The 213,145-nt window shown below is 38.3% G+C and overlaps 1 protein-coding gene and 2 pseudogenes across 2 annotated transcripts; 1 reads left to right on the plus strand and 2 right to left on the minus strand.

The window, feature by feature from the left end:
* The first annotated feature begins 35,883 nt into the window (after window positions 1–35,883).
* Window positions 35,884–174,077, plus strand: RTTN (rotatin). Of its 2 annotated transcripts, none has more exons than XM_060121308.1 (49): window positions 35,884–35,928; window positions 36,269–36,456; window positions 37,317–37,494; window positions 39,162–39,251; window positions 41,698–41,791; window positions 43,144–43,258; window positions 44,217–44,367; window positions 47,422–47,587; window positions 49,867–50,048; window positions 52,294–52,409; window positions 63,817–63,987; window positions 70,020–70,232; window positions 71,440–71,552; window positions 72,960–73,086; window positions 75,639–75,764; window positions 76,291–76,407; window positions 77,325–77,464; window positions 80,227–80,398; window positions 81,950–82,049; window positions 84,076–84,164; window positions 84,518–84,635; window positions 86,221–86,317; window positions 86,957–87,025; window positions 90,661–90,849; window positions 91,485–91,724; window positions 92,959–93,103; window positions 100,020–100,174; window positions 101,366–101,585; window positions 108,081–108,209; window positions 108,674–108,784; window positions 110,480–110,638; window positions 111,860–111,931; window positions 122,444–122,633; window positions 124,093–124,184; window positions 130,259–130,352; window positions 134,588–134,780; window positions 136,365–136,455; window positions 139,599–139,752; window positions 142,729–142,866; window positions 145,612–145,829; window positions 153,252–153,357; window positions 154,108–154,205; window positions 155,997–156,074; window positions 159,725–159,851; window positions 161,890–162,092; window positions 165,342–165,609; window positions 171,442–171,545; window positions 172,634–172,703; window positions 173,769–174,077. In XM_060121308.1, exons 1-49 carry the CDS (start codon window positions 35,898–35,900, stop codon window positions 173,852–173,854), a joined length of 6,693 nt encoding a protein of 2,230 aa, XP_059977291.1. In that variant the 5' UTR covers window positions 35,884–35,897; the 3' UTR covers window positions 173,855–174,077. The 2 variants fall into 2 exon arrangements, with proteins under 2 accessions (XP_059977291.1, XP_059977292.1); XM_060121309.1 differs by having other exon boundaries at window positions 41,701–41,791.
* On the minus strand, window positions 119,695–119,872 carry LOC132504299 (small ribosomal subunit protein uS14-like; annotated as a pseudogene).
* On the minus strand, window positions 167,293–170,350 carry LOC132503956 (small ribosomal subunit protein eS1-like; annotated as a pseudogene).
* Window positions 174,078–213,145: the final 39,068 nt, after the last annotated feature.

Below are 213,145 nucleotides of genomic sequence, written 5' to 3' on the forward strand. Positions count from 1 at the left end.
CAGGAAACACCCTCGCACCTGTTCCCAGAAACACCCTCGCACCTGTTCCTAGAAACACCCTCAGAGACTCACCCTGATACAATGTTTCACCAAGGCACCTCTTAGCCCAGTCAAATAGAGACATAAAATTAACCATCATGGTTTCATTCTTAATTGAGTTTGGGGTAGGTTTATAATTCTGGGCTGGAATTTTTCCTCAAAAGTGTGACCGCACGGCCCCATGGTCTTCAAGCTATTTGTTCCTCTGCCTTTACATATGACCTGTTTTTTTCCTTCAAGGAGCAATTAGGATATTCCTTTTATCCCTGTTGCTTTAAAATTTCACGAAGACATTCTTTGACATTGGTCTTTTCCCATTCATTGTGTTATGCCCTTGATAGGGACTTTTATTCCAAACATTCTTACTTTTCAGTTTGTGGGGATGTTCTCATGTTATACCTTTGATATGTCTATTTTCTCTGGTCTCTGTTTCCAGAATTCTTACCGGTTGAATGATGGGTCTCTGTTGTAACCTTATTTTTTCATGCTTTTTCTCATATTTTCTCTCCTTTCTCCTTTTAATTCTCTGAGAGATGTGCTCAGCTTTATCTCTCAATCCTTCTATTGCATGTTTTATTTCTGCTATCATAATATTAATTTCCCACAGCTGTTTTCGTTTTCTGCATGCTCCCCTTGATGTAAGATCAGGCTTTGTTTCATGGAGGAAATATATTCTTGTATAACTTCGAGAATCTATTTTTTTTCCTCTGCTTCCCAAACTTTCTCTGTCCTTTGCAATTTTCTTTTCTTTGTTCTTTTTTCTTTGTGTGTGTGGGGGGTATAGTTGTTTTACAATGTTGTGTTTTTGCTTTGTTCTTGATCTTTCATTTCTGAGTTTCTTCAGATGTCTAATGGTCCCTCCTGGTCTATTACTATTTTAAAATGAGGCTCTAGGAGACTTATTCGGAAGCTCTGTGTGTTAGAGCAGGGCTTTTTTGTCTTGTGGGTGTCATGTCGGTCTACTGAGACACAGATGTATCTTTAAGGTTTGTTTTTGGTTTGTCTGTGTGTTTGTGTTCTCTTTTTTCACTGGTCAGTTTCCTCAGAAAGGAAGACATGGCTGCCTGCATTCTGGGGAAGGGGACAGAGGACACACTTTCCATGATGAGGATTTTCACTTATCCCCCCCACTTCCCAGTACAGGGGAAAGTGTGCATCTGTTTCCTGACAAGACCCAGCCTGATATAATTTTGTCTGTGCCATAAATCTGTAGTCCAGAACCCTCTACTTCAGTGTATTCAATGAATAAACCTCCAGTCTTTGCCACAGATGAAGGGAGGAAACAAGTATTTAATATGTACAATAGGATTCAAGTTATCTAAAAATCAGTGTGCCCACATTCTATTTCCACATACCTCCTATATGTTTATATAGGCATACACAATATCTGGAAAAATATACATTGTACTGTTAACAGGGTTATCTCTAGGAAATGGTTTGTGGGGAGAAGGAAAAGAGTGGGGACTTCTAATTTTTAGTTCTTACAATTCTATACTTTTCATGGCTTTATAATGACTTCCGAAAACAGCTCCCGGTGTAATTCCGATGTCCATCTAGACACGGAACCACTGGCAGCTATCTAATTTCTTGGTTCCCCTCTCATCAGAGTGTTGGAATATTGGCTGTGATAAGAATTATAGCAAAGGCTGCATGGCCAGATGAAAGAAATTTTGCAGAAGTCTTCCTGTATGACGTTATGGGAACGTGGGTGTTGCAAAAAGGAAATGGTGAGCTTGGAATTCATAGTTTTTTTTATTTAATGCATTTTGGGCATAACAGTGTCTGAGTAGTTGTTTTACAGAGTACTGTGTACGTTTAATAGGTATTGATAATTATCTCAACAATCTACCTGTGATCCTAAGCACTGCTGTGAAAGATGATGCAATACAGCTTTAAGTTGAATAAATGATTCTGTTCTAAATGTTCTCTTATACTTAATATATACATATGAGAAATTGATATAAATTGGTTCCTTTTTGTATCTATAAATCTCTATCTTTTTGTATGTATGTATCTATCGATCTTGGAATATTTGTAAAAACAAAGAAAAGCACTAATTACCTGACCACCTTAACACAATGACTATTTTAAAAAAATATTTCTTTACGTTAGAGGTTTTGATACATTCTCCATGTAAATAAAGGTTCTTAAGTTTTTGCCTGATTTTTATGATTCTGAAAATTATTTCACTTTTCAATACATTTCACTTTTCTGTACACTGATTTTTTTTAATAGATAAACTGCAGTGTGCTTGAAAAGTATTTTTCCGTTAAATAAAAAAATAAAGTATTATGTTTCTGAGTGTCTGTTGTTACTGTTTCCACCCGCTAAAAAAACATTCCATTGCTACTCAAAAAATGTCACATTTTTTTCCCCCGAAACATTGTCAGAAATTCCTGGGTAGTCTTTTTTTCTGTTTTTAATTCTTTGCTAGTGTGAAAGGGAGTGAATATTATGCTGTAGACCTTTGTCTTATGCACCATTGTAATTAAATTTTGAGAAAGAAATAAAGCACCCAATATTTTATTTGTAAGCACAGTTAAATCACGTGTGGATCTTTTGTTTCTGGAGATGGGAAAGGTAAATAGGGCAGTTCCTCTTACAATTATGAGGCAGATTCCGTTAAGCTTTCCTGCGTGCCCAAGTTAGCAAACAATGTTATTTGCTGATATTCACTGTTAATTATTGATCTTCACACAAATCGAAGCAATGATTTGTAATTCCTGCAAGCTCGGTCAATGTTTTGCCTTGCATTGTAATGCCCTACAAATTTGTGTAAAGAAATACATCATTGGTAAACAGAAAAAAAATGCCTTTTTGAAAAGAATTACTTCAGAACTTTCAACAAGACCTTTTTGTCGGTTTTGTTGATTTCTGGCTTCTGTCTGAACGTTGGAGTAAGCAGCTCACTGATTTGTGAGCCTTCGTTGTCTGTGAATTAGGTGCCCTCTGATGCTTCTGTTTTTATAAGTCTTTAACTCCATGTGAACTGTGGGCTCCACCACACCCTAGCTAGTTTTTACTCAGAGAGACACACCTTTGAAAAGTATGCAGGATGTGCTGTCAGTTTTTCCTTGTTATACAATCTTACCATTGAGTAACGATGCTCTTGATGTTTAAGCAATTACATAAAGCTAGAATGAAGGAAGAGTCATTTCTTGTTTATTTGAATGAAAGTGCAGTGGTTGGAAACGGCTATAAATGTTCAAATAGAAAATCGTCCTTGCCAAAGACCGTCACTCATTTATTGAACACGCCCTTCAAAGAGATTTTTATCTCAGATTCCCCTTGTTTTTCCCCCTCCCATGTTGGGGTTATTTAAGATGGCCAAATGGAATGCTTTACAAACTGTATTTACAGAGTTTCACTCTCTCTTATCAGATTTTGCCGAATGTCCTATCCACTTGTTCCTTTTACCCAGAGAGAGCAGGCAGGATGTACGCTGAGCCCATGGGGAGATGCCCCTGGGATTCGGATGGTTGCCCAATCTAGCTCGACAACCTGAGGCTCTGCTTCAGGCGAAGAGAACAGGACCTCTCCTTCCATTGCACTATTTTAGAAGTTCCTCTTAACAGTCACTCCCACAGAGATACACACAGCAGAGGAAAGATAAACATATTCCCTGAACGTATTTCTCTGTGATGGACATATATTCATGAGATTTCCACCGAGTTTCATGGTGGGAGTCTCTCCAGGACTTGCTTATTAACTAAACTGCTACCCTTTTTCATGAAGTCATGCTCTTTTTGATCGCTGCGGGTGTTTTTTTTTTTTTTTTTTTTTTTGCGGTTCGCGGGCCTCTCACTGTTGTGGCCCCTCCCGTTGCGGAGCACAGGCTCCGGACGCGCAGGCTCAGCGGCCATGGCTCACGGGCCCAGCCGATCCGCGACATGTGGGATCTTCCCGGACCAGGGCACGAACCCGTGTCCCCTGCATCGGCAGGCGGACCCTCAACCACTGCGCCACCAGGGAAGCCCTGCGGGTGTGTTTTGCCCTTTTCTTTTCACTAGTTTTTCCACTCACTTTTTATTAGGAATGGGAATGGAAGATTCTGTGGTTTGGTTTCCTTCCTCTGCCTAGACTTCCCTTCCATCCCCATCTGATTTAAACGGGACTGTGGCTGAAAGACATGAAGTAATTTTGCCCAGGTTGCTTACAGCCAGTGAGCTTCAAAGCAAGCATTTGACAGAGGGTTTGACTCCCCAGCCCTGCTTCGTCCTGCACCAGGAGTCACGAGCTCCAAAGCCTCAGGGACCTGTCAGGTAAGTGACAGAAACCAACTTGAGTGGAGAAGACGAGCAGCCCTGGGGGTCAGCTGCTCCCTGTGTCAGGTTCCCCGTGGAAAGCCATCCCGTGGCTTTTCATCCCATTTAGTGACTTCAAATTCCTTCACCTGCCCTGGTTAGTCCCCGTTATCAGGATCTGAGCAGAAATCAAATTCAGATAAAAGAGGCAAAGTGACAATTTCCTACACGCAACGTAAGTGTGGTCAGCCAGATGCTAGGTCCACTCAGGATTTCCATCTGAAACAAGGGGAGGATGAATTATGTCAAAAGAGAAAACTAAGACAATGTAGTGATGACTCTGATGTCCTTTATTCAAGGGAATGCAACCCACGGACTGGGGGAGCCCAGTGCCCCACGAGCAGTGGCGCACACTTCCTGAGAGATTTGGGGCAAGAATGGGTTTTACGGAGCTTTAGAAGAGGCAACTCAGAAACAGGGCGTGATTGGCTAGGAGGTAGGGGATTTCCTTCTAAGGCAACAGGTCCTATTTTCCAGGGTAAGGTGAGCCAGTAAAGCTAAGCTGGAGGACTGTGATTGGTATTTGTCAGGTTCCCTTGACGGAAGTTGCGCCTAAGTGCAGGCTGACTGTGGTTTAGATTTGTGACATGGGCCGGGCCACTGGGGACGCCCCCATTTTGTGCATCCTGATATGTGAATTCTCTTCATCGGTAGGATCAGGGCTGCGATGGTGTGGGAAACGGAAATGGGCGGACAGCAGGAGGGGCCTCCCCTCAGCACACGGAGGTAAGCAGCACCTGGTTTCCCTTCTCGAGAAGCAGTGGGCTTGTCAGCACACTCCAGGTACCCAAGGCGCTTGTGTGAAGGACCGAAGGGTTTGCGGGAGAGGCAGGGGATGCCTGGCAGACCTGTTTCTCCCTCTGCTTACCTGCATGGTGAAGGCTCTTGGTGTATGTCTGTCTAGACTGAACTGCAGAAAGAGAAAACAAAAACCCAAAAAACTCCCACCGCCCTTGATGTTAGTTTGATGTTCTGTTAGAGCTTGAGCCAGAACAGGGTAACGATTTATTATTAAATTAGGTTCTGAGGGACTTCCCTGGCGGTCCAGTGGTTAAGACCTCGCTTTCCAGTGCAGGGGGCGTGGGTTTGATCCCTGGTCGGGGAACTAAGATCCCACATGCCTCACAGCCAAAAAAACCAAAAACATAAAACAGAAGCATCTTGTAACAAATTCAATTAAGACTTTAGAAGTGGTCCACACCAAAAAAGTCCTAAAAAAAAAAATTAGATTCTGGGCCTGCTGGTACTCAACTCCAAAAATCCGTGTATTGACTCATTGACTGTCGGCTGTATCAAGTATCAGCTATGCTAATGTTGCCTGCGGGTAACAGAACACCCAGGTGGAAAGGTAAGGAGAAATTCTTCCATTACGAGCAGTCTGGAGAGAGGGTGGCTCCCTGGGTCATTAAATCAGGGGCTCAAGACATCGCAGAGGATAAAGTTTTCATCTCTGTGCTCTGCCTTCCTTACAGCATTGAGCTACCTCTTGCCAGTCCCTTCGGGTGCAAGTTGGCTGCAATAAGCTTCCAACATCACATGCTCACACGAGAGTATCCAGGAGCTGGATGGGCAGTGAAGAGCACCTTCCCTCTCGTGTCCTGTTTTTAGAATGGGTCCCCTGTGGAACCCTATTTCCTGTCTCATTGGCTGGTATTCCATCACCTGCCATCGAAATGAGCAAAGGAGGTTCACCCCTACTCAGGACTGGGACGGGCTCATCTCCTTGATGACTGACTACAACCCAAGGAATAAAATGCACAGTGAGTGTTATTCACTGGCCCCATGAAAAGGTCTGACACGAAGCACCATCCCCAGGGTAGCACAGCTGTCAGTGGTGTGGGTGGTTCCCAAGAGATTTTGTCACAATGGTTTACGCAATTCTTTCATCTGGGTAAAAGAAACTACCTCTCTCTCTGTTTTTAAAACAGAGACTAGTCAGCATTGATATTCACTCAAACATATTCGGGATATTTATTAGCCAGTCACTTTGACACTTATGTATGTCCCAGAGTAGAGAAAATAAGAACAGGCTCTTAAAATATATGGTGATTAAGTCTTATGTGGCAGCATGCTCACACCTGGTGAACTCCACAGAGCCATGTGTTACCCAATTTAGATTGCTTCAGGAAAAAGGCTAACAATTTCCAACGGGAAGGTGTCTTTTTCTGCAGTAAAATAAACACCCCAGCACAATAGATTTCCCTGACCAAACTGATAAATACTTCCAAGTGGAAAACCTAGTTTAAATGAAACGAATGGGATCATTGAAACTTAAAAAAGATGAATCCTTCTTCAAATACTTGATAGACATGGATTTCAATACTGTTTTCAGAGGCAGCTTTTCAATTAAGAACAACACTTGTTCATTACCTTATTACTATGTATGGAGAAAAGTGAATAAACGATGTAAAACTTAACTTGAAAATAGCCACAGAATTTTAGTGACTGTGATTTGGGAAATACAGCCGTTTCAGTTCCCTAATGTAAAGAGATGCTGAGTAAACTGTAGATGTAACCGCAAAGGAACTTATGCATTATTCAAGACACAGTTACTCAGAGTTTAAAAAATCTTAATGTCATTTTTTATTTCCTGGATGTTTTCTGTGATTTTTTTCAAGTCTAAAAATATAATAACTGTGGGAAAAGCAATAAATTAACCACACTGCAATTCTTCATAAACTTATTTTTTGTAGGATCTTTGTGAAATTCAGAAACTTCTAAGCAATTTACTACTATTTGCCTCTATTTGACAAAATGGGAGTAAATTCATCTAACGTTGATCTTTGATTTGGGTAAATATATCAAATTTTGCTTATCTTCTCTGTGATGATCAATTCTCAAAATTGGAAATTAGCATGCTTCACAAGGAGGTTATCGACAAAACTGTTCTGATTTATTTTCTAAAGGCAGATCTCTTTTAAATATATTACTTTTCCTCTCTGGAAGATATATTGGTAAATGCTAAAGCAATATATTTACCAGGCCTTTTCTCATACATCACCACTTTTGATTTCCATAACACTGAAAAATAAAGAAGTGTTCATATCATTTCCACTCTACAGATGGAGGTGGAGCTCCAGAGATCGAATTTCCCAACCCAGCCATGGCAGAGCTAGACATTGAATTCAGATCTTTTGACCTCAGTAAACTGTTCTTTTTGAATTAGTGAATGTGCATCAGACCAGAAGGAATGTTGGCATAAATACCAAAAGTAAACGTTTAGGTTTCTTTCCTAAATCTGTAAATGATTGCTGGGGAAGGTAATGAGATAACTTTGGGAACTCTCATACCTACTCTTGATATGTAGTCTGATCCTTACTTTCTCTGTGAAGGCATGAAAACAATCTTGGTTTTTTTTTTTCTTTTCTTAAAATTACTTTTTATTGGAGTATAGTTGCTTTACAATGTTGTGTTAGTTTCAGGTGTAAAATGAATCAGCTATATGTATACATATATCCACTCTTTTTTGGATTTCCTTCCCATTTCGGTCACCACAGAGCACTGAGTAGAGTTCCCTGAGCTATACAGTAGGTTCTCATTAGTTATCTATTTTATACATAGTATCAAGAGGGTATATATGTCAATCCCAACCTCCAATTCATCCCACCCTCCCTTTCCTCACTGGTATCCATACATTTGTCCTCTACATCTGTGTCTCTATTTCTGCTTTGCAAATGAGATCATCTATACTATTTTTCTAGATTTCACATATATACTTTAATATATAATACTTGTTTTTCTCTTTCTGATTTACTTCACTCTGTATGACAGTCTCTAGGTTCATCCACATCTCTACAAATGACCCAATTTCGTTCCTTTTTATGGCTGAGTAATATTCCATTATATATACATACCACATCTTCTTTATCCATTCCTCTGTTGATGGACACTTAGGTTGCTTCCATGTCCTGGCTATTGTAATAGTGCTGCAATGAACTATTACACTGGGTCGAGCAGATGAACTTAACAATAAGCACACCATCTTTGGAAAGGTTCGTGTCCAGTTATCTTAGGCTTCTATGATATATATGATCAACTTACCTAAGAGCTGCCTTCATAAAAATATTCCCTAGGATATTTATTTATTATTTCTAAAAATGATGGAATACTGTATATTCCTCTTATAATAAATTATGAGGGACCACCTGAATTTTTGTGTGTGTTTTTCAAACAAGTCATTGGTTTTAACTTTAAATTTTTCTTTTTTCTAAAATTGTATTAATGGTATTATTAACTATTATATGTCTTTTTGAATTCTGGTTTTCTCAGGGTATATGCCCAGTAGTGGGATTACTGGGTCATATGGTAGTTCTATTTTTGTGTTTTAAGGGACCTCCATACTGTTCTCCATAGTGGCTGTATCAATTTACATTCCCACCAGCAGTGCAAGAGGGTTTGCTTTTCTCCACACCCTCTCCAGCATTTATTGTTGGTAGATTTTTTAATGATGGCCATTCTGACCAGTGTGAGGTGATGCCTCATTGTAGTTTTGATTTGCATTTCTCTAATGATTAGTGATGTTGAGCGTCTTTTGGCATGAAAGCTATCTTAGAGTCTTGAAAAATATCATGGATGGGCCCCCCCTTAGATTACTTAAAGTTAAGGAAAGATACTAGTACCAGACACTGGTGGTGTTTATTCCTTTTCCATCTAGGCAATTGACTTCGACCTCAGACCTAGTAGTCACTTTAATTAAAAGCATAACGATAGGCATGCTACAAGGTGGCATGGAATTAGAGTACGTGGCAATGTGAAGAGGCTGGGGCATTTTCATTTTATGTTGTTTATGAACAAGAGAAGCGCTAAATAAGTGAAAATAAGTGAACACACTTATCTTCTTTTTTGATATGCTGTGGAAAGATGAGTCCAGTGTACGATATCCGTAGACCAGCACTTGCGAACCACCCACAAGGGTGAGGGATGCGGGACCTTGTTTCTAGCCTTCCCTCTGTCACTAACTCTGCCACCTTCCTTCAGGAGTTACTTCTTGCTGGGTCTCAGGTTTTTCTTGTAAAATAGAGAAGGCATTGGATTAGATAATTTCCAAAGGGCTTTCAGTTCTAGAATGTTAGGCTCTTGCATTCTCTCAGGAGTCTTCGGCAGTCTGAACCGACCTCACCGTGCCTTGCCACCCCAAGCCAGTTGTTCAGCATTTTCCCACCCACCACTGACTAGAAGTGATGTACTGATTTTTATGCTAACTCGCTGATTAGAAAGGTATGTCTACTGGGGAGAGTGGGCAAAAGAGAGAGGGCTGAGAGTGGTGTTTTTGTCTTAGAGCTCTAGCAGGAAAAAAAAAAGAGCAGATGACCAAAAGGAGATGGATAATTCCAGTGCAGTAGAGATGTTGCTCTGTCTCTAGCCTTGGTTGCCAAGCCAACCTCAGAGTAAATTCCAAAATGATAACTTCTCCCTAGTCATTGGGACACACTTTCATTCATTCACTTATTCATTTATTTATGCATCCATTCAACACATTCTACTCTGTGTCAGGTACTAGTGGAGATCTTTTCGTGAGCTAATGATAAACATACTTGACAATATCAGTTGATACCTCATCAGAGATGAGGTTGACGCCTGAAGAGGGAATTGGATTTCAAGATTCACTTTCAGAATTTGAGGAGCACAGAGGAAACTTCTATGGAAAGACCTCCAGCATGAGGCTGGATTGCACACTGTAAGGATGGTGATTGGTTACAGGTACAGTGAATGGAGTTCCTGTCCCTGGAGATGCCAAATAAAAAACCATGACTTGGTTTGGTCTTGTAGGTTCTCAACATGAGGCCAATGTCAGACTTTGGACCAAGAGGTTCTCTTGCTCCTGGCAAGTTCCAGAGTTTTACACAGTTGTGAGTTTGTCCCCTTGAAACTGTGGGAAAAAAAAAACTGTTCTAAGGAACGCCAGCTCTTAGGCACTTTTACGAGAAGAGTGAAACTGTGTCACTTATTAGTTATGTAATCCTAGACTAATGTCTTTAAGCTTTTTAACACATTCTCCTCATGTGTAAACAATCTCCTCATAAAATCGTGGAGATTAAATGAGGGATTAAATCGTGGACACACATATATTCACTTTAAGTCATAATTATTATTAAAAACAAGCATTTTCAAAATGGAGAGTCCTTCTGTGCTCTTATTAATCATTCCATAATCTTCTTGAAATCCTAAAGCCCAGCTACTGAACTAAATATATTCAGGTTTACTCACTGCACTGCTATGGTTGAGCAACCTGCACGCCCATCAGTCATCTAAAAATTGTAAGGAATTTCTGATTGTAAAGGAGGTACAGTCTTTAAAGTATCCTAAATAAAACCCTTTCATCTGTTGGCACAGTCATCGTCTATGTTTATGTTTTTAAGCTAAAACTTAAATTCAGTTACTGCAATCAGCAATAGCAAGCTCTTAAAAGTTCCTACTGCAACCACACCAACAAAAAACTAATTTCAATGGTTAAGCAGAGGAGAAAACTGTAGATTATCTAGTGACTATGATCTGGTGAGTTTGATCAATGATACAATCTGACAAAAAATTCTTGTTTGACTTTACTTGTCTGAAAAAGCGCTTTAACCTTTTCTATAACCCCATGTATATGCCATAAACAGTGGTTGAAGACGTTAATTAAATAGATAACATATCATAGGCACTTGCTCACTAAGGCAGGATGCAGAGACTAGACCGGATGAGTACCATTGTTACAAAATTTGCGAATATTACATCTCGATCTGAAACCAGGTATTTTCTCAAGCCAATAATTGGATTCAAAGATTGCAGAAGAAAGATGAATGTACATGAAGGATAGACCTAAAATCCTAGATCTTACTGAACTCCAAGTTCCACTGAGGCAAGGGCAGTAACATTATTTTTGTATCTCTACAAAAAAGATATTTCTAATAGATAATTGATAAATACATGATAATTGTTACTTCAAATATATAAAATGTTTAAAATCTTTTTTTTTTTTTTTTTGCCACTCGGCAAGCAGGATCTTACTTCCCCAGCCAGGGATCAAACCCATGCACCCAGCATTGGAAGTGCAAAGTCCTAACCACTGGACTGCCAGGGAATTCCCTAAAATGGTTAAAATCTGGACATGTATCTTTCAAAAAATATTTTCACAACTGACACTACATTTATCGTTAGTAAAACAATATTCTTCGTGAAAACAATATCTCTTGCTATAGTGCACAATTCTTGCATATTCTTCTATTATGACAGAGGTGCTAAATCATTATTATTTTAGTTGACAGATATATAAAACTAAAGAAGAGTATCTTTTTTAAATAAGTTATTTATTTACTTTTTTATATTTATGGACTTCTATTTATCTATTTATTTATTTTTGGCTGCGTTGGGTCTTCGTTGCTGCACATGGGCTGTCTCTAGTTGCAGCGAGCGGGGCTACTCTTCGTTGCAGTACATGGGCTTATTGTGGTGGCTTCTCTTCTTGCAGAGCACAGGCTCTAGGCATGCAGGCTTCAGGCTTCAGTAGTTGTGGCACGCAGGCTCAGTAGTTGTGGCTTGCGGGCTCTAGAGCGCAGGCTCAGCAGTTGTGGCACATGGGCTTAGTTGCTCCGCGGCATATGGGATCTTCCCGAACCAGGGAACAAACCTGTGTCCCCTGCATTGGCAGGCGGATTCTTAACCACTACGCCACCAGGGAAGTCCCAGAGTATTATTATTGACATGACTAATATTACTTTGAAAACATTTATGGTAAGTAGAGTATGCAGTTACTAGCTCTTTGAGGCAAATCCCAGGTTTGATTTTACTCTGCTTTCAATAATATGATGCAAACTTGCTTAAAATGAAAACAAGGAAGATGTTACCTCAATAAATTGTTTTTTCATTGGGTTTTTTCCCAACTCTGTGGTCTCATTTAAATATGATGTATATTTTTCTATGCCCATGCTGTGTTATAAGAAGTCATACAGAGTATATGGGGCTTCATTAACATTGCATATTTCTGATTAATTATTAAAATTTCAATATAGTCTTGAATTTCTACTGATATTCAAAAACAATTCAAGCTGCAGATCTCTGATTATTGATATTGGTGTAATTCTCTCGATAGTTACACTGAGCTTTGCACTACAGAAGTAAATAACTAAACATAACCGGTATAATGATATACCTCAAATGGAGCTCCTTTTGAATCATAGCTTAAGTATTTCAGTGGAAGGATGGCACCGAGGAAAGAATTTACAGCCAAATTTAATACCCCATGGGACAGAGATAAAAATTCACAGGGCAATTGAGAGTGACCCTTTATAGATTTGTGGAAAATGGGGACAATTACTAGAGGTTTAATGCTTAGAAATATCTTACCACTATATCCTAGCAGGAGCCACCAAATAAACCTTTCTGAAGCCTTGAAAGTAATACAGGTTATAAATTAAACATTCAGGAGGATAAAGAATTGACCATTAGCTGATAATTCATGACAGTTTCCCCATTCGAGAGAGGAAAGGTATGTTACTCCTTTGGGGACCTATTCTTAGGCTTCACCCAGAATAGAATACCAGTTTATCACACACAGAAATAAAGATTGGCCCTTGTGGCTTCAGTCCATACATAGTTCTGATGTCAGTGAGGAATTGCTGCCTGCTTTTTAGTAATAATAACATGTGACAAATTATCTAACTACATTGGATAGGATGGTTGTGTCAGTTACTGAGTCATTAGCTCTCAGCTCTGAACTACCCTCTCTCTGAGCTTTGTGACATGGGGGCTGGTGTCTCTGCAAACCACATTTCAGCCCTGCCTACTGGCTCCCTGTGGGTCCTACCTATAGAGCGGGGCTGGAGGGATGCTGCCAGGCTGGGGAAGAGGGTTCTCCTTCCTGTGGGCTTCCTGTCTAGTCCTGTTGCTCTGAGCCCCACCCCAGGAACAACAGCTGATTATGAGGGCAGAAGATGAACCAGTTTGCAGCTCTTCTAATCCATGAAGGACTAGACTCAATGTACCGCCTCAAGATGCACCAGCATCCTTTGCTGTGCAAAAGCAAAAGTTTCATTAGGTCCCATTTGTTTATTTTACTTTTTATTTTCATTACTCTAGGAGGTGGGTCAAAAAAGACCTTGCTGTGGTTTATGTCAAAGAGTGTTTTTTCCTGTGTTTTCCTCTAAGAGTTTTATAGTGTCTGGTCTTACATTTAGGTCTTTAATCCACTTGGAGTTTATTTTTGTGTATGGTGTTACGGAGTGTTCTAATTTCATTCTTTTACATGTAGCTGCTAATGAATATATATATATATATGGAATCTAAAAAAAATGGTACTGATGAACCTAGTGGCAGGGCAGAAATAAAGACGCAGACATAGAGAATGGACTTGAGGACATGGGGTGGGGGAAGGGTAGGCTGGCACGAAGTGAGAGTAGCACTGATGTATATACACTACCAAATGTAAAATAGCTAGCTAGTGGGAAGCAGCAGCATTGCACAGGGGGATCAGCTCAGTGCTTTGCGATGACCTAGAGGGGTGGGATAGGGAGGGTGGGAGGGAGGGGATACGGGGACATATGTATGCCTATGGCTGATTCACTTTGTTGTACAACAGAAACTAACACAGCATTGTGAAGCAATTATACTCAAATAAAGATATATATATATAAAAAAACGATACCCCAGCATTGACCAGAAGTCTTGGTTCCAGTGCCAAAGAGCAATGCCTCTCAGGGGTCTGGGATTCAACTCTAAGGGACCTTTCCTCCAAGCTTCTCTTTAGTTCCTCAAAGAGGAGGGACCATCTTCTTCCTATACTTGTTACCACGGTGGAGGGTAAGTGTTCTCTTTTTTACCTTTTTTGTGCTTCAAACATGTCTTTATACTAAATTCTCTATGTTAAAATAACACATTATTTCTGTCTCTTGACTGCTACAATTGTGTTTGGAGGGAAGGGGTGAAACAATTCAACTAGAAAAATCAGTCATCTAATAGAGCTGGTATTCAATACTTTACAGAGGTCCACATTTACTTGGAAGGTCAAATGGCTAAATTTTATAATATTTTATTAAGAGGGAGTAATGTGAAAGTACTCTAAAAATTGACCAGATCCGATGGTTTTTCTCAGTTGTTGTAATATCATTTTGCTGTATCTTTATTGAATATTTAATTCTGCTACAGAAGGCAAGAAAGAAGATGGTGTATTAGTCAAGGTTCTTCAGAGAAGCAGAGCCAATAGGAGTTATATGTGTGTGTGTGTGTGTGTGTGTGTGTGTGTGTGTGTGTGTGTATAAAGTAGAAATTGGGATCACATAGTTATTGAGGCCAAGAAGGCCCAGGAACAGCCATCTGCAAGCAGACAACCAGGAAATTGGTGATACAGTTCAGCTGGAGACCAATAGTCTGAGGATCGGAGGTGTAAGTCCCTGCCTGAGTCTGAAGGCCGGAAAGCCAGGAGCACTGATGTTGCTGCTTGAGGGCAGGAGAAGATGGAGGTCCCAGGTAAGCAGAGAGAGCAAATTTGCCCTTCCTCTGCCTTCTTGTTTTATTTGGGCCCTCAACGGATTGGATGATGCCTGCCCCGTTGGTAAAGGTGGATCTGTTTTACTCAGTCTACTGATTCAAATGCTAATCTTTTCAGAGACACCCTTGCAAACACATCCAGAACTAATGTTTTGCTGGCTATGTGGGCATCCTGTAGCCATGTCAAGTTGACACATAAAATTAGCCATCATAAATAGGATGGATGAAACTCATGGGTGTTAAGCACAGCTAATAAATAAGCTAGTAGCTTATGTGTTATAGGTAGAACTCATATGATGTGTTAAAGATGGAAAATGAGTCAACAAGTAGCTTGAGAAACATGAGCGGAATTCATATGTTAAATATAGATAGTTTATAACATTCTAGAGGTATATGATGAATAGAATGAAACCAGAAAACTTGTTTGTTTTATAGAAAGAAAAATATGAGAACGATCAAGTCATAAGGTAGGACCACGTCCTTTCCAGATCGAGAGCTAGTCATCCCTAAGCTGGCTACTCATTTGGACCCATCCTGCTGGCCCCATTTGTGTTCTAGTAGTCAGTATCTTGGTGGTTCAGCAGGCCAATGGGCAAGCTATAGCGGAGGCCAGGTGTCCATGGCTCTATGTTCTAATGGCGGAAGTGCATGTTACTGATCGCAGGCACTTACTGCTTAACTTCAACTCTGGTGCTTATAACCATGAGGGAGAGAGAGAGAGAGAGAGAGACAGTTTTGATTATAGCAATTCTAGCGGGTGTGAAGTGGTTTTGATTTGCATTTCCCTAATGACTAATGATACTGAGCATCTTTTCATGTGCTTATTGACCATTAATCTTCTTCAGAGAAATGTCTATGCAAATCCTTTGTCCATTGTATTAGTTAGGGTTCTCCAGAGAAACAGAACCAATAGGGTGCGTTTATGTAATATATAGATATAAAGACAGAGAGGGTGTGTGTGTGTGTGTGTGTGTGTGTGTATACATGGAGAAAGAGAGAGAGAGAGACTTTAGGGAATTGGCTCACAACGCTGTGGAGGCAGACAAGTCCAAATTCTGCAGCGTTGACTGGTAGGCTGGAGACCCAGGGAAGAGTTGATATTTCAGCTTGTGTCTAAGGTAGTCTGTAGGCAGATATCCTTCTTCCTTGAGGGACCTCATTGTTTTTCTCTTAAGGTCTTCAACTGATTGGATGGGGCCCACCCATACTATGAAGCTTAATCTACTTTACTCAAGGTCTACCAATTTAAATGTTAATTTCATCTAAAAAATTCCTTCACAGATACATCTAGACTCATGTATGACCAAATATCTGGGTACTGTGGCCTAGCCAAATTGGCACAAAAAAGTAACCACCACACCCATTTTAAAATATTTTAAGATCAATTGTTCTTACTGAGATATAATTCACGTGCCATAAAATCACTTTTTAAAAATAGTACAATTCACTTATTTTTACTCTATATACAAGGTCCTGTAACCATTACCACGATGTAATTGCAGAACATTATCACCCCCAAAAGAAACTCCACACTCATTAGCAGCAACTCCCCATTCTCTCACCAACCCATCCCCCCCAAATTCTCCTACACCCTGGCAACCAATACTCTACTTTCTGTCTCTATAGACTTGAACATTCTGAACCCTTCATATCAATGAAATCATAAATATGTGGTGTTTTGTACCTGGTTTCTTTCACTTAGCAAAAAGTTTTCAAGATACAACTATGCTGTAGCATATATTAGTATTCTTTCTTTCCTCTCTTTTTTTAACGGCTAAATAATATTCCATTGAATGGATATATCATACTTTATTTATTCATTCACTCATCAGTTGATGGATGTTTGCACTGTATCTTTTTTTTTGGATGTTAAGAATACTGCTGCTATACATATTTGTGTACTGATTTCTACATGAACAGGTTTTCATTTCTCTTGGGTGTACACCTAAGAGTGGAATTTCTAAGTCATATGGTAATTCTATATGTAGCATTTTGAGGGACCACTAAACTGTCTTCCACTGTGGCAGCACCATTTTACATTCCCACAAGCAATGTATGAGATTTCCAATCTCTCCACACACTTATCAATCAGTACTTGTTATTTTCCTTTTTTGTTGTTGTTGTTGTATAGCCATCATAATGGGTATGAAGTGTAAATGTAAACACATTGTAATTTTTTTAACATCTTTATTGGAGTATAATTGATTTACAATGGTGTGTTAGCTTCTGCTGTATAGCAAAGTGAATCAGCTATACATATACATATATCCCAATATCTCCTCCCTCTTGCGTCTCCCTCCCACCCTCCCTATCCCACCCCTTTAAGTGGTCACAAAGCACAGAGCTGATCTCCCTGTGCTATGCGGCTGCTTCCCATTAGCTATCTATTTTACATCTGGGAGTGTATATATGTCCTTGCCACTCTCTCACTTCGTCCCAGCTTACCCTTCTCCATCCCCGTGTCCTCAAGTCCATTCTCTATGTCTGCGTCTTTATTCCTGTCCTGCCGTTAGGTTCTTCAGAACCATTTTTTTAGATTCTATATATATGTGTTAGCATACAATATTTGTTTTTCTCTTTCTGACTTACTTCACTCTGTGTGATAGACTCTAGGTCCATCCACCTCACTACAAATAACTCAATTACGTTTCTTTTTATGGCTGAGTAATATTCCATTATATATATGTACCACATCTTCTTTATCCATTCATCTGTCAATGGACACTTAGGTTGCTTCCATGTCCTGGCTATTGTAAATAGTGCTGCAATGAACATTGGGGTACGTGACTCTTGAATTCTGGTTTTCTCAGGGTATATGCCCAGTAGTGGGATTGCTGGGTCGTATGGTAGTTCTATTTTCAGTTTTTTAAGGAACCTCCATACTTTTCTCCATAGTGGCTGTACCAATTCACATTCCCACCAACAGTGCAAGAGGGTTCCGTTTTCTCCACACCCTCTCCAGCATTTATTGTTTCTAGATTTTTTGATGATGGCTATTCTGACTGGTGTGAGGTGATACCTCATTGTTGTTTTGATTTGCATTTCTCTAATGATTAGTGATGTTGAGCATCCTTTCATGTGTTTGTTAGCCATCTGTATATCTTCTTTGGAGAAATGTCTATTTAGGTCTTCTGCCCATTTTTGGATTGGGTTGTTTGTTTTTTGGATATTGAGCTGCATCAGCTGCTTGTAAATTTTGGAGATTAATCCTCTGTCAGTTGCTTCATTTGCAAATATTTTCTCCCATTCTCAGGGCTGTATTTTCGTCTTGTTTATGGTTTCCTTTGCTGTGCAAAAGCTTTTAAGTTTCATTAGGTCCCATTTGTTTATTTTTGTTTTTATTTCCATTACTCTAGGAGGTGGGTCAAAAAGGATCTTGCTGTGATTTATGTCATAGAGGGTTCTGCCTAAGTTTTCCTCTAAGAGTTTGATAGTGTCTGGCCTTACATTTAGGTCTTTAATCCATTTTGAGTTTATTTTTATGTATGGTGTTAGGGAGTGTTCTAATTTCATTCTTTTACATGTAGCTGTCCAGTTTTCCCAGCACCACTTAATGAAGAGGCTGTCTTTTCTCCGTTGTATATTTTTGCCTCCTTTATCAAAGATAAGGTGACCATATGTGTGTGGGTTTATCTCTGGGCTTTCTATCCTGTTCCATTGATCTATATTTCTGTTTTTGTGCCAGTACCATACTGTCTTGATTACTGTAGCTTTGTAGTATAGTCTGAAGTCAGGGAGCCTGATTCCTCCAGCTTCTTTTTTTGTTTATCAAGATTGCTTTGGCTATTCAGGGTCTTTTGTGTCTCCATACAAATTGTGAAATTTTTTGTTCTAGTTCTGTGAAAAAGCCCATTGGTAGTTTGATAGGGATTGCATTGAATCTGTAGATTGCTTTGGGTAGTAGAGCCATTTTCACAAAGTTGATTCTTCCAATCCATGAACATGGTATATGTCTCCATCTGTTTGTGTCATCTTTGATTTCTTTCATCAGTGTCTTATAGTTTTCTGCATACGGGTCTTTTGCCTCCTTAGGTAGGTTTATTCCTAGGTATTTTATTCTTTTTGTTGCAATGGTAAATGAGAGTGTTTCCTTAATTTCTCTTTCAGATTTTTCATCATTAGTGTATAGGAATGCAAGAGATTTCTGTGCATTAATTTTGTATCCTGCTACTTTACAAACCTCATTGATTAGCTCTAGTAGTTTTCTGGTAGCATCTTTAGGACTCTCTATGTATAGTATCATGTCATCTGCAAACAGTGACAGGTTTACTTCTTTTCCAATTTGTGTTCCTGTTATTTTTTTTTCTTCTCTGATTGCTGTGGCTAAAACTTCCAAAACTATGTTGAATAATAGAGGTGAGAGTGGACAACCTTGTCTTGTTCCTGATCTTAGAGGAAATGCTTTCAGTTTTTCACCATTGAGAACGATGTTGGTTGTGGGTTTGTCATATATGGCCTTTATTATGTTGAGGTAAGTTCCCTCTATGCCTACTTTCTGGAGGGTTTTTTATCATAAATGGAGCACATTGTAATTTGATTTGCAGTTCCTTAAATGCTAATGATATTGGGTATCTTTTCATGTGTTGATTAGTCATCTTTTTGAAAACATGTGCAAATCTATTCAAATCCATTGTCATTTTTCAATTGGTTTATTAGTCTTTCTATTGTTGAGTTGTAAGAGTTCTTTATGTACTTTGGTACTAGACATTTATTTAATTTTCAAATATTTCCTCCCATTCTGTAGATTGTCTTTTTGTTTCTTGATAGTATCCTTTGACACACAGAAATCTTAAATTTTGAAGTCTGGATTATTTTTCCTTGGTTGCTTTCACTTTTGGTGTCATATCTAAGAAACCATTGCCTAATTCAAGGTCATAAAGATTCAGACCTATTATCATCTAAGAATTTTATGGTTTTAGTTCATACATTTAGTTTATTAAGTAAATAAATTTGTACATAGAAATCCTAAAGTAAGAGTAAAATGTAATTTTTCTCTTTTTCTACCTTTTTGCAATTTCAAACATGTCTTTAATGACAATGATTATAGTGAAAACTCCAAATATATAATTTTAAAAATCCAGTGATATAGAATTATTTGGGTAGTGGAAATACCCAGACTAAACTATAAAAAGGACTATACATCCTTTTTGAGAGTTTTATTGCATGTTTGTTTTTACAATGCTCAAAAGAAAGTTGTTGTATTTGATGTCAAATTGACACTAGTTAATTATATATATTTTTTCTGCAATTTGTAATGCTAAGTAGCTCCTGTAGCCTTCATTTATATACTGTTTAGGTGTAAATCATTTCTGTTTTCTACTTATCAGGTTTTTTTTGCAAAATAGGTTTTCAGTTTCTTTTTTATTCTTCATTGAATCTTATTCATGCTATATATTACCATAGAGAATCCTTACCTAGCTCAATAGTTAGTATATGTAGTTTAAAAAAAGGTTATGAGCAGCAAATTGTGCATTTGACATCACAGGAAATGATTTTTATTTTCCATGGGGTAAATAATTCAAATTCTGACTGCAGCATACAGGCCATTATCATGACAGTCCTCAGACCTCCTGACTGGTCATTTCATGCATACAAGAAAAAACAAACCAGCATCTCTTATATTTGCTGTCCACATTGCCTGAAGCAGATTTAGAGTCGTGCACAGGAAAATGATTTATTACTTGAATCTTCCCCATTCGTAAAACTTGTCTCTCACCAGCACTGAGTGAATCCTCTGAGCTGATGCTGTGCAGAGGCTGGAGCACATGTAAGCACTGTCTGAGCTGCTCTTTATCCTGTGAATGCCATTGCTCCCTAGCTAATCGCAATAGGTTCTTTGCTGCTGACTTCATGCTGGAAAGACTGTGCCCCGTAATTTAATTAGTTGATCATTCTAATCTGCTAATTTAACTTCTTTTGAGTATTGTGTCCCTTGCAGAGACATTTTTGAGCCTTAATGGACAAGTGTACAGTTTCCAGGCAGTATGCCTTCATTTACTGAACCAGTCTGACACCTTCCTTAGTTGATTTAACCCTTCTGTTCTTTGGTGTTATGAGGTGTTCAGCCAGACCTACTGATGTGTGCTCCTTATGACCAGTTGTCTACAAAGCACCTGCTTTCCTGAGAAAGGATCTTATTACTAAAACATAGTTCTTGCCAAGAAGAGGACTTACGTTTCTTTGGCTGGCTCGATGCTTGATCAGACTGCTTGTTTGGTCTTTGTTGTGTTCAGCCCAAATTTCTTCCTTCTCCTTTTGTTCTGGGAAGGTGCTGCTACGAATCACTTTTCATCCTCCCTCCTGGAAGCTGGATCGTGCTGTGCCCGGCCCGGCAGCGAGATTGTGCCGCGATATGAGTACAATGGTTCTAGTTCCTGCCACCTTCTCAGGGGAGTCATTTGGGTCAAAGGACGGCCAAAGAGTTACATTCTGCACCTCCCCCTCCCCCATGGCTGTCAGCAAATACTGTCCGTCCCTCTGTTCCCCTTTCTGGTCACCCTCCTCCCTCCCTCATTAAAGGACTCCCATTGGAATCAGTAGGGGCAGGGCCAGCAAAGTCAGGGTTTGTGCTACCATCTGTCCCTTTGTTCCAGGACAGCTGGTTCCAGCAGAGCTGGCTTAAAAACGGAAATACTCCCGCAGGGGAAATCACCTGAAACTCAAAAGCACCTGAGCAAAAAGAAGCAGAATCTCCTATAACGAACTCTGTGACCTTGGGCTTGAAGCCTCATTTCTTCACATTTCAGTTTCCACACCTGAAAAGGGTGAGAGTGAACTGGATCTCCTTCTTTATTTCCTGCAAGTTGATCAACGCTTTGGGAATCTGATGAAAGCCACGGACTTTCTCTTTAAACAGTGCACGTGTACAAATAAGAAAAATGATAAAAAGTTAGGGATTGACTGACACCCTGGAGGACCAAGGCCACTAGGTTAAAATAAAAAATAAAGAAGCAAACAAACAAAACCAGAGACACAATCTCTAAGTTTGTGTTTTGACATCTCACATTCTGCGGTTCCAGCCTCCTCCTTCCACGTTCTTGACCTGCCTGGAATGTCCTCAGCACTGACGTGTCCCTCATGCCTCATTTCTGTGTTATGTTGTCACATGTTCATTTTCCCATGAGTTAACTGTAAAGGGACGCCTTTTGGCAAAATTATGAAACTGTGATGAAACACTACAGGACCCTATCATTGGCCGTTTCTTTTCACTTTTGAACTTTCTCTCTCTCTCTTTTTTAAAAATTATTTTTTAAGTTGTGGTAAAATATACATTAGATAAAGTTTACCATCTTCACCATTTTTAACTGTACTGCTCATTGGCAGAAAGAGATTTGCATTGTTGTGCAACCATCATCATTATCCATTTCCAGAACTTTCTTTATCATCTGAAATTGAACTCTGTACTCAGTAAACAATAACTCCTCATTCCTCCAGCTCCTGGCAACCACCATTCTACTTTCTTTTTAAATTTGACTACTCTAGGTATTTCATATAACCGGAATCATATAGTATTTGTCCTGTGTCTGGCTTATTTTACTTATCATAATGTCCCCAAGGTTCATCCATGTTGTAACATGTATCAGAATTCCATTCCGTTGTAAGGTTAAATAATATATCATTGTATATTTGAGCCACATTTTGTTTATCTATTCATCTGCTGAGGGACACTTGGGTTGCTTCTGCATGTTGGCTATTGTGAATAATGCTGCTATGATCAGGTGTGTACGAGTGTCTGTTTGAGTACTTGCTTTCACTTATTTGGAGGTATGTACCCAGGAGTAGAATGATAATTCAATTTTTAATCTTTGGAGGAACTGCCATCCTATTTTCTGTAGCAGCGCTCACATTATACATTCCCACCAACAGTGCACAAGCATTCCAATTTCTCCATCTCTTCGCCAACACTTGTTATTGCTTGTTATTTTTTGTTTCTGGTTTCTTTAGAGTAGCCATCTTAGTGGATGTGAGGTGGTATCTCATTGTGGTTTTGATTTGAGTTTCCCTAGTGATTAGTGATGTCGAGCTTCTTTTCATGTGTTTATTTGCCATTTGTATTTCTTTGGAGAAATGTCTATTCATGTCTCTCTTTTTAACTCATACATTTATATTTTTTTCTGTGCTTTATTCCCCTTTCTTTCTCTGTCTTAGATTTTTGCTCAGTTGGTGGTGCTAAATACACACATAATTTAATTGTGTGGTAGTTTTGAGTGTAAAAACAAGAGGAACAATTGCTTAGTTTTCTCTTATTTATTACTATTACCGTTATTGCATTTATGTTCCTAAAACTGAAATGAATCTAAAAACTAAGCATCAAAAGAAACTTGCCTACTCTCAATTATAACATAATTCTCAGTGCCTACCCACCTACTAATGTAGACACACTTTGAAGATTCTATGCATCTATCAGATTAGCTTAATTATTTCCACTGGTACCATTTCACAGGGTTAAATTTTTCTTTATAAATTTTATTTATTTATTTATTTATTTTCAATTTTTGGCTGGGTTGGGTCTTTGTTGCTGTGTGTGGGCTTTCTCTAGTTGCAGTGAGAGGGGGCTACTCTTCGTTGCGGTACATGGGCTTCCCGTGGCAGTGGCTTCTCTTGTTGCGGAGCACAGGCTCTGGCACGTGGGCTTCAGTAACTGCAGCACGCAGGCTCAGTACTTGTGGCGCACGGGCTTAGTTGCTCTGTGGCATGTGGGATCTTCCCGGACCAGGGCTCAAACCCATGTCCCCTGCAGTGGCAGGAGGATTCTTAACCACTGCGCCACCAGGGAAGCCCCACAGGGTTAAATTTTAATTAATACTTGGATCACTAATTATTAACTAAATGTCTTCCAAAAAATTACACCATGATGTAACACTGAAACTAAAAGACAAAGATTTCACGGAATATTGTTACATGCCAGGCAATGTAATGAAAACAGGAAAACTGGCTACATCTGCCAAGTGTTAATAGAAATCCCTTGGAAAATTGTAAAATACTCAGAGATAAATGATACTTAAAGCATTACATGCCAAAAATTTGGGGACAAATCTAGAGAAGAATAACATAAGTTTATGTCTTTGGATACATTGATCAGAAAGCAAATGAGAATCAAAATCTTCCCTGTCCTTTGAGATAAAACATGTACTAGAACAGCCACTTGGCCTCTGAAGTGGAAGGCACACGTACAGGCCCTACACATCTGTATTGCCTCCTGATATCTGGACTGTTGTGAGAAGGAAATAAAATTCTCTCTTTCTTAAGCCACAGATAGTTTGGGCTCTGTTAGGGCAGCTGAGCCAATATGCCAACCAACAGAGATCTACTTCACACCTCTTACAAGATAAACTCCACCCCTGTGAACTGGAAGCCTAATGGACATGGTTAAGCCATGACATTAACCAAGGAAGGTAAGGAAAATGTCTTTGAAACTTGGGGTGGAGGAGGTGTTTTAAATAAGACCCCAAAAAGTACCATCCACAGGGACTCACAATGAGAGAGATTTGAGTACATAAAAATTAAGTAAGGATTTTTGTTGAATGAAGGACAACATAGAAAATGCTAAATGAGTGACAGAAGATCAAAAGTTATTTTCAATGTGCAAAACGAGTACATAGATCAGTATCTAGACTATATAAGGAACTCTAGTCAGTTGACAAGAAAAAGATAGGGAACGGTACTCATTTTCTGTTTGCTGCTATAACGGATGACCACACACTTGGTGGCTTGAAACAACACAAATTTACATCTTACAGTTTTGTAGGTTGCAAACCTGACATGGGTCTCACTGGGCTAAAATTAAAGTGTCTGCAGGGTTCCGTATACTCTGCATACTCTAGAGGAGAATCTCTCTCTTTGCCTTTTCTTTCCAGCTTCTAGAGCTGCCAGCATTCCTGGGCTCATGGCCCCTTCCTCCATCCTCAAAGCCAGCACAACAGCATGTGAATCTTTCTCACACTGCCTCACGCTGACCTCCTTTTCTATCTTCCTTTTCCACTTTTTCTTTTTTTAAAATCACTGAACTGTGCACTTTATTTTGTATTTATTTAAATAAATTTATTTATTTTATTTATTTATTTTTGGCTGCGTTGGGTCTTCGTTGCTGCATGCGGGCTTTCTCTAGTTGCGGTGAGCAGGGGCTACTCTTCATTGTGGTGCACAGGCTTCTCCTTGCAGTGGCTTCTTTTGTTGCGGAGCATGGGCTCTAGGTGCGCAGGCTTCAGTAGTTGTGACATGGGTTCTAGAGTGCAGGCTCAGTAGTTGCGGTGCGTGGGCTTAGTTGCTCTCAGCATGTGGGATCTTCCCGGACCAGGGCTTGAACCTGTGTCCTCTGCATTGGCAGGCAGATTCTTAACCACTGCGCCACCAGAGAAGCCCTCCTTTCCCACCTTTAAAGCCCCTTGTAACTACACAGAGCCCACTCAGATGATCTAGGATAATCTCCTTATTCTAAAAGTCACCTGATTAGGAATCTTAATTCTCCTTTGCCATGTAAAATAATGTATTCATAGGTTCCAGGGATTAGTATGTAGATGTCTTTGGGGGGAACATTATTCTGACTACCAGGCACACACCAGAACAAAAAACAGGCGATATGAACTTCTAGAAGGGGGAACACTGATGATGAACAAATTTAGGTCAGAAACTACCAGCACAATGATCTAAAGCATTATCTGGAAGTTCATTCATTTATTCAATCAGAATATTTATTAAGCAGATAATGTGGGCTAGATTCCTACAGAAATGCAAAGATGGAGAAGTTTTTGAGCAGTCAACCACAGGCCCCTTTGAGACCCTGCCCTGAGCCATACGAGGTGTCCTAAAATACTATAGGTAAAAAATCTATTTTAGGATGGGCATCCTCAGAAAATCTACAAACAACAAATGCTGGAGAGGGTGTGGAGAAAAGGGAACCCTCTTGCACTGCGGGTGGGAATGTAAAGTGATACCCACTATGGAGAACAGTATGGAGGTTCCTTAAAAAACTAAAAATAGAATGACCATATGACCCAGCAATCCCACTGCGGGGCATATACCTTGAGAAAACTAATTCAAAATGCACCCCAATGTTCACTGCAGCACTATTTACAATAGCCAGGTCATGGAAGCAACCTAAACGCCCATGGACAGACAAATTGATAAAGAAGATGTGGCACATATATACAATGGAATATTACTCAGCCATAAAAAGGAGCGAAATTGGGTCATTTGTAGAGACGTGGATGGACTTAGAGTCTGTCATACAAAGTGAAGTAAGTCAGAAAGAGAAAACAAATATTGTATATTAACGCATATATGTGGAATCTAGAAAAATGGTACAAAAAAAAAAAAAAGAAAAATGGTACAGATGAACTGGTTTGCAAAGCAGAAATAGAGACACAGATGTAGAGAACAAACGTATGGACACCAAGCAGGGAAAGCAGGGAGGGGTGGTGGTGGTGGTGGTGTGATGAATTGGGAGATTGGGATTGACATATATACACTGATGTGTATAAAATTGATGACTAATAAGGACCTGCTGTATAAAAAAATAAAATTCAAAAAAAAGTCTATTGATTGTGGACACCTGCCTTATGAGACATGTCCTTCAGAATTCCAAGACTCTTGTCTTCATTTGGAAGTCAAAATGACACAGTGTTTAATCTACCGGATTGCTGTACAAGGTTACCTTCCCCAATTAAAAGACCAAAAACATTAAAAAAAATTACCAGGGTTAGCTCTGGATTACCTTTTCGTCTTAACTGATATCCCACTTTCCCGTAGAGATACCTAACTTTAAAACGGAGCCAGCCCTGGAAAATATCCACGGTATCAACGCGCATTCTGTAGCAGCGACTGGAATCAGTATTTTATGTGCAGGTCCAAGATACGTTCAGCACAGCTGTATCACTGGCAAGGCAGGCCTGAAAGTCAGGGTCATTTTCTGATTGTCAATTAACTAGATTACTTTCGGCTGGAGCACAAACGGAGGTCATTATTATTAAAGTTGAGTTGGGGGAGGTTACCCACATGGGAATCACCTGAAGATTACAGGAAAATGTATCGTTGTACTGGATCTCAAAGGAGCTGGGTTTTATTACATTTTCCTGGAAGTAACACTTGCCCAGCATCATATATCTGACTGCAATAATGAGGTTATGTGACTTTACACATTGAAAAAAATATCTAAACATAATCACAATATTACTTTGAGCTTTCCCTGCACTCTTCATCCAAGGACTTTAGCTAATTAAATCTCACAGTTTGGAAATGAAAGTGTATACTTACCTCATTTTACCAAAGAGAATGTTCTGGGGAAGTTAAATGATAGGCAGTTACCCCAACTGAAAGGAATAGGGAAACGGGGCAGGTATGTTTTGCATTTACTGAATAATGTAGGCGATAAATGTAATGAATCTCAAAGGTTCACGGGAGGACCACCCATCTCTAATCTATCACCTTCGAAGGGCTGCATCTAAATGTCACCAGATACAGGGGAAAAACACTCTCACAAATTCACAGGAAAGGACATTCTGTGATTTTCCTCAGCAATCTATTTTGGTGTCTTTACAAAATAAGTCCTTTATAAAATAAATTCTTGTTCTCAAGTTAATGTCTTCTTATTGCTTTTCTTTTTATAACACTTTCTTGAGATATAGTTCATCGCCATATCATTCACCCATTTAAAGAGTACATTTCCATGGCTTTTAATATATTCACAGATGTGTGCAACCATCACAAGCAATTTTAGAATATTTTTATCATTTCATAAAAGAAACCCCTCACCCCTTAGCTGTTACCACTCTATGCCCCAACGTTCCCCAAATCTAAGGAAGCATGAAATCACTTTCTGTCTCTATAGACTTGCCTGTTCTGGACGTTTCATATAAATGAGATCATATAATACGTGGTCTTTTGTGTCTGACTTCTTTCACTCGGCATCATGTTTCCAAGGTTCATCCATGTTATGACATGTCTCAGTCCTTCATTCCTGTTTTTAGCTATATAATGTTTTATTGTTATAGATATGATTTATCCATTCCATACACTCATTGTTTCTCTTTTCATGAATTGATGGACGTTTGGGTTGTTTCTACCTTTTGGCTCTTATGAATTAATGCTGCTGCCAACATTCATGTGCGAGCTTGAGTGAGTACATATGTTTTCATTTGAGGGGGTATAATACCTAAAAGCAGAACGGCTGGGTCATAGAGTAACTCTATATTTAACCTTTTGAGAGACTGTTGACTATTTTTCAGAGTTGCTGCAACATTTTACATTCCACCAGCAGTGTACTGTATAAGGGTTCTGATTTCTCCACACCCTCGCGGAAACTTGTTTTTCTCTGACCTTTTATAAAAGTTTCAATTAGTTTTTTTATTGAGGGAAAATTCACATACCATTAACATTTTAAAGTGTACAATTCAGTAGCATTTAGTACATTCACAAGGTTGTGCGGCCATCATTTTTATCTAGGTCCAAAACATCTTCATTACCCCCAAGAGAAGACTTTGTAGCCATTTATCAGTTACTCCCTACTCCCCCTCCCGTCTTCAAGCCAGGAAGAGAGGTCTCACCAGAAACCAAATTTTCAGGCACCTTGATCTTGGACTTCTTGCCTCCAGAACAGTGTGAAAATAAATTTCTGTTGTTTAGGCCCCTCGGCCTGTAGCATTTTGTTATGTCAGCTCGAGCAGACTAACACACAGATAAATGGAATCATAAAATATGTGGACTTTTGTTACTGGCTTCTCTTACTTAATAGAATGTTTTCAAAGTTCATCCATATTGTAGCATGTATCACTACTTCATGCCTTCTTATGGCTGAATATTATTCAATTGTGTGGATAAACTATATTTTGTTTATCCGTTCCTCCATTTATGGACATGTGAGTTCTCTTCACCTTTGGCTCTTGTAAATAGTGCTGCTATGAACACATGTGCAAGTATTTGCTTGAATACCTGTTTTCAATACTTCGGGGTATAAATCTAGGAGTGGAATTGCTGGGTCATATGTTGATTCTGTGCTTACCTTTTTCAAAAACTGCCAGGGTGTTTTCCACAGTGGCTGTACCATTCTGCACTTCCACCAGCAGTGTATGTGGTTTCCAGTTTCTCCACATCCTTGCCAACAACGTTACTGCCCCCAGTTTTGATTATAGGCATCTTAGAGGGTATGAAGTAGTACCTCATTCTGTTTTTTGATTTGCATTTCTTGGATGACTGATGATGTGTAGGATTGTTTCATTTGTTTATTGGCCATTTATACATCTTCTTTGAAGAACTATGTATTCATATCCTTTGTCCATGTTAAAATTGGGTTATTTGTCCTTTCATTGTGGAGTTGTAAAAGTTCTTTACATATTTTGATTGATAGATCCTTATTGGATATATGAGTTACAAATATTTTCTTCCACTCTCAGGTTGTCTTTTCACTTTGATAGTGTCCCTAGAAGCACAAAAGTTTTAAATTTTGATGATGTCTAATTTATCTATTTTCTTTTGCTTGTGTTTTTGCTGTCACGTCTAAGAAGCTATTGCCTAATTCACATTCCTGAAGATTTATGCTTATGTTCTCATCTGAGAATTTTATAGTTTTAGCTCTTGTATTTAGGACTTTGATCTATTTTGAGTTAATTTTGTTAATGGTGTGAGGTATGAATCCAGATTCGTTGTTTTGCATGTGGGTATCCTGTCCCATTTGCGGAAAAAAATTATTCTTTCCTCACTGAATTGTCTTGGAATCAGTTGACCATATATGTGAATGATTATTTCTGAACTTTCAATTCTATTCCATTAGAGTATATGTCTGTCCTTATGTCAGTACCAAACATTCTTGAATACTGTAGCTTTGTAGTAAGCTTTGAAATTGGGAAGTATAAGTCCTTCAACTTTGCTCTTTTTGAGATTATTTTGGTCAGTCTGATTTCCACGTGACTATTATTTTCATACGGATAAGGTTGTCAATTTTTACTAGAAAGGCAGTTGTGTATTTGATAGAAATTGCTATGAATCTGTAGCTCATTTCGGGAATATTGCCGTCTTAACAATAGTAAATCTTCCAATCAATGACACAGGTTGTCTTTCTATTTATTAGGTCTTCTTTAATTTCTTTCAATGATATTTTATAGTTTTCAGTATAGAAGTCTTACATTTATTGTGTTAAATTTATCTCTAAGTATTTTATTCTTTTTGATGTTATTGTAAATGGAATAATTTTTTCCTCTTCATTGTTTTAAATTGAAGTATAGTTGATTTACAATGTGCCAATCTCTGTTGCACAGCAGTGGAATAATTTTCTTAATTTAATTTTTGGATTGTTTATTGCTAGTATATAGATATAGAATTGATTTTGTGTATTTATTTTGTATTCTCTAAACTTTCTAAGGTCTATTTTCATCTAATAGTTTCTTTGTGGATTCCTTAGGATTTTCTCTATATAAGATCATGTCAATAGCAAACCGAAATAGATGTACTCTTCCTTTCTAATCTGGATGACTTTTCTTTTCCTTGCCCAATTACCCTAAATAAAACTTCCAGTACAATATTGAACAGAAATGGTGACAGCAGACATCCTTGTCTGCTTTGCCACATGTATAATGAAGACCCGTATTTATTAAATTGTGCAAAAAAGGCATAGTTCAGATTTATGTTGCTTTGCTATTTGAAATGGAACATGAATATATCTTGGTTCCATCCTTCCATTTTAAAATGGCATAAACTATTTATTAACTTTCTATCTTGGTATTGGGAGGATAAATTAGAATTTGACAATCCCCTTAAAATTAAATATTATGTAAATTCATAGGACAAAGTTATGGGGCATGATTAGGAAAATTCATGAGAGGGGGATGAAACCTTAGGCCTCAACCATTTTTCCCTCTTAGAGATCAGAATTATTAACAAATCGTGAGCTTTATTCTTTTTTTTTTTTTTTTTTTTTTTGCGTTACGCGGGCCTCTCACTGCTGTGGCCTCTCCCGTTGCGGAGCACAGGCTCCAGACGCGCAGGCTCAGCGGCCATGGCTCACGGGCCCAGCCGCTCCGCGGCATGTGGGATCTTCCCGGACGCGGGCACGAACCCACGTCCCCTGCATCGGCAGGCAGACTCTCAACCACTGAGCCACCAGGGAAGCCCGTGAGCTTTATTCTTAAATAAGGCAGGCTGGGGTCCAGGTGACTTTCCTGGAAGGCACACAGAATGTTTGCTGCCCTGGGGGACTGTGAGTTACTTGTGCACAGCTATTGGTTAGAGCCCTTTTGTTTAGGAATCCCGCTCGCATTGTCTTCATAAATAAATTAGTATCCCAATTAATATAAAAGTAGCCTGTAAAAGGATTGCCCCTTTGGGCCAATAAATTTCTTCTCTCTGAAAAATGAGGAAAAGGGGTCAGAGTACTGCTTTTTTTTCCTGGAAATTTCGCCTTGATATGGCTGTAAAAATGGTTGAGGTTGTGACCTGCGATCATTGAAGCCTCCCTCGCTGAGCAGCAAGGTTGTTTCTGGGGCCCAGGACCCCTCTTATGAAGGGAGCTCCTACCTTGTGGTTACACCTGCAGGTAACACTGGGATGTGGTCTGACATTGCATTGGATTCCTAGAAAGAGGATTATTTCTGTCCTTTTGGGCTACTATAACAAAATAGACTGGATGGTTTGTAAAAAAACAAACCAGTTCTGGAGGCTGGAGAGCCCAAGATCAAGGCACCAGCAGATTCAGTATCTGGTGAGGACCTGCTTCCTGGTTCATAGGTGGTTTCTTATTTTCTGTGTCCTCACATGGCAGAAGGGAGGAGGGAACTCTCTGGAGCCTCTTTTACAAAACCAGAAATCCCACTCATGAGGAGTCCACTCTCAGGACCCAATCACCTTCCAAAGGTCCCAATTCCTAATATTATCACAAATGGGGATTAGATTTTAACATGAATTTTTTTTTTGGTGATGGATGGGGGCAAGACATTCAGTCCATAGCAAAAAGGCATCCTTCACTTTGACAGCTGCTCAAATGTTTATTAGTTGTAACTACCTATTATGGAGGTCCTGGGATAAGTGCTTTCTCTGAGTTATCTCCTTTGGTCCTCAAACAGTCCTATCAGTAGGTACTATTATTAATCCCAATGTCTACTTGTAGAAGTTGAGGTTATAGAGGCATCAGGTTGTTTTTCCCCCTACCCAAAATTCTTTCCCCCCATTTTCTGTTAATACCATCCTTTTCCTTAGTGGAAGTCTTCCGCCCACCTCCTTGTGACCCTAATATAGTATCTTGTTATTAGATCTAGTTAAAATATCCTGCCCTACTGTTCAGAGAGTGTGAACAAGTAACCTAGGATCAGGTAATCTCATAATAATGATTCTGATGAAGTTCTTATCATGGATTTGATATCCAGATGTTGAGGGAGAAGGTTTCCTTTTCTCCTAGAGTCATTACATGGAAAGATAGAAGCCTGGATCACAATCCTTGCTTTTCCTACATTTGTGGAGAATTTTGCCAGTAATATAAGAGAATGAAACACACTGAGAGAAGCATAGCAAAGAGATTGAGAAAAAGAATCGTGATATTTTTGAGTCTCTGAGGCCAGATCCTTTTCTATAGTGAGATAATAAAAACTCATTTTTGCTTACTTGTTCAAGTTAGAGTTTTGTCATTTGCAACCATAAGCTTATCCACAATTATGCAGCTAATGTTGCAAAGTTGGTTTTAAATCTCTGCCTGTCTGGCTCTAAAGTTTGTGCTCTATGCAATACTTTGGTTATACAGCTCTGAGCCAGATATTTCAAGTGAGTCAAGTAGCAGGAATAAAGTGTATGAAAGACTCAGGTTCACAACCGGCAGACCTACTGTACATAACCCCAAGTGTTAAAATTCATGTCCAAATTGTGAGGAGAGCAAAACTGCACATCTCTTCGAGAAAACAAAAGTAAGCATTTCTTTTTCTCCTAGAATAAATCACCATAGATAGTAGTCATATGAGTTCTTAGGAGGGCAACTGAATATTTCCTGTGTAAATATCTTCATCTAATCTGAATGATCTGATATAGCAGACTGAGGCAATGACTGATTTATGGGTATGACTGTAAGGTTGAAGAACAATTGAGGATTAAGTGGATCTCGGGAGTAATTAGTAGAATTTGACCTGTGCTCTGGGTCCACATGTGGTTCTCCATAATGTTGCATGGCTTGTGCCTGGTAAGCAGACCTCAACACATAAGATCTTCATCCTTCACCGCTTTCCTGATCCACATATGTACTGCCAGTTGAATGATTGCCATTTACCATCATGTAAAATTCGACGTGTATTTATTTTGTTTTCACTCAAATAAATATAACAAAAACTGTTGTGAGTACGCATAGAAAATTACAAAGATACACACACATACAGTTCTCCATACGTCTATGCAGATACCTATTGTCCATTTTTTTCAAGTATTTGGGCATCACTTAAAATATTTGACCTTGAAGTTCAAAATTACAAAAGCCCCAGCTGTTGACTGGGATATAAAAAAGTAGACATTAATAACTAAAGTATATGCAACAAAGACAGCAACCACCCTTCTAAATAGATCTTGGGTGAAATAGGAAATATCAAAACAGCAGTTTCAGGATGGTTGAGAATAATAACAGAATATTATAAATCTGAATTCATGATATATGATTGATGATTTTCTTAGGTACAGATTCATGGACTTAAAATTCACTATAACTAAATAAGAAAGAATAAAAGTAAAGCAACAAAAGCTTAACCTCAAGAAGTTAGAAAAGGAATGGCAAAACAAACCTAAGGAAGGAAGGAGAAAGTAACTGATATTAAATAAAAGTACAGTTAATACATTAGAATATATATATATATATATATTTTTTTTTTTTTGGCATGCGGGATCTTGGTTCCCTGACCAGGGATCGAACCCTTGCCCTTGCAGTGGAAGCACAGAGTCCTAACCACTGGGCCACCAGGGAAGTCCCTATGTATGTTTTTTTAACAGTAGAATTAATAAATTGAAGGTTGATATTTTGAGGAAAAATTGGCAAATCAATACTTAGTCTAATAGGAAAATGATGGATAACTGTTTTGCTTTGAATGTAATAAGCAGGACTTAATGATTTTTGTCTAATTAAAAAGCAATATATGCTCAACAATAAGTTAGAATATAAAAGCAATGCAAATTATATCATTTCATAGTTTGATCCCCCATTTTACTTACAAAATGGCTGTTTTAAATTCTTTTTCTCCCACAGGTATCATCACCCCATACCAACGACATCCTCAGTTTATTATCACCTAAGACTGTTCAACTTAGAAATATCAACTTAGAAATACCATTCAACTTAGAAATATCATTGAAATATCATTGAAAAATTATTTCTCTTATTCCTCTGAACTGTTTTGTGCCTTTTGATCTTGACATTTCAAATCTACATCTAAATCCTTCATACCTGTATAACTACAGATACTTCTCGGCTGGTATAAGTGCCTCCACAGTTTCCATTTTTTGGTCCATTTGGGACACTTATGCATCAGGAACTATTGTCCTAGGGTTGAGCAAGGCAGCCACTGTTACACTCTTGGCCAGGCAGGATTAGGTATGGGCTGTCAGAGTCTTGGTTAAATATCCACAGTCTCTTTCTTCCCCTGTCTGAGTTCTTTCTGGTTTCTCCCATTAGCCACAGTCACCTGGATGCCTGAGGGCCAGGGAGCCTGGGTGGTGCAGCCTTTTCCTGTGTACAAGTCAGTTACCTGCAGAGGCCGGCAGAGTGGGAAGGAGCCACTGCAGGGCCACATGGAGAATAACCAGAATGCTAGCTGCCCCTTCCCCTTCTTCTCTTCCTCCCAGAGGTAATCTGGCCACACAGACTTTCTCATTTTCCCTGACTGACAGACTCACTATGAATTCTTGCCTTTGCATGTACTGTTTTCTTTGGCAGAAATTCCCTTACTCCATTTCTTTGCCTGGCAAACAAACTCCTACTTATCCCTCAAGCTCCAGCTCAAATGTCACCACTCTTTTACCTACACACTTGTAGAGGCAGCAAAGTCCGAACAATGGGACAAAGAAACATAAGGTCGGGTCCTCAATCAGCCACTTACTAGCTGCTGTGGGCCAGGTTCTTCTCCGATTTTACATAGTCCCCCACTCCCTTTTTTTTTTTTTTTTTTTTTGCAAAATAGGAATGGGAATTGCTGCCTTGACATCCTTTCTCCAGGGATGAAAAAATCCATGAGACAAAATGTTCTCTAAAATGCAAATCACTTTACAAATTTAGTTTTGCTGTGGTTGCTCTTACCATTGCTTAGATTTTTTTCTATTAGTTCAGACCGATCACAATGCAAAAGGCAACTTTAGTGGCATTCAAATACGAATTCAAATTCCTACTCACCCCCTTTTCTTTCTACAGCCCCCTTTTTCTCTCCTGTTAAGTTATTCCCCCCCGCCCCCGCCGCCGCTCTCATTTTTGTTTCGGGTTGTTTACTCTGAACCCAGGTATCCAAGGTCATTGCATGATTGTGCAGGTGCATCTCACAGTTAAAGAGGTTAAGCCATTTAGTAACGGCAGGGAGGTAGGGGTGGAACGGGGTACGTCATCCTAACAAAACGCTGCACTCTAAGTTGTAAAGTTCTGGGAGCTGAGAATTCAGACTGACAGGGTCATAAACGAACCCCTCTCAGAGGGAGGGTGCAGGGCCGACCTGGGCTTCTGCGCGAGCCTCTGCAGCCCGCGCCGCAGCCCGCGCCGCAGCCCGCGCTTGGACGCCGGAACCCCAGGCAGGCGGGAGCGGTGGCGGGTCCGGAATTCCGGGAGGAGAGCACGAGCTGGCGAAGACTACAACTCCCGACGTGCACGGCGGCCAAAACGCGTTCTATCCCTGCTTGACTCCTCATTCTTTCCAGTTCTTACGAAGGAGTCCGCTGTCTAGGAACTGCATAGTAGTCACTATAGCGAGACTGTAAGCTTTTCTGTTGGCGCGGGGACCGGCACAGCTCACGGAATGCCTCTCACTCTTTGGGTCCTTCGCTCAGGCGTTGAGGAACTCGCTTTCGGACCGGCCGGGTTTCTAGGGGGACAGTAATTGTGGTCGGACGCTGTGGCGCGGCAGTTTAATTCTCCGGCGGCGGCTGGTTGAGCGGGAAGAGATGGTCCTGACGGGGCTCATCAGGAAACTGGGTAACAGTCTGAGTTGCCCCTCGCCCGGGTCGCCCACCCGTCGTGGCCGCATGCTGAGAATGGCTGTGTCACGTTTCCGAGGCCGGGCCACCCCGCGACGGCTTCCTGTCTTGTCCGGGCTTCGGCGGGGCAGCCCCCGGGGGCCCACCTCGGACTTTGTGTAAACTCCGCAGTTCGCGTCGTGAATGCACCAGCGTCCTGCGTGTGGAAAAAACTGGTTTCTTTATTAACTTCTTCACCCCGCTCCCGCCCCCAGCGTCGATAACGAAGTTTTAGGGTAAATTCCCTGTGGGCGTCTCTTTGGAGTCGGGAAATAGCTCTGTGCTGTCTTCTTTGACAGGTCATCAGCTGGCCGAGATCAGGGCGCGCGCTCTCAAGAATATTCTCTGCAAGATTGAGCACAGTTTAATCTGCTGTGCTGATCTGGTTCAGGAGAGGCTCCTTTTTCTCCATTTGCTCGAATGGTTCAATTTCCCGTCCGTTCCAATGAAAGAAGAGGTTCTGAGTCTGTTGAACAGGTTGGTTAAGGTAGGATCATTTTGAAATAAAATAATCAAACAAGTGAGTATTTCGCAGTCATTTAAGTGTAGCATTTGTTGAAAATTTAAATTATTAATTTTTTAAGAAACAAATGTGAACGTTGAATTTTAATTCATTTGGGTATGTAATGCTCCATTCTCCTTTTCTCTTATTTGTAATGTTGAATCTCACATTGTCTCTGCTGTGTTCTGAAGTAACACAGTTTCTGAGGTCAGGTATGTTCTGATTTGGGGGATCGTCTTTGGAGGTTAATACTTGTCATTCTGTTTTCCCTGATGGTTCTGTCATTTACATGTTACAATGAGATGTCTTTGTATAAAAGAGAACACATTTAAAGATAAAGTTACAGACCATGATACTAAACAGCACAAGTATGTTAAACTGTTTTTCCCATATCTGTTTTTCAGATTTATGTTTCTCAGTCTGTCTTGAGAGTAGTTAGTTGTCAGGGTCAGATATCAAAGTGGCAGGTTTAACTTTTCCAAACTGTGAATCACTGTGCAGTTGTAGGAGATACTTATTACTTTGGCATCTTTTGAGTGACTGGAGGTAGAAGAGGATACAGTGAGTGTCAGTGAAGAGAAGTAATCAATTTAATAAATAAAAGTAGGAATGGATAGTGTGTATTTTTAGTGTTCAGTGTCTGGGCTTTTCTCTCATAAGTGTTATTAAATGTTTTACGTATGTCTCTGTAAATCTACGTCTTATGTATATCACCGCAAAAATTATGTTTTAAAAATGAACATCTGGTATACCAAAAATAATGTCATATTTTGATTGCTGTAAAATAAAGTCTGGAGATTTTGATATTTATAGTTGTTCTCAAGACACTCCTTTTCTTATTTCAGTATCCCCCAGCAGTCCAGCATTTGGTTGACCTTGGTGCAGTCGAATTCTTATCTAAACTTCGTTCTAATGTGGAGCCGAATCTACAGGCTGAAATTGATGGCATTCTGGATGGACTTTTTATTCTTCCTTCAGAAGTTCCTGAACTACATTCTGCATCTTTCCAAACCAATCAAACTGGTAACTCTTTGGAATCACTCTGATGAAATCAATCAGTCAATCAGTCTGTTAAAATATAATATATTGGTTCTAATGGTTAATTCTAAGGAAAGGAACCTTAGATTAAAAAAAGCAAACAATCCTCCTCCTCTCCCCCCCGCAACTCTTATTTTTCTTATGTTAACTTACATGAATTTGATCTTAATTCCCCTCCTGTAATGTTACAGAGAGGAGGATACTTGTGTGTTTTTGTTTTGGTCAAGGGGCATAAAAGATGAAGTGACTTTCTTTTTATGAGACTAGTTTGACAGATTATCTCTTGTAGCAATAACAACAGATTTTCATTGAGCACTCTTTACTATGTGCCAGACATTGTTTTAAATATTTTATACTTGCATTTTGGGGCTGTGTTCTTCATCTAGGGAGGATGTCTGCCCTGCTTATGATTTTGTTACGGGGTCCAATCAAAATGAGCTACACATGGTATACTGGCTAAGATCAGAGTCAAAGAGACATGGATTTAAGTCCCAGTTCTGCCACTAGTTGGGTGACCATGGCTAAGGTACTTAATCCCTCCAGGCTTTAGTTTTCTCATCCAAAAATTGGTACAATAAGCAAGAACATCTTATAGGATTTTTGTAAGGATTAAGTGGAGCAATCTCTGGACGGTGCTCAGCACAGGGCCCGGTGTATATTAAGCACAGAATCCTTGTTTGCTACTGTTACTTGTTGTTCTTGTTATTATTTGATGTCCAGTATAGTGCCTTGCTCATGGAAAGCATTTAAATTGATTTGAAGGAAAGAAAATGCTCTTGAAATTTATATGATTGAGTAGTAAAAGTATAAAAAACTGTGTTTTTGCTCATTTAATGTTAGACCCTATTCTTCTCTATGCCAGTGCTGTACTGCCACTGCTGTGACCCTCGGGCCCGCTGTTAACAACAGTAGCAGCTGCCGTTTACTGAGTTTCTCGTGTGATTGTGATTTTTAACAGTGTATTTTGCAATTTCTGTCTAAGCTATAACAAATAAAGTAGAATCTTAAATCATGGATTTTCCACCTAGTTCCTTGCAGGTGAGTTTAGAGGTATGGTCTAGGGCTAATTTTTAGTTTTCTGTATTAACATTAGAACTACTGGCGTGAAAACTTCAAACAGAAAATGACAAAATTTGGTTTTAGCCTTTTCTTCGTTCTCAATCTCATGACAACTGAAGCGCTGAATATGTAATCATGTATGATAGGGGATCGTCAGAGTTATTGAAAGATGGTGTCTGACTCTTGCTTTTGACAACTTTTTCTTAAAAAACATGAAAATCGAAGTGATCAGGAAATATGTAGAGTAAGGGAGAGGAGAGAGATGGACTAAGAAGCTGAGATGAACAGTTCTTGAATAAATACCTTGTAACAGATTCTTTATGTACATTGTGGATGTTTTCATTCTAAGAAATAATTGTAGTTACGTAACACTAAAAGAGAGGAAAAAAACCCCTCAATTTGAAATTGACTCGGCATCTACATTTTTTTCCTCTTTAGGAGGACAGATTATTCAGAGAACCATAATTGGATTATTTTTCTAGTTTTTAAAGTGATTCAGAAACTTAAGATAAACCATTTGTATTTGAAAAGAGCAAGTTTCACTTTCAGCAAATAATGCATCAGTAACACAGTAATATATATTTTCTTTTCAGAATTGCCACAGCAACCTGAAATCTTAACGGGATATTTTCCTCAAGACAAAAGTACTTTCCAGCAGATGGAAGTGCCCCCGAGACCTGTGGGTGTGTATCTACAGGGACGTGGGTCCTGTCTACCTGGGAAGTTGGAAATTAATGTACTTTCCCTCATTGTTGTGAAGACGTATTGTGGTCAGACTTAAATGTTTAAGCACCAAACTGAAAGTTTGTTCCCTCAAGTTAGATTAGGATATAGAGTCTCAATGGTGAAACTGTGTATTGTTCTAAGTGCCTGTGACCAGCTCTGTAGGCGGTGGTAATGGTGGCCGTGGTACTTGGTGCTTATCGAGCTGGGAGTCTTTGTCAAGAGCTGAGCTGTGCACTGTACACACCACCTCATTAATTCTCCAGCTCACTAAGCGGTACTGTCGACCCAGTGACTCAAGCCAGAGGCTCAGGATCAAATTTGTTTCCTCATTTATCTTTACTCCAACATTCAGTTGACTGAAGAGTTCTGATTTAGAGCCTCTCTCAGGAATGTCATCCAGGTCTTTTTGCGTCTGGTCTCTGGTCAGTCATATGCTGCCTCCTCAAAGAGACCTTCCTGAGGACTCTAGCCAGTGATCACTTTTTATCTACATTTGGTTTTCTTCCTATATGTATTTATTAAATTATGTATTCATTTACTTCCTGTTTGACTCCCTCATTATAAGCTTAATGACAGCTGCAAATACTGCTTTACCTGTGTGGGTGTGGGGAACAGTGCCAGAAATGTATTAGGCACTCAGTATGTATTTCTTGAGTGAATAAATGAATCTTCATGGAGTCCCAGTGAGGCTGATATTATTATTAACGCCATCTTACTGATGAGAACACTGGCGCTTAGAAAGGATGAAACCTTTGTACTAGGTGACACAGTTAGGGCATGGTTAAGTAAGCATGTACTTCACATCTTACTGCCTGCATGGTTGAAATTAAACGGCTGCTTCCAAGGATGTATATGCGGACGTCAAGCATCCAATGTGACTCAGTTTGGTAGCCCTCGGTTACAAAAACGATTTCGTAGACACTCTCAGGTTGAGTACAGCATAAGAAAGAACAGGAAACTTGTTCAGCTGTTAAAATACTTTTCCTTTCCTTTCTGGAAAAGTTTTGTTAGGCTTATAGGGAGCTTTGGTTTTTTTTTTTTTAGCATTTATTTTTTTCAACCAATGTTTTTTTTGTTTGTTTTGTTTTTTTAGATGTTGGGGGTAGGAGTTTATTAATTTATTTATTTTTGCTGTGTTGCGTCTTTGTTTCTGTGCGAGGGCTTTCTCTAGTTGTGACAAGCGGGGGCCACTCTTCATCGCGGTGCATGGGCCTCTCACTATCGCGGCCTGTCTTATTGCGGAGCACAGGCTCCAGACGCGCAGGCTCAGTAGTTGTGGCTCACGGGCCTAGTTGCTCCGTGGCATGTGGGATCCTCCCAGACCAGGGCTCGAGCCCGTGTCCCCTGCATTAGCAGGCAGATTCTCAACCACTGCGCCACCAGGGAAGCCCCGGGAGCTTTGGTTTTGACATGGTAGTTCTTTGTGTTTGTGGCTGAGAGGCTTAATTGAGTGACAACGAGAGACATCTGAAGGGAGTGTCTTCAGGGCTGGGAATCATGGGTATTTGAGTGGAGCGGTTGAAACATTCAGGAAGATTGAGATGGTAACATATTTTTATGTGAGTTGCAGTTTGTGGATTGATGGTGTGGCTTATTTTGGACACATCTTTATGTGTGCAGTATAAGCCTGTCCTTCCCTCCACCCACCTCTTGTTTTTCCCTTAGAAAGTAAACCCCGCTTTTATGTTAGCACTTTTGAAGGAAGCAACTGCTATGTTTGAGAATTTAATAATACTATTATCTGAATTTAACAATTCCATGCTCTTTTCAGAGCATTTTGCACAAAGACTGTTGCCCGTTTGGAAGGGCTTATGTGTTGCCACCTTAACCTGTACACTATGTGTTTAAAAATAATTTGAAGGAAGGTAGTATAAAATTGTATTTGGTTTCTCAGATTTCTTTTAATCTTGTCTGAGCACTGATATTTGAACTTTAATCTTATGGTCTTCAAGTCATCTTCAAAGAGGTTTAAATATCTAACACGATTTAGGATATTTGAACATGACTAATTAAATATAGTATATGATTACGTTTATATCGTTTTTAATTTCTACAGTTAGAGATCTCCAAATGCCAGTTCCTTTTTTGTTTATGTTCTATGTTCTGGTTAGCCACATGGTGAAATAGAAAATTTAATTGATGTGCTAAATGTCATTCAATATTGGTTTGTGTTTAATACCCTTCTAATAATAATATATGAGTTCTGTTTAAATTATGAGAAGAGAGCTCTGTTATTTATTCTGTGAGGGAACAAATTTGCAGCTGATCTTTTCGGTATATTTTAGGGTACTGTAGGCTGTGACTTTATTTGAGGACTTGTTTTAAAGGTGAAGCCTTATTCTGAACATTGTGCATCTGTCAGCATTGTCTCCTTTGATGCCTTAAGTTTTGCTCTTCCATTAGCAGCAAATCCGACCGCGAAGTGTTTGAAGTTTTCTACCTTCCCTTGGCTCCCCCTGACCACAGCTGATAGGCATGTTCTCTCCTCTAATGAAAGGTACGTACCTGATGTATTTCAGGTGTTTTGGCTTTTGGTATTGATATTTATAACCATGAAGTCTGAGAGTTATTACTGTACATTTTCATCAGGAAAAAAGATACTGAGTGGCTGTGATAGGTAGCAGTGGGAATATATGAATGATTTTCAGTATTTCAAAAAACAAGCCAGAAAATTCCTATTTGCCTTGAATCAGGCTTCACATCGTTTCTTTTCTATGCTTAGAATCCTGTGCACTCCTTGGTGATGTGAGTCATCTCTTATCAACCAGATTGGTGGCCATTGCTTAGGCCCTTGGTGAATAAAAATGGAGAAATTAAACATAAATGCAGTCTTTTTAGTAGACAATGTATTTCAAAACGTGGACTCTGTTAGGAGAAGGTTGGGGACCACTGATCTGATCTGATGTATTGGATTTTATTTGATCATCACCCCCAAAAGTAGAGAGCCAATATCTAGAAGTTTGGAGATTGTTTTAATGTCTAGTTTCACTTTTTGCTGAAACGTAATTTCAGTGACTGCCACATCAAATGAGTTGTCTGCCCTTTTTTGGTGAGAATGTGAAAAATAAAGACCAACTTCTAGAGTTAGGGCCCAATACAGGGGGATGCTATTAAATGGCTTTGGATGATGGCCGTTTTTACTGATGGGCATCAGTAAATTCTCTTGGAATAACATATTGAAGAGGTAGCATGCCCACGGGGATGGGGCAGGGGTGGTGTTGATCTGTCACTTCTGAGTCGGTCGCTAAGGAGGAGGTACGGTCTCCATTGGGCGCCTGTGGGTGGTGAACTGTGGGTGGACTGAAGCTGGGCTGAGAGCAGGTTTGGTTTCTTGGAGTGAGAGGTGAACGACTGTGACATCCCTAGGAGGGCACATATTTCAGAGAAGTTCAGAGGTGTCCTCTCCGTGAGATAAGAGAAGAGTACCAGCTTCATTTCCCTCGAGTAGGGAAGAGCAGTAAGGAATCTAATTTCTGGAATTTAACTCTGTACTTAGTATGATCTCCTCTGCCTTATTTCCTGATTCATTTAGCAGATTTCATTGATCTCATTTCATGGCATTGTGATAGCCTTTGGGTATACAGTGGTGGATACTGTGTAGTCCCTGCTCTTGAGGAGGGTCTAGTGGGGCTACGAAGTCAACAGGCAGTTTCGTAGCACAGGTTATGGGCACATGAAAGAACACACCTACCCCAGGGTTGTTCGTTGATTAGGGAGGAGATTTGGGAAGGCTTCCCAGGGCAAGGTGTCTTGGCTGAGACCTGAAGGACTGTGAATAGGTTACTTAGAATCTGGTATAGGTAAATTCTTTTCAAAAATAAATAATACTGTATTTTGTATATTTTGTAGCTCTTTAAGAAGTAGTAACCACACTTTAATCTGGAACACCTGTGAACTGTTGAAAGACGTTATCATGCAAGATTTTCCTGCTGAGATTTTCCTTCAAAGGCCAAAAATTGTTCAGGTGCGTTTCCTCTGTAATAGGTTTAGATTTTGAAACAGGGAAATTTTTGCAATGAAACACATTTTGCAAAGTAGGAGTCCTTGGGAAGGAAATTTGCACTACCATAGTTAAATAATGAAGTATTTGGTTATTTAGACCACTTACTCTCTAACTTACTTAGATAGTGGTTATTCTCCTGATAGGAAGTAGTCTCATTTGACACATGCAGTCCAGTGACGACCTTGAACTTAACCATTTATGGATCACTTGGGGAGACTAGACCTGGGAAACTGAGGTTGGGCAACAGTGACCAATCTTAATAGTTAGAATTGCATCACTTTGGGTATCTGGGTGTTTAAGGCACGGTGCTGGATGCTGTGGAAATATGGCAGAGGTGAGCAATGTAGGTGGATTCTTTGCAATGCAGTTTATTGCATACGTGTATAGCAGAGAGACTGGGTCCCGGGCTGGGTTTGTGGTGTGTCCACGGCATCTGGTAAGGCTTGGTACCCTTGCTCTGCAATCACGGGGCTGAGATGGGTGCCAGTGAGTGGCAGCTATTACTTCATACTGTCCCAGCTATGAGTGATAGCAGAGGGAAAGCTGTAAATTATCAAAACATGCAAAATGATTTAGCTCTTTGAGATGTAAGAGGCTTCTTGTGGTTTTTAAAAAGTACTGTGTAACTTAATGTCCTGAATGGGGAATTATTCCCGTGTTCTTCACGATAGGTACTCAACTAACAGTTCAGATATGAGAAACGCTGACTGTTGTATTTAAATTTTATCTTACTTTGACCCATCTTCCTGCATTATGCCAAGTCATTTTTGCCTGTTTCTGTTTCTTATGTTTTATAAATATTTGCACCTTATCTTAATTCCTTTGACTGTTCATTTAACCTCACTTAAGCTCCACATCCTTCTTTGAAAGTCGAGCACTTTGTTCCCTCGATAATTTTTATAGCTCTTCTTTATTGCAGAGCCTTTTATCTCTGTTGAAACTGGCCTTTGGAGGAGATGGAAAACATCGCCTGGCATTGCAGTCAGTGTCCTGCTTGCAGCAGCTGTGCACGTATTTAAGAAACAGACTTAACTTTCACCGAGATCCAAGTTTTTTCTCTAGTAAACAAGGTATTATGTTTGTATATTCCTTGGTCACTGGTGGTATTTGTAGATTCTTCCAAGAACTCCCCATTATATTTACTGTCAGGGTTATTGTGTATACATTTTCACAACATAAATTCCCCATTCCTAAATGTAATCAAATTATCATCTTTGAAAACAAACTGTATGAATGACAGAAGCACTCATGATCCCATCCTCTTTTTTTTTGATAAGAGACATTTGCAAGGTGTTTTTCTCCCACATATGCTGAGTGTTGTTGGGAGCTAAGGACCAGGATTCTGAGCGCAGCTATTCATGTGGGACTTTGGGCATTTTAGCAAGTTATATGTTGTGTTAAGAAATTGTTTGGTTTGAAAAATACCGATTTGTATTTTATGAAAACTATTTTTATGCAACTTGTGATGTAGGCAGCTATTATGTGCTAGCAGTGCCAGACTTCTCAGGGAAGAAGCACCACCTAATGGCCAAGTAGAGCACTAGGCTGGCCTCGTCAAACCAGCATTTACAGTTTAGGACTTCTGTGCACTTATATAATGCAATATATATTGAAAGTCGAATATTAAATTGTAGTGATTTGTCATCATGCTTCATAGTTAAGCCCTGTTTTGTTGAGAGTTTCACTGATCCCTGTGCTACTTGAATATTTATCCTTTATGTTAGCTTTATTATAGACCTCAGGGGGCATGGGGTTTTCTCATTAACATTCTTGAGAGCTTGTGAGTACCCCATATTTCATCAGAAAAAGAGTTATAATGTGGGTAAAAATAGTGGATAAATCAGAAGATTTATTCGTGTATTAAATAAATATTTATTTATCACCTACTCCGTGCCAACCGATACTCTAAGGGGTATAACACTGAACAAAACAGATAAGGTTCCCGCCTTTATGAGCTTGTATTGTAGAAGGTTGGGACAGGTAGTAAACAAACAAGTTTTTAGATATGAAGTGCTCAAAGGGAATAAGAAGGGTGATGTGACAGAATGTGACTGGGGATGTGGCTTTCTCGGATAGGATGGTCAGGGAAGGTATCTGACAGGAGGCAAGCTGAAGGGTGAGAAGGAACCTCCGCTTGAAAAGCGGCAGGAAGAGTACTCCAGGAAGGTCAGAGGCCTCAGCCCTGAGGGCCACACGCTTGAGGAACGAAAATCAGGCTGGTGTGGGTGGAGCGTAGTAAGTGGGCTGGGGGTACAGAGAGGGGAATGGGGTGAGGTCAGAGAGGTGGCCCGGGGCCAGGGTGCAGTGGCTCTGGCAGACCTTTGTAAGGATTTGATCAGTATATTCCCAGTATTGTGCGACCCTCACCAACATGTTTCCAAACCTTTGTCGTCATCCTAAGTGGAAGCTCTGTAACCATTAAGCGGCTCTCTCCATTTCCCTTTCCCTCTGCAGCCCCTGATAATCTCTCGTCTATTTTCTGTCTAGGTCCCTAGACTGAGAGCGGGATTGTACAGTATTTATCTGGCTTATCTCACTTAGTGTAATGTTTTCAAAGTTCACCTATGTTGTAGCACGTGTCAGAACTTCATTTTTACGGCCGAATGACATTCCACTGTATGTACACACCACATTATATTTATGTATTCATCTGTTGGTAGACGTGGGGCTTGTTCCCACCTTTTGACTGTTACGAGTGATGCTGCGGTGAACGCTGGCATATCCGTTCGAGCCTCTGCTTTCGATTCTTTGGGTGTATACCAGAGCAGAACCGCTGGGCCATACGTTGATTCTACGTTTAGCTTTCTGAGGGACCGTCAAACGTGTCCCACGGCGGCTGCGCCGTTTGACATTCCCACTAGCAGCGTATGAGGCTTCCAGTTTCGCCACAGCCTCGCCAAAACTTGTTTCTTTTTCTTTCTTTTTTGTTAACGGTAATCCTCCTAGTAGGTGTGAGGTGGTATGTCATTGTGATTTTGATTTGTATTTCCCTAATGACTAGTGACTCTCTAGTGACTTTTCATGTGTTAACTGGCTATTCGTATATCTTTGGAGAAATGTCTAAGTTTTTTGCCCGTTGTTAAATTGGGATGGTTGACTTCTTGTTTTTGTTGAGTTTTGGGAGTTATTTATATATCCTGGATACTAAAACCTTATCAGGTATATGATTTGCAGATATTTTCTCCCGTTCTTTAGGTTGTTACTTTCTTTTTTTTTTTTGAAGATCTATTTATTATTTATTTATTTTATTTATTTTTGGGTGCGTCGGGTCTTCATCGCGGCACACACGGGATCTTCGTTGAGGCATGCGGGATATTTTGTTGTGGCGTGCAGGCTTCTCTTTAGTTGTGGCATGCAGGTTTTCTCTCCTCTAGCGGTGGCGTGCAGGTTTTCTCTCTCTAGCAGTGGTGCGTGGGCGCCAGGGCCCGTGGGCTCTGTAGTTTGCAGCATGCATGCTCTCTAGTTGAGGCGCGTGAGCTCAGTAGTCGTGGTGTGTGGGCTTAGTTGCCCTGCGGCATGTGGAGTCTTAGCTTCTGGACTAGGGGTCGAACCTGCGTCCCCTGCATTATAAGGCAGATTCTTTACCACTGGGCCACCAGGGTCCCGGTTGTTACTTTCTTGTTAATGTCCTTTGATGCATGAAAGTTTTAAACTTTGTTGAAGTCCAATTTATCTCTGTTTTCTTTGGTTGGTTGTGTTTTTGGTGTCATATGTAAAAATTCATTGCCAAATCCAAGGTCATGATGACCCACCCCTATGTTTTCTGCTGAGAGCTTTACGGTTTTAACTCATATTTAGGTTGTCGATCCATTTTGAATTAATTTTTGCACAAGGTTTGAGGTAGGGTCTCTGGGAGGGTTTTAAGCGGGAGAGTGCATGATTCGGTCTCTAATGTTGTAAGTGAACAGTGTTGGCTAAAAGGTTCCGTGTAATCAGGTCAATTAGACATGAACCTAAGTGTGCTAAGGGAGTATTGCAGAAAAGGTTGACTTTTACTTTTACCTCATAGAAGCATTTCTACTGTCTTAATTTTGTTATTTTTTTTCCTGAAGAATGACAAGAACTACATAATCAGTAACCTGTCTCTACCAAGGAATAATTTTATTCTTTTTTTTTCCCCCCAGATACAGTTTCCCAAAATTCTTCTCTGTCTTATTGTCATGAAGCAAGAGTCACTCATCATTCCCAGAATCCTTCTCCAGGAAGCAGCAGCCCTCGGCCTTCTGTGGTGGGACGCACAGGCCAGCGACCCAGAGGAGATGGCCAGGATTGGGACGCCGTGTCTTCCAGGTGACTGTAGGAAAGCCAGGTTAACTTGTGTGTGTGTTTCAGTTTTAGAGGGAGATTGTTGTTTTGCTGTTGTTTTGCTCTTTAGTCTTTTCTTTTGAAACATTAACACAGGTATTGGCCTTGTGTTAAACCAGTGACTTTCATACGTTTTTGACCATGACCCCCAGTAAGAAACAAGTATTATACTGCAACTCGGTACTCAGTACACAGACATATACTCTGTGTATGTGTGCGTGTGCATCTGTGTGTGTCCACTGAAAAAATGTTCACAAAATTGTTCTCTCATTCTGTGTTACACAGTGCATTTCTGTTTCATCAAAAAAATGGTGATTCTGACCCACTGAATTGTTTTTAGCAGCCACAAATGGAGTGTTATCTAGTTTAAAAGCATAGTTTTAAATGCTATATACTTTTTGATAACATTTTAAGCCCATTTTTGTAAGTTTAATCATAATTTAAATGCATTGGTGTTTACTATTAAAGGGAATGATTGGAGAATCTATAAAACAAAGTCCCCTTCAAGGTGCACAGTTACGGTATTTTATTCGTTGGTGTAAAGAAAGATATTTATATATCTAGTTTTCTTAAAGGGATTGGCGTGGTATTTGTGTGTTACCTCATTAGGCTCCAAGCATCTTAAAACATCTTTGTTTTTCATTTATTTATTTTATTTTTATTTATTTTTGGCTGCATTGGGTCTTCATTGCTGTGTGCGGGCTTTCTCTAGTTGCGGCGAGCAGGGGCTACTTTTTGTTTGTGGTGTGCAGGCTTCTCGTCGCGGTGGCTTCTCTTGTTCTGGAGCACGGGCTCTAGGTGCGTGGTCTTCAGTAGTTGTGGCTCGCGGGCTCTAGAGCGCAGGCTCAGTAGCTGTGGCGCATGGGCTTCGTTGCTCGCGGCATGTGGGATCTTCCCGGACCAGGGCTGGAACCCGTTTCCCCTGCGTTGGCAGGCGGATTCTTAACCACTGCGCCACCAGAGAAGCTCTTAAAAAGCTCTTTTTAAGTCTTTTCTTTAGTGTCATTCTGCTAAATGCTCGGTGAGACCAGCACTTGTCTGTTGGCTTGATTATTTTCTTGTGACGTGGGTACTGCTGCTCCAGGCTAACACTGACTCAGGCTTGCTGTGTGTTTGGTGTTACGTCAAGTGCTTCATGTGCTTTGCCTCCTGTGGTAGTCCTCGTAACAGTCCTGTAATAGAATTGGTATTATTATCATCATTTATAGAAAAGCCTGAGGTTTGGGGAGGCTGGGAGCCAAGCCCCAGTTTATACAGTTGGTGAAGAGGGGGGCAGGGGTGTGGGCAGTACATGGTCCGGGAGCCTGTGCTCCTCGTCCTTACCGGGTGGCTGCTGTCGATCAGGTGTGGTTTTTCTCTTTACCTCATTCTCTGAGCTATATCTAGTGTGCTACATGCTTGTAGATTTTCACTCCTGAGTGAACGTCCTCCTGGGCCCTTTCAGAGTTTGAGAGAAGCCCAGCTCATTTCCATATTTTGGGATGCTTGGTATATTGGAATTGAAGAAATGACAAAATGTATTAAAATTGGGGAGTTTTACACGTTCAGTAGTGTTAGTGCATCTCTGTGATTCAGCTTCAGTTGTGCATAACATCAAAAGTCAACATTTTGAGGTGCTTTGTAAATGGGAAGTTCAAGCCTTTCTATAGCACTTTTATCCCCACCCCACTCCTTTACACCCAAGGTAATTTTTTTTATAAAGTAAGCCAAGAAGGGATGTTCCATTTTGGGGTACATTTCCAAAATCATATGATGTCGACTGTACTAAATAAAGTAATCCATTTCTCATCATGTTTTTCTGGCATTTTCTAGCATTCTTCAGTTGCTAACATTGGCTTACTTAGAACATTTGGTGAAAATCACAGAAAATCTAGGAAACCGTACGAACTATTTAGTTTTGCCTTTATAAGTTACGGAAGAACTTTGCTATGAATCTGTTTGCTTTCCTTTAGAAATGGATGGGTTATCAGTGTTCATGTTGATCGCTGCTATAGGAATGTTGACACGTTTGGAGAACATCAGTTTGAAAAGCAACATATAAAAAAAGCATTCTTGGTTTCACTTACAATTTTGAGCCATCTTTATGGAATTTAATCTCATAAATTTGTCAAGGTTTCTGTAAATCTGACCAGAATTGTTTCATGGAGCAATATAATTGTGCACGGTATGAGTCTCCTAATATTCCAGGCAGCAGCTCTGCAGTAAATCTGCTTGTGGGCTGTTTCCATACTCAAGGTTTATTATTATCCTTGTCTACTTTACAGTGGAAGTAGTAGTCACGCTCATGTCAACTCAAGGGTCTCCATCCCTTCCCCTTTGGACATGGTGCACCTGGACCTGCCAGAGCTGGAGGCTGAGGACACGCTAGAGCTGCAGTTCCAGCAGCTGAGCCTGCCCCAGCTCTGCGTCTCCATCCTGGAGTGTGCCGTTCCTCTCTTAAGAACAGGTTGGTTGTGCTTGAAGTCAGTAGTTCCTTTTGTATACTTTGTGTTTGTTTTGTCTATTTTCTAGGACTCTAATTTTTCTCGTTTTTGCTTTCTATCTGTCTTCGGACCTTTAAAATCTGGATTTACTTATCTTTTGGGGTACAAATTCCTAAGAACTTAGTAAGGTCTTTATTATCCCTTAATTAAACGTGGATGCCATGGAGCGCTTTTCAGATAAGAGTATCCCCTTCCATTGCTGGCCTTTTATTGCACAGACTTCCATTTGTGTGTGGCTATTTTAAAGGTAAGCACTGAAAAAACAATGCAACTGGAGTAAGTTAGAGAAGATGGATTGGCATGAATAGACCAGAATAAAAAACTCTTTGGCTTTTGCTCTTTAGAAATTTTTTGAGTTGCTTTCAGTCGTTCACTCCTCCTACTTGGTTTTTACTTGAGCTATGAAACATGTTAAAAACCGTAACAGACCCAACACTGGATTTGTACCTTTGCAGTAATTTCTTTTTCTTAAAAAACAAAACAAAACTCAGAAAACCCAAACGTTCTGGAGTTACATTTTCTCTCATGTGCTGGGTAAGTTTGCAAAGATGTACTGTAGTGTACACTGGGATGTCGTTGTGATTTTAGTGGAGAGTGATAAGAAGGATAACAATGTGGCCAGTGTCCAACAGAGCCTAGTAATCATACAAGTTACCACACATTGAGTACCTGCTGTGCTCGGCTACCGGATGTGGTCTTGTGCACATTATTTTATGCACTCCTCACACCAACCCATTTTATACATCCCTTAGTGGTAATTACTGCTTTTCTCCCTGTTTTACAATGAGGGAGCTGAGGTTTAGAGTGCTTTAGAAACTTATCCAAAGTCAAACAGTGAAGAACAGAGGCTTGAACTACGGTTCTGAGACCAAAGTGCATGCATTTTGCAAGGTGAAGAAAGGTTTGGAATAAATAATGATTTTTATTCTCTAAATATATACATTTTAAGTAGTTGATAAACTTGTCAAAATACAAGATAAACAGGTTTTGCTTTTTTTCGTTTATACTGGCTGAGTAAAAAATCTGTCCCATGCTGATGGTTCTTTAAGTCCTATGACTATTCTTTGCCTGCTTGGAAGTGATAGGGAAGAAGGCCGGAGGTAGGTGTATATTTGGGAACATGAACAATTTTTTTTTATTCTGAAGAAAACTCTATACCTTAACTTCTCACTGACTGAAGAATTCTGCTTCCAGGAGTGAGGAATACATATTAATTCATGTACTAATAATGTGACATGAAGGAAGATCTGAACTTTGGCATCATCAAGTGTATATGTTTGTCTGCATGGTGTACTGAGGAGAACAGTTTTAGATTTAATGATTTTGCATTTAACCTTTTCTTAATTTGCTGTAAAAAGTCAGATTGATAATTATAGAGCTGTATCATGGTACATAAAATTTTCTAAATGTTCTCTTGCCCTTTTGTGGGAAATTATTGCATAATTTGCATTTGTTCAGTGTCGTAAGAGATTTCTAAGAGAATTTGCTCCAGCTGTTCTCATGAAACAATTAATCTAGACCCTTATGATCTGGTAGTTTGTTTTACTTTTATTCATTAGAAATTGACCTTTGGTATGTGGGACAGGAAAGTCTTGATTGAACATTCACCTTACTTAGAATTATGGGTGGTGGAATTCCTTTGTTATTCTATCTCTGTGGAGAAGGGAGATTGCTCAGGTGGGTGTGACTCTGACAGCACAGTTTCCTCCCGAATGTTTTTAGAGTTTAAGGTGAGTGTAGGTTTCCCAGGCAACTCCTGTGTAGGAAACTACTAATTCATGACAAGGCTTAAACCTTCTAGTCCTAAGTGGGAAATTTATTAGACTGCATCTTCTCAACTAAACCTGTGCTTTGTCACCTATTACATGTAACATGGATGGTCTCTGAATCTGAAAAGTTATTTTGATCTATCTCACAGTACTTTTAGTTAGATTATTGTTATACTCTTCCTGAGTATCTTTCCCACTTAAGAGCACATTTGATTTTTTGTAGTTAAATAGAGTTATGATTGAAACAGAAGTCTAATGGTGATTGTATATTGTGACTTCCCTATTCGTCTCTTTTAAACAATTCTAAAAACATCAAAAAATAAAAAGAGAAATAGGAACTTGGGGGCATTAGCTAACCAGAGGATTGAGCAATATGATGTTCAGCTTTATTTGAATTAACTTTATTTTTCTTCTCTCTCTCTCCTATTTGTATTCCTAGGTAGTAGACAGATGATAATAAGAGTTCTGGAATTGCTTGCAGAGGATATGGTACTTATTGGTGAAGCGATTTCAGCAGATATCTGGGATGACAGCAGTCTTTTTGCTATAGATATGGTGAGAATCAAGGTTTTCCTTGGGATGTGGGTAATAATATTAGTATTTTATTTTATATTGGTCCTTTTAAGCTGGTTTCATTGTCTCATTAGTCTTTGAAAACTTTCTTTGTTTTAGACACAACAGATCCCAGGCTTATTTTGTGCATAGTCTGGAATAGGCCATTTCTCCAGAGATTCTGGTTACTTTTAATGCGGGAAATGTATATCAAGACCAAAAACAGGCCATTAGGGCTGCTTGTAGTTACAGTGATATCATTCTTTCCCTTCAGTAATAGAACCTAGGAAATCTGTATTTTAAAAAAACTCATGAATTCAGACTCTGCTACTTCTGAACTTCAACTTGTATTTCTTTGCTTGGACTTTATTGTCCTTCATAGATTCTTAGCAACATCAACATAATTGCTTATTAGTTTTAACCTTCAGCATAAAGTAAGTGATTTCACAGTAGCAGTATTAGTATCACTGTGGTCAATAACTAATAAAGTTCAGGATTTTCTTGCAGTTCTTTTTGACTTAGACTAAATCTCACTAAGTATATAAAGTCAAAATTCTGTGCCTTAAAGTCACTCAAAAGAATTATTTTCTCTGTTACCAATTCAGTATACAGTTAGATTTTTGTTTCAATTTGTTTTCATTTTTGGGAATTGTTTTCTCTTCATAAAAATGTAACTCAGGGGTGTCTCCCTGCCATCCTGTTTTCTAGTTTATTTTTTACATTTTTCTTTTAGTTTTTGCAAATGTAAGAAAATAAGTACGTAGATTCTTATTCCCCTTCTCACATCTTACATAAAAGGTGGTATATCATATACAGTTTCATACCTTGTTTTTACAACGTAAGAGTAAATCCTGTATAGTAATTAGACTTATTGTTGTGACCATTATGTATAGAAATACTGAGTCACTATGTTGTGTAAGTCAATTATTCTTCAAAAACAAGCAAAGAAACGAACTCAGAGAAAAAAAAGATCAGACTTGTGATTAACAGAGGTGGGAAGTAGGGAGAGGGGGAATTGAATGAAGGTGATCAAAGGTACAGATTTTCAGTTTTAAGATGAATAAATACTAGGATGTAATGCACAACTGCTGTGTGTTATGTATGAAAGTTGCTAAGAGAGTGAATCCTGAGGGTCTCATCACAAGGAAAGGAAACTGTTTTTCTATCTCTCTAATTTTGTTTCTATGTGAGATGATGGATGTTCACCAAACTTAATGTGGTCATCATTTCATGATGTATGTAAGTCAAATCATTAAGCTCTGCACTTTAAACTTATACAGTGCTATATGTCAACTATATCTCAATAAAACTGGAAGAGAAAATAATGCATCCTGGATAGATGGATGGATGTAAACATAGGCATGGAGATTATTCTGTGTTCATATGTGAAGATCTTCATTCTTTTTTACAGGCTGCGACTGCTTCACTGTGTATTTATTCACTCAATAAACATATTGATAGACATAATTGCTAACAAAAATGTGAAATGAGTAATGTGCATTTTTTAAAATTAATTAATTTATTTTTGGCTGCGTTGGGTTTTTGTTGCCGTGCACGGGCTTTCTCTAGTTGTGGTGATCGGGGGCTACTCTTCGTTGCATTGTGTGGGCTTCTCATTGCGGTGGCTTCTCTTGTTGCAGAGCACGGGCTCTGTGGTGTGCAGGCTTCAGTAGTTGTGGCACATGGGCTTCAGTAGTTGTGGTTCGCGGGCTCTAGAGTGCAGGCTCAGTAGTTGTGGCGCACGGGCTTAGTTGCTCCATGGCATGTGGGATCTTCCCGGACCAGGGCTTGAACCTGTGTCCCCTGCATTGGCAGGCGGATTCTTAACCCCTGTGCTACCAGGGAAACCCTCCCCCAATTTTTTTTATTTACACAAATCTTTTGAAAAGAAACACAACTGAAACATTTTACAGTAGGTGTAATATATTGTTTCAAGTCCTACAATTTATTTATAAAATAGGGATAATAGTTCTTATCTTAGTTTTTCGTTCGTCCTTAAGGTTATCACATTATTCTGTAGTACTTTTAGAAGGTTTTCACATATTGAAGGTTTTCAACAAGTGAGTTTTCCTTGAGAAGTGTGAAGAATGTTTTATCAGTTGCTTCTTAAAATAGCTCAAGTTTCTTGGCCAGAACATTTATCTGTAAAAGTTAGTCATTCATTTTTAACTTTTGGCTGCTGATCTTTTATGATTCAATGAATTATTTTTACTTTAAAGGTTAAATCTGTTGTGCAAGTGCCAATTGGTATGTTAGAAATGTTAAATAGTACTGCTGGAAATTATATTTGACTTATTTAAAAGAATAAATGCTTCCTAGGAAAAATCTCATCCCTTTGGGCTATATATTAATAGAAGCAGACAATTAAGTAGAATTCCTTAATGTCCCTACTTTTGTGAGGTTTACACAGAAGGCAGAAGCATATTTTTGTCGTGTCGTTAAAGGAACGAAGTAATAAATGTTGACCAATTCAGTAATTAAATGCATGTAGATATGTAATCAATTCTCTAGATCTTTCCAAATAGTGCTAATAGCATTCACGTCTGGAATTCCATAACTCAGTTTATGTAAGCATAGTCAAAGAAATTTTTTCTCCATAAATTGAATATTTTTATTTCAGTCGAAATAAATAAAAGAAAAAATATTTTCACTGAAATTATATTTTGTTAAAATAAAAAAATTTTTTGGTAAGCACTTGTAAAAGTTAGGATGACCTGAAGTATGTCATCCTTTTTTTGCCTACCTATGAAATTAAGTTTGTTTTTTCCTTATTCACATGGTAAGTTAGGTTCACGGGAGTAAGGAAGGCTCTTTTCCTCATGCCAGATAACCCCAGACTCTTGGGGCTGTTTTCTGTTCGTTTTTTGCCTTTCTTCTATCTGTCACTGCTGTCACTCAGTGTCACGAAAAGCAGTGTTTTCTCCTTCTTTATGACTCATTCCTTCTAAATTCCCATCTGACCTGCTGTGAGCTGGTAACTTAGATTTCCAGGCATGTTGGAAGAATTGCTGGTTGAAGTTCAAGTGAAGTGGAGAGGATTATGAAAGTTTCTAGAGAGAAGGGCTTGGTATCCAGTAAGGGCTCAAGAAGGGGAATTGAACCAGGTTGTGAATTTATAATTGGCTGAGTGGAATCTCTAATTAGCATATGCTTTTCCTGCTACTGCCGCCAGTCCAGAGACAGGTGTTTTAGTTCACCAAACATTCTTTGATTGCTCATTATATGCTAGTGATAAAAGGAATACTTCCTGCCGTATCAGTAAACAAAGGATGTCACAGTCATCAGTGATTGCAGCCATCTCCGATGGTGAGCTGGTGAGCCGTGAGGAAACTCAGGAAGGAAAAGAATACCTGCCATCTAGCAGCCATCAGACTGCAATGATTTCAGTGAGCTCAGACTCTTGCATCTTCCTGTGCACAGAAAAGCGCTAAATTCCTTAACTTGAGATATCTGGTTTTCTTTAATTAACAGTAATCTTTTGACATTCAGACTCCCTGCCCTTTGTTACAAAACTCCCATGTATCCTGGCTCCCCACCTCGCCTCCACGGAGCAGTTCTCTCAGGGTTACTTGAGATGCGGCCTCCTGGCCTTGAAGTCCTAAAAATTCCTGCTGAATAAAACATAACTCTCAGCTTTTAGGTTGTGAATAATTTTTTAGTCAACCCTGGGCCCTGGGGGTGCAAGATGAATAAGCAGCAATTCTTTTCACTCTTGTGGGAATTAGATAAAAAATTGACTGTATTCCCCATGCTGTACATTTCATCCCCATGACTCATTTATTTTGAAATTTGCAGTTTGTACCTCTTAATCTCTCTCACCTATTTCACTCATTCCCCCCCCCCTTCCCCTCTGGCAGCTACCTGTTCGTTCTCTGTGTCTATGAGTCTGTTTCTGTTTTGAAGTTTGTTCATTTGTTTTTTAGATTCCAAATATAAGTGAAATCATATGTTTTTTGTCTTTATCTGCCTTATTTCACTTAGCATAATACTTTCTGGGTCAGTCCATCTGTGTTGTCACAACTGGCAATATTTCATTCTTTTTTATGGCTGATTAATATTCCATTGTATGTATATGTGTGTATGTGTTTGTGTACATATGTGCCACATCTTCTTTATCCATTTGTCTGTCGATGGTCACTTAGGTTGTTTCCATATCTTGGCTGTTGTAAATAGAGCTGCTCTAAACGTTGGGGGGCACGTCTCTTTGAGTTGGTGTTTTCATTTTTTTTGGATATAAACCCAGGAGTGGAATTGTTGGATTATACAGTAATTCTTGTTTTAGTTTTTTGAGGAATCTCCATGCTTTTTTCTATGGCAGCTGCATCGATTTACATTCTCACCAACAGTGTACAGGGGATCCCTTTTCTCCACATCCTTGTCAACATTTGTATTAGTGGTCTTTTTGTTGATAGCCATTCTGATAGGTGTGAGGTGATATCTCACTGTTGTTCTGATTTGCATTTCTCTGACTAGTAATGTTGAGTATCTTCTCATGTGCCAAGGGTGCTTTGAAAACACTCCCAGCCGAGAATCTCAGGGAGGGCTTTGTGTAAATCGTGGCTGAGCTGAGTTTAAATTACGAATACGATTCGGCTAAGAAAGTAAAGGTAGGGCTTTTTGTCTGGCGGAGGGGAAGAGAATGATGGGGAGGAATGAATAGTGCTGATTGGTGGTCAAGGCTAGGGCTATTGGGAGGAGTGCAAGCAACCAGAGCATAAAACGTGAGATGGATGTGGTGGGAGAGAGGCTGGAGGGTTCAGGTGGGGTCTGCTCACAGAAGGCTTTTGACGTGCTGCTGAGTGGTTTGGCTGTCATTCTGCAGGCAGGATGAGCTTGCTCTTAAACATGGAAGTGCCTGGTGAGACTTGCATGCAGAACAGTAATTGGCTGCCTTGTAGAAGGGGAGTGGGGAGTGTGAGGCTGGGAGCATATGGGGGAGAGTCACTTATTTCAGATGCTTTACAGAATCCAAAACCTGTTTTATATTGTGCAGATAGTGGAGATATTGTGTTTGCACTATAAATTCTGTTTTATTGGGAATATTTAGAATATTTTGTTCATCTGATATTTTAAGTCTGTAATTTTGTAAAAGCTTTGACTATCCTCTGAAAACTGGCTCTTTTTTTTTTTTTCTGCATCAACTACTTTACAGCTGTTTAAATATCTTTAGCCCAGCAAATTAAAACTGTGGACCAGATAGTATTGTTTTAAAATCCTTTCTTTTCTTAAAACATTAAAAATAAAACACTGGGCTTCCCTGGTGGTGCAGTGGTTGAGAGTCCGCCTGCTGATGCAGGGGATGCAGGTTCGTGCCCCGGTCCGGGAAGATCCCACATGCCGTGGAGCGGCTGGGCCCGTGAGCCATGGCTGCTGAGCCCGCGCATCCGGAGCCTGTGCTCCGCAACGGGAGAGGCCACAACAGTGAGAGGCCCGCGTACTGCAAAAACAAAACAAAACAAAACAAAAAAACCACTTTTTTTTTTTTGGCTTGGAAGAAGTGTTGGAAATAGTAAAAGCTGCAAGACTGATTCTTATAGTATTTAATACTTCCTTTTTATACTATTTTGAGAAGTATGTCAATTCATCATTAGAATTAGCAAGGTTATTTGAAACAATTTCACAAGTAAATAGATTTTTAGAAAAAGCCTTGCAATACTGAGGTCTTAAATGTGTTCATTGATTTAAATTGTAAATTGTCAAACTTAGTCTTGAATAACAGAGATATGTTGTTTGTAGATGTAGAAAAGTATTTTAATGGAGAAGCACTGGGTGAAAAATTGCCTGTCCATGTAATAAGACTGTCACTGTGTTTCTAATTTGTTTTCTCTAGACCAGTGGTTATTAATATAAGTGCTATTAAAATTTTCTATTTTAATTTTGTAAGGGTGGCCCTACGTTTGGTTGAAATTTTTAACTTTTAGTTTTATTTCCGTGGGCTCAAAGAACATAGTCTTAAATATACATTGACCATTTTTTGCGATTAAGTAAATGGCTAGTTTTAGTCAGTGTTCCTTGGAAACTCGAGGAGTTGTAGTCTTTGAAATGTTCAAAGTTTATATCTGTTTAATTTATTAATTAAGGTAAAAAAGACTGAGTTAAAACCTTTAAATCCAACTTCAGGTTTTGCCTCATATTTATGTTATTCAGACCACAATGACTCATTCATGTTGGGTCTTTACTCTCTATTATGCACTTCATCAATAGACAATTACCTAATTTATCTAATTTTTTTTGTTCTGAATTATTGATTATTTATATTTCATACATTTTTGTTCATATTTCACTACACTAGTTTTTCTTTGAATTTTTGAATTTTATTTTATGTGTTTTTTTATACAGCAGGTCCTTATTAGTCATCAGTTTTATACACATCAGTGTATACATGTCAATCCCAATCTCCCAGTTCATCCCACCACCACCCCCACCCTGCCACTTCCCCCCTTGGTGTCCATACGTTTGTTCTCTACATCTGTGTCTCTATTTCTGCCCTGCAAACTGGTTCATCTGTACCATTTTTCTAGGTTCCACATATATGTGCTAACATACGATATTTGTTTTTCTCTTTCTGACTTACTTCACTCTGTATGACAGTCTCTAGATCCATCCACGTCTCTACAAATGACCCAATTTCGTTCCTTTTTATGGCTGAGTAATATTCCATTGTATGTATGTGCCACATCTTCTTTATGCATTCGTCTGTCGATGGGCATTCAGGTTGCTTCCATGTCCTGGCTATTGTAAATAGTGCTGCAATGCACATTGGGGTACATGACTCTTTGAATTCTGGTTTTCTCAGGGTATATGCCCAGTAGTGGGATTTCTGGGTCGTATGGTAGTTCTAATTTTAGTTTTTTAAGGGACCTCCATACTGTTCTCCATAGTGGCTGTATCAATTTACATTCCCACCAACAGTGCAAGAGGGTTCCCTTTTCTCCACACCCTCTCCAGCATTTATTGTTTGTAGATTTTTTGATGATGCCCATTCTCACTGGTGTGAGGTGTTACCTCATTGTAGTTTTGATTTGCATTTCCCTAATAATTAGTGACGTTGAGCATCCTTTCATGTGTTTCTTGGCAATCTGTATATCTTCTCTGGAGAAATGTCTGTTTAGGTCTTCTGCCCGTTTTTGGATTGGGTTGTTTGTTTGTTTTATATTGAGCTACTTGAGCTGTTTATATATTTTGGAGATTAATCCTTTGTCTGTTGATTCGTTTGCAAATATTTTCTCCCATTCTGAGGGTTGTCTTTTCGTCTTGTTCGTAGTTTTCTTTGCTTTGCAAAAGCTTTTAAGTTTCATTAGGTCTTGTTTGTTTATTTTTGTTTTTATTTCCATTTCTCTAGGAGGTGGATCAAAAAGGATCTTGTTGTGATTTATGTCAAAGAGTGTTCTTCCTATGTTTTCCTCTAAGACTTTTGTAGTGTACAGCCTTACATTTAGGTCTTTAATCCTTTTGAGTTTATTTTTGTGTATGGTGTTAGGGAGTGTTCTAATTTCATTCTTTTACATGCAGCTGTCCAGTTTTCCCAGCACCACTTCTTGAAGAGACTGTCTTTTCTCTATTTTATATCCTTGCCTCCTTTGTCATAGATTAGTTGACCATAGGTGCATGGGTTTATCTCTGGGCTTTCTCTCCTGTACCATTTATCTATATTTCTGTTTTTGTGCCAGTACCCTATTGTCTTGATTACTGTAGCTTTGTAGTATAGTCTGAAGTCAGAGAGTCTGATTCCTCCAGCTCCGTTTTTCTTTCTCAAGATTGCTTTGGCTATTCGGGATCTTTTGTGTTTCCATACAAATTGTGAAATTTTTTGTTCTAGTTCTGTGAAAAATGCCATTGGTAGTTTGATAGGGATTGCACTGAATTTGTAGATTGCTTTTGGTAGTGTAGTCATTTTCACAATGTTGATTCTTCCAATCCAAGAACGTGGTATATCTCTCCATCTGTGTTGTCTTTGGTTTCTTTCATCAATGTCTTATAGTTCTCTGAGTACAATCTTTTACCTCCTTAGATAGGCTTATTCCTAGGTGTTTTATTCTTTTTTTTTTGCAGTGGTGAATGGGATTGTTTCCTTAATTTAGCTTTCACATTTTTCATCATTAGTATAGGAATGCAAGAGATTTCTGTGCATTAATTTTGTATCCTGCAACTTTACCAAATTCGTTGATTAGCTCTAGTAGTTTTCTGGTAGCATCTTTAGGATTCTCTATGTATAGTATCATGTAATCTGCAAACAGTGACAGTTTTACTTCTTCTTTTCCAATTTGTATTCCTTTTATTTATTTTTCTTCTCTGATTGCTGTGGCTAGGACTTCCAAAACTATGTTGAATAATAGTGGTGAGAGTGGACATCCTTGTCTTATTCCTGATCTTCAAAGAAATGCTTTCAGTTTTTCACCATTGAGGATGATGTCTGCTGTGGGTTTGTTGTATATGTTCTTTATTTTGTTGAGGTAGGTTCCCTCCATGCCCCCTTTCTGGAGAGTTTTCATCATAAATGGGTGTTGATTTTGTCAGAAGTTTTTTCTACATCTATTGAGATGATCATATTGTTTTTATTCTTCAGTTTGTTAATATGGTGTATCACATTGATTGATTTACATATATTGAAGAATCCTTGCATCCCTGGGATAAATCCCACTTGATCATGGTGTATGATCCTTTTAATGTGTTGTTGGATTCTGTTTGCTAGTATTTTGTTGAGGATTTTTGCATCTATATTCATCAGTGCTATTGGTCTGTAACTTTCTTTTTTTGTAGTATCTTTGTCTGGTTTGGGTATCAGGGTGATGGTGGCCTCATAGAAAGAGTTTGGGAGTGTTCCTTCCTCTGCAATTTTTTGGAAGAGTTTGAGAAGGATGGGTGTTAGCTCTTCTCTAAATGTTTGATAGAATTCACCTGTGAAGCCATCTGGTCCTGGACTTTTTGTTTGTTGGAAGATTTTTAATCACAGTTTCGATTTCATTACTTATGATTGGTCTGTTCATATTTTCTATTTCTTCCTGTTTAGTCTTGGAAGGTTATTACCTTTCTAAGAATTTGTCCATTTCTTCCAGGTTGTCCATTTTATTGGGATAGAGGTGCTTGTAGTAGTCTCTTAGGATGCTTTGTATTTTTGCGGTGTCTGTTGTAACGTCTCCTTTTTCATTTCTAATATTATTGATTTGAGTCCTCTCCGTCTTTTTCTTGATGAGTCTGGCTAAAGGTTTATCAATTTTGTTTATCTTCTCAAAGAACCAGCTTTTAGTTTTATTGATCTTTGCTATTGTTTTCTTTGTTTCTATTTCGTTTATTTCTGCTCTGATCTTTAAGATTTCTTTCCTTCTACTACGTTTGGGTTTTGTTTGTACTTCTTTCTCTAGTTCCTTTAGGTGTAAGGTTAGATTGTTTATTTGAGATTTTTCTCACTAATTTTTAACCTTTTATGTACAAAGATAATGTCTTTTTTGTATGTGTAGATTATTTTTGATTTTTACTTCAGTATGAAATCATATTTCACTTACAGGGAAATTTAACCTTTTTTAGTACAGTTATTATACTTGGTCTTCATGCAGAAGTTTTGCTATCTCTTTTGTTTCCTTTTTTTTTTTACTCTATAGATTATTTTATCTTCCTTTTACTTCTGTAGTGATTTGGAAAGTATCATAGTTTTAATGTTATTTGTGTTTATCTTTAAATTTTTCAAATGATCCATGTAAGTAACAAAAAAATGTTTACTCCTTTATATAATTTTTAAAATTTTGTAAAATATACATAACATAAAATTTACCATTTAACTCTTTTTGCGTGTATAATTCAGTGGCATTAGGCACATTCACATTGTTGTACAATTGTCACCATTATCTGTCTCCAAAACTTTTTCATCATCTCAGAGTGAAACTCCACACCCACTAAACAATAGCTCCCCACTCTCCTCTTCCCCCAGTCCCTGATAACCACTATTCTACCTTCTTTCTTTATGAATTTGTATATTTTAGGTGCCTCATATAAGAGGAATCATACAGTACTTGTCTTTTTGTATCTGGCTTATTTTACTTTACATAATGTTTTCAAGAGTCATCTTGTTGTAGCATGTGTCAAAATGTCATTCCCTTTTAAGGCTGAATATTTCATTGTATATATACCATCTACTGCATATTGTTTATCCATTCATATGTTGATAGACACATCTCTACCTTTTGGCTGTTGTGAATAATGTTGCTCTGAACATTGACGTACAAATAAGTGTTTGAAATCCCTGCTTTCGATTCTTCTGGCCATATACTCAGAAGTGACATTGCTGGATCATATGGTAATTCTGTGTTTAATGTTTTGAGGAACTGCCATACTATTTCCACAGTGACTGAACCTTTTACATTTCCACCAGCAATGCACAGGTGCTCCAGTTTCTCCACATCCTCGTCAACATTTGTTATTTCCTATTATTTTTGATAATGTCCATCCTAATGGATGTGAAGTGTATCTATTGTGGCTTTGATACTTTATGTAACTTTTATAGGCCCCATGTCTTTTAGTTTTATTTCGTGTTTATTTATCCTTGAATTAAAAAATTTCTGACATACATTATATTTTTGTCTTTAGTTTACAGGTAATTTCTCATTTTAATTTTCATAAATTTTCCATGGAAAGTTGAGCGTGAGAACCCCAGTGCTTTTTTTGTTCTACCCTTTTTCTGATACTGTCCTTTCAGCAGCTAGTTTATAGGGTTATGTCAACATATCTAGGATATATTTTAGTCTATGTTGTTATGACTTGCCAGTTAGTCTACTGTATTTTAGTTTTCATGTTTTATGCATACCTTTCAATTTAAAAGATATAACTTCTATTTAAGTAGTAAGGTATCTAGAAATTTATGATGGTGGAACATTTGCTCTGAAACAACCTTATTACCTGAAGAGAGATTATACAATTTAATATTTCATTGTTTTTTAATTATTTGACTTCCCCTGTTTCATTTCTTTAGTAACTTTGGGATCACTTTGAGGGCAGGGATCATGTCTCTTGAACTAATGCATTTTCCCCCATATACCTGCCACTGTGTTAAGCATACACTAAGTCCAATAAATATTGGATGAGAGATTTACATGCAGTGTTCAAAGTTGGAACAATTAAGCACTAGAAACTAGGAGGAACTAATGGATCATTAAGTTTTTGTATTTTGTTTATTTTTATTTATTATTAGTTAGAATTCATATTAAATACTTAAAAATTGTTAGCTTTTTAAAAAATTTAGGTATACTTATCATTCTTTCCTATCGTTAAAAGTATCTTGGCATGTATTGGTTATTCTTATAGGGAGGAATACATTTATATTATTTAATGATAACATTTTATATTGTTCTCCATGATATTTCTATATTGGCCCCTAAAATTGATTGTTTTCTTCTGTTTTGTGTTTAAATGTTTGCAGAAAAAGAAACTGCTCATGGTGTTGGGGTCCCTTGGAGACAGCATGTGCTACCATAAAAGCAACATCAGTTTGGAACAACCAGAGGCGGTGCTGGTGCACCACAGGATGGCCTTTGTCAGCATTTCGCTGTTTGCAGTCCGACTGCTGCAGACACTTCTCCCTGTTGAAAAGGTAAGGCAGGTAGCGTGGCTTTGTTGTAGTTTACTGGGTGTTACAATCACTGTCCTGTTGTAAATTCCTTCTGATCATTTCATGGTGTACAAAGGTTATATTGGAAATGCAGAAATTGAGAAATGGCTAACATTTTTTATTAGTTTTGACAAATAAATTGATAGAAAAAAATACTAATTTTTTAAGATAACTTTTAAAAACTGTGGTGTAATATGTTGAGAAAGGTGCACAGTTCAGTGCATTTTTACTAAGTGAATATATCTGTGTTTAGAAAGTGACCACCCCCCAAAACATGAAGTAGAACATGACCAGTCTTTCAAGGCCGCTTCCTGTCGCTTAACCTCTCCTCTCCCCACCCCTGCAAGCTAAACTCCTTTCTGACTTCTGTCACCATAGAGGGGTTTTTCTGTTTTTGAGCTTTATATAAATAGATGTATAAAGTATGTAATTGCTCAAGATTTTTTTTTTTTTTTTTTTTTTCGGTACACGGGTCTCTCACTGTTGTGACCTCTCCCGTTGTGGAGCACGGGCTCCCGACATGCAGGCTCAGCGGCCATGGCTCACGGGCCCAGCCGCTCTGCGGCACATGGGATCCTCCCGGACTGGGGCATGAACCCGTGTCCCCTGCATCGGCAGGCGGACTCTCAACCACTATGCCACCAGGGAAGCCCAAGATTTTTTTTTTTTTTTTGAGTTTCATTTTTGTTGTTGCTTGTAGCAGTTGTTTGTTAATTTTTATTGCAAAATACTATTCCATTATGTGACTGTATGTTAAAGGTGATTTTAATAGGTGTAAATACTTCTTTTAAATCATCTTATTGACTGTACTTTAAAGTGGAGGTTATATCTCTGAATTTGAACGTTGGTGGTAAAAATATCTCAAATGACTCATGCAAGTGTTGTGTAGTGAACTTATTGCAAAAAGAAAGGTGTAGCATCGTGCTTAACTGAAGGTATGGGAAAAATTACTGCAGCTAAAGAACCATTTCCTGTGCCTTTTGTTGTCCTTTGTTATAGCCACTTGCCCTTTTGCTCCGTAGAATTCTGCAGAGCATGTAGTCTAAACTCCATTTTTTTTTTTTTTTTGCGGTACGCAGGCCTCTCACTGTTGTGGCCTCTTCTGTTGCGGAGCACAGGCTCCGGACACGCAGGCTCAGCGGCCATGGCTCATGGGCCCAGCCGCTCCTCGGTATGTGGGATCTTCCCGGACCGGGGCACGAACCCGCGTCCCCTGCATCGGCAGGCGGACTCTCAACCACTGCGCCACCAGGGAAGCCCTAAACTCCAGTTTTTAATAACACATATGCAATATATGCAAAATAGTATCAGGTCATCTGGAAAAATAAGAATAGAACATTAAATTTTAAATATAGTATTTTCCTTTAGGGGAAATAACATTTCTGTTAATTTTAATTTTTTTTTTTTTTTTTTTTGCGGTACATGGGCCTCTCACTGTTGTGGCCTCTCCCGTTGCGGAGCACAGGCTCCAGACGCGCAGGCTCAGCGGCCATGGCTCATGGGCCCAGCCGCTCCACGGCATGTGGGATCTTCCCAGACTGGGGCACGAACCCGTGTCCCCTGCATCGGCAGGCGGACTCTCAACCACTGCACCACCAGGGAAGCCCTTATTTTAATTTTTAACTTTTTTATTAATTGTTATGTTTCTGAATAACACTGTGTTAAAGAGTGATAATTTTCCAAGGCATAAACATTATAAATTGAAGTATTTCAGTCATATAAGACTGGTATTGCATTTAAAATATAGGTGTCTCAACTTTACATGATAATGTTATATAACTGAAAAATTAGTAGTGCTACAATAACTTGTTACTAAGTATTACAAATGATCAATCTATGTATAGGTTGAGGTATTTTTGGAAAAGTTACTTGTCAGTTGTACCGTAGAGCTTATTTATTGCTTTTTTGATTATAGAGTTTTTTTCATCTATATGCTTATTTGGGCAGGAATCAAAATAGAAGTCAATAATTTATTTTATTTGACTTACTTTGGTGTTAGAATAATGTAAAGCCAACTCTCCATGTCTTTTTTTAAGGTAGCTATGTATTGTTTTTGAAGGCAAATCAGTATCTGTCATTTTGGGGAGCTCTTTTAAATATGTAGCTTGGAACTTCATTAGAACAGTAAGTGGGGTCATTGAAGAGAGTGTAATTAAGGTATCAGCTTATAGATGGTTATAACTGCTTTGATTGATTAACTAAGAACTTTAAAATGAGATCTAAACAAACATGCTCTTCCTTTGCTGTTAACTTTCTCCTTCAGTTTATATAAATACAAGGCTATGCTGCCCTCTGCCTGTTGCTAGCCCACCAAAAATTGAAGTGGAATTTGGACTCTGAAACTTTCTACCTTAAAAGTGGCTTTTAAATGTTTGAGTTGCCACTTACCAAATATGTAATTTTGAAGTTGGAAAATGATATAGTATGAATCTATGTAGAGATTTCCTGAATTTGAATGTTTTGACAAAATGCCCTGAAGACCTTTTCTGAAATTGATAATTGCTGATTTTAAATGAATTTGGAGAATACCCATGTATAGGTTAAAATGATGCATTGGTAAATGTTATTACCAATGTTATAAATTAAAATTAAAAGTGTTCTGGTTGGGTAAATCAAATTGGTAAGACAAATGAAGTTAACTTCATATGGGGGAACCATCTGGGAAATAAGAGCTAAAAATACTGGCCCTGTGCCAGAAACAAGATCCCAGAGCACCCTAGGAAGCCCTGTGACCCTTTCTCAGCCAAGCAGACTGAAGGTAAGGAAGAATTTATACCACAAGATTTTGACTTTTTTAGTGAGGTATATAAAATCTAACAATTGGGTGTAGCTGATTGTTCAGAGCAGCATTTCTCAAAGTATAATGTGCACCCAGATCACCCAGAGATCTTGTTAATCCAATCTTGCATGTTCTGGTCTGTAAGGTCTGGATAGGGCCTAAGAATCCCTACTTCTGACAGGCCATGCCAGGATAACGCCCTGGCTGCTCTGAGTGGCAGGTTTAGAGAAAACAGTATTATACCCCTCCTCCTCCAGCACGCACGAGATGACGATGTTGACTCTTTTCTATCTAATACTGGTAATGGCTTTCCACTGAAACGTCATCACTTTTAGTCCCAACTGACACGTGACTAATGCTTATATATGTAGGACCACCGTCTTCAGTCTGGGGTGTAAACTGTGATGGGTCCATTGGCCATGCAAGGATTAAACGTATGACCTTACCTTGGTGCTTTGAGTTGCTGAGAGGAGTTTCAGATGTAGGTATGCAGAGTGAAAATGTCAGAATTCCTTAATGATGGGATGAAAAGAGGAAAGAAAGGAAATTAGTACTTATTGAATGTGAAATGCCAGACATCTGCCCAGTGCTTATTTAATCCTCACATCAGCTATTCTTATTTTTCTGCCTAGAGTCACAGAAAGCGCCTTTAAACTAAAACACAGTGCCTTTGGAGTTAGACCCACTAGGATTTACTATCTTAGCGCAGAGGCCCACTCACTGAGTCTCCTTTGCTAATTCCTCTCTATCTTCCTAACCTCTTAAAGGGGTGGAACCCCAGGACTGGCCCTGGCCCTCATGAGATATCATCGCATTTTGGTCTTTAAGTGCCATCTATTTGCGGACACCTCCCAAACTTATATTTTCAGACAACACGTGTCACCTGAACCACAAACTCATAAGTATATATCCAATATCCTTTTTGACATCTTCATGTGACAGCTGATATCTCCGACTGAACATGTCCCAAGCCTTACTTCCCTGCACAGATGTGTTCTTCCTCTAGTCTTCCCGAGCTCAGTAAATGGCAACTTCATTCCAGTTGATTGTTGATCAGGAAAAACCTTAGAGTCATCCTTGATTCCTGGCTTTCACACACACTTAGATCCAATCCCTGAGCAAAATGTGTTATTTCTCCTTTGAACGTCTATCCAGAACCTGAACACTTCTCACCACTCCCACTGCTGCTACCTGAGTTTAAGCCACCATCCTGTCTCGCTTGGCTTACTGCAGTAACCTCCTCCTTGGTCTCAGCTTCCACCCTTGCTCTTTTCCATCTGTTCTCTCCAGACTCATCCTGAGGCTTGCTCGAAACCTTCCAATGCTCCTTCTGAGGACAAGTCCTTATAATGACCCAAGGCCTTACCTGATCTTGCACCACTGCCCCCTGACTCCATCCCTCAGCACTAGCTCCAGTGGCCTCCTTGCTGTCAAATATACTCTGTGTCCGAGCCTCTGTACTTGCTCTTCCCTCTTCTGTGAGTGCTTTTCCCTCAGATATCCACTCCTTCAGTTCTCTGCTTAGATGTTACCTTATCAGAGAGGCCTTCCTCTGCTTCCACCTCCTGTAACTTCTCTATTCTTCTCCATCTTTCCTATCCCCTGTTTTTAAAATTTTCTTAGCACTCCTAGCCACACTGGACAAGTATGGTTTACTCTATGCTTTCTCCACTGGAGTGTTAACTTCGTGAGGGCAGAGGTTCTGTTTTATTTCCTGCTGTGTCCCTAGGATCTGGAATGGTGCCCGGCATACGGTAGGGGCCCAGTGAGTATTTGCTGAATGAGCAAATAATTGGTGACTAGGTAGTTTAGTTTCTCGCTCTCTCTTTTTTCCCCACTAGGAGATTTCTTTACAGAATAAGAGAAATTTCTCTTGACTTTATAACAGCTGCTGTCTTAATAGTTGTTTTTTTTTTCATGCTTAGTAATCTAAAATTTTGATTCCTTTAGCTTTTGATATTCATTTGGCAACTGTATTTCATTTAAAAGCATTGTTTAGGGCTTCCCTGGTGGCACAGTGGTTAAGAATCCGCCTGCCAATGAAGGGGACACGGGTTCAAGCCCTGGTCTGGGAGGATCCCACATGCCGGGGAGCAGCTAAGTCCATGTACCACAACTACTGAGCCCACCTGCCACAACTACTGAAACCCATGTGCCTAGAGCCCATGCTTTGCAACAAGAGAAGCCACCACAATGAGAAGCCTGTGCACTGCAATGAAGAGTAGCCCCTGCTTGATGCAACTAAAGAAAGCCCACGGGCAGCAAAGAAAACCTAATGCAGCCAAAAATAAATAAATTAATTAAAAAAAATAAAGAACAGTAATTCTAAAAAAAAAAAAAGCATTGTTTAGCATATTTAGTTCTTAGACTTTCAGGCAGTTAATGATTATCCTTAAAATAGGTTATCCATGAAAAAATTATGACCAAACCTACTTTAATAAAGGCAGCATTTCAGCTGTAGTAGTAAACCCTGCCAAATGGTTTTCTCTGAACATTGAATTTTCAGGCCTTTTCATTTTCTTAATTGATGCATAAAATCCTATTACAAAGCTAGAATCATTAAAAGAAACAAAACCCAGCAAAGGGTTTTTTTAGTCTTAAATCAATTGATTTAAGTTATAAAACATACACTATTTCATTTGGGCCCCTTGATTTTATACTAATTAAAGGTCAGTCTTTTGTGAGTGTTCTAGAACTATTTTAAATATGTTGAATTTCTCCTTTCCCCTCTAAAACACAAACAAAACCAAATAAAAATTAATTTCTGTTCGAATTAGTCTATAGCTGTACTTGATTTAGTGATATTCAATTCAATATGTAGTTAATAAGCCTTGGGCTATATCCTCACGGGTTTATTGCATTTTTCTGGAGATTTGTGTGCACCTGCATGAAAAACTTAGAGAAAAAGGCCTGGTACCTTCAGTTCAGTAGCAGAGGCATAAACGAGGTGTGGGCCCAGAGGGAGAGCAGTTCTGGGTGTTGATGTGGGGAAGAGGAGGTATCCTGAATCCCAGGCTTTGGGAAGGAGTTGAAATTTGGACTTGGGATATTTTGGGCAGAGAAAAATTGCAGTGAACCTAGGTGTAGATAAATGATGTGTTGGAGAATAGAATTTTCTTTGGAAAAGCGATAGACTTTGTGATAGAGAATTACTAAAAAAGTTCAACTACGTTAATATTATAGTTTATTATATTTATCTAAAAATGGTTAATTTTTTTTTTTTTAATTTATCAAGGCAAGCCACTTTTTACCAGAGCCTATGTCAGCAGCATTATTTCTAGTTTCTTTGGACATGCCTCTTTCTTTGGAATATCCAAATATTCATGAAGCTGTTGTGGCCTATTTGGAACAGCTGAATTCTGAAAACTACAGTATTTATAAACGAACTGCAGAGGCTGTTTATTCACTTGAGTGTACCTGTAACTTCCTGTCTGATGTTGGGAAGGAGGTAAAAAGTTTTGTTAATATCTCTTTAAAATTCCTTTGATAAAATATTTAGAAAATTTAACCTATAGTTTTCAAATTGATGGACATTTAACAATTGAATTCTTACGGGTGGGATCCATTATTACTGAATGGCCCAATTATAAGATTAAAGTAAGGGTATGATTTATATAAAAGTAAAATGAAGATTTAGATTAAGGAAGGGTATATATTCATGAGACCAGTGGTTTAAAAAAAAACAATAATTATTATCAATATCTTTATTAGTGAGTTCCTCTTTGAAGTGGCTTACTGTGGGTGAACAGAGTGACAATTGATGTAAACAATTATAAGGGCCATTTTAGTGCTTATTTGTAGACACATTTTTTCCCTTTATAAACCTTTATTTATTCACAGAAGGAGCCTGATTGTTTTATTAAATAAAGCCATGAACTAGATTGTAAGGTAGTAGGATGACTTTCAATACCATGTTATAGCAATAATTATGTATTTGTTATTTATCCCTTTTAGGATATTATTTAGTATGTTATCAATTAAAGGGTTAATGAGTCTTAAAATAGACATTGACTACAATAGTTGTTTACTGTTTGAAAATACCAAAATGGGTCCTGAAGATCTTGAAAAATTAGGAGCAAAATTTTATTCCATTTGGCCCCTACAGTGGAGTTTTTTGAACTTCATATTTTAAATTTTCCTTATTTACCCACTATTGTTTATTTTTATTTTCTTTTCCCCACATCTTTATGCCACTGTATCTTGTCTCCTCCATGATAGAATTTTGAACTACCTTTTATTTGAATTATTTCTGTGGCATTCTGCATGGTCAGTTAATCACACAGGTATTGATCACCCCCTATTTTCCCTAGAACCAATCAGGATGTTAGAAGTGGGAGGTGGATCTTAAAATACATGAGTCCTGCCTTGAGCTGCAGTTAGTAGGGGGATAAGGCCACAATTGAGCAGTCAAAGAACCATGCCACTCAGAGGTAAATAATATAAAGTCTTAAGCGGCCTTGAGTTAGGCATTTTCCCCACATTTTTCCTCCTAGGCTGACGTTTTTGGCTTGCTTGTTGAGCAGGTTGACTTAAGCAAATGTGAACAGTCTCAGGGCCTCTGGATGATCTAATTTCTTGAAGCTGCTTTGTTAGCTGTTGAGAATTTTATTGTACCTGACCTTGACATTTACTGTTCCATTCTCTTCTTTTTTTAGGGAGAGAAGAATCTCTTAGAATTAGTGGAGCTGGCAGACCAAGCCTTACATAGCTTTTCCTATCATCAGCATTTCCCCCTAATAAAGGAAATCATCTGTATTTGTTCAAAGATGTAATATTTTCTTTCTTAATATGATTATATTATTATAGGTTGTGTGTGTGTGTAAGTTTAGGAGCAATGAAAATGAAACTTGTCTTAAATCTGTTATTTTTTAGTTTAAACTGCTTTTATATGTTTTGACCTTTAAACTGTATATATATAGTAGCATTAGGACAGTTAACTGTTTTATTCAAGAGTAAGCTTTAAAAATGTCATGCCTATAATCAACATGAATTATCCTTGGATTTTTATACATTTGTTTTGGTGTCTTTCCAAACAAGTATTCAAGCACATTTGTTTATTTACCTTTAACATTTTAATTAATAACTTGAATTGAGGATTTTTTAAATGTAAATTTCATTATTCCTACCTTTTATATGGATTTTTGAAAAGCATCATGCATTGGTTAATTTATTTGGGGGACATTGGAACAGATTTTTCTTTAAAACTTAGTATTTTCATTGCTTTTGGAAAGAGTAAATTCCATGGTGATAAATATCCATTAAATATGGGATTTATTTTTCTTTCTGTCTGTCTATCTGTCAGTCATCTCACATAATTACCTTTTTTTTGTGGTGAGAACATTGAAGATCTACTCTCTTAACACATACCAAGTATACAGTACAGCATTATCAACCATAGTCACCAGAACTACCTATCCTGCATAACTGAAACTTTGTACCCTTTGACCAACATCTCTGCATTTCCTCCAGCCCCTGGCAACCACCAATTCTACTCTCTGCTTCTAAGAGTTTTAGGTTCCACATATAAGTCAGATCATGCAGTATTTGTTTTTCTGTACCCTGGCTTATGCCACTTAGCATGTCCTTCAGCTTCATCCATATTGTCACAAATGATAAGATTTCCTTCTTTTTTAAGGCTGAATAATATTCCATTATATATATATTATATATACATATATAATATATATATATACACACACACATACACATACATACCACATTTTTAAAAATCCATTCATCTATCAATTGATACATTGTTTTCATGTATTGGCTATTGTGAATAATTCTGGAATGAATATGGGAGTACATATATCTGTTTGAGGTACTGATTTCATTTTCTTTGGTTACATACCTAAAAGTGGAATTGCTGGGTCATATGGTAAATCTGTTTTTATTTTTTTGAGGAACCTCCATACTGTTTTCCATAATGGTTGTAACCATTTTACATTCTAAATATAGGTTTCTAAAGACATTTTGTTGTTTTGTATTCTTTAAGAGAGAATATTCCCTGCCTTGAAACAAGTAAATGCTTGAGTAAATATTAATTCTGGGTTAGTTAAACAAGATCTCAGTTGTAGGAACTGGAGTAGGAAGAAACCCCTTTCTCTGTGCTTTTTAGTCTCATGTTTAGTCCCTTACTTGCCTTAGATGTCTTGTATGTTTACCTTTTTACCAGCTGGAAATCTGCACAGGCCAGTCCATTATTACAAGGAGAAAGTCAGAAGGTGTTTCTACGTATGTTGTCTCACCCTTTGCCACAAGTGAAAGTTAAAACTTACCACTGTTGTCTGGAAATTGTTAAGGTAGGTTTTTTTGTTTTTGATTTTTTTTGCGGAGCATTAACAGTGGATTTTCTGATTATAACTCAAAATTAAATTACTTGACCTTTTGGATATGATATAAGAGTTATTACCATAAAAATAGATGGTAGTTATTAGTCAACTCTAAGAAATTTATACTATTGAATTCCCTTAGTAAGTCTAGCAACTGAATTGCCTTATTAGCAGTTTCAATAAGAATTACATTTATGTTGTGTTATTTAATGATGGAAAAATTGTAAGGAAAAGTTGACTTCTATCAAGTATTCAAAGGTGATTTCTATGCTCAGGAAAAGTTTTAGCTTATTATGGCTTAAATTTTATAGTTTCAGATCTGTTTTCTTAGTAATATTCTTCTTTCCTTTCTTTTGAAACAAATATTTCCTGCGTTTTTAAATTATAAAATATTTCAGCATGGAATAGTACATAAATATTAACTATTTCAATATTGAAAAGAACACTGTACATAGGACAGTATAGAAAAATATATGTATTCCTGTGTACTCTTGAAAGTGTCCTCTTGTATTCAGTACTCTTATAAGTACTATCTAGATATAATGTTTACATTTTGCCATTTTTTACTTATGATCCTTTTTTTTCAGAGAAATAAAAATATTATTTATAACTGAAGCTTCTTTCTTTTCTCTTCCACTTTTTTATGCCACCAAGATAACCACTCTTACAAAGTTTTTGTTTATCCTTCCCATGCATGTATTTTATATATGCATATCTCTATAAATCATATATATTACTGTGTTTGTCTCTTTAAAAAAGTACATAATTTCATACCGTACACATGTTTTTGCTGCCTGTTCTTTTCCTTTAATAGTAAGGTTTAAGATCTACCTAGTGGATTCATCTTAACTGCTCTTTGCTTTGAATATACTTTCTTCTGTTTATTGATAAGTATTTAGGTTCAGTCTGCTTTTTACTGAGCTATGTTTTTCAGTATTTTCAATGACAGTCTGTAACTGATAGTGCATGTGTTTGAAAATGTCTTGAGTTCACCTTACTCTTGAATGATAGATTAGCTGGAATTGTAGAATTCTGTAGAATTCTGTAGAGTTCTAGATTGACTGCCATTTTTCCTTAGCACTTTGCCAGTACTGCTTTGCTCTTGGTAGGCTTTTACCATTGTCGAGAAGGCTGCTGTCAGTTAAATTATAATTTCTTTGTATTTTTTTTCTTCTAGTTGCTTTTAAGGTCTTTTCCTTAGCTCTGGAGTTCTGCAGTTTCATTACAATGTAACTTTGTATATACTTTTTTTTTTAACGTATCTCTTTTAGCATGCTTCAGTTTGAAAACTCATGTCTGCCTTCACTTCTGGATAATTCTCAGTCATTATTGTTTCCCTTAGCCTTGCTGTTCTCTCCAAGTGGAACTCTCATTAGATCATGTTAGATCTTCTTATTTTACCCTTTGTGTCATTTAAGCCCTCTTTTATATTTGATCTTTTTTTGTTTTGTTTGGATAGAATTGCTCAGTACTGTCATTCAGTACACTAATTCTTTGCTCAACGATGTCTAATTTGCTTTTTAAAAATTGTGGTAAAATACACATAACGTAAAATTTACCATTTTAACCATTTTTAAGGTTTTGGTGGCATTAAGTGCATTCACATTGTGCAATCATCAACATTATCCATCTCTAGAACTTTTTCATCTTCCTAAATTGAAACTCTGTACCCGTTAAAAAATAACTCTCTATTACCCTCCAACCCCCCCCAGATCCTGACAACCACCATTCTACTTTCTGAATTTGACTGTTCTAGGTACCTCATACTTGTGGAATCATATAATTGTCTTTTTTGTGTCTGGTTTATATCACTTAGCATCCATGTTTAGTATATGTCAGAGTTGCATTCCTTTTTAAGGATGAATAATATTCTGTTGTATATATACCACACTTTATTACCCATTCATGTGTTAGTGGACATTTGGGTTGTTTCCACCTTTTGGCTACTGTGAACAGTGCTTCAGGTGTACAAATATGCCTGCTTGAGTTCCTACTTTCAGTTTTTTGGGTGCATATCCAGAGTGGGATTTGTGCTAATTTTGTCGAAGAGATGATACAGAGTCATTACTTATATGCAGGTGCATCACTGTATTGATAAGAAAAATCCCACATATATGTTGTCCTCCCCCTCACCCAGAAACTTAAGTCTGTTTTGATTTGAATTTTCTCTTTGTCAAACCTCAGTAAGCAAAATACAAACACCTTTGGATAAGTTTATGGTGGTGTTTATTTCCTATATGTCTGTTATTATGAACAACTTTAAAAGATTATGGTTGTCTCAGCAGTTTGGTTATTTAATTTGTCAACACCACTCTTGTTGGCTGAAAGAAATGTAATAGGTATCTCATGCAAACTCAAAAACTGTTAGTTAAGAGAATCTTTTTTTGTGTTCTACCGGTTAAAAGAAAAGTTTCAGTGACATAAGTACTAAAATTGGATTTGAATTATAAACAGAAGAAAGAGGAATGCTTTGGAAAAATCACTGTCACTAATTTTTAAAAACTTTTTGTATTATTTTGCAGGAATGTTTAGGTGTCCATAATGTCAGTAAACCTGTGTCTTCCCTTTGTAATGGAATTCATTTTCTACTTCACCCAAAAGTTCTGTATGAAATCTCTGCGTTTGGTATTCAAGAGCCCAAAAATGAGGTATGGCATGTTAGAAGGAAGTACAGAAGACTACTCTGATTCTTTAGGTACTCAGCTAAATCAAGACAGTATTCTAATGTCACAAGGTAGTATGAGAAACTAAAAAGAAACTTGTCTTTGATGTATGGGTTCAGTTAAGTTGTTGTTTAACTAAAAAGAAATGTTAAAAAAAATGAGGCTTAAAATACAGGACATACTTGTTCTCAGAGAATTCAGATCAAAATGTTAACTTAAGTTTTTCATGTTAGATGTAGGAATGATGCAGTAGTTATAATAAGCAGCGTATTTCCTTAAGGAACATTTTTATTCAATGGAAAAATATACTTTAAAGGTTAAAAAAGAAAAAGGAAATCATTAAGGGGGAAGGACTGGTTGAGAACAGAATGTAAGATGATGCTGTGGAAATAGGAACGTTTGAAGGAAGAGATGCTAATTACCTTTCCAGATTTTATGAAATATTACAGGTATGTAAGATGACTTAACGGGCCACCTCCTCTTGGATTGTTTCCCCCGTATTGTTGAGCAGGTGAATGCCACTGCCAAGGCCATCCTGATGCATCTGCTGCAGGGGCGACTGAGGATGACAGCACTGACCTGGAACAAGTTTATCGAGTCTCTGTGTCCTGTCATCCCAGTGCTACAGGTACTCTGTGCTCACCTGCTTACGCTACCATTTCTCTTTAGTGAGTGTGATTGATTTAAACGCACGCAAGCAGTAGAACCATCATGCTGTGGGAGAAATGAAGTGAAGCCACGAAGGCGCTGTGGATAAGGGAACAGGAAGTGGGCGGCTGTCTTGTTTCTGGCAGAAGGTTAAAGCAGGCTAGCGAATTTGTCTGTGTACACCGGGTGGGAGGTTAAGAAGTGAGGCGCAGGCATTTAGCATTGACTGTGAAAAATGGAGCTCAGCCTTATATAAAGGCTTTTAGCCAAAGCTAACAGTGCTTTCTAAACAGGCTTTATGTCATGAAACTGGCTGCATGAGTTCTATCTGTGCATATATGGGTTAGCCTGATACTTTGATTAATGAGCTCTTAGAAACAAAGCTTTTTTAGCAGTCCTTCTGGGCTTAGGTAAAGGAGGTAGGGAAGTGCAGGGCCTTCCCTCCCTTGCATGAGAAGGTGGAGATGGGAAACACCATCATAGGAACAGTCCTCTTAGAAGAGAGAGCTGGGCCTCAGGCCCTGCCGCTTGCACAGCTCAGTTCCTTGCAGGCGCACCGGCAGCACTCCACTTTTGTAATGAGGGCACAGGTCTGAAGATATGGGAGGGGCCTCATCTAGGGGCAGTGCCACTACTAGAATCTTGGAAAGTAGAAAAATTAGCAAGTGTCAGGAGGGTTGGCACATTTTCCTGAAGTTCTCCAGTATTATTTTTTAAATACAGTTGTATGTAGGCTTCTTACCTCATGTAGGTTATTTTGAAAAGTCATATTCAACTGAATTGAAAGAAATTTGTGAGTTGCCTGACAGGTCAACACAATTCTTATTTCAAGTTAAAAAATTAAGCAGTATGTGCATACAATCAGATGGTCATTTCTCTTTTTATGAAATCTGTTAGGGCTATGCTGACACAGAGGATCCTTTGGGTAACTGCATTCTCCTCCTAAGCAAAGCGAGTTCTGAGGCTGGTGAAGGGATTCTCCCCTGTACCACCTGGTTAAAGTCCATACTACGGCTCCTGCTGGTGAAAAAGCCATCGTAAGTACAGCAGAGTCTACTGAGTGTGAAAGATGAACGGGAATGTTCTAGGAAAGGGTAGTAATTGTATCAAGCAGTATAGAACCAAAGGAGGTAAAGGAAAGTGATTCTCTTACTAGACAGAGACGGGGAGCTAATGGCTGAAACTAACCCAGTAAAGGTCTTTTGGACACTTTCTAAGACGCTCTGTCCATCCTCCAGCCTTGCTGTCAGATCAGCCTATGTTACGGCATCGCTGCCCTCAGTGCTGTTCATAATGCTGCTGCGGGCAGGGTGGAGAGCCGTGGAGAGAAACAGATTGCCAAAACCATAGGGCATTCGCACTGTCTTCTCGTTAGAAATTGTTAGTCTCCTGGAGTGCAACTTTTCTAATTAAATACTTGTTCTGAAAATTAAAGTTTTTCATGAAAGTGTAGTGGACCAGTTGCCTCACATACCAGGGTATGCATGTATTTTAATCTTGTTTAGCTTGTCCTCTTTTTTGGGAAACAGTAAAAGTGTCCTTTCCTCTACCATTAGTGTAAGTGTCATTTTAACTAAAAGAAAAGAAGGAGAGAAAGATTGTCTTCCTTCCCTCTCTGTCAGTGCAACATGAATCTTGTGTTACTCTCTTTAGGTAACAGTGGTTAGATTTTCTCTCACTGAGAAGAGAAAAAAAGCTTAGAGTAAAGATGGATAAGCAGTGATGAAGAGAAAGGGTCTGTTGAAAAGGCTAGGAGAAACAGACAGATGTTCTTTTGACAATGGATAATATTGTTTTCCCCATACTTACATCAGGATAATGCAGTGGCTTATTTATAAACAGATGATCGGACTAAAAGTTAAGGAAGTAGGTGAAATAAACTAAAACGTTAAGAGAATGGAAAGAGGAAAGTCAGAGGAGATTGTAAGGGCTCATGCATCGTGCAGAGAGGAAAGTTGTGGGTGATGCAGGAAGCAGAGGGGCACATGGGGTGAGTGTGTTTGTGCTCCTCGGGGACTGGCTTCTGCAAATGTTCCCATTGACCCTCGGCAGTGTCTTTATTAATGTGCTAGTGTAATATTCCCTACCCCAAATTTGGTGATATAACACAATAGGTGTATATTTTTGGTTCACCTTTGGGGGCCCAGAGTCTCCAGGTAAACAAAAACAGTCTTATCAGGCAGGACATTCTAAGGGCTTAGAGATCCCCTCCCAGGAGCCAAGGGCAAGGCCAGACCTCTCTGGGTAAGGTAATTCTCGATTACACAGAACTTAAAGCAGTCTAAATTACATATTTGTTTTCATCATTTGACTAGTTCTACCCCATCTCACCAGACCATAAACTCCATTAGGCAGGAACCCCATCAATTGGCTAATCTTTACATCCTCAGAACTTCATTGAGTACCTTGGGCATAAATATGCTCAAAATGTATTTGTTGAAAGAAATAAGTATAGAGAAGTAATCGCACCATGGTGCTCATGCTAAACCTAAAAAAACGGCTAAATTTATCTACCAGAGGAGGAGATGCATTAAAAACATGCTTTACATACCCCACTCTGGGCTTTTGCCTGGGGGTGGTGGCTGTCTGTCCACTGACGACCCGAGATGTTAATACAGAGAGTGGCACAAAGGAAGAGCATCGTGTGGGTGTCTGGCTGTTCTGAGCTTTCATGAGGTCACAGCAGATGGGAAAGGGAGGTTTGCCTGACTCCCACACCATGTTGGAGTAAATATTTGCCCTCCAAAGATGATATCTATTAGTAATACACTAAATTCCTGCTTTCTCTAGATTTGGTAAGCACTTGAGAACCGTGGTGGGCAATGGAACCTAGCAGCACACAACACAGACATGACGCTGCCCTTCCAGAATTGGGCATGTAATTGAGAAGAGAGATCTTACCAGTTATACTTTATTATTAATTGTAATACAGCGAGATCAGTGTTATGATGGGGGACTTCAGGGGTCAGCACACAGCCTTTGCTGTGGTAGGGATGCCTCCCCGAGTGTGCAGGTTTTAATCGTAGTCTCACAAGTAGTACCTAAAACCTGGAACTTGTATTACTGCTTAAAATTTGCCCAGTGTCCATGTAGTTCCAGAACCTGTCTCAGTAACTCATTGCTGTGCGTCCACTTTCTATTTTTCCATTTCATTGTCTCGTGCATGCAGTGTTTAACCTTTTCTTGAAATCTTCTACCTCCCCACTCAGTGCTCAACTGACCTTGATGCTAATCCATTCCAGATAAAATAGAATTTTGATGGGAACCAAAAATATCATATCTGAGGGGATCTATTTCACCCCCAATATCTCGCTTTAGCTGTTAGTATGATTACTCTCCTGGAGGTTCGACCTGTTGTTTGGGCTCTGCTCATGGGTCTGTGATAGCTTTTATGATTGAGATACATCACTAGACTTGGAGTCAGGAGCTAGGATTTTTAATTTGCAGACCGACTTACTGGAGCTGAGGTGATATTGACAGTGAAGTTCGCAGTCTCAGTGAGTCTGCACCTTCACTTGTAATTATTGATTATTCTTTATTTCTGCTGCTTATTCATAAATGTAAAATGCAGGAATAACTGGTATTTTAATAGAAAAGTATTTTAATAGAAAGTATTAATAAGTATTTTAATAGAAATACTAAGTATTTTAATAGAAAAGGTAAAATGTCATCAGTAACGTCAGTATAAGCATAGCTAATTATTATGTTGATTTGTAATAATTCTTTGTGTTATGGGCCTTTATAATTTCTATACATTTGTATATTACAAAATGTTGACTTAAAGACTTTGTTTCTTCAGGGTCCGGATGCTGGCATTAAAGCTTTTAGCAAGTCACCTTACAAGGGAAGAGGGGGCGGATACCAAGCGCCCTTCAATCGATGCCAGAGTTCTCTCCAGAGTTACTAATTTATTTATTGTGAAAAAGCCTATTGAACTCAAATTGGATGACAGAAGAGAACTGATTATTAAGGTGATCATAACTTTCAAGTTTATTTATTCATAACTGTGTGGTTATTTGATATATTTTATGTTACATTTTTCAATCTGTGTTATGTACGGGAGAGGGAGAGAAATGGTGGCTTCACCTGTGGTTACTCCTGCCTAGTGTGAAGTTGTGTCCTGGCTTTTTCTGGCTCCTGGATACATTTATTTATTGAACAAATATTTCTTGAGTGCCTACTATATGCCAACCATCATGTCCCTTTTCATTCAGAACATATGCTGGAAATGCAAATTAATTTGAATAGTATCTTAAATACAACATAAGGCTAATCTAGTGGAAAGAAATTCTCTGATGACTCTTAAAAACAAACATCACTGACATAAAATTATTCTTCTTTTTCTTCTGTTGGAAATTGCCTGTAATACTAAAACAGAAAATATTATGATAAAAGTTTTCATCCTCTTCATTACAGGAAAAATAATATAGAAGGCAAGGGCAATTTCTTTTAAATGTTACAGTGGTTCTGAGATTTTTTTTGTTAATCTCTTTTCTAAATCTTTGGCTTTTTCCCCCCTTTAAGAGGTGTAGCCTTCATCTCCCTGTCTGCCCAGAACTGCCCCCAAATCATCGTGGACTGATGTAGGATCAGATACAGCAAGCTGTCCGTTATCTTCATTGCTTCATTCCTGTGTTTTATAGCTTCTCCTGTGACTCCAAGTGTGCGGTCTGGCAGTTTTCTTTAAGTTTAGACCAGACCCCGAGGCCTGTGGTAGAGCCACATGCAACACAATGGATTTTTTAAAACAGGGAAACATATTCAGTGTTCTTCTAACCTAAGTGTTCGGGGCCGTCTGATGGCCCTGGCAGGAGGATTGGAGAACCTTCCATGGGCCACATACCAGGTCCTGTTGGGGAATTCCTGCGTACTGAGCCACTGGTATCACTACTGTGCCCTGTGTGTCGCGTGGAGGAAGGTGGAGTGGGGTTCTAGAACTCTCTTTCCTGAGTCCACATGAGGGCTGCAGGTGGCAGTGGGGGGGAGAAAGGAGGGGTGTGCTCTCGGTCCTTTTCTACCCCCATTTCCTGTTGTGTTTTGCCTCCTCAGACTGTCCCGGCAGGAAGTGACAGTCAGGGACTGCTGGTGGGGGGCTTGGTCAGAGTGCTGGGCAGCAAGCCCCAGAGAGCTGTCCGCTTTGGGGTCCCTAAGAGGGGGAAGTGGAGAGGCCAAGGGAATTCCAGCTGGTGGTTTCGGGGAGCAGCAGAGAAATCCCAAGTCACGTGTCTGGGGTTGCTGTTCTCGGGCTAGCCTGGAACTACCCGTAGTGATGCTGTGTAACTTGGATGGTTAGTGGGTCATGAATGGCTTCCTAGCGGAAATGTACGTTAAGAGGAGAGGCGTATTTGACATCATGGATCTTTGTTTTGGATCCTAACTCCCTCTCTGACCTAGCACATCATTGTTGCAAATGTAAATGTATCAGTTACTTAAATAAGTTGGCCTTTGAGCTTTTGTTTTTATAACTGTAGACTTTTACTGGAGAATTGGAAGTAGATGAAAAAAAAATTTTTTTTTTTCAGTTGGAGACTGTTGAAAAGGTATATGACATCTTTATCTCAGACGATATTGATCTTATTTTGAGAAAGTCAGCTGCAGAACAGTTAGCTGTGATTATGCAAGGTAATCTTTTAAGGAAAATGCTGCTGAGAATGGAATTTTAGATTGCTGTGTGTAGTAGTACTGGGGGTTGGCAAACTATGGTTTGTAGGCCAATCTGGCCTGTGGCCTGTTTTTATTTTGCAGCCTTCAAGTTAAGGATGGTTTTTACATTTTTAACAAAGAATATGCGACAAAGGCCATATGCGGCCAGCAAAGCCCAACACATTTACTATCTAGTTCCTTAAAGCAAAAGTTTGCCGACCCCCGGTCTAGATTATTGTTGTTTGACCGTGGAATGTCATTTGATAAAATTATCTTTCTTCTGAAATGTTGATATAATTCTAACAGTAAATTGCTTGTTCCTTTCTCAGTTTACCTATATATGATATTCAGTTTGTTCCATCTTGCTTAGAGAAATCAATCAAATTGTACTTTGTGGGTAGGTAAGATAAAAATAATGCACCGTAACTATGTATTTTCTTTAAAAGTTTATTTTTAAAAACAACTAGTAAAATTTACTCTTAGCTTTGTTTGTAGTGTTGTTATTCTTTGAGTTTTTAATTTTTTCCTATATGTGATGTGTGTAATTTATCTTTAATGTTTGAGAGAAGTAATTTTGCATTTACATAAAAATATTTTTTTTTAACTTGGAAGGTGGGGTATGATGGATATTCCCATCCTGACATTAGTGGAAACTGGGATGAGAGAGTAATTTGAAAGATCATATTCAACATATTTGTGCTTTTAATAACAATAATAGAGACTACAGGAAATAAGCCTCAATCAAATGTGGAGAGCCTTGGCTAAGAAGATTAAAGAAAACTTTTAGAGGGTATTCTTTCAGTATTGTTTAACATTTCAAAAATGAAGCTTATGATTTGGGTATATGCACTATATTGGAGGGTAGTGGAAACTAACCTTTTTAAAGTGGCAGCTAAAGGTAGTTACAGTGAAAGCTACAAATTAAATATCAACTTTATATTTGTACGTCTTTCTCAATGAGAATATCGGAGCACAAACTAAGAAAATTTGTCTGCTAGTTGTGAAATACTTGTCACTAATCTATAAGCAACTAGAGTTTTTGGTGCTAGTGATATCTGGTATATGTGTGTGTGTGTGTTTGTGTGTGTGTGTGTCTTAGTCTATTTGGCCTGCTGAAGTAGAACACCATAGACTGGGTGGCTTATAAACAACAGAAATTTATTCTCACAGTTCTGGAGGCTTAAAAGTCCAAGATTAAGGCACCGCAGATTCAGTGTCTGGTGAGGGCCTGCTTCTTGGTTCATAGGTGGCTGTCTTCTCCCTGTGCCCTCACATGGAGAAGGGGCAACAAAGCTCTCCTCTTTTTATAAGGACATCGATCTCATTCAGGAGGGCTCCACCCTCATGACCTCATCACCTCCCAAAGGCCCCACCTCCACGTACAACCGCACTGGGGATTAGGTTTCAAGCATGTGAGTTCTGCGGGGACAAACGTTTAGACTGTGGCAGTGTACACACACACACACACACGCATGTATATGTTTATTAAAAAAAGAGGTCATATTCTCTAGAAATATGTAGAGTATGTTACAGACCCTTTCTTTTATATTTGCTATTAACAGTTTGAGGTTAAAGATCTTGTATTAATATTGATAGAAAAATGCAAGTCATATTTACATATTAGCTTGTGGAGAATTCTAAACATTTTGAGATGATAGATTTGGAAAAGAGAAGAAATGTCCATGAAAGAACATAAAATAATTTTCCATGTACAAATAAAAGTGTTCATTTGTATATTTAAAATTCTAGTCCTTTTCAGAATCTGAGCTAGTTCATTTAATTCTTCTTAAATAGCTTTTTTTTTATATTACAGAAGTAAGATGTGCTTGTTACTTAAAAGTTTTCAAATTGTTCAGATGTGTATAAAGTAAAAAGTTTAAAGTGTCATCCTCTAATTTTCCACACTAGGTGTAATTATTTTTAAAAGTTGTGTGGCTGTCTGTTCTATTTTTAAAACTATAGAAAATGTTCTTTAACTTTTAGTAACTTTTTTTTTGGTCTACAGATATTAAAATGCATGCTGTGGTGAAAAAATTATGCTTAACTGACAAGATAATTGAGTATTTAAATAAATGTGTGAGTCAGGATGGAGAGGTAAGACATATTTTTACAGATTGGTTTTTTTATCAATTAAATTTGAAATGAATTCAACTGGATTTGGATAAGTACTTGGAGTTTCAGTCTTGAGTAACATCCACTACCTTGTTCATTTTTTTTTAATTTCTAAAAGTGAGATCTCTAAAGGAAAACCTTAACATTTCTATTAGATGTATAAGCAGAAGTATATACAAAACGTACTTTCAGTGGAAAATCTTAATATTTGCATTTTAGTTTCACACAATTTTGATGAAAAAGCATGACATTTAGAATAAGACGATGTTATAGTATATTTTATCTCACCTTAGAATTGATAAAAATAAATAACTGTGTTTTCCCCTGCTGACCAGGTAATAGAGTGTCTAGTACAGCCAAGCCTCACGCTCCTGAGGAAGGTTCTCTGTGCTGACCCAGTCCTACGTGTTTCCCTCTCCCAACAACCTTCTCTCTTGACCCTGCTGTTCAGAGGTAAATAAAATACATTCTGACAGTAATAAGAGCAATCTTCAGCTTTAACTGTTTATTCTTTAACTGTAGGTAACATTTTCTTTCCGCTTTACTAACACAATAACAAAGTTTATTAGTGAATATGCCACTGAAAAAACCCATCGCAGTGGAAAACGTTTAACACTTTTGTGGGAATTTTCTTAAAATCCTGTTACAGAGTAGACCTTAGGGCTGAGAAGGGCTGAAGCCTCTGATCGCTCTCTGCACCTTGATGTAATTGTCGTTTGGTGCTCAGATGGTCAGTTGTTACCTGTAGAGAGAGAGAGCGCGCTGCAGCTGCTGTCTCTGTTGCCTGTTTGTTTCCAGTGTCTGTTTCCTCATTCTTGTTTTGTTTGTGCCTTTAGATCTGACGCTTTGCTGTTATAACTGACTATGTCCTTAAACTGGCATTCAGAGTGTATAGACTCAACTTGTGGGGAGTGGGAACTAGACCATCCTGAATGACTCTGAGCATTAACTTATTACATTTTCTAAAGTGTGATTTTTTTTTTAACCTTTTTCAGTTTGGTTGTAATTGAGTAATGTATTTAGGTGGAAAAATTCCATGTTATTTTTTTCTCTTCTTTTCTGACTGTTCTCAATAGAGAGCTTGGTAACATTCTGTGCTATTTTCTTTCCTAGAAATGTAGGCCATTGCTTTTAAATATTCTACAAGAGACACCTTGATCAAATGTCTCAATATGCCTAACCTTGTCAGTTATCAGGCATGTAAGAGATTAATGATATTTATGTTCAAAATATTATGAGTCATTTTATTTTAGCATTTTCTTCTCTTCTGATGGCTTCTGCTTGCCAAGTGAATAGGACACAGTTTAAGTAACATTGATAAAGGTTCAAACCAGGTAAAGTTCTAAAGAGAGTCAATGTGTTCGGCTTCATAAATTTTGAATAGTGAGTAAAATTTTATAAGTTTTTTTATAGATTGATGTGGAAGAGTAGCAGTTATGGATCTCTAGTTTTCTTTTGTCTTGTTAATAATTGTCTTCCTGTTAACCTCACTCAGTAGAATTTAGTTCCTAGTTTACCTTTTCATTTATAATTTTGATTTAAATTATTCAAGCAATCAATTAATTATGAGCACCTACTAGATTCAAAGGCATTTTCTAAGGCAACATAATCTGTACCCTTTTAATACTTTTTTGATCTCATTGATGTTTCCAAGAATTACTTAAGTGAGCCTGAAAATGAATTTTAATATCTCTCATTAATGAATTTAGGGCAAAATTAGTTTTTTAACTAGGTACTCAACAAGGAAAATTAATTCCTCAGCAAACATTTATTGAGTGCATACTGTGTGCTAGGCCAGTAGTGTCTGTATGCTCCAAACCTACCAGATCAGAAACTCTGTTTTAACAAGCCCTGCAGAGATTTGCATAGATTTGAAAGTTGAGAGCCACTGTTTTAACGATGTCAGTTTATCTGGGTTAGCATCGCATTTCTCTGAGAATGGAATCTCTTCTTTTCAAGTTAAGATATTTTAAATTTGAAGTTCATTCTTTCTAGAGGTAAAAATATTTTATAAAGTTATGCTTCTTTTTATTTACAGTTTCCTTGATATTTCATGAAGATTGTACCGTCGTGACTGAAGTTGGAGCATTATTTTGTCTTCTGTTATTTGATGAAGTATCAAGAATGGATATGTGGTGAGCTATAAGACTTTTAAAAGGTTTTTACTCTGAATTGTCTGTCTGAGTTTCTGATGCAGTCTTATAGCAGTGCATGGAATTTTCTGACTTAGGAAGCTTATGCTTTCTGTAGTAGATATACATGGTATGATTTTTGGTTTGAGTAGCAGTATTATGCACATTGGCTCAAAAAGTCACCCTGAACTTTTATTGTTGAACATTACTAAGTACAAAATTTGATAATTACTATAGTAAGTTTTGTCATTAATACGTTTTTTGATATATACTCTCAATTTTGTGTGTTTTTTCCTTAATATTTAATTTAAAAAAACCTTGGAGAAGATGTTTAGGATGTAATATCTGATTAACTTTGACCCTGAGCAGGATCAGTGGGAGAGAGACACATAGGCCACCTGCCAGTACAGCGTCTGCATTGTGTGGGTCATTTATTATATGGACTTCTTAAAGAAAAGCATAATTTGCTCTTCAAAAGCAAATCTGGGTAGTGGTACCATGTTATAACTATACTAAATGATAGAACCAAATGCAGCTCTTGATTTGAGTTTTAGTCAAGGAAGCGAAGCAAGTTGTGTTTCTTAGACAAAACGATGGTCTGCTCAGTTGTTTCTTTCCTTTTGTGTTTCTTTTGTGAAATAGGTCTGATGATCTTTCCAATAAACCTTCTTCACCATCAGTCTTCAGTTTGCCTGTTTCAGTTTCTAGAAGGTAAAGAATTTATTTCTTTGATTTTCTCAAAGTTAAAATACTGTTACAGAAAGGGAAATCAAAATCTATGATTTGTTAAAGTTTTCATCTAGCGTTTCATCACATGACTTGTAATGCTTTAATCTTTCCTTCATGGTGGTGCTTCTGAAAGTTCAGTAAGTGTACATCCCTGTCACCAAGTTTTTTTTTGATATTGTTCAAGTCTACACAAAACTTGAAAGAACTATGTAGTGAACACTTGCATACCCTTCAGCCTAGATTCAGCAACTGTTAACACATGGGTCTGCTTTTCTGTCTTTCTCTCTCTCTCTCAATACATTTATTTATTTTTACGTAATCTTTTTCCCCAACCCATTTAAATATAAGTTTCAGACATAATTTTACTTCCTTCCCAGTTATTCCAGCATGTACCTCCTTAAATTAAGGGCATTATCCTACATAACCACTGTACCATGAAAGGTCACATCTAAGAAAATTAAAAATAATTCTGTAACATGATCCAGTTTCTCCAGTTACATCCCAAATCTCTTCTATAGATTTTTTTTAAAATTCAGGATCCAGTCAAGGTTATGAATTGCATTTGGTTTTCATGTCTCTCTAGACTTTTTAAAAAGTAAATTGTTTTCATTGAAGTATAAGATACATAAAGTTTACAAATCCTGAATTTTTCCAGATAAATACACCCATGTAACTAACATGTAGATTAAGGTACAAAATATCACTAGCATGCCAGAAACCACTTTTCTCCTTCCTTATTACCTTCCAGCGCCCACAAAGATAATTCAGTTTTCGTTCCTGTTATTATACATTGTTCTTGAACTTTATATTCTTGCATTTGCCTTCTTTTGCTCAACTTGGGTACAGGGTACAGATTATGTTGCCTTAGCAGTATTTGATTTATTTTCATTTTTGTGTAGTATTCTGTGTAAGAATATACAGCCATGTAGTTACCATTCTATCACTGATGGACATCTGGTTTGTTTTCTGTTTGGGGCTATGATGAATAATGACCGCTAAGCATATTCTTGAACACGTATGGATCAGAGGATATTAATATGTTTAGCGTTAGTAGATGCTACCAAGCAGTATTCCAGAGTGGTGTACTGGTTGACATTCCTGCAGCAGTGTAGTGGTCCCAGATGCTGCACACCCTCTCCAGCTCTTGGTATTGACATCACCCACTATCCTTTTATATACATATATAGGTGAATGAATGTTCATAACAGCTTTATGTATAGTAACCAAAAGCGTGAAACATCCCAAATGTCCAACAGCAAGGAGAATTGATAAATGAACTATGCTATACTCACACAGTGAAACACTATACAACATTTAAAAACTACTTTTTACACAACGACATGAGTCTCATAGACATAGGGTTTATGACATAATCATAGACATAATGTGAAAACAGCCACAAAAGAGTATATACTGTATATTCCATTTATTTAAAGTTCACCAACAAAGTTGATCTCTAGTGAGAGAAATCAGAATAGGTAACAATAATAGTTACCTCTTGGAGGAGGGCTAGGAGAGTAATTGACAAGAAAAGGGAACAAAGAAACTTTCTGAGGGGATGGAAATGTTCTGTGTTTTACTCTGGGTGGTGGTTACACAAATGAACACATATATAAAAATTCATCAGGCTGTACTCTTAAAATCTGTGTATTTTAAGGGTAAGAAAGTTACATCTTAATAAAACTATGATTAATTTAAAAATAACATTTTATAGCTTGCTAGATATTACATGTAGTATAATCATTTTCACTACTGTATAATACTCTTGTTAGACGATACCACAGATTATTCATTCTCCTGTCATGGGGTATTTGGGTTGATTCTGGGTTTTTGCTCCTGTATACATCCCTGTAAACATTATTGTATGTATCTCCTGGGATATGTGTCCAATAGTTCTTCTTGGATATATCCTTAGGAATGAAATTCTTTAGTTGTAGACATCACATTCTTTATGGTCTTTAGGTTTGGCTAAATAATAAAACGCACACAACAGTAGGTCATGCTTGAAATGTGATTACCTGTGTGGGTGCTGGGGGCTGTCCTGGCATAGGAGGCCCACGTCCCAATAGAAAATGTGATCTCTAGGAAGCATGCCGTGGGCATAATGTCCAGGTCCCCACAAGGCACATCATGTAGGAGAACCACAGCACTCAGGGATATTCAGAGCTGTGGCTTCCCACTGTACATTTACACACAGGTGTGGGTTGTTTCCACACCTCCCAGTCCAGATGCAGGGAGTGATTGTCACCATAAGCAAAGTGGTTTAGTAAAATTGTTGACATTCCATATCTATTTGGTTGTCCTGGGGAAAAGGGTCAGAGAGTTACCTCAAGATCAAGGTTATCCATACAGAAGAAATGTCAACAGTAATTTCTTTACACATAATAATGTCATTTTAAAAATTGTCCACATGGTGGATGTGTAGTGGTTTCTCAAACTGATCCTGATGTAATACCCTTTGCTTTTTATTATTTTCTTCCTTCTGTGTTCTTCAGGTGTAATTTGCAGTACATTTTATAACTTATTAAAAGCTTGACCATTGATTCACAGCCTTAACTCTTTTCAGTTAGTGCAAGTCCTTTCAAGGAGGCTCTTGTGTCCTTTTGACATGGCTTCACAAGCCTTTTAGTACATTCTTGCTTTCTGGCATGAAGAGATGTCCACGGTTCACCTTTGATTTCCCTATTTCAGACCTAGCATTAGCCATCTAAGGAGCCCTGGTTACTTCTAAGGAAAATTCCAATTTTTAAAATTTATTATCTTTTAAAAAATTATTCAGCTTCATTTATATACAGAACTCTACCTTAGCCTCTTTTTTTTGAGATGCATGAAATGAAAAAGCACACTAAATTTCCCCTTAAAAATCCTACCCAATTGTGTTTCTCTAATATTAGTTACAAATACATGAATTAGGGGTTTGGGATATGTTTTATAAGCAAAATCATTCTTTAACATTTGAGATGCTAGGCATTGCCGTCCTGCTAAACACTATTAAATTAACATTAACTAGTTTAAGAGCTACTGCCATTGAATCTTTTCTTAGATCTAAAAATATTTCTGGGTTCTCTTGGTGACACACAGTGACTGAGTTTATTGATGGTGCAGCTGTGTTCTCAAGTGAAAATAGTAAGTTGTGATTCTGTCACTTAGTGACCCCTGTGAACATAAGCAATTCATTTAGCGTCTTTAAGACTCATTTTGATCATCTGTAAAATGGATTTCATGGTGCCATGCCATGTAACTGTGAATGAAAGGTAGACAACGTACAGTGTGTAGCATAAAGTAGACATTTGTGTTTCAGCTGAACACCTTGTGTGTGTGGTTCACTGTAGCCATGGGCCTCGACTTCAAGGGGCGTCAGTCATCTCTGCAAACAACCCTAATACAACACAGAGTATGGTAAGTCCTCAGGAAAGAAGTTTAATCAGGTGTTTTTGAAAGTTTAGAGGATGGCAAAAGAATAAAGCTTGGTAACTGTTCAAAACTGGGACCACATGAGAGATCTTTGTATTGCTGTAGAATGGGAGGCGTAGAACTAGCCCTCATTTGTGGCTCGTTCTTTTGAGTAGCACTTAAGAATTTAAAAGTATGTAATTATTTTTGTACATTTTCTTTAGGTATCATCTACCAGTACATGTACTTGGCCACCATGCTGTGAGTCCTTACTCCATAGTTTTGCCGTTATCTGCTGATTGTTTGGCCTTGAAGCCGGTCTCAGATATGCTGAGAATAGCTTGGAACCTATCATGGTATCATGGGAGTGATAATCTGTTGAAGCAAATGAACTCTGAAACTAAAATCCAAGAGTAAGCTGTTACATGTAGTAGAAAAGCATTCACATCTGCCTAATTATAATTAATTAGCTAGGCTTATTTTTCCTTTAGGTCAAGTAGCTTTCTTACGTTTTATCGTCTGACCCTGCTTTCTCACTGAAGATTATAATTTTTACTTTGTTTTAAAGATTACATGTCGTTCATTACTGTTTAAAAACTATCACACAAAGAAATTTAAATTAAAAAGCATTGTGCTCTATGCTGTTTTGGAGATTATATAAAGTTTGGTTAGTTAACAGATGTAATTCACTAGGAAAAGTGCTCTGGGTTAGGGTAGAAGCTTAGTAAATACATATGTGAATTTCGTTATCGTCACTGGGGTGATGACGATGATGATGACTTTTAAATACCTCAGTATTCTAATCTGTCAGTACTTTCTCATTTGAAAGCAAATTATATTTCTGTAAGCAGGAAAATGTCAATATAAACATCCTCATGCTAGTATGAAACCCTAATATTGACAGATACACATCAGATTTTCTTTTGGCTGTGAATCACCCTTAAAAGGAAACAAAACAGAATTTGGGGGAGACAGTTTATAATAAAAATAATTGTGAGCTTTTATTTAATAGCTTTATATTGCTCTTTCTTTTTTTCTTTTTGTTTAGATTTTTAGATACATTGAAGTTATCCACTGAGGACACCCTTACTCTGAAGATGACACACACAGCAAGTGGACTGAAGGACTGTCTCCGCTCCATTGTTCAGGCTGCAGCCCACAGGGAAGTGAGGGCTGCTCTCACGAGGATGAGTTTTTATCTTCTGAATGACAGATTGTCTTTCAAGGGTGGCACTGGCCCATGTGGGATTACCTTGAAGTCCTTGTCTTGGCACACCACACTAAACAGGTCAGTATCAGCTCAAGCCTGCTGGTTTCAGAGGCCTGGATGGAATTGTATTTGGGTTCATCTCCACATGTTTGAAGTTAGGAGCATGTGTTCTTATTGTTGGTATCATGAGAGAAATGCTTTTTAGAAAGAAAAATTTAAGGATTTTTATTATCTGTAATACAGGTCAAATAATAGCAAAAGAGAAAATTTTTAACATAATTACTGCATTTTGGAATTATTACTAAATTGTTATAATTTTTACAAATATTATAATTATTAGATTTTTATATCCTAACATAGCAAATCTTATTTTTTATCTCACAGAAGTAAATGATTAGGGTAAGACATGGGTAAACAAACTGAATGTTTATTCCTGTCCATATTATATCAATAAATGAGCTGAGACATCAGGGAACTGATTAAAGGCTTGGTAACTCTGGCTGTTTTGTTTTGCTTTCGGTCTGTTCTTAAGTACATTATCTCATTTTTCTTTTTCCTCTGAATTTCATGGAGTTGATAGCCATGTGGAGGTCCTTTAGTAGTTTTTGGGAAGGCCCTGGCTTGTAAATTTAACATGTTTAACTGGTAGCAGATGGCTGCATTTGAAACAAGACTGATGAGCAGCCGTTGCCAGCAGTTTTACATTTTAGTCTTCATGTGACTTTAGTATAAAATGTATAACTCTATTAAATGGAAAGTGTGCCATTTTCAAAATGCAAGGTTATTTGAGTTTCTAAAATGTGGGCTCTTATTTAGTGCAGCTCTCACAATTCGGATATCTAGTTCACCTTTTTCAGTGGCGTGCTGTCGCCAGCTAGGACTGCCTTGAAAGAGAGGTGATGGTTAAATTATCTGGAGTTTTGCAAGTTAGTTGTTAAACACAACCACTCTTAAAATTGAACTTTGTAAACTTACAATTAAATAAATTATATTAAAAATAAAGGTAATGGTTATGCAGAGTCATGGCTTCCTAAGTATTTTACATTTTCCTGTTATCTGTGCTCTCGATGTTGTTTATATGGATTCTGTCTGTGCTGTGGAAATGCTGTATAATGGTGTGCTGCTGTGCCTGTCTCCACAGCTATGTGTTAGATTGGAGGATTGCAGTCAGCCATGGCGGGGTATTTACACTATGGAAATTGGCAAACACAGCAAATCAGCACCCCACTTCTCAGCAGGTTGTTAAATACTTATCCGCATGCCACTTAATTTAAAGAACTAGAAACCATGATTACTGTCTTCTTTATTGTAGATTTTTACAAGTACTTCCTGCTTGCACCGAAGATGAGAAACTGCTAATAGATGTCATACATTTTCTAAATAAGTTATTGAAGGAACAAAGAAAAAATGTATCCGTAGAACTTCTAAACTGGCTTCTCGAATTACTTCTTAGACATGTAAGTGTTGTTAAGGAATTTGAATTTTAGGTTTGACAAATGATATATTTGTAAAAATCATTAATACTGTATATGAAAATATGGAAAAGTATAATTTTTACATAGCCCGTGTTTAGCCAAGTAGTCCTTATGTTGTAATAGATGGCTTTTAGCAATATGCCTTCCTGACGTGATTGTTACTAGGTTTAAGTTAAAAGTCCGTAGCCTAAATGGAACCTTCAGTCTTGGCATTTAACGAAACCTGTTCTATATGTGAGCTTTCAGCAGCAGCTGTATTAAGTGAGAATCTTGGAGTGGGGGAGTTCAAGTAGGGATGTGGAGGGGCAGTGAGGGGTAGTGAGGTGAGGTTGGAAGGACTCAGTCAGACTGTACTCAGGCTTCATGTAAGTTTACTGTAGTGTTTACCCGTGTTTGCCCCCCACTACTCTCTACTTTTTGTAGCTGACTGTGTTCTGAGAAACTTGCCAAGAACCCAGGAAGCTAGCTTGTTTTTTTATTGTTGGCCTGTATTTTTTTTTTTTTTTGCAAATACTATATGGATTTACTTAATCTGGTAAAGATAAACCTTCGCACAAACAATCATGAAAAAAACACATTAAAATTAGAAAAAAGGGCCTAAACTGAAAAAGAAGATAATAGACCTTATAAAACAAATATATTTCATTATATGTTAATACATTTGCAAAGCTCATTTAAAGATGTGATTTTCTATAAAAATGCAAGGAGCTAATATAATGTAAGTTAGAAATTCTAATTGAGAATACTTTTAAAAGTATTTAGAGATTTTAAAAATATGTATATGAATGTTTATATGTGTATAAAGCTTGTTTAGATGTTTATTATTTTCTACCTTATTGTGGATTGGTGAAAATAGGGACCGTTTTGTTCACCGTTGCATACCCAGCGTCTACCATAGCGCCTTGCACATAGTGAGCTCTCAATAAACATTTATTAACTCACTAGTAAACATATCACTTTAAGGAAGCTATGTAGTTAATTACAAGAAACGCACATAACCTTAATTTTGTAACATATTAAAATACAACAAATGGAAACTATAAATTCCTAAAACTGTAATTGCTGAGTCAGTTACCAGTTGCAGAGATACATGTGTATATGTGTTTGTATTGAGTTTTTTTTTTTTTTAAATAGGTATTGAGGTTTTTTTTTTTTTTAAATAGGTAACTCTTATTTTGAATGAGACGATGATTTTCATGATTGGGGTTTTTTTGTTTTCCGTGAATTGTCCCTTGATGCCCTTGCTAGTTTTGCCCCACAATTGGGTTTTTAGTTTTCTCTCGCACGTGTGTGCTCAAACACGCTCGCGTTCTCGCGCTCTCTCTCTCTCTCTCTCTCTCTCTCTCTCTCTCTCTCTCTCTTTCGTTTTTGGTAACAGAGGAACCCTTCATAAATTAGAGAGATTAGCCCTTTGTCTGTGATATGAGTTGCAAATGTTTTTTTTTTGTCATTAGTCTTCTGACCTTACTGTATTTTGGACTTATTTTCCTATTTTATCTACCCCTTTCATCCCCTAGCTTTTGTTAGTTATGTTGTTTCTACTTTTCATCTTTTATAGTACTTAAATTGTGTTCCATGATCAATCATAATTTCCACATTTAGGTGTAGTGCTACAGGGTGTGTGTGTGTGTGTGTGTGTGTGTGTGTGTGTGTGTGTGTGTGTGTGTGTGTGAAAAACCTGACTTCTCACCACCTCGACCGTTATCACTCTAGGCCGAGCCATCACCGCCCTTCTCCCAGGTTATTGTTAGGTCTTCCAGCCTCCACCCATGCTGCCTGTGGTTCTCAAGACAGCTGCCACAGGGATCTTAAACTTAAGTCACATCATGTCCCTGTTCTCAAAATCCTCCACCAGCTTCCTCTCATTCAGATTCAGCTCCATAGGCCACAAGGCTCTATTGAGCTTGATTCTGAGTATCTTTCTGATCTTCCCTCCTACCACTGTACTCCACTCCTTCTTTTCCAGCCACATTGGCCTCTGGTTGTTTTTCAAACACCGCACTCATAGCTCCCTTTGCATTTCTTTTTCTCTCTGGCTGGAATGTTCTTCCCCTAGATATCTATACAGCTGACTACTGCACTTGAGTCAGTGCTCTGTTCAGATGTTAGTCATCCTTATCATCATAATGTAGCATTTCTCCGTGCCTGACTCTGTGCCTTCTTAATCCTATTTTATGTTTCTTCATTGTACTTATCGCTCCCACTTGCAGAATATCTTTGTTCATTTTCTTTCTACCCCACCCCACCCCACTAGAATGTGGGCAGTGGGAGGACAGGTTATGTTGTTTGTTTCGTTCACTGCCATGTTATTTTTGTGTAGTCATAGGTTTTTTTTATAGTTTCTAAATTATGTGTCTTCTTGGAAAGATCTGTTTTCCAGAGTTTTGAGAAAACACTCTCATGTTTTCTTTTATGATACTTAAGGTTTTATTTTTGTTTACATCTTTATTCATCTGGAATTTCTTATGATGTAGATTATTTTTTTTAATGGTTAGCAATTTTCTCATGTCATGTCTACCCATGATTTGAATTGGCACCATTTTTTAAAACCCTAAACTGGTTTCCTATATATGCATGACTCTGTTTGAACGTTGTATTATGTTCCTTTGATATGCCTGTATTTTTCTGAAGAACTACATTTTTAAATTATCATAGCAAATTTTTCCGTAATAAAATTTATTCTTTATATTTTTCTCTGGCTATTTTTTTTTTTTTTTTTTTTGTGGTATGTGGGCCTCTCACTGTTGTGGCCTCTCCCATTGCGGAGCACAGGCTCCGGACACGCAGGCTCAGCGGCCATGGCTCACGGGCCTAGCCGCTCTGCGGCATGTGGGATCTTCCCGGACCGGGGCACGAACCCGTGTCCTCTGCATCGGCAGGCGGACTCTCAACCACTGCGCCACCAAGGAAGCCCTCTCTGGCTGTTTCACTTCTATTTTCATTTCGTGAAACATGACAGAACATTTGTCCAGTAAGAGGGCATTTATATGTGAATTTTATTGGTTTCTGTATGTATGGCAAGAAATACCTTAAGCATAGTTAAAAAGACATGATAAACTGAGAAAATTATTTATAACACAAATGAGAGACAACATACTAATTTCCTTAAATTATAATTTTTGAGTCCTTATTAAGATGATTGCACTTCCAGGGTACATAGATTTATTGTTCAGTAAAGTTTTGCTCTTCTGTTACTTTCCCAAGGATGATTTCAAAGTACTGTATTTACTTCTATTTTCTCTTATCTTTCAATTATTAAAAAAATTAAGGAAGCATTCAGAGGCAGTTTTTTTCTGGATATTTTTAATAAAGTGAACAGGAAAACCTATTGTCATAGTTCTTTCAGCTTTTAGGCCTGCTTAAATATTTTATAGATTAGACATTAAAATATTATTAAAATAATGTCCATGAAGCTTTTCCTCTGAATGAGTTTTTTGATAAATTGATTTTTGATCTATAAATTTTTTATAACTTCATGATCTTTTTACTCATTTAAAAAAAAGAATAACCCCTAAAACAGTCTCCTTCTTCGGCTAGAGTTCTTGTACACTGGGAGCTGTGGTTGCTTTGGTTTGTGAAAATAGCAGATATGTGATGGGCTTTAGTTTTAGAATCTTTTCTTGAAAATCTGTGCAATAGTTGAATGTTTGCATATGACTGTAAATAGTATATAACAATAGAAAAATTAAAATATACGTACCTAAACTGTGTAACTATAACTAGATAGTTAAAACTTTACATTTAAACGATTATGAATTTTGTAGTATGTCATGAATGCTGATACATATTGCATAATTTATTCATAGTTTTGAAATTAAAATGAAATTTCTACAGGACTCTAGATGATTGTACTGTAATTTTAATGCAGTTTTAGGAAAGGATTTTTGGTATAATTAGTTTGTTTGACTTTGTATGGTATCAAAAGCGCTCTTTGGAGCGCTTTTACCTTGTCTCATATATTATCATCACTAGTGTTATAAAAAATAGTAATACTTTTAAGGGTGAGTAAAGTGGACTTAAGCATCCACTATCAGGAGAGTTTACTCTCTAAATATCATGCTACGAGGATTAAATTATTAAGCGTATGTAACAACCAATGTTCAAAATAAAAGAAGCATGAAAATAGAAAGTCAAAAAGTGACTTTTACTAAGTTTATCACCTGAAATGGGTAAAATAAATGAGAAATGGCTTAAGAAGGTCAGTAAAATAGCATTTCCAAAGGAATTGTTTTGAATGTATGGGCATAACATATGAAGATGTGCAAAAGTGACGGTGGCAAAAAGAAAATTAGACTGAAATGAATACCTGATCAAGCAGAAGAATGCCTAAAAGATATATAAAGAAAAATCAGCTAACTTACTGAGGGAAGATACAGAAACTTTCTCTTGTGAAAGTTTTGTCTACATGTTTTATCAAAACTTTAATTTATTACAAGCATTTTATGTACTTAAGGAATTTTTTGTACTACTAATTTATATTTTAATGTATTGATATTTTGTTAGTATATAAAATAACTGAGAAGTGCTGAATTTGAATGCATTTCTTTTCAGAATGAGTTTTTGATAGAAGTTTATCGAAGTGGGGCCATACTTTTTCGGGGGGGACCATTCAGGACTAGCACGTGTCTGTCTGTTGTCAGACTTCCACTGGCTCATGTGCACTCAGAGTTCACAGAGGGCGTTGTCCATCCTACTATTGTAGGTTGCTGATGGATGGAAAATTGGATATGATTAGTGGTAACTCTGCAGGTAAAGATAATGAACCATCCTTGCAGAAACTGTTGCCTTTTGGAGGTCAGCACTGATGAAATAATGGCCCACATAGTTGGTTTAAAATTAGGATTGAATACTAATATCTAAAGACAAAACCTTCAGATATGATTAAGTACTTGAGATCAATAAGCATCAACAGAGACATCTATTTCCTCTTGTACTTGAGGAATAGTAATAAATCCCATATTTTAGAAGTGGTGTTGCTGAGGTTCATTGAATCTTAGCGTTAACATGTCAATCCAAGATATGTTATAAAGGGAAAAAGTCTCAGCAATTTACCTGCAAAAATAAGTTATTAATAGGATGAGATTCTTTGGAAGGGTCTTAGTTTTAGGTATTTACATACTGCTTCAATATATTAATATGTTAATCAGTAGCTTCTACTTAATTTTTATATGTATATCAGAATTAATAATTGCTGATGGTAAAATTACATTTTACCAAGATGGGGTTTGCATTAAAAACAGCTCGCTCGTTTAGTCAGTATTTATGGGATGTAGAGGGAGTGTGGGTGTAAGCCTTTGGTTATTTGGGGCTAAGAATACTATAGAATATATATTTATTTTTATGATTTTATTAAATGTGTGTCTAGTTATTTTTTTCATGTATGAAACTTAGAAATTGTAGTTATGTTTTATGTAATTTTACTTGAACCAAGTGAGACACTTCTTGTTCAAGATGAAAGGAAAAGCTGAAAAAAAATGCCGCTTAGGTGTGAAACATAGTAAAGTAAGTTAAAGGTAAAGCATCTCTCCTCAGTATTTTCCAAAAGCTCTCAATTAGATTATTTTTAATTCTTCGTACCTGGTTGAAGTATACTGTACATACTACATAATGTAAACAACTTGGAATTTTCTTCCCATTTAAAACATTTCTTTTTCTTAAAAAGAATGTAGTTATTTTTGAATTGAATTCTTTAGGTGAAGGATGCCATGACAACAGTAATTACATTTTGATTTTATCTCTTTTTGAACGTTGTAATATGCAGTATTGATGTGACATAATGCCGGGGGTGGAATGTTAACTATCTCTGATGTAAGATGGTCCTGAGGTTGAATTCTTGCTCTGCTCATTCATATGACTTTGGTTAAGTTACCTACCCTCTTCATGAACCTCTGTTTGCCCATCTATTAAATAAGAAAATGCAGATCTTCTAGTTTAACTCAAAATTTAAATAAAATCTTATTTTCTTTCTCTCTCTCTTTTTTTTTAGCACAGTGCCTATGACATTATAGATGATAGATAAATATTCCATCTATTTTTAATGCTGTTGGTTAATGTAACATTTTCTGCTCTCTCAATATTACTAGAGATCATCTAATACATCCTTTAGCTATTTTTTTTTAAGTTGGAAAACAGGTTGAAATTTAAGTAGTACTAGTTTCCTTTGTTTATCAGCCTGTCAAATTGGCAAAGATTACAACAGTAATAATACTCAACGTTGGCTTGGGTGCTGTGGGCCTTAATCATATGTACTGGTACATTTTTTGCAGGGACAATTTGGCAGTATACATTGAAAGCATTAGAACTATTATAATGTTTTGATTTAGTGATTTCATTGCTTAGAATTCGTACATAGGGTATAATCAGAGTTGAGCATGCTGCTGCAGCTCAGTGAACTTAGAAATCACTGATTATCCAGTAGTCGTGGTAAACCCTTATGGCTGAATAACAATCAGATACTAAAATAATGTTTTTGAAGAAATATTGGTAATAACATTGTTTAAAAAAATGGTCACAGTAGTGGATTTTTTCACTTGATCTCAGCTTTGTTAAAAATATTGAATTATAATTCTGTTTGCACTCACATAAAAAGAATAGTATGTACCAACATACTAATAACAGCTACCTCTGTGAGGTGTGATTATGGGTGGTTTTCGTTTTTCTCATTGTGTTTCTCTCTATTTTCCTCAGTTTTCTGTAATGGATATGCTTTCCTTTTCTTGAGATAACATATGAAGCACCTTTTGAGTTGAGAACATCTCTACTAATGCCGTAGGAACCTACGATTTAGTCGCTATAACTTAGTTACTCCAGAACATGATTAGCAAAAAAAACCTTTATGGGAAACAGCATACAGCTCCATTAGAGGGTAAATATATGTTTTACAAATTCCATTTTTTAGAGTCCAAACCCACTATTGGAGCTGCTGCTTCTGACAGAGTCCCAGGCGCGAGAGGAAGCAGATGACATCCGCACCGCCGTCCGGCAGCAGCTCCAGAAAGAACTGGTCGCTCTCTTCAACACCCTGCTGCTCGGTTCCGTGGCACTTACCGACAGGTACCATTTGTATTATTGGAGGTCTGGGAACTTCACACAGAACCTAGTTTTCTTTTGATTTCTAAAGGGTCTTACTTTTCATTAGTTTCAAATTAAGAGGAGAAAAGACTTCAGTAAAAATCAGTTGTGGTGGTTTGTTTTTTAGTTCAGATCAATTTCTGATATAGCCTGATTGTAATTACACACACACACACACACACACACACACACACACACACACACACACAGTATTTTGTTGTCTCTAGGTTTAGTTCTTGGTTCTCTCTTAATTTTCTACACATCTGCCTGAGCAGTCATACCCATTTCTATGACTGTACAACTATTTTTGCATGGATGATTTTCAAATGTATATCTGTAACTCTGACTTAAAAATTTTAAATTCACAATTTTAACCATTTTAAAATGTACAGTTGAGTGGGTTTTGGTATATATACAGTGTTGTACAACTATCACTGTTTAATTCCAGAACATTTCCATTACCCCCAAAAGAAACTTTGTACCCATTAAGCAGTCTCTCCCCATTTGCCCTTTACCCAAGCTCCTGGTAACCATTAATCTTCTTTCTTTCTCTATGAATTTGTGTATTCTGGACATTTCATATAAATGGAGTGAAACAGTATGTGACCTTTTGTGTCTGGCTGTTTTCATTTAACATCATGTTTTCAAGGTCCATGCATGTTGTAGCAGATGACAGTGACTAAATAATAGTCCATGTATGGATATGCCACATTTTGCTTATCCATTCATCCGTTGGGGGACATATGAGTTGTTTCTACCTTTCACTGTTGTGAAGAGTGATGTTATGAACATTCATATGCAAATTTCTGTGTGGACATATGTTTTCAGTTCTTGAGTATATACCTAGGACTGGAATTGCTGGTTCATGTGGTAACTCTATGTTAACTTCTAATTTCATTATTGTTTGGCAATAATAATACCCATTTATGCATTTTTCAATGTAATTGTTACTTATATTTTACATCATATACTCTGGATGGTATATTAACTATGTTTTTCTTAAAAAGTCTTGTTTTAAGAGGGAGTATTTTCTGCCATTTCCTGCCATTTCCACCAGTTCATACTTTTTTGATACAGTAAGTTGCTAGTAACCCTCCACCACCACCAAGAAAGCCCATTAAGCCAGTTACGTTTGCTCCGTGGTTGATTTTTTTTCCTACTTTACATACACAGGAAATGCTTGGAACTTTTTTACGTTTTCCAAACGCAGCTGGCTCTGAAACTGCTCCAGTGTCTGAGAGTCACGGACGCTCCTCGCTTCTACGGCCTGCCGTCCCTCGAGAGGACCTTACGAGGGATGGCCCACCTTACAGCATTTCCGGGATGGAGCTCACACTCTCCTTTCACAAAGCCACTAGAAATTTGTGTGAAGTACTTGTCAGGTCTCCTCGAAGTAAGTAAAAATAGTCAATAACTATAAACAGCAATAATAAAACCCCTAAATGATAGCTATTTACAAACCCCCAAATGATAGCTATTTACTATTTACTGACCACTCAGTGTGTACCAGGCACAATATTAGGTGCACTGTATGTGTTATTATATTGAATGTAGATTATTATTCAGTGTTTATGGCTCATTAATGGTTAAATGTGTTAATGATTTTTATTAGCAAATACATAAGTAAGATTACTTTTATGAATAAGCTCATTTTCAAGAAAAGTAAGCCTTACACTTCATTAAGCCCCTTTATTTGGGTAACTTATTTTGCATTTATTAACCCTTTTGTTGTAAAATACAACACATGCAGAAAATACACAAAACGTAAATACATAGTTCATTGATTATCACATAATGAACACACATGTCACCACCCTGATCCTAAGATAGAGAGTAGCCACCACCCTAGAAGCTTTCGTCATAACGACTTCCAGTCTCTACTCCTCCTCTGAAGGTAGTTGTTATTTTGATTTTTACGGTAATAACTTCTTTGCATTTCTTGATGGTTTTACCACTTAATTATGTGTCCATATATACAATAATTTCTCATTCTCTTGATTTTGTTAAATGCAATTGTATTTCTTTTTAACATTATGCTTATGAGAGTTAACTCATTTTGCTTCCTGTAGGTGGAGTTTAATTTCATTTTTGTGTAGTATTCTCTCTACTACAATGCTGAAGGACAATTTGGCTTCTCTTTTTCTTCCTGTTTAGGGCAATTTTAGATACTGCCACTGTACACTTGTGTTGAAAATGAGTATATTATATCTTCTGTGAAATTTTATTTTCTAACTATTGCTGATGTATGGAAATATATTCAGTTTTTATATGTTAATTGTGTACCCAGCAGTCCTTGCTTCCAAACTCAAAGGAAAGGCCTTTAATGTTTTATCTTTTAGCAAGCTATTTGTGGTAGTCTTTTTTCAATTACTTAAAGAAAAGTCAGATTAAGGACATTTTCTTTTAGTCTTACTTTGCTAACAATTTTTTAAATCATAAGTGTGTATTGCTTTTTCTGTATCTTTTAAGATAATCATATGGGGTTTTTTTTTGTATTCCATAAGATGATGGATTACATTGGTTGATTTAAAAATGGTAAACAACCTTACATTTCTGGAAAAATTTCAACTGGTTTGTGATGTATTATTCTTTTTATATATAAACAGATTGAGTTTGTTAATGTTTTTAGAATTATTCTACCTATTTTCATTGGCAAAAAAAGTTTCTAGAATTACTATATCTATCTTCTTTCTCATAAAACTTCTGTCAGTTTTTTAATATCAAAATAAGTCCATCCTTATATAATTTTCTCTTTTTCTTTATGTAACTTCCTCTTTTTTCTTTTTGGAATAGTTGGCTTGAATTGGTGTTATTTCTTCCTTAAATGTTAAGTTGACAGTATAGCAATCTGGGACTGGAGTTTTCTTTTTGGGAAGATTATAGATGAAGTAAATTTTTAAAGTAGATCTAGAATTGCTCAGATTTCCTATTTTTTGTGTGTCAATCTTAGTAAGCTATGTTTTACTGAATTTTATCTGAATTTTCAAATTCATTGCCCTAAAATTGTTCATCACATCATCTTGTTTTTAAAATATCTGTCAGATCTGTAGTGAGGTCCCATTTCATTCCAGACATTGATTTTTCCTTCTCTCCAGTTTTGTTGATTGGCCTTCCTAGTGGTTTGTATGTTTTATTAGTCTTTTCAAAGAATGAATCTTTGGCTTTGTTTATCCCCCTTTAATGTTTTTTTCCCTCTTTTATTAATTTCTGCCTGTATTTATATCCTTCTTATTTTGGTTTAATTTATGGCTTTTTCCTACCTTTTTAAGGTAGAGCTTTATTTCACTGATTTTTTTTAAAATTTTCTCAAAAATATATTTTTAGCTCTAATCACCTTCCAATCATGGCCTTAACTTTATGCCTTGTTTTCATCATCATTTAGTCCAGTATATTTTAAGAATGTTGCAGTGAATAGAGCAGTGATAGGTTTCTGTAAGAGAACAGCTTCGCCACGGTACCCTGGCAGCTTTGTGTGTTTGCACATGGGCCACGTAGGCAGGGCTTAGGTGCGGCTGATCTAAGCTCTGGCAGAACTTCCTGTGATCCTTTTGGAACGTGAGAAGCCTGTAAGGAACTGCTACAAGGCCGTTGCTCATTCACTTCACTTTCTCATAGGAAGTGTGTCACGGGCCTGTTTTTATCACCTCCTGGGTTCTGATGCACTCACGGGCTTTCTGCCTCGCTCCCTTGGGGTACGGCAGCAGGCTATAGATGGCTCAGCTGCAGCTTGGCCTGAGCTCCTCAGCAAGAGTGCGCTGCCATTGCACTGCTGTCATCTGGCCCCTTTGTTTCAGTGTCACCCTGTAAAAGGGACACTGAGAGCTGGCACCTTTGCCTACTCTTGCTTATGCTTTTTATGTAAGTAATAAACTGTCTAGATCTATAAATGGATCACTGTTTGCTTAGTGACCAAGCCTGCCAGAATTGCTTGCCTTGAAAGGTTCAGTTATAGAGGTTGGCATCTTTAACTGTTAGGAATTCAGGCAAGGCTCCTGTAGGAAGCAGTGTAGAGAGAGGTTTGGAAGATGAATAAACTGATCAGAAGTGATGGGCTTTCTAGACATGGAATGTTTTGACCAAATCGTGTCCGTAACTTCCTATTCCTTTTTGTGCTGCACGTTTCTACTTGCCACTGGTCTCTACCCACCACCAGATCATCCTTCAAAACAGAAACCTTTCACTCCCAATCTCCTTTTTCAAGTGCATAAGGCTCATTATAATTTAGCATTTTGAGTCTTATCTCTGTTTAAAATTTTCCCCACATCTCTTGAAGTTTCAGTTATATGTCGTTCTTCTCATTAAATAAAAAAGCATGCTTAAAATGTCTGTTTCTTGGGCTTCCCTGGTGGCACAGTGGTTGAGAGTCCGCCTGCTGATGCAAGGGACACAGGTTTGTGCCCCAGTCCTGGAAGATCCCACATGCCGCGGAGCGGCTGGGCCCGTGAGCCATGGCCACTGAGCCTGCGCGTCCGGAGCCTGTGCTCCGCAACGGGAGAGGCCGCAACAGTGAGAGGCCCGCGTACCGCAAAAAAAAAAAAAAAAAAGTCTTTCTTTTATATAGCTTCTTTTCTCTTTGGGTGGCAATCTCTACACAAAGTTGAAGATCTCACTTGTTCATTTGCCTTCGTTTAGTAAGCCTTTTTTTATTCATTCACACATAGTCACCCAGTAAGTATTACTTGACTGACTGATCTCTTCTACAGGTTTTGTACCTCAAGCAGTTTATATATGCCACTATTATGTACAATGTATTAAAATACATTGTATTTTTATTTTGCTTTATGCTTTGATCTGTTAGACTGTGAGCTTGTGAGAATCATCTGTGGACCATTTCCGCTACCCCCAGCTCCCCACTGGCCTAGGACAGTGATTTGTACATAGTGGACAGATAGTGAATAATTTAGTTGTATCTTATCTATGATTTTAAAATTAGAATAAAGTTTGAATAACTGGAAATGTGATGTAAATGAATGTAAATGATGTGTGTTTAATTTTTGTATTTTCATTATTAAATCATACTTTAGGTGATGTTTATATATTCAGCTGTAAATCATGCTTCAGATCATATTATCTAGGATTTGTTTCCAAAAATACATCTTGTTTTTTAAAAAATATTTCAAAATTCTAAATACTCTCAGCTATACTATAAAATTTAATATGAATTTTAGTGTAGTCACTTTAATGAAATAATTTTTTTATCTTGAATACTTGTAAGTACTGAAAAAGAGCAAACTGTCAGTAAATTAATTATCTCATGCTTCAAGGTGTCCATGATCAGAAATAATATGAATTTTTTAAAATAGATGTATTAGCTAAAAACTTACCATAATGTTTTTTAAGAAATAACCTCCTCCAATGCATTTAATATAATTCAGTCTACAAGTACCTAATTTATAGCATTATTTGTAATGTGATTTATAAATACTCCATTTAAAAACCTTTTGGAACACATCTCCTCTGTTAAGTGATTTTTATCTGTTTCAGATCAGGGATATGTGAGGACCTACTACAGCAGTAATTGAAGAAGTGTTACATTGTTTATATTTAGAAACCCTCAGAAGTACTTTTGTTTGTAAAATTGTGTAACAGGAGAGACTTCAGATCACACCTGTGTTTCAAATACCTGAAATTAAAATGAGCTTTCTAAAAAAAAAAAAAAAAATGAGCTTTCTATGTTATTGGAGAACAAAAAGGCTTAGTTCTCAGTAAGAAGTCGGGGGGAAAAAAGACAATGCTGTCATTTTAAGCTCAGTTGTCTTTGAGGTAATAAAGATCAATACAGTTTATTAGCTAAGGAATAGATATAAAGTGTGATGCTTGTTTTATAATGTTTCACTGTCATGAAAACCTGATAACAAATCTTTATTTGGTATAAACAGAGGAGTACATGTTATGCTTCATATAACATCTTGGGAAGAAAATCTATGTCTTTACATTAAATGACAGGAAAATAATATGAAAAAAATCTGTCACTTTTGTTAGAAATTGTGTCGGAGTCCTATTAAATCTTACTTGGGTCCTTCTGCTTACTTAGCTAGCTAAACAGGTTTCTTTATTTTACTACTGGCTAAATTGATCTTTTAGAGAATAAAGTAATGCTCATGTAACTGGACATTGAAACAAGCCATTGTTGGTCCAAATGATTTGCTTCATAGTTTCTCAGTAATTAAAGCTGATTCCTTTTCAGATGGGAATTGTAATTCATTATTAGATATTTTGTTTCTGCACAGTGAAATTTGAATGCAGTATTTGCCTTTTGTGGTTGGGAAATGAGACTTTTAGACTAAGCATGATTCATTATGACAGGTGAATAAACTTTGATAAATAAAGCCTTAAAAATTATATATGAAGTATAATTCCAGGGATCTGACGGTAAGTTGAAAGGAGATAATATCAACGTTCTTGACTTATCCCTTTTAAGCTAGAACCTAAACCATGACAATATAGCTCTCTCCAGTGACATATAGGAAGATAATAAAGACTTGATCATTTGGATCTCTTCTAAAATAGTCCCTTAAAGTTTTAAACTTTTAATTATAAAAACCTTAAACATATACATAGGCAGAAAGAATAGTAGAGCAGGGCTCCTGTAGCAGTCACCTGTAGTTGTTAACCCCTGGCCAAACTGTTTCATTTTCAGACATACTATACAGTTATTTGGTTTATGAAAATTCTAATTTAAGTCAAAATCCCCAAGTTATCTTACGAATAAATTGCTTTTGTTAAATAAGCTGTGCCTAACGTGATTTATATTTATGCCATTTTTTTTAAAACTAATCTTCTTTGCTGCATGAGCTAAAAAGAATCCAAACTAAAAAGTAGTCTCTGTTATAAGACAAAATGGCTTACTGTGCTGAATAAAAGCATTGAGTCCTTGGGTGGATAAATTGAAATACTTTCTGCTGTATTAGATAACGTGTGGTTTTGATTGCTTTGATTCACAAGTTTTTCCTTCATAATGTATTGGCACCTAAATATAGTTAGCATTCTTTTTTTTATTAAAACTTTGTGAATTATAAAGTGATCTTTTGTCACTTTAAATTTTTTATTTTGAGTTGAAAGCTGTAATGATGCTTGTTATTCAGTGTCAACAAATATTTATTGAACCCCTATATGGGGGACAATATGTGATTTACACAGAAATTTTCCAGAAGAGTTTGTCACGTATTTTAAAGGATTTTCTAAATCAGGTGGAAGGACTTTTTCTCAAATTGCTGTGTCCTAACTCCCCATGTTCATTCTGATTCAGCTTCTCATATAAGGGCATAATAGCTTCAGATAAGAAACATTTCTTTTGTTGTTACTGATGGAAATGTGTTAAAGCCCTCAGGTATGTGGGAGAGAAAAAGTTGACAGGCAATGATTTAAGTAATAAATATATGCTTAAATATGGAGTAGAAATCTAAGATCGCTTAGAAATGTAAATGTCCATTTACATTCAAACCATACTTCCAGAAAACTTAGCCTAAATCTGGTAGGTAGTAAGAGTTTTATATAGCTAGCAATTTCTAAGTATACTTTTCAACAAGGTATTTATAAAATAAACTCTTTTACTTAAAGGATACTATAACATTTGAAGAATGTTACGAGCATATTTTAAATCACAAAATCTTCTAGGAGGATACTACACATTCTTTGTACAAATTCCAAAGGAAAACAATTTAAACTAAGAATGTTTGTTTTAATTGTGGTGAAATACACATAACATAAAATTTACCTTCTTAACCACTTTTAAATGTATAAACTAAGAATATTATAATATATTTTATGTGGTTAGGATTCAATTCAGACAAGTCAGTAGAAAGGTATATATTTAGCCACTAAGAGTAAAGCTGCCACAAAATTGTTTGCATTGTTTTTCAGGTCATTACTTTGCATTGTTTTTCAGGTCATTACTTCTTTTTATGTGGAGCGTGGAGGAAATGCTATGTCCTTCATGGGAAAAGGTGTCACAAAGAGCACGGTTCTCTGCTTGCTTCACTTATCCCATGAGATGATGGCCCAGGCCCAGAGCTCGGTGAGAGCTTTCAAAGCTGTCTGTCTTCCCACAGTTGCTAGAAAGGGAATGTGCTGTGTCTAACACGTTTCAAGCCTATATGTTTACTCTAGGAAAATGTCTTTTGACTTGTCTTTTTAGGAGACAAAAATGATTTTTGTCAAAGATGTTTCTTAGAAGCTGTATATTACACAAATCTGAATTTTATTTTAAATTTATTTTGATTGAAATCTGCATGCACTAGAGAACTATGTTTTATCTAAATCATGGGGAAAGTAGCTGTTCTGAAGAAAAATTGTTATGTATAACTTTTTAAGGAGGAGCTGAGATTGTTGTTTACCTTGTGTTGGCTAAATAATGAATTAAAACCAAGTCTTAAGCATATTTTTACTTTGTTTTGATTTTTAAAAATTCAGTTATTTTGAACTCTGTTTTATCCTTAGAAATGTACCTGATGTGTTTCTGTTCCCTTTCTTTCATTCTAGGAGTGGATGTCACTTTGGTTCTTGCCTTTGGGTAGTCACAGTGAAGAACATGCTACCACTCAACAGGGATTGGCTTGGTTGATTCCGTTGTGGGTTGACCGAGACCCAGAGGTCAGTGTGAAGGAAAATCGAGTCCATTATGTGTAGATTAAAGAACAAATGAAACAAAACATGTATGCATATACTTGTTCATATTTTCCAAAATGAGGTTATTTTAGTGCTATACCTTAAAGCTATATTTACCCCCTGTCTTGGTCAGTTTGGGCTGCATAATAAAACACCATAGAGTAGGTAGCTTGAACAAAGAAATTTATTTTCTCACATGTCTGGAGGCTGGACGTGAAGATCAAAGTGCCCACCCAGATGGTCAAGTTTGGTGAGGACTCTTTCTGGCTTTCAGATGGTTCCCTTTTCATTGCATGCTCATATGACCTTTTCTCTCCTCCTCTTCTTATAAGGCCACCAATCCTATCAGATTAGGACCCAATCCTCATGGTCTCATTTAACCTTAATTATCTTCTAAAAGCCCTCTCCTCAAATACATTAGGAGTTAGGGCTTCAACATATGAATTTTGGGGGTACATAATTCAGTTCATGGTACCCCCTATTCAGTCAGATTCAGAGAACAGATTAAAAATAGTAAGAAAGGAACTATTATAGAATCTGTCAGTTTTATAAAGAACAGCAAAATATTATTGGAGAAGTCCAGCCATTTTTAAAAACAGTTTAGAAGGATAGCGGCCAAGTGACTTTTGAGTGTCATGTAATAGAATAGTATCATTACAGTGCAGCGTTTTATATTAATGAATTTTCCAGTTTTAGCCATTTGTCTACTGATTTGATTTTTTAAACCACTTTATTGAGATATGATTGACATACAAAAAGCTGTACCTATTTAATGTGTACAACTTCATGAATTTGGAGATAAGTATACAGCCCTGAAATATACATCACCAGATTCAATGCCATAAACATATCCTTCACCTACAGAAGTTTCTTCTGTCCTCTTACTGCTTGTTTTTGTGATTAGAACACTTACCATAAGATCTACCCTCTTAGCAATTTTTTGTGTATATAATATAGTGCTGTTAACAGCTAGAGATACATTCTCGAGCCACATTGAACTTGAACTTGGTGCTTGACTGCCTTATGACTGCATTGCTGTTTGTTACCCTGTGGTTATCAGTGAAACTCTGTTCTGAAATCAGAATTCACAAGTTCACCCGATACGTAGCTTGAGCAGTGGGGGTACTATGGCAAACATTACACCATGTCAATCTCTTTTGAAACATTTTTCTTTTAAAAGAATTTTGGGGAAAATACTAAGTACCTTATAAAAAGATAATTCAATTACTTCTGTTTGAAAAGAAGTTTCAAAGAAGTTAAAACCATTTGTTTGAAAGAAACACTGAAAAATTAAGGAAGGTGGAACAAAATAATAGTATCCTCTTAAAAATGAGAAATAAACAAGAATCATGTTCATGAAAGAAACGTAAGCACCTATGCTTTCCCTAGAAAAAGACTTTTGGACTATAATTTTTAGTCTTACTTATAGTTGGTTTTGACTTTTTGTGACATTTGCTTTTATTTAGCTTTTATAACCTATATTATTACTTTTCTTAAATCATGGAATAGGAGTTTTATTCACTTATAAACTTATAGGACAGTATTCTTTAAGTATCTTATAGTTTAGGATCGTCAAGACAGTGTCATAAAAATGTGATATTTTATGTACCAGAAAAATTGAGAATTCATGTTGTGAAATCGGGTTCTTTGGTTTCACAACGTTTTCTCTAATTTGAACAGGTGAGGTTCACTTCACTGGGATTAGGATCGGCACTGACTACCCTTGAAACTGGCTGTGTGGCCTTAGCAAACAGTTGTCAAAACATTTCTGGTGGGCTCTGGGGAACCGTGGTGAACATTCTTCTGGACCAGTCGGAGTGTAGCATGGTACGCCGGGAGGTAGGCCTGTCTGTTTAGCCCCACCCGTTTTCCCTCAGAGATCTGTTGTGGTAGTTCTTAGGAACCATACTCCCTGTTCAACACCGTGGGCTCACCACTGACCGTTGTCTCTTTGACCTGCGAACAACTGAAATGAAATGGTTATAGAGAACAAAATGGTATTGATTCACAGTCAGAACAGGAGTCCCTTACTCTGAAAGATCAAAGCAGAATTCAGTGCATTTTAAATGGACTCTTCTATTTTATTACACATTGAAAAGTAGTTCACAGGAAAAGAAATTACTTTTATATGATCTCAGTGTTTAAGTTTATAAAGCTTTACTTAAGATAAGGGGCTGTCAAAATACTCTGTAGTATTTATTATATAACATGTAAGAGGAAAAGTAAATGCTATTTTAATTCTTTCTAAATAGTTTGTTATTTTCTTTACTGCTGCTTTTATCAAAGTGATGAGTGATGCAGACCATTTTAAGAACAGTAATCAAATAATGCTTAGAAGCTTGTGAAGAAAACAGCAGCTCCTGGGCCCACCATTAGCCAGTTTCCAGTTTCAAAATCCAGAGACTGTAGTTTTCTTATTATTTGTTTTTTTTTTTTTAATAATAATGCTTAAACTTGTAGCTTCCTCTTGATTTACCAACTTTAAAGACTGTCTACTGGCTTCCAGTTAAGGTGGTTGAAAATTTCACTCCCTTTGATCCCCTCTGTTACTCTGGTTATTCTCCCGTTATAATCTTTCACTAAATAGATAATCAGTATTCATAATTAGTATGATTTTTTAATTTGACCATCTTCAGGACCTAGGAGGTTAAGTTGGACATTTGTGGTTTGTATTTCTAGTTAGCAGTTTTTTATTGGGAGGAGCTTGTATGAGAGAGGAAGAAAGAGATGGGGAGAAAGGTGTGTGTATATGATCTGTAGGAGGATAATAGAAACATGAAGTAGATTTCTTAAATACTACCAGAACAGTTTATGGTTTACAGATCATTTTTTGGAAAGACAAAATTCTGAAATAGGAAAAAATATCTTTGCTGGTGAAGTAGTTTCCCCCACTACTATGTCATCACCTAACAGGAAGGGCAGTGGGGAGTTCTCATAATGACCTCTCAGCATGTGCAGCTGACCAGTGATATGCTTTTTTGTTATTAAATAACACTATATTGGTTATTTCAGACATGACAACAAGATGGCAGTATTGACATTTTTTTCCTTTAATTTCAGGCTGCATTTATTTTTCAAAATCTCCTTGTAATTCCAATGCCTTCAGAAATCATAAACGGTTATACTTGGCAGGTAGGTGACTTTAAACAATTATCAACCTAGTAGATATTTGAGATTAAGTGATGATAAAGTTTCAGCATATGTATATATATATATTTTTATATATGTATATATTTCCTTACTGATGAAACCTTATACAAGCCAACAGGACCTCTTGAAAGAGAATGTAGACTTTTTTTTATGCTTGATCAGATTTACAAATTCTTCTTTGTGGTGTTAAAAATAATTTTAAACAGAAATAATAATCACTGACATGTTTACTATGTACTAGGCACTCGTCTAGAAACATAACAAATATCAGCTTGTGTAATGGTTTGAGTTATGAACCATTATTATCCTCATTTTTTAGATTAAGAAAATTTAGCACAGCAGGTTTAAGTAGTTGGCCCTAAATCACACCCTTTTGCTTTCAGTCCAGGCAGTTTCTCTTTCGCACTCACCTTATTGTCTCTCTAATTTAATAATAATAAACAAATTTGTTTGTAGTTAAATATGCATTGATGTTAACTTCTTTTTTTCTTTTCTGGGTAAGTACACTGAGTCATAATGTATCTTTCTTTGCTTTCTATTAGATTAATTTTTTGTATCATGTTCTGAACGACAAATCAGTAGATAGTTTTACCTAACCTTTTTTTATAGCCTACTGCTTTTTAGGTGATTTGGAGGATAGAAAAGTGCTCACCTGGGGCAAATGAGACATGCTTTTTTTCTACCCATGTCTTTATCCATATGTCCTCATCCTATATGTGCATATTTATCAGACTGTTGCATCTCATCCCCCAGGATCTTAGATAAGATCTAAGGTTTCTTTTTAAGTTTTCGTTAGAATATATTTGGAGGAGTTACTGAATCTAGTTGAGCTGTAGTGAGGGCAGCTTTTGGGGCAGTCACCTAGAGCCTGAATCCTGGTGGTCGTTAAGGGCTGGATCTCATTTAACTCTTGGAAGCTTCACTTTTCCAAACTTTGCAAACCCAGTTTAATGCTGCCAATTATTGAAAATCCCAGGCTGCTTGTCCACTGGCTCCTTTAATTTGTTTAACGTGCCTTCTGATGATGGTTGTTATTCACAGTCTGTGTTGTAATAAAACCGTAGGAGACAAATTAGAAAAGACTACACAGGATTAATACTTATATTAACAGTGTAGTGGTTTTGATGCCTGTTATCCAATAACTACATTTAAAAATGTTATTTTTGGCTCAAATGCAAATGAGCTCTACTCCCATTGTTAAAGTAGTGACATTTGTATACTATAACCTTTGTGATGTACTGCCAGTGAGTTTTTTTAAAATTATTGAAATAAATATAAAGGCAAGAGTGATAAGTTTTCTGGGTTCTATTAAAGCTCTTGGGACATTATAATATAAAACCATGTGTAGAAGTTCACATTTTTTTCTAGTAAGTTAAATAGTATACAGCTCCTTTTTGCTACTGGTGACATGCTTAGTGCAGCTTTTTGATTTTGTTATTTTCCAGTTCTTCATCACAGAATTAATTTTCCACTAAAAAAGTTGAAAACAGTGGTTTAAGTACGCTTTTAGGGTCTTTTGCTTCACCTGTGTTGGCCATAATCAAAAATATTTGAGAGCTACTCTAATCCAAAACAGTACTTGATGATGAAACTTCTACTAGTCTTAAGCAAAATTAGGAAAATCAGTCTTTTTTGTGTGTATTTTTAATAAACTCACATTTTATTCCTCTCTTTTTTAAATTTGTTTTTGGTTATTATTTTTTAAGTGTCCTCACTTGGTAGTATAAAATAGTTGGTAATCTAGTATATGTCCCCCAATTTTTAAAAAGTTTAGTGGTACTTTAAATCCCAAAGTGGAAACAGCTGCTCTAGTAAGGGAGGAAGATATTCTTCAAATATAGATCACGGAATTTTTTTTTTTTTTTTTTTTTTTTGCGGTACGCGGGCCTCTCACTGTTGTGGCCTCTCCCGTTGCGGAGCACAGGCTCCGGACGCGCAGGCTCAGCGGCCATGGCTCACGGGCCCAGCCGCTCCGCGGCATGTGGGATCTTCCCAGACCGGGGCACGAACCTGTGTCCCCTGCATCGGCAGGCGGACTCTCAACCACTGCACCACCAGGGAAGCCTAGATAATGGAATTTTATAATCTCCAAGAAGTTGTGACCTTTGCCTGTTTACTACAGCCAGAAAGGAGGTGCTACTTTTTCAGTAATTTAAAATTAAAACTGTCTTTGGTAGAACGATGAGTAATAATCTTATTCAATAAGATGTTTCATTTACTTGCCTTGGTGTACATTTTGCAGTGTTTGGGAGGATAGAGCAGGAAGTAGCACTAGTATATAGAAGCTTTGTAAATATTTTATTTTGGTTGAGGTAGATATTTGATTAATAATATTTTACAAAGAGAACTGCTTTTACTGCTTTGCACTTTGTCTTGGTGCCTGAAGTCTGAGTTGATGCCCTTTACACTCTTGTTCCACTGGGTGTTCTGCAGGGTTTGCTTTAAGATTATTACCTCTGTCCCAGTTCTTTCCCCACACAGCAGGTCTAGATTTCTATTTCATGTTACTATTGAAATTGTACTTCTGAGTGGGAATCATTTGCATAAATAAATTATGAGTTATATAACTGGCCGGGTTTCCTTTTGTTGTTAAGTAAAGTTTAGTGCTCTCTTATCAAATGTGGTAGATACTTTTTAGCTGGTTCCACTGTTTACATACCTTTTGTTTTTCTTTCATTTCTGGTGTACTTTTCATGTTATAATTTACCTTTCCTTGTAATAGGGCTTAAATCTTTTCTGGAACAAGGTAAGGCATAAGTCACTTAAAACATTTTGGGGGGGTTTGAAAGGAATATTTAATTTATTAAAGTTATAAATTTTATAAAAATTTAGTTCTTCCTTAAGTTTTAAGATTTACCTTATAATTTTTCTTTTTCTTAGTCTATTTATAAGGCTACCAAAATTTAGCAGTGTTTTCAAGGGGCTTTTGGATAACGTTTACTTCATTTGCAAACTATTTTTTCTTTTTTTAAATTGAGGTATAGTTGATATACAATATAAGTTTCAGGTGTACAACATAGTAATCCACAGTTTTTAGGGCTTATATTACATTTATAGTTATTATAAAATATTGGCTATATTCCGTGTGTTGTACAATAAAACTTTTTTTAATTTAAAGAAAGTATTTTTAAAAAAATACTTTCACCAACTGCTACAATCCATCTTAATCTTCCTCTTCTCTGAAAGATACTAGCATTTAATGTCTATACCATTAAATTAGGTTCTTCTCATATATACCTTTACTGCCTTGTATATTTCTTACTATTTAACTTAATCTTCCTAGGTGGAATGTGTATTTCAGGACCATGTTTTTAATATTAAAAAAAAATGTTTCTCCCAGCCCCATCCACAGAGAGTGGTCCTCTGTCCGTCTTTGCTAATGCGTAGAGATGTGCAAATCATTCCATTTATCCCGTTAGTCTTCTTGATGTTGTTAAGTAAATAAAGTTGAAAATCAGGTCTTACTTTTTGTAGTGAAATTCCCATTTGGATATCCATGGATACAGAAGCACACTGGGAGTGGGCGGTCACGAGGAGTAGGAACAGGTAAAGAGCCTCTCAGCGCAGCTTCCCGGGGAGCCCAGCAGCCCTCACAGGGCCCCGTTCCTGGTGCGTCGGTCCTCGGGGCATCCCAGACCTTTTCTATTCTGTTTTTTAACAGCAGCGTTTATAATAATGGCCTTTCTTTGTTCAAGGCTACATTCCTCTCTTAGGGAGGGAAAACAGAATTAGTGTCCAAGGGACCCTCAACTATGTTGTGTTCCCAGCTGTGCAGCGTCTTGTAAACTGGTTTCCTGGAGTCTGACTTGGATTTAGTATTCCTGAATGTGGAAGATTCTGTTTCTGGGTTTAGTTTGAGAACTAATGTCACAAATCCATATCCCAGCAACTTTAACAACCAGAATGGAATCTTAGAGTTGATTATAACAAGAAATCTGTTAGATAGGGATTATCTGCGTAGTTTGTTTCAGTTCATTTCTCTAAATGTTTGTTGAGTATTTAAATGTTGGGGATTCACAGATGATCTGACTTAGTGCTCTGGGGCTTATGGCCTGTGGGGGAAAGACAGTGTTCTACCAAGAGAACATTGCTACAGTGTTTTATATATGCTCACGGTAGCTTATGTGTACTTTTTACAATATTAAAGTTGTTCTTTCCCTTGAAAATGGTGTCACAGATTTAAATATAAAGGTAATTTCATGCACTTAAGTAATATAATGAGATGTCAGTTTGTGGTGTAAATACACTTGTTAATGCTTTCATTCCTTTCCATGTTTGTGAGAGGAGTTGGCACATATATTTTATTTTTTAAATTTTATTTTGAAAAAAAATTAGACTTAAATGCAAGTTGCAGAAACAGTATAGCAGTTTTTATATCCCCTTCACCCAGATTCCCCAAATGTTATAATTTTACCATATTTGCTTTAGCTCTACCTAGTGTCTTTTTTCTGAACTATTTGAGAGTTGCAGACGTATACTTCTATTTTCCCTAAATAGTTAATTGTGAGTTTCCTAAAAACAAGGACATTCTCTTACAGAATCACTATAATAATTATCAAAATGTGGAAAGTATTCAAATTTTTCCAATTGTCCCACTACTGTCCTTCATAGAAAACAAACAAAAAGAAGACAAGTCAGGATCTAGGATCCAATTTAGGAATACATGTTGCATATAGCTGTCATGTCTATTAGTTTCTTTCATCTAAAATAGTTCCTAAATCTTTAACATTTATGACCTTGGCATTTTTGAAGAGCATAGCCTATTTAGTTTTTGTAATATTCTTTAATTACGTTTGTCTGTTTCCTCAGAATTTGATTCAGGTTATGCATTTTTGGCAGAAAAGCCACAGAAGTGCTCTGTGCTTCTTATTATATTATATCAGCAGATAGGCTATCTCTTTGTCCCATTGCTGGTGATATTAACCTTGCTTACTTGGTTAAGGTAGAGTTGGTCTGTTTTCTCCATTGTGGACTTAAAATTTTTCCTTTTGCCAGGAGGTGCTTTGAGACTGTAAAATATCTATTTCTCATCAACTTTTATTAGTTTTAACTTCATTTGTGATTCTTGTCTGAAGCAGTTATTACAGAATGGTTGCCAAATGATGATTTTCTAATTCCATTATTTCTTCCACATTAATTACATTTTACTGTAAGGAAGAGCCTTCCTTTCTTATTTATTTATTCACTTATTTATTTACACCAATATGGACTCAAGGATTCTTAGTATGTTTCATGGATTATGATCTCTTTCTATCATTATTTATTTAGATGTTCAAATTGTTTCAGATTTGGCTAGGAGGACTTCCTTCACAAAGACTCCTATATCCTTTTAACATGTCTTTATCAACCTTTGAGTACTCGTTTACTTCCTGGCATAGCAAGATGTTCTTGACTTTCCCAGTGCCACCCTGGAATCAGATATTTGCTCAAAGAGCCCTGATTTCTTTCAATGGAGAATGTATATAGAAATGAGTTCTAGATATGCTCGTTGCTCCGAGGGAGGGGTCTTTGCTTCTATACACTCTCAGTGGACATAGCTAGACTGTCTGCATATGTGTTTATATGTGTTGTAGAGAGATGGCCGACTCATCTATAGTTGTAGTATGTATCGTTTTCATATTTGATGTTATAATTATCAATGCATATTTTTAATCTTCTAATGTGTTCATCATGGATCATTATGAGTATTGATTTCACAAAATGCTAAGTACGTGGTGTCAGAGAAACAATACCATTTTAACTATATTCATAATTTATATGCAGTTAGGGATTTCTTATGTAACTAGGGTCATTTTTTTCAATCTCTGCATTACATTATAGCATTTTAAAAATTCGTTATGTATCAAAATAATTCCTTTTTCTTCTTGAAAATATTCTCCATTCTTCTTACATGCAATTTTGTTTTGCTTCTAGTTCCTTTTGAATCATAGCTAATGGATATGTTAGTACTGTGACACTAGGAGTAAAATGTCTTAAATGTAATACTGTAGCTTCTTGCATCCTTGAGATCAATATTTTCAAATGAATCGGAGTATTCTATGACATAATTGCTGTTTTCTTTGCAAACTTATTTGTTATGGCTCTTGGTGATTTGAAGAGTTTTCTTTCTTTGCATACTGCCCATCTCAGCTCTCCCTGGCAATTTTGCAGATGATCTGGCAGCCCGAGCGCTCACCTGAGGGCAAGGCTGGTAAGGATATAGACGTCCTGAGACAGAGCAATTAGACTGTGCTGATTTCCCCACTTTACCAGAAGACAGCCCCATCAATTACTGATGAATCTATGGAGCGAAGCCTAGTACATGCGTGAAAGGCTTCATTGTTCTGGCCCTTGTACATTAGTCATGTGTGGAAAGCCTGAGCCACACCATCTTTTGCGCTTATGCTGGACTTGGCTTCACTGCTGTGATTAAAGCTCTGTTGATAATGTGCCATTGCTACTAGGAAGCTCTGGCATGTGGAGACTGGGGATTCAGGCTAAATGCTTAGCTAAAATAAATCAAATAAAAAATAAATAATGGTTATGTAATATGTACATATTCTAGATCATCTGGTTTTGTTTGAGAAACTTAAAAATATTTTGAGTGAAATGTTTGAATTTTTAGAAGAAATTATTTTTTTCAAGTAATGAATATATATGGTTAAAAAAGCTAATAGAGCTTATACTGAAATTCTTTACCCTCTTCATTCACAGAGACAGCTTTACCTCCTACTGATTTTAATTCTTCAGGTAGTTACCTTCCTGTCTCTAAATAGTGTGTTTGCAGTAATAGAGTATGTTTGTTCCTTTACTGTGTCAATACATAGGATTTAGCTCACTTAAACAATGTCCTGCCCATATAGTTCTGTTAGTGGTCTTAGTTTCTCCCCTGGTCACCCCTGCTGTTTCTGATCTCCTTACCCATGGGTCATATCTCTTGCCCGCCCCCATTTAGAAGTTAAGATGTGGCTAAGTTGTTCCTTTTACCAGTATCTTGTCCCCCACTTCTACTGCCAATCTTTGCCAGTTTCATCTCCACTTTTACTTTGTGAAGGCTGATTATGGTTAGATTGTCTTCTACAGCCTCCTTATATCTATAAGTTGATTCTAAAAAGTGAAAACTAGTAATTTGCTACAGAGCCATTATTTGTTGGGCTGTTGTTACACTTCCTTACCTATGCTTCCAGGGCTATGACCCTCTGGCACTCAGAGGAAAACTTTCCTCGTGTGTGTGTGTGTGTGTGTGTGTGTGTGTGTGTGTGTGTGTGTGTGTGTGTGTGTGTGTGTGTGTGTGTGTGTGTGTGTGTGTGTGTGTGTGTGTGTGTGTGTGTGTGTGTGTTTTGCCCTTGGAGTTCCTGTTTTTTTCTTGCATTGTGAGTCCGTATCATAGCTCAAGTTTTTCTAAGCTCTTAATCATCCTTTCTCTTCAGTTAGAATCCCCTTTCCTAGTAATCATCCTCAAAATAATTGTATTCCTACCTAAAAACAAATGCATGAGTGACAAACTTCTGAGTTCTTGTTTGTTTGAAAATGTATTTAAATTGCACTGGATTGATAGTTTGGGCTACTAGGTATTAGGCTGAAATCATTCCTCATAAGAATTTTGCTCCACTGTCTTCTAACATCTCGTGCTACGGATGAGAAGTTGGATACCCATCTGATTCTTTTTTTTTTTTAAGTTTTAACATTTTAATTTATATACAGAGAGTTAGTATTGTTTCTGAGGAAAGTAGATATGCTTGATGACCCATTCAAGAAGTTCACACTTAGTTCAACTTAATGAAGCCGATGTCCTTCGCATACTGGGAAACACTGGCAGCACTTATTGAGGCCATATTTCTGGATCAGACTGTGCCGGTTTAAGCAAACGCAGCAAGAGTGAGAACCCTGGCCGAATTTTCTCGGATGGCTCCTGTAGAGCTGCTGGTGACCCATGTTGCTTTCTCGGCTGCAACGAGGCAAAAGGAAAGAGGGAGCGCATGCCGGCACTCTTCAGAATTTTTCCATCTGATTCTTTTTACCTCTTTATGGATGACTTTTTCTTTTACTATCTTCACTTTGTCTTTAATGTTCTAGAATTTTATGATTCTATGTCTTTTTTTCATTTCTCTTGCTTGATATTTATTAAGCTCCTTAATTTGGAGACATAGATGTTCTATTTCTTTTGGCTCTGACAATTTTTTTTCATATTTTAAAAATGACTTTTCCTTGTTCTTTATTTTTCTAGAAATTATATGAGTCTTATATTAGGCCTCTTGAATTAATATTCTGCTCCTTATCTTTTCTATCTCCTGGTCTTTAAATTCTGGGATATTAATTTTTTTGTTCATATCAGAATTAGTTTAACTTTTTCAGTCTTGGTAGGCCAAATAATTTTCACTGTGACTTATAGGCGAAGAAAAAAGTCAGGTTCTAAACTTTACTAGGTTGATTTAAATTTATGTCTTTTATGACTTCTTTTGTTATCTTTATTTTCTAAATCTTTTTTCTTTTTATATTAGTAAGAACTAGAGAAAAAAATGAATTTTTAAAATATATTAATTAAAGGGTGAATATTATGTCAATTATATACCATGATAATTACCATGATAATTATACATATTTATAGAATAACTACTATAGTTCTGCATCATATTTACGTGTGTAATTTCTCACTTTGAAAATATTTATAACTAAAGAAAAGATGGATTTTAGAAGACTGGGTTTGTAACACTTCTCCTTCTAGCACGTGGTGAAACCATCAGCCTCAGTGGGCCTTTACCGAATAAAGAATCAGCAGATTTAAGAACTCTTGAGGAACTTGTTTTCAGCATTTATACAGTTTACATTCCTTCATGTATTTTTGGCTAAACCTTTGTTAATTTGGACTGTGGCTGTTAACTCATCCAGGAAACAATTATATAGACACAATTTTGCACAAGAAAAAATTTTGAATAATTTTATATAATATGTATAATAAAATATTTGAAAATTATTCTTAGTATTATTATGAAATAAATTAAAAAATAGTGTTTGTGGTACTTTGTTTAATAATTTTATTTTATTGATTTATTGGGGTATGTTACACAGCTGCAATTAAGCTAGTAACCTTTGCTGAATTATTTTTAATTCTCCTCTTGGTTGTTGGTCCTTCCTGGAATCAATATAATGGGGGCTTTAATTTGTGATGCTAAGCAACTATTGCAGATCTCATGTGTGCTTTTTACATTTATGAATGCTATAAGTTGCTTAAAAGATAGAACATTTTGAATGTTAGGATTGGCTCTGTGGCTTTGGATGAATTACTTTGTCCTAGATATTTAAATAAAGTAATGCACGAAAGGGCCACATTGCCTGAAATGTGCACCTGGTTCACAGACGGGAGCCACGTGACCCTGTTCAGGTACTCCTCTCTGCTTCGCCTGCCGCTTCTCAAGCTCCGGATTTAAAGTTAACACGGTGACCAGCGTCTGTGACTGCTCATTAAAGAGTCTTATTCCTTCTTGGACAAGTAAATTGCTCTATTTGTAAAGAGTAAAGCTCACAGTGTTGGGTAGGTTTATTAGAACACAACAATAACAAATTCATAAAAATAAAAAATATTTAATATTGAAGTAAGACATTTAATTTTAATAATATTCTTAAAGAGAAGGGTTAATGGAAATAATCTTCTTAATGTAATTATATCTTTAACTGTAATTATATGTTTAACTATTACTTTATCTTCCTGGATAGTAAGTTTTAATATCCATCTTTCCTTGGTGACCAGGAGGCATGAGAGAAGGGGCACGTATGCAAATTTCAGTTAATGGTAAACTTTGAATAGGCTTTGACCAGACCTTTCCTGTTGGCACTTAGATTTCGATTTTCTATCTTTTATTTTTCTCTCTATTATGGTCTGTTTGAAAAGTCTTAACTATATTGATTATCATTTTCCAAAAAAGAGAAATATTTATAAACTAATGATGTGATTATTTGCATACTTTAAACCGATCCTTTGCATACTTTTAATGGCTTGCTTGATTTTTGCCATTTGGATATTCCAGGAAAAGTAGTGACAGTGCAAAAAATTATTTGAAAAAAAGTGCAAAGAGATTAAAATTTTGCAATGGCAGATCCTTCTCAGCCTCCTGCTGGAAGGGGTGTGTGTGTGTGTGTGTGTGTGTGTGTGTGTGTGTGTGTGTTTGCACGCATGCATGCATGTATGCAAGGAATTCCCTTGGAAGAAGGGTTAATTCAGTGGGAAGTAAAGTGGCAAACAGATTTTACTGTGGATATCAGGCTTTTCATTCTAGCCCCTCGAGAGAGCGACTAGATCAGCCTTCTGCCTTCAGTGGATTTTTAGGCAGCAGAGACCTGGAGTCCTGTGAAATCCTCTGCCCGGGTCAGGCTGGTGTATGTGGGGAAAGACGGGCAGGTGAAAGGAGAATGGTCACATCTGGGACCCATTTGTTTCGTTGAGGGGAATGTGGGGAGACATGGGTATTTTTGAAGAAATTAAGTGATAAATCACTGTCTCCCCCTCTTTTCCTACAGGGCCCCTGTGTCCATGATGAGGACTCTGGCCTGTCGCTCATAGGAAAACCTGCCCTTCAGGCTCTTTTGTACCACTGCCATTTTTATGAACATTTGAATCAGATGGTAAAACATTGTTACCTGGGACGGTATACGTTTGATTTGAATTGTTCTGCTCTTAATGGAACTTCTGAAGGCAATGACTTAAATGGTAAGAATATTATATTTATATTTTTAATAAAATGTAACATTTCTTAAACTGTTAAAAACCTATGTGTTTGTTACAAAATATTTGAAAAATAATGAAAAGTACACAGGAAAACATTCTCTAGTCCCATTACCCAGAGGTTGCCTTTGTTACCTTACAGTGTATTTTCTTCCAGTCTTCTTTCTCTGTATAGCTCTTGTTTGTTTTACATAATTGTGTTCATATCTTATGTACATTTTTGTATTTCCTCCTTTCACTAAACATTGCCTAAGCATTTTTCTATTTTATAAATTCTTCGTGGAAACCGTTTTTGACATCTTACTAATGTTTCATAAGTTATTTCATGCCCTTTAGTAAAGTTTTACAGTTTTTTCCTCTATTAATGTCTTAAATTTTTGGAAGGTTCTTCCCAGGCAAACAAGAATGAGACCTTTCCTACTAAATTTTCTAATTTGTTTTGCTAATATATTGAAAAGCTATTTGTTTTTTGGAATGTTACTCATTTATCAAAATATATGCTGAAATCTTTTCATTTCTACTTGTTTGTAGATTCTCTTGGATTTCCTAAGTATAAGATCTTAGCGCATATAAATGATAATTATGTCTCATAATAATAAATGATAATTTAATAGTAAGAATAAAAATAATTTTAAGATAAAAATAAAATAATAAAAATTTTTTAAATTTTAAAGTAATATTAAAAAATCTTGACATAATTTCCCACAGAAAAGGTACAAGAATAGAACAAAGAATTCCTAAATGTTAACATTTTACTATATTTGCCCTCCTATACCATGTGTATGTATGTGCGTATAAGTGAAATATATTTATTTATATGCATATATACATATATTTTTTTTTTTCTGAGCCATTTAAGAGTAAACTGCAAACATGAAGTTCCCTTACCCTGAAATACTTAAATGTAAATTTCTAGTTCACTTTTCTGCTCACTTCTTGGAGGCATTAAGAGGAGAATGACATTTAATGAAGTTTTTGAACATTCTAAACAAATGTCCCTGTGAGGAAAGTGACCACTTTAATTGTTTGGATTTCTCTGTATCTGTGTTACTGGAAGCATGGCCCTTGAACCAGCAGCACTGACATCTGCTTCCAGCTTGTTAGAAATGCAGATTTACGCCACCCCCGACCTTGACTTGGGGAATGGAATCTCTGGGAATAGGACTCAGGAAACCACTTTAACAAGCCCTTTATGAGTCTTCTGCACTTTGAAGTTTGGGAGCTGGTGCTCTTGCTAAATTGTGTTAGATTAAACTAAAGCACAGTCAACTAATTGTTTTAAATTTTTTTGTGAAACATGCTGTATATATAAATTAATTAAGAATAATAAAAATTAGGCACACTTCTTTAGTTCTGGATTGGTTTCATGTAAGGAGTATTCTTTCTGTTAATCATTACAGTGCCCAGAAGGCTATTCACGTTGACAGTTTTCTTGTTGTCACAGGTTTAGATGACTCATTCAAGTTTTGGAGGGCTCCATCTCGGATGTCCAGTCAAGATCGAGATCCAAGTTCTCTCTCCACTTTGGAAACAATGGTACTTCCAAAGAACGCTTAAATGCTGCATTTTGAATTTCTGAAAAAATTTGAATTTACATAGTGGAGGGATAAGAATGGATGTGAAATATAAGGTTATGACCATAACAACTGTGATTTATTTGAAGTGCCATCTATAGCAGAACTAGTGTCTGTTTTGCTCAAATAAGTGCACTGAATATCCTTTTAGATGAATTTTCAACCTCTTTTCCTACCTTTTTTGATAGAACCGGAAGTTCAAAAGTTTTAAAATGTTTATCAGTAGTAGTAGAAAAAGAGAACAAATTCCATATGATTAGTAATGCTTGATTACCCTGAAATTTTGTTTAAGGACAAGGCAGTTTGAAGAATGTTGATCCATTCAGATGATTCCAGTGTGGTACTAATGATTTTAAACACATTTCTAAATGCTTGCATCAAATAGAAGCTTGTCTTGATTATCTGAAATACCTGAAATTTATGTACACCTGCCTGCCTTTCTTCCTTTTTTTTTAATTTATAAGGTGCTTTGTTCTAAAAAGTTTGAGACACTAATTATTTCTAAATAATGACATGCTAGGTTTCATTTGTTTTATAAGCATACAAAATCATTCTCAACTGGAAAGCATTGCAATGTATTTTTGGAACAATATACTGTGTTGTAGAACCTATTAGGAAGGCAGAGCCTCGACACCACTGCTTCCAGGAGCAAAAATAATATGAGAATTAAATAATTAAACAGGCATTAATAAAATTCACCTCCTACAGTTTCTCAGGAGACTGGTACTTTTTGCTAAGTTTTAAGAGACTTTTTTTTTTCCCCTCTAGACTCAGAAGAGTTTATGTTTAGTGCTAAATTGAACCTTTATTTAGAAAAACAGAATAATTACTCCAGTTCCACTAGATGTCATGCTTTCTTTTGCAAGCTAGAAATAGTGTGTATCTTTGTCTCAATAAGAGAAATAATTATATGATTCAATGCTAAAGGGGATTGTATTAATTGGTTATTTAGTTCACAGAAGTACAGCGTTAATATGTGCTTAAAAATAATTCTTCTTAGGTTACCCTGTTTGTTTAAAGGGCTATAGACTAACTTTGAAATCTTTGTACATTCTTCAGTTCTTTGCTTATAGTAGGTATGCAGTAAGTAGTAATTGCTGTAAATAACTTTTGAGTTAGCTATTTTGTAGATATCAAGTTACATTTATTTTTTAATTAACTTTTGGCTGTGTTGGGTCTTTGTTGCTGCGCGCGGGCTTTCTCTAGTTGTGGCGAGTGGGAGCTACCCTTCGTTGCAGTGTGTGGGCTTCTCATTGCAGTGGCTTCTCTTGTTTCGGAGCACGGGCTGTAGTCGTGCGGGCTTCAGTAGTTGTGGCACGCGGGCTCAGTAGTTGTGGCTTACGGGCTCTAGAGTGCAGGCTCAGTAGTTGTGGCACACTGGCTTAGTTGCTCCGCGGCATGTGGGATCTTCCTGGACCTGGGCTCAAACCCATGTCCCCTGCATTGGCAGGCGGATCCTTAACCATTGCACCACCAGGGAAGTCCCCAAGTTATATTTATTCATACAAGGAAACATACATACAAAAAACAAAAGCAAATCAAACTTTTGCATTTCTCTATTTTATAATAATATATAAATCTTACAGATTAAGCTACTAGATTTTCCAAGAAACACTTTGTAAATATGTCACTTATTATAATCATTATTAAAATAGAAGCACATCTGTTAATGCAAAAGTCTTTAACTTGTTTATGTTAGGATATCACATAGACTTTTAGAAATACATACCAGTGAAATCTGTTTTTTTTTTAAGAATTCATATATATAGTCTTATGTAAGATTTACCTTCTTGTAGTTCCTCAAAAGATTAGTATTACCTGTTAGAATTTTTACAGTCAACTTTTTTCTTTCTTTTTTGGTTTCCAAACAGAAGAGTTTTGGTATTGGTGAATTACTCACCAAATTGGTGACTTTTATTCACAAAAATTAATCTAATTACCCCAGTTCTACGAATTGTCATGTTTTCCTTACCATATGAGATATACTATGTATCTTTTTTCCAGCAGGAGACAAATATGGAGAGTTTATTCCTTATACCATTACTTTAAATTTCTTTCTTTCTTTATTTTTGGCTGCATTGGGTCTTTGTTGCTGTGTGCGGGCTTTCCCTAGTTGCGGCGAGCGGGGGCTACTCTTTGTCATGGTGTGCAGGCTTCTCATTGCAGCAGCTTTTCTTGTTGCGGAGCATGGGCTCTAGGCTCACGGGCTTCAATAGTTGTGGTGCTCGGGCTCAGTAGTTGTGGCTTGCGGGCCCAGTAGTTGTGGCTCACGGGCTCTAGAGTGCAGGCTCAGTAGTTGTGGCACATGGGCATAGTTGCTCCGCAGCATGTGGGATCTTCCCGGACCAGGGATCAAACCTGTGTCCCCTGCATTGGCAGGCGGATTCTTAACCACTGCACTACCAGGGAAGCCCTTATACCAGTATTACTTTAAACCTAAACTGTCAGTACCCAGACCAACTAATACTTTCTCAGGTATAAGAAAATGTTGAAGTTACAAATTGAGGTATCAGTTGAGTGGATGTAAATCTTGCTAATGAGTTTATCTGGTTATTAATATCATTATTTTGTATGTCTCCCAGAATTGAGAAAAGATACAATTTGTTGATTGGTTTGTCTTTCCACTTTGTCTTTCTGAGGAAAGCACTGTCTTTTGATGTGGGTTGTATCATCCAGTGTGCTGTTGCTGGATCATTATCCTTTCTGTGTTGTTAATGCCACATTAGGGACTTTAATGGTGTTATCTAATGAATATTAGTTTAGTTGATTGTGACTTGTAATGTTTTGTAAATTATAGGTAGAGTAAGGAGTGTCATTGTTACCTTGGGGGTGTTGCCCTGGTAAATAAATGCCTTTTCAGAGATGGCTTCCCTCAACTCAGTGTCTCCTTCCCCAGGGGAGGGGTCAGGTATCAGTTGTTTTTCCTCCGGAGATCACATTTCTACTTGTCAGAAATACCCAAACTAGATAGGTGTTTATGCCCAGGACAAACCAGTTTGTAGCAGCAGCTCTAAGAACAAAATTTGATCTTTTCTGCTGCTCTTGAGCAGAATTATGTCTGTATTTTTTAAAATCTGTTTTATCAGTTATCAAAAAAGAGGAAATGTGGGTCATTTGCTTTTGAGCTTTTCTTTGTGAAATATGTGATTCTTTCAAACTTCCTTGAGCACTAATTTAAGGAAAACTGATTTTACTTTAAGTTTATTTAAACATTTATAGAGAAATTTTCCTCATGGGTCCTCTTAGTCTTTAAAAAATTGATAATCATTTTACTGTTTTACAGAAGAAGAGATTAAGGCATGGAATGAATAAGTGTCTTGTGTAAGGTTCCAGCGCTGCTAACTGGTGGAGCGTTATTTGAATCCAGAATTGTGTTTGGCTCTAGAGCCCAGGTCGTTGGCCATGATGTTTTGCTTCTTCACTACAGAGCAAGATGTGATCAGTCCCGAAATAGATGTTACAGTCAGGGTGCAGTGAGCTTAGATTAGAAGGAATGATGAAATAGGCAGTGATTTTGTGTAAGAAGTGGCAATTGAAATGGGCTTTAAAGGATCAATCCCTTTTTTGTATTATGTACACATTTGCAAGCAACTAAAAAGATACTCAAATATGTCTTAGAATTCAGTACCCACTTATGAGGTTTGAAAGTCTACTTGAGAACATAAAGTATAAATAGGAAATAGCTGAATGCCAAGCTGTGTGGTACTGAATGCCTTAGATATTCAGAAGATGCAAGATGGGGTTGTTTTGAGGGTGGGAAGAAGGCTGAAGTGTGATTGCTGATGTAACCAGGTGGGGTTAGCCAGGAGAGCCAAGTCTGGTTTTGGATTTGAAGAGATAAGAGATAACAGCTGTAAAGATATAAAGACATTTCAGCAAAGTAAAATGTCATGAAGCATTACAAAGGACATTAGAGAAAGATGAATTGACGTTTATTTGATGGTAGTTAAAAGCTATTTTATAGAACAGGATGACAATACATTTATGTATTGATGTGTATTATTAAATATAATCAAATGAGTGTCCATTGAAGATTATTTTCAAGCAAGCAGGATTTGAGCATAGTAGTAGAGCAAGTCAGCTTAATACTTTTTTACCTTTATTTATTAAAATAGTAATATGTTAATATAGAAAATTTAAAAAATATAGATAGGCTAGTATATCTATATTTGAAATATATATTTCAAATTGATTAGGGGTGAAATATATATCACCCCTAATCAATTTTTAAAACACAGTATATTGCTATAGAAAGAAGTTCTTGTGTTTTCTCAGCCATATGGGGTAGGTTATAATGCAACCATTAGATGCCTTCTAAAACCAAATTTTCAAACTTTGTGTGTCCCTTCCTTGGACTATACAGAGGACAATCATGGTGTTTATTAATGCCTGACCTTGGTCACGAATGGCAGCTTAGCGTTCTGATGAGCCAGGTATTTAGCGGCCCTCAGAAGCTTTCTTTTCCTGCAGTGAATGCTATCTCTGTTTTCATCAGTAGTGGGGACTGCTTGAGTGTTTGCCAACTGAAAGGATGTTCAGTGAAAAGATAAAGGATTCCGGCCTCCTTGTCCTCTTAAATTTTCTTGTGTAACCGAGGGAGCTTGTGGCAGGAGCCAGGCTCGTTCATCAGCTCCTGCACGGTTGTGATGTCAGTCTCCGTGTGTGCTTGTTGCTTCACATGCTAAAAGTTATCTGGATGTCTATTGACAGGAACTGTTTTTTTTTTTTTTTAAAACACATCTCTTATAACCAATTGTAGGTAAATATAATTTTTAAAATGTCTTTAGGTTTTTTTCCCTGTTATGTAGATCTAATGTTATATCAAATAAGGCATTTTATACATGCTTATTTATGAGTGATTTATTTAGACTGAGATTTATCCAGCCTTCATTTTTAGATGACTTCATGTGCTTAGCTTACTTTTTTGGCTACAGCTTCTGTCACTTATTTCTTATTACTGTAATGTCATATTTGAAGTGGTGAGAGGCGATTGAGGTCCTAAGTTGAAAGAGGGATTTTTAAAAACTATGTATTAATTTCGTGTGCCATTTTCTTCAAATTTATATTCTCTTTACTATCAGAAACTGCAAATGAAAATAACCTTGGGTTTTGTTTTCATCCTGTTATATCAAGTCTAAGGTACCTACTTTAAGCGTTAGAATAGATATGTAATCAATATGCAAATATCGTGAGCTGTACAGTATCTGGGTTTGTGGTAGGGTTGATTCATAAGTTCTGTTGACAGCTTACCTGTGTACATGCACGGGCCTGGAGCTTATCCAAGTATGGAAAGTTCATGCTGTCTCAGAGAAAAGAAAATTGATGGGAAGATACAGTATTTTCCACATATGAGGTACTTGACATCAATTTGGGCTTTTTCAGTTTTAAGGCTTTTACAGCCTGCTCATTGGTAAACCTGTGTGTGAAATTGTGTTTGTTTTCTACAGAATTTCTGTTATGTTTAATGTTTCCAAAAAATGTATTCTGAAGAACAATGTCAGATATTGCCTAATTTTTAAAAACAGTTCATTTGCGACATGGGGAGAGGTAGAGAACAATCTTTTAATACTTCTGCTGATTCTTTTAGAGGCACTATTACAATTTGTGTGTGCCATTTGAAACTTTAAAAAACCCTTTTATTATGAATTAAGAAGTGCAAAATATCTCAAAGGACACAACGAATTATAAAGTAGTTTTTTTTTTTAGCCTTTCAACATTTGAGCGTAAGTGGGAAGAGGCTTTATCAGGACCTTAAACTCTAGATGGGCTTCAGATCAAAACTGTGCTCCTTTGAGTTACTGATTTGTATAAACTGTAACAGGTCCTATAAGAAGAAGTAGAAAATGCCATTCAAAACACTGTTTTAACTCTCGAGATATGGAGTATTTTCCAGTTATGCGAACTAGTGTACTTTTGTAATATACCTTTTTGTTCAAGGATATCTTGTATATATATTGCTCGTGTTTCATTTTCCAATTAGTAATGTTAACGAGTGACTGTTCCGAGTATAGAATGATTTTCTTTACTGATCCCCAGGTGGCAGCTTCGTCGGCAAGTGCTGAATTTCAGCCGGTAGTGCCCTGCACGGCGCCTCTCCCTGAAGCCTCACATGACCAGTTTGTGCCTCAAGGTATCCTTTTAGGAAGACATTCTACTTTCAAAAATAAAAATGATAAGTTGGTCCAGGCAGATATGTTAAAAGTAAATGTTTAGATAAGAACCAAATTAAATAAGTCACAGAACAGACTGTCTAGATAAGAACAAAACGAAATATCACAGAACATGATAGAATAAATATATCAGAAATTAACAAAACAAATACTCTTAACTAATAAATGGGAATTTGGCCATCAAATAAACAGTCTGATTGCCATATCGTTTCCTATTAGGTAAGAATAGATATTTGGTGTTTGCATTGAGGAACTAATGAATATTAATTAGCTTCATTTTTTTCCCCTTTTGGGAAAACACCTCAGTTTACCACAGTAATCCACTTGAAAGTGACGGGAATGGGGTCATAAGTATTTTGCAAAGCCTGTGCTTTCATTTGAAAGCACACAAAGTGTTTTGAGTCTTTATTTTGTTAGAAATGTGTGATGAGTAGCCTAGGATTTATTTTTATTAATGACAATATATCGATTTTACTCTTTGTGTTAGGCACTGCCTCCAACTCTATTATGCTTTACGCTTTATATATTTATATAGATTACAACCTAACTTTTGTTTCTTCTAAGATGGTAGGTAGACCTTTATTCAGTAGCATTAAATTCCTAACCTATATGGAATATACTACCTAAAAAGAAGGTAATTTTAAACACTGAAATATAAGCATGTGCAGAGAAAATGCTTTCTAAAACTTCAGAGATACTTGCTTAAGGAAGACTTTACTCTGCATTTTCATTACAGTGTTTGTTCCATAACTTCCTAAACAATGTCTTGTTTTGGTTTTTAGTAATTTATGTTAACAATATACAAAAGAGTTTAATTATAGAAAGTACTCATTTGGTCCTCTTAAGAACAAAAGGAGCAAACTCAGGTTGTTTTAAGTGGCTAAGGACACAGAGCATGAAATGAAATTTGATAATGAATTTCATGAATATTTATTTCTAAGAGTGTGTTACGTTACTATTTTTAAAACAGCTTTATTGAGATATAATTCACATTCATACAGTTCACCCATTTTAAGTGTACAACTCATTGTTTTTTAATATATTCACAGAGTTGTGCAATCATTACCACAGTCAGTTTTAGAACATTTTCATCACCCCAAAAAGAAACCTTGTTCCCATGAGCAATCACTCCTGATCTCCCCCATTCTCCCCAGCCTGAGGCAATCACTAATCTACTTTCCCTCTTTATAGATTTGCCTGTTTTGGAATTTCATAAAAATGGAATCATCCGATATGTGTTCTTTTGTGTCTGGCTTCTTTCACTCAGCGTAATATTTTTAAGATTCATCTGTGTCGTAGTCTGTATCAGTGATTCATGTTTTATTACTGAATGATATTCTACCATGTGGATATACTATATGGATATATATGGATATACTGCATTTCATTTACCCATTCATCAGTTGATGGACATTTGGATTTTTTCCACTTTTTGGCTTTTATGAATAATAATGCTACAAACAGTCATACAGGTTTTTATGTGAACATACAGTTGTGCAGTTTTTGTTTGTTTTTTGATTTCATTATTCTTGACTTGGATTTATTTTATTTTCAAGGATTGTGCTTAGAATATATATTCATGCACAGTTGTTTTTGTTTTTGTTTTTGTTTTGCGGTACGCGGCCCTCTCACTGTTGTGGCCTCTCCCGTTGCGGAGCACAGGCTCTGGACGCGCAGGCTCAGCGGCCATGGCTCAAGGGCCCAGCCGTTCCGCGGCATGTGGGATCTTCCCGGACCGGGTCACGAACCCGTGTCCCCTGCATCGGCAGGTGGACTCTCAACCACTGCGCCACCAGGGAAGCCCCCCATGCACAGTTTTACTGTTTGCCAGTTACTTCAGTGTATGTATTTGACAAAAAAGTATTTTACTCCTTTTTGTTGAATCTGCCAACGAATCTTTGAATAGCACTGGAAAGCATTAAATATCTTTTGTCAGTGAGCCTTAAGACTAAAGCAATTTTGTTGTTACATATCTTTCTAAATTCCGTCTCTTTAAAATAGTTAGTGTTAAGATAAAATTTTTTTAGTGATAATGAGATTATAGTTCCCTCAGCTGGAATTCTCAGTGAAGGATTTCTCCATGAAGCTGGTTAGTCCTTTTATTTCTTGTTCTGTTAATTCTTGATTAACCAGGGAATTACTGTGCCCCAAAGTGGTTTAGAGCAGGATGACAAGAACTTTCCCTATCATGTACATCAGGGCCACTTTAGATGTCCAACTTCTCATTCCTAAGTTTAGTTTCTAACTTTTGTAAAAGAAAAATCCTTTTATCTTTTAAGAAAGACTTTAACAGAGTCTTATGATCTATAAGCGTACATTTGATCTACAAAGTTGAAAAGAATCATTACAAAATAAAAATGTTAGTATATTTGAGTATTACAAATATAAATAACTGAGATAGTTCTCTCCAGATAAAATACTAAATTTTTTTTAATATATTGAATGATTTTGAATTTCTTAAATGTTAAGCCCCTCCTATTTTATTGGTATTCTTTTCTTCTGTATGCTGCCCTAGAAGTCCTGAAGACGTGTAGTACATCTTGTGTGAATATATAAAATTTTCCCTTAAAAGCAGTTGAACTATTTCTGTGGAATTCCCTAAATTTAATTTTCCCAGTTTAGTTTAAAATATCAAATCTGTCTTGACAGTAAATAGTTCCAAAGTGCCTCCTCCAAGGAATTAGTTACTTACAAAGGAGAATATTATGACTTTATAATATTATGACTTTATATTACAAAGGAGAATATTATGACTTTATAATATATAGGAGAAGCCTAGTAGACACCACCTTAATCCATCAAATGGCCAAAGTTAACACCACCCATAATTGGCCTGATAGGAATCATGTTTCTCCTGATATAATGTCCTGAAGATATAATGTCCTGAAGATCTAATTATGAGGGAACATCAAACATCAGACACTCTACAAGGGAACTAGCTCGTGTTCTTCACAAAATGTCCGGGTCCTGAAAAACAAAGCAAGACTGAGGAACCCTTCCAGTTCAAAACCCAGAGACATGAGAACTAAAGGAAAAGCAGATCTCAAATTGGATCCAAACAAGAAAAAGAACTTTTTTCTTTTGCTGTAAAGGATGTTGGTGGGACAGTGCAAAATTTGGAAAAGGTCTATGGATTAGATAGTACCACTGCATCAATGTTAATTTCCTGGTTTTGATCATTGTACTGTGGTTATAAAAGACAAAGTCCTGTTTTTAGGAAGTTAACTTAGGATTAAAGGGGCATTTGTGTGCAGCTCACAGTTCATAAGAAGGTAGGTAGGTAGGTAGATAAAATGTGGTGAAATACTAATATTTAGGGATCTGGGTGAAGGTATATTGGGAATTTTTGTACTCTTGTACTTTTCTGTAAGTTTGATTTATTCAAAATATAATGTTTCTTTAAAAAAGAAATAAGAAACGAAGGTCATGAGGGAATCTTGAGGCGGGTTAAGCTTTCTTGTTAGCAGTACGCTGCTGAGTCTTCTAGGAAAGTTCCCTCATATCTGCAGTTCTAAAATCCACAATCTCTGAAAATGGAAAGTTTTCTCAGAACACAGGTGGCAGTAAAACTTGCCCTTACCTGCATATTTTTGGCTGCAAAATCTGGTTTGGCTGCAAATTCTAGTTTGAGGTTGTATTTGCTTATGTATTCATCCTGCTTGCTGTGATTATGTGTCTGCTACATTGCAGAAATATTTATATCCTTATGGGCTGATGCCCAAGATTCCATTGGAAGTGTTAATTAATACATGGTACACGTACCTTATTACTTTTCTAAAATCTAAAAATATTTTGAATTCTGAAACACTTCTGACCCCTAGAGTTTCCAAAAAAAGGATTGTGGAGCATCTGTTTGTTCCTCAGTGTCTGAATGCTTGGGACACAAAACCATGCCCTGCCCTTCTTGTCTTGGCTAGTACACTGCCACCCAAGGTAGACACACACACCCTTGTGTACATGCATGTACACACACACACACACACACACACACACACTCACACTCACACTCTGGAGGAGTTGGACGTCTGACTCCCTGGCCTCGGGGTTGAGGTGTGTTGAGCAGTTAAGGGAATTTCCCAGCCATCTCTCTTTGGCAATTTTAGGAACTTCCTCTGATTATCAAAACTTGTGAATATTGTACATAACCACAAGGTAAACAAAATGGTGATAATTTTCACACTTATTTCGATAATAGGTCAGCATGAAACTGCATCTCCACGGCTTCCTCATGATTCATCCCTTTCTGCTCCTCTGCCCAGACAGTGTGTTTTTGTCACTCCGCCTCTTCTTTCCGCGATGTGCAGCCTCCTAGACAGCCTCTTGGCAACGACTCCAGGCGACACTGCAAATGCTTTTCGACAAGCTCGTCTCATAGAGCTTCTTTGTAGGTAAGAGATAAATACTCCCAGAGAGGCGTGTAGACTGCAGGTTTTTGCTTTTGCCAGAACTGTCTCGACAGTTTTTATTTTAGATATGTTAAAGCACTTGGATGGGTTTGTTATGTTGACTATTAAGCTTCCCCAGCTCCCCGTCCTGATTTTTTTTAAACTCCGAAGTTCTGAAACCTTATTTGTCCTCTGCCACATTCAAGGAACATGATGCAAGTCTCCTTGGTCATTCAGAATGGAAGAAGGAGTTTTGGGGTTCATCTCCCTAGCAGTCATATCAGAATAATGTCCTTGGTTTGAAAAGTCATTTTTAAAGTTCATTTGGAGTTACTTAGTTATGGGAGCCTGAGAGTTTTATCAGAAAGTAGTCTGATAAAATTTAGGGAAATCATGATTTGGTTCTTTCATTTACCTAATATTAATCAGTGTCTGACATAACTTTTTCTGATTTTCTGATTGGCTATATGGTATAGTTAAAAAGGCCAAGGATATTGAATTCAGTCTGACTTAAGTCCTAATTAGAGTTCATTCTCGCACTAGTGTTGCAGCCTTGGGAAAGTAACTTTAATCTCTGAAGTGTCATTAATAAACACCTAGTTAATGGGGTTACTGTTAGGATTAAAAGTGACGTTGTCTAGGATACTCTCTTATCTTAAGTGTTCCTTTTCTCCTCACATATGTTTATTCTAGCCAAGTGTACCTACCTCCTGTTCACCACATATTCATTTGCATTTCTCCATCTCTGCCCTTTGAACATTCACTGTCTGAAATGTCTTCCTCCTCTTTGCCAAATCACAATGCTTTCGCTTTCTTTCTGGGATAAGGACAGTCTAAAAAGAAAGAAGTCTGCCTTGCTTCCCTTCACTCAGTTGTGATTACTCCTTTACTCTGCCCTTATAATAAGCAGCAGGGTGTGAGTTTGTTCTGTTTACATTCATTTGTCATCTTTTCTACTTTGATGCCTACTAGAGTTGAAAAAAGGAAACTGCTAGTTGATTGTCTTTCCTTCTTAAATGTGTCCTGCCTCAAAAAGGGTCAGAATGGGGCTTTAGGAATATTCTTGCTTCTCCAGAGTCAGTTAAGAGTCTGTTGTGACATTGAGGGCACAGAGGTATTAAAGACTCTTTCTTGGCAAAGGCTTATATTTCCATCCCTCTTCTTTATTTCTGATTTAATTTTTTTTCCTGTTTGTTTTTCATTATTTTATTTTTTACTTTCTAAATCAGAACTTATTTCCTGGCAAATGTTTTTCCTGTTTTAAATAGGGACGTAACCACCAAGGTCTTGCTCTTGTTTCTTTTCCTTCTGAAAGGGCTTTATGATATTTTATTCTGCTTTTAATAGGTTTCATTAGATATTTTTCTTAGAATTCTTTGTTTCCCACATTTATCTGATGAGATCTTTTCCTGTGTTCTGAAATACTGTAGGGTAACTTTTTATAAACAATTATTTCCGTTATTTTATAAAAATCCTTTTCCTTGAATTCTGTTCATGGTTATATCCGAACTTTAAATTCTCACGAATTAATCTTCAGGAATAAGCATACTGATCATCTGAAGGGTGTTCCTTCTCTGTCCTTCACAGCATCGCAGATGCCACCCTCATAGAGACAAGCGTCCAGGAGCTCCAGGCCCTGCTGCCCGCGTCACCTCCTGTTGAACACACTCAGGCTCAGGTAAGCGCCTGCGTCTGCATGTGCGTTCGTTTACCCTTAAATACCAGAAACGTAAATTCTGCTGATATACTAACCACAGGAGAAGGTTGAAAATTTCTCAGGATATACGTGGTATGACGAGGTTATTTGAATAGGTTACTTAATAGATGGTAGAAAAGAGCAGTGGGATTTGAAGACCTAGATTGTATTCCTGGTTCCATCATTAACCAGCTAGAAATGTTTAATCAAGGGTCTGGGTATCTTTGAGCACAGTATTAAAAAAAGGGGATGTTGTATAGCCTACCCTCCCCTTCTGTGATTTTAGGCTGTCTCTGTCATTTCCACCTAAATTGAAGTTGTGAAATACTTAGTGACTAAATTCTGTGTATATTCAAAACTCAGTCTAATAAGAATAAATTTATGTTTGTTCCTTCACAGATATTCAGTGTAGTTGCTGCTAATAGAAACGTTACCGTAAAATCAGATTTTGTAAGAAGGGCTACACGATTTATTTGGGGTGAGAGGTAATTACAGGTGGACTAGCAGTCTCTGTTGCTGTGTGCTGTCTCCTTTGAGCTTTCTGAATAAGGCAGACCCCCAGGACAAGGTTGGGTAACACTGTGCCTCATCTTCCAAACACTGTCCCATTGCAGTGTTTTCATTTGTGAGCGTGCTTATTTGCATAATGGCCATCACCTCCGTTTTTCTGTCTGTCCATCCAGCAAATCTTTATTAAGGGCCTACTGTGCACCAGGATCTTCCCTAAATGAGTAAAGCAAAGACCCTTTCCCTCAAGTTGGGAGAGTAGATAGTGAGCAACTACATATGTGCCTGATGATGTCTTAGACGTCGAAGAAGAAAAACTAAAGCAGGGACAGGAAGTGAGGTCAGAGTGGGGGGGGCAGGGCTTTTCTGCATAGGGTAGTGAGGGAGGGGCTTTCAGACAGTGACGTGTGGCCTGAACTTAGTGAGGAAGCTGGTCCTATGGGACATAGCAGGGCCCCTGAGAGCTGGCCTATTCAAGAAGCAGAAAGCAGTGGCCAGAGCAGAATCTGCGAGGCGGAGGTGGGGCTAGAGGGTTCAGGGCTCCATGAAGGCAGGGCCTTCCGAGTGTCGGGCACAGTGCCCTTCCCATGGCAGGTGCTCATTCAGTCCCTGTGGAATGAATGAATAATAACAGTAACAAACCTTCATGTGTGCTTGTTTGTGTGAATTTATGTAATCCTCACATCAATCACATGAAGTACCATTAGCGGCCCTGTTTTATAAAGGAAGTGACTGGAGCCCAGAGATGAGTAACTTGCCCAGGGTCACTCACACAGTAAGGGGCAGAGCCAAGATTCCAGCCCACGCAGGCTGGTTCTAGAAGCCACGCTCTTACTGTTGCACTCCCTGGCCTTATGTAGACTGAATGTTCTTGCCTTTTTGTCCTTATAGAAGATCATTCATTCCAGAAAAATTTTGGAGCATCTGCTTTGCCACATTGTGTTGTAGGTGCTAGTGACGCATCTGTGAACAAAGCAGACACATACCCCTGCCCACATGAAGTCTGTGTCCTCGGTACAGGAGACAGACAGTAAACAGTAAATAAAATTTAACTTTTATCGGATGGTGACGATGGTGTGGAAAAAATAAATAAGGATGGGTAAAGGGGAGACAGGTTGATGTTTTTCTTGTGTGGTGGTCAGAGAAGGCCTCCTGGAGGTGAGATGTGAGCAGATGCCTCGGAGGTGAGGAAACAGGCCGTGGGTCGAGGGCAGAGTGTGTGGGCAGGACTCTGCACGGCGAGCCTGCAGGCAGCCAAGGTACAAGGGTTCTGAAGCATGGGGTCGGTTGGTTGGTCTATTTATTTGAAGAAGGAGTTTCAAACATAAAAAAAGAGTTACTTTGTGAACTACCATATCAATAGCTGATTACATCTTCAGTATGGTAATTTACAAAAGAATCTTTGACAGCTCAGTTGTTCTCTCTCTAATGCTTCCTCACCTCCCATGGTTTATCTATTTATGGTTACACCATACCTGGAGAGGGGAGACTCGCTGTAACTTCAGTAGTGTAGTCTATGAAGGGATCAGAAAATACTTCACAGCAATAAGGAAATTAAATTTCACAAACTGCTTGCATTCTACCCAACAGGAAAAGCGTAGCACCACCTATACTTTTATGTAAAATATATCTGCAGATTAGATAAAGGGAGTACCTTTCATCAAGAGCAGTAGGACAGAAGAACTATTTGGAAATAGTCTGAGGCCATTTACCATAGAGGCACTATGCCTCCACAAACGCCCAATGGTCCCTGCTCTCACAACAGCAGCCGAATAAGGTGGGAGGAAAAACTGTGAGTGTGTGTGTGTGTGTGTGTGTGTGCGCGCGCGCACACACGTGTGTACAGAACGAGACAGAGGCTTCAGAATATCTCTGTAAAGTTCATTTATATGGGCTGTCTCATTGCCTGGGGATAGTGGACAAATGAGTCCTCGCAGTTTATTCTTAAATTATTACATATCCAGAGAATTTTTTTTAAAGTACTTTTGCCAGTTAATACTTCTTATGGTATTAGTATGTATCAAGCAACATTCCAGAGATGTTTTTATTGGTAATTTGGGGGAAGATTTAATTTTTCTTTTGTAACTAAGAATAGTATTTTTATGCTGAAGGATAGTTGAGGCCAAACATTGGACATGTTTGCATTTTATTTGTAGCAATAACTAGGCTATTAAGTTGGCTTTTCCCACCCCTCAGTTGTACACTTTAAAGAGTATTTTATAATCTTTCTTTACAAAATTGTAGATTTTATGATTTTGGACTGCCATTTTTGCTTCTTCCAGAGAATTGATTCTGCAATTTAGCTACTTGAAAAATATGAAGACTTTCTTTCTCTAAATAGAATTCAGAATTTGGTTTTGGAAATATTGCTTTGTTTGGTATTATTATAATTGACGGTGTTAATGTGGCCATTAATGACAAGCTTATGAGAAAAATAATGCTTTCTGTGTATTCATTTTAGTCTTTAAAAATTATGGTGAATATTTTATTACTTTTTTATTAACTTATGTTACAAAGAAGTGACTTCTTGTAATGCATAGAGAACTAAAATACTTTATCACTGAGATGGACTTTTCATATGACATGCTTTGTCTTACTTTATATCCTTTTTCGAATAGGTATCCTTTCTCCTAGAATACCTGTCCTCTTTGTCCAGGCTTCTTCAGTCATGTTTATTGGTAGATCCTGACCTTGTGATTCAGGATGAGCTTCTGAAACCTCTTACCATAAACATCATCAGAGTTCTCACCATATGCACCAAAGATATATCAGGTAAGCTTTATTTTTTTAGTTTAGGATGAAAGTAAATAATACTGAGGAGGAGTATCTTACCTTGCACCAGGTATTCAGATCAAGGTCACATTTTGGGTTGTTCTTTGCCAGTATTTTGGAAGCCTTTTATACTGTGTTTTATAGTTTGGATATTTTAAGTGGTTCCAGGAGACCATTTGAGGCAATTATGTAGTATAATAAAGGACCATTCCCTGTGCTGTCATTTTAAATGAGGGTAAAGTTCTTTATGAAACGTTAAAAAGTGCACTAAGTATTAGATAGTAATTATTCTTATAGTCTATGGCTAAATAACAAGTTTAACTAAGTTTAGAATACAGTATCAGAAATTTCCTAAGGTCTGGAATTTTTTTTTTATTTTTTGGCTGTGTTGGGCCTTTGTTGCTGTGCGCGGGCTTTCTCTAGTTGCAGCGAGCGGGAGCTACTCTTTGTTGCGGTGCGTGGGCTTCGCATCGCAGTGGCTTCTCTTGTTGCGGAGCACGGGCTCTGGACCTGTAGGCTTCAGTAGTTGCAGCACGCGGGCTCAGTAGTTGTGGTGCGTGGGCCCTAGAGCATGCGGGCTTCAGTAGTTGTGGTGCGTGTGCTCAGTAGTTGCGGCGTGCAGGCTCTAGGGCGCACGGGCTTCAGTAGTTGTGGCACACGGGCTCGGTAGTTATGGCTCATGGGCTCTAGAGCACAGGCTTGGTAGTTGTGGCACACGGGCTTAGTTGCTCCACGGCATGTGGGATCTTCCCGGACCAGGGCTCGAACCCGTGTCCCCTGCATTAGCAGGCGGATTCTTAACCACTGCACCACAAGGGAAGTCCTGGAATTCTTAAAAAACATACTTTGATGAAACGTTGAACATAGAGCTTAGTAGTGGAGAAAATTAAAACAATAAGGTTCGTTGTCAAAATTAAGATATGATAATTGTCTAAAATAGTTTATAATGAAGTAATAGATCATGTGATAATTCTCTTTGCTCCTCAGTTCATTCTTATTTAGTCCTTTGAATTTATGGATTTGCAGGGTTTAGGTCTGGCAAGTGAAGTGGTTTATGATGCCCAGCAAAGCTGGTCCTCAGTGTCTCATCAGTACTAAGTTATCCCAGTGCTAGAGCAGCAGTAATTACTTACATGGAAATTTTACAAGTGACAGTGATGTCCTGACTAAGCTAATTAGGTTACACCATGCGTTCTCTACAAGGGTGATGTCTCCCTACAAGGAGCAAAAAGTGATTCTTGAGGGAAAGGGATGGGGGAGAAAAATCTTAGCTGTTAGAGTGGCTTGTGGCCCTCAAAAGCTCAACTCTACTCAATAAAATCTTATTCCTTAGTATTTAGTTTCTCTTGTTAGGTATCAGTTGAGAAGCTTTGACGTTGAGCTCATGGAACATGTGTGAGAAATATGCAAGATCAGTGCTAAAAAGCCGGTGCGAGCATGGCTGTGACTGGAGTGCTTTTGATCTAATGCTTGATCCCAAAGTCACATGACAAGAGGTGGCCTGCATGTTTTGGCTGCCACCAGCTGCCTTGTGGATGTTTTATTGATTTCCTTGCTTTGATTTGGGGCTTTGAAAATGAAATAAAAATGGTATATATTTTAATATCGAAGTATATGAAAGTTATTTAACCTGTAATTAATTACACCAAGTGCTGAAAAGAAAAAATGTCAGTAATATCTGAATGTATATTTAGCAGGTGGTTAAGTTAAAAGTTATTTTCTCATATCTTTCAAACATTAAACATTAACTAAAATAATTAATTTTTAAGAAATTAAATTTTTTTCTGGAAAAATAACAGTTTTGAATGATTTTATAAAACATTGATTATACTTCTGGTATATATTTGTATGATTTGATGATTTTCATATATAATTTTATATATCTTAATTTATATGTGTAAATAAATTACATTAAAATTTTTCAGCAAGCACAGTTATAAAGTTAAATGTGAATAGCTTTTTAGTTTTTAACTTTCAACTTAAATATTTTATTTGACCATCTTAAGCCTGTATTAAATAAAGCTAGCAAGCTTTATATTTACTCTTTTTATGTGTAAAGTACAAATATATAGATATTACATAAACAGATATATGGTATCTGTGAAGTTAATATTTCATGGGGGTTGTGATAAGGTGACATATGATTAAAAAGACTTCTATTTATAGAGCTGATAATGACAAAAAGGTTGAGAAACACCCAAGGTTGCTACAATCCAAACTCCCTGGAAGATGCTTTTTCCCAGTGCCTCATGGGTGCTGAAGAACACTGAGCGGGGAGCCTTCAGTTCCTTGTAATGAGTTTGACACAGTTGGCAGATAGCTGCTGGTGGTGTGGCCACAGATGACTGTCCTAAGGTAGCTACTGCCCTCCAGCTCCCATTTGCCTAGTAGAGAGAAGGGAAAAGCTGTTTTTTCCTCTAGAAGGTTAATTGCTGCACCCTTAGCCATACATAGGCAAAGCTGCAGAATCCTCTTTTGTATCACAGTTTTCCTTTTGGGGAAATACTCTTTTCTGTTCTTCAAAGAAGTTTCCTTTCTTTACTGCTGTGACCTTGGCCATTATGTTTTCCCCTTTCACCCCTACACAAAGCTGCTAGAGGGGATAAAGAAAACAGGAGAAGCTTCACTTTTATAGAAGTAGCACAAGCAATGACATGTTTTTATGATGTGCCCAATATGTAGTTCTGAGGCTATGGCTTAATATTCAGTTTGCCAGTTTCTGCTTATTGTTGAATATGCTTTAATAAGAGGAGGATGTGTGAGTGTGTATTCATTTATCTGTAGGAGGGTGGGTGGAAGAGAGATCTTTAAAAAGCAATGAAAAGGAGAAATTAATTGAAATAAATTTTGGATCATGCTGAATTACATTTGTCTTCATTTGATGAATACATACCTCTTATTTTATGTGTAATGAAGTGTCGGTGAGGTTTTTCTTCTTTGTGTTAATAACTTGAAATGTTTTGATTAATTTTATAGATATAGAGTTAATATCGGCTTTTTATCAGACATGGACACATTTATTTAACCTTCTGGCCACACTCCTGAGGAAAGCTGGCCCTGCCTCTTTCCCATCTATTACGATGGGTCTGGCCAGGTACTGGGCGACGATGGTCGGTAAGAAGATAGTCTCGCTGGGTTTGGGGTTGTTCTGCTAATAAAAATTAAGATAATCCCTTATATCTGATTTTATATATAATTTATATGTATTCTCTAAATTTAAGTAGTTATGGCATGGTATATGAAAGAGGAACAAGGTACTTGCTTTGAGAAATTTGCAATGCTCTTTAGGAACCCAAAAAATGCATTTAAAAAAAAAGAAACGTGTCAAGATACTATAAAAACAAGTAAGAAAAGCCTGTGGCGTTATGAAGATACGTATGATGTGATTATAAAACAATAAGATAGATTTTCTTCTGTTGATGTAGAAACCCACCTCTTTTCTCACACATATGCATTGTGAGTGGGTAAAGCTGCCTATATAATATCCTGCTTACATGATAACTTAGAAAGTTATAATAAAAATGGTGTCTTGTCTTGAGACATGAGGATTTTCTGATAGCCAAGGGTATACTGTAGTTAATTATTTTTGTAAGATGTTTTCCATATAGTAGTTGCCTACTACAATAAACAAATGATTGTTTTTTATATTACTGCTGTCTTTAATTTTTCATAAAGTCTCTTCTAAATTTTAGCATAGCAAGAGCCTTTTTTTACGTAAATGTATATAAATAACATTTGTTACCTTTTAAAAATAGCCAGTTAAAATGTATTCAAAATTGAGTTCTTTAAGTTTCCACTAATTCAATTGACTTATTTTTTCACATTTCATTTTATCATTTGGTCATTCTGTAAACTTACATGTATGGTACATTTTGTCACCAGAGTGATAGTTTTGAAGAAAGGTTATGGGGAAGTACATGTTCAGCAAGAAACAGAATTGTTACTTATTTGGATATGGGAGTTCTGAGTTTACCCTAAGGGGAATAATGTCCATTTAGGGATTATTATTTTGTTAAAAGAAATAAAAATTGAAAGAGATTGACCAAGTGAGTGATTAATATTTTCCTCTTGTGTCCATGGTGTGGGGCAGGGGGGAAACTGCTTTATCATCTGAATCACCAGTAGTACAGAGCAGCATGCTTTATGGCACTCATATGGGGCACCTAGGCCAGCTGGTCAAATCTGGCCACTGCCTGATCTGGTAAATAAAATCCTACTGGAACACAGCCACACTTATTCATTTCCTTATTGCCCGTGGCTGCTTTCCTGCTATAGCGGTAGAGAGGTGAATATTTGTGACAAAGGCCCATGACCTGCAAAGCATGAAATACCTAGTTACCCTTTGACCCTTTGCAGAAAAAGTTTGCTGACCTGTGATTTAAGCCTGTTTACCTGACGCTGTTTCCCTAGTGATAAAATAAAGACATATTAAATTCACAGTCTTTCTACAAAATATACACGTGGTTTTATATAATAATGGTGTTAATAAAAAACAACATACTACATATACTGTTAGCTTTGATAATCGCAATGTTGATGAAAATATAATAAGAATGATCATTGATATTCCTTACTGAGGGGTTGTTTTTGTTTGTTTTCTGTTTCTCTTATAATTTTCCTTCCCATGTGCCCATATACATTTAAAAATATTAAGTCACTTTGTAACTTAAGTTATGTATAACAGTTTTTTCTCAAATCTGACTAAAATTTAGACATCATTTAAATGATTCCCATGAAACCTGCTGACTAAATTTCTTTTCTTATGTTACTTAAGAACATAAGAATTTCTATAAGCCTGAATCTAGGTAGAAATTTTTATGGTTATAACTCTTGGACAAGTATAAATCCAAAATAATATAAAAATAAAACACAACAAAATTATAAACCAGTGCAGTCAAATTAATAAAATTAATGTAATATAGCAGACATTCTTTTGATTAAATTTAAATCAGTGCTCACAACAGGAAATTAATAATGACTGCTTTAGTCTAGATTCTTTTGAGTTTGTTTGCCTATTCTTCCCTCTCTGTTATACTTGCAGATCACTTCATAATCACTCTTGTTCTCTCTCTGAACTACTTTGAAACCTTTGTTCCTACATTATGCCAACACTGCAAGCTGGGTCTTGTTTTAAGTACTGTTTAGCATCAACTTGTTTGAAAACAGAAAAACAATCACACTTATTTGTAAAATAGTAATCTAGATAATCCAGAGTATAGTTACATTAACTATTTTTTAAGGTTAGCACTGAAATAAAAACTCAAAAACTCTAGAGTGTTTTTGGGTCCCCCAGTAGACCCCAGAGGGATCAGTACTCATTTATATATAATCCTCTTATTTTAGATCTTAGCAGATATTGTGTATATGTACACTTGTACACACACACTCACATTCATATAAAAAAGAACCTATATAGGGCTTCCCTGGTGGCGCAGTGGTTGAGAGTCCGCCTGCCGATGCAGGGGACACGGGTTCGTGACCCGGTCCGGGAAGATCCCACATGCCGCGGAGCGGCTGGGCCCGTGAGCCATGGCCGCTGAGCCTGCGCGTCCGGAGCCTGTGCTCCGCAACGGGAGAGGCCACAACAGTGAGAGGCCCGCATACCGCAAAAAAAAAAAAAAAAAAAAAAAAAAGAACCTATATAAAAAGAACAAAATGAAAATTAGATTCCTTCATCAGTAGGTTGTCTTAGTACTGTTTAACTTACCTTTAAACACTACGGTTATTTGTGTGCTAAAAAGCTTTACTTCGTTAGAAATTAAAAAACTATAAACTTCATTACTCAAATAAATCTGATTAACTTCTTTAATTTTGAAGAAGTTTTCAGTCATTTACATATGGAATTATTCTCTCTTTCAGATATGTTCTGCAAATGTGTGGGTTTGTCTAGCACCTGCCCCACTCTGTGTACTGCGAGCCTGCAATTCCTTTCTATTCTCCTGACTGAAGAAGCAAAAAGGTATCTCCAGGATAAGGATAAAACAAGTTTATGCCACAGTCCAATGATGGCTTCACTTCTTGATAAAACCCAGGAAAGTCAGAAATCTCTAGAACAACTTAATGAAGTAATTCTTCAGGTATGTGATTTCTTAATTTTTCAAGATTTGGTTTAGTTTTTAAATGAATTGACTTTCAGTCTTGGTCTTGTAAGAATTTTTTTCAATCATTTGAATTAAAAAACAATGCTCATTATGACCATTTAAATAATAGAAAAATATATAAAGTTAAATTAACCATCTCCTCTACAGTCTCATTCCTCTGATGCTGACCGGTTTCTTTAATACACGTGATGTAAAAATTCAAAATGAAACATTAGTAATTTAAATCCGGCTGTTTATCAAAATAGTTTGCCGGATCATGACCATAATGATCATGTTTCAGGAATACAGCTATAATTCATAATTCATCGCCACTTTCAAGACATGTTTACATCTTTGAAAATATTTTTACCTCAATGGCATTTGGCTTCTACTGTAAATGAGCTATATATTTAAGGTGTATGTCCGTGGAGGTAGGTGGACGTGGTTGGCATTTCTAAGAAAATGCCCCCTTTCCAAACCCTGCTGCCTGTTTTATCTTGTAAACTTATTTTTTGCAATCCTAAAATATGAACCAAGAATTTTGTTTCATCGAAAACTTTCTAAAGCTGCTGAAGTATTGTTGTTTTATATATAAGATTAACAGTTAAAAAAAAAACGGGAAGTGTTTCCTGAGTTGCACAGCTGTTTACAAATAGGAATATTACTAGATTTTTCAGTATTAAGAATTCTTTTTAATAATCACATTTAATCAACTATACTCTAATAAAGTTAAAATTAAAAGAAAATCATCATACGGTTTTATGATTTTTGTCTTCTTACTGAAAGGTGGGTCAGTGGTGGGTGGGCTCATTGAAGGGTTTGCTCTTGCTTCCCGGGCAGCCAGCCGCGTTTCCCAGTCAGCGTGTGTTCTGCCCACTTGCCGCCGTCCCTGGGGCCTAGGGTTCTGGGATCTTTGCTCCTCCCATGCCCGGGATCGTTGTGGTCGCGCAGGTCCTTCTGGTATGGCCCCTTGTGTGTTTGGCATGACAGCCTGATTGTGTTGGGGTGCGGAAGTGGCCGAGGCAGGGGCAGCCCCTGGCCCCGCCTGAGCTGCCCGTGGAGGGGCTTGCGGGCTCCACGGGGACTTCTGTCCCCCTCACCTAGAGGACTCTAGAGGTCTTCACGGCACAGGAAGGAGCCTGGTAGGGGCTCCCCGACACTTCGTCTTCTGTCTCAGCAGCTTCCTCAGGAGCTGGAGCTCTAGGGGACAGGTCCCCAAAGTATTCCTCAAAGACACGTATTCTTGGGAAGCCACCACTTCCTGTAGCTCCTCCCTCACTCATTCCACTCGATTTTTCTTAGTTTAGAACCCAAACTGGACACTGTTCTGATTGTCTCAGTCACCATCACAACAATAGGCTTTACTCCCCCATGATTAACTGAGTCCGATTTTGCACTTTAAGGAATATGGTTGGCTCTCCGTATCTGCGGGTCCTGCCTCCGTGGAGTCAACCAAATGTGGATTGAAAATGTTTTTAAAAAAATTTTCAGAAAGTTCCAAAATGCAAAACTTGAATTTGCTGTATGCCCAGCAACTATTTCCATAGCATTTACATTGTATTAGGTATTAGAAGTAATCTAGAGATGACTTAACGTAAATGGGAGGATGTGCCTAGGTTATATGCAAATACTTCGCCATTTTATATGAGGGACTTGACCCTCCGCAGATTTTGGGATTCACGGGGATCCTGGAACCAATCCTCTGTGGATACCAAAGGACCACTGTGTTATAAGCAGGAAACTAAAACTTACACTTTACCGAAGTTCTTCCCCAGCCCCGATCAGAAATCATTACTAGTTTCCCAACTTTGGCTTTGGCAGATCACTCTTCTCCTGGGCGAGGGGCCTTTGCTCGTGCCAACATGTTTTCCTCTTCAGGGAAACAGAGGGTATCTCTGTGGTTTTCCTGATGATTAGCTAACTTTCCTCCCCATTTCTTCCACATTACAAAAGATATAAGATCTGTGTGGATATGGATATGTTAACCAGTTATTTAAATCGTGTTTCCTAATAAATCATACTTTTCTTGCTCATGTAAACAGTAGAATATGAATATGTGACTTTTGTTAGGAGGGCACAGAAATTTAAGACAAAGGAGAGAAAGGAATTGTACCTATGACAGTTTATGAGAAAAACGTGCCTGACATGAGATGGGGCATTTATTAATGAACTTGTTAAACTGCAGATACTGTGTTTTCTTTACAGTGCCCTGCATAAAGATATGTGAATTAAAATATTGTTAGAATGCATTAAGCAGCAATACATTATAATAAATCACATATGTTTCTTAATATATATCCATGTGAGCCATGAATTGTGCCAGGAGTTATATGAAGCAAAGTAAACTATAGTCTTTAAATTATCAGAAAAAATAGTATTCTGAAATTGCCCTTCAAAGGCGTATTTAAATTTTCTATAAAACTGTACTCAAAAAATATTAGACGTGTGACCGTAGGCATATCGCTTAACCTTTTCTGATTCTGTTCTTCAGTGCAAATGGTTGGATTGTATTACATTATTGCTCAGTTTCTGCTGGCTCTAAAATTCTCCGTCTCCTGATAAATTATTGTATTGTTGTAACTTCAATTAAAATGTCTTGACAGAGAATCTTTTGTAATGGCTGCTTTACAGCAGTATCCTACAGATGGTACATGTTGAAAGTTTGCATTTGGTACTCATCTCTTAAATCACGTATGTTTATTTTTCCATAATTTTTGTAATTCTGTTTTGAGGTGCTTTCAGGTTCAGAAACTGTTAGCTGTCTTTTGAACATAAAATATTGAACACATTTGACTTAATGGAGATTTTGCCTTCTCTAGTGAGATACTCAATATGTTTCATTTGCAAATACATATAGATAACAAGATTAGTAAAAGCTATCTCTATAATAGGTTTTGTCTGTAATTGATATGTTGGATTATTTTTACTCTTTTTATTTGATATGATATCTAAGGATAGTAATGCAAGAAAACAGCAAACTCTTATGTCACATTTTAGGAGGTATGTTTTGCACTACTGCTTAGTGAGTGGTAAAATTCAACAGTAAATCTGTTGGAGAGAAGACTTGTTATATATTTGAGATTCTGCTGTGTCAGTGAATGTTCACTGTAATTAAAAAGGCTTTTTCTACTTTAGTACCTTGTGGAAAGAAAGCAAAAAGCCTAGATCACCTAGTATATAGAAAGAGTTATATCAAAAACTGTGTAACATTTAAACAAATTACATTGAGTCCTCTTATTTTCTTTCTGCCTATGGTTTTTTGCTCTGTATCCTCTTGTTTTGCATGTCTGCGTCATCCAGTAGCTAGTCGTCTGTCACTTCACCTGTCGTATGTGGAATCTTAGCCTCCCCTCCTGCGCCTGGCTCCTCACCCTTACAGGGTGTCCTGCTCTGATGCTGCAGCTCCTTGTCAGTCTGCAGTAAGAGCTAAGTGGGAGACCAAATTAAATCCTGTGCTCTGGCCTTTGGTCTATGTTGAAAAGTGTGTGGATTTACTAGAGGTTATTTCTCTCTTTCTTTCTTTTTTTTTTTTTTGCGGTACGCGGGCCTCTCACTGCTGTGGCCTCTCCCGTTGCGGAGCACAGGCTCCGGACGCGCAGGCTCAGCGGCCATGGCTCACGGTCCCAGACGCTCTGTGGCATGTGGGATCTTCCCAGACCGGGGCACGAACCTGTGTCCCCTGCATCGGCAGGTGGACTCTCAACCACTGCGTCACCAGGGGAGCCCTAGCTTATTATTTTATAGTTTCCCTTCTGTGTCTCTAAATAACATGCTTGTATTTCTTTACCTTGATTATTCAGTTTTGGACTCTGTTGATTTTCTGGTGTGGAAAATGAGACTTTTAACTCTCTTTCCATGTGCCACCTACGTGCCCAACTGCAGTGAGTTCCCCTCTCATTCCCCCGGTATTATATAACTTCACATTGACTAGGATTAGGCAGGGTGTAGTGTTAAACTGTGAAAACGTTATACACAATTGAACCATGTTGCAGTGTTCACCTTTCTTTTCCTGCACAGCTTTCTTTTTCCTTAGAGGTAATTGTATTATTTTTCATTTGATGAGTTTTCTCTTATCACTGGAAAGCCCCTTGTTCTTTGCCAGCCATTGAATGTCTTCCTAGTATATTCAGAAATGTCAGAACTTATATTAGCTTCATCTTCTGGAAGAAATCACTCCCGATTCCTTCTGACCTGCTTGGTGCCCAGTGTCCTCCTGGGGTCTCCATTCACTTCCTTCCTGGGGAATTCCTTCACCTCTCTGCCTTTTCCTGTGACCCTCTGTGCCCCGTGCCTTCTTTTGGTAGAGTCTCTTTTCCAGCAGCTTCCAGAGAAAAGGTGCATAGGAGGCTTTTTTGAAATCTAGCCATGCTTCCATTTAATTTATAGTTTAGCCAAGTGAGAATGCTAGACTGGAAAACATTCACTTCAGAGTTTTAAAAGCATTCGTCTATTTCCTTTAACTTTTCATGTTACTGTAGAGAATTCTGAAGTCATTGTGATTCCTGGTATCTCTCTCCTGGAAGTTTTTAGAATTTATTTTTTGTCCCTAATATTCTGCATTTTCCTGATGAAGTACCTAGGTGTGGGTCTCTTTTTTCTGTTGTGCTGGGCTTTCTCGGGGGTTCTTTTCATCTGTAAACTCCTGTTTTTTAATTACTTCATTGACATTCCCTCCACTTTATAGGCTCTGTGTGCTGGGAACTTTTGTTAAGTTTTCTTCTTCCTACATAATCTCTCTTTTCTTCTTTTTCCTCTCATTATTTTGTTTTCTATCCCCTGCTGTGGGAGCTTTTGTCAGATGTCTGATGATCTTGGTTGTCTGCTATATTTCAAACTGCGAGACGTAAAGCAGGTGATGCTCTGAGCCTGTGAGCGGCGCTGGTGAGCTGCAGGCTCTGTGCGGGAGGGATCTGGCTGGGTCATCTTGTGACCCTGTCTCGGTGAGCTTGTCACATTCCCGAGAGCAGAATCTTCCGACCTCCTGCCTGGGGTTGAAAACCCACCTGCCAACTGTTTTGCAGCAAAGTTGGAGAGAGCTGGGGTCTTAGAATTTAATTTGAACAGTTTCACTTAATACTTCGTTGTTTTCAGTAGAACACCCTCACCTACACAGGTGCCGAATCTCTGCCAGTTTAGAATCCTTCTAACTCATCCTTTCCAGAGACTAAACCTCCAGTTTTTTACAAGGATTGGGGAGGAAGAGTGGCTTGGCTGCACAGAGCCTGATGGGAAGAATCTGGTCCCATGTAACTGCTTCTCAGAGATTTTTCAAACAGTCCTCCTTCACTCTCACTTCCCGGGGTACATGGTACTAAGTTTCCTCAGCCGTTGTCAATTCAGTGTATGGACTGGGGTGATACTCAGTTTTTCTCACTCACCGCTTAGAATTCTCAAGCCTGCGAATGCATTGGCCATTCATCCATCGACTTTCTAGTTTCCAAACTTGCATGTGCACGTGTGTGTGTGTGTTTAATCCCATTTCTCTCATTTTAATGAGATTTCACGAGAGAATAAAAGACACATCTGTGTGCACAGCTCTTTCCCTAGAAGTCTTACCTCCTTTTTTCCCTCATTGCTGCAGATAGTAGATGAGTAGTGTTTTTCAATGAGCTCAGTTTTGTTTTTCTCAAATCACTAATATGTGCAAGTTCAATAAGGATGTGTTTGTGAGAGCAGTTTTCCTATTAATGGTGAAAATTGTTTATAGACAAATTGGGATTCTCATAGTTAACTATAATGATTATACTCCATAGATATTCATCATCCTATAACACTTCACTGCCTTTTCACCCCTTTCTCATGGTCACACTCAGCATGGTCTTTATCAAGCGTCCCTGGCCTGGCCATTTAATATCTAACATTGGCCAGACAGGACCTGCCTGATTCGAGGCAGCGACCTAAGTGAGATATTTAAGATGGAATCACTGCCCCTGGTGGGAGGGCTGGGAGCCCCCCCCCACTCTGCAGGCTCCTCCAGTGTCATGCTGCCAAGTGTAGGCCGGGCTGGAATTGTAAATGGAGTTGCACCTGTATAATTATGCTGTGCTATATTTTATGTAAAGTTATGTCATTTAAGCTTAATTTTAATAATACTGTAAGGCTGGATCATTTTAAAATTACTGGTAGAAGGAAAAGTTATGAATTTGAATGATATCTAATATTTATAAACCAAATGAAGAACTTCTAGATTCTTCAACTTGAGCTTATGAACCCCTTGAACTTGTAATAAAAATGTACTCATATATCCACATGAAAATCTTACCGCGAAAAATTCAGCTGAATCTAGTCAACCCTTTAGAGCTAAAACACCCAGTAAATGGGAAATAACAGAGGAGAGAAGACAAATTAAAATCATTACAAGGAAGCAAACAGCCTGTTCCATAATGCGAGCCATCCTGTAGGATGACTGATCTGGTTTATTCAGCTTCTCAACAACAACAGTGAAAAACCCTGGTGGGTGGGGTGGGGTGAGGGGAAGAGGCAGGTGATCGTAGGAGATATAATGTACAGATACGATGTGAATGCTCCATTGGGTCCCGATTCCAATAAGCCAACTGTGAGAAGACGTTTTTGAGACAAAAGAGAAAATCTGAATTTTGACTGCATATTAGCTGATTCCAAGAAATTATTGATAAGTAGTTTAGGCATGATAATGGGTTTATGGTTATGTATACTGGAGTGTGCCATTTTATGATATCTACCGTTTACTTTAAAATACTTCAGCCAAAAGTGTTTTAAAAGAGTATGAGGGTTTGTTATCCTGTTTTTCTACTCTTACACATACTTGAATTTTTTATAATTAAAGATTTTTAACTCATAAATTCAAATGTATAAAGGAAATATACCAAAATATCAGCATTTTCATAAGTACAAGTGATTTTTTCATTTATGTGAGAGTAAAAAAATTAAGTAATATTTTTTTGAAAAACATGCCACACGATAGGTTAATGTTGCTATAGAAATGAAAGATGGAAAGAACCAAATCACCTGAGATACAGGGGTACATTGAGTAGAAATTGAGGGAGGGGAATGTGTCTCAAGAAGAAGACAGGAGGAATTTGATAACAGTTCTCCAATTCCAGTTTTCCAAGGGCCCTTTTAAATAAATTACACGTGTTCATATATTCCCTGGTGAATTTAAGTCTATAAACTTGCTTATGTGTTAGTACTAAACATAGCTTTTTTCTTTAGATGATGAGTCTTTGAGAATGATTTTTGGTCTTTTCCATATTATAAATTTCTTATTCAGTCTTATCCACACAGCATTCTCAAATCTTAATAATTTATCAGATTCCAGTGAATTTCATGGAATAGTTGAAAACTAACCATAGCTTTTAAATGGAATGCATCTTTTATTCACAACCATTTTGCTCCAGCTTAAGTTTTTCTCGAAGGCCGTTTGATATATGTTCTTTGCAGTGTTATGAAGTAAAATCCTCCAGAGATGTCCTGAAAAGAGTCGCTGTGAATGCGCTGATGTCGCTTCTGGCCGTCAGTAGAAGAGCACAGAAACACGCTCTGAAGGGTGAGCCACCTGGCACATCAGCTCCTTTTATGGCATGCTTTCAATTCGTATATTTTACTGCCTGTTCATTTTAATTTTCTTTGGACTCAAAGTGTAAAGAACTTTAGTGTCACTAAAAAAATATAGGTTTTATTTTCCCTGTACAGAAACATAGTAAACATGCATTACTTTTAAAATAAAAAGATTACACACGTAGATTATTTTTTGTGTAATGATTCTGACTCCAGAGAATCTATATCTAAATATTAGAGAAGCTTTTAAAAGTAGCACATCACTCAATTTCATAATACTAACTACAAGCACATATTGCACACGTGAAGAAATCACGTACTTTTGATAGTAATAACAACTGCATTAGATGATCCTATATTTTCATAGAAATTTCCCCTCTTGTGTGTCATAATTTCTCATCTGGAATCAGGGAACACAGGTCTTAGAGATGAAAGAAAACATCAAGCAGCAACATCGAGCCCACTAATTTGAGTTGTGACTTTGCTACTGAAACAAACTCTGCACGCCTCCAACGTAAATGAGACGTGGGTGGTATCATACTAAATTGAAAACAAGTGGGCTTTAGCATTTTAGTTCTCTTACGTTTTTATCCTCTGATTCATTAACGTCTCACTGAAAGTGCAAAAATGAAGTTGGTTGGAAATAGAAAATGTTATTTTTTTGAGAGTTTGTTATGTGTAGTTTTAACTTTTTTGGAAATGGAATATCCTTTTGATTGTTTTGGATTTTCCCTCTCAGCCCATCTAATAGACAGTTGTGTGGAGCAGATGAAGCACGTTCATGCACAGCTGAACCTGGAATCTCTGAGGCCTGGGAGGGCAGCACTGAAGAAAAAGGTGACTGAATTCTCAAATTCTGGGAGGCAGGAATGGCCATACGTAGAGACCGTCTCTCCAGTATCCTTGTCTTATAAATGACACCAATGTTTGGTTGAAATGAGTGTCTGTTTTAGAAGAAAGGTACAGCCAAATAAATTAATGGGATTTCTACATTTGCAGGTTTGCATTCGGGGTTTGTGTGGTGTGTGTGTGTGTGTGTGTGTGTGTGTGTGTGTCTTAGTTCTCACTTGAAAATCTTTTAATGAGATTTATATATTATATGTTGTTGTTATAAGCATTTTGGAGTGTGCATGATACATTTTTATACTACAAAAAGAAAATCTTTCTCTCATAGGTTCACTAGGAATGAGATAACTTCCTAAGTGTTTTCTATATGGTAGGCACTATTCTAAACATTTCATATTTATTATCCCCTGCACACTCATGACACCACAGTCACATAACTGATAATGGATAAAGCCACTGTTTGCCCCGTATCTGGGTGGTTGCAGAGCTCATATTCCTAATCGTGTTTATTTCCTTCCGTGACTTCTTAATGTCTCTTTTAAGCGTTGAGTCTGCTGGACTCATGTTCAAGCTGCATTTTCACTGTAAACTTGAAATAACACAGGTTTTTAAAAAAATTATATTTTATATTGAGATAACATTGGTTTATAACATTATATGTTTCATGTGTACAACATTATATTTCTATTTCTGTATACGCTATACCATACTCACCACCAAAAGTTTAGTTTCCATCTGCCACTGTAGAGTTGACTCCCTTTACCCTTTTTGCCCTCCCCCTCATCCCTTCCCTTTTTGGTAACCACTGCTCTGGTCTCTGTATCTCCGTGTTTGTTTTTATTTGGTTTGGTTTGTTCATTTATTTGGGGTTTGTTTGTTTTTTATATTGCACATGTGGGTGTAATCGTGCAGCATTTGTCTTTCTCTGTCTGACTTCTTTAACTTAGCATAGTGCCCTCAAGGTCCATCTGTGTCACTGCAAATGGCAGGAGTGTGTGTGTGTGTGTGTGTGTGTGTGTGTGTGTGTGTGTGTGTGTGTGTGTGGCTGAGTAATATTCCATTGGATATATACACGTTTTTAATCCATTCATGTCAGTGGTCACTTAGGTTGCTTCTATATCTGGACTATTGGAAATAACACAGTTTTTATATAATAGCAATGGTTAATACTAATAACTATAGTTAAAAAGATCTGCCACACAGGCTTATCAAGAAAATGAATATGTGTATATGTTTATAAGTATATCTATTATATTTATATATATATAATATATATACATAGATCTAAGACCATTATTGCAGCGGTCTGTGTAATAACTAGTTTCTGCTGCCTTTGATAAGAAACCAAGAAAAAGCCATATTTGATAATTTCATTGGTCCAGGGGCTTATATGTCAGTTTCTTTTCTTGCCTCTTTTCCTTTTTCCTCTCATGCAGAGGCCCTTTACTTCATCATTGAGAGTGTCAGCCAACACCTGATATGACTGAAAACCAGTCAGTACCTGCTTCACTTTATCGAGATGAAACATGGAGCTTATTATATATCTCAGTTCCTCCGTGCTTGATAGAACAGAAATAGCTTTTTCTTGGTGGATGCGCTTCTCGAGATATGGGCATCTTTCAGAGATCATTAGCCTGTCAGTTCCCTCAAAGCTATGGCGATCAGGCGCAGTGAGAGCATAGCTGCATTGTAATGTGACCCAGGGGAGAAGGAATTACTGTATGTAAAAAGTGGAATATGCTATTGTTGTTCATATTTTTCAACTGCTTTTTGTTTAAACAGGAAGATGGTTTTATTAAAGAGTTAAGCATTGCCATGCAGCTCCTAAGAAATTGTCTTTATCGAAATGAAGAATGTAAAGTAAGTAGAGCTTCTTTTCAAAATTTTGATAGTGCTGTTATTAAATAGGTTAAATTTTATATGAGATAATTTGGGAAAATGGAAGACTCTTCGAATTTTTTTTTTTGATGCATGGTTGATTGGTTTGTAAGCTCAGTGTCCATTCTCAGAAATGGATGCACCTAATCTTATCATAATTTCTCAACCCTGATGACATTTCTTATGTTGGCGTTTTAACTTTATCACTGAAACTTTAACTTAAGGCTAAAGCAAAGCTAAAGCAAACTTGAGCCTCTTTTTTTTCTACTGGTAGCCATTTCGGTTTTTTTTTTTTTTTGACTAAGATGGAATGAATGGCTGTGTATGTCTTTTTTTTTTTTTTTGGCTGTGTTGGGTCTTCGTTGCTGCACGCGGGCTTTTCTCTAGTTGTGGTGAGCGGGGGCTACTCTTCCTTGCAGTGTGTGGGCTTCTCATTGCAGTGGCTTCTCTTTGTTGCGGAGCACGGGCTCTAGGCTTGTGGGCTTCAGTAGTTGTGGCACGCGGGCTCAGTAGTTGTGGCTCGCAGGCACTAGAGCGTGGGCTCAGTAGTTGTGGCGCATGGGCTTAGTTGCTCCACAGCATGTGGGAATCTTCCCGGACCAGGGCTCGAACCCATGTCCCCTGCATTGGCAGGCGGATTCTTAACCACTGCGCCACCAGGGAAGTCCCACGGCTATGTATGTATCTTAAGGCAGAATTTTTTCAAAGGTGGTTGTTAGACAACTGTCCAAGGGGATAAGTAGAGGTGTCTGCATGCATAGGAAAGAAGATGAGGGTGTCTCCTGCTTCAGAGGAGAAATCGCTTACTGCTATTGCTGAGTGTGGGCCTGTTGACGTCCAGGAGCTTCTTCACTCCCAGCTCTGCTGCAGCCCCTCTGTTGTTTTGCTCTGTCTGTGAGCATTGACGCTGTCATTTAACACAGCCGTTGGTGCTGTTATACAGGATATAGTGTCGGGAACACTTTGATTTGCTTGGTCATAGTGATACGACACTTTTGAAGAACTAGCTTCCACACAGAATTACTATGGAAAATGAGTAAGATGAAGATAAATTACAGAAGTTTCGTTTTTTAAAAAAATTTCTTACATTTTTTGTTTTTAGTTGTGATAAAACTGGAAAATATATACTATATCTAGGAAATGAACATCTTGAACACATATGCCTTAAACTGTAAAATAATTTGTTCAAGACACATGACTAACAATTTACATTTCAAAGCAATTTTGATGGGAATTAAGCATTGATAGATTTCATTAAGATTCCCAATGGTACAAACTTTTTACTCCAAATAGAGGTGTCATTTACTGAGTTTGTTAGGGTCCTTGTGACTGGGTGCAGTTAGTATGCATCTGTGACACCTCACTCAGGCAACACGCCAGCACACTTTCCAAGTAGGATCTGCCTGTGGATTTCCGAGATGCTCGCCTGAGTACTGGTTGTAAGTGTAGTGTTCACATTTGTAACACATCAGCCAACTATGAAAGTGTAAGCTCTCCAGAAGTCACGTGTTTCTGCATTTCCAAGTTGTTTAATGAGGAATAAATCCAAAGAAGAATATTTAGATTACTTTTGAGAATAGACATAGTTCTAGGGGGCAAAGATTCTTAATTTCTTTCCCTGTTCCAGCTTACCTGAGGTGTGTGACACACTCCCATCACTAACTGTTGGTCACTCTTGTGGTGATTCACCAAGTCACCCACGCCCACCCCACCCCGCTGTCTATACGTATGACACAGAGGAGTTTCCATACCGGAAAGGTCACCGGGGGTGTGAGGTAGATGGAATGAAGAGCGGGCAAGGTTAGAGGGGGTGAATGTGCTGGTGCAGAAAGAGGTGATGAGACCTTAGCCGGGCAGGGAGAGCGGGGAAGGAGGGAGGGGAGCAAATACGAGAGACTGAGGAGAAAGAAGAGACATGTAGAACGTCGTCCAGGCTCAAGTCTACCGCAGGCGAGCCTAACAGAGCGGCCTGTAGCTGTGAGGGATCCTTACGTTGGGTTCGCACATCGCAGTGTAAAGTGTCTTCGGGCTCTCGGGGTGGGAAATGGCTGGTAGTCGGCGGATTACACGGCTCTGGGACTCTGAGGGGCGGTGCAGGCTGGGGATCTTAGGAGCTAGCAGTGCACAGAGGTGTTTGTAGCCGTGACTATTGTTGACATTTCCCAAGAGGGCATGTAGTGAAAGCCTAGGTCATGTCCTCAGAAAATATAACTATTGGAGAGGAGACAGAAAACAGCTGAGAAGGGAATGCTGGAGAGAGTTTGGAGGTGATCTAGGATAGAGGGACTGCATGGAGGCAAAGAACAAAGAACAAAGTTGCCACAGTGCCTGAGGTTTTGACAGCCATAAACGTAGGAGCGATTTTACCAGCCTCATCAGTTCAGAAAAGAAATTGAAGTAAGCTGAAGATTAAATAATAGCTGGGAAATGACAGCATTAAGAGTTCTCTTCCTAGAAGCTTGGTTCTGAAAAGCAGCAGTTATAATTTAGGAATATAGCATCAAAGGAAACTAGTCTGTATGTTTACTCCTAACATGTAAAGTGCTTAAATATAAACAGAAATGAGCAAATCGGGGCCTAGTTATTAAAGAGACAGGAAGGGAAGAACTAATAGATGGGTAAAGATCTCTGAGGAGGCACGCGGGGCTGTGTTCCAGAACACAGATGGGCGGATCAGTCTCTGCCCAAAGAGCACCTGTTCCTCACTGCCAGGCAGGAAGGGTGAGTGCAGGGGTACACAGATCAACCGTGTGGACGGAACGGCGGAGTAGAGCAGGAGCCCGTACCTCATCGTGTCTGTCTTCTGTGTGAAACAGTAAGCAGGGTCGTCTGCGGCTGGCGTAGGGCTGTGCTCCAAGCCTGTGGAGAGTGGGGAGTAACATTGGGAATAACCCGCCCACTCTCTTTACGGAGTACTGATACTCCATAAAATTGTGTAGGGCATTATGTGAAGGCCCACATGTGTGCACATGGGTCTACAAATTGCCTAGTAACTCTGTTCATTAAAAAAATTGTTGCATTTACTGCCAATAGTTATATTTTATCCATAATATTGTCCCAGCGGTAACTGATCTTTGTAATAAAAACTGAGTTACTTAAGAATTACTGATTTAGCATAATATTTTGATTGAAGTTTATCATATTCAACTTATTTAAAAACAGCAATCTACTTCTGATCTATCTGTCTAGCTACACATATTAGATATATATACATATACATACACACAGGGAGAGGGGGGGAGGGGAGAACTCAGAATTGATCAGAATGTTTCCTTAACCAGAAAATCCCTTTTCTTAACCATATCATAGCATTTATAAGAGTTTATTTAATGTTGCAAGATATCACTGTCTTGCTTAATTTACATGTTCAGAAGCTGTTTTTCTACATTTCTGACCTAAGCTGCGTATCCTGGTCACCCCAGTGTTGCAGGGACTTCCGAGACTGGTCAGGCTTGTGGTCAGGGCAGTCTGGGTTGCAAGGTGCTGAATCTGTCCATAGGATTCCTTTCTCTAATCAGAACAAAAATCAATTCAGTTTTTGTCTCATGTTGGTGACAAGTTTTTTGGCTTTGATTTTAATTTATATTTTCATTATTCAGACTAATGCTGCCCTTGTTTCCTTCCTGCTGCAGGAGGCAGCCCTGGAAGCTCATCTCGTCCCTGTCTTGCACTCTCTCTGGCCTTGGCTTCTGATGGATGATTCACTGATGCAAACTGCCCTGCAGCTGCTTTGTGTCTATACTGCAAATTTTCCAAATGGTAAATGGAACCCAACACTACCTTTCAAAAGTATACTGCAATACTAATCTTATGTAATGTTGTTAAAGTGGAAAAATGTATATACATTTTGAAGTGTTTCTTCCACTTATTTGAGGATATGTTGGTTAGAGGTATGCTTTCTCACAGGTATTATAAGAACGAGCAGTTATGTTACTATATGTTTGATGAGACAGAAGAGTCATTAGACAGCTCAGGGAATAGAGAGGGAGAAACTGTCGCGATTATATGGCAGCGGAACGCTGAATTTAAGAGGAAAATTGAGAGTGAAAATTATGATGGAAGACCTTAAAAACCGGTTAAGATTAAAACTTAAAGAGATTCTAGAACAGGAGGCTGGTGTGGTGAAAGGTAGTTCTGGGTTCGGTTGGCTTGGCGACAGTTGGTATCATTGGGGTGCCTCTTTCATTCCTGCATTTGACAGACTTTATTGAGAGCCTCCCGGGGCCCTGCATTGTTAGAGGCCAACAACTAAGAGAGAGCAGAGCAAGCGGGGAGGTGACTTGGGAAGAGAGGAGAAGGTGTGAGGTAACTGTTTGAGGGGAAGGAAGTGGGGGGCATTACGGGCAGTGCGAATTTTCCATGTAAACTTAGGGTCACAGGTTTAAGGTTTAGTCAGCAAGTTTAAGGTTTGCGTGCTTCTTCTAACAACAGTCAGCAGCGTAGCAATTGGATTCTCCCGGTATCAAAAGACAGAGAAAGGACCGGAACTGAGAACATTCACAGCCATCTTGGCACTGCTGTGTGCTGGGGGTGGCTATTTCCTCCACCCTGGAGCCGCCTGTCCTGTCGCCCGTCCTGTTGCCCACTCCGCGTGCCTCTGGCCGTGTGAGCTGGCGGGAACAGAGCCTCAGGCTCTGTGCTGTATGGAGAGCACTGCAGGGCAGCGTCATCCTTGTTTTCAGGCCGCTGCTGTTGACTTTGTCGTCCCCACTTCTGCTCTCACGGCCTCTCGCAGTGTGACCGCGGGGCACGGCGGTCTCTGAAGTGTGGCCTCAGCACATCATCCTTCTTTACCCCGCCCTTCACTCCTTAATTTAGGGCTAGGGAAGTGTGCTTAGGGGGAGAAAAGAATCCGTTGCAAAATACTGAGCAAAAGAAACAGATATTGGGTTGGCTAAAAAGTTTGGGGTTGTTCCATAAGATGCTACAGAAAAACCCAAACAAACTTTTGACTAACCCAATACTTTACGATAAATCTTTGAAACCGTAATCTATGTTACTTACATACTTACAGTAGATGCAAATATTAGAATGTGGTTCTAATGGAGGAAGAAGCTTTTTATTTTCCTGTCTTTTTTGTTTCCAAGCAAACCTGCATCATTTAGTGATAGTTTTATGTAACGTGAACGGAAACCTTGGTATTTGGATACTGCTGTGTAGTGTGAATACAGGAAAGATCACTCTATTTATTTGTGTTTACTTTTATGAGTTTATTTTACAGAAAGTATTTGATTCAGATCTAGTTGTACTTAAGTTAGCCTCCTTGCATGGACTTTCACAAGCTAATCACACCTTAGGCTTACGTTACAATACAGTAAAATGCATTTCTAATTCTTTTATGATTATTTTTCTCCTTTGATAAATCCCATATGGTGTTTAAATTACTGAGTAAACACTGGACTCTGGAAAACCAGTTGATGCTACTGCTGGCGCTCGCTGCTTGTGAGCTGTGTGACCTTGAGCAAGTCACTGACACCTCTGAGCCCCGAGATGCCGTTTAGCGGACATGGCTGGTGGCGTTTGTCCTGTCCTCCCACCCCAGGGTTATCGTGGTCCTCATTTTTTTCTTCTGGAAAATGAAGGCATTAGACCACAGTGTTTTTAAATGCTTTATTGAGGTCATTAGGCCCTCAGTCCATTAGATCAGATGCAGACATATCAGCACCAGCCTTCAGTGCCATTGCAGTTCACAGGCTAATGGCCGAGTCCTTTGATAGACAGACATGCTTTACCACTCAGGTTGTTGAACTAAAGCGTGGAGCTGAGACGACGTTGTGATGGACTGTTGTTTTTCAAGGTTGCAGTTCTCTCTGTTGGTCAAGTTACGGACAATATCCTGTTCAAACTGCACATCGAGGGGCCCCTGGCAGCTCCCTGATGCTGTGTATCCTGAAGATGGCTTCCCAGGTGCCTCTCGAGAACACTGCAGTCCAGCAGATGGTTTTCATGTTTCTTTCAAACCTGGCCTTGTCTCATGACTGTAAAGGGGTAATTCAAAAAGTGAGTACTTAAACTCTCCTTCCTATCATAAAAAAGAGACTCAGTAAAATAATCCTTTCAACCGAGGACATGTGTGAAAAGTCTAGAACTCAGTTTTTAGGATTAATTATTATGATTTTAAGGCATTGTATTTTAAAGGATTGTAAAAGGATCAGGAGGTTCACTTTGTTTAAAGCCTGTTGATAGATGATACATGAAAAGTGACAGAAGCTAGAATATGATCACACCATTCCCTTTTAGTTTGTCTTCTTAGCTTTTGGACTGTATTTTCTCTCTCTCAGAGATGACGGTTTTAGGGCTTCCCTAGTGGCGCAGTGGTTGAGAGTCCGCCTGCCGATGCAGGGGATACGGGTTCGTGCCCCGGTCCGGGAAGATCCCACATGCCGCGGAGCGGCTGGGCCCGTGAGCCACGGCCCCTGAGCCTGCGCGTCCGGAGCCTGTGCTCCGCAACGGGAGAGGCCACGACAGTGACAGGCCCGCGTACCGCAAAAAAAAAAAAGATGATGGTTTTAGAAAGACAGCTGTGTTACATTTATTTGAGATCATAAAAGCGATATATTGGTCTTTAAACAAACAAAAAACAGACCAAATTGAGCATAACAATTCTAGTTCAATTTACATTGTCAAATGGTTCATGAAATGACGGCCCCTCCTCAAGTTAGACCTCAGTTCTTCGTGGCGCACAGGTGACTTCTCAGTCCCTGAGACTCCCGTGCCACAACGCGACTTCCCGCCGCTGGCGCCAACTTGGGCGCTTTAAGAGCGGCACACGTGTTCCCTTAGGCTGTATTTAGGTGCGTGCAAACAGGACCCCTAATTTGGAAGATTCCTTAAAATTTGAATATGATCAGATTATCTGTTACTTACTAGTACATAGTAATTTGAATGCTTCCCTTTCATTTACATGAAGGCCAAGGTAAATTGCAAAAATTGACCACATTCATAAGAATTGAGTCTCCTTTTCCTCTATTGTATCATCTCCCCAGCCACCACCCCCTCCAAAAACAAACACACCTTGAGTGCAATCTCTAAATAAATAGCAGTCTTACTAAACAAAGATCTTCTCAGTGGTATGTTGGAGCTAACTCACGCTGGTTCATGAGTGTTTTTGTTAATTTTCAGGAATTTTGCAAGCCAGCTGACATCTTGGTGGTATCTTGAAATCAGCCATGGTGGGAATATTCACGCCATGCACATCAGGGACCTACTGCTCTCACCTCAGCACATGGCTGGATATTTGCTGTGTGTGTGTGTGTGTGTGTGTGTGTGTGTGTGTGTGTGAAGTCATCTGCAAGTGGATTTTGTTGGGCGGGGGTTGGGGGGACAGTGCTTTCTGCCACTTCCTTATGGAGAGCACGCTGGTAGGAAGCAAAGTAGGAATTCCCAAGTGGAAGATAAATGCTAATCTTGGATCTGATGTGTGACTGAGCTGATGCTTATTCTTTTTAAGCTTCAGTTTCTTCATTCAAAAAAATTTTAGATTAAACAAAATGATCTCTGAGATATTTCAACCCCCAATCTATGATTTTGGTAAGGTACTTAAGCATATTTTGTTTTTCTCCTTTTTTTAAAAAAAAAATATTTATTAATTTGGTTGCACCGACTCTTAGTGGCAGCAGGCCGGCTTCTTAGTTGCAGCATGCATGCAGGATCTAGTTCCCTGACCAGGGATTGAACCCGGGCCCCCTGCATTGGAAGCGCAGAGTCCTATCCACTGTGCCACCAGGGAAGTCCCCTTAAGCGTATTTTGATATAAGTGTGATCGGACTCCATTTCATCAGATTTCCATTTCAGGTGCAGATCAGTCAGGTTATTTTTCCTCTGCTCTAATTAGGAATCCTCCGAGCCTTCCTCTGCTCATTGTTATGAAGAGCCCTGGACACTTTCAGCTACACCTCCCATAACTCATCTGTAGTTATTAGAAAATGTAGCTAATGCTATTGTACAACTAAAATTCTAAAATAATCTCTTTTTTCTCTACCACGGCATATTTCTTTGCATCCTACCCAGTGCAGGAAATCGTCTAAAAATGTCTTTAGGCCCAGCAAAAAGAAGGACTTCCCAGAGCATATTTACAATTTAAAGTACTATCATATATTTTATCACTGTTGTCAACTCCAGATCCCCAAGATCATGGCAGAATCTAGCTGAATGGGAAAGACAAGGGATGAATCTAAAAAGCACTAATTTGGGCTGAGAGGTGGGAAGAGATGTGAGTGATGGCAAGGGCAGGGCAGAATGGGATGCAGTTCTGCAGTTTACTTGTTGCTTGGGTGGTGTTGCTAATGTTTCTGTAGCTCGTTTCGTTCTTGTCCTCAGTCCTTTTATGTAAAAGTGCCAAATTTATTTTATAGATTCAAGCCAAAATTTTGATTTAGGTGTAGGGGAACCCAAGAAATAAGCCAGAATAGGTCGTTAAACAGGAAGAAAGATGAGCTACTCTGGAGAGTTGTGAAAGTTAAGCGATTGTACTTCTGCGCCCTGATCCAAATGCCTGTGGTTCCCATGCTGTCCTGGGCTGCTTCTTGATCTAATACTTTTATGCCCTCTTTCCTTGTTTGCATACAGATTATTCTAGGCAATAAGTTATTGTCTTTCACATAGTTCAGGGTTTGGTGTGGTTTTATAGAAGGGGTTTTATTTGGAGGTTGAAATGACTCTTACAGTTAAGTAATGGAGCTTTCTCATCTATAAGTTTACAAGAATGACATGTAGCCACGAGAAATCATCTGTAATGATGAGCAGCTGGGGTAAAGTGAATATAAGATGTATCCACAGATTTTTTTTTAAAAAACACTTGTCGTTGGTACTACCAGAGTTGTTAACTGGTGTCCAAGACTGACTGAGGTTTTGTTTCTTTTTCTTTCCTGTAGGATCGCTTTAAATGAGGAGCAAAATTGCCAGAAGGCAGACAGAAAGAGAAAACTCAGGAAGCCTGAAATAATCCCCAAACTGAATGATCAACCCTAAATAACTAGGAGTTGACTAGTTACTGTATCCATCATCAGGAAAGGATTAGTGAGAATTAAAATTTGAGCACTTAAAATTTAAATTAAAATTTAAGCACTCCTTAACCTTTTCACTTATATCTGGAAACAGTATAGATGGAGTATTTGGAAGGTATTGGGAGGAAGGAGAAATTAAAGTTGGGGAAAAGAGGAGCAGAATGCTAGTACGTGATCTCTGAGGGACTAGGAAAATAATGAAAAGACTCAAGAGGAAAATGATATTCTCTCTATTTATCCACAGAGTAACTTCTTACAGAACTTCCTGTCTCTAACATTGCCAAAAGGAGGAAATAAACATCTCAGTAATCTGACCATTCTTTGGTTGAAGTTACTCCTGAACATATCGTTTGGAGAAGATGGGCAGCAGATGATCCTGAGGCTCGATGGCTGTTTAGACTTACTTACAGAGATGAGCAAATTCAAGCATAAGAGCAGCCCTTATCTACCTCTTCTTATTTTTCATAACATTTGCTTCAGCCCTGCCAATAAGCCCAAGATCCTGGCTAATGGTGAGTATTCTGCCTGTACACCACACGCGTCCATTTATACGTGTGGTTATTCAGGTGAAAACACGGGATAGTTTATAAATAATGTGCCAGGTGCTTATTCATCATGCTCCACGTTCAAGGCACTGTGGGAGGCTGCAGCTGTAGGGACGAATTGAATCGGGTGTGATTCCCGCCCCTGAGTTGCTGCTGAGTCTCCCGGGTTAACAAGTCGCCGCACAACAGCCAGGCTGGATCCAGGAGGTGGTACCGAGGTGGGCCTGGGCCCCACGTCCCTCGTCCTGGTCCTCTGACTCCTCCACGCCTTTGAGCAGGAACTGCCCTGTCCGTGGAGCCTGCCCAGACCAGCCTGTCCACGTGGTAACCCTACCTCTTCCTCCTGCCTCCCCGCCCTCTCACCCTCTGCCCCCTCCCCCGTTTTACGTTTCCCCATAGCACTACCACCAGCTGCTACACTGTGTTTTCAGTGTATATCTGTGTGTTCCTCGTCTGCCTGCACTGGAACATAAGCTCTTACACGTCAAGAGGTTTCTGCCTCTTTTGTTCATGTTTATCTGGAGCAGCTAGACTCACGCCCGTCACTAGTGGGTGCCCAGTGGGTGTGTGAGCTTGAGAGCCACACTGAGCAGTCAGCAGAGTTCAGGACCCAACAGCACATGGTGACAGTAGCTTCACAGCGACTCCATTCTCTGGTCTCAGGACAGATGGAGGCGAGGATCGGTGAGGATTCAGAAAAATTTTGGAACACAAGGAGCGAAATGGTAACATCTGTTTGTGCAGCCATGTGCTGTTTCTGTGAGGGGTGTGTGAATTTCAAGTTTTATGAGGAGGTGTGTTATCATGAAAAGACAAGAGGTGGGCTCTAGTCTCCCACGTACCTGGTGCCGGATGCCAGGCCCTCGTGTGCTCCCGCAGCGTCGCCTGGGGCAGCTTCTCCGGGCCCACTTTCTTCATCTAGAAAATGGTCTCTCCTTTCTTGACTTCGGTAGAAATCAGTTGTTAACACATAAACTGCCTGGCACTGTTTGTGGTACATGGTAGATGCTCCAGATGTATTAATTCTCTTTCCATTCATGTTTTTCACTTAAACTTTTCTTAGAGGCGTTTTTCTATGAAATGCAGAGTTTTCCAAGTGGAAAGGATTCTGCTTACATTTTATTGTGTATAGTCATGATTCTATTTTTCTGATAATAATTATTGAATTGCTAGAAATGCAGGGGAAGATTTTAGAAGCTCAGCCAGCCTTTAACTTACCTAAATGAACGATGATCTCCTTTCCCGTGGCCCCTCTGCTGACTCTGTGTAGCTGCCATGGGGGAGGGGCTGGGAGGGGGGCGCTCCAGCGACTTGTTTCCAGGTTTCCATCCTCCTTCGCTGTGTCTCCCTCAGTCCTTACGTTTGTGAAATGAGGGTGACGTTAGGGCCTTACCTCAGAGGGCAGTGAGACGGCCTGTGTGAGGCATCTGTTCCTCTTCCTGCCATCACCTGTTAGCATTCACCTTTCTCAGAATAAGTGTTTTCTTTGGGGACTGCTAACTGCAATTTTATTGTTGAGAGAGTTGGGAAAAGGTCAGGCTTTAGGGAACTGAAGGAAAAGTCTGCATTTTCCATTTCTGGATCGCTCAGGGTTTTGTTTTTTTTCCCCACAAATAAGATCTTTTATTTGTCACCATTAAAATCTGAATTTTAAACAGATTCTTAGACTGTTGGCTCATATCCATTAGCTCATTCAACTTTAGCACCTGTCTCATCCCCAATAGCTTTTCCAGGACTACTACCTTCACCCTGTAGCTCTGTGAGTTTTCCCAGTTCAAACTTGGGCTTCTTCAGCATTTTTACTTTTCTAACAAAAACATCATGGACCTTTTCTGTGTCTTTTCCAGTGCGGTCTGGAATCAATTTATTGACCACCTTTTTCAAGTCATTTTTCTGCTCCTCTCCGGTCATGATTTCCATCATCTTCTTGTGGATCTGGTGGACTTGCTGGTGCCGGGCATAAGAGGTCTTCCCGAATCTGATTTACATTTTTTAGTAAAACCCACACAGAAGAGACGAAGCAAATAACCGTCGGTAGTCTTGACATCAACGTGAGCTTCAATCATGGTCTGCCATGTTTTGACCATGGAGCACATTTTGTCCTGCGTAAGATCCATGCCATGGAAATTGGTCAGGCAGTTTTTGCCCTGAACATCCTCAGTAATTAGCTTGAATTTTCTAAATGCAGCTTCATCATTCTGCAGATCATCAGGGCTCGCTTCAAAAACACGACCCTTGAGGCCATCAGATGTGATTTTGGTTCCTTGAGTTCTCATGACCAGTATTTTCCCAATATTTCTTATATTGAACATAGCTGGTACTTTCACATCATACCAATCTTTCTTAGAAAATTGGTCAACCGCTTTCTTCTTGGCTCCCTTTTTGCTGCCTTTCATAAGATGCTTGTTACTGTTGACTGCCAGGGTGCTGCTCAGAGAGCCAAAAGGCTGGATCACTCAGGATTTATTTTTAAACATTTCCTTGTATCAGCAATGTGCTCTCTCCTTCACTAGCTTAAAGAAGTAGCTTTCCCCAGCCCCACAGATGTGAGATCAGGGGCCTTCAAGGCAGGGTAGGAAGCAGCAACTGTGCCGTTTCTACATGGATGTGTCGCAGGCACTGCCTCCGTCTCCACTTGGGGATCCAGAGGGAATGCTTGGCAGGGTCAGGCAGCTTGAAAATCTTCCCAGCAAGGCTGCGTAACACTGATAGTAGCACCCAAACATCCAGTCTAGATGGCCAGGAGTAGAGTGGGCAGTGGGGCTTGACTTTGCTGTTTAAACAGATCCAGAGTACTCCTTGTTTCTGGTCATGTCAGGGTAGGTCTCCTCTCTGAAATCAAGAACATGCTAGATAAAATATATTAAAATTCACCTTAAAAAATCAAAGAACTGAAAACATAGTGGGAAACTTCTAGGCCAATTTTGATTGAAAGTGTGTGCCCAGAGAGGTAAGAAGTTTGTAGAAGGCTCTTTAGCTCCCAGGACATTTGTCAGCTTTGTGTGCTGGGGCTTTTGTCCAGGAGTGCCAAGAGGGGAGGGGACAGACGCCGGGAATCTCTGGAGTCTTATGGACCATCCTGCAGGTATTGAGCTGGAATCCCAAAGAACTAACCTCTTAGAAGAGGATGAATCAGAATTAAATTGGTGCCCCAAACCTCATGCAGGCGACTAGAAAGAAAAGAAAAACAAGTGTGAGAATGGGCACCACAGACTGCCCCTCACAGCTCTGCACCCCAGACACACATAGACAAGTGGCCCATGACCTTGGTTGGAGCTGATCCTCGATTGACAGTGCCGCTGGGGGCTGAGCAGAAGCAAACTGCCCTCTGATGGATGGAGGACAAGTTTGGACTAGGCCTCAGGGAACCTCCACAAATAATTTTTCAAAAGCATCAGCCAGCATACAGTTAAAGATGACCAAGCTTGTCAGGAGAAGTGGCAACATGAGTGAGAAAGAGCAGGGGGAAAAATACCAACGTATCTGCCTAGATTTCAGATGCTGGAATTCTAAAACACAGATTTGAAATGACTTTATTTATACAGTATTTAGATAAATAAATGACAAACTTGAAAGTATTTGCTGGGAATAGGAAACTGAAAAATTGAAAGATTTGGAAAAAGAACCAAGCAGAGCTTCACTGTTGAGTATGATAATCAGTTAGCCACTTATAGGTGTTTAAGTGTAAATTATATATTCAGTTTGTTAGTCACACTAGCTACATGTGGCTATTGGCTATCTTATTAGACCACATACATATAAATATTTCCATCACTGTAGGAAGTGCTGTTAGACAGGACTATTCTAGAACTTCAATAGCCAAAATTAAACACTCAGTATACATGTCTGGCAGCAAGTTAGGTGCAGTGGAGGAGAAAACTTAGGTATTAGAAGATAGATCAGAAAAACAATATCCAGAATGCAGCACAGACAGCTAAAAAAGATGAGAAAGGATTAAAAGAATAAAGGGTTTAAAATAAAAAAAAAAGGTAAGTGACATAGCAGATACATTGGGACAGTCTAATTGCATGTTTAATTGAAGTCCTCAAAGGAGAGGAGAAGAGAGGAAATGTAAGCGAGGACAGCTGAACATTTTAAGAACTGTTTTCGTCAGACACGAATCCATAGATTCAGGAGACTCAGATAATTTCGAGCAGATAAATAAAAATAAATCCACGTCTGTTCTCGAGGTTATTTCTATGTTTCTGTGCAAGTTCAGTTCATACCTATTTGTTAAACTTAAAAATGTTTTACATGCTTTTTTGTATACATATTATATTTCACAATAAAATGTGTTTTAAAAAAAATTGATCCACTTGCATTATCAGAGGGGACACTACATTAAGTGACCTATACATTATACAGTACCTATACAGTACTTTATTAAAAATTTTAAGAGATAGTAACTGGTTGAAGGAGTTATAGAAACTTATTTAGATCATGGGTTATATGTTCTGAGTGTCTGATAAAAAGTATGGAAACATGCCTGGATGATACTCAGTTGGAGAACACAGAAATCACCCTCCCATTTGATGATGGTCCCTAAGAGTACCAGCTGCCACCCATCACCTTACATGATGAATTGCATCAGGTAACAGTTGTATATATATAGCCTGGGTCTGGGTAGGTTATGATACAGAGGTGGCGGGGAGTGCAGAGCAGGTGGTGAGGCAGCAGGGGGTAGTCGGCAGAGTTGCAGCGCCCACATCTCACTTCCACGCTGTCTGTCCCTCTGCTGCACACAGCTCACTTTATGGAGCCGCCTTTTTTTTTTTCTGTAAAAGATTTTAAATTTCTTAAAATTTCTTGAAAAATGCTAAATAAGATTACTTGAAATCATTTTTGTTTGCTTTAGTTATGGAATCTTTCATCCAACTAGTATTTATTGAGCCCCTACAATAAACTTGCAATGTGAATATTCATCAGTGAGCAGACACACAGAGTGTACCCTCAGCTAGGTTACAGTTTCATTAGGTGCATTCACTGAGGTGGGGATAATGCATAGAGAGAGTTCCCAATAACAAGTGTTTCACCCCTAAGAATGCAGCATGTTTTTAAAATCACACATTTTAGAGGGAAAATAATTGGATAGAATTTAATGATCCATACAGTTAAGTAGTAAAATAGGTTCATGTATTGTTCTGAAACACTTGGACGATCTCCTTGGGGCTAGACATCTGTACTTTAAAATGAGTAGGCTGCTGCAGATAATTTGTAAGTCTTTCATCCTCTGGCCAGCTTTGCACAGAGGGGCTGTATCTTGTGTGTTGTTACGCCTTTAAAAAACATTTTCCTCTCTCTCTCACACACACATACACAAACATGCCTTTGAAATGTTTAGTCCTTTTTTACAAGGCTTAACTAATATGGTATTTCTTGATTATTGTTTTATATAGTAGCCCATGCTATTGATATGTTTGTATAATGTCTTTATAATTTATCATAAGACCAAGTCCTATTTTCCTGCATGTGAAAATGTGAGATATGATTGAACGGCTCATTGATAAACTCATTGTGTAGTGGCTTACTTCTGCTCTGTCGTTGTCTTTAAATGAATGTGCCTTTGTTGAATTAGGGCCTAAAAAGTTAAGCAGCCGTGGCTTCCCTGACGGCTCTGTGCCTCCTGTGAAAACAATTTGTTTCCAGGTGGTTCTCCCACACACCACATGTTATAAAAGATTGCTTTTGCCAACTATTTATTTGTTTGGTGGGTAAAAAGGGGTTATCTGACCAGTCTAAGATATGAATACAATGTATTGTCTGGGACTGAACTTTTTTTTTTAATGTGCTTATTATTAGAAAAAGTCATTAGTGTGCTAGCTTCCTGTCTGGAAAGTGAGAATCAAAATGCTCAGAGGATTGGAGCAGCTGCGCTTTGGGCGTTGATTCACAATTACCAAAAGGTCAGTTCTTAAAATCATTGTTGTCCCTAGGGGGCAAACACCAAGGCTGTCCGGAAGTCAGAGGACTGTCAGAAAGGAAAAAATCAGAGTCAAAGATAGTGTTGCCTTTGTGCATTCAAACCATTAGTAAACTATCTGTCAAAGTCTTTCATGTAATCATTTCAATAGGAGGTGTCTCAGTTCCAAGTGTTTCTCTCTCGAGTGAATTCTCCCTGTGAATATAACTTGATTTGCCATATTGGTACAGTGCTAGTATGAACTGTTTCTTCTAAAAGACGTGTCAAGGAAAAACTCATCTTGAAATCAGGCCGAACAATGAAGTTTTATCCAGTTGCGAGATTCGCCTTTCTCTAGGACACGTCATCACTGAACTTTGAAGTCAGCTCAGTCCTTGTAAGGCTGTGACACAGGGCCGGCCCCAGGGGAACGGCCAGCAGGTGGGACTTGCACCTGCTCTCTCTGGCCTCTGGTCTTCTCTTTGATTGCAGACGTCTCACTCCTGAGAGAAATACCTGTGTGTACCTAGTGGCTGAGTAGTGGCCAGGTGACAGTGTTAGGATAGATGGCCATCCCCAAACGGTGCTCACGCAGCTGGCCGTCCCTGGTGCGCACTGGCTGGTGTCAGCACTTGTGAGGACAGAGGCTGCTCTTGTCACTGTCACCCCTGTACCCCCAGGGCTCAGCACAGGGTTATGCACTTTGGAATCGCTCAGTAAATACTTGTTGACCAACTGGCCGACTGCTAGTATTGTGTATCCTTGATCTGAAATCTGAGGTTTGAGGAAATAATGAAATACTGAAACTGAGATGGTATAGTTTAAAATAGCAAATTGAGATCAGGGGAGAAGGGGGAAAAGGGCAGGGAAGGAAGAACATGGGACAGTAGAGTAAAAATCAAGTCAGATAGGGAAGGATGTGGGCGGTGGCACAGTGGGATGGAGTAGTGTAGAATCTCTAGCTACATCATTCTCTTCTGTAGTATCCTGTTTAATACTGTAGTCAACAAGCGCAGACTTAGTATTGTGCTATCCTGATAATTAAACACATGGGAATAAATCTGATTGATGGATTGCTCTATATTATCCTAGGCAAAAACAACTTTGAAAAATCCATCAATAAAAAGAAGAGTGGATGAAGCATATTCCACAGCAAAGAAAAGTAAGTTTTATTATTAAAGAGATTATAGTTAAACTTGGAAGCTGTTCCCTGAGTTCTCTGATTAATGATACATTTGGACAGTTGACAGCAAAATGGCAGTTTTCTACACTGATGTTGTACACTGAGTTTGAGGAGCTTTTATGCTGAGGCATTGTGAAGTGTGCCAATACTTGGTCCATGTTTTTCATTGTAACATTTTTTAAAATAATAAAATGTTCTAATAGATGAATGTTTGAGATACAGTATTTTCTTGACGTGTCAGTGATCTTTCTCCAACTCATTTTTTTGTATCACATTTCTTTTTGCCGGTGGCCACCACTGTGCTGAAGTATGTTCTTACATGATAAGAACTAGGCCCAATTAGAACTGACCTTGAACAGAAAATGTTGATCTAACGTCAGGGAGTTGAATTACAGTCTTCCAAGAATAGATCCCATTGCCCCTGCATCCACTCGGTCCTGTGATGTGACCATGATATGAGGTAGAGTTTTCCTCTCAAAGTGCATTTTTCATTTTAAGTGATACCAGTTTTCAAGGAGCATTATTCTCTAAACCTTTTTTCCACTAAGGTACTGAACTGTGTCTTTCCTGTACTGTGTCTGTTGGCTATTAATTTTTATGTTTTTATAGTGTAATTTTTTTGTAAGTGGTTTGGTTTGGGGTTTTTTTTCCCCCCCTTCGGTTTGTTTCTAGCTATGACCATGAGTTTCTAGAGGCAGTGAATGTTTGAATTTATGTGGTAGGAGGGGTGGTCCGTAAAAAGAGCAAGGCATTCATTTGGGATCGTAGGTAATAGTATCCATTATGGAGGTATATTGATTTTTGTTTACACTCTGTGGCTAAACCAGTAATTAAAAATAAATTCCATAACTTCTTAATTTTTAAAATGTTTAATATTTTAAATATTAAATTAAAAAATATTCTTATAATGCTAGCACTCAAGAATTGGAATAGAACTTTGTCACAGATAATCCTATTCACATGTGTTTGTGTGTGTGTCTACTGTTCAGTGCAGTGCTAAAGTTTAATAAATTGCTCTTCTGTGCTCTAATTTTTCTGTCTCAGCTTTCTTAAACTCAGAAGAAACTCCTCTAAATGCCTATTATTTGAAATGTCTTGAAAACCTTGTGCAGCAACTTAACTCTTCATGAGCGCTCTGAGATGCTTTGCCCCGAAGCCAGCGGCCACCGGACAGGTGAGCCAACCTTGAAGCAAGTTGTGTGTAGACCTGTCCCTGAAGACGTGCTAAGCCTCTGCATCAAAGGGCATAGAGAGTCCTGGGAACACAAACTCTTTTTTTTCTATGCAATGTGTTTTGTAAAAATCCTATTTATCAGTTATTTAATAAAATAAAATATTTTTAGCAACTGAAAATTGACTAATAATTGCTGCTTACAGGCTTTTAGCAGTCTCATGAATATAAATTTTAGGAATGGAAAGAAGACATTGTGTTCTGATTTCCTTTTTTAAAAAAATTTTTACGTGAAATTTGGCTCATCAATACAAACCCTTATTTTTCAAAGCATACACATCAGTGAAGGAATATTTGTAGTAAACCTGTATAATTTTGTGATTAGCTTCTTTTTGCAATTTTTAGTGATAGTAATTCCTTTCCATATGATTTATAAATGTGTTATATTTTATTATTTTCACCTTTCAACCTCTGAAATGTTGTGTAATAAAAAAGGAAGAAATAGTGTTTATGGTCATGTACCGTGGCCTGGGTTCAAATTCTGTCTCAGCTCAGAACATCATGAAGAACAGGAATGTGAAAAATCTAGCAGGAACAACTCTGTCAAGACCTCCTCACATAACTCTTAACTAACATGTAGTTCTGAACTCAGAACTTAAGATTGGGAGTTCCCTGGTGCTCCAGTGGTTAGGACTTGGCGCTTTCACTGCTGTGGCCCAGGTTCAGTCCCTCATCGGGGAACTAAGATCCTGCATATACATACACATACACCACACACATATATACACACTCATTATTTAGGAAAATGTTTTCTAATTAAACTATGATTAACAAGAAAAAGAAAAAAAAACTTTTTTTATTAAGTACTGTTAGCAAATTGCTATCATTAATAAAATAAGCCATGGGATGTTATTTACGCTAGAAGCATGGGGACAAAATATGTGTTAAATGCTGAAATAGAAGCAGATAAATTTGTAGTTTCTGAAAGTTATTCATTAGAGATCTGAAAAATAGGTCTAGGAAGTTCAGAAGTTTCTGGATAGCCCAAATTAATTTGAAGCAATGGACATGCCAGTATTCTGAAGAATTCTAAGAGCAGGAATCTTAGGAATTATTTCTTCCTTTTTTCCTGGTTTCTTGTACTCTATGTCATTTTCTTGGTATCACCTTTAAGCCCTCATTGATGACTGATAGAACAGATTTCTCTGTAACTTCCGTTTAAAGAGCTCTTTCTATGTCACAGGCACTATTCTCCAAACATTTATTATTTAATCTGTCTTTCTCTAAAATACTGCTGTTGTACCTGTGTTAGAGGTGAGTGAATGCAGTGGCTAGGTGATCCGTTTGTGGGTGATGAAGAGGGAAGTTGAGGTTGCAGGCAGACATTGATCCTGAGGTGTCTGTATTTAGGGCCTTGAGCAGTCTGGGGGACGACTGGTTTTGAAAACAGAGGAAACAAGTAGAATAATTAGCTGACCTACTTGGAGCCTTTCCCCACTCTTCCTAAAATCCTTTTCAGAAGTGAATAGCTGGAAGTACTTTTCTTTGGTATTCTGTAAATAATGGAGTGAAAAATAGAATTTGACCATTTAATTGCAGGTCCCCAGTTTCCCTTTGTAGTGTTAGATTAATACAGGTGATGAGTATATTTTCCATCATTAGTCTTGTGGCTGCACCTTGTCTGCCCCCCATTTCCTGGGATCTGCTGCTTGACCCATGATGTTTCTCAAATTCGGCAGGTTGATGAGTAAGAATAATGACTGGCATTCCTGTTCCTGCCATACGAGGTGTGACCACAGTTCTTTCGGGGAACGTGGCGAAGTGGTTAAGGGCATAGGGCTCTGGAGTCACATGGACCTGGGGCCAGCCCTGGCCTCACCCTGCACATCTGCAGGGACCTGGGACAGCCTCCAGGCCATATCTTCCGCTGTCACTGGGGATAAGTATACCCACCTTGTAAAGTTGGGGAGAGGATTGAGTGCCCAGTCTTCTCTGTGTACCTGGTACGTAGCTCATTGTCTATTAGATGTTATCAGTGATTGATTATTCTTACAGTCTCAGAAATGTATCTCTCTTTCATTAAAGCATTAACTCTTTTGTGTCCTTGCAATGCTTCTCTCCCTTTGGGGAGGGGGATGTGCTGGAAAGTGAGTTTTGTTGTCAGAACTAAGGCTCCCACATTCCAAAAAGATCATCCGTTTCTGGTGGAGGTGCACATCCACAGTCCTGAGGTCGCTAAAGGCACAGACATTGAGCAAGTCGTCTAAGTCTCGCAAAGCACTGCATAGAGGTGCTAAATACACCTGGGTGACCTGATGCTTTTTCTTCTTCGGCTCAACAGGTTGTCTTGATTGAATGTCAGTTGGTGAAATATTGCCCCTTCTCCATTTGAATTATGAAAATGGAAAATACAAGAAATTATAACCTTAGCAGCCGGAAGAAAATCTTAGCTTACAGAATCCATCAGTTTAGGAGCAGACCTTTTCCTCTTGCCACCTGTTGTTGGCCTGTGTGATCCAGGAAGTTAGGGGAATGGATGATAAAAGGCCATTGTGAATTAGGAAACTTAGTTTTGGGGAACTTAGAGCTTATTTTTCTTAAGTCAGAAGTTATTCCTCAAGGAAATTCCTTCTAGAACTCAGGTAACAAGTCTCATACATAGGCTCAGGATGTAGGGAAGACCATGCCAAGACCTGGGATTCTGAGGTTTGGCAGCGAGACATGAGGGGCTCGGCATGATACTGTTTTAACTGTTCCCAACAGCGTTCATCTTTGTGTTTCATTTGCTCCTTCTGCATTTGGGAAATCTGCTTCAGAAAAAAAATCTGCTTTTTTTAAAAAACGGTGTTTCATAAAAGATCCATATGGTAACGTTCAATAAATTTCTTTTTAACTAATTTCACATGAAAGCCAAGAGAAATGTATGTGCTTTAATGTAGACTCCAAGGGAAAAATTCTTTCATGCATTTCTTCTTTTCCAATGACGTCTCTTTCCCTGTGGCCTTACCCGTGCCCACAGCCGTGCCTTTGGAGCGTCTGCGTCCCATTTGGTTCATTCCTCTGGGCAGCAATGCTTGGTGTTCTGGTAGCAGATTGCTTGCAGTTCTGGAAACATGACTTCCTCAGATACTCTGTTAGAACATTCTTCCCTTGGCTTACCCTGGGAAGAGACAGATTATAAAGTGGAAAACTATTTTTAATCGTTTTCTGGTGTTATTTGTAAAGATTGGATCGCAAAGAATCAGTATATGGATATGATACCTCTTATAAAAAGTTACCTCTTATATCTCTTAGGAAAAGCCATGATTGCAGAGTAGAAAGTCCAAAATAATAATGGCTTCAGTGAGAGAAGAGTTTCTTTTTCTGTTTTTTGTTTTTTTCCACAGCCAACAAGCTCCCCACCGCCACCCTGGGGTGGGGTGCAGTCCTTGGCTGACGGTGTCCTCAGGGGCTCAAGTGCCCATCCTTCTTTGATGCATTCTTCCTTCGGCAAGTTGCCACGTGGGCATCTGGAAGGAAAAGAACTCCCCCAGCTGTCTATTGCCCCTTTCAGGAGGCTTCCCAAAAGAGCAGTCTAACAACTTGCCCTTAGGTCCTTGGACAGAACAGTGTGTTGACTACAAGGGAAGCGAAGGGTTGTAGTCCTTCAGCGGGGCTCACTGCACGTTTAGTAACACAGGCCTCTGCCGGGCAGAAAGGAACAAGGGGTTCGGTTAGGCAACCACCAATCCCTGCCCCACTGGCCAACGTTCTAGCTGATTTAAGAGAAAAACATGATACAACTAGAAGTTAAAGTATTATGTTCCCAAATTAAAAATAAGAGGTTAGATGCTTACTGAATTTATTCGATCTGTGTTTAGACTTTGTGATTAAGTCTAGTTGCATTTAGAACTGGAAATAGTACTGTCAGAGAATAAAGTAAGATCACTTCCTGGTGTGGGTTTATTCCCATGACATGAAAGCCTTCAGTTGTCAGAACCCACCTGCTTATCATAGAGAAATATGGCTGTGAAGACAGAGTAGTTGGTCTGAGCAGATACCAGCATTCTCAATGATAGTTTAATTAATCAAAAAATTAATTGGAAGATTAAAAAATATATGTACTTTTACCATTAATTTCAAATATGTAAATATGTGTTCATTACCCAGTCTCTTAATAAGGGCTGAGGCCTTTTTTGAAGGTAGTTCCTTCACTGATGTTATGTTTTGGGGCATAAATCACACCTCTGGACAATTTCCAGTTTCAGTTTCTGGAAGTGGAGCAAAAACTAAGACACTTACTAAGCGATCTAAACCTCAACCTCTTCCAGATTTTTCTTTACCATTGTATCCAAGAATTCTTCCAAATTTCTATTATTTCTGACTTTCTTTTGTAGTTAACTCACCTCACCAGATTCAATAGCAATTTGTGACTCCTTGTTTCTAATTCTTTGCAAAGCATCCAACTTAGCTCTTATAGAAATAATTATTTTTCATCTTACCGCTGTCCTTAGTATTTAACCAAATTCTATAATTACAGTAAGGAGTCCAAGCGGTACAGATGTTTTAGGAACAAGTACAGCCAGATCCTGGTCAGTATGAAACTCGCCGAGTGGAAGCCAGAGAAGCCTGTGCTGGAGGGAGGTCCACTCGCCCCTGTGCTCATGTGCTCTGGCGTTGGTTGGCCGGTATGTTTATTGGGAAAATGGAGAGAATTGTTTAAGCTTAGCAAATCCGTTCTCTGGTGGCCAATAAAGAGAGGTTATACTATGAGCTTCTAAGATTTCTTGAAACTTTGAACATCCTCTTGTTTGTTTTTGTGGCTAATCCTTGCCTGGCTCCCTGTATTAGACACAAAGAAGGCCAGAGGATAAAGGACACGGGTCCTTGTTGGACATTATTCTCAACTTACCTTGTACCTTCTTCACATTCTCTGGCTTGCTTATCCGTGCCCTTTCTTCTCCTGCCTCTTTTAACTTTCCTCCACCCGTGTGCCTCCACCCACCTTTACGTTTCCATTTCTGCCTGCTTTAAAAGGCTAAGATCAAATGTCACGTCTCCCGTGAAGCTGTGTCAGATTCCCCAGCTGGCAGGAAAGTCTTTACTCTTTGAGTTTCCACACCAATTTTAGTCGTGTTTTTTTTTTCTTTTCACTTTTATATCACTTAGCGCTTTTCACCTTGTATTATACTCACTTGCATAAAGTCATTGTTCCCACTGTCTGCTTCAAAACAGGACTTCTGACTCAGCTTGTGACTCCATGCCTCCCACAATGCCTCACAAAGCAGGTGTTCAGTTTATATTTATTTACATGAATGAATGAATGAGGGGATGAATATGGAAAATACTTTATTAACAAAAGCTACAGAATTTCATAATGTAAATTAGGCTAAAATTCTGTAGACTTTGTCAAAATGCCACTACTATAAGTAGTTTTTTATGAGAATAGATTTTTGTTAGGTTCTAAAAATAAAGAATGAAACCAAAAAGCACTGCTTAAAAACATTTTAAAATCCTTAGAATATTTTTTTAGTTTAGCAGAGTAGGAATAAAACCGCAGTATTTTAGATGTGATTTGAAAATATAACCAGCACTGACATGGAACAAAGATTCTAGCCTAAACTTGCAAGATCCATTGCTTACTAAGAACCTTATTTGGGCTATTCTTTCTGGGAGGCAGGATGTAGCTTTTTGCAAATAGAACCTTAAATTCTGAAAGTTATATAAGCTGCAACCCCAGCAGTGTGGAACAAACAGAAGAAGCCAGTTTGCATTACCCATCCTGTGTAAAAAGCACAAACCAACAGATAACCTGTCAGCTTCCTTCCAGTTCCTGTTTCTTAGTGCCCACATTTGGCGGCAGCAGGCACTGTGAGAACCTGACTAAAATAAACGTGACACTGCTTTGCACAGAAAGAGAGGAGGGGCAGCAGTAAAGGCCGAAAGGAAGCTTTTAATACTTTGACTTAAAATTGGGGAAAATGCTAAATCTCTTGGTACCATTGCAATAGGGAAAGAAGTCTGTGATTGCATCACTTTACATTTTTCATGCATATTTCCTATCCACAGCTGATAATACACAGTTCCATTTGCAAGGTGAGGATAATACTACAGCTCCTGCACAGTGATTTTGAGTTTTGACCCAAACGGGGAAGCTTTAAGCGTACAGAGTCTGATTCAAAACTGGTAGATCCGGGCTTCGCTGATGGCGCAGTGGTTGAGAGTCCGCCTGCTGATGCAGGGGACACGGGTTCATGCCCCGGTCCGGGAAGATCCCACATGCCGCGGAGCGGCTGGGCCCGTGAGCCATGGCTGCTGAGCCTGCGCGTCCAGAGCCTGTGCTCCGCAACGGGAGAGCCCACAACAGTGAGAGGCCCGCGTAAAAAAAGAAAAACTGCTGGATCCAACGTATATGGCATTTGCTCTGTCTGATTTAAAGATTTGAAGTTGTCAAGGAGACGGGGGCTGGTACTAACAATGATGCTGAACCATCAGGACTGCTGGTCCCTCCTCTCAAATTCACTCCCAGGATGGAGAGAGAGAACGGTGAGCAAACCCTGGTGTCATGGGGCAGCTGTTGGAGCTGCTGTGTGTAGGGGGAGGCCGTGTCTTTGGTCATGGGCAGCAGACAGCCCCACAGGGCTGTGTGAGGGAAAGCACACACGGTGGGTCTGTTCTCGCTCCCACCAGCCATTGCCTTGAGGGAACCAGTGCCTGCCCCTCCGTTCACATCTCTGGGCCTAGGGTGCGCATGAGCAAACTCAAGGCCACAACACAGAACCCCTGCAGTGGCGAGGGGCTGAGAAAACGGGTGGAGCTCGCTGAACTCCATCAGGCCCTGCTGTGCCCTGCCGCTTCAGAGCCCCAGGCCTGGGCACTGCAGTGGAAAAGTGTCTCTTCCTAACGCTGCTTCTCACCAAGCAGGGGGTGGTTTTTGGAGTGTGGAAGTGACTGGTCGATGGGTGCCCTGGACCCGCACTCTCCACCCCTTGAGCTGACGTGGCCCCTACAGACGAGCGCACCGCCTTTCATGGTACTTGTCTGACATTCCCACAGGAAGTGAGCTCACTGGTCAAAATAACAAGACATTAGAGGAATACGACCGCTTCAAAAGGAAAATCACATGCTGGAAATACATTTTTCCAAAGAAGCAGAAATGTTAAAACAGATGAACCAGGAATTTTAAATTAGCCAAATTTAAAGAGATAAGGAAAGAAATTAAAACTATAAGACCCAAATGAGAAAACATTTAAAATGTACAAAAAAGTATGTACAACAAATATAAACGTTGAAAGAAAGACAACAATAGGTAGGACAAGTAGAATGGATCCAGCTGAGTTATGAATTAATGACTCAGAAAACACGATTGAGGAAATCTTTGAGAAGGAAGAAAACAACAGTAAGTAGGAAATACAAAATAAAAATATAAAAACTAGGAGAATAGAAGTAGAAGTGCTCACATCTGGATGGCAGAAGTCTCAGAAATGGAAAAGAATAAAAAGAAAATAAGTACTTGAAGAAATGTGGCGGTAAATTTCCTAATACTAAGAAGGTAAAGTTTATACTTAAACAGCTCATAGAAAGCCGAAGAAGAGAGGGAAGAAAAAATATATATACACTCATTGCAAAAATCTAAGAATATCAAAGACAAAAACACCCCAAACAACCCAATAAAAATGATAATAACCCCAATCTGGAAACAACCTAAATGCCCATCAACAAGAGAAGCTAAAAACTATTGTGCTATATTTATGCAATGAAGTATTGCTCAGCAATAAAAACTAACAAAATACTGATAAACACAACATCATGAATAAACGTCAGAAACATTAAGCTGGGCAAAAGAAGCCTGACACAAAAGAGAACATACTGGTTGATTCCACTTATATGAAGTTAAATAACAGGTAGAACTAACCTCTGGTGACAGGAGTTTATAATAACGGTAGTCTTTTGGGGTGTGTTAACTGCAAAGGCACAAAGCAAGCATCTGGCTTCTGTGTCTTGATCTATAACATTTTATTCCTTGATCCAGGGTGTGGTAACACAGGTGTATGCATATGTAAAAAACCTTAAAAGTGTACCTGTTATTATATGTATATTATACTTCAATAAGACACCTGAAAGAAAAAAAGTTTAGATAATATCAACATGATGGACATTAGTGAGGAGAAGAACAAAGCAAGTAAAAGAATGCTATATTGTTATTGAGAGGGGAATGCAGGCTCTAGAACGCAGGCTCAGTAGTTGTGGCGCGCGGGCTTAGTTGCTCTGCGGCATGTGGGATCTTCCGGGACCAGGGATCGAACCCATGTCCCCTGCATTGGCAGGCAGATTCTCAACCACTGCACCACCAGGGAAACCCTGAAGATGTGGCAATTTTAATACATGTATCTAACAAAATAACCTCAAAATACTTGAACCCCAAGGTGGCAGAACTATAAGGATAAAATGGTTACCTGGTATTGCAGAAGCAGCTTTCAACCCATGCTCTTGATTTTCGATAAGTCGGCAGTAACTCAGAAAAGATATAGAAAATCTGAATAACAAAATTGATAACCTTAATCTAATGGATATATACAGAATTCTGCAACCGAGAATTAGAAAAGACACATTTTTTCCTCAGTCCACGTGAAGCATTTACAGTTGACTCAAGTATCAGGCAAAAAAGCCTCAATAAATTTCAAAGAATAGGTCCATATAGAAGGGACTCTTGCCACTGTGTAACTGAGTTAAAATTTAATAACAAAAAGACAAGGAGGATATCTTTGTGTATTTGGAAATTAAAAGACAAACTTCTAAATAACTCACAATGAAAAGAAACCACAATGGAAAGTTACTGAATGATAATGAAAACTACACAAAAAGACCTGTGAGATGCAGCGAAAGGGAAAGTTCTCTCACTTTTTTAATCCTTGAGAAATCTTTAGCTTTAAATCTGTCTAAAAGAAGGCCTCAAAATGAATAAGCCATGTGTATATCTTAAGAATTAGAAAAATAATGACAGAATAAACCTAAATTAAGTTGAAGAGATAGTAAAAAGAGCAGAAGTTAATGAAATAAAATCAAAGGTATTACAATGTAGAAAATCAACAAAGCAAAAACTGGATCTTTGAAAAGAAATAGTAGACAAATTTCTGCCATAAATGATCAACTGAAAGAGCAGAAGAACACAAATGCTATAATGAATATAAAGGGGGACATAAGTACAGATAAAGAATAAAGAGTTACTACTGGAATATTATCAACAATTCTATGCTAGCAAATTTGAAAGCATAAATGGACAAATTCTTGGGAAAATATTTACTAGAATTGAACTGAAAAATAATAGACTTCAATAGCCCTATAGCTATTAAAGAAACTGAAGTAGTGATTATCATCTTCCCACAAAGAAAACACAAGACAAATGGTTTTATAGGCAAGTTTTAATAAACATTCCAAGGACAATCCCAATTTTATTCAAACTCTTAGCAAGAGTTATAGGAAAAGAAGGAAGAATACCAATTCATTCTAAAAAGCCAGTATAACTATGCTACCAAAACCAGACCAGAACAGTATGAGAATGGAAAAGTATAGGCCACTTATCTCATGAACAGAGACAAAAATCCTAAGCAATATTACTAGCAAATCAAGTAGACATTGTATATAAAAAAAGAAACATATCTATATGTTTCTCTTAGTACATGTAGAAAAAGTACTTGATAGTATTCTAATTAATGTCAGAATCTCTTAGTGAATCAGAAATAGAAGGCAATACCTTAAACAATAAAGAGTGTGTTTAAAAACCAGAGCACCAGCATTCTAAATGTGGAAACAGTAGAAGTACAGTTGGCCTGCCGTATCTGCAGTTCTGCCTTCTCAGATTCAACCAACTGCAGATCAAAAATATTAGGAAAAAGAATTCCAGAAAATTCCAAAAGCAGAACTAGATTTGCTACACACCAGCAACTAATTACATTGTATTCACAGTTATTTACATAGCATTAGGTGTCGTAAGTAATCCAGAGATGATTTAAATTGTGAGGGAGTATGTCCATATGTAAATACTAAGCCATTTTATATGAGACTTGTGTATCTGTGGATTTTTGGTATCCGTGTGGGTCCTGTAACCAATACCCTGTGGATATCGAGGGATGACTGTATTTATTCCCTTACAATTAAAAAATGCCACAAGGAGGCTTGCTATTATCACTTCTACTGAAATTTTATTGGAAGTTCTATGCAGTGTAATGAGGTTAAAAAAATACTGACTGGAATCATAAAGATTAGGAAGGAGAAATAAAAGTATCATTATTTGCAGATGATATAATCACATTAAAAAGTCAAAACAATTTTAAATAAATTATTTTAGGAGTTGGGAGTTTAGCAAGGTGGCTGGATTCAAAAGCAGTTGCATTTCTTTACATCACAAGCAACTAAAAACATTTAATAAGAAGCCATCATTAACAATAGTTATGGAGCATATAACGTACTGAGTAGTAAATCTAGCTAAACATGCACTATCTCTACAGGGAAAATTAGAAATGTTTATTAAGTCATAATTAAAAACACATAAAAATGATCGATACCATGTGAATAGACAGGGAGACTTATGCGGCAGACTGTGTTTTCCAAAGATAGCCACAGCAGTATTTACTATCCCATCTACTTTCTTAGAAAGTGACTGGTATTTCTCCCTCCAGAAATGGGTTTATGATTCTAGGCTGGAAGTGATACTACGTAACTTCCCAGGTTAGACCATGAAAGGTGATACAGCTTCCTCTTGGTTCTCCGGGAACCAAGCCACTGTGCTGTGAGAAAGCCAGGCAGCCGCATGGAGAGGCCATAAATGGATGCTCTGAATGACAGCCACAGCTGAGTTTCCAGCAGACAGCCGGCTTCAACAGCCAGACATGTGAATGAAGGAGCCTTCAGACGAGTCCTGCTGTGAGCTACTGAGTCCCCTTCAGTCTTTCCATCTTCCCACCTGAGGCCAGATGTCACGGTAGGTGAAGAACCGTCTCTGCTGTGCTTCCTCGGAATCCTGACCCACGTATTTCTGACCAACAAAATGGTGGTAGTTTTATATCATTAAATGTCAATTCTTCTCAAATTAACGGACAGATTTAATACAATTCCACCCAAAATTTCTACAGGGTATTCCTGGTAGAATTTGGTGAGATTATTCTGAAGTCTACATGAAACAATAATGAGATAGCCCGGACATTTTTGAAGAACGATAGCAGGAGGAGGGGATTTACCTTACCAAGCAGCAGGATTTCTCATGAAATTATGGTAATTAAAACTGTCTGACATGGTGCAGAGATAAGCAAAACATGTTTATGGAAGTTTGGTATATGACCAAAGTGGCATGACAGATAATGGAGAGAGGAGAGACAATTTGATTAATAGGAGAAGAGAAAATGTTGTCCATATGGGAAAAGATGAAGTTGTATTCCTTCTTCACAACATATGTAAAAATCAATTCCAAATGATTAAGGACTAATATGTAAAAGCCAAAACATGAACATGGTTAGGAAAAATTTTTTTGACTAAATTTTAAAAAGCATTGAATATAATGATAAGATTGATAAATTTTAATATATAAAAATTAAGAACTTTAAGGAAAGAACTACAAAACAACCAGAAAATAAGTGACAAAATGACAATAAGTACATGCTTATCAATAATCGTTTTAAAGGTAAATCCTTTTACCTTTAAAATCGTTTTAAACGTAACTCTACAATTAAAAGATGTAGAGTGACTGAATGAATAATAACAAACAAACAAACAAGAACAAGACCCATATATATGCTGCCTACAAGAGACACACTTTAGAGCTAGAGATACCCTCAGATGAAAATGAAAGGATGGAGAAAGATGTTCCATGCAAATGGAAATGAAAACTGGGGTAGCAATACTCCTATCAAACAAAATAGACTTTAAAACAAAGTCTATGACAAAAGACAAAGCAGGGCATTACATAATGATAAAGGAGTCAATGCAAGAAGAAGATATATAATGTTCATAAACATATGCACCTAACACAGGAGCATCTAAGTATATAAAGCAAATATTAACAGACATAAAGGGAGAGATTGGTAGTAATACATTAATAATAGGGGACTTTAATACCCCACTTACATCAATGAATGTTGATAGATCAGACAGAAAATCAATAAGGAAAGAGTGGCCTTAAATGACACGTTAGACCATTTGGAATTCACAGATAGTTACAGAACGTTCCATACAAAAACAATACACATTCTTTTCAAGTGCACATGGAACTTTCTCCAGGTCACATGCTAGGCCACAAAAGAAGTCTCAATAAATTTGAGAAAATTGAAATTATATCAAGTATCATTTTCCGACCACAAGGTATGAAACTAGAAATCAATTACAAGAACACTGGAATAAAACACAAACATGTGGAGACTAACCAACATGCTACTAAAAATCCAATGGGTCAACAAAGAAATCAAAGAGAAAAATTTTAAAATACCTTGAGACAAATGAAAATACAAGCGTAACTTTCCAAAATCTATGGGACAGAGCAAAAGCAATTCTAAGAGGAAGGTTTATAGTGATACAAGCCTACTCAAGAAACAAGAAAAATCCCAAATAAACAACCTAAATTTCCACCTAAGGGAATTAGAAAAAGAACAAACAGAGCCCAAAGTTAGCAGAAGGAAGGAAAGAAAGAAAGTAGAAATAAATGAGAGACCACCACCACCACCATCAATAATAATAGAAAAGGTCAATGAAAAGATCTGTTTAAAAGGTAAACCAAATTGATAAACCTTAACCCAGACTCATCAAGAAAAAAAGAGACAGGGACCCAAATAAATAAAACTAGAAATGAAAGAGAAGTTACAACCAATGTCACAGAAGTACAATCTTAAGAGAATACTATGAACAGTTACATGCCAATAAATTGAACAACCTAGAAGAAATGAATAAATTCCTAGAAACATATAATCTTCCAAGACTGAATCAGGAAGAAATAGAAAATCTAAACAGACCAATTACTAGCAATGAAATTGAATCATTAATCAAAAAACTTTCCATAAACTAAAGACCAGGATCAGATGGCTTCACAGGGGGAGTCTACCAAACATTTAAAGAAGAGTTAATACCTAGCCTTCTCAAACTATTCCAAAACATTGAAAAGGAGGGAACATTTCCAGACTCATTCTATATAAGACCAGCATAACCGTGAAACCAAAACAGGACAAAGACACTACAAAGGAAGAAAATTACAGGCAATATCCCTGATGAACATAGATGTGAAAATCTTCAACAAATATTAGCAAACCAAATTCAGCAATACATTAAAAGGATCGTACATTGTGATCAAGTGAGATTTATTCCAGGGATGCAATGATGGTTTAGTATCTGCAAATCAATCAACATGATACAACACATTAACGAAAAGAAGGATTAAAAAATCACATGATCATCTTAATAGATGCAGAAGAAGCTTTTGGCAAAATCCAGCATCCGTTCATGATAAAAACTCAACAAAGGTAGTATAGAGGGAACATAGTTTGCATGTGGATATCTAGTTTTCCCAACCTCCTTTGCTGAAAGCAATATTGATTCTGGTGGTTATAGGAGGCATGACTCAAACTTTGCTGATCATGTACCCCTTCCCCTTCTCCACGTGGGCTGCCCAGGATTTTGGGGTGAGATTTGATGTGTGCACTGAGAGTGGAAGTTTTTCTTATTCTTTTAAACTGTCAACTGTAAAAGTAGTCACTTGGAGCTTTTTATTTCATTGATTTTGTAGAATCGATCCCTCAGTTTACGTTTCAAGCTATATAATGTTGTATGATGGGTTTTTAAAAGTTCATGTCACAAATGCACAGAACGAAACTTGATAATATACATTCATAAGTTTTGCAAGTCTGTTTGGTATACTATTCAACTTAAGACTGCTCTATCTCTTATTCTGGTTATGTATGAATAACATAGGAGAAAAGCATTATTTGACGCAGGACTTGGAAACAAACTGAGAAATAAATTGGTAGAACAAGAAAAATGGAAATTGTATGCTTCTTAAAGAAGGGCTCTAATTGCCAACATTTTTTAATTGAAAAGTTTAAAAATGCCTTTAACCTATTGCCGAAATTTAGAAAGAACCTCTCAGATTTCGCTGTTATGAAAGCATACCTGGAATTCTGAGCATCATTATCTAAAATCTCAAAAAAGAAAAATGCTATGTACTAGGCCACTGTACATTTCCCCCGGTGTAGACTTGTATTAATTCACATTTATCCAACACTTACTATGTTCCAGGCCTGGATACCCTGATATGAAACACAGAGCTTCTGGTTAAGCAGCTCCCAGCCCTCAGGGCAGAGACAAACATATACACACATGAACTGCCAGGTGACATGACCAAATAAGAGCACAGTGCTCCTCGAGTCCAGCGGATGAGGCAGCTAACTTCACCTGCCCCAGATCACTGGTGCTGAAGATGGCACCTGTAGTCAGTGCTGATCTCGTGGGGCATCTTAAAACTAGCTCAGCTCATGGTTGCCTTCTGGTTACTTCTGAAATTAGAAAAGTAGTATAATTTGAACTCGTATTCAGACACAATCCACAAAAGTCCTAAAAGTACTTCAATCCCAAAGGAGAGGAGTAGATAAGAAAGAGGTTTGCTCTGGATGGACTTGGAGATATGTGGATTTGACCCCCAGTATCCTCTAGGGCAGGAGAAAGTAGAGCTCTGCCTTGCACAACACAACACACACACACACACACATACACACACACACACACACACACACACACACACATCATGGGCATATATATTAGAGTTTGGAGAAGATACCTAGAAACAGAGAGAGAGTGATACCAAGCAACACAAACATCTTCAAATTGACTACTTAACACCCTGTTCAGGCTCCAGCATTGCTTGGGCTTGGATACCCTCCGCTGGGTGGGGCTGTGCTACTGTGCAAAAGCTACCCCACGTGGCTCGGGCTCCAAGGCAGGGCTGCCCTGATCTCGGGTCCTGTCACCTTGCTCTGGGCGGTGCTCCACCCACCTCCAGCTTGAACGTCCACTGGCTCCCACACATGGGTATTTCTGATTATACAGTGATCCTTCACCTAATTTTACATTTGGATGCCAAACAGTAATCACCAACCTCACTCCCTGAAGCATTTGAATTATGTGTTATTGTTCTCCAATCCAATGAAGTTAAAGGTCTGTCTCCTCTCTGCTTAGAGCTGATACGAGCACAGATCAATTTAATACACTTATTAAATTGAAAAGAAAACAACTGCTAGTCTGCTTTTATTCCATACTTAGAGAATCGTATATCCCAAGTTCTTGGGCAACAGCCACTAATCTCCTTCCCTCTGCTCGATTAGTAGGTAAGACATTTCATATATCTGAATTCAGTATATGTGCGTGTGTCTTGGGGACCCCTAATATTCTTCTTCTAGCATCTTAAGATGGCTAAACTTTTCTTATTTAGTCTTCAGACCTCCTTCTTATTTAGCACACCTTGTTGGTGCTCTATTTTATAGAATAGAAATGTTATTATTTATTGTTAGCTATAGGATGATCACTAAATTGAAAACACTTGTGGCAATGTCTTTTGTTTCACTTTTACCTCTACTCAGTGATGAGCTAGTTCTCACTTCTGAGAATTTGAACCCACAATAAGATCTGTCTTCTGATCTTTCAAGGACCCTTTAGAACTGTAAGGTTTAGGGTTTGATTGGTGTTATTTTTGCTTTAGTTTTACTATAAACATTCTTCAGCTCTTTCTCCTGTGTACTTTCCCCAAGATGTCATATCACCCCTCTAACTTCAGTTATTACCTCTACTGGGAAGACCCTGGCTCTGCTTGTAAACCCTCGTCTCATTCTTACTGTTCCTTCTCACTATCCATATGCCTCCCTATCGGCCTGATTTCTCAGGTCCTTTTAGATCTAAGTGGCCGCCCGTCCAAGAGGAATTAAAGTTTCCTCCACATTCCATGCACTACATTGTGGAATCATCCGGTGGTTACCAGTTCCTCTTTGTCACTGTACCTGCAGTTTGTTCAAGCTGACATGACAGCAGTCACACAACCAAGGTTATTGACAGAGGGTCTCGGCAGGACATGTGCAGACTGCAGAGGATCGTGAAATGTAATATGGGGAAATTTTTGGTGTTCTTATACAAAAAAATTTATAATTATGGTAATTAAGGAATAATAAAGAGATAAATGATTGGCTTTGAAAAAGAATAAAATATCCTACTAAAAGCTCATGTTTATCTCTTCTAAAAATGTTTCCAAATTTTCAACAGCCTACAGTTTTGCTCTTTCATATCCACTGACCTTGTCAAAATTACAGCATAACTGAGTGTGCTTTGTGATGGCTCCAACTACAACACTCTCAGAAGTGGTCCCATCTTTACTTTCCACTCCCACTTCCTCTTCAAGGGCCTTAGATCATTAGATTCAGACAACTGACCTGACCTCATTCTGCTGGTGGCTAAAATAAAAGGCGCCTCAGTGCCCAATTGTGTCATCAGATCTATAATGTTGCTAGTATATTCATAGCTGTCCAAAATACTATAGGGAATGAGATCTAGAAACCAAGCTGACGGGGGTAGATAGGCTTGTGCTTGGCCACTCAGCTGTCACTGCTTCTAGACCCTTTCGGTGGACAGAGCCAGAAAACTTATTTTTAAATTTCATGAGTTTACACTGATAACTTTAATATTAGCTTAGGAACACAGAGTTCTTCTCCTTTTCCCATTCCATATTTGTATATCTCTTTTTCACAGTGAGAGCCCTGGTTCCCTACAACATCAGACTGAATATATCTACTCAGTTCCTCTATCCTCCAACCCCAGCAAAATAGTTTCAGAATCACTACATGAGTGATACCACCAGCAACAAGTTGGTCCTACTTTACTGCTAAGTAAAGTTCAAATATTTTTGGGTTTTTTTTGCAACTGCAATTATTTTGTGTTTAGAATATAGCCTTAGTATTAAAGTTTATAGTCAGAGAACTGAGTTCCAAAGTGGCTGGAATTAATTCTTCTTCTTCTGTGTGGTTATATATTAGATGTACACTTAGGTTAATTTTTTTGTAGTCAATTTTTAGTTTGATTTTTTAATCCTTTCATTTAATTGTTTTCTTTTGAATATGTAAAACATACATAACTCAAAAGTCAAAATCGTAAAAAGAGGAATAACCAGAGAGGTCTCATTCCTATCCGTTTGCCTCCACCTGCTTCCCACCAACCCTACATATAACTATCATCCCTGGTTTATAACTTATCCCTTCTGTATTTCTTTTTGCAGTATATATATATATATATATATATATATATATATATATGTATATATATAAAAATTATTCCTTCTTTCTTACAGAAAGGACAGCATGCTGTACACACTCTTTTGTACTTTTTTTTCATTTAAAATATATCCTGGAAGTCACTCTGCATGAGTTCAGAGGGCTCTTCCTCATTCGTGGTACTCCAGTATATAGATGTACCATACTTTATTCAACCAGTTTCCCATGAATGAGTATCAAGTTGTTCCCGATGTTTTGCTATTATAAATAATGCCACAATTATTAAAAACCTGTTCCTATGTTGTTTTGTACTTGTAGAGGTGTCTGTTCAGAGCAAACTCCTAGAAGTAGAATTTCCAGATCAAAGCATAAATGCAGACACAGTTTGTTGGCTCCTTCTAAATTCCTTTGTTGGGGTACCGCCTTGTCCTCCGCCCCACCCCACCGGTCCCAGGAGTGTATGTGAGGCCTTTCTCCCCAGAGCTGCTGTAGGAGATGCCTAACTTCTGGCCCATGTTCCCCCAGCTCCCCTGAGTCCTGCAGCTGCGATAGACAGTTTCCAGGTCACTGACAGCTGCCCACTTCCAGCACCTGTGTCTCTCTCCTCATCCTGAGGGAGAAGCAGTTCACTAAACCCAGAGGGGAGGCCCGTTTCAATGTAAAAGCACAGAGGTTGGAAGAGAATGCTTTGTTTGAAGAACAGCTTGAAATTAGCTGCTATGAATGTGACTGGAGTGTGTAATTTGGAAATTCATAAAGATCCATTGTGGACAAATTGTGAACGACACCGTATGCCATTTGCAGAACACAGACTCAAATGAGAGTGTCTGCTCTGTGCGGGACCTGTGTTCAGAGTCCCATGGTCTAAATAAACTGCTTTCAATGCATTTTTATCTCTCTCAAATTGACTTTAGCAATGACTTTCTCTTCCTAAGAATCAAGCACATTCATATACTTTTTGTGCTCACCTATTTTCATTCAGAACATATTCAGGTCAATCAATACTTATTGAAGAGTTTGTCCATATTTTCGTGGATTGTTTTACTGTAGTAGCTTATACAAGATTTGACTGCAGCACTTATTAATCCATTCAATAAATATTCATTGCCTTTTTCATTTAAAACGTTCTTGTCTGATAATAATAATAATACGTTTTCATATGAAATATGTAAAATAAAGAGGTTCATGAATAAAAATATAAAGATTGCCTTTAAGGCACCAACCCGCATAACCACTGCCATTTACATTGTGGTCTCATTTTCATTTATTTAATCCCCCAATAAAGTAATTCCCTAGTGACAGGAACAATGGCACATTCATTAAAAAAATAATTCCTCCTTTATCAAATGAAGCCATGCTCATATTGTAGAGAAAAAAGAAAATATCACTCCTGTTCTACCTCCTCCTCTATTCTTTCTAAGCATAAAGGAAGAAAATAAGACCCTTGCCACTGTTTTACAACCTGGTGTGGCGTCTTCTTTCACCTGTTAGTATTACCTAAGCTCCTGTATGCTGCCTAGATAATTCCCCTGCTTACCTTAAAGTTATGGGGAAGAGGGAACTGCAATGTTTAGTATTTCCTATGCTACTTTATATCTATATCACAGTCTGTTAGAGGTGAGAAAATCACAGGCAGTGCATGAAATGTAACTGTCAAAAACCCAAGTTAAATACCCTTTTTTTAAAAAAATTTATATTATTTGTTTTTTTATACAGCAGGTTCTTATTAGTCATCAGTTTTATACACATCAGTGTATACATGTCAATCCCAATCGCCCAATTCATCACACCACCACCACCACCCTGCTGCTTTCCCCCCTTGGTGTCCATGTTTGTTCTATGCATCTGTGTCTCAATTTCTGCCCTGCAAACCAGTTCACCTGTACTATTTTTCTAGATTCCACATATATGCTTTAATATACAATATTTGTTTTTCTTTTTCTGACTTACTTCACTCTGTATGACAATCTCTAGATCCATCCACGTCTCTACAAATGACCCAATTTCGTTCCTTTTTATGGCTGAGTAATATTCCACTGTATATATGTACCACATCTTCTTTATCCATTCGTCTTTCGATGGGCATTTAGGTTGCTTCCATGACCTTGACATTGTAAATAGTGCTGCAATGAACATTGGGGTGCTTGTGTTTTTTTGAATTATGGTTTTCTCTGGGTAAAATAATGGGATTGCTGGGTCATATGGTAATTCTATTTTTAGTTTTTTAAGGAACCTCCATATGTTCTCTATAGTGGTTGTCTCAATTTACATTCCCAGCAACAGTGCAAGAGGGTTCCCTTTTCTCCACACCCTCTCCAGCATTCGTTGTTTGTAGATTTTGTGATGATGCCCATTCTAACTGGTGTGAGGTGATACCTCATTGTAGTTTTGATTTGTATTTCTCTAATAATTAGTGATGTTGAGCAGTTTTTCATGTGCTTCTTGGTCATCTGTATGTCTTCTTTGGAGAAATGTCTATTTAGGTCTTCTGCCCTTTTTGCATTGGGTTGTTTGTTTTTTTAATATTGAACTTCATGAGCTGTGTATATATTTTGGAGATTAATCCTTTGTCTGTTGATTCATTTCCAAATATTTTCTCCCATTCTGAGGGTTGTCTTTTCATCTTGTTTATGGTTTCCTTTGCTGTGCAAAAGCTTTTTAAGTTTCATTAGGCCCCATTTGTTTATTTTGTTTTTATTTCGATTACTCTAGGAGGTGGATCAAAAAAGATCTTGCTGTGATTTATGTCAAAGAGTGTCCTTCCTATGTTTTCCTCTAAGAGTTTTATAGTGTCCGGTCTTACATTTAGGTCTCTAATCCATTGTGAGTTATTTTTGTATATGGTGTTAGGGAGTGTTCTAATATCATACTTTTCCATGTAGCTGTCCAGTTTTTCCAGCACCACTTATTGAAGAGACTGTCTTTTCTCCATTGTATATCCTTGCCTCCTTTGTCATAGATTAGTTGACCATAGGTGCATGGGTTTATCTCTGGGCTTTCTATCCTGTGCCATTGATCTATATTTCTGTTTTTGTGCCAGTACCATATTGTCTTGATTACTGTAGCTTTGTCGTATAGTCTGAAGTCAGAGAGTCTGATTCCTCCAGCTCCTTTTTTTCCCCTCAAGACTGCTTTGGCTATTCAGGCTCTTTTGTGTCTCCATACAAATTTTAAGATTTTTTTGTTCTAGTTCTGTAAAAAATGCCATTGGTAATTTGATAGGGATTGCATTGAATCTGTAGATTGCTTTGGGTAGTATAGTCATTTTCATAATATTGATTCTTCCACTCCAAGAACATGGTATATCTCTCCATCTGTTTGTATCTTCTTTAATTTCTTTCATCAGTGTCTTATAGTTTTCTGCCTACAGATCTTTTGTCTCCCTAGGTAGGTATATTCCTAGGTATTTTATTCTTTTTGTTGAAATGGTAAATGGCAGTATTTCCTTAATTTCTTTTTCAGATTTTTCATCGTTAGTGTATAGGAATGCCAGAGATTTCTGTGCATTAATTTTGTATCCTGCAACTTTACCAAATTCATAGATTAGCTCTAGTAGTTTTCTAGTGGCATCTTTAGGATTCTCTGTGCATAGTATCATGTCCTCTGCAAACAGTGACAATTTTACTTCTTCTCTTCCAATTTCTATTCCTTTTTTTTTCTTTTTCTTGTCTGATTGCCATGGCTAGGACTTCCAAAACTATGTTGAATAATAGTGGTGAGAGTGGACATCCTTGTCTTGTTCCTGATCTTAGAGGAAATGCTTTCAGTTTTTCACCATTGAGAATGATGTTTGCTGTGGGTTTGTCGTATGTGACCTTTATTATGTTGAGGTAGGTTCCCTCTATGCCCACTTTCTGGAGAGCTTTTATCATAAATTGGTGTTGAATTCTGTCAAAAGCTTTTTCTGCAACTATTGAGATGATCATATGGTTTTTATTCTTCAATTTGTTAATATGGTGTATCACATTGATTGATTTGCATATATTGAAGAATCCTTGCTTCCCTGAGATAAATCCCACTTGATCATGGTGTATGATCCTTTTAATGTGTTGTTGAATTCTGTTTGCTAGTATTTTGTTGAGGATTTTTGCACCTATATTCATCAGTGATATTGGTGTGTAATTTTCTTTTTTTGTAGTATCTTTGTCTGGCTTTGGTATCAGGGTGATGGTGGCCTCATGGAGTGAGTTTGGGACTATTCCGTCCTCTGCAATTTTTTGGAAGACTTTGAGAAGGATGGGTTTTAGCTCTTCTCTAAATGTTTGATAGAATTCACCTGTGAAGGCATCTAGTCCTGGACATTTGTTTGTTGGATGATTTTTAATCACAGTTTCAATTTCCTTACTTGTGATTGGTCTGTTGATGTTTTCTATTTCTGCCTGGTTCAGTCTTTGGAAGGCTATACATTTCTAAGAATTTGTCCACTTCCTCCAGGTTGTCCATTTTATTGGCATAGAGTTGCTTGTAGTAGTCTGTTAGGATGCTTCCTATTTCTGCGGTGTCTGTTGTAACTTCTTTTTCATTTCTGATTTCATTGATTTGAGTCCTCTCCTTGTTTTTTATGATGAGTCTGGCTAATGGTTTATCAATTTTGTTTATCTTCTCAAAGAACCAGATTTTAGTTTTATTCATCTTTGCTATTGTTTTCTTTGTTTCTATTTCATTTATTTCTGCTTTGATCTTTCTGGTTTCCCTCCTTTTAGTAACTTTGAGTTTTGTTTGTTCTTCTTTCTCTACTTCTTTTAGGTTTAATATTAGATTGTTTATCTGAGATGTTTGTTGTTTCTTGAGGTAGGATTGTATTGCTATAAACTTCCCTCTTAGAGCTGCTTTTGCTGCATCTGATAGGTTTAGGATTGTCGTGTTTTCATTGTCATTTGTCTTTAGGTATTTTTTGATTTCCTCTTTGATTTCTTCAGTGATCTCTTGGTTATTTAGTAATGTATTGTTTTTCCTCACTGTGTTTGTGTTCTTTACGTTTTTTCCCTGTAATTGATTTCTAATCTCATAGTGTTTTGGTCAGAAAAGATGCTTGATATGATTTCAATTTTCTTAAATTTACTGAGGTTTGATTTGTGACCCAAGATGTGATCTATCCTGGAGAATGTTCCGTGTGCACTTGAGAAGAAAATGTAAGCTGCTGTTTTTGGATCGAATGTCCTATAAATATCAATTAAATCTATCTGGTCTATTGTGTCATTTAAAGCTTGTGTTTCTTTATTAATTTTCTGTTTGGATGATCTGTCCATTAGTGTAAGTGAGGTGTTAAAGTCCCCCACTATTATTGTGTTGATTTCCTCTTTTAGAGATGTTAGCAGTTGCCTTATGTATTGAGGTGCTCCTATGTTGGGTGCATATATATTTATAATTGTTATATCTTCTTCTTGGATTGATCCCTTGATCATTATGCAGTGTCCTTCCTTGTCTCTTGTAACATTCTTTATTTTAAAGTCTATTTTATCTGATATGAATATTGCTACTCCAGGTTTCTTTTGATTTCCATTTGCATGGAACATCTTTTTCCATCCCCTCACTTTCAGTCTGTATGTGTCCCTAGGTCTGAATTGGGTCTCTTGTAGACAGCCTATATATGGGTCTTGTTTTTATATCCATTCAGCAAGCCTGTGTCTTTTGGTTGGAGCATTTAATCCATTCACATTTAAGGTAATTATTGATATGTATGTTCCTATGACCATTTTCTTAATTGTTTTGGGTTTGTTTTTGTAGGTCCTTTTCTTCTCTTGTGTTTCCCACTTAGAGAAGTTCCTTTAGCATGTTATAGAGCTGGTTTGGTGGTGCTGAATTGTCTTAGCTTTTGCTTGTCTGTAATGCTTTTGATTTCTGCATTGAATCTGAATGAAATTGGTAGAGTAATCCTTGCTTGGTAGAGTAATCTTGGCTGTAGGTTATTCCCTTTCATCACTTTAAATACGTCCTGCCACTCCCTTCTGGCTTGTAGAGTTTCTGTTGAGAAATCAGCTGTTAACCTTATGGGAGTTCCCTTGTATGTTATTTGTCATTTTTCCCTTGCTGCTTTCAATAATTTTTCTTTGTCTTTAATTTTTGCCAGTTTGATTAGTATGTGTCTTAGCATGTTTCCTCTTGATTTTATCCTGTATGGGACTCTCTGTGCTTCCTGTACTTGGCTGGCTATTTCCTTTCCCATGTTAGGAAAGTTTTCAACTATAATCTCTTCAAATATTTTCTTGAGTGCTTTCTCTCTCTCTCTCCTCCTTCTGGGACCCCTATAATGTGAATGTTGTTGCATTTAATGTTGTCCCAGAGGTCTCTTAGGCTGTCTTCATATCTTTTCATTCTTTTTTCTTTAGTCTGTTCTGCCACAGTGAATTCCACCATTCTGTCTTCCAGGTCACTTATCCGTTCTTCTGCCTCAGTTATTCTGCTATTGATTCCTTCTAGTGTATTTTTCATTTCAGTCATTGTATTGTTCATCTCTGTTTGTTTGTTCTTTAATTCTTCTAGGTCTTTGTTAAACATTTCTTGCATCTTCTCGATCTTTGTCTCCATTCTATTTCCTAGGTCCTGGATCATCTTCACTATCATTATTCTGAATTCTCTTTCTGGAAAGTTGCATATCTCCACTTCATTTAGTTGTTTTTCTGGGGTTTTATCTTGTTCCTTCATCTGGTACATAGCCCTCTGCCTTTTCATCTTGTCTACCTTTCTATGAATGTGGTTTTTGTTCCACAGGCTGCAGGATTGTTGTTCTTCTTGCTTCTGCTGTCTGCCCTCTGGTGGATGAGGCTATCTAAGAGGCAAGCTTCCTGATGGGAGGGACTTGTTGATAGAGCTAGGTGTTTCTCTGCTGGGCAGAGCTCAGTAAAACTTTAATCCACTTGTGTGCTGATTGATGGCACTGGGTTCCCTCCCTGTTTGTTGTTTCACCTGAGGCAACCCAGCACTGGAGCCTACACGCTGTTTTGGGGGCTAATGGTGGACTCTGGGAGGACTCACGCCACAGAGTACTTCCCAGAATTTCTGCTGCCAGTGTCATTGTCCTCACGGTGAGACACAGCCAACCCCTGCCTCTGCTGGAGACCCTCCAACACTAGCAGGTAAGTCTGGTTCTGTCTCCTATGGGGGTCACTGCTGCTTCCCCTGGGTCCTGATGCACACACTACTTTGTGTGTGCCTTCCAAGAATGGAGTCTCTGTTTCTCCCAGTCTTGTCGAAGTCCTGCAATCAAATCCAGCTAGCCTTCAAAGTCTTATTTTCTAGGAATTCCTCCTCCCTTTTGCCAGACCCCCAGGTTGGGAAGCCTGAAGTGGGGCTCAGAACCTTCACTCCAGTGGGTGGACTTCTGTGGTATAAGTTTTCTCCAGTTTGTGAGTCACCCACTCAGCAGTTATGGGATTTGATTTTATTGTGATTGTGCCCCTTCTACCATCTCACTGTGATTCTCCTTTGTCTTTGGATGTGGTGTATCTTCTTTGGTGATTTCCAGTGTCTTCCTGTCTATGATTGTTCAGCAGTTAGTTTTGATTCCGCTGCTTTCGCAAGAGGGAGTGAGAGCACGTCCTTCTACTCTGCCATCTTGAACCAATCTAAATACCCTTCTTGATGGCACCTAAAAGGTGAATGAGTCCCCAGTTCTGACTCTTCACAGAAGATTCCTGGCAGTGGGGCACCAAAGAACCATAAATGTTATGTTATTGCCTTCTCTCTTTATTTTCATTGAAATTTCATTGAGATAATTGTAGATTCACATGCAATTGTAAGAAATAATACAGAGAGACTCCATATATTTCCCAGTTTCCCCCAATGATAGCATCTTACAAAATAGAGTACAATATCACAGCCAGGACATTGACATTGGTGCAATCCACCTACAGTATTCAGCTTTCCTCAGTTTTACTTGTACTCATTTGTGTGTGGGTGCATGTGTGTTTTAAGTTCTATTGTATTAAGCTGTATAAGATGCATAAGTATATCATGTTAATACAAGAATAATTGCATTAATTATATTAAGATCTCTACAGTGTTGTCCCTTGTGTAAATCTGCATATCTCCCACCACAGTTAAGATACAAAACAGTTCCAACATCATGAGGATCCTCTGTGTTGCCTGTTACGACAAATATTTCTTTCCCACATCACTCCCCATTTTTAACCCCTGGCAACTTCTAATCTTTTCTAAAATTTCTAAATTTAAAAAAATTTGTCATTTCAAGAATGTTGTATAAATGGAATACATTCACTATGAAACCTTTGAGACTGGCTTTTTTTTTTTTTTTTTTTTTTTTTTTACTCAGCATGATTCCCTGCAGATTTATCCAAGTTATCAATAGTTTGCTCTTTTTTATTGTTGAGTAGTATCCCATGGTAGAAGTATACCAGACACCTAAGTCTTTTATTTTATTTGGAGTGATTATAAATGGTATTACGTTTTAAATTTTAGTTTCCATATGATTATTATTAGTATATAGAAATACAGTTGATTTTGGGGTGTTGATCTTGTATACTGCAAACTTACTGAACTCACTTATTAGTTCTAGAAGATTTTGTAGATTTCTTGAGTTTGCTACATAAACAATCATGTCCTCTGCAGTTTGGCCTAGTTTTATGTCTTCCTTCCCTATCTGTGTGCCTTTTATTTCTTTTTCTTGCTTTATTACAGTGGCTGGAACATCTAGTACTATGTTGTACAGCAATGGTTCAAGCAGACCTCCTTCCTTTTTCCCCAGTCTTAAGAGGAGAGCATTCAGTCCTGGCTATGGGTTCTTTGCAGATGATCTTGATCAAGTTGAGGTAATTCCCCTCCATTTCTAACTCATGGCTTTTATTGTGAGTGGGTGTTACATTTTTTTGTCAAATGATTTTTCTGTGTCCATCAATATGATCACATAATTTTTCTTCTTTAACTTGTTGATATATTGAATTACATTTATTTTTGATTCTCAAATGAGAAGTGACTTTGGACAGGTGAAGAAGGGAGTACACTATGTAAGACTTTGAAAATGAAGCCAAGGTGTTTAGATGTGAATCTATTGCACACCATTTTCCACAGTATGTTCTGATACGTATACTAATAGAGGATACATAAAGATGTAATTTCACAGTCAAACTAGTTTGAGAAACAGTGGTTTAAACTAAATTCAGTAGGCTTCTTCGTTCCTGATTTTCTCAGAACCTTTAATATGCTGCATTGAATGATATCTGTATTTCCAAAAGGGGATTAAAGAGTGTAAAGTTTCCAAATCCAGTTTATCCACAAAATGCACATTTTCCATAATGTCTATGATAATTGGAAGATGCACTTTGGGAAACATTGCCATACGAAATAATTTTTTCTAATGAAAATTTCTGACCTGGGGAGTACCATAGAAGAAAGGCAGTGTGCTGCAGTGGCTCACACATGGAACTTCAGGAAGGTTTCCTACCTGCTGAAAGCCCACTTCATTATCTGTTGAGTGGGGAAAAAACATGACTCCGTGGGGGGGGCAGTAGGATGTTGAGGTAAAGAGTGTGTGCTCTACAGTCAAACATCTGAGTCCAAATCCTGGTTTTGCTACCTAAAAGGTGTGGGGAACATTGGGAAAGTTACTTAATCACTCTGTGCCTGTTTCCTCACATGTAATGTAAGAATAGTAACAATTCTTACTTTCTAAGATTTTTAAAAGGTTTAATGAATAAAACATGTAAAGCCTTAGAGAAGTGTCAGGCAACTGGTAACCATTTAATAGTCATTACCTGTGCTGTTTATAGTTGAAGGATTAAGTGAGATGATCAGAAAAATACCTATCAATTTTATTACTCAGAAAGTAGTTATTAGGAAAATAGATCCAAGGGCAGTTGTAGGATGAGTTAGAAGCAAGTGAATCTATACTCCCATGTTGGATGCTTTGAGGACTAGGCCGGTGAGAGCACAGATTTAGAGGTTGCTTTTTTAAATACTTTCTTTAACTCTGTAGCATTTGGTGATTGAATATGAGGGGTTGAAAAAGATGACCCAAAGGTGACACCAGTTTTCAGCCTCGGCATTAGGGAAATGGATATTGTACCCCCCATGAATGAACCGTGTCCCGGGTATTAACATGTCAGCCAGATAATTTTAGCATTCTCATTAAAAAATAATAGATATTTTAATTTCTGGTTTTAATAAATGCAGGAAACTAAAGAGTTTCAGCCTATTTATGCTAAACTATGAAATCTGATCCATGTTGGTAAAGGAACAATTTGATTACATAGCTATACTACAAGGAAAATTATGCCCGTGATGCAACTTTGAACTTTGAGGACATCTCAGCTTTTTATTTAGAGCACTGAAGTGGCAGAATGGTTCCTCAGAGGAAATTAAGAGAGAGAAAGGCATGCTGGTGCTCAGAATAGCAGAGAAGATTGAAATAAATGGGAAACATGGTAAAATGACTGAAAATAAGCCAAATATATAAGATAAAGTTAGATCATAGTTATTGTTTATTGAACACCTGCTACGTACTGGCCATCGCTTTTGGATTGGGGATACAGTTAGTTACAACTGCCGAAGCCTACCTGGAACTGTCCTGTTTTTAGCACTGAAATCCCATGTCCTGGGAAACTGCTTGGCCTCAGGCAAACCAGGACAGTGGGTCACACTCAGCACAGCAGTGAACAAGGCAGTCTTTGCACTCAAGGAACTCACATTCAAGTTGGGGGATCCAGAGACAGATGCAAAGCAGATAAAAATAAGACAAAAGGCACAGTTTTATATATAGTGCAGCATCAGGTTAGCAGGAATGTAAACTATTTATATATTGGTTCATCTATTCATTTTGAAAAAGGAGCTGGCTCCTTCTATATCTAGTGTGGGAAAGAGAGGGTCACCGCAGGTCATAATTTGACTTTCAGAAGGATCACTGCTTACCCCCTCAGAGTGGATACACATGAAGTGGGTAGGCTCCCATTGCCCTGAGGGAAGGGAATAGAAGGACTGTTTTTCTGTCTGACCCAGCTTGCCCTTCACAGGACCTGGTGGAAAGTTTTCAAAGAGGCCACATGCACCGGGGAGAGGAGGATGGAGACTCTGGCCCTGCCTCCTTGAGAGCCAGCAGTGTTAGAAGCTTTATGATGGATAAGGGTAATCCTGATTGAGGGCTGGGTAGAAAAGACACCATAGCCTCCCAAGGTGACCAGGAGCTGACCAGGAATGAAGATGGGCTGGACCCAGCACCAGGACCCAGGTGGTCTTTGTTACTGCTGTATAAGTGGAGACCAACTATCCTGATTTGTCCAGGACTGAAGGGTTTCCTTGCTCGTGGGACTTCAAACCCACAGCTAACTGAGGTGGCTTTTAAGATGACCTATTATCCAAACCAAGACACTTTTGAGAATGAAATGGGAGGCTGTTAATAAACACACCAGTTCAACCAGGTGTATGTTGGAGACATTCTGGGGAGCTCCAGAGAGAGATGGGACCCTATCTACATTAGACTACATTTATTCTGGATTCAAATTACAGGAAGATGTGGGGCCTTGTGTAGCTGGGGCAGCAAACCTTCCCTTATCTAGTTACCCTGCCATGGTGACAGGCTATGGGGACAATGACCTTGGTGTAATTGTTAACCAAACAGCTCAAATATAAGCTCCATTACTCGACTGCAGACAAAACTGTCCTCTGGGCACCAGCAAAGCAGAGGAACAACTATGACAACAAAAATAAAAGTTCAGAAATTTGCGATAACAATATCTATCAAGGACCTAATTTAAATATGTATATGGTTTTTTAAATTGAGGTGTAGGTGATGTACAATATTACATAAGTTTCAGGTGTACGAGGTAGTAATCCACAATTTTTAAAGACTATATTCCATTTACAGTTACTATAAAATATTGGCTATATTACCCATGTTGTACAATATATCGTTGTAGCTTATTTATTTTATACATACTAGTTTGTAACTCTTAATCCCCTACCCCTATCTTGCCCCTTCCTCCTTTCCTCTCCTCACTGGTAGTCATTAGTTTGTTTTCTGTTTCTTTTTTGTTACATTCACTAGTTTGTTTTATTTTTTACATTCCACATATAAGTGATAATCATACAGTATTTGTCTTTCTCTGACTTATTTCACTTAACATAATATCCTCCAAGTCCATCCATGTTGTTGCAAATGGAAATATTTCATTCCTTTTTATGGCTGAGTAGTATTATAGTGTATTTATTTATACTACATCTTCTTTATCCATTCATCTTTTGATGGACACTTAGGTTGCTTCCATATGTTGGCAATTGTAAATAATGCTGCCACGAACACTGGGGTGCATGTATCTTTTTGAATGAAGGTTTTGGGGGTTTGTTTTTGAATACCAAGGAGTGGAATTGCTGGGTCATATAGCAATTCTATTTTTAGTTTTTTGAGAAACCTCCATACTGTTTTCCACAGTGGCTGCACCAATCTACATTCCCACCAACAGTGTGCAAGGGTTCCCTTTTTTCCACATCCTTGCCAACCTTTGTTATTTATGTTCTTTTGATGATGGCCATTCTGACAGGTGTGAGGTAACATCTCATTGTGGTTTTGATTTGCAATTCCCTGATGATTAGCAATGTTGAGCATTGTATTCTTTGGAGAAACATCTATTCAAGTCTTCTGCCCATTTTTTAAAATTCAGGTTGTTTGTTTTCTTGAGTTATATAAACTGTTTATATATGCTGGATATTAATCCCTTATTGGTCATATCATTAGCAAATATTTTCTCCTAGTCTGTAGATTGTCTTTTCTTTTTGTGGATGGTTTCCTTTGCTGTACAAAAGCTTTTAAGTCTAATTAGGTCCCATTTGTTTATTTTTGCTTTTATTTCCTTTGCTTTAGGAGACAGATCCCCAAAAATATTGCTACAATTTATATCAAAGAGTGTTCTGCATATGTTTTCCTCATATATTTAGGTCTTTAATCCATTTTTAGTTTATTTTTGTGTATGGTGTTCTAATTTCATTCTTTTACATGTAGCTATCCAGATTTCCCAGCACCACTTATTGAAGAGACTGTCTCTTCTCCATTGAATATTCTTGTCTCCTTGTCATAGTTTAAATGACCATAAGTGCATGGGTTTATTTCTGGGCTCTCTTTTCTTTTCCATTGAGCTATGTGTCTGTTTCTGTGCCAGTATCATACTGTTTTGATTACTGTAGCTTTAGTAGTATACTGTAGTATAGTCTGAAGTCAGGGAGTGTAATACCTCCAGCTCTATTCTTCTTTCTCAAGATTGTTTTGGCTATTTGGGGTCTTTTGTGTTTCCATACAAATTGTAGGATTATTTCTTCTTGTTCTGAGAAAAATATGCTTGGAATTTTTTTTTAATTTATTTTTTTTGGTGGTACATGCGCCTCTCACTGTTGTGGCCTCTCCCGTTGAGGAGCACAGGCTCCGGATGTGCAGGCTCAGCGGCCATGGCTCACGGGCCCAGCTGCTCCGCGGCATGTGGGATCTTCCTGGACCGGGACACGAACCCATGTCCCCTGCATCGGCAGGCGGACTCTCAACCGCTGCGCCACCAGGGAAGCCCTATGCTTGGTATTTTGATATGGATTAGATTGAATCTGTAGATTTCCTTGAATAGTATGGTCATTTTAACAATATTATTATTCCAATCCACAAATACAGTATATCTTTCTATCTGTTTGTGACATCTTCAGTTTCTTTCATCAGGGTCTTATCATTTTCTGAGTACAGATATTTTACCTCCTTAGGTAGGTTTATTCCTAGGTACTTTATTCTTTTCTATGCGATTGTAAATGGGTTTGTTTTCTTAATTTCTCTTTCTGATAGTTCATTATTAGTGTATAGAAATGCAACATATTTCTGTATATTAATTTTGTATCCTAGCACATGTATGTTTTGTGCTGTTTTGGAAAGTAAAAAATTTCTTTAAAGTACCTGGGATGCAGCAGTATTGAGAGTATAAGAGGCCGAATAAAATATTCAGAGCTTTGTGTCTGAAATTCCCCATCTGGGTGGAGGGCACTTGGCTGGGATAACATGAGGGTGGGGTTTGCCAGCCTGGGTGCTCCACTGGGGCTGGCAGGGTCTTTACTGTCATCAAAGTCCTGGGAGCTGGAGGCCCCACGGCTAGTCCAAGATGGATCAGGATTTGAACATAAGTCTCTTTGCAAAGCCCATACTCTTGTTTATAGGGGAGTAACTCTCACTCTCTCTCACTGACTAACCATAATGCAGGGGGAGTGTTATCACATAGCAGCAGCACAGAGTAATGTGGGATGCAGAGGAGAAAGGAATGAGCTCTGTCAGGGGATGGCTGCAGAGAAGAGATAGTGAATATCTGCAAGTCCCCATCCGTCCATGGACAGTGGCTGTCTGCTGCTTCCTGGTGTCTTTAGAACCAATTCCCAAAGAAGAACTTAGTACTTACCCGGGCCTGATACTCAGGGCAGGAGTCCTGAAAATGTGTGTGCAAGTATTTATTTCCTTGAAACCTTGAGACCATCAGGAGAGGGAAGGTTGATAAACAGAGGAGGAAGAAGAAGACAGTGGCCAGTGGAGTCCTGGGTGCTGCCTGCTGGGCCCAGCAATGCCACACCAGGTGAGGAGAGGGTGAGGGCTCCCAGTCCGGGTAGAACTTTTCAGAATGGCTCATTCGCTGTCTTATTTTTATGAGTGGACGTGTGTTGAAAAAAGTTCTTCACTTGGTATATTACAGACATTTTGCACGTCTAAATATAGATCTGCATAACCATTAAAGAGCCGCAGAGCATCCCAGCCTATGGACTTAGCACAATTAATTGAGCCAGTCCACTAGAGAAAGGCATGCAGATTGTTTCCTGTTTTCATTAATAGAAATAATGCTGTAATAAACATTTCCATTTTTAGACACAGATCTTTGCTAAATTTATTATTCTTTAAGATAACTATCTTGTGGTGACCTTGCTGGGTCAGAGGATACAATAAGTCATATCTCAACTCTTCTGCGTAGCAAATGTGTACCTGTGTGCATTTGCACTCACAGCATATGGTGTTTGTGTTTCCATCTGGTCTTGTTAACAGTGGTCACTATCATTCTTTTCATTTGTATATTTACATATTTGACATGCAAAAATTAATTTGTCATTGTTTTCATTTTTATTTATTCATTCATTTCATTTATTACAACTGGTAAGATCAAATAGCTTTTTACATTTTTCTATCTCTAGTGCTTCTTATGTGAATTGATGTTTAGCATCCATTGCCTGTTTTCTATTGGGACATTTGTGGGATTTCTTTCTGTCATTGATATTTAAGTACTTTGCACTTAGAAAATACTGTACTTCTATGTCATCCCTCTCCCGACTGTCCTGCCTTTTGCTTTGTTAGTGTGTGATATTTGTCACGCCAGAATTTTAAGTTTTTATGTAGGAAAAGCTGTCACATTTTCCCTGGCTTTGGCATTTTGTATGTGTATATATATATATATATATATATATATATATATATATATATATACACACACACACACACACACACACATATATATGCACATCTTAAAATGTATACCTTAATATATTTATATATATACATATTCTGTATGTATTTAATCTCAAAACCAAAAATCCATCTCTACCCTCAAGCTTATAAAATATATTCTCCCCTTGTTTAGAATATTTTTCTTTTTCAAATTATTAATACGTTTGAAATGTGTGCTGCTGTGACAGTTGAGTGTAGTGATCAGGGTCCTTAGTTGTACCTTTCCAAAGTACTTCTGTCTAAGGTGAGAAGGAAGCAACTTGAAGGGACGGGGACGCGGAGCAGGTCACAGAACGAATGGGTGTGAGTTGGGGGGCACCGGCTCCGTGCCACTAGGCCGGCCACAGTTCCCCCAGGGCCACCCCCGCAGGCCTGCGAAGACACCCCTGCAGCCAGCACAGGCCCTGCCGCCACTCCACGGGGACACCCAGCTCCCCTGCTGCTGGCAGAGCCTGTGTGCTGCTGTCTTGGGCATTGGTAGGGCCGCAGCCCTGCTGCCGTCTGGCCAGAATGGGCCCTGGGGCCCTGCCGATCCCCTGCTTTGAATTCTCAAGCTTTGGATTTGGATTCCGATGGAATAAATGTGTTGGCAAGAGTCTAGGTCCCCCACCCAGGTACTAGCTGTGCGGGCCCTCTGGTGGGCGTGGGGAGGTCCTGCTGCCCCGGGGGTGGATGCCGACTGCAGCTTTTCCCAATAGGCAGTCACTTTCACTAACACCCTACAGTAGACAACGAGTTCTCTCCCTGCTGTGCTGAAGTGTCACTGTTGTCATATGCTGAACATCGGTAATTCTGTTTTTTAAACCCAAATTAATTCTGGGTTTATTAAAAAGAGGCTGACAACCTGACTTGCAGAGCCACCATTCACTGTCTACTCATTTCTGAAAAAACGTTTTCCATGAGACCTGATTACACTTTATTTGATGCAATTTAATTACGGGAAAACATTTTACACGTATGTGAAACATCTACCTAATCCTGACCGACTAGAGCATTGGGTGACACAGGAGTTTAGATGTTAGTGTTGAAAAGATGGTAAACCATTCCCATAAGACAAAGAAAGCCCTTTTAGTGAAGTGAGAGAGTATTTCATGTCTCACAGTTGCTCAGAGCATCTTCTTCTCCTCCAGGAGGCCTCTTCCCTTTGCTCAGCCATATCCTTGATATTATTCCTCAGTGAGGTTGACTGACTTCTTGCATGAGCCGAGCTTCCGCCACAGATCTGGTTATTTCTTTCACTAACTCACTCTTTAGCTAGAGGGAACTCTGATGAAAAAGTTCTGTATTGGTTTCCTGCATGGTTTGTTGCTTATTATTATTTCAAGCCTGATTGTATCAGGATAGCAATGCCTGTGCAGATATTCTTGCTGTTACGAAGGAATGGAGCAGATCCCACTCTGGTCCCAGCAGAGGTACATTTGTTTTGAAATCTTTGAAGAAGGGATCCTGGTTTCCATTCAGAGCTGCTCTCTGGGCTGCATGAGATCAGTAAACCACCTTCATTTTTTAGGTAAGCAGCACCTTTAAGCCCAAACTATTAGGTGGGTCTGGAGTGAAGGAAGGGAGTGAGCAAAGATGTAAGATGTAAGACAGGAAAAAACAGCAGAGTTCAAGTGTATCTGGCCTCTTAAGTCGGTAAGAAGTTGGATATTCTTTTGAGGATGGCGAGGCCTTGAATAGAGTGACACAAATCAAGCAGGTGTTTTAGGAAGGCTCCTCTGTCCCACAATTAAGTGCTCAAAAGATATTTGTGTGATGCAAGGCAGCACTTCAAGGTCTTTTGATGCTTTCAGGCATACACAGTGTGCAGAAGAGGCCAGCCCGAGTGTGTGACCTGTCATTCAGTGTTTGGGGCAGGTTAGCCCCCAGCAAGTGGCTTCTCTTCTGTCAGATGCCATCTTTTCTCCCCAGTATTTCCACGAATTGCATGAACTCAACTTCAGCCACAGCCCTTCATGGTGGTTTAACCTCCATTCCCTAGTACATCAAAAGGATGAGTAAAACTAACTCTGCTGTCCTCTGGAACAACCTAGAAACTATTTCATGTCTGGGACAAAGAAGCTGATAGACTTGCGGGGACGGTTCTTAGGAAACCACCAACTTTGTGTGCTTTTTGTGTCAGAGAATCAGAGAGTCAGAAAACAACACCGTATCTAGGAGGTAGGATTCAAATGCCCTGAGATATGGGCAGAGATAAGCTTCCTGCACTTCAGAGACTTCTGACTCTGAAGTGCTTTGATTGGCAGGAAAGCAGATGGGGAAGAAAAGGCAAAGTAACCAATTTCAAGTTTTTTGTGTGTAGTTTCAGTTCAGAGTTAGAACATTCACAGTGAAAGTATATCCTTTCAGACTGTAGAAGCTTAGGTGGGGCAAAGAGAAGGACAGAAGTATATCTGAGTTGGGAATGAGTCTGAGAAGCTAAAACGGTAAAGATGCTTCCAGAAGCAGGGACACTTCTTGACTGGTTTTAATCCTCCTTAGTGAAATATTAGTGATTTACTTCAGCTCCAACCTGAGGGAGCTCTGGTGGAGAGGGCATAGGACGAATGCCCCCAGCTGCTCCCAAGATGCAAACTAGGGGATGAGCACAGCCGGGGAGATGGCCTTGACCAAAAGGGGGTGAGGCCAAGAGGCCATGGTAAACAGGAAGCCCTTAACCAAGACACATACTGGGAAAGAAGAGTCAGAGCGAGCAGGGCGCTCACATCTCAAGGTCAGTAACCTTCTAGAAAAAAGACTGGGTGTGACCATGTTCACACTTTTAAAATTATTAGTGGGCAGGGAGTCGGGCTGTGGATACAGGAGGATGACCAGTAGGGAAAGCAGGAGGAGAGCTGCGGGGAAAAGCTTTAATTAATTCGCAGAATGGTTGATCTCTGTGAACCTGTACGTTTACTGATGGGCATAGTGTAGTAAAAGGGTGTTGCATAAAGTCCTTTTTCTCAGTCTGTTCCTGGGAAAATCTGGTAGTTTGGGTCTTGAGAATAAGAAAATTTAGCTCTTTTACCAGTGTCGGGCTATCAGGCTTAAACTACCTTCCTTCAAGTAAGCCTGAGCAGGGATGAACTTCAATAATAAAGGTTCGCTCTCCAGGTATAAATAACCCTAAGCAAGGGCTGGTGAACTTTTCTGCAAAGGGCCAGAAAGTTAATACTTGTGGCTCTGCAGGCCACGCGGTCCCTGCTGCAGCTACTCATAGTGGCACGGAAACAGCCGTAGACACGTAGACAGACGGGCATGTCTGAGTTCCAGCCAAACTACTTCCAGCAATGGGACAGTGCGCTGGCTTTTTCTGGAGGATCCCCCTGAGGCTGAACTAAAATCTCTGCTTTGAATGGAAGTAAGTTTTTATGGCCCCTCAGCGGCAGTGGAACCTGTCCTGGGGGCAGGTCTGTGACTCGCCACAGGCCCTGGATGGAAAGATTCTCTTAAGAAGATGCTGTGAGGCAGGGAGTGGAAACCTGGACCACCTGCACCCCCTGGAAGCAGGAGCCTCTGAGCAGCCCAGACCTCCCAGCCACGGGCACCCTCAGGTCTGCCTCTAAAAACAAGGGGAGGGGACTAAGGACCACACAGCTGTGACCCTTCCAGCCCAGCGGCTTGTTCTCAGGGCTTAGCCCAGGTTTTCTCTTTCACAGGCCTCGGCTCCCCAGCATGTGGACAGTTGTCCAAGCTGGGGAGGAAAGATGTGGGAGCAGGAACGGGCTCCCAGACACAGCAGGAGTCTCAGCGCGGGCTGGGGAATGCTGGCTTGGGGAACCGAGTGGAGACTAGGATCCTCCGAGTTTCAGAAAGGGCCCCGGCATCCGGGAAAGCAGAACATCTCACAGAGGGCAGAGCAGTGCGTCTGAGGAGGTGGGGAAGGTCTGCAAGGACAGCCAGCAGAGGAAGCAACAGGTCTGAAGAGGGGCACCCAGCCCAGGCCACCTAGGGGCACCCAACCCAGATGAACTTGTGAGCAAAGTCACTTCTGAGGTTTGCTGAGACGTATTAACAGTAGAGAAATCCAGGAATATCTTGATTAATGTCATCCTTGAGGATGAAGCTCTTTTATACAGACAGCTCTAATAGAAAAAAAACCTTGAGCCAAAATCCCTTCATAAATCATGCAAAAAATGTCTGCCTACACAACAAAAATAGCTCCGGGCCAGTCTCTGTTTGCCTTTGGTTAGACGTTGATAAATAGGGCTCATCCTTAGCAAAGTTGTAACAGCTGAACTTTATCTTCAGTCCAGTGTCTTTCTGCACCTTTCATTCACATCCGAGACCTCTAGGTCCTTTGAGGTTAGACATATCAGAATGCAAGTGCCCTTCTGCTTTCTTCATCCTTTAGCTACACTGACTTCGGTGCCTTGCGAATGAAGGGGTTACTACTAGTTATTATCAATGAGCACCTGTTTTCCAGTAATCCTCCCACATTCCTGAGTCCTTACTCCCAGTGAGGGGGGCAGGCGTTCACTGAGGGTCTTTCTGTCTTTCTGACGTGAAATATAATTTCCTTGACTCTGATTGGATCTACTCAGTCCACGCTTGGCTTCTCCACCTCCAGCCCCCGAATTAGTCATAGTTGTCAGTGGAATAGCTCAGATTTGTCATAATATCCCGGTGGTGTGGGAGAAATGGATGCCCAAACCAAAACAGGTTTTTGTTAGGAGTGAGGAGAGGGAAATGGGTGATGCTCAGCTCTCTTTCTAAGAATTTAAATCAGGTCATGTAATTCTGGTGCCTAAAAGCCTCCAACAGCTTCCACTTGCTCTTAGAATTGTATCAGAAAATCTTCATCCTATCTATCTACACAGTCTAATCTCTTGTCATTGTCTGTCCCCATCTCCTCTCAATGGCTCCAGCTACAACGATAGAGCTGTTATTGTTTATGCCATAGACACATGTCCCAGGAATCGTGCTTGGTGCTGGAGTGACAGATGTAAGCAAGATGTCAAGTTTCGGGGCTTCCCTGGTGGTGCAGTGGTTGAGAGTCTGCCTGCCAATGCAGGGGACACGGGTTCATGCCCCGGTCCGGGAAGATCCCACATGCCGCGGAGCGGCTAGGCCCGTGAGCCATGGTCACTGGGCCTGCGCGTCCGGAGCCTGTGCTCCGCAACGGGAGAGGCCACAGGCAGTGAGAGGCCCGCGTACCGCAAAAACAAAACAAAACAAAAAAAGATGTCAAGTTTGAACTCCCTTATGGATGTCATTCAAGACAATTTCAAACAAGACCCAATTTCATTTTTGTCCCCTCCCACCCACTAGATGGTAATCACATCATTTCCTGAAAATGCCCCCTGTTTTTGTACCTTTATCTCCTCTTCTTATTTGTCTACTTGGAATGTCTCATTCAGGTTGAAAGGCGTAGGATGTGGTACACTTGCTTTTTTTTAACAAAATCTTCCCCAAATCTGTTAGAATGAATTGTTCCTCTCTGGGATGTTGTAAAACTTGATCAAAGAAATGATCTAGTTTTATTATAATGAATTGCTCCTTTAATCTATCTGACCCAATACGTTATGCATGACTAGAGGGCAGAGACTGTGTCTTTCTCATGCTTGTGTCTCCAGGACCTCAGCAGGGTACCTGGTAGAGCTCAGTAAAATTTTCATCAAATTGCTTCATTAAATTACTTACAAGACAGAGATGAGAGTTACTTCATCTGACTATATCACAGAGCTGTTATAGGCACAGATAATATAGATGTGAAAGGTTTTGGAAAATAGAATGTTCTGTAACCATAAGGCAGCACTATATGTTATTATATGGACACATTATAATTTTGTTCTGATTATCATTACATTTTTTATTTCATATTTGATTTCATATTTCCTGAGAAAGTTCCCACATTAGATACTGATGTTAAGGAGAAGACACCTGCTGGTGAACTTTTGGTTGAAATCACATAGGCTCAGAGTCAGCATTAGGCAAAGTTGTCTTTAGTGGTACCTGCTCCCCCTTTTCTCAACTTTTACCCCCTTTTATTTTGAACCTCTCATCAGGGGTCAAATGCATTCTTACATTGTTGCCTCTTGTTACAGAGGCAATAATATATTTTTATGCTGACGTGGTTATACGTTCCCAGCAAGTTCTTAGGAAACTGAACTGTTATTTTATAAGAGAGGGAAGGGAGCAATGACATACCTACTAAGATTATATAAGACAGAACCATGGGGGAAATTAGGTGAAGGGTACACAGATCCTCTCTGCACTATTTCTGCAAATTCCTGTGACTGTACAATTATTTCAAAATAAAAAGTTTTAAAAAATCACCGATAATGGTGGATTTGTATATTCCCTGAGCCATGATACTTTGGAATCTGGAGGGCCTTCAGCGGTCCCTTCATCACCCCCTAAGCAAATGCCTGAGGTCAGCGAAGAGGCAGAGGGGACAGGAAGGCCGTGCCCCGTGGGCTGTCCATGCTGGTGGAGCTGCAGGCCCCTTCCTGTGCCCTGTAGACTCTGCCCCAATCTCACATTCTCAGTGCAGACTTCCCAGCCCTCCTATCCATGGGGGAACACTACCACGCCATCCCGGTCCTGCTTT

Source organism: Lagenorhynchus albirostris, chromosome 14 (assembly GCF_949774975.1).
Source record: "Lagenorhynchus albirostris chromosome 14, mLagAlb1.1, whole genome shotgun sequence".
Lineage (NCBI taxonomy): Eukaryota > Metazoa > Chordata > Mammalia > Artiodactyla > Delphinidae > Lagenorhynchus > Lagenorhynchus albirostris.

Excerpts from the sequence above, each read along its gene's own strand:
- RTTN (XM_060121308.1), top strand. The coding sequence starts at position 35,898 with ATGGTCCTGACGGGGCTCATCAGGAAACTGG. Across the intron at positions 86,318-86,956 it reads GTATCAAGAATGGATATGTG|GTCTGATGATCTTTCCAATA; the intron begins GTGAGCTATAAG and ends TTTGTGAAATAG. Across the intron at positions 87,026-90,660 it reads CCTGTTTCAGTTTCTAGAAG|GTATCATCTACCAGTACATG; the intron begins GTAAAGAATTTA and ends CATTTTCTTTAG.